At 32.4% G+C, this 270,982-nt stretch overlaps 5 protein-coding genes and 1 long non-coding RNA gene across 8 annotated transcripts; 3 read left to right on the forward strand and 3 right to left on the reverse strand.

Annotated features, from left to right (window-relative positions):
• Positions 1-15,874: 15,874 nt before the first annotated feature.
• Positions 15,875-36,600, reverse strand: bcn92 (LYR motif-containing protein bcn92). 2 transcript variants are annotated; one of them, XM_075366576.1, is made up of 3 exons: positions 36,410-36,600; positions 20,319-20,439; positions 15,875-17,061 (listed from the first exon to the last, which is right to left on the reverse strand). In XM_075366576.1, the coding sequence occupies exons 1-3, from the start codon at positions 36,490-36,492 to the stop codon at positions 17,014-17,016; spliced, it is 252 nt and encodes an 83-aa protein (XP_075222691.1). In that variant the 5' UTR covers positions 36,493-36,600; the 3' UTR covers positions 15,875-17,013. The 2 variants fall into 2 exon arrangements, with proteins under 2 accessions (XP_075222691.1, XP_075222683.1); XM_075366568.1 differs by lacking the exon at positions 36,410-36,600 and adding an exon at positions 24,050-24,169.
• On the forward strand, positions 24,573-34,965 carry LOC142318211 (cytochrome c oxidase subunit 6C-like). Its single transcript, XM_075354776.1, has 3 exons — positions 24,573-24,665; positions 25,580-25,743; positions 34,813-34,965. Exons 2-3 carry the CDS (start codon positions 25,580-25,582, stop codon positions 34,883-34,885), a joined length of 237 nt encoding a protein of 78 aa, XP_075210891.1. The 5' UTR covers positions 24,573-24,665; the 3' UTR covers positions 34,886-34,965.
• Positions 36,601-36,898: 298 nt separating the features above from the next.
• Positions 36,899-49,696, forward strand: LOC142325169 (cytochrome c oxidase subunit 6C-like). Its single transcript, XM_075366589.1, has 3 exons — positions 36,899-37,054; positions 40,675-40,838; positions 49,528-49,696. Exons 2-3 carry the CDS (start codon positions 40,675-40,677, stop codon positions 49,598-49,600), a joined length of 237 nt encoding a protein of 78 aa, XP_075222704.1. The 5' UTR covers positions 36,899-37,054; the 3' UTR covers positions 49,601-49,696.
• Positions 49,697-57,906: 8,210 nt separating this feature from the next.
• LOC142325177 (kinetochore protein NDC80 homolog) lies at positions 57,907-183,095 on the reverse strand. Its single transcript, XM_075366601.1, has 15 exons — positions 172,216-183,095; positions 139,110-139,227; positions 138,022-138,240; positions 125,325-125,442; positions 121,027-121,252; positions 100,528-100,685; positions 97,609-97,717; positions 86,947-87,059; positions 77,776-77,908; positions 72,990-73,195; positions 68,179-68,406; positions 64,580-64,684; positions 61,948-62,057; positions 59,170-59,272; positions 57,907-58,061 (listed from the first exon to the last, which is right to left on the reverse strand). Exons 2-15 carry the CDS (start codon positions 139,190-139,192, stop codon positions 57,996-57,998), a joined length of 1,977 nt encoding a protein of 658 aa, XP_075222716.1. The 5' UTR covers positions 139,193-139,227; positions 172,216-183,095; the 3' UTR covers positions 57,907-57,995.
• Positions 85,016-105,385, forward strand: LOC142325195 (uncharacterized). The gene is made up of 3 exons (XR_012756501.1): positions 85,016-85,095; positions 85,428-85,535; positions 105,258-105,385. It is a non-coding gene; the product is annotated as an uncharacterized LOC142325195 (long non-coding RNA).
• Positions 183,096-183,230: 135 nt separating the features above from the next.
• On the reverse strand, positions 183,231-241,720 carry LOC142325183 (low density lipoprotein receptor adapter protein 1-like). 2 transcript variants are annotated; one of them, XM_075366623.1, is made up of 8 exons: positions 241,615-241,720; positions 206,520-206,689; positions 205,271-205,383; positions 199,767-199,878; positions 189,312-189,414; positions 187,270-187,364; positions 186,578-186,630; positions 183,231-184,107 (listed from the first exon to the last, which is right to left on the reverse strand). In XM_075366623.1, exons 2-8 carry the CDS (start codon positions 206,616-206,618, stop codon positions 183,993-183,995), a joined length of 690 nt encoding a protein of 229 aa, XP_075222738.1. In that variant the 5' UTR covers positions 206,619-206,689; positions 241,615-241,720; the 3' UTR covers positions 183,231-183,992. The 2 variants fall into 2 exon arrangements, with proteins under 2 accessions (XP_075222738.1, XP_075222730.1); XM_075366615.1 differs by lacking the exon at positions 241,615-241,720 and adding an exon at positions 241,384-241,576.
• Positions 241,721-270,982: the final 29,262 nt, after the last annotated feature.

Genomic DNA, 270,982 nt, shown 5'->3' on the forward strand with positions numbered 1-270,982 from the left:
TTACGCAAAAATTAGATAGGCTAAGTCTAAACTCAACTTGTGCTATGTAATCGTACTTTAAATCCAAGAAAGCCCAATACTGCTGGAGGTTACACACTTAACCAACAGCTCGAAAATCACTAAAGATAGTCAGTCTTACAGCACTCTGGAAGCATTCAAGGAGACCAAAGTATACCGAATGATACAGCAGCGATTGGTCCGAATAATTGAGGACTTTGGTTCCTTTTCGACGAGCCAATTTGGCTTCCGAGCTGGAAAGTCTGCATTGGACGCGGTGGCCGAGGTGACGGATGCGGCCCGTTCTATCGTTGCTGAAGGGAAGACGTGCGCGATGGTGGCGTTAGATGTGAGGAACGCGTTTAATTGCGTTTCTCACAGCGCCATCGACTCAGCGTTGGTGAACCTTCAGGTTCCTAGTTATTTAATGAGGATGATATCGTCATATCTGAAGGTTAGGAAGCTTGTATATGCTACTGAGAATAACACTTTAGAGAGGTGTCGATCGAGGTGTTCCGCAGGATCGGTCCTTAGACTGACCCCGTGGAATGCTGCGAATGATGGGGTACTGCGGATCCCCTTTCTTGAGGATGTCTCCATTTTTGGATATGGTGATGATGTCGAGTTAGTGGTTAGTGCAGCTACTAAAGGATATTGCCGACAAACTTCGGACTTCATATCGAGTCATTTTATTAGTGCCTGGGTGGCTTCTGTAGGATTAAAACTAGCGTCAGAAAAGACAAAGATAGTCTTAATTACTACTAGGAAACGACGCCCAACCCTGATCGTTGAATTGGAGGGAAGGAGAATTGTGTCAAAGCCTGCCATCAGATATTTGAGGATATGGGTTGACGTGCGGCTTAGATTTGGGACCCATATCTTGGAGACCAGAGAGAAAGCAGAAAGAGTAATGCGTGTGGTTGCGGCTCTCCTCCCCAACACAAGAGAACCTAGTGAGCAGAGGAGGAGGCTTCTGTCGAGTGTGACGTACTCCTTACTATCATATGGTGCGGAGATTTGGGCTAGCGCGTTAAGATACGGCAGATTTAAGGGAGTGTTAGACTCACTGTATCGGAAATGTTGCCTGCGGAAACGTCCGCCTATCGGACGATATCTCGTGAGGCAGTGGAGGTGCTGGCGGGGGCAATACTGGTTGATTTACTGATAGCCCTCAGAGTGAAACGGGCGAAATCTAGGAGATTGCCATCCCAGGAGAAAAAAGAACGACTTAAAGCCTATGCCATATAACTGATGTGCATATGGCAGGAGTGGTGGGGCACAGATCAGAAGGGTCTGTGGAGTCGCCGTCTGATTGGGGACATTCGAGCTTTGTGCGAGAGGAAACGTGGCCAAATTGATTTCTTCCTTACGCAGTTTTGGCGGGACACAGCGGTTTCAAGGCGTACATTTATAGGTTTGCCCTGGATCACCCGGACCGTTGTCCGATCTGTGATGACGAGGAGGAAACGGCGCACCATGTTTTCTTTTCTTGTGCGCGATTTGAGGCTGCACGACAGCGTATGTTGGATGTACTGGACCATGAGGATATGTTCACACAGGAGGAACTCCAGCGCATCATCCTTATGGGAGAACAGCAGTGGACGACAATAGTAAGTTTCAATAAATGCATAATGGAAGAGCTAAGAGCTGCAGAAGAAGCCCGAAGGAGACGTCGGAGGGTGCCAGGGCGGACAGGCCTACGGCCGAGCGTCTCGGGGGCCTTCTGGTGGTACTCTGTTCCTGGTGCTCGATGGCGTTCTCGCTACTACGGAAGACAGTTGCCACTTGGTAAGTTCTGTGTTGTGAGTCTGTTTGTGTGATTTTTAGTCTTGGTGTTGGATATTATGGTTGCTTGAGATACTGTGAGAGTGTGTGTTACCGTCAGTGTTCACAGTATGGAAAAAAATTTTTCTGTGTTACGTGTGTTGTTTCCTTGTGACGTGTGAGTGATTTGTTACTCCTTGTGTTGGTGTTGCGTGAGTGTGTGTTTGGATGTTTCAGTTGTGATTGCGGTGATCGATTGTGTGTGCGGGGATTTCCCTCCCTTCCTGACGTAATGCTGCAAAGCGATTCTCAGGAAGGGCGGAAACCCAGAGATGGAGGTTTAGTCGGTAGTGTGCAGCAACAAATACGAACTTAATAACAACCTGTTAGCGAGTCCGACATTGCTTCAGCGCCCGTAATTGGGGTTCCTCCATCTCTATAACGGAAAAGAAAGGATGTTTACTTTACTCAAGTCAGATAACCAAAAGAACGATAATTTTCGCAACACAAGCAGAAATTTACGAACAGTTGTAGAAAATTTCAGAATTTTTTTCTTCGTTTTTGAGCTAATATATATACAATTTAAAAGATATTCAATTTTTCAAACCAATTTCTCGCAATATATTTTGAACCAATTCTAAAAATAACTTTCAAGTTTTTAGCATAGTTTATATACTATATATATATATATATATATATATATATATATTATTATTATTATTATTTATGAAAAACAACTTATGATGAATTCACAGTAATTACGCAAGTTTTGCAACTCTTACATTATTATAACCTCAAATCTTACGTTGTACGTACACGGTATCTTTCTTTAAGATACCGTGTTCAATTTCGTATCTTGTTTTACAAAACACACACTTGCACATTTTTTCAATTTACAAGTATTCACAATCACAATCAGTTTTTTTTTAATGCAATAAAAATAGGTCACTTTATTCAAAATACAAAATCAGAATACTTCTACTGCATCGGTTTAAATTTAAAACGTGGTTTCATTCCTACTCTTAAACTTACCTCTGTGCACGCGCCGTTTCATTTTATTTAGTTCTACCACTCATCTAGTGGCGCTAGTTTATGCTTCAAATTTTACCAATTCCAATACATGGGATCTCCTTTCCAGTTTCATAGAGATCAGTGGATGAAATATGTCAAAACCAAGAAACATGGGTAAAAATTTGGTTGCGACTGATCGAGTAGTTTTTTTTGTTTATCCAAAACAAACAAAAACCTTCTTTCTCTTTATGAAATAGTTTAGATATAGATTCTGTAAGATATATATACATATATATATAAAATGTATAATATATCATAATACAGAGAATATATTCTGAAAGGGTAAATTCTGAGGTTTTTTTGGTGTTTAATGCACTTTGATATGTGCACCCTTTGTTGCTCTACACACGTTCAGACGGCAATCCAGCTCTTTCCGCGTACGCCAGGATGTCGGGTGGTGCTACTACCGCAACAATCCTCTCCCGAAGGGGCGTCAAAGCCGGCCCCGGCGAAGAAGGCCAAGCCTTCCTCGACGGGAAAGGCCAAGCCTTCCTCGACGGGAAAGGCCAAGCCTTCCTCGACGGGAAAGGCAAAGCCTGCTCCGGCTGGGAAGGCCAAGCAGGCTGTTAAAAACACCGCGGCCCCTGTGACCCCGCGCCCCACCAAAAGGGCGGCCGCGCCAAAAGGCACCTCCAGCGGCAATCCGAAACCGGCTACCCCGTTGGAGACCACTGGCATGGACTTCCTGTCGCAGATGACAGTGAAGGATATCCTGCCACATATCATGATGGTTTTGCCACGCCTGCTCCAGGCAAAATCTCTCAAGGACTGTATTCAGTCCTTAATAGAGTGCCTCATGGCTGTACTGTCCAGGTATGGTTAGGCCCACCCTCAGACTCTTGCAGTGGAACGCCAACTCAGTAGTAGGCCGGACGGAGGAACTATGCCGTCTGGCCGAGGATCTACTGATAGACGTGATACTGTTGTCTGAGACGTGGTTGAACCCAACCAAGCAACTGACCCTTCGGAACTATTTTACATATAGGACGGATAGGCCAGTTCGACCCGGATCTCGCACCTCTGGTGGAACTGCGGTTTTAGTCCACAGACGCCACATGCATACGCGCGTTGTTCTTCATACAAACGTGATGGAGCAAACGTGTGTGCATGTGGAGCATCTGGGCACGGTGTATCGGCTGGTTTCGGCTTATAGCAAGCCGAACGACGCGGTAACCGGCGCAGATCTGGATGCCGTGCTGGAAAATTGGGATGGGCCCATGATACTCATGGGCGACCTTAATGCCAAACACGTGTCATGGAACAGCATTCTGACAAATCCGAATGGCAGATTGCTGTACGAAAGGGCGAGAGCCCGCCGCTTGGTCGTCGTAGGCCCTGAGGTGCCCACGTTCGTGCATCGCTCAGGCAGATCTAGGCCTGACGTGCTGGATATCGCAGTCATGAAGGGGGGTACCCTCCCATTCATGATTGAAACGATAGAAGACCTCAGCTCGGACCATTCCCCTGTCCTGTTGGAACTAGGTCAGGCAGGGGGTGGCCGAGATCCCCCGCCTATACCCCGAAGGTCAGTCAACTGGAAAAGGTTCTACGAGACCCTCCAGCGGGAGTACAGGCCGGTAAATCCTGAGCTCCTGAACACCCCGGAGGAAATCGACGACACTGTCGGGCGCGTCACGTCGTCAATGACTGAGGCCCTGGCAGGCAGCTCATCGGCCAAAACTCGAGCAGTTGTTCGAAACGACCTCCCTCCTCATATCTCCGAAGCCATAACGGAGAAACGACGACTGAGGAGGAGATATCGAATCACCCTGTCCCCCGCTGATAAGCGGGCCTTTTATAATCAAACGGACAGGGTAAAACAACTGCTGACAAGCCATCGAGAGGATTCGTGGAACGAATACCTCGCCTCGGTCTCCGACGACATCTCCTCGGTGTTCAGGTTGAACAGGAGACTGCGAGAAGGGAAGAAGCCTCGCCATCCGGTTGTGGGGCAGCGAGGTTTTCTTGCATACTCGGAGGCGGAGAGGGCCGAGGTATTCGCCGATACCTTGGAGGAGCAGTTCACTCCAAACCCCCCTCCCTCCCCGAACGACGAGCACACAACCGAGGTGGAATCCTTTCTTGTAGATTATTTCTCACAGGTGGAGGATGCCCCTCTAGAGATTGACCAAGTCACTGAAGCGGAAGTTTCCGCAGCCATTAAGGCCACAAGCCCCGACAAGGCCCCGGGTGTCGACGGGATCAGCGCCCGTGCATTCCGGAACATACCGGCCTCCGTGATTACAGCAATTTCGGTGATATTCACGTCCATTTTGTACGTTGGATATTTCCCGAATTGTTGGAAAACGGCCAAAGTCGTATGTTTACCCAAACCGGGGAAAAGTTTACTTTTCCCACGGAATTATAGGCCAATCTCCCTGTTACCGGTATTGTCTAAGTTGTTCGAGAGGATTTTTCTTGAAAAACTGAGGCGATACATGGAGGGAGAAGTGCGGCCCGAGCAATTTGGGTTCAGGGAGGGTCACTCAACCACCCTCCAACTGGTAAAAATAATAGACGACCTTGTCGGAGGCCTGAACAGGAAACGGGTGACTGCAGCCGTTTTTCTGGATGTGGCCAAGGCCTTTGACAAAGTTTGGCATAGCGGGCTGCTTTATAAGCTAGCGCGATCGGCGATCCCCTACCGCTATGTCAGACTGATGCGGTCATATCTGCTAGACCGACATTTTGTCGTGCGCGTAGGGGAAACGATTTCCTCCACCAGAGAAATAGCCGCTGGGGTTCCCCAAGGAGCAGTACTTTCCCCGTTCTTGTACACTTTGTACGTGAACGATATGCCGCTGTCGGAAGGGGTCAAAACGGCCCTTTACGCAGACGACACGGCATATTTCTACGAATCCGCAAATGTGGATTACGCGGTCCGGAGGCTCCAAAGGCAGCTGGACTTAGTGGAACCGTGGCTCGACATGTGGAGAATCAGGGTCAACGGTGAAAAATCGGTGGCCGTGATGTTCACATGCAAGACACGAAAACCGACCAGAGAGCTGGAAATCTCAGGGGAGAAAATCCCTTTTGAGAAAACAGTTAAGTACCTGGGGGTGGTGTTGGACAGGCGGCTTACCTTCGGCGAACATGTAAATTATGCGACCCGGAGGGCTAAGGCCGCCAGAGCCTCACTATACCCAGTGCTGAACAGTGCCAGCCCATACCCACTGGCAACTAAGCTTCTCATTTTTCGGCTGTACGTACTGCCGATTCTAACATATGCTTACCCGGCATGGGGGGCAATGTTGAGCTCCTCGCTTCAAAAGAAGATCGAGGCCGTCCAAAACATCGCGTTGCGGACGATCTTTGGAGCTCCGTGGTTCGTCAGGAACGCCACTCTCCGATCTGATGCGAGATTTCAATCCGTGTCCGAGGTGGGGGTGGCGCAGGCGCGCAGACTGTTCGGGAGAGCGGCTGTGTCCGAACACAGTCATCTTCGGGACATCTGCAGAGAGGACCCAACTCCGACAGTTGTAAGGAAGCGGCCTCACGCCGTACTGGACGAACCACCGTGATGGTGCGGTGCGGTAGCCGAAAATCGACAAACCAGGCTTAGGGGCCTCCATATCGCATGAGCCATAAACGGAATAGTGCGTCAGACGCGTTTCCGGGGCCGCGAGTGAATAGTTTTTTGTTTTTTTTCGCGAGTTATATAGTTTGAAGACTTCAAATACGGTAAGTCGCGCACAAAACAAAAACGCGGTCTAAAAAGGAAAAAAAGGGGAAAAAAAGGGAAAAAACGCGGTTTTTTTTTTTTTTTTTTTTTTTTTCTTTTTCTCGCGTGTGTTTTGTTCTGTTTCTCTAGTTTCAGAAACGGGAGAAACGTGGATGTGGAACGACGCGTCGTGCCGTCTCATCCTGCCAGTCGAAAGGAAAGTAAAAATTAAATTTTTTTTTTTTTTTTTTTTTTTTTTTTTTTTTTTTCTCGTGTAGGTGTTCTGCTTCTTTTGTTGCAGATGCCAACAGCCACCACAAAAACAAATGGTTTCTTCACTGCAGCCACGCGGTCCCCCCAACCCCTTCTCAGACACACGCGTGTCTGAAGGTTAATAAATTACGTGGAAAGAATAATTACTATTTACTTCTTTCCAGAAAATCGCCGCCCCAAAACCGCGATCGCGAATAGGTATCACCATCTGTAAGTTAAACTTACAGTAAGATAAAATAACCCAGCAATTGCGACTCCTCCGGAAAAGGGGACACATTGCTCCCTCCTTATAGCTAGTGCCCCGTTGTGGCGTATTCCTGCTAGCCTATTAAAGAGTTAGCACCGAAAGGACTTCAGTGGACGGTCTGAAGGGGAATTACGTCGGGAGGACAGGCTTTATAAGCCTAGCCTTCCGCGGTCGGCCCATGAAATGGGTTCGATAACGCTGGTTTAACAACGGATTGGAATGCAATTAAATCCGTCTTAAATTCACTAAAATAATAATAGACAAAACTTGAAAAATTAGATCCGAGATTAAAAAAATAACCCTTTTAAAAACAAGCCCGATTAGAAAGATCCAGCAGCAAGGGACTCTGTCCAGGTTCTGCGATAAAGTAGGGAGTAATAGACTCCTGCCAACTTTGCATTCCATTCCATTCCATCTCCCGAAGGTGGTTAATGTCACGGATTTTCTCCGAATAAACGATGTTTTCCACATACTCCCACAAAAAAAAAAATCTAGTCGGATCCTTGATGACCATGCGGTCGGTCCTCCTCTTCTAATCCATCTCTTTTGAAACAGAATGTTTAATGCAGCACGGACACGGCTGATGAAATGCGGCGGAGCGCCATCTAGCTGATAGTTGGAAAGACGTAAAGTTCGAGAATATCCCATTAATAGTACTTTCTACAAAAATGAACGTACACTAATAGTACTTTGAACAAAAATGAACCTTATTTATTAGCAGCAGTGGCTTCAACTTAGTTATAGTCAAGAACTGCATCACCAATTTACAGAGCCAGCAAATATTATGCGGACAAAACTAATAGATAAAAATTGTACTTTAACTTTAAGTACGTGGTTACCATTTGGTCTGAAAACTGCCATCCTATTAGCTTAATTAATAATTTTTCTAAAACCATAGAAAAAATATTACTTTATTCTTGTGTAAAAAATCAGTACATTGATTTAAACTAATATAACTTCCAAACAAATAGTTATTTGAAGATGCAACTTTAAAATTAAGAAAGATTATAGTTTATGAAACAATAAATATTTTTTTAATTATATACAGATTTTCTTTGACACTGTCGTCAAAAGTTTTTTTTAAGCTGGTATTATGAGACTGCAAACAGGTTGATATCTACCAGAGAAATAAAGTACAAGTTGTTTACTCTAATTTCACACATTTGTCTGACATTACTTAAGTTGTAGCCGAACATACAGACTTTTGTTCTTTTTCCAGTATTATTTTTATTTCTCAATAATCTGGAAGAAATAAATTACGTAATTTTTAAATATCTTATGCTGATGGTATGGCCCTAGTTTTTTACTTGTGTATCATGGCAGTCAGGTTTTAGTAAGCGGGTCTGATTTGGCTCGTTTTGATTAATGCTTTTTTACTTTTTAACATTAATAAATCTACATTTTTGGCTTTATCGTGAAATATGAACAGATATCATCCTGACTCATAAATTGAAATTTCATCCTCGTAATACTTTGCTGGGACTTTCACAACCTATTCTAATTCTGAAAAAATGGAAAAAGTTCATATAAACATATGCTCTAAAGTGCTTCGATTGTGAGTTACGGCTAGTGAAAGATTTCGCTCGGATTTCAGTTCCCCAGGTGAAACTTTTAGGACGTTAAGGGGCAGAATTAGTAAATTTCTTACGGTTTTTGACTTGAAAAATCAAACAAAATAGGTCCCTGAACCATATCTGCAGTATTTTTAGAAAAATCTGGGGTGAAAATCAATAAATTGGGGTAAGAAACCCAGTTTTTTTTTAATTTTAAGGGCAAACGCGCACTTACGCGGCTGCGGCCACGACCAGGGTTCCATACCCTGGCCGCAAGCGGCCAATGTATATGGAACTCGTATGAATAATCGCGCTCGTGACCGGTGCAACCAACTGGCCACCACGACCAACCGAAATCTTGCGGCCAAAATTTGTATTAATTGTAATGGGACAACGCGCACGCCAGATGGTCAGTATGCGATCAAACAACGACCTTATCAGTTTAGTGCAAACGTATACAAAACTGTAATTTTAATGCGTAATTTAGAAAAAAAAGTGCAAACGTATATTTTTAAAATAGTTTTTTCTCTCGACTTTTTTTAAAAATATTGACATGTAGGAAATTGATTTCGATACAAAAAAATTAATTTCTATAGTTAAAAAAAGGTCAAGTTTATGAGATCTCTCTTCCGATGAATATTAAAAAAAAATGAATACATAAATACAACTGCAGCATCTCGGTGATGACTGTACGTCCACCTGTTCGGCTTTATGCAATGCACTCGACCGGCCGCTTTTGTCCTGATGTAGAATAACTTTGTCAAATGTTTAACAAACACATAAAACTTTTAAAACGAAACTTGTAGAGAATTTAATTCTGAACAAAATGGTATGAGAGAAGTTGAATAAAACAACGAAAAGTTAGAAAAATTGTAATTTTATTTAGAAACAATACAGTACTACATTGTAAGAAAAGTATATTTAATGTATACAAAACGCAAGTTTTTTTTTATGTGAAAAATTTGCAAAAAACAAGATTTAGTGTCAAAGGATTTAAAAAAAATGGAAATTACACAATCTAAATTAAAAATAAATAAATAAAAATTACTTAAATAACAATTTTTTATTAATGACAGAAACACAAATTATTTGACAAATCATTATTTCATAGTTGACAATAAAATAACAACAGCTGATCAACAATGCACAAACACCGTATTAGTGTTTATATCATTCTATAAGGTACATTAACTTGAACTTAATTTACCTACTTTGTACTGTGCTGTCGTTTGCGAATTTAAGTTTGAACGTGATCGGTTTGCCATTGAATTAATGCCGTACTTATTTACATCAGAGAAATACACTCATATGGTATTCATTTTGGGTGTGTGTAATGGTAATGCAACAGTAGAATATGAAATACATTTTCCAAATCGTGGGATTCCAGATCCAAAAATAATTAGCGCGGCTTTTCGCAATCTTCGGGAAACAGATTTTCTACCTAGTATTCGTATCAGTTCAGATCTGTCGGAATAACACGACGCTGTTATTGATGATATCGATGCAGTCAAGGCGTCAGTACACGTTGTCTTTCTGTCAAGAGTTTCGCATTTTATAGTTTGAGGACACTAAAAACAAGTTTTATCCATATCATAAACAGCCAGTTCAACATATACACCCAGCAGTGATCTGCTTCACTTGGAGTTCTGCAACTGGTGGAATACAACTCTACAAGCATGTTTTATTTACTGACGATGAAAATTTCACTAGATAGTATCAACAACTTATACAGTGAACATACAAGGGCAGAAGTGGTGGTCCCGAAGAATAAAAAAAATAAATAAATCCTCATAAAACTTTGTGAATACAGATGTTCGTGGTGCATCTACTTCACAGTTTAAGTACAAGATAACGTTTAATTCTACTCGTATATGTATTCATACTAATTAAAATATTTACTTGTCTTAATTAAAATATTTACTTGTCTTAAGTAAAATCACTGTTCTCGTATTATACTGATAGGTAGGAGCATTGAAAATTATTTCAAATTACACTAATTAAAAAACAAATTTAATTAGGGGAAAAATGAAAAAGCGTATAAGTAAACTTTACCTTAAGAAGGATCATTTTCTGGAGTTGAAGACAATTTTACATTAAAAAATTAATAATTATGATATGAATAAAGATTTCCATAGGAAAGTTACATAAATACATTTTTACCAGACCGATTATTAAGATGTGTTGCTCAGTTAATTTTAAGTATGCAAGTTTCTGATACACATTTACATTGTATATATCAGATTATTTGCTATCTAATAAATTCTTTGTACCACCACCATTTATTGTTGTAGTTTATTATTACATTCATTGTGACTGGAATTATAATTACTCTTATGAGGAAGAATTATCACATAACTATTCTATTTGTTTATTATAACTTGTATTAAAATCTAATGTATTCCATGTTAATTATAAACCCATTTGTGTAGGAAGAAATCTGTGTAAAAACAGATTATAAAATAATTCTTTACCCTGTGCTTCTATTAAGTGCTCTTTCTCAGCAAAATGTTTGGTGCCAATTGTTCTCTAATATATTTCACCATTTCAACTCACAAGTCGTAAATTTTATGAATGTTGTACACGTGCAGAATTATTAATTCAGCACATGTACAGGCTATTAGAGATCCTCATTTTTTATAAGGATGATCATGATGAAAACTGGATTCTCACAGAGAATCAGTTAAAACAGGAAGCCAGCACACAGACTACTATACCAATTATAGCTGGCCAATGAGACGAGTGGCCACCTGTGACATCTACTTATTGTACTATTGACAACTGGCTGGCTTCTAGTTATTGTCCATCTGAGAAAATTAAATTTTTTCATGTCAACATTTAACCAAGAAGTCCATAGTACCAGATATGGCGATTTAATACTTGTATCAGTTGTAAATATTTCAATTTTTTTAAATATGGACAACAAGAAAAAATGAAAAACTAGGATTAATAGCAGAGATTACTTGCTACATACAAGTTTTCAGAAATTTGTTTAGGATTTAAAAATCTGATCTCAGATTTAAACATCCTGATTATCGGGTACAAAAGTCTACTACAAATAAATAATGTTATTTTTAAGAATAACTGAAATTTATTAGAATTTATATCTATATAGATATATTGCAGCAATTATGGCACAACTCAAAAAATTGAAAAAATTAAGGTAAAAATTATGTCAGTCGCAGAGGACCACCAATGAGTGTGTGTTAAAATTGGACTTCAATAAGGAGCAGCAATAGCAACATAACTTCAATAATAAATGTAGAATAACGGCAAACCTCAGATAACTCTTTCTGAGCTGTGCCGTTATTTGTACATATGTTATTTGCAATATTTATCTTACTTGACTTTTATTGAGATATCATTATTGCTTCTTTATATCGATAGTATTTAACACATATTTTGACTTTGTGCCGCATAATTGTATTGATCTTCTATGACTAAACTGGACTGTTTGTGAATAAAATGAATGGCAATTGCAGCTGAAGTGAATACATGCTGTCGAAATTGGGAATAAGTTAGTGTAAGCACACTGTAAAAAAAAACTTTTTTCGTTTTACTAATGGTTAAGCCATAAAGACCAGGCAATCAGTGCTGCCCAATGTACAGTGGGCAGCATATAGCTGTGCAAATTCCATGCGGGAAACACTGATAGGACAGGTGGAACAGTTAGATAGCCATTCCTTACAAATCATATTTATATTTATATTTTTAGGATAGTTAATAGCTCGGTAAGCCAGCCACAGCCTATGTGAACAGCAATATGCCGCCTGCTATACTTTGTGTTTAACTACATGTACACCTTATGCTGCTTTTACAGACTATTGTAACAGTACTTTGTTGTATCTATATATTTCTTTAGGAAGCTGCTAGTACAGTATAATTCCAATATTATTCTATTCTGTTTACAGAATTCACGAGTCAGCTCTGAGTCTGTTTAGAATAAATTAATGCCGTTGTTTTTCTTGCATTTCTTTTCGGCTAAATTTTTCACACTTGTCCCAAAAAGGACAAGCATGATAAAGTGTTGCTTACAAGAATGCTAACGAAGAAGAAAAAAATGAATGAAAAGATTGACATCAAAAAGAGGAGAAAATCTTAAGCTGGGAAGAAAAATCATCTGACAACTTAACATATCTATCTATTAACAACAGTATGTGAAGTGACAAAAAAAGGAGCCAGAAATGTCCCAAAATAAATTATTTTTGTCAGCAAAAATAAAAACAACAAACTTGATAAAAACCGTAGTTACATGTGGCATGAGAGTGAAGGAAAACTTGGATCGATCAAAATAGGTTCATGTCTTGAATTTTTTGCAGGAACAAGTGGAAAAGGCTAATTCTGAAGATTAAGAAAAAAATGTGTTTTACACAGATAACTGCTGCAGTCAACAAAACAATAAAAACAGTTCACCAATAAAATTAGCTGAGATGTCCTACAATGACTTCTATGATTTGAAAGATTTATGTGAATCCACATCTGTAAATTGTAATATGAAAACAGGCAGTGAAAAATTTAATTTCACTGATATTTCAGTTTTTAAAGTGGAAAAACACAACCAGACCATTTTCAGTACAAACTGTCATACAAACATTCATTTAAAGAAGTTAATATAAAACAATCCTTTACTGAAAGAGAAGTAGAGAAACGAGAAAAAAATTACAATCATTTGAATAAATAGAATTATGAAATACCATGATCAACCAATTTCAAAGAGAAAGTAAAGTGATTTCCAAAGTTTCTTAAATTCCAACTTAATCCTCAAATTTATTCAAGTTTCTATATAATTTGCTGCACTGTTCCAAAGAATAGAAAACTAGCAGTTTTATGATCGGGGTTATTACCTTTTTTTTAATAAATAACTGTACTTTTATTGAACGTTTTATTTTTATAATTGAATTTTTTTCTTATTTTTACTATTTTTTTAAAAGACTATAGTTTTTTTATTTTATTAAATTTTTTTAAATTTCTTAATCATATAAGTAACTTGTTTTTTTTATTGCAACAGAAAAAATAATAGTTATAATTTTTTTACTTAAAAATAAAAAAAATATTTATTATTTATGACTCTGTTGTTTGTAATATTATTCTTATTTTATAATTTTTGAATGGAGATTTACTATCAATAACAATGTTACTTAGTATGAGAGTTATCTTTTTAAAGATATCTTTAATAAATTAAATCAATTATTATTTAAATATATCACTGGAGTGTCTACAATAGTGGCATTAACTCAAATGGTTTTTCTTTATTTTGAGAAAACTCATGTGAAAGCAAATTTCTAATACTGTCACACTGGTATTCCAAAAATAGATTTTTTACTGATAATGCAAAGATATATTTCTTAATCAGAATGGAATGGTGTAAAAATATATAAAAAATCATAAGAAAAATTTTGTTTTTTCAAAACCACAAATTTTGACTAATGCCACTATTGTTGTAGGTGAGTAATACAGTAGCGTGCAAATTAATCTGTATACAGGAAATTTCGTTGTTTATTTCCATGTGTCTGGTTATTCATTTTTTAGTTATTTAGCATGTTATTTGTTATTTATAACGATTATGAATACAGCAGGTTATAAATATGATTTCATATTTTTTATTATAAAATTATATTTTTTGTTCTGTGTGTCTTGAATATATAATAATGGATCTAACTCCAAGAAAACATGATTTCATATTTTTTATTATAAAATTATATTTTTATATTTTTTGTTCTGTGTGTCTTGAATATATAATAATGGATCTAACTCCAAGAAAACATTTGAAAATTGTTTCTCATTCTGAAGATTCCAATATGATAACGACAAGTAGCTTCTGAATGTGATGTTGGTTTAGTGACAGTGAATGCAATTTCAGAACAATTTAAAGGAACTGGTTCCTAATCACCTCAAAGAAAAGGCAAATGTGGGTGTAAAATAACTACTCCAACATAGGACTGGTTATTAGTGAAAACAAAGTAAACTATATTCAAAATTATCTGCTGTGGAATTAAATAGAAAAACAGAGGCCAGTGGAACAGATTTAAATGTGAAACTGTTAGATTCTGACTACATGCAGCTGGATGGAAAGCTTGTCAGCCAACAAAAAAGCAGCTTTTAACACCAGAATTATAAAAAAAGTAGTTCTTGAAGGCCAAAGAAAACTGAAAAAATGTTATGTTTTTTGACAAGTCAGATTTTTATGTTCCATACATTAGGGGCAAAGGTTTCCATATGTAAGAATCAGATGAAAATACTTCATGGCTCATATACAACAATCGGTTATAACATTCCCAGAAAAAATGTTTTGGGGTTGTTTCATATTTGAAGGCATATATGAAGGTCTATTCTTCTAGTAGATTATATGTTGAAAATTGATGGATAAACAAAGATTTTGAAGGAAAGGATTGTGATACAATTGTGATGCAACATTTGGCACAATGTCATATTGCCAAAAAAGTAGAAAATGGTTTTTGGAAAACAAAACGTTAAAGTGCTCCCATGACCAGGTATAATTCCTAAGGCTTAACCCAATTGAAAATCTTTAGGTAAGTCAAGAAATAATTCTCAAAAATAAACTGTCCAGAAAAATTGACCTTATTAAAACAATATTGGTGTGGTTTCATGATGAAGAAATAAAAAAAGTGTATAGTACACTTGTTCAATCAGTGCCAAATTGTATAATTGAAATGATTAATAATAGACACATTTATTGAATTAATTTGCATGCTACTGTGTATACATATTATATATATATATATATATCCATGCCTTAACATGGAATAATAAACTTATTTATGCCACTTGATCTATAAGCTTAGTTTATTCAATTCATGAAATAATACAGGGTACATTATTTCAAAAGAACACATGAAAAGAAGGCAGAAACTAAATTTATCATTCTTAACTAGTTTGTAACTTCAATTTATACTTTTAATATATTTTAACTTTTATATGCACAGACACAAAACAAAAATTACCATAAATGTATCTGAAAAGCCACAAACATTTAGCAAGTCTGCAAAATTACATAATGAACAATCATTACACAGTATGTAATAATGAAATATTTTCTACTTTATATACATATTAACTCATACAGTTATTACATAAATCAAAAATATCACTTGTTTTGCTTGTGTAAAGTAGTGTACATACAGCTAAAATCTGTTACTAAAAAATAAAATAACATATTAGGTTTTTCTGATTTTATTTTGAATGTTATTTTCTTCAGTACACAAAATAATTCCATATCACATTTTTCTATAAAAAAAAATGAGTATCATTCATGAACTAAAAATAACTTGACTAGAATTAAGAAACAAGTAATCATCCATCACAAATTTAATTTCAAATTTATTTTTTCATACAATGAATATGAAACTATAAAAAATGTAAATAACCAATATACACATGAGCTGGTAAAAAAAAAGAGATGGGAATTTTTAATCTGATCTCTGCTTGCCACCGATCTTCATTGTAAATTACATCCAAAGGCAGATTACATAACATGAGCACCGTATTTTTTAACTTCCAACAGTAGTTTCATGTTGCTACAGTTTTCAAACTAGTAAACAGGTAGTTTGCATATACATGAGGCAGGAATCACAAGCATGTAATGCAGTCAATATTAATCTATGCACCAAAGTTATTTTTACACATACTTTTCCTATTTTAAGAATTATTTTTCATCACCAAAATGTTTCAGCAAATGAAATAAAAACTAAGTTACAAACTAACATTAGAATATTACCCTGCATTATGTCATAAACATTAAGAACAATAATGAACACTAAATTTTATACGAGGCTATAGTTGAGTGCAACATATTATTTAAGGCAAGGTAATCAATAAAAGTACTAACTTAATACTATTAAAAATATATAAATAAAAAGTAGATGTTTAAAGTTATAACAATTATTCAAACATAGCAAAAGAATTTTGAAAAGATAAAGTTGTCTGAAATATAGACTGATAATGTTCTTAAAATCAATCTAAATTCAAACAAACATACTACTATCACCAACACATTCTGATAAAATTTATAATAATGTGCTGCTGTTTACAAGATTACGTTGGGTGGCACTGAAAGGAATACAACTACTAATACCCATAAATGTATACATTTCCACTTCATACAAGCAATTATCATACATAAAAGTATGATGCCTAGATAAAAAACAAACTGAGAAAAAGTAGCTGGATGAGTACAGCAAAATTTAAAACATTTTATTTTACCCTGCAGAGAGTCAGATTTTAATTCGTTTACAAATAAATACTAAGATTGTTTTTAATATCTAGAAAAAAAAAGCTTTCTAATGACATAATGTCAATACAAAATATCTAATTTAGAAGTTATGATCACAGCAACCCGTTCTCCACTTCAGTATTTTACATCAAATTTGCAGCTCCTCCAACAAGAACTGTGCATCACGCAACTTCAATTGCAAATTCCAGCTAGAATGTACTTACTCTATAATCAATTTCTCAGGTTTGTAAAGAGTGCTCACAATTACCTTAAAAAAAAATCCATTATCAAATGCAAAGTTAAAATAATTTGAAATTTCTTATAGTTAAAATCAATGAAAATATAATTTGAAAAAAAAAGTAGACGGAAAATAATACGAGATAACGGGGTTTTATCAATATAAACTTTTTTGTTAAGTTTATGTTCTGAATCAGTCCCTTAAGATTGATCAATACCTGCAAGGACACCTGAAAAGTTATTGTCAAGGGAAAAATGCTGACAACAGTTGTAGGACTTTCTAGTCATGCGACTTTTATCTTATGGATAGCTTACACATACAACTTTATTTAAAATATTTATCAATATTTAACTTTAATTTAAAATATTTTTTGTTTATTTAATTCAATGCATTTCGTATTTCATTCGTATGGGTGTGACGATACTAGTGGCCACTTTCAATATTATTCGTTTATTTAATTCTGCCGCTCACCTGTGACATCACAACATAGCAGACAACTACAACAGCTATACATCAGTGCTACACTAGTGTGCTCCTTGCAGTGAGAGGGGGTACAATTGAGACAGTATATCCACTTAGCTGCTAGTCAATTTAAATCATTTTTTGGGGCAGGGGTTCAATTTTGCAAAATTTTTTAATAGTTAACAAATGTGCCTAAGAAAAATAAGATCTTAATAGGTGAAATCACCAGATACTGAGAGTGACCTTGTTATACAGCCTTACCCCCTTGACCTTTTTAAAATTGAAAATTTTAATAGCATCAATGGCCTAATATAAAAGTAATCTAACCAAGTTTGGTTAAAATCAGTCCAGAAGTTCCGAGGATATAAGGAGTGCAAGACCAAACTTACACACATGTACATAAGAACATTCAGAAAATTTCTATCCTTTTTTGGTTCCTAGGTGACAAAATGTCAAGATCTGGTGAAATTGCAGGAGCCCAAATTGGAGTGATTACAATACCCTTCTAAAGCTATGGCGCTAGACGGGAAAGTAAAAAATATGGGTACTCTGATGCTCCCCTGTTCAATGGGGTCAAGTCAAAACTGGGATATATATATATATATATATATATATAGTAAAACTTTCAACTAATTTGGCATTCAATTTTCAAGTACAAGGCAAAACTGTTTAGAAATAATGTAGAATATCTCCACCCCTAAATCTGATTGACTAAAACTTTGAAATTTTAATTAACTTAAGTATTTTTATCATACTAACGCTCAGTTTCTAAAACCATATACAAAAGCTCAAAATGGTGAAAACTTAAATGTGTATAAACTCGACGTAAAAAAAAAATGGCAGTAAAAATAATGTTTTTAATTCTTATACAAACAATAACTCATTGCTTACATTTTAATCTGTTAATGAACAAACATATATTTATTACATAACATGCACTTCAACAGAAGAATGTAAACAATGAAGATTCTATCTGTACTCAATGTTAATTTTATTTGGTACTTGGTTTGCATCCTACCAAATTTAAGGTGTTTAAGGTTTACGAGGGCGGTCTAGAAAGTATTTACGTTTGTCTAGTGTGTAGATGGAGCTGCCATCTTGGTGTCAAAACGTTTCTATACTCAGTACACATTAAGCTGTCATAGCACGAGGACTGTGATTTTTCTACTTTGTTCGCTGCGAATTGCTGAAATGTGCACTTCAACAAAAAATCTCATGAGTTGTGAGGTGCATTCAGTGATTAGGTTTTTACTGGCAAAAAACCTCCAACGAATTGAAATTCATTGTTAACTTTGTGAGGTGTATGGAGGTGGAATAATGAATGAAGGTAGAGTGAGGCAGAGGTGCATTCAGTTTAAAAATGGCTGCACCAATGTTCATGATGAGCATCGCAGTGGTCAGCCTAGCCTTGTGACTGATGATGAAAATCAATGATAAAATTCATGAAGTTTACTGCTTGAAATTATATTGGGGAAGCTTGGTTATAACCAGTTTTGTGCAAGATGGTTGCCAAAAATCTAAGGCAGCAGATTTCTACAGAGAAGAAATTGAAAAGCTTGTGCATCGTTATGATAGTTGCCTCAATTTAAATGGAGACTATTTAGAAAAATAGTTTAAGATTGTTCGTTTCAAATGTATATAATAAAATTTCTTTTTTTTTTTTTCAAAATGTATGTTACTTTCTGGACAGCCCTGTTATCTGTGACATTATACAACAATATTAAGAAAAATAACTGGAATGGTTTAATAAAGCTCTCAATAAATCAATGTATTTTATTTTTTATCCATTAATTTACTACCATTTTAAATGGTAGTAAATATGTATAAACACTGGTAAATATGTGCACACTTAAGATAATTAAATAATAGATGTTAATTACCTAAGATGATAGTTGTCAATAACAATATCTGTATCATACACCACTAAAAGTTTTAAATTGTAGGAATTTTTATTCTGAATAATAATTGCTCATTAAAAAGAATAAATAGGAATACTGGCAAATCATTAAGCAAAATTAGTATAGATAATCTGCAATGAGTAGATTTAAGATTAAATTGAATTCTGGTTTTGAAATACATTCCTGCAATGTAACAATAGTTATTTTTAATTACTACACATAATATATGTAGTATATCTTCTTATTCAGCTGATAAAATGCCAAAAAAAAAAATCTGAGAACATCCTATCTAACACTGGTGAAAGCTATTAGTGTTTTTTCCAAATGGCTATAAAATCAAGTTAATATAAAAATAAACCAAAAACCAGTACTTTTTCCACCAGTTTTCTGTAGGGATATTTCAGTAATAGCAGGAAAGAAATCTGGGAATAAAATAAGACCATGGTAAATTTTTTACCGTTAATCTATAGTTATAAACATCAAACTTTGTAGATTTAAGTGTACATCATTTATTCAACTACAATAAAAGTTTGTACTTGCACTCAAAGAATTGCAACTTGAAACCTGATGGGGGTTTTCAATATTAATCTATTTAATTGTTGCATTTAAGTAATATGATTCACAAATATTATTCAATTTATTTTGTACTTCTACTGTAAGATCTAGTGATTTATTGAAGATAATTAGTAATTTGTTTTTTTTTTTGAGTTTTTATTTCAAAGAATTTAATAATTCTACTTTTTGTAATTTATATACACATTCCTAGTTTTTAACTAGGATTTTACTATCATTTTCTACATCTTTCTTGGAGATTAATTTGAACACTCTTACAATTTACTTTCATAAAGCATTTTTGATTGAATTTCTATACCATTTTATAATAAAAAAAGTCAATACATTTAAAATATGACAGTAATAAAAAGTTACCTGTCTTTTGATTGTTTGAAGCATCTGTAAACCTTCATGATAGTGTTTAGTGATCATTTCACTTTCACTGAGTGTACTATTAGTTTTAAAAGAATCTCTTATTCTTCTTAGCGCATACATCCTGTAAAATATAAAAAATAACACTTTTTTACAGTAAATTCCAACCTCAAAAATGTGATTTTTACAAGAAAAAATATTTCTAATTAAGGATAAAACCTTCATTAACATCATGCAAAATTCACCATTAACCACACATAAAAATATAAAATGAATAAAAAACATAACTTAGCACCAGGGACAATGCTTTAATTCTTCAAAAACTAAGTTTTTTAATAACTATTTATAAATTTATAGTGTGAAAATGCAACTGCCAACTAGATATGATTGTGAATGACTATGTGAATTATGTACTTGTTTTAGAGATGATGTCTTAATCTAACTCTTATTTAACATTATACTTTTCTATAATTTTCTTTTTTTGTTAAGACTATTTTTATGAATTAAAATAAATATTTAAAATAATTCATAATATAGAATTTAAAACAATATAAAACTAAATTTCAATTATACTATTTTTTTAAGGTTACTAGAGCATTCATTGGAATTATTATTGCATATTTCTGTATTAAGATATGAAATATATCAAAGTATAAACTGCAAATAGAAGTTAAAGTTAAAAAATCAATCTTTCTCTTCAATTGAAAATGATTGATATTTTACAAACAACTGTTATAAAATGTTTAAAATTTAAACAATTTCATTACATGCAAAATTAATTAAGTTTTTATGAATGGAGATAAAAATCTGAAATCCCAAATTCTTAGAATTAATAGTGTTCAGTTTTTAAATACAAGAGAACCAAGATTAAAATTTGGTAATTAAAATTAAATTACAAAAATTGTTTAAAAATCTCAAAAATATTAAAAACTAAAGGAGAACTGATTCAAAACTGACCAATTAGTTTACCTCAGATAAAATAAAGTGAATGAGAAAAAAGAACCAGATAAGTGTGTTATGTTTATGTAATATTATAATAATATTAATATTATAAAATTCTATTAATATCAATAAAATTTTAATTATATTTACCTGAAAAATAAATTACAGTATAAGTAAAATGAGAAAAATGATAATTGTGGAGTATATCCAGCAGGATGCCTGAAAATCTGTAACTAGCGATTACTTTCATATCATTTTTAAAAATAATTTTCTAGTTAGGAAGTTTCATTCTTCTTTTAGTTACAGTGCTGCTAAGAACTAAATTTCTAGAAAAAATAACTACATTATTTATATTATTTACATTATTCAAGTAGAACTGATAACGCTATTTTTAGTTAATCTGTTATGAGATTTTTTTTTGTAATAAACTTTTATGCAAAAATGTGAAACCATTCTCTCTCACATGTAATTTATATTTATTCTTATATTCATGCATCTTTCATAAATAATTGTAATGAAAAAACTGAACAATAAAAGGCATCATGTTTTAAGCGCACATTTAGTTAGTTTACGATTTGCATTTTAAAAAGCAGAGCTTAAAATTAACATACTTTTTCTTAACTTAAAATATAAACGATTTTACTTGGGTCTTTTACATTAAATATCAACTCATTTCATTATATTCTTTCATCTAGTTAATCTTTTTTCTTTTAAACGTTAAATATACTAATTAATGTTTTGCGTATACAACAAATTATAAAACGCAGGTTGGAGTGTAAATGAAGTGTAGTTTTGTATAGTCTCAGGTTGACCATTTCTGAGATGTGTGGTAAATTGAAACCCAACCACCAAAGAACACTGGTATCCACGATCTAATACATAAATGTAAACCATGCTGTCGCATTTTTACAGAAGCACACTAGTGTACAAAACCCTTGTGTGTGTAAAAATAATTTTGGCTGTGGGTGCACATGATCGGTGGATGTGCTCTCAGAGTGGCTGTATGGAATACAAGCAGTTATATTAGGAAACTTTTGATGCTGGCTCTAGATTACCATTCTGCAAAATTGTGTTTTTTCATTTACTGTTGGGTGAAGAGGCTAACAGCCATCAAATTTTACACAGAGAAACTGGAGAATAATCATAACACAAAGTTGATTGTTGCAACTGTATGTAAGGTTAGTGTCTACAATATTATAAACAATCCCTTGGTAACTGTGGGGGGGGGGTCTTGGCTTAACAGTTGAAAGTGATGAGGGCTTTTGTGTGCTCACATTGAAAATGTAATATTGGCTGGATCCTACTTCAGCCAAGTTTTCGGCAGTTTCTGTCGTGAAACCTAAGAAATTTTTCTGGTTGCTGTGTAGGACAGAAGTGCAGAAACATTACTGCCTCTCATACTGCATCTTAGGCCAGGATTGGTAATTATTTTAGACAAGTAGCATGCATTCAATTCAAAGCTACCAGATAATTACAAATACCAAATAGTCAATTCATTTGTAAAATTTGATTGACCCACAAATAAGAGCGTACTCAAATTTTTGAAAATATGTGGAGGTTAGCCTAACAACAGAATAAAATTAACTGTGGAACCAGTAAACCAGTAAGATGTATGAGTAACATCTTGGGAGTTTATATGATTTCAGCACTACCACGATCACGATCTGTTTCAACAAATCCTACAGAGATATTGCTGCTTATTGGCCTATACAATAACAAGTAGGAATAGTTTTATATTTTTATAAAGTCCAAAATAATTACCCAGATTAGTTTATGGTTTATTCCACTCTCCACAAAATTCTTAACCTTCCCAAAGAATGGAATAGCATCGGAACAGGTTGCCATAACAGACAAAACTGATTTCTAACTAACTAGAGTACTGATAATGTGATGTGGACTTTGACCCTGCATGGGTCACTTGCTATCCAAACCTGCTTCTGACATGTAGATATTGTGTTATCCTAAGCATATAAACTACTGTATATTAAAGTATGAACAAAACTGAAGTTGATAAGTAATTGTTCAAAATTACCAAAAACAGTTTTCAATAACTTTTTTTTTATATTACAGAAATTTTATACATATTTTTCCAAAATGGTACAAAATATGATGCCGTATTTAAAATAGCTTTTGGCTATGGTTCAACCAATTCTTTAGATCTTGCTCAGAGTTGTTACCAACAATTGTTTTATCATCCATTTTTATAATCTCATATAAAATTATGATTACAAAAAAACACTGCATTTGTAAAAGTACCTTGGGTTTGTAAATAAAAAAAAAAACTTTCTATTATGAAAATGGGGCCACCATATTGAACAAAAAAAAGGTAAAAGAAAAATTTAAAACTTAAAAATTCTTGCAAAAAGATGTACAGATAACTTTTTTTCCAGAACTGTATAAATGTTTCATACATTTCAAAACAAAATATGCAATATTAAATTATTTAGTAAAATTAAAAATAAAAGTAAAATTAACCAATAAATGCAAGATACACTAACAAAAACTTTCCACCAAATAAATAAATGATCGCCAGTTCCAGTTCTCTTGTTTACGTTTATTTAGATTTATAAAATACGTTTAAACGAGGCGCGAATGTTACAAGGTATACAAGAGAAATTTCGTTTAGAATTAAGATAAGTCACTTTAATTACAAAGTATGTTTTTCGCTTGCCTAACAGAATATCAAAAAATTATAGATCTGATTATAGATTTTTTTTTAACAAGAATGTAGACTGCTTATCTAATTTTAACGAAATAAACTAAGACCGCAATAAAAACGTTTAAAATCCTACCTGTAATTGTAAATAGGAAATTTAGACGCTTCACGTAAAAGATCTTTGTAAAGTTTCAAAACATTAGACCGTGTTAAAGCCATATTTCACACTAAACAATTAGAACATATCCAAAGTTCAACGAATATAAAAAAAATGTACGAACCTCTACCTTAGAGCAGGAAGTGTCTACTAACCGACAAACCAAATTTTAAATGTATGGCCAACATCCACTAAGTTTCACTACTTTACTACTAGTCTCCGACATCGAAGCTAACAAAAAACACAAATTTGAACAACATCTACTATGGGCAAAATATGTTACTTTACGTTCACAAAAAATACTTAAAAAATTTAGGAATTAATTTTAAAGTTTAATTTAATGTTTCTAATGCTCAAAGAGCCATTATTACTGTAAAATATATATTTAAACAAACTATTTAGGTAAATTCACTCGCGAATGTATACATTAATTTTTAACTTTAAAATTTAGGTAGTTTAATTAATCTATAAACTCTTTCTTCAATGAGATGCAATTTAAGAAGCAGAGTAATTGTTGAGAAGACAGAACATCCTTGTACGTAACGACATTCTATTGTTTATTGTTGTAGCAGCAAAAAAGTTGGATTCCTATAAGGTATTGTGATTTTTCTTTATTATGTCTTATGTGATTTATTGTGATTCTAATTTAAAATTTTTAATTGAATGGGTCACACGGTTAAAAATTTTGTTTCTACAATGTCATATTACTTAGTTTCTGCTGAACAAGAGAAACTGTTTGAAACTCTCCACCAAACTCTGGATCGTATGTGATATCAGACACCGGGTTTACTCGTACTCACACGGGCGGTGGTACATGCGCCACAATCACGTAATCATACTGTGATCCCTCAAAAAAAACAAAAAACCTTTAGATACATAAAAAATCTATTTTCGTTACTTTATAATTCTCTATTATACATTTTTATACAACAAATTGGGAAAATAAAAATGGATTCCCTTTCATAAATATTTTTATTTCAATACATGAGTAATGGTGATGCCAGAACTCTGTAATTATTACCATTACACTCCTTCTGGGTGGTGTTGCATGGCACCACTGATCATATTAGAAAATGGCCTAGCAGCCAGTATCTTATATGGATTCTCTATATTAAATCTCAACTTTTTTGTGGGCTTTACATAAATGTTTAGATGAAGGGGTTTAAAATTCCAATGAGTTTCGATTGATAGCAACTGAAGTGGCCAGCTACAAGCAGATGTTTTTACAGCAAACTATGTGTAGAGAGGTATGTTTTTACAGCAAACTATGTGTAGAAAGGTCATGACAAAAAATAACTTAAAAAATATTGATTTTCCCTTATTGCAATTCATCTGGTTGCGACTTGTTAGAAGTTTTCCAAACTTATATTTTCATGGTTTGTTTCTCTAAAGGTTTAGTTAAGATTAATTTTATTCAAAATTAGTTCATATATAGTTAACAGATTTATGGGATAATGTAGTATGTATCAAGTAGGTTTCTTGATGATGTTTAGTATGTATATTTTTCAGATGTCTGGATTAACAAAGCTACCAAAGCCACAGATGCGGCGACTGTTTGAAACCCAACTTAAACTTCAACTTGGGTTTGCATTAACTTCAGGTGTTATTAGTGCAGTTCTTTTTAAAATATTTTATGCAGAAAAAAGAAAACAGCGAGTTATTGACTACTATAAGTAAGTTATATTTTAGGAAAATAATTAGAAGCCTCACTTTATATAAAAGGTGTCTTTACTGCTGGAGTCATTTTTGTATAAAGAGGGTTGAACAGGTTTGCCTCCACAATTGTAGCTACAGGAAAAAGTTTCCCCACAGATAACAAAAACAAATATATATGTTATCCTGTATGTGAATTACAATTATTTAGAAACCACCATATAAATTTATAAACACACATAAAGCAAGATTGATGATCTTGCCTTAGTCTAGCCTTTAATCTAATTTAGATTGAAGGTAAGATTAATCTTGATTTATGTGTGTAGCTGGTGGTTTATATGTACTAATATATTAAAACTTTTATAACATATACAAAAATTAATAATTTTTACAATCTTTATAAATTTGAAGTGATTTTCTTTTGTACTGTCTTTGCAAGAATGTTGAATTAGAACATTTTAAAACTACAGAAAATACTCTTAAATTTGGCATCCAAATTTAAAATTAATCTTGAATTTAAAAAAAACAGGTCTGTTTCTTTTCATAAAATTTGTTATAATTTATATTTCAGTTTATTATACATCTAAATTTGGAAAAGAGATTGGCTATGAATTTTAAAACTTTTTGTCCTTAAATTTTAGGAAATTTTCTGGGAAGTCTGGCTAAATTAACTTGTCATGCAACTTCAAAACCAGGTATACTGCAATCGACAATTTCAGTTGGTGTGTGCAACTGAATATGAAGCATGAACTATGCTGTTACAATCAATTTCACTAATACAATGCATGTGCATTGACATGCTTTAAGTGATGAAATGCTTATGAAGTGATTGCTACCAGTACAAGTTATAAAGTCATGTTACAGGTGAATGCAGAACCACAAAATTGAACTGAAAGTATACTTCAAACAAGATTGCATATTTACATGTTAGGGACTATTTACACAAACAATTTTCAGACATGTGCAACGAAAGTTGTAAACATCAATATACTAAAAAGAATCGAATGTGTAATTTTTTTATAGAATTAACTTCTCATAATCTTTGTAATGCGTGTTGTGAAATTTAATAACGTGCCATGAAAGATGCTCATGTGAACTTGTAAAATGCTGTTGAAAACTGTTTGAAAGGGATTCAACTAGAAATTGTGCACGTAAGCTTTGTTGTTTTATTAATACCTAAAATGCGCTGAATAATTAATTTTTTTTATTCTATAAAAAAACTTTTGTTGATAAAACTAAATTTGTGTTTTATTAAAGAAAAAATTCTGTTCGGACAACTGAATTTTGCTTTAAAGCAATTTAATCGCTAAGTTTATAATCATTATTTAATGTTTGTTATGTAGTATGTTTTCTCCTGGTTCCTTCAAAAACCGGTTGCTGAGAATTTTATGTAGCACTTGAGTGCTGATGAATATGCATGTTGGCTTCAACTGAGCTCTGCTCCCACTCAGACTATAGATGTGTGGCTTATTCGTCCACGTGGGCTTTCGCTCTAAAAATGCTCAATGCAGTCAATCATTCATTTATCAGTCTCTACAGGTGTTTTGAAAATAATAGCTGTAAACTTACCATCAGGATATTGCACAGAAAAAATTAACTTTAGGGAATCCCTTTCAATATTGTAAGATTCAGTGCGACTTCCCCCCACATATATAAGGACACTGTGTAACTTTTTCACCTAGATGAAATGTTGACTTGTTACTGAGCAGGCATTAAAGTCTGCAACAGCTGTAAGTGAGATGCATGCGTTCTAACTGACATTGCTAGCTTGTGGCTGGCCATCCTAACAAATCTTTGACTATGCAGGAAAGGCTCCCTACACATTGCTTAAAAATTCGAATGAATGTTATGGTCACTTGATTAATTACTTGTAAACTTTTATAGAATAAAATATCTTTCTTAGTGGCACTGTCAGTCTGAAAGATAAGGATCAATCTACATACATGTATGCTAGTAAAACTGTCCTTTGCTCCGGGTCAATCCGTTTGAAGTGTCCCAAAAAGCATAGCTGGTTGCCTGACTAATTAAGAAAAAAACCCACTCATTTCCTACATGTTTCAGGATCTTGATATTTTTTAAAGCTTTTATTTAAACAGTTACCTGTAGCAGCCATTTTTGTTATCGAGCGCACACCTGTTTTTGTGATTCTAAGGGTTTACAAAAAAAAATCTAACTAAAAAACTATTTGTTATGGAAGTATGAAACAAAAAGCAAATTTAATCATTTCTCAAGTTAAAGATTGGTCCAGCGGTTTATTTACCTATCTCTTCTTTCTATGAGAAAATTACCAATAAAGTTTGAACATGAAAAAATGAAATTTCACTTTTGGTAATTTTTTCAAGAGGCAGGGACGGCGTACACAGTTTGAATTTTTTTTTTATATGTAGGTATATGTAAGTAGTTTTTATGAATTTCTGAAAACTAATTTAAAAAAAAAATTCAAATTTTGGCTTCAAATAACTCTGATGGGCAGGTGATAAAAATCTCAAATTTGCACAATGTGTTTTTGTAGATGTTAATAGCAAATAAAACATTTCTTGTGTATTGTACTACTAAAAGAGTTATAACCTTTCAAAAATCATGAAAAACCTGTTTTATATCTTTAAAATTATTAATGATAAGTTGTAATTTAATAACTTAACCAATACCAATAACCTAATACAATTTTGATTCAAAAATGCTTGTAAAACTTACCCAAACTGAGATTTGAGTAGCCACATCTTTTTTTAAGAATTCATTTTTATTTTTGTAAACACTATTGAAGAAAAAATAAATTGTAGCACAACTGTAATTATTCTTAAATGAAATAGCCTGTTTTTGTAACAATGAAAGTTTATTATTTAGTGTGGTTAATAAACAGCTGTGATATGTTGTCTGATAATTCTCTTGAAATTGTATGAGAATGGACCAGTCACTAGTTCAAGTGATAACTTTCTCAGATCTTTAGTACCCACACTTGTTGAGGTACCCACACTTGTTGAGACTTCTGAAATGATGTACTTGGTCCAGCTGGGTGGAAAAAATGTACCTGCACATTATTTTCGAGGGTAATATCTACCACTTCTCTTATGCACCAATGATCGTCATACACACAAGCAATAGAATCTTTTTCCTTAAGTGAAGTCTGAAGTAAAGTAACATCTTAGAATGCCTTCTGACATAGGAACATACTTGTAGTAGCTTCTAGTACAAATAATTCTTTCACAGCAGTCTAAACTGTTTTTTGAGTTTCTGATTTAGTCGTCTCATCTGATTTAATAAAAAAATACTTGATGTTTTCAGCTTGTGATTACAAAATGAATAAATTTCATCAATGTTTATATCTGACTGTTAAATGGCTTTTTTGCAGGCTTGCCTTTGCCACCTCTTGTTTTATTGTTCCTCCCACACCATCACAGGTGTTTTTCCCATGGGATGATCCAAAGAAGTGCCATACAGCTTCATGATTGAAGTCTTTTTTGTGACTGCACAAATTAGCAAAGTTCTTTTTATTTTTATCAGTAAAATAGATGAGTTTTTGTTCTGATGTACTTTCTTGATATGATCTGTTAAAAGGTTTTGAAAGCAAACTGTTGCTGTATCGTGCAAGCTACTTAAAATTCAGACACTTTTGTATTGTAATGCATAATTTTCCTTGAAATAGAACACAAAAGGGTGAACTGTAGATTGGCTGTTGACTCAATGCAAGCTTTGTATCTCATCTTGAACAAGAAATGGAAAGTTTTCTGCAAAGTCTGCCAACACCAAACATTCTTCTTCACCCAATTCTGATTTTTTTCTTCTCGAAGCTTGAGATTGTGACATAAGAGTTTTCAGCTTTTCTACTGATTCGAAAAACTTATCTTTCGTCTGAAGAACTGTAAACATCTCTGACCTATAAACTGTTATCCACTGTTTGTACATTATTGTATCTGGCAACACATCATCCTCCTACTCTTCACTAGCTGTGAACACTGGCCTGTTTACCTGACATTTGGTGCACATATCCAATACAGCTGTAGTTATTCTAGTCACAAAAAAGATGTCTACTAAGTTCTTATCAACATTAAGTTGGTAGACATACAATTCACTTAATAAGAACAAGGTGCTTTTGCTTATTGGACTTTAGACAACACCAACACACGTGCAAACACAATCTTTACCAGGACACAGCCTACTGTTATTGTAATCTTCATAAAATAACTTTTTTAATTGTCGTTACTAATTGCTGTGTTATTTAACTCCAGTAGAAAGTCGTGCTCATTAACTAATTCTCTAGTGTAGATCTGGTCCAAGATTGGGGAAGTAAACTGTTAATTTTAACTATCTTCTTTAGAAGCAAGAACACATTTTTCTTCTCAAGAAGATTGAGCTGGATTTTCATTTTCAGAAACTTTCAAAACAGATTTCAGAGTCAAAACAAATTTCAAGATTCTTTTTGAATTTTTTGGATACTTTATTAATTTTAAATTTTAATGCTGATAGCCTTTGATCCGTATTTAATTTTTTTCAATTCTGATGGAGGTGATACATCCAAAATGCTACAAGCAGCATCCAATTGTTCAATATTGTGGTGTGTGGTGCAATGCATTGCTCCTTGGTCTTTGCATTCATATAGTTCTTTGTTCTGCTGAGAAAAAATAATTTTGAAACAGTTGACACAAAGAACTAAGTTTCTTAGTTTCCAGAACTAAATTTAAATTTGGAAAAATGTGTTAGTTTTCTTTCCTTAACTGTTTCAAAGAGGTGACAGAATTTTGACAAAAACTTTTCATGATATTTAAAAACACTAACTAGTGACATCTGAATTAACACATAAAAAATAAGTTGTTTGTTTGCATCACTAAATTCACAACTTTTAATCATTTTTTTGGCACTACCGTACACTGTTTGACACCCTTCATTTACGCAAATTCATAAGGAACATTGTTCTTTTATTGTTTTATGTGAAATTACTTGAAAATAATGTAAAAATTTAAGCGATTTTAAAATTTGCAAATAACTATAAGTAAAACCTATTTATTTAATATACACTTCCAAATAAATGATGGAATTTGAGAAAAGATGTGAACAGGTCGCTGACTGTCTGACTGACCAGTCTGTAATTGCAAAGCTAAATTATGCAACAAGCATAAATGAGCATGTTGCAACATGACTTTTCCTGACGACTGCAAATGACTTCAAGCACCTGTTATAACATGAACACTGCAGCTGAATGTTTCAAGCAAGTCTACTTAAACTATAGTATTATGCATAAAAAAAATTATTGCCAAGAAAACAAGAAACCCCCTTGGAGCACTAAGAGAGTCAAAAATTGCCTTTTGAAAAAACAGGTTTTTCATGATTTTTGAGAGGTTACAACTTTTTTATTAGTATAATAGACAAGAAACGTGCAAATTTGAGATAACACCAACCCTATCAGAGTTATTTGAAGCCAAAATCTGAATTTTTTTAAAAAAGTAGTTTTCAAAAATTCATTAACTACTAACATACACACAAAAAAAAATTACAACTGTTTTTATGCCATCATTGTCTGTTTTTTTTACTTACCTCTTAGGTACTAGTAGTAAGTATTTACACAAAAAATTTGGACTGTTAGCAAGTGAGCTCCATTAAAAAAAAAATGGCTGCCAAATCATAATATTTTGAAAATCTCATTTTTGGGGCCCAAAATCAAATGTGGGACAGGTGGCAAAATTCTGAAATTTTTACAGCATTAAGTACTTCAATACGTAACATATAAAATTTTTGTTACTCAAAGGGGTTGACTAGTAATTAAGCCATAAGCTATCAAAATCGCTAAAAACACAGTTCTCTCTAAATGTGAAATGCCAAATTTTTATGTATCCAAAAAATTCACAGCATGTATTTTTTCAGGTAATAATGTAGGCCTAAGATACAAAATATTTTGATATGTCTATGAGATATACTCTATACACAAAAGTGTATAGACGCGCATGAACATGAATGTTTGTGTAATCTTGAATGTAAACCTTGTAGAAGGCTCAGTTATTGTTTTGACTTAAATGTTATATGATGTATTGTTGCTAGTGTTAATACTGTGGATAGGTAATGTACACTTGTTTATAAAGGTAATTTTATTAGCAGTGAACTTCTCATTTATGCGATTTTTAATTTTATTAGAGAAATTTTTATTTTAGCTGTAAAAAACTGGAATAAGACAGTGATGTGAAATTGGTAGTTCTAACTGTACTGTTAGATCTCTTGCATTTTATAAAAACTGATTGTGAGTGTTAAACTGGTATTCACACTAAGTGTAACAAATTGACTTACAACAGCAAATAACATTGATATCTTCAAGAAAGTGGATGTACTGAAACAAAAATTCAGTTTTTTCAAAAAAACCAAATATTCTAGATAAACATTTTCATATTAATGGGATAGGTTGCTCTGACCTATTTAGCTGTCACACTAAACCGGTTAATAAATCTGTTTGAGAAAGATGTTTCAACATGCTATCAAATTTAAAATTTATTCCAGGATATATGTTTGTGCCTCAATGTGTTATAGTAGTCTTTGAATAAAGCTTGTTCAGCACTAGGTATTTCCCCCATTAAGGTTCAAAAATTATAGAGCAATGCAAAAGAAGCAATTTTAAAAAAATAAATTACAAAAATAGCAGTCAGTTACCAGCAAATTAAATAATTCATGCGATTTAAATATTTCTACAGAAGAAACCATTTCAGTACCACAAAATTATGCTGATTTAGGTAGGGAATATAAATTAATCATTAAAATAAAGGATAACATGAACAGTTACATCAACCCAGGAAAAGATTAATATTTTAAGTTTATTTCCAAGCAGCTGGAGCATTCAAAAAAATCAAAATGAGTCTAAACTCAGTAAAACAATTAAGTGAATCCAAACAATTAGTTATTAACAAGTGGATTTTGCCACAAATCTGCAAAAAGAAACCCATTCACATAATTGATGAAAATGTTAGTGTCACAAGATTTTTACCAGAATGATGCCAGGCAAGGGATCAAAAAAGGCTTTTCTTATGTAACTTAAAAAACATAATTAAAAATTTGTCTTCAAAATTTGGCTAAAAATTCTGGGTGGTGGGTCAGGTTCTCACTGTGTGTGGGTGCGCGTGCACGTACCACCCACCAAAATGTAAAACATTTAGAGCAGTTATCTGCTCTAAAAATGAAATGTGCATGCTCTAACAATGTGAAGAATGTCCAAGCACTAATGAAGTGCTCAGATAACTGCAAGAGCTGGGATGATTTTGATTCTGAAATTATCTTCAAACAGTGGGTTTCTGTTACCCGCTGACAAACAAGACTACTCAAATTTTTCCATTTCAAGAGTACTTAGATAATGAAAATTTAAATCTAAAAAGTTATCATTTTGTTGCAAAGAAACATGTCAATTTCCTCAACATTAAAAAGGAAAACTTGTTTGAGGGTGAATGTATTGTAGTTGGAGACTTATTTCAAAAATTTCCTTTTGTTATGCAGGATGAAGTCCAGTCATACCACTGGTCAAAAACTTATCCCACAGTAAATCCATTTCTGTATTAAAAAAAGAAGGGACATTACAAGTCCAAAGCTACTGTGTGATTAGTGAGTACTTGAAGTACAATACTACACATCATTTTTCTGCTTTCAAAATCAAGTTATAAAAGTGAAAACATGTTATACAATTTTTTTTATTTTTCTGATTGCTCCTCAGCACAGTACAAAAACAAAAAAATCCATAAATTTTGTGCTGCCATCGTGATCTTGAAATCGCAGCTGAATGGCATTTTTTGCCTCATATTATGGAAAAGGATAATATGATTGTATTAGTAGAACTGTAAAAAGGAATGTGAGCAAAGGACAGTCAGCAATCAAATTGTTACACCTTCTGTAAGTTTTATCAAAAAGTGCACGATTTATTCATAACTTTAGCAGAAGTAAAATAAGGTAAAAGTGAATTGAACAACTTGTTATAATGTATTTGAATTGTTTATCATTTTGTAATTATCACAGATTCATTGCAATTTATTCATTCGAGTTTAGGTAATTTTTATAATCTGAAAACAATATATTGTTTATAATTAGAAGGAATGGTGTTTTTAGCAGTTTGTTGGCTTCATTACTCGACAACTTCTTTGAGTAACAACATAAAACTTAATGGTTTTAAAGTATATAAAAGATACTTACTGGTGTAAACATTTACGAGTTTTGCAACCTGTCCCACGAGTGGTTTTTGAAAATATGATTCCAGGACAAAGTTTTTTAGTTAAGGTGTGTTAATTTTTTGTTACAGTATGTGCATCGTAAGAAATGGCTGCCACAGGTAACTGCTTAGATTTAAAAAATAGTAATAAGGTCCTGAGACAATTAGGAAAACATTTTACTACCCTTGGGTCATTTCAGTATACCCTTAATTATCCTAATTCTAATGAACTGTGGGTATGTGTGCATGCATGTAAAAAACTGCTTACAAAATGGTTAAGGTGTATTATCGATATCTCATTAGATCTGTATGTAATGGATACAAGAAATACAACAAAAACAGATGAGGAAATATAAAAGGACAAAAGGTATTTGCTATATGGCTTGTTCAAACCATATTCTACTGAACAATTTTGAGCCACACAGTGGGTTATATTAACAAATAATAGTGGGTTATAAACTTAACAAATGTTGACTTAATAATCTAGCTGTAGATAACTCATTGGATTGTATATGCAAAGGTGTTCATGCTTTTATAGTTACAATGAAAAGTGGCAAACGTTATGCATAATAATGCAAGAGGTTTTTCTAAAATCCTATTTTCCAAGATATCTTGTAAAACAAAGTAGTTTATTTTCAAGCAATTTTTCTAAAGATATGAATTTTTCATGGAAAAAATACTTTTTCTAATTTCTAATTTTTAATCTTTTTTTTTTTAAATTTTTTTAATTCAACATTTATTAGGAACTAGAATTTTGGGGATTTTTACTTGTGGTTGTTGTCATACTTTTTTTGTTTGGTGTCATTTACTTTTGTAATTATAGTGTAGTGATGTCAGCATCAACTGATGTGATGCATGTTCAGTTGAGTGTACAGTAATTATAGGTATGGATAAAAACTAACTTGCTTTTCTTTTTTTCCAGAGATTATGATTGTGAGGTGCATTTTGAAAAAATGAGAAGGAACGGTGTCTTTGATAGTGTGCCTGCGGATTAAACTAATAAATTCTTTGCATAGATCATTAAATGTTACCCTGTCAGTTTCATTAAATTGTGAATAAATTTTGTTTAACTTTGAATAAATCTGTTTTATTATAAATCATTTTCCTGTTGGATTTTATAATTTTCCTTTTCATTACGGCATTCACTTAACTATAGGCACATATTGTCATTACGTGTATGTTGCAATCTGTTTACAAGTAATCTCCCTATGGCCAAGATGATTAGGCATGAGCTGTACATTCACAACTATTCCTGAGACATATGCTAATTCTAACCACCACTAGTATTCAAATCCATATAAAACAATTTTTACTTAGATCTGAACCTTAGAATCTTCTGATTTGCAACCATACCAGTCTGGTGGGCTGGAAATGTGTAATTATGAAATTTCATTATCATGCAAACTTTTTCCTTTTCAATCTAGTGTCATACTTAGCTTTTCGTTTGTAATACATTCATGGTTTCCAAAATGCCATTTTGAAAACCATGGATAGTTAACCAATGAAATAAGTAACAAAATATTAAAGCAATAAGTAAACAGATTTTATTAAGTATTTATTGTTGTTCTTTCCCTGAAATTTATTTTTCAAGTTTGTCATGAAAAAGAAAGATTGAACAAAAATTACTAACATTGCCATTACTTCTGTGAGATCTCTTATACGCTTAAAAATATTTTAGATTCAGACATCTTGAATGACAGACCATATCCTAGTGAATGGAGTTACCAGAGTGGATCATAACGTTGGCTTCTCTACCTTCTAAGTACATATTGTCTATCACCATGAAATTTATTCGTCTAGTGGAACAATTGCAAATGAAAACCAGGCTGTTGCATTCTTACGGAAGTAGTTGTACACAACCCTTGCACATTCACAAAATAATTTTGGGTATGGGAACACACGACTGATGGATGTGTTCTTGGGGTGGTTGTACAGAATAAAAACAAGAGATTAACCACCATAACACCAAGTTGATTGGTGCAAGTAAATGAGTGCAACATGATATTAAACAATTCCTAGGCCTTGCCCAGAGTTAATGCATTTTTATGTTCATATTCAAATAAACCTTGTATAATCCAGTAAAAAAAATATTTTGGGTTCTATTTATGAAAAGAGGCACCATAAAAAAAGGTGCAAGAAAAATTACAAACTTATAATAAAATTGCAAAAAAATATAAGCAAAGGTAATCTTTTCATAATTGTACATCTCGCATATCTCCAAACAAAATATGTAGCATGAAGTTATTTAGTAACAGGTTATTACTTTAAAGGAATGCAAAGCACACGACAATAATAAATGATCGCCAATTTTTTAGGGTTTACATTCGTCCAGTTCAACGAACAAGATACGTAAGAAAAATTTAGACAAGTCACTTCAATTACAAAGAATATTTTTAAGATACCTCTGGGCCAAACGGATTACGAAAAAAATATGTATCCGTTTAACAATAACGCAGACGGCTTATGAGATTTTATTTAAATAAACCAAAACAACGCCATCAAAACGTTTAAAATCTTACCTGTAATTGTAAATAGGAAATTTAGACGCTTCACGTAAAAGATCTTTGTAAAGTTTCAAAACATTAGACCGTGTTATAGCCATATTTCACAGTAAACGATTGCAACATACCCGACGTTCACTTATAATAATACTAACTTCTACCTTGGTGCAGGAAGTGTCTACTAACACACTAACCAAATTCTAAATCTGTTGCCAACATCCACAAACAGTTTCACTCTTTTGCTACCAGTCTATCCTACATGAAAACTACTAAAAGCTGAAAAATATCTAATATGGTCAAAATATACCTTTACAATACAATCAAAAACAGTGCAGAATATTAAAAAAGTTTACAAATTAATTTTAGATTTAAGTATTATTGTAAAGCTGTAACGTTTAATATATTTATTATCAAATGAACCGGTAGTGTAAGATACATATTTAAACAAACTACGTATATCCACTAGTGTGCGTGTTTATATATAATTTGAACTTGGATTTTTAAGTTTTTTAATTAATTTATAGCTATTTATTTAGTGAGATGTAATTTAAGATGCACTGTAATCATTGGGAAGGTAGAGGTAATCGTTGGGGAAGAACGTCCTTGCACGTATCAAACGATCTTTGATTCATCTTTTACAAAGGAAGCTCGATCTCGTTTAAGGTACCGTAATTTGTTTTTGCTTTATTTTATTGTGTAAATTTACCTATCATAAATGCTTATGTGAGTGGAATTTAGGATTTTTAATTGAATAGACGTACTGTTAAAAATGTTATTTTTACAATGTCGTTAGTGTATGCTGATCACGAGAAACTGTAGTAATAGTGTTTACTAATTTCGTCAGTACGGAGTTAACTCTGTACCAGCGGCAGTAATAAGCTAAGGAATTTTATTTATCATACGTGCATTGCTTACTCTTATAATAAATTTAAAAAATCTTACTTCAAATTGTGGGGAAATAATGATCAAGGAATGACCTTACACGAATATTTTGTTTTAATAAATATGTGTGAGGCTAGAACTCGGTAGTGTATTATTATCATTGCACTCCCATCAGGCTGGGGGTTACACAGCATTACTTACTGGTAATGTACCAGAAAATGGATCTTTTTTCTTGATCCATTGTAAGGTATTACTTCAGAGATTTAAGATATATGTATGAATGTAAATTAATCACCAAAGAACACACTAGTATCCACGACCTAGCATTCAAATTTGTATAAAAATGTAAACTGCCTTTACTAGGATCTGAACTGTAGAATTCTTGACTTTGAAATCAAGGGGATTTGCAATGATGAGTTCACCACTAGACCAACCCGTTGGGTTTCTAGAAAATGGTCTAGCAGCATTGTCCTACAAGATTTGACATGTAGGATATGTTATTAGTGGAAGGAAGTGTTTTCTGGTATTTGCATAAATGTTGAACATAAAAAATCAAGGGGATCTAAATCCAGTGACTTTCAATAGATCATACCTGAAATATACAGGTGATTCTGGAGGGAAGGGATCTAAATTTAGAGCTTGAAATAAGGAAAAAAGTAACATATGTTTGAAAATGCATTAAAAAACAGGTAGCAAAACATTTTGCCTGGATTTTAGTTCCCTAGGGGAATTGAGGTCATATTGAAATTTTTAGTTATATTAGAGAGTTTTAATCAGAAAAATAACAAAGAAAAACAAAAAATAATGAATTAAAAAAAAAAAAACAAGCAAGAAATGAAGAAAAAAGATGTAATTTTTTCTGTGTTTTATTCTAAGGATTTTATTGTAGAAATATTATTTTTGTATAATTTTTTTTCGTGGAAAAATGAAGCAAATGTGTCGCTTCAGACCGCCAATGTGAATGCGGTTGGAATATTATGATAAATTTAAGTGCTTTACTTTATTAGGGTTAAACTTAAGAAACATAAGAAACCATAGTGTCTTATGTAGAACTGTACCATAACTGTTTTACTGTTGTAGGAGGATTAAAAATTTATTATATATAGCAAGAATTGCATCAAAAGAAATATTTATATTTGTATTTTTTGTTTATTTTATTTGTTTTAGGTTGCTGAAGTAATTTGATTCAACTACAGCCTATGGGGTTTCTTCAGATCACCCTGTTTGTGGTTGGAATATAGGTGTAGATTTAGGTTTTTTATTTTGTGGCCTGAAAAATTGAATAAAATAGGTAAAAATTGTTGCTGGAAATTCAGCTACAAGATTTGGCAGTTATTCTCAGCCTTAATAGCTCTATGACCCCAAAAAGTAAAAAAAAAAAAATACAAAATGAATATTTCGTGACCCCCAACCCAAACCCAATGAAATCTAGTTAAAGCTATTTAGGTGCGTTGATAGCGTTGGGTATGAATGTACATGTATGAAGTGTGTAAACATGAGCAATCTACAAGTTCCAACTTGATGTGCTCCTCTTAATTTGGTCTTCTTGTATAATATTTGCTGTGAGAGAGCCATATTTGAGTGAGTGTGCACAATATATGTCTGAGCATGTTGTGCTCTCAGCAGTAGTGGCATAAGGGATTGCAGAATGTCTGTTTAGTTTCGAATGTGAAGCCCTTATTTATGTTCTAAAGGTGTAGTTTCATTGAAAATAATATTTGAGGTTTTGATTTTTTAGTGTGCGGTCAAATGGTGTAACTGTGTTTTTTTTTAATTGTGTTCTTATGCAAAGTGGATAATCTGGAAGATTTTTCAAAGAGATGGGTATTGAATCCATGTAGCGAAAATGTTGCAGCTGCTAAGTTACCAGTTGAGATTCACGACCAGCTCATCAAAATGTCTGCCAATAAAGCAGTATTATTACTACAATTCACATTTGAAGATATAAATACAAACATGCTTGTCAAAGTGCAAAGTGAATATGAAAATTTAGTTGCATGGAAATATTATTAATCCCTTTCGTCTTATCTCTGTGAAAAGGGTTTTTGATCTATCGCTGTGCTAAAAACTAAATATAGGAATTGTCTTTTATCCCTTTAAAGAATTTGCTTTTGTTTCTAACATAGACTTACGTATGGAGAAACTTAAATGAAAAACAAACAACCATGTCATTTATTTATTTTATTTACACATATTGGTTTCTTTAGATCACTGATGTGTATTTAGTGTGTTTTTAAATTAAAAGTAGCTTCCTCCAAAAATAGTACCAGTGGAATTAAATGGTAATTTTTTTTATTAACCCATTGACAGAGTAGCAGTCACTGGTGTGTCACCTAGCTGTACCATCTGAAGAATGCTCTTCCTTTTATCACTTGTACTGGTGGACATTCAGATGAAACAAGAGCTTTGGGAGTTTTAATTATTAAATACTTTACAGTTTGGAACTACTCGTCCAGGACGCATACTTCCACCCACCGGGTTGGTCTAGTCTATCTTCCCAAATCAGCTGATTTGGAAGTCGAGAGTTCCAGCGTTCAAGTCCTAATAAAGCCAGCTATTTTTACACGGACTTGAATACTAGATCGTGGATACTGGTGTTCTTTGGTGGTTGGGTTTCAATTAACCACACATCTCCGGTATGGTCGAACTGAGAATGTACAAGACTACACTTCATTCACACTCATACATATCATTCTCATTCATACTCTGAAGTATTATCTAAACGGTAGTTACCGGAGGCTAAACAGGAAAAAGAAAGGATGCATACTTTCAACGCAGATGGAGATTAAAGTGGAAGAAATATTGTTACTGTTTAAGAGTATCTCAAAGACGCTAAATACTTTATTTTCAAAAATAAACTAAAATTTAAATTTATTTCACTTAAAACATATTTTTAAAAATTCATAATACTTTTCTGTTCTGTTTTTAATAATATTTTTTAAATGTTTTATAGATATTATGTCAATTTTGTTATAATTAGATTCTATACACATTTTTATAATACAATTTATGCATTTACTTACTAGTAATATAACAATTTTATTGCCCTAAAAATCTAAAAAAATGTGTTTTATGTTTGTGTTTTACATTGGATATCATGAATTTTTCAGGTCAAAAAATATAAGAAACCATTAAGCCCTTATATAATGTCTTAAAAATTTCACTATGACCTCATTTCACTGGGGGAACTGAAATCCAGACAAAAGTTTTGGCTAGCCATAACTTGATAAAGTTTTTCCCTTATTTCAAGTTCTAGAATTAGTTCCCTTTCCTCCTGAATCATTCTATGGAATAATGCAATGTATCAAGTAAGATATTTATATATAACTGATGTTTTGACATCATGATGTTTTAACTGAACTTAATATAACTGATGTTTCTATTTAAAAATTTTTTTTCAGATGTCTGCAGTAACAAAGCTACCAAAGCCGCAGATGCGGCGACTGTTTGAATCCCAAGTTAAAATGCAACTTGGAATTGCATTTGTTGCATCGTTGGTTAGTGGATTGGCTTTTAAAATATTGGTTAAAGACAAAAGAAGTGAGCGATATGCCAATTTTTATAAGTAAGTTATATTTTACAAAAATTAACAGCTTCAATTTATATAAAAGGTATATTTACTGCTGCCAGTTAGCCATTTTTGTATGAAGCAGGATTATATTGAACAGGATTTTCCACCATAATTGTAGCCTCAGGAAAAAGAGTTGTTCCCCCATAGATGGAGCCAGAACAAAATATATATATATATTTCCTTTTTATGTTGGTAACAGGGGTTACACTAGATTATGGCCAGCCACTTAAAACTGAATAATTTTTTACAAATCTTTTTAGCTGGGTGGTGATTTTCTTCTGCACTCTCTTGGAAAGACAAAAAATGTATTTTGGTTTATTATACATCTAAATTTGGAAATGAGATTGGCTGTTATGAATTTTAAAACTTTCTATCCTTGTAAATCTTAGCAATCATATTTTCTGCACACACATGCATGCATAAAAGAATTGAAAGAATGTGCTTTTAATTATTAAAGAGTCTTGAATGAAATAGCAGTTTATTCAATAATGTATACACTTATTCACTAGATGGTTTGTAACCATGTAACAAATGTTTTACAAATAATTGCATTAATGGAATTATCATCAATTGTAATATTATGAGGTGAACATAAATTATTCAGTGCATCTGAGGGGTTAATAAGAAATGAACAAAGTATTGTAGCACATGTTGTTTCTTTTAAAGATTAGTGTAGATTGTACAGTTACTGATGACCTTGAGTGAACATGCTGGCACCATGATCTGTGTTGAGTAATGGCTACCATGGAGGAGAAAGCAATGTGCATACTATGGTTTCATGAAAGCGGATCAATTATTACTTTTTAATAGTGAAGAAGTTCTGGATAGAGTAAGAGAAAATTTTCAGAGAAGCCTGGGTAAATTGTCTTGTGGGAGTTTAGAACTGGGTATTCTGCAATTGACAATTGTGTAGGTTCTACAAAAGCACCTAAAATTTCATACTTAGAAAATTTAATTGGTGAAGGCAATTCAAGATGACAATGAACCATGCAGTTACAATTTTTCTGTGAACATTCTTGCTGAAGTCAATGAAAATAATGTTTTTTCAGAAAAAGTAATCTTCTCTGAAGAAGCCATCTTCTATGTCAGATTTGGGATAATGAGATCCGTCATGCTGTTTGACAAACACAATATGATAGCTTTACTTGAAAATTAATATTTGGTGTGCATTGACAGTTTAGGAAGTGATTGAACTCTTTTTCCCAAGTTGATGGTTACTAGTGCTAGTTATGTAGACATGTTGCAGGAGTATGTAATAATGCAAATTGAACATCGGCAACAGAATGTTTACTTCCAACAAGGTGGTGGATAACCACTCTAGGGTTTACATGTTAGGGACTACTTACAAAACAATTTCCTCGAAATAAGATTGGCCGTGATGGACCAAATCCTATTTCTATGGACTCTGTTTCTTTATTATTTGTTTCTCAGACGAAGTATGCAACAAAGGTTGTCAACATCAATAAAGTAAAAAGAGTCGAAGGTGTAATTTTTTTATGTAATAACTCCTGATATTCTTTGTAATGTGTGGTGTGAAATTTAATATCATCTAATATTACGTGCCATCAAAGGTGCTTGTTTGAAGTTGTTAGAAACAAATGCCCTATTCAACTAGAAATCATGTATGTAAGTACATTGCTTTGTTATTTTTTTATTAACACCAAAAATGCACTGAATAATTATGATTATGTTTCTGTTGCTTATAAAGTGAAATTTGAGGTTTATTAAATGAAAAAATTATCTTTGGTTGATAAAACTGAATTTTTCTTTGAAGCATACTATAGTGCTTTGAGCCATAATAACTGGCTGGTGGTCAGCCATACTCAGGGTTAGCTTCCCACGGCAATACGGTAAGTCTTTCCCTTAAGTAAACTATGAATGCCAGTTGAACAAAGCAACCGCATCTAGGAACTCTCACACGGTCTGACAATGCAGCTCTCCCTGTCGCATTGATTTGCCGCTTGTAAGTGGCCAATTTTTCCCTTGACCTCTAAGTTCCAAGTTGGCCTGGTCTCTGCCCCCTCCCCCTCCAAGAGCAGGGCAGTCAAACATCAGGTGTTCATTTGACTGGACCTCCCCACAGATGTACAGCTCATCAGCTGCCAGGCAGAACCAAAACAAATATTTGTTCAAGTTAGCGTGGTTGGTGAGCACCTGGGCACCCGTTGCCCTTAAAAACGAGCTCTAGGCATACCATCCCCCAAATCCTATATAAACTTATACAAGGATCTTCCCTTAGTCGTGGTGTCCATTACGCAGGCTCAACTTCTGATTTCGTTGAGGAATTCTTTGGTAATCGTGAAATCGGTCGAGGCTTGTGGCCACCAAGATCTCCAGATTTGACTGCGGCGGATTTTTTTCTATGGGGTTACCTCAAAGAAAAAGCCTACAGCAACAAACCACGAACAATTGAAAGTCAATATTGAACAAGTTGTATTAAATATCCAGCCACAAAGTTTGAAAAAAGTTGCAAGAAACACTGTAAAAAGAATTGAAGCTTGTATTCAAGAAGATGACGGCCACTTCTAACATTTACTCTAAATGTAAGGTAATGGATGGTAATAATAAAAATTATATTTACATTTACACATGCATTTTTATTATTTCAATACCTACCAATATAAGGTTGGGTTGCGTTTTATATGGGACACCCTGTATTTAATACGGGAGTTATGACTACGATAATTTGTCTGCATCCTTGAGAAGCATAAACTTCGACTTGGGCACTGAAACCTTTCAATTTTGAATGCCCATCCAGTCCTCTGTGGTTGACAAGGCTGCCTGCACCTGGTCTTCTAGCTGTGGTCGTGAATTACCACGAATTAAAAGGAGACAGTCATCTGTGAAAGCCTGGGCCATGACCCCTTCTGGGATTGACACTTTGTGTCAATCAGAAATCTGTTGAATACCAGGTTCCACAGCTAGGGGAACCTGGTATTTACCGGGAACCTGGTTATTTTAGGGGACAGAGAATGGAACCCTTGTGGGCTTCCCCTGGTAATGGATTTTTCCTGAACTAGATGAGTATCCTTAAACAGAGCCATATGATAGTACATAGTCATGCAATATGGGAACTCATAGAGGACACAACTCCAACACAAGGAAGGAAATGCTGCCTCTATGACTATAAAAATTGCCAAAACATATTTACAGTTGGTGCTTTCCATTTCGTCAAGAGCATTTAAGATGCAATCCTCAGTGCCGACTCCTTTTGTGAAGCCATGCTGGCCTCGATTTAGAAAACATTTCACCTCGATGCTTTCCCAGAGCCGTTCCACAACCAGCCTTTCAAGCAACTTGGGTCGACAACTACCAACCTCACTAGGTTCCTTTCCTGGCTTTAAGAGCACTCTCACCAAAGCCACTTTCAAACAAGTCAGGAAGCAGCCTCAGCTTAGGCACCTCGAGAACAGTCTACCAAGTTGCTCTCTTATGACAGGCAGCAGATGGAATAATATATCGGATCAAGTTGGTCAAACCCTGATTCCTTTTTCATTGCCATTTGAGAAACCACATGGTCTATATCAACGGGATTCACAGCCCATATGCCAGGGAAGGGCACCCCCGCCCTAACACTGACCTCTGCTTCACCCTCCGGACTGTCTGGAAACAGAGTATCCAGGAACGCCTGCCTGGTAAGTCGCCACAGATGTTAAAGTGTGGTCATGACCGCCAAACTCGCATCGAACACTGGACAGCATGTGCAATGGCTTTGGCTGGTATCCTGATTTTTCGAGCTGCCAGGGGTTGTGCATGGAGTCTTGCCATAACTTGAACCTGGCTTCCTTGATGGCACAAACATACTCATTATGGGCGCACTGGTAGATCTGCAGACCCTCAGTGTGCACGTCATCAATGATAATCCTTGTTAGGGGGTGACGCTGGTATCTTCTCCTAGCGGACCTAACTCTAGTGTGCAGCATGTTAAGGTCAGAGAACCACCTCTTTTTCCAGGCTTTCTGCCTGCGTTTAACAGTCGGCTCCCCGGAAGCAACAGTCATGAGGGTTTCAAGCACTTTAATTGTTCAGCCATCAATTCCATTTCCTCCCTGTGCCATTCCTACCCCTGCAAGGCAGCTGTGCACTCGCGCTGCAACCTGTCTTGATCCAGACCCCTTAGGTTATAGCGACCTGAATCTGAAGCTCTTAGACCGCCTCCATAAATGATCTCATAGGTTATAAGGTTATGATCGCTCACACTGGCCTCGGGCCAGACAGTCCGACTACTTGTACTTCGTAGCAAGTCACCTGTTGGCCAAAGTTGGTGGTTGTTCTGCGTCATTAAACAAGTAGAGGTTCCTGGCTTCAATGAACTGTTAGAGACCAGCACCTGTGGGGTCAGTGAGTGGTGAACCCCAGGCAGGAGACTTTGCGTTAGCGTCCAGAGCAACCAGCACCCTGATGGCCTGGAGACTGTCCAAAATTGTGCCAACTTTGCCAGCAAGTCATTGATACTCCATCCAAGCTGGAAGTATCCCGACACCAGTATGACATCGAGCGTACCCCTCATGATTTGCACAATGGTGAATTGCTTATCAGATCGATGGGCATCTAGAAGACACCCAATGAATCTGAGCCAACTACAGTCATGGAGAGCGGCCATCTCCCACGAGAATGAATAACATTCATCGTGCGGAACCTGACCACCCTATCACCAACCACATATGGTTCCTGGATCAAGGGGGCTTCGAGGTTGTACTCAAGGAGCCTCATAGCCACCCAGGAATGATGCAGGTTTAACTGCCTGAGGGGCAAGTGTTCGACATGATGGAGGCCGTCCTCAAAGGCTTCCCCCAATTCAGGCGTTGCCATAAGCTGTATTTTTTATAGCTCTTGCCCGAACAATCTCATTCACCCTACACCACCTACCCACGACCCTGTGTCCAGCATCGCTGCCTTACACCAAGGTTCTGTTATGTATGTACATTTTGACCTGAAGTATATTATCTTTTGTGGCTCCTTCAAAAACTACTTTTCAAGATGGGCTATCGTTTGGCATATGTAAATATCAATCATACTGACCAATATTTAGTAAATTAAAAAAATTAATTTAACTGTGTGTTTAAATTTATGAAAATGCAATCTTTGCTAAAAAATAATTTTACTTAATTAACTTCTAAAAGAATAACCATATTTATCCAATCAATGGGTTGTTTTTATTTTACTCATGACAATACATTACAAGAATATTAAGCTTACAGTGTAATTTTTAGTAAATCATTTAAAAAGATCTTCCTCCGGTGTATTTAAAGGACAATCATAAGATTTTCTTTTAAAAGGACAATGTTACTCTGTCAATGAATTTTTAAATTGTATACTATGTAAAACTTTTTAAGAAACCTGAATTTTCTGCATCTCCATTTAGCACGAACAGATAATTTTCATGAATGACTTCTAAATTGTGATAATTTTGTAGTTATTTTTTATATCTTGTATCATCATGTATATTTAGTTTGATGTTATTTCATATTTTAAATAATTAATTTCAACTCTATCACTTCTATTTTTTAAATTTGTAATGCTTAATTTTTCCAATGGTGCTCTTATCAAATTCTTATCACAGTTTCCTTTGACCTGTAAAGCAGATGCTATAACAATTCCTTTTCTTTTTTTTCCATCGAGTATCATATTTACCAATTGTTGGTGTGATCTTTATAATGAAATGTGATGTATAAGGTGTACACAATTATTGGGGTTTTAAAGTTATTTAACATTTCTAAACTTTTAACTTTGTGATTTTCAGTAACAAATCACAAATAAAATGAAAGAATAACTCTAGTATTTCCCTACAAGTGATCAATGTAAAACATCTTTCATCACACATCCAACTGATAGGAGAGGTTATCCATTACTTTAACCAGAATGTCTGGAGTAAAGAAACAGCTGCCTCAGATTCGGCTGGATTAGAAGGTAGCAGAGGCACTTACACAAGATCCTTTTAAAATACCAAAGGAAAAAATCACATAGGGTCATATCAGGTGATCTTGAAGGCCACAAACAAGCTCTGTCATTGGGTCCATGCCAACCAATTCAGCTGCTGGAAAAAAACATTCAACCGATCCCATATATCAGTGAGGAGACACACTATCTTACCAAATAAAATTTTCTGGTCCATCTTACAGTTGAGTAAAAGATCTTGTACACAGCATATTCAAATAACCAACTTTTATTATGCATTCTTCAGTGAAAATAAGAGGCTGTAAACTTGCCACTGGGATATTGCACAGAAAAAAATTTAACTTTGGGGAGTTCATTTTAATGTTGTAAGATTTAGTGGGACTTTTTGATTCACCCCCCCCCCCCCCATGAACATTTTGTGCGTTAACTTTTCTACTTAGATGATTTGTTGACTCATCACTAAACACAAGATGATCAAGAAGTTGTCATCTACATGTTGCAACATTTTGATTGTGTGTTAACATGCACAGCATAGTGCTTCACGCACAGCTGACAGGCTTTTTGAAACCTGTAACAACTGTAAGTGATATGGATGTATGTGTTAGTTTCCTTCCACATTGGCATTGGTAGTTCTTGTCTAGCCTCCCTACAGATTTTTTAGGACTATACAGGAAAGACTCCCTAACATGTTTTAACATTTTCTTCAGACTTCCTTGGTTGTTTCATACTCTTCTCTTTATACAGACATCTGGTTGTTTCAGATTGACTATACAATCAGTGAATGTTATCACTTGTTGAATTACAGTTAAACTTTCTGTGGTATACACATTGAAATGCAATTACAGGTCCACATTTAGCAAACTGTATAACACAGAAAGCCTTCTGTTCAGCAGTTGTCGCCATCTTTGCTAGTGGCACTATTAGTCAGAAGGATAGGAAATCAATCTATGTACATGCATGCTACTAAAACTGTCCTTTTGCTCCTTGATTCTTAAATCAACACTGTACATCTCATCCAAGAGATGTACGCATTTACATGCATGTGAAAGACTGCTGTTATAAATGTGTTAAGCTATATCATCAATATTATCTCATTAGATTTATATATAATGCTTACAAGAAATGCAGCAAAGATAGATGAGGAAATATTAAATTAAAAATATTTATAAAATGTATAAGGTTAAAAGATATTTGGTATATGACTGTTAAATTGAGTTCTAGTGAACAATTTTTATATAATCACTGGTTATGTCATACCACTTACTTAAAGATTAAGCTAAACTAAATAAATGTTGATAGTATCAAGTTAATAATATAGATCTAGATAACCCGTTGAAACGTACATGCAGAGGTATTCATGCTCGTACAGTTTACTACATTATTTTTAATCGAGTAAAATAAGATTAAAAAAAATAGTAGAGCAATGAAAATTGATTAAGTAGAGTTCATTTTACTACATAGAATTCCAGAAACAAGGGGTCCATCAATGGTGGTTGATAGTTTATAGTATGAAGAATTTTTTCCATTATCTCCCAAAAATAATGTTAACAATGTGGAAACAAAACTTTAGTGGGGTACAATATGTATAAGAAATACAACATTAAAAGGCAAGTAAGGCACAACATAAAGCACTGTTAAAACATGGCACATTTGTGCTATGTTTAAATAATTAAATGAAATACAACCTTACCAACAAGTCATCTGCAGTCTCCTTTCACGTACTTGCGATCATCCAACCATCCTCAGGAAAAGTTATCCCTCAATTTATATTATTAAAATTAAATTATGTAAAAAGTAAATTTAAAATCGCTACTGGTCATCATAGTATAAAGTTAGTCATGTCTGTTACATAAGAAGGTCGTAGTTGTTATCTTGTATTTCATTTATTTATATATAAATAATATCAATTTTGTTCATGTAACAGATACCTCACCAGTGTTTTGTTTTTATTACTAGTTTAAATATTAATAATTAATGTAGGGTAAAAAAAAAAGTAATTTAATGTTTCAGTGCCTGCTTTGTTCTCATACTGTAGATACAATAGTGCTCTGACCTTAGAAAAATAATTGTGTAAAAACAAATTGTATCTAGTATACATATTTTTTCATGAATTTTCAGATCTGCTTTGTCTCCAGTGGTAAACATCATGCATAATAATGCAAGATGATTTTTTAAAATCCTTATTTTACAAGATATCTTGTAAAGCAAAGTAGTGTTATTTTCTTGACAATTTTTAAAACTAGATTAATCTTTATTATGTAAGAAAGTATTACATTGGAATTTACATCATATAAAAGGTAACTTGTTATTTTCATTATTTAATTATAAAATGTGCTCTTTTTAATGTCAGTTTAAATATTAAAAATGTTAATGTCAATTTCAAACATTTTTTTGTGATAAAACCATGGAACTGTAATTTTAAGGATAATTTTTCCTTATATAATTTTACAAGTTTAATTTTATTTTCACACAATTTTAAAAAGGTATGAATTTTTCTTGGAACAAATATTTTATAAAACAGTACATTTTAATTCATATTTTGTTATAAAGTTCTGTTCATTTTTTATTGGGATGCATTATTTTTTAACATGTATTAGGAACTAGAATTTGAGGATTTTTACTTGTGTAGTTATTATCATACTTCAACAGCAAAGTGTGGTGCAATTTGCTCTTGTAATTATGGCATAGTGATCAATGTCAGCAACTCATTTATTGCATGTTCAGTTGAGAATGTACAGTAATTATAGGTTTGGGGGAGAACTAACTTGCTTTTCTTTTTTTCCAGGGATTATGATTGTCAGGAGCATTTTGAAAGGATGAGAAGGAGAGGTGTCTTCGATAGTGTGCCTGCTGATTAAAGTAGTAAATCCTTTTCATAGTTATTATAGTTTCATTAAATTGTAAATAAATGTGTAATTAACTTAAATAAAATATTTAAAGATATTAAAGCAAAATATGTTTTGTTTTTAATCTTAAAATTTGCTCTAGTTTTACATTTGGTAGTTTTTACTAATTCTGAAAAGTTGATAACAATAAAATGAAAAAATAAAATTGTTTGTATTGTGGCCTATTTACTTTATGCTCTTCATAAAAAAAAAAATTGTATGACATTTTGTGATGCCAGAGACTAGTAGCCAAATTGAGAAAATTGCTATCCCTATATATTATAAAATTGTGCAAATAGTTTTTACCTCAGTCTGTAAATATTAGATTGGATCTCAACGCAAGGTAAATTTCATTTCTTCATTTACGATTTATACATAAAGACTGAGACATTCTATCTTAGGTTTGTTCAGGTCGGCTCTGAAGGTTGAATAAAAGGTTTGTAACAGGATGTTGTACAGTAAACGTTTCATTGCGGTATTACAAAGGCTGGTAGCTATTTTAATTACTTGGTTTTTTCTGTTTGTAAAATTCCAGTAAAGACTGAGGCCAAACAATGATGCTTCAAAACTGTCCAAACAGACTCATCGTACTCTATAGCACATTTTAAATGATTTAAGTGAAAGTCAGAAGAGGAGTATGATTGAAGATAAATTTTACCTGTTCTATCCCCATTGGTAAATTCACTAGTCATATTTTTCAGTTTAAATATACATTACTGTAACATAGAATCAGTTTTCAAACAGTATTGTGTTAACGTAATCGATTGGATACCCAGTAGCCAAATACAGTGCAGTAATACTGTAATCGCATCAGTGAATGCATTTGCATTTTAGTGTTTCTTGCTAAAAAATATAACATGCCATATTTTGATGGAAGATTACTATGATTAAGATGATATACCCTAAGATTGGATTCGAACTCTACAAAAAATCAGACTTTCAAGAATACTTAATAGATGACTACAACAGCCGATGACAACGTACATACTACAGAAATTCTGATTGATTATTACTGACGTAATTAAGTTTTGATGTATTCTGTTAAATGAAGAAAAAATTGATTAGAATGATTTTTAGATTTAATACACTTCGTACATAAAAATATGTGACAGAAATTCTGGTGTGGTGTTCATTTGTTACTTTTCTCGATTTTGGTAAGTTTTACTGCACACTCATTACCATTTTTCTGCTATCCCTGATTGCTAACAGTTTTGGTTAAAAGAAAAACATATTAGCGTCTAAAAATTTTATTTATTAGTCTATAATACAAAACACATTGATATTTTATTTTAAAACAGCTTCTTAGATATACAGTATTATTTTTTATATTATAATAGATAATGATGGCATAAAAATTTACAATTATGAGATGGGAACTCACTAAGCACTCGGCTGTAATGAGCATATTTGATTGGCCCCTTGAATCTTGTTATAACCAAGTTTTACTGTATAAGTATTGATAACGTGGAATGAGATTAACTTATACTATCATATTAGCATTTGTTATTTCAGTTGCATGGCATGAACCGGACGTAGATAAGAATGTCATTCAGTGAAATTCTTTTTTTTGTTGTATTAGTATATATTGATATTTTTTCCATTTGCATTAATAAAGCCCATAGTGGTGTGCTTGTGCTGTAATCTGGCTAATGAAAAAAGGCACCTAAATTTGAGATATAATGTTGTCACCTGCCAATTTTATGCAGTCATTTACCTGTTGGATTTTATCAAACATCTTTTCTTTTTTCCATTAATTGTGAAATTTTTTTAATTGAATCTTTCTTACATTTTTTATTATTTATTATTACTATTGTTTTAAAAGGTAAATGCATTTTAAAAAAATAAATGACTATTAATAGTAATCCAATTTTTAAATGTTTGACAATAAGTTTTTGCAACTTTTAATTAATAAAGTATAACAGAAATATAAAGAATACATATAACAGACTAAGTGATATGAAATATTTTTATTATTATATTTATTACAAATTAAATTTGCAAACAAAAGTTTTGCATTTTAACACATGTGATTTGTGCTGTTTTTTCTTCCATATTCCTAAGTCTATTTTTGTTGGCTTTTCAGTTTCGTGTTTTAATTTTCTTTTGCTGGAACATATTTTCCCTTTTGTCAGGTGTTATTTCATTATGTCTACTGCTAGGTTATGAAGAAACTTTTATATGACGGGGTGTCTGTTGGTCCATAGAATTTTAACATACATAAAATTATTTGTGCATTTATTCCTGTGATCGGGATGGAGTAAAATAAGACTAACTGCCATCTTCCCATTCATGAAAGTGGCATACATTTATCCAAAATGTTCATCATCTATATTTGTTTTGTAGTCTTCAACAATGGCTGGCTTTACAGCTTTTTGTCTATTCCAATTTCATCATGCATACAAGTAGAATATAAGTTATTATTTTTAGTTGCATAGCTATGTTTTGAAAACCATACATCGAAGTTTCTACGACTTGATTTTTTTAGCTTTAAATTGAGGAGAATCTTTTGTTTTTTTAGTGGTTCCAATTAATGTAATTTTTTCTTCATTAGCTCTTCAGCCAAAGTATGCTGGTGCACCAGTTGCTATACTTTGGAATCTCTAGGATCATCATTGCATTTGTTTCTTGACCATCGTGATCATTGAAAGTAATATCCTCATTGCTCAAATTACTGTCAGGTTCATCAAGAATGGTTTCTTTTTGTGATTTAACTTCTCTATGTTCAGTGCCATTTGGTATTGATCAATACCATCCTGATCGTAGTAACATAAGCATGCCTTGGCATTACAATGTCAATTAAATTGTACTCTATGCCATTTTATTTTTGCTGTAATTAACTTTTGTAAACATTTTTTCTTTTTATTTCTACAAAATTTTTTGCACTTTATATGATTTTCCTTTATTTTCATAGGTGTTGTAATCACAAAAAATATTATATGGTAATAGGTTATTATTAGGCGAGTTTATTTGCAAATCAACTTATTGTATTTTACAAGATTGTGTAACCCCTGTGTAGTCTGCTTGTTAAAAATGATATTTCTATTTTATTGCATATTTAAATGTTGCTTTTGTTCATCAATTCATGAAAATTGTTCATTTTGAAAACTGATAATGAATACTGGATGTTAAAAATAAAGGTGAATGATGCACCTTTGGCTTATAGAGAGATTAATTGCATAATCAAAGAAAAAACAAGTATACAGTAATATACTGTACATACAGTATTACTGTATAACTATTGGTAACATGGAATGAAAATAAGTTATACTACTCATATTAGTACTTGTTACGTCAGTTGCGTGGCATGAACCGAACATAGATCTGAATGTCATTCAATGAAACTAAACTCGCAGTTTTATTTTTCTTTTGCATTCTTTTTTGCCTTTGGCTTGTGGAGTGATTAATTACATGTAAAGTGTGCAACATGTTATTACAAATAACTTCACAATCTCATGATGTACTACTATTTTTATGTTTAAATCGTTAAATTTTTGTTTTGTCTATAATTTTATTGCATTGATACACAGTGTTTTCTTCAGTCATTAAATTTTGTTGTGATTTTACTATTTTTATAGACATTATTTTATAAAATCTTCAGTTTCTATGATTATGTGCTCAGGTCAGTTTCATGTGTTAGTGGAGTAGTCACTTGAAGAGAACTGCATGCATTTTAGAAGATGTAGATAATATTTCATCAGCAACTTCCATTTATGCAACTTATATTCCACTTGATTAACTTATTGATAAAAATTTGCTGAGACCCCTTCATCAGGTACGCTTGAGATTCATCTGTATACTGAAAGAGACATTGATGTTCAAAAATCCATTTGCCAGTAGAAACCAAAAAACTGTAAACCTAAAACAAACATTCAAAAATGGAAGAAAACTGAGCCCATTTTTAAAAAAATTGCCAATTTCAGTAGAAAATAGACGAATAGAGGTTATAGGGAATAAACTGGCAGGAAAATCGTTCCTTAAAATATTTTCCCTTTATTTTGATATTTACTGAATATGATTTTAGAGTTTAGCAACAAATATACATTTTACAATAATCATAATGTTTTTTTCTTTAAATAATGCTTTACTAAAAAGATTTATTGCAATTTTAATATTGACTGGTTATCACACCTTACGTTAAAAAAAATGTGTGGAGTGAGGATGAAGATACGGGTGTTGCAAGTAGTGCAAAATTCAATGAGTGATAACACTTAGGCTAATAAAACGAACCTACATCTCAAAAAACATTACCTGATCAGCAAGATAAGTTCGAAAAAATACGGCCATTTTTTGATGAAGTCAACAAGTGGAATTTATAGTTGATGTTTTTTCTCTTAATTTATCTGTTGATGAAGAAATGGTGCCATTTTTTGGTATGCATTCAGCAAAAGTGTTTATCAAGGGAAAATCAATTAATTTGAATTTAAGTTTTGGTGTTTGTGTAGTTTATAGTTGGTATTTGTGGCAATTTATGCCGTGTGGAGGTGCAAACAAAGAAAAATCTGAATATGATCTTGGGACACAAGTAGTACTAGAATTTTTGTTAAATGTTGCATCCAATCCTAGTGAGCATCGAATGTTTTTTTAAATTTCCTTCTTCCCATGGTCTGTTTTAATTTACTAAACAATATTTTGCGACTGGCACCGTCAGAGAAAATATGCTTCCTAATTGCCCATTACAGTTTTAAAGAATTGCAGAAAATGAAAAGGGGTATATTTTATGAAAAAGCAAATTTTGCAGTCACTAGATAGAATGATAATGCAGTGGTGACAGTTGCCAGTAACCACAGTGGCATATAAGAAAAGAAGAAATAAATACTGCTGAAAAGACACCACGATTACTCAGCCAATAATTATAACTTCTGCAACTTATAATCTTCAGTCTTTTTGTCAGCAGCAATGTTAACCAATCCCATCTAGGTTTCCCATATATTTCTTATCTTCAGGCTGGACCTATTATGAAGAGCAACCTGAAAACAGTTTCTTATTTCCTTGGTCGTTTTTACTGAACCCTCAGGCTTATTCAGAAAGATAATGTCTGGCTGCTTTTTGATAGGCTAGCCTTGCGCTTATCCTTCAGAACCTCTGCACAATGCCTCCGTTGAGGCTCCACAGGCCTAGTATAGGAGGAACTATCACCGCAAATACTTTGATTGGCCTAGAAGCAAACACCACAAATTTCTGAGCCAGAACAGAGATTTGCCTTAAATTCCTTTATCTTAGGAATAATCCTACTCCTAACCAAAGTACTTCGCGGATCCTTTATAAAGCCCATAAATTGATCATACTGATCCTCAAAGTACTTATCCAGGGGGACAGAGCCCTCCCGTTAGCCATAAAAATCTCAGATTATCTTGTGAAACTCAGGTGGAAACATCTGCTACTACCTGATCTTTCTCATCTGAGGAATCATTGATTCTTACCTCCGTCACTTCACTGACCCTTGGAGGAATCCCATTTACAGGCTCGCTAACAGTAACAGGTTCCATAAGATCTTATTAAGTGCATATGTTCTATTAAGATGCAGATGTTGCAAAAACTTTAATGGACAAACAATCCAACACTAGTGGTGGTACACACTCAACCACTAGCTCAAATTATAGCCAAAGACAAGTTCAATGCAACAACTTTGGGCTCATCAGGAAGACCAATGTAATGTATACATACTCGGTATGAGTTTCTCTTAACATTCTTGTTTTACAGAAAAGGTTTTCCAAATCACATCTTTGTCTTTAATAAACATTAAAGACAAGCTATAATTAATTTATTCCACAATACTACTGAATAGTATTACTGATGATGGTAATTTAATCTTAAGTACTTTTATGCCTAATTTTTTTGTTTTCTTACCGTATGGCTAATATTTCCTGAACAGTTTTATTACATAAATTAAAAAAAATCATAAATAAACAATGAGCAAAATCTTATTGAATTTTTTCTGTCTTAGTTCAACTAAAAGTGATAATTAGTTAAAACTACAATTAGATTTGTTGGACTAGAAGATTTAAATTTATAAATTAATCTTTATGGAATACTCAATTAAGTTCTTGATTTCATTAATCTATTTATAATAATTTCACTATTTGTGAAATTATTTTTTTAAAGAGATTTTTCACTAAACCATCTAAAGATTATATATATATATTTAATCACTTTACATTATAGTTATTAGTTAGGAAATATTTTGTTCTTTTTCATCACAGAATAATAATGGAGCTTATGTAAAATTAATTTTATTTTTATTTTATTATTGATGTTTGGTTGTAATCTTATGATAAATCGTCAGATCTGCAAGGTAGAAAAATTATGAATTCATTTTGATGTATTAAACAAATCTGTAATTAGAGAAACAATTAAATAAGAATATATAACAGAAAGGAATGTTTACAAAAGGTTTTTAATAAGGTAAGGTCTGATCAAAAGATGCCCAATCTTTTGTTTTAAAAATCTTTCATGTTCCATTCATATTTTCCAATTAAATTTATTTATTTTTTCATTATTCAAAATATTTCTGGAAGAATCTATATATTCTTTTCTGAGTATTTCTATATACTCAATCATTTAGTGCCGGTTATTGTGTATTAAGAAAGATAGAATTCACTGTCGACATGAATCAACATATTCTGTGGAACATAAATATTTTGCTTGGTTGAGCACGGTTAATATACAAACTGCAAATATTTTGTGCGTAACAGAAACATGTTAAAATTATACACTCTTTTCATAGGGCTAGAAAAAATCACATGTGTAGCAAAATTAATTATATACGTTCCATTAAAAATTGGATCTTGACTAGTTGGTTTTGAGAAAAAAATATTGCAGAGACCTTATTATGTGACTAGATGTCTCTAGTTTATCAAATTTTCACTGCTCCTTATATTTTAAGTGATTTTTAAATATAATGTTAACCTTATATGTTAACTTATTTTTCAAAATCACTTAAACAATTCTATAACAGTTTAATTAATTTTATTTGCAGAAAACTCTTACTACATTTTTCTTTGCATGTCTTATAACTATTGTATCTAAACCCTAAATAGTACAGAATGGAGCACAGCAGAACACTGTAACATCCAGGTATTTGCTGATGTTGAATTGTATTCTGATGGCACTTTTAGCAATATTAATCTATCAAACCTTTCATATACTTGTTTGAACTGTCAATTTTCAATAATGTCCTGACACAAGAATTGTTTTTTGACTGCCACTTCTGTTACAGCAGCCATCTGCAAAATTGTAATGCGATAAAAGCATTTTATAAGTTGTCAATAAATAATTAAGAGAAAACAAACTTAGTATAAATGTTTAGAAAAGATTTTTCTTCACTGCCACATTTGACTTTTAGAACTCAACTTGTGCGTGAGTTCTGTAGACAAAGAAAATAAATCTGTAAAGATAAACGGTTTTAGCAAAGTAATCTTTGCTAGGATAATCTTTTTATGGGATAGACATATTTTTTGTTAAAACCCAAGTTGGAAGTTAGTGCAAGGATTTACAATCATTAATATATTAGATAAAAACAACCTAATATGGGAATATCTTTTTAATTTTTTTAAGCTGGTAGGATCCATCATGCGATGTTTTCTTCAACTGATTTCAGTTATCGTAGAGATTAATGTTTTAAAGTGACTGCATTAACTTTTATGTCTTTACAAGTGGATTTATTGAGCTTGTAAACATTTTATTTCTCATATAAATTTGTTTATATTTATGCAGACAATGCAAAGGGCATTTATAAATCTTTATTATATTAAAACAAATGATAAATATCTGAAAAATGATTACTGCTTTGGATAACAATCATTTGAAAATAAAAACAAAACTTAATAAATTATATATTATCCAATAAAAAAAATCTTAAAGGCACTAAATAATCTTATAACATTTTAATGATTAATAAATACATTTTTGCCACCGTCGTGCTCAACCCTTGGAATTTGTGGCAGGTTTTACAGATTCCATTACCATTGCCATTCCTTCCCAATGTGGTTAATTGAAACCTAACCACCAAAGAACACTGATATCTACAGTCAGGTATTCAAATTCACATAAAAGCAACTGCTGTTTTTACAAGGACTCGAACCTTAGGCTTCTTGACTTTGAACATCAACTGATATTGTGATGATGAGTTTAACCACTAGACTAACCCGGCGGGTTAATGATTAATACTTTGTACATTGTATTGTATTTTTAAAAAATAACAAAATTCAAGTAATAAAACTAACTGACAAAAACTAAAACAAAAAGGATTTCAAAAAGTAAATTTAGATTAATAAAACTCATATTAATAAATGATCTTTTAATTTGTACCAGGAAGCTATTAGTTATGTAAATATTTTAAATAATATCAAACATTAAAAAATACTACAAATTATTTTTTATCTTTTCCTTCGTTAAGGTGTTTTCCAATTTCTGCCGCAACACTTCTGATTATGTTCTGAAAAAAAGGAAAATATTCAACTAAGCCAAAAATATTCAAACTACTTCAACTAAGCCAATTACAGCAATGATGATTGTGATTAGCATTGAACTTTTTTTAAGTACATGCAAAATTGTAAGTATAACACCTTTCAAAGTATGAGAGATATAGATAACTAATGATGAAATTCATGCTTTTTAAACCACAAAATCCATCAATGCAAATTCATAAAAATTTCTTATTGTAATTCGAAACCTTTAATAAATAAATAATGCTCGTAATTTATTTTTCACATAAGCAAACTTATAAGAAATATGCACAATTACACAAAATATTGAACAAACAAATAAAATCAGGTAAAAAAAAAACAAAAAATAAAAATTAATTAAATTTAAACCACCACTCATATTTTTATAGGAAATATTCTTTTGATTTCTTTTTAATGCAAGTCAAGTTTTAGCCAAGCTTAATGAATCTGAACATCAGGCTCTGGAATTTTGTTAATAAACAATTAAAGAAAGATAGAAGAAATTTTAATAATGTAAAACTTTTCTGTAATTAAGAAAAAGGAACGGAGTGAATCATTTTTATACTTGATGCAATACTTACTAGCACAGAAAATATTAATATCTTTAACATAACATTATCCCTATTTATTACGGCCATATCAAGATTAGAGAAAACAAAACTCATAAGATATTCTTATTTGTAAGATATGCAGTACTGTACAATGAACATAATTAAAAATACATTGCCGATGAATATGAATACTATCCATTTAAAATTTAAACCACAATTAATTTATGAGGTAGACTGTACATGAATATCAAGATTAGAAGAAATGGATAATGCAAAAATTTCTTAATTATCAGTATTTTATAATAGATGTTATCCTCCATTGTTTACAACATGGTAGTTCTGCAAGACCTGGATCTCAGGTAATAGCTTTTAGGTTACAAGGAGATGATTTATAATTGGTCACTTAGGTAATATAGCTAGATGCATTTTATATTTGGTTATATTGTGCATACTCGTGGTATAATTTCGGCTATCCTTAACAGTCGATTTCCTAAAAAAAAAATTACACATTTAAGATAAAATAAAAGAAACAATGTATAATACTTACTAAACTTTCTTCATGCATCGAATCCCTCACTTGTCTAGTTCGTTTAAAATACAACTCAGCCAGTTCCATAACTTCTTTCAGTTCTGCTACTTGTGCTTCATACCTAAAAGAATTAATTCCGTATTTAAAACAAAAATATATTCTTACAAATTAAAAATTCAAACCTGAAACTTTTCTAACATGTTCTATGTTTTGTATAACGAAAGCTTTGAAGCATTAATACAAGTGGGGTGTTTCAACAGGAAGGACATTATTTCAGGAATGATCCACAAGATAAAAATAAGGAAAATAACATGTAAACATAGGTTTCATAAATCCTTTGTTCTCAAGTTAATAAGTAACAGTCAAAAGAGGAATATTTCACCCTGATTTATGCTTTTCAGATATTACAATGCAGTACTAATATTTTTTGTTCAATAAAAATTAGCGTTTTTGTTATTTGATTTGAAATTATACATACAAATAAAATGTAGTTCTCAGAACCATATTTTTTAATATATTTTTTTAAACGAAGTGTAAAATATATTACTTATCAATAAATAAAACTTTGTACAGAATTTAATTTTGAGAAAATTGAAGTAAATGAAGCAAATAAAATATAAATACTAGTTAGAAAAATTTGACTAATTACAAGCCACGAAGAAATTTTTGACTAAAAAAAAAAAAAAAGTTTAATATTCAATCTGGTTAAAATTTAATTTATTTACTTTGAGGATACAAACTAAACTTCATTATCTTCAAATGAATTTTAAAAACTCCACTTATAAAACTGATAGACTTATTAATTCATGTCTGAAAATCTTGTATTCTTCTTCTCAGAACATCTTCATGAGAGTAGCATTGTTTAAAATTCTAGCATCTTTTAAAGCACATTTTCTAACACATCTTTTAGGTTTTGAGTAAACCTCACTTTTCATCTGATACCAAAAGCTAACCGAGTTTATGACTACAATCTTTTTTCAAATACCAGAAAATAATCATAAGTATAACTAATTTCTTATAGGGCAAGAAATCTGTCTTTTTAAAAAATATATATGCACACACCACAGACAGGTTTTTTCCTAAGAAAGATTTCTTCTACTCAAATTAAAAATATAAAGTTATGTTATTCAGCTTCAATAATTAGATTACTTTATATTTCCCTTAATCATACAGTATTACACTGTTAAATTTTTTTTCATAGTATCATCAGGAAACATTTTATTAAAATGTAATCTAATGGAGAATAAGTGAGATGTAAATTAAAATTTACATTTATATATTGGCTACTAATTTATATTCTTGTAAAGCACTTTTATAATATACATTATTTCAAAGGAACAATATACATTTAATTTTTCTTTTTAACATTAAATTATACAACATAAAAAAGTGATAACAGTTGTTTTAATTATTATGAAATTATTCTTCTAGTGTGTAATCATTTAATTTGTCAATAAATTAATATTAGTTTTCTTAATATCAGATAATTTTTCTGAGTAAAATTGTAATCTATACTTTAAATCATCATTAATTGTATTATTACTAATATTTTTTATGATGTGTAACTCTCCAAACATGCAAGAACAGTTGATTATTATTAATTTATGAAGTTAACATGCTTTCTATTTTCGTAAAGGTGATTTCATCTTTTTTTTATGTGAACCATATACCTTAATTTTTTTAACATACATCTACGTTGGAAGTGAACAGACCAGATAAGACCATCACACACCTGCACCAAGTATTATAAAAAAAACAAATGCATGCTGTACTATTAGAATGGTTTTAGTTAAATCAATCAGACCGCTTCAGATGTAATTACTCTTAATCAGTTTTTTAACTTTTTATTAGAAATTATAATACATAAATTCATATCTTATCTTTTTGAAAATTCCATGTAATAATAATGATGGTAATATAATTAATTAAAAGTTAAAATTTAATAATATCTGGGGCTCAAAGGAATTATACACTGAATTTATATTCAGGTCTCTTTTCCTAAGAAAATTAATAATAAATAATTTTCAGGTAAAACAAATGATTATACCAGTAGCGGTGTAATCTTATAACTAGTCATCAGCTTTTAAGAAGATTAGATTGAAAGATCATATTGCTTTTTTATGCTTTGCAAATTAACTAATTTCATTAATTTTGTTATAGCTTTATTGCTTTTAAGCATCAAAGTGCCATGCAGAATATTCTTTTAAATAATTTAATTGTAATATATATTGCTACACAGTTTGTATTAACTACAAGTCTGCAGTTTTCTTTCTGCAAAAGCATATTTTCTTAAAAACTGGTTTAATTAAGAGAAAATTTAAGTATACCTGAAAAAGTATTGTTCTGAATGAAGTGGTTAACAAGATAGAAAGCTAAATTGTTATGACTTCCAGATATTTATTATTGTACAAACTCATTTGGTTGAAAACTTAAAACCATTTTACTATTTAAAAAAAATTATTTTTGTTAGTCAATTATATTTTACAGGAGAATTAACCTTCGGAGAGAACTCAGGATTAGCTTCTCTGTATCATTTAAATTACTTGATGCTTATAAAATCATTAAATCGATTAAAAATCTTTTGAGGATCTTGAAAATCTCACGTTAATTTGATTTGTCATGTAATTTTTTGGATCCCTACTGGATCATTACTCACACAGATAGCTTTCATTTTATTTTTGGTTTTTATCAAAATTCTTATAGTTAATCTTTTTAGTAATTTTTACATTTACCATTTTTTGTGTATCTATTCTGACAAAAAACCCACATATTTTTAATTAAAACAATCTTATTTACCTAGCTTTCAATTTATCTCTAGTTTCAGTATTCAAAATAATAACTTTTTCCATTGAAATTTTAGTGTTTTCTTCAAATGATCTAATGGCATTCTGAAGTGTTCGAAGATCCTGAAAGAAAGTAAATCATTAATAATTAACATATTCAGAAAAAATGTAACATTAAGTAACTTTAATAAATTTACACACTTATTCAAAAGAGTACTTGTTCCCGTTCCAGCAATTTTCTATCATGGTACAAAAAATATGACTTCCATTTTCTCTTACTGTTCAAGAAACTCTTGTTTCAGTACGATAAAACAGAGGTAAATGTCAGGTCTAAAATTTCTACTTTTAATGAAACTGAAATTTGTAATGTACAACAAATTAAAATGATAAAAAAGCTTAAGAAAGGCCGATAGGAGTGTAAAGACAATAACTACGTTTTAATATAAAATCAAATAAATATTAATTTTGAAAAGGAAAAACAAATATCTTAAAAAGCTTTAAGAAATTTAATAAACCAAAATCATCCCATACTATTTAGAATTGGAATTGGGGAAGAAAGGAACTGGTTACAAAAGATAAAACTTATAAAAACAACTTGACAAAGTTATTAATAACAACGCAAAAAAAAGGAAAGTTGACAAAGTATTAATCACAAAAATCAATGAAAACATGAATATAAGTGTTTGTTTTCAAAAGGATGTATTAAAAGTTTTCTATATGGAATTAATGAGAAATATTTACAGTGCATCAATTTTTACTTCCTTATACAAGGTAAAGGAAGTATTGCGACTGTAGAAAATTTTGATTTCCAAATTTCAACATAATTATCCATTTTTTAGTTTCAGTGTGACGTCTGTATGTATGTATGTATCTCACATAATTCAAAATTGATTAGTTGTAGGATTTTGAAACTTTGGATTTAGGACTATTGTAACATCTAGTTGTGCACCTACTCTTCTTATTGCAATCGATTGAACCAAGTGTCCAAAAAAAGCCCTTAAAAAGATTATATTTTATATATATATATAAATATAATTAAAATATGGGTAGGTCTATTAAATGTGCTGCTCAAATGAGACAGTAATGTTTAAAGGAAAGTTACCAAGAAAGAAATGTTGTAGCAAATAACGTTTACGGAAAAATAGAGAAAGAAATGCCACGAATATTTTCATAGAGACTTCTCAACAATGAGAATGTAGACTCTTACAAATGAAAACGTACAACAGTCCATTCTTATGGAATGAAAATCTAGAGTCATGCTCATCGTGTCTGTTTAATACACAAACGTTTTTCAAACAAAACACAAGAGCAACGCTCTCACCACCTCGGCAAGATATATGAGAAAGGAGAGTTACTGGAAGCAAAACTCATAAAATTTGAAGACTAACTATTCTATTGGTCTCAGAATGAAAGGGATACAGATGGAGATGTCAAGCGCTGAATGCTACCTGTAATATTAAGCTGGGATGTAACTGTTCACAAACGCAGGGTACAACTCTTGACAGGGCAGTGATAGACCTCAGCAAGAATTTTGCCATGGGACAGATTTATGTCGCTTGCAGTTGAGTTAGAGGGCATCATCTTGTCTGATTTGGACCCAAATACATTATTAAATGGACCATATGATGAGAAAGCTGTGACAGAAATGATGAGGTTACATAATCTATTCAATTTTTAGATTTCATTATTACAAGTAGACATTTGGACAAGGTTTGTGGTACCCGGTTAAAAAGTCTTTATAATAACTATATAATATTATTTACTGCTAAATTGTAATATTTGACTCGCTGCATACAGGATGAAGTCAGTTGTGAGCTTGTTATATGACTATTTAATACTGTAAAATTAGAATTCATTATTTATTTATAAATATTTATATTATGCAACTACGGATAATAAACCTTTTTACCATTTTATAAAAATATTAAATGTAGGTTTAATATTTATATGGAATTTAGAGGAAGTAGCCAAGGAAAAAAGAAAGGGAATGATTGCTTAAGAAAGAAATGCCATAAATATTTTCATGGAGACTGAACGATAATACAGACTATTATTAATAGCCTAGTCATACAGGAACAGAGCAAGTTCTGGTTCTGGTGCGAGTGGTCAGCAGCAAACAGTGTCAAGCCGTTTGTATTTTTGTATTTTTTCTAAAATTATCATCAGATTTGGTTAAAATTTACATGGAACATTTCGAAAGAATACTTCCAATTAAAAAAAAATATCAATATTGCTTTACTAACCTCGGAGATATAGCGTAACTGATAACCTCCTCCTTTTTTGAAGTCAGTTAAAAATTAAATTTTGGCTTGCATTTTTTGCCCTTTTTAAAACAAACAAATTGTAATAAAATCAGTTCTGTAAAATATAGAGAGGTCGAATTTGTGGTAAAAAACTACTCATTTTAACAATTATTTGGCTAATGTCTAGCATTGTATGGTTTAGCAAAAGTATATGGACAGGTAGTAGAAATGTATAATTTAGAGGAAGTCCTTGAACTTTTGACAGACATTGTACTTGCATTACTTACCTGATTTGTTTATTCACTAATTCATAATAAAGTTAAAAAAAAATTAGTAATACAATATTAGTAAAATACTAACAAAGAGGCACATAATCTCTATAAAAAAATCTGTCATTATTACCTTATCCTTACAATCCAGAAACTGGGATTTTTTATGAGAAATATCCTGAAGTTGCTTCTTTTTCTTCTGTAAATCATCTGTATACTTCAACACCTGTTCTATCAACTATAAAAAGATACAATTGAATTTTTCATTTAATTAAAGTTGTAATTTTAAAACATTAAAACGAAAGAAAAAGCAAATGAAGAAATATTTTTTTATATATTTTACCCTCAGAAATGCAAATATTAATTTGGCAGTCTTTTAATAATAGTACAATTATAATGCTATGAAATGCTTTATGACATCAGATGCCTGCTATTTTGATTCCTCAGATAAACTTTTTAAGAATGTAAATTCCATCACCTCACATACCAAGGTATTGTGAAGGTTTTGCAACAACTGGAATATCTCAAGGACACCATCTTGGAAATTGAAAATGTGAAGAAAGAATTAAAGCCAATTGCCAAAACCATGTTTAACTGGTTTTCCATTGATCACCAAAGCTGATAGAATGGTGCATGCAGTCATCATTTTTAAAATGGTTAATGATCATAGCGCTCAGTACTGCTATGGAAAAAGTAGTTCCATTGTATTATTAAACTATTAAATTATTTTAAATAAATTCAGTATTAATAAGTTGGTAATAGTAGTGTTATCAGTTATGATTCTGTATATAAATCCTGATCTTGGAAATTACAGTGCATTTCTAACAAAAATATCAGCATATTCATATCACTGGGAGAAAGTATACCTCTGAAAATTTGAGGATTATGACAAAAAAGGCCCAAATTTTTGTAGTAATATTTTTGAAATCATAATTGGAAAACCTATTTACTTTGGACTTTGTATTTGCAAGTGTTTTTCATAGTATTTTGGGCTGACTTTCCCACACTGACTGCCTCTTTCCTACAGTCTACAAACTTGTAAGTAAAGTGCTCACTCAATTCTTATTGTTGATTTTTGTACGTAGTCTGTTCAGAAAATAATCGAACTTTATTTTTTTAATCTTATTATTAATTTTACAGATTATGTGTCCTTATCCCCTACAAAGTACTTCCTGCCCTATTCACACATTTTTCCCAGTAGTCTCATTTGGCAAGCAGTCCTGGTTAGCTTCATTTGAAATGGCATTAAGGTATGACAAATCTGATTTAATGTCATAAATAGTCTCAAAACGGCGTTCTTTCACCACTGATTTTAATTTCGGAAATAAGAAAAAATCGCAAAGAGCGCCAGATCTGGTGAGTAGGGAAGCTGAGGGAGGACGCATTGTCATGGTGAAGGAACTATGTGTTGTCTGGCCACAACTCTGATCTCTTTTTGCGGATTTTTTCATATAACTGTTGTAAAACAATAGTACATATGGTTCACAGTTTCACTTAAAGCAAGAATTCAAATTGCACAATTTCATTAAATTAAAAAAAAAAACAAAGAGTATGACTTCGACGTTGGATCGAGACTGATGTGCATTCTTGGGGCGTGGAGATCCTTTGCCGAACTATTGTGATGACTGAACTTTTGTCTCAATGTCATAGCCATAAACCCAGCTTTTGTCTCTCGTTATGATTCTTTGCATGAATGTTTCATTGTAAGTGGCTTGTTCAAGAAGTTGCCAACAAACATCCACTCGATCTTCTTTCTGCTGTTCGATCATCAAACAAGGAACAAACTTTGCTGTAACTCGATGCATGTTCAATTTTGCAGTCAAAATGTCATGGTATGATCCAACTGACATGCTAACCTCTTCTGCAAGTTTGCAAGTTCTCTGACAGTCAACTGGTGATTTGCACACACCAGATTGTTGATTTTCTGAACATGGGTGTCGTCAGTCAAAGTCAAAGGCCTTCCTGGTCGAAGGTCATCAACTGTCCGATGACTACTTTTATATCGTGAAAACCATTCGTAAAATTGCATACGATCCAGAGCATCATCTCTGTAAGCTTATTTCAAAAGTTGAAATGTTACTGGTGAAAGTTTCACACAAAATTTTACGTTATATCGTTGTTCCTGAAAATTGCAACTAACACTTTTAAACGCATTGCACGTAAATAACAATAAAACAAGAACTTAACAAGATATCAACAATCCAACAGCATGTGGTTACAAAGGAGTTTATTTGGAACACAATGCTGCCAACTACACGTCATTCATTGGTGCGTAATTAAAAATGTTTGGTTATTTTCTGAACAGACCTTGTATTATTTGGCTTGTGCTTCTTCACCATTTCTCACACCCTTCTTGATTCACTGGGATTTTTCAGAAATTAAATTTTTTTCTTCATTTTCTGTACAACTGCATAAAACATGTTGAACTTGATATCTAATTTCTATATAATTGATCTACTTACTTAATTAACTTTAGTATTTTTATGTTAATTTGCTATCTAAAAATTATTTTGTAATTTACCTAACATAAAAAAAATGACTGAAGACAATGTAACACCAGTTTTACAAAGTTCTTTGACTAATTTTGAAAGCATTTTTATTTATTTTTGAAGCAGTTGCTTAAAAACATCTTCTTAAAACATAGCTCCATAGCTCTCTGATTAATATTCTAAAATGACAGCTAATAATAATAATAATAATAATGAAGTTTTAGCAATAATATTCTAGGTCTTAAGATATAATTATTATTAAAAAACTATTTTGTGCTATGTTTTCTAACAAATTAAAGAATCAAGCGGAAACTTTGAATTATTACTGTTCAAACTAGTAAAGTTCTACTGCAATATGCTTGAAGCTAGGAGATTAAACAGATATAAACAGTGCAATGTAAAAAAGTAGTTTTTTACTGTGAGGTGACCCTCCAGAGGGTTAGTTACCAAACAGTTGACTGACTGTGAAATTTTACTATATGATCACATAAAAACTGCAAAAATTCAGTTTCTTAGAAGAACAGTAAAGACATCAAGTAGTGTAGATAAACTATACATCTTACTGGAAATATTGAGTTTTTCAGCTAGATCAGTTTCAGATACTAAAAACTGTAAAGCAACACAAAGTTGATGATGTTGTCAATTGCATATTATGCAATCTAATCACTCAGTCAGTCAACACTGATCACAAATATAGAACGAATAAGAAATTTTTTTTTATAAAACGCCAGCAATTTGAAACATTAATTTTATGTTCTACAAGCTAAAAAAAATATAATTTAAATAAGGCTTGATTGGTAGCTTATGAAGTAATAAAACATCAACTTTATACATTTCACCCACTGAATTCTGTAACTTGAATATTTACAAAAAAATTCAATCCTGTGAAACACAGGATTTTGCAACTGTTACAGTTTAAATGCATTACAGCACATGTAAGACAGAATAGTTTTAAAATAGTGGCCATAATGTACTCAGTATTCATCTCTCTTCTCTAAATATTCTTAAATATAATTAATTCTTAACAGTTTAGTTATATGTTTTTCATTTTTTCACTTAAGGACACTTAACTTACTGCAACGATTCAGTCTATAAGTTAATTTAAACAGAATTTGTTTTTAATCTACTAAATCTAATGCAAGTTACTTAAGTAAAAATAAAATAATCCTATCAAAATAAAAATACATGAAAACACTAAATATCTTTTTTCTAATGTTATTTCCTGACAAGTGTGCAAACTTACAACTATGTTTTGTTGTTCTAACTGCTGCAACACCGTTTTTTGATCATTGTGTATCTTTATCCAATCATTTCTGATAGACTGAAGTAATTTATCAGCTTCAGCAATACTTTCTCTAACATCAGGCCTTAATAGTGAACACATATTTTCAACAACACAAGATTTAAGGCGTGGCTCATTTTTAGTATTAATTGCAAGCAAGTTATGATAATCAATAAGAGGAACCTCCATCTAAAAAAGAAAATAAATTTATACCTAATTGTTAAACACACACACTCATATATATATATATATATATATATTTTCTATTATGCAATAACCTCATTTAGTGTTTTTGAGGGTATCCTAATTAGTAGCTGTATTTACATGCAATTAAATTATTACTTATAGAAAAAAATAATTGTATGATTACACAATTATAATTAAGTACATCAGCACTTCAACATTCATATCAAATTAAGCTACTGGGATCTTACTAATTAGGATGGAAAACTGAGGTCTTACCAACTATACTACTAAAGCGAATATTATTTGCTTTTGTTAACTATTAAAATTGTGTTGTGAAGTAATGCAGCAAGTTTTATTGAAGTTTTCTAACAGTTTATTCCAAGTTTAAATTGATGTTCAATATACCAACGGTCTAAGAAAATAGAAACAGAAAAATTTTATTTTACTAAAGTAATTAATAAACAGGTGATATATATATGTTTTTCTTTTCCAGTTTAGCTTCTGAAACTACCGTAAGGTATTACTTCAGAGGATGAATGAGGATGATCTTTTATAGTCTCAAGTTGATCGTTCCTGAGATGTGTGGTTAACTGAAACCCAACCATCAAAGAAGACTGGTATCCACGATCTCATATTCAAATCCGAATAAAAGTAACTGCTTTTACTAGGATTTGAACTTTAGAACTCTCAACTTCAAAAACAGCTGATTTGCGATGATGAGTTCACCACTAGACCAACCCAGTTGGTTATTCAAGTGATATCTGTATTCAGAAAATAAACTTATGCTGTAATGGAATATTTCTGCTATGTAATTAACTGAATGATTATTTTAATTATTGACAAAATATGATGGAGGAATCTCTACTATTAAAATATTCCAAAATTCTGAGCTACAATCACCTTATCAAAAGCTGAAGTGGTTTTTAAAAAAATAAACTGCAAGGTCAGGATATATCAGGATTATTTTTCTGAGAAACAGTATTTAATATATTAATGTGTTAAAAAAAAAATAAAAAAAAAATGATTTTATGGTCGGCAATGGAATTTTGAAAAATTATAACTAGACCAGTTATTTGTGCATTACAAATTAACAGTGAAAAAATTATAAATTTTGGGCTATACGTGAACAGGTTGTTGACCTTTTTTTATGATGCTGATTAAATAGCCTTGCACTGGCAAGTTTGATAAGAAAAAAAATGGCATCACAAGGCGTTTGGAAACAAGACATTAAAAGACCAGATAATTGGATAAATATTATTGTTAAGTACAAATTTAAAAATAATATACATAATTTATAAAAATACACAACACATTTTTGTTTGCCAATGAAAACCATTTAAGAAAATTATTATGTAACAACACATACGGTTTCAAAATAATACAACCCATATTACAAGCTCCTTTTTCAGCACAATAAAAATATGTTCAAACAAGCTCTACACACATACACAGCCTCTCTTACAAGTTACAAGTATAATAGTACTTGTTAAAATAATGGAAAAAGCTCATACAAACATATGTCCTAAAATGCTTCATTTACAAGTTACGACTAGTGAAAACGTTTGCTCAGATTTCAGCTACCCCAGTGACGAGGTCATACTGAAAGTTTTAGGATGTTAATTATGGGGCAGAATTAGTGATTGTATTATTTTATTTAATCTGAAAACTTACTTCTGTACTGTCCTACACTAGTGGCTACAGGGTGAGTCTCAGTCTTGCATAAAGCTAACAGACTGTTAATATGATGGGTGGCTGTAAAAAAATTAGTCATAAACTGACTACAGTATGGTCTGAGGTGGGGTGGAGTACAGTTTAAGGATGAAACAGTAAACCTAAAAAATACCACTGAGCTTGTCAGTGGATTGCAACAAGGTGAGTATAGGCCACTTGTAAACAAGCCAACACATTACTTTGGAAGAAGCTTGCATGCCTCTGAGAAGTAGTTAAATGTACCATATGTTTATGGAATAAACCAGGTAATGGATAAACAGTTGTTACATTTGGAGAAGCCAGATAAAAAAATTATTCCTAAAATTCTGCTCTAATTATACATTAAAAATTGCAAAAAACCTTTTTAAGAACCATAACAGAAAATTCAAATAGGTGAGACCAGGAGATGCAGGAAGGTGTGTATATTTATTATATGATGAAATTTTTTGGTCTATAAGAGCACAATATTGTTTCTGGTCTCTGCAATTGTTCCTCGTTTTCAGAGCAAATGTTGATTCAGACCACAGTTTAGTTGTAATGACGAGAAGATTGATTTTTAAGGAACTAAAGAGAAAAAAATGAGAACAAAAGAGATGGGATACAGACAAACTAAAAGAGAAAAATAGGAAGTTACAATATGAACAAATAACAGGCATGGGACTAGGAATTAATAAAAAAATATTTAATTAAAATTCAATGGATAAAATAAAAAAAAGCTATAATTAAGGCAAAACAAAAAAAAGTTAGGTAGACAGGAAATGGTAGCTAGAAAACTAAGGATTACTAAAGATAGAACTGATAGGTGAGCAATATAAAAATTTTACGATGATGAAGGGAAGAAATGTTAAAACATCTTATTGAAATAAAATTAATAAAACTGCTAAACAGTAAAAGAAATAGGTTGTTATAGAAATGTAGGATATGATTTCTAGGAAGGCAGATGCAATAAAATTAAAAATAAGAGTAAACTTTATTGAAATTGAGATATTAGAAGTATAGAAAAATGACCATTGTCCTGAGGACAGGAAAGAGCTAACAGGTGGCAGGGATACAAGGTCTATAAATAAAGTAATGAGACTGGTTCAGAAAAACTTTTTATTTACAATCGAAATAGTTCCCTTGGGAAGCCATGCAGCAGTGTTGGAATTCAGAAACCGAAATATCTTTCAGATAGTTGGTTACATTTTTTAAATGTTTTCTACATTTTTTAAATGTTTTCTAAAATGGTGTTCTTTGCGGGTTTTAAAGTCGAGAACAGGAAAACATCACAGGGACTCAAGTCAAGTGAATAAGGTGGTTGAGGAACTACATGAATGTTTTTCTTTGCCAAAAACTCATTAATTGAGAGTGCAGTGAGACAAGGTGCATTGTCATGATGTAGCATCCAGGTGTCTTTAATGGCTGGTCTCACGGGGCAACTATTTTCCGCAGTCTTTCAAGAATTTCTTGGTAAACATATTGATATACAGTCTGTCCTGAAGGCAAAAACTCCTTATGGACAATGCCATTGCTATCGAAGAAATAAATTAGCATGGTTTTGATTTTTGATGTGCTCATTTTTACTTTTTTAGGACATGGTAAGTTGGAAGTGTGCCACTCCTTGCTCTGGTGTTTTGTTTCTGGGTTGTACTCAAATATCCAAGATTCATTACCAGTAATAACATTTTTTTTTTTAGAAAATCAGGATCAGTTTCAATTCGTCCCACAAGATTGTCACACTTCCATCCTGTTGATTTTCTGTTCAACAGTGAGGTTTTTTGGGAACAATTTTTCACAAACTTTTTCTCGTCCAATTCGTTTGTCAAAATTGGACTGTGGTACGGTTCAAATTCAACTGCTCTGCAATCATTCTGACAGTTAATCGCCGGTCATACCGTTTCAAGTCTCTGATTCGCTCAACATTGTTGTCACTTTTTGATGTTAACGGTCTTAAAGCAAGGATTGTCCTTAACTAATTCCCAGCCATCTGAAAATGCTTTGAACCACTCAAAAACTCGGGGCTCATGACAGAGCGTCATTTCCATATGCCCTTTTTTATTTTGAAAAAGTTTCAATAGCATTATCATTCATTTTTGTAACGCACAACAAAACTAGTTTCACAAAAAGTTTGTTTACATCTCATATGGAAACAATAGACTAATTATATTAATACCTAATATAAATCAGCTGTTCATATAACCATATGTTTATTAGAAAGTTTACAGTGTTGTCACTTTGGTTGCAAAAAAAAAAACTGGTCTCATTACTTTATTTACAGACCTTGTATACAGAGGGAAAAATTATCAGATGAGCTTTTGCAGATGAAAGAGTAATATGATTAGGATATTAGAAGATACTTAATTTTGAGATAGTTTGATGAAGGTCTAAAATAGGTAATAGGTACAGATAATATATCTTCAGAATTATTGTCTGCTTTAGGAGTAGCAGCACTGAATAGATTATATACATTAATACAAAGTTTATTTTACTGATTAAGTACCCAAGGATTTAACAAAAACTGTTTATCATAATAAAGCAGATAAATAAGTACACACCATCAGTCTAACATCTGCATAAAAAATCCTCACAATGGTAATTAGACAAATGCGTTTGAAAAGTGTACTAGATACAAGACCAATCTGATTTCATGAAAAGCACGTGTACAAGGGAGGCACTGCTACTGTGACTCTTAGACTAACCTTAGAAGACAGGATTAAAAAGAATATGGCATTTGATAATGTACAACAGATCAAAATGTTTAATGTTTCATTGAAAATAGCGAAGATAGGTAGAAGGCATAACCTCCTATTCAAGAATGAAATAGGAGTGATAGGATTAAAAGATACATAATGACAACCCATGATTCACAAAAGAAGTGAGAGTAAACATTAAACTACCTTTTTCAGATTTTTTGCTGCATTAATGTCAAGCTGGTATATTGATTCAGACAGCTTAGCAATACATTTCTCATTATATGATAAAATTCCTTGAAGTTCCTTACGACGGTTAATGCTTTCATTTTTCTTGGTCTTATTACATTTCATTTCATCAACAGTTTTACGAAATTCATCACGTTCAGCTGTTTTTTCCTTTATTTTACGCACTGTAAACAAAGTAATTCTTTTTAAAAACACAGTACCAGTGAAATCAAATTAACATTATTTCTGTAACAAAGAAAAATATCCATAAAAGTACACTTCAATAATCACCTAAAATTAATGAAATGGATAGAAACATTTTTCTAATACTTTAGGAACTTTCTTACCCAAGTGTATTTCCAGATAAATTTTTCAATGACCAAATCTGTTCATACTTGAACTATTTATTGGTTATTTTAATTTATTTAAAAAATAAAATAAAATAAAATTAAGTACATTTAAAAGTGGCTATGTAAGAAGTATTAAAACTAATATCAACATAAGAATAAAAAATTAGATAACTTTTCCTTGATCAAGTATCCCTACACAGGATCACCTTCATTTGAGTGACCTATCAGCCGACAGATAAAGACCTTACAATCAGCTTTTCAATTTTGTTTGGTCCAGGACAGCCAGGTAGCATGGGTTGATTACGATTTATTCCTATTTAGCTACAAAAGGATGTTCAATTGTGTTGCCTTTACATTTTTAATGGAAACTGTCTAAATTCTAGATTCTTTAAACCTTTAATGACTTGAATGCATTTTAATTAAGGCAAGTTATAAGAAAGGCCATCATGTATGTTAAATTCTTAACATATGTAAGTTATTTTAGTTCAAGTATTTAATCTTATTTTTTCATGAAAGCTTGTTTAATATTTTAGTTAAAAGTATAATGTAGTGGTTAAAATTTAATTCTAATATAAGATAGACACAGTTTGTAAACCTATTTATTTCTTTTAAAATAGACTTAGAAATTCAGTAATTAATTACAGAGGGTCTATTCAAACTTTTTTCTCTGGTCGTAATATAAATATTTTGAGATGTGCAGTTAGCATCAGTACATAGTACTAACCAACAATCTCCCCCCACTCGTGTGTGTGTGTGAGACGATTAGCTTTCGCACAGCATTCATTCGAAGTAGGTAGAAACATCGTTCAAGCACAAAAGTGATGTTGGCAGTCAGTTTTTGACATAAAAGGTGTTCCTCACTATGAGTTTCTTCCTGTAGAGCAGATAGTCAATTGTCACTATCTGGAAGTAATCAGATGTTTCTACAAGTGAGGAAGAAGAGACCTGCTTTGATAATAGAGCTGTCTAATATGTTAATTCACAAATTTTATACAAAAAATTCCACCAGTGTCATCTCTCACCCAACCTAGTCTCTGCTGACTTTTTTTAACTTCTGAAATTAAAACTGCCATTTAAAAGATAAAGATATGAGACAATAGAGCCCATAAGAAAATTTGCAGAATTCACTGATAATTATTTCAAAAAGTAAGTTGCATAGTTTCTTGCAAAAGAGGGATGTTGGGAGATTAATAATGCTGTAAATATCAATTAGATTTTTTTCTTTAGAAAACATTAAACAGAGATTGTACAATTAGTCAATTATTTTACTTTTGAAACCACTTTAATTGATTTCATTAACTTTACTGTCTAATGATAATGTTTTAGTTAAAGATATAACTTCAAATTAATTAATAAACTACATGTCAGTTGCATAAATACCTACTGTTTAGTCATTTCAAGTACAGTTCCATTCAGCAAAATGAAAGCAATCATATAATTTTGCTACTTTACTAAACTAAGTTACCTTTTTTCCAATTTAACATTAATGAATCCATTCAACTAAAATTATGAGTTAATGAATTAAATTCCAGCTAATTTATAGAAATTCGGTGGTTCAGTATAGCCTCTAAGGTTCTGTACATAAAATTGTTACTATCTATGGTAATGTTATGTTTTGTCATGCCCTACCTTGTGGGTAAAAATTGTAAACATGATATGTAAAGAATATTTTCAATTTCATCAACTTATTGAAGTAAGTATTTGGATAACATTAGAGCTAGGAAGAGTACTCTTTGCATTCAAATTGATAAAAGAGAATACTAAATTCTGCAATTGGAGGTACAAAAATCTCTTAAGTAAAAATCAAAAGCATAAACCATACATCACCACATTCAGCATGAATAAACAGGTATGATGTTTATTTACAACATAACTAAATCAGAATTTAAATCTTTATAAACAAAACTGAAGTAGAATTTACCATTTTTCTCTTGACACCAGTCACTGTAGGACCACAGAATAGTCAACTACTGGCTAGTTTTTTAGCTCTCCAATACTCTTTTATTCTTTCACTGTGCTTCTTCCTTATTTCTTCTGACCACTTTAAGTTAGCGCGTTCTTTCTTCTGCTTTTAGATCCTTTTGAATTCTAAGATTTCTTTCCTAACCACCCTTCTGTCTTCTAAATCAGTCACGTTTAAGTTTGTTACCCTTAGGTCAGCTTTAACCACTTAATATTTGTCTTGTCACCATTTACCATTTAATAGACATAAATTAAATTTAGGTAAAAAATTACAACTTAAACAGCCTAACAAAACAATAGCAATTTAAGGATACTGTGAATGACAATATATTCCAATTAACTTCAGCATTGATATGTGGGTAATACACCTAAAATATAATATAAGTGATATCCAAAAAGCAAGTTGTTTTTAAATTCTACTGTTATGATAGTGATGATGCACATGCATAGTTTGTTGGCAAGGCACTGGTACTAATTTCACAGTTGTGTATATGTCTGTGCAAATGAGATACCAATAGCATGTGAAATTTAGTCAGATCTGTTTGATGAATGGAAAGAATTTCTTAAATCAACTTAAATAAATTCTTAAATCTGTAAATGTACAATTTGATGGATGTAATTGAAAGAAGATAAGAGAGATCAAATAATTCTTCTAGACTTCATTTCCCTGCATTTTCACAAAATTGTGTTCAGGCTGATTGTCAATGTTAGAGCAACGGCAGGTCTGTTGGAGTAAAGCATCCACCAGTACAGGGACTAGATGCTTGATCAATGAGGTTAAGCTGTGGATCCTGGGGGGATTTGGTGAACTCAATTATGAGCTCATACAGTTCCTGACGGGCCACAGCTGTTTCTGCCATATCTCTGCAAGTTCAAGAGAGTGGATGATAACATGTGTCCATATTGAGACCTGGATGATGTGGAACACGTGTTCCAGTTTACGTTGGGAACCCTTGTGGCATAATTACAGACATCTGGGTCCTCTCACACAAGAGAATATAATACAGAAGATGCTATACAATGAGGAAACATGGGATTCCATCTCTTGTATGATCATCCGTATTATTAGGAGTATGGAGTTAGATGCGAGGACAGAATAGCCTGAGACTTTCTCAGGCTTAAGTATTCCAGCTGCTAGGTGAAGAATTGAACCAGAGAGCAAAGGGGGACAGAAAGCCTCCTGTGGAGCTGTAGTTAATTCGCACTTGCATGAATGGACTATGGTGATATGAGCGAGGACTCTCGAACCTCCAAGCCTGAAGGCACCCCCAAGGGCTGAGAGTGCTTCATTGTGGCCCGGCCCCAATGGGGAGAACGCTCTTAATATACATACATACGCTCTTAACAACATCTAGCAGAACCTGTGCAAGTCCAACACTACCCCATTTATGGGGCATGCATAAATGGCATTTCTCCGACTTATCAACAAAAAAGAGGGGCTGGTTATCAGAAATAAAACGAAATGACAAGGCAGTGTGTTGGCCTTTTTATTTTTTATCACGATTCAGAGAGTGAGGTGATGTCTCTTTAATGCTGTGTAGTCACTGGAAACCAGACATGGGGACTGCATGAACTCCTGAACTAAACAATCCTAAGATAATAACAAATGCAACACTTCATTGAAAACAAAGGCAAAATTCAAGCAGATATTTTCCTCTTGGAAGATCCTGTGCATTTTTTTTTTGGAGAGAAAAGAAATTTTGCTAACTGAGTTCTGCCTCAAAGCTTCACGATGGAAGTTTACTGTGAAACGTTTAAGAAATTGTGTTATGTAGGACATTGCTTATTCTTGACGTCTGTTCACACTACCGCTGCAATGCAAAATCTCTTCATGGTCTTTAGTTGAGAACAATTTGATTATTTCCTATCAGCCTATACCCTACAAGTGATTTCACAGTTCCAGCACCTGAAATCCTTCCTTCATGGTTGATGGTTCCATAATGAGATAATCAAACTGTTAACAGATGGTTTGCACCTAAAGATGGCATCTTTCTATAAAAAAGGTATGCTACACTGGTGCTGGGCTATGATAAGTGCCTCAAAAAAGCAGAAATACATTTAAAAAGTCTTATTAAGGTCTATACCTTAAACAGCAATAAAAATATTTCTTAAAAATTATTTTTTTAATAGCACATTATAACTTATTTTCTGGATATTCCTCACATTAATAATAGCAATATTGTAAATTAAACATCCAAACTAAATTTCACCTAATTTCTCGTAACTTTACAATTAATGAGTATTATTGTATACGGCTTGGGAATTGCCTTATTTTTAATAACAAACCTGCTCAAGTTAAATCTTAGGTAGGTAAAAGATAAAGTTTGTAGAATAAAAAAATTTCTACTTTTCCCTCAAAAATGAATATCACTTAATAGTTTGCATTATTGTATAACATGTAAAAAGTCATGAGATAAACTTAGTATTAATTAATTTAAATGAAATTTACTTACACAATTCTTTCACATTTCTCTTCTCTTGGTTAATCTCATGCATACGTGCTTCAAGACATGATTTCTGTTTTACAATATACTCTTTTAATTCAGCATGGCCTTTTCTTAAATCTTGTAAATCATTTTCCTGACTCTGTAAAAGTTATGTTTTTCATTTACATGTACATATGAGGGACATTCAATAATGAAAGATACAAATTGATGTAGAAATGAAACAGTTTATAGGAGTTTTGTACTTTCATAACTTCAGATTGGCATCATTGGGATGAGCTCAGAACAGCTGATGGATAAAAACTGTTTTGTTTATAATTTCAATATTAAACATTTCAGTATCTGTTTTTTGCTTTCTGAAGGTGAAAAATCGGCTAAAATCTTTTCCCAAATGATTTTACAGTATGGTCAAAGTTGTACAACTGGTCAATGCAACAACTCAAGGAAAGAAGACAAAGTGTGTACAGATTTGAAAGAACGCTATGAAAGGGAAGGTGACTCTTTGAACAAGATTTTAACGTGCGATGAAACTTGGGTTCACCATTTTGAACCAGAGTCCAAAAGACAAAGCATGGAATGGAAGCACACCAGCTCACCTATCCAAAAGAAATTCAGAATGCAAGCATCAGCACGAAAAGTCATGTTGACTGTCTTTTGGGATGCCCAAGGTATCGTCTTTTGTGATTATTTGGAATATCAGCATATAATAAACAGTGTCTACTACTCAGACATGCTGATGAAAATAGTAAAGCCAGCAATGAGAGAAAATGTCGTAGATCTCAAAGAAAAGGCGTGATATTGCTACACAACAATGCTCGTCTTCACACTGCCCAGCTGACCCAAGAAACCATTGGAAAAATGGGTCGGGAGATACTGCCACATTCTCCCTACAGTCCAGATTTGGCTCCCTCAGATTTTCATTTGTTTGGTCCACTCAAGGAGGCAATATGTGGAAAAAAGTTCAGCAACAAGGAGGTCAAAGAATTTATGGGAAAGTGGTTCTAACAAGACAAAGACTTCTTTGCATCAGGTGTAAAAAAAAATAGTTCATCGTTTGGACAAGTGTATTAATTTTGGTGGGGATTATGTTGAGAAGTAGTAAAGGTTTCATTTTGTAAAAATACAGTTTTTTTTCTAAATCAATTTGTCTTTAATTATTGAATGTCGCTTGTATATTAAAGAAATAACTAAAAAATAACAACATTTGATGAGAAAGATACAATCTATAACATGAATTAATCTAATATATAGTTGTAAGATATAAAGCTTCAGCTTAATATCTTATGAATTAAAATATGAAAATGGGTGAAATATGAAGAATCAGGAGCATGAAACTTACCTTTTCATTTGCATTACAAACTACGGTAATGTTAATACTTAAGAAATTAAAAAAATATAATACAATCTTTAACCCTTTCTTCCAAGGCAGTAGAACTTCTTGTGCTAGATTTCATAGGTGGCACAGCATGTTCGTCACAAAGCTCTCATTCAAATATATCAAAAACTTTTTAGTTTTCTACTCTCACTGAATTATAAAAAGCATTTTTCTGTACTGTAAAAGAATTCTCTTTCAAGATATATTATTAATACAGCGTATAAACATGATGTAAAAGTTAACTTCTAGAAACCTCAGTTTTGGTCATTAACAAGGATCACAGTATCTGCAGACATCTATCCAGGATGGGCAACAAACATGTTCCAGCAATTAAACACAGAGTTTATACTGACCAAGGCAGAAATGCCGTCAAAAGCAACACATGCAGTCCAGTTGGGCTTTATCTAGCAAAAGTTCTTACTACACATTAAGCATATCAGGAAAGATGTCATTTTGTATAGGCATTGGAAAACTGTTTGCACTGGTGGTAAGGAACAGAGTACGATTACTGATTTATGATTTAAACTCAATTGAGACTGTTCTATTGATAAAGGCAAGTGTATGGGGATATCTATTTTGGCCACAAATATCTATTCGATTTGCAGTCAAAAGTGATAAGGAATCGCTTGAAAAGAAAGACAGATTTGGAAATAAGACATGAATTCATAACAAGAAATATATTGCCAAACCATGCTAATCATCTAAAGATTTCTGTGTAATTGTGAGAATGATTACAAGAGATTTAGATGTTATTAGAAGGATAATTTCCCAAATCTTAATAGAAAATTTGGGCAAGTCATTCCAGAGTTTGAGTTCATTCCTTGTCAGATTATGAAAGTTATGAATGTGTCCATTACATGAGAGGCACTTTTCTAACTACTCACAGAAATAAAAAAACTACTCAGTTTGATTATAGCACAGGATGAAACATGACTTTCTGAATATTATCAAACAAATACAAAAAGTACTGAAGGAGATCAGCAAACATTCAAATGCAAGAAATTTAAGTTTTCAAAAAGTCAAAGATAAAGAACACTTGTGAAGGATTCATTCTATGTGGTCTGAGTACGTAACAGTACAACACTTGGATACTTCATCTAATTAATTTCCCCCTGAAATTCTGTCCAAAACCAATTTTTTTTTTGGAGGGCAAAAAACTAAAACTACAGGGTGGCTCATAAAATGATCCAACATTTGTTTTGGCAATGTTTAGCTTAATTATTATTAATGTGCTTTATGTTAGCATAAGTGACAGCAGTTCATGAATATTAGTCTCTTCTCTTTCTGGCTGGGCTGTTTGTGAATCATTCCAAGATGGCTGATTTGAACAGTGCGTAAAGACTATGTTATTTTTTAATAAGATGAAAAGTGTAGTGCTTACACAAAGACGGTTTCATGCACATTTTCAAACTCGGTGGTCACTCTCATTTCAAACAATACATAGACTACAAAAAATTAAACAATGATGGTTCACTATTTGAGAGTAAGCACAAATGGACTGCCGCTGTTTGTTCTCCACAGAATGTCGAAGCTGTTACAGCAGTGTTGCTGAGGAGCCTGGGCAAATCAACAAGAAAAGCAGCAGCAGAACTTGATTTCTAGGCAGTGAATTTTAAAAACTGATCTGCATTTGTAACAGAACAAAATAACAAGTGTTGCCTAAATTAATGGTTGACAACAAACATCAAAGAATGTAATTTGCTGAATGATGGGCTGTGAACCAAGACACATTGTTGAACAATATTTGGTTTTCAGATGAGGCACATTTTCACCTAGATGGGAATTGTTAATAAACAAAACATGTGTTTTTGGGCTTCTGAAAATACATACATGCTTCATAAAAGATGCTCCAAGAATTATGGTATAGGTTGCTATCTTAAGTCATGGTGTAATAGAGCCATTCTTTTTTGTACAGACACTGAACAGTGAATGTTATCTGAACATGCTGCATAATAATTTTGTTCTTCAGCTTCTTACAAAAGGATTTCAATTAGAAAATGAGTGGTTTATGCAAGTATGTGATCTAATTATAACAGACTACACACAGCTAATGTTGTTTTTAGACTTTCTGCATTAAATTTTTAACACATATGTCAAATCCATTTCCTAATTGTTTAGCATGTGGACAGAACTGGCCGCCAAGTAGTTCTTATTTGAATCTGTGTAATTATTTTCTTTAAGGATTTCTAAAGGAAAAGAGTTTCCCTAAACATCTGCGTACAGTGATGGAACTGTAATCGCTGATCATTTCAGGTGTGGGACGAGATAACTGAGGATATGTGTAATCGAGTTATTAACAATACAGGAGTTCGCATTGAAGAAGTTACTAGGATGTCATGGTGGTCATATTGAACATGTGAAAAGCAGAACATGATCTCCAGGTAAATAGTAAACATGTTCTATTTTTCTGAAGTGCAATTCAAATAAATATTTTTTAAGCAAACTAAATATTGGATCATTTTGTGCGCCACTCTGTAGATTAAAACTAAAATATTAAAAAAATAAGATTTAACATTAATAACAGAGATGAAGTATTACTCCATGGCTGGTATATAAGGTTTTATGACAAATCGTACTTATGTTTATACCGCCCATGTTGGCAAGACATAAGCGAGAGACTGACTTTGCTCATCATTAAATATTTCAATTAGTATTGATCTGTTTCTTAATTTCTTGATGTTCTTCGGTGAACTTGTGAAAGGAGCCACCTTCGTGATTATTTCGCAGATTTACAAATCTAATATTTTTGAACTGTAGATAGGATGCATAAAAAATTTACATTACCTTCTACAGAACTATTTTCCTCATCAGACAACAGTGATAAAGCCTTTTCGCAAGATTGTTTTTGGTGGGTTTTTTCAGATGTAACACAAACTGTTATAAGGGTTATTTGAGGACTATTAATTTTGGTCCCATGAGAACCAGGGAAAAACCTCTGCAAAGCCCACAGGTACAGAGGCTAGAACTAAATACAACTGGGTTTGCACAGGTGCCCAGAGGATATCGTTTGAGACTCACTACATAGAGCCTTCCATCCATCAGCATGACAAGTTTCCACCTTCGGTTAATGTTGTATTTCATAAAGTGTTGCAATACCATGTTGCAATACCACTTTGTGTAAGTATAAGAAGAAACAGTGTAAGGGAATACGTTGTAAACTGCGTATTGTATGTGTACCGTGTTAAGAGTTTAGCAACTGAGTGAGTAGCAGAAACAAAAGCTGCAGAATCTAGGGCCATGGGGGTGCTAATCCCCAAAGTCTTAAAAAGTAAGATTCTCCATCCGGGGTTTTGATATTATGGCTGGTGAACATAAAATTCTTTCTATTAAATAAAATAATTAAAATTACTCACCCACTAGAAAAGGGAGGGTGAACTAGTTGATATCTGCCATAATTTTAATTTGGCTTCCTTTGCAGAGAGAGCAATAAAGAGGAACAGAGAAAAATTATAGAATCCACACCACACGAGAAACAATAACAAAAAAAATTGAGTGTTAGTTTTTGATCAACTGGATAAAGCAGTTTTTCAGTAGCAATAAAATTCACACTTTCCAATTAATAGCATGATTTTGAAAAATAAATGAAGTGGAATTTTTTGCTAAAATCTGGGTATGGAATGTTTTAAAGGTTCAAACAGCTGGCTATAAAAATTTAAACAATCTCCAATACCTTACGTTCGGCAAAATATCATGTTAACATAACTAGTGCATAGTTTGAAAATGAGTGAATATATGTTGAGTTAAAGACAAGATAATTAATGCTGATGAAAAAGATTTTTTATTTAAACTGTTATGTTAGATAAGACAAAACTATTTTAAGATAATAAGTGTCAAAAGAAAGAGTAACTGTTCTGCAGGGTGATTTTTTAGTCCTGTTACCCAATTGTTAATGTCTGGTAATTTTTTTCTAAGAAAGGGAAATTTTGTTTTGTGACACGAATTTGGTAGTGCTACTCAACCGGTATAGATACGGCAGTGTGAGTTGATTCTCCTTGAGCTGTGTAAAGTTTTGTGCCGTTTCTGGTCGTGTTACGAACAGAATGTCTTTTACCATAGAACAATGAGTTTTCATTCTTGAACAATATTTTGCTATGAAATCGTTCGTGAGTGTAAAAGAATCATTTGAAATTTGTTGGTGTTCCTCCGCCAGAAAAAATGTCAATTTCTAGGCTAGCAAACCGATTTCGAGACAGGTAGTGTTTGCGACAGAATACGCAGTGGTCGACCAACTCGCTTGACAGATGACGTTTTAGAGAATGTGAAAACAAGACTGCTCAATTCTCCACGGAAAAGTTTACAGAAACTTTCCAAGTTGGTTTGTCATATTAGAGTGTTCAGAAATCTGCTAAAAAATTGAAATTGTATCCATATCGCGTACGATTAGTCCAAGAGCTTCAGCCTCCAGATTTAAACAAGCGATTGCAACATTGCCGTTGGTTTAGGTCTCTCGTAAATGATAACAGAATCAAATTTTTAAACACAGTGTTCTTTAGTGATGAAGCTTGGATCCATCTCGATGGTTATGTGAACAGTCAAAACTGTCGAATTTGAGCGGTTGAAAATCCTAATGCTTTACAAGACAAATCTTTGCATCCTGAAAAAATTGGTGTGTGGTGTGCGATATCTCATCATCATATAGTCGGACCCATATTCTTCGAACAGACAGTAAATGGTGAAATATACAGGAACATTGTGCGCCAATTTGTGTCCCTCCTGGAACCTCAAGAACGGTATTGCTGGTTTCAGCAAGACGGCGCTACATGCCACACGTCTCGAGAAACCATGGATTATCTGCAAGAGTTCTTTGATGATTGAATAATAAGCTAGGGCTTATGGCCTCCAGGGTCCCCAGACTGCTTTTTGTAGTGCTATATTAAGCCCGAGGCCTTCAAAAACAATCCTCACACTATTGATGAACTTAAAGTCAATATTACAGACTTAATCACGAATATTTCCAATGCAACTCTTAAAAAGGTTTCTCATAATATGCTGAAAAGAGTCTGTGCGTGTATAACCGCAAGGTGTGGGCATTTTGAGCATATTCTTTAACAATTATGTAAGTAATAGTGTTTTATTAAATCTCTTTTGTAAGTAACAAATACATTTTTTTATTCCACCTAAATTTCCTTTTCTTAAATTACATTTAAAATTGGGTAACAGGGCTAAAAAATCACTCTGTAGTTTGTGTCAATGATGGAATTGAGAAACAGAAGTTATTAGTAATAATACCCTTGATGTTTTTAAAATCTTAAATTTTAACCAGTTAAGTACTAAAAAAAAAAATAAATCTCCATCTTCCAATATTCAAAGAAATAGGGAACAGGATAAATTAAAAAAAGAAAATTTCTTTTGCTGGTGGTAACTGTGCAGAATATCCAAATTCCCTAGGGCTCACACAAATTAAAATTGTCCTTTACCTGTCAAAAATACAAGTATACTACAACTGATGGACCAGTGTTATCAAATGTCTCATTGACCATTACAGAAAAAAAATAGTATTTAACATTAAACCTAGACATGCAACCTCCATTTTTCAAAACGGTTGGTATCTGGTTACACTTGAAATAATAAAACACTCATTTTGAAATGAAAGTCTTACTACGCAAGTCTTACATCTCTGAAGATGATGATGGAATGTCATCTACTGCACCTATCAAATAAACAATCTGATGTGCTATAGTCAGTACATTTATTTATCTGACATTGATGAATATCCAAAGGCTAATGAGGTAACAGCAGAATTTACTGGTGGCAATATCCTTGATATTGTCCCCCATAATAATGAAGACTGAAAGCAAAGAAAATGAGCCAGAAATTTTGCCACCAACTTTTAGACAAGCTTTGGACACTATTAAGTTTGTTTTGATATTTCAGATGCCAGGTAACTGATTCCAATTTGCAACAAGTACTGAATGTAGAAAATGCAGCTTAAGAGGATTATCACTGATCAACATGTAAGTAATCAAAAATTACAAGTTACTTGGGTTCACTACAAAACAATTAATAAAAAAAATAACAGATGAGAGCAATTCCATAAAAAAAAATATGCAAAAAAAGTTAACCAGTTTTTAAAATACAGTAGTGCCCTTGTTAGACTTAGAACGATGGGTAGTTGGTTAAGCAAAAAAGCAATTTAAACCTAAGAAATTGTTTACGAATAACAAATACTGTAGGTGGTATTTTTTGTACAGTACCAACCATTATTAAACTTCTGCATTAATACTGTATGTAACAATAGCATGGTATTTTTCATATGCTACAAAAATTCCTTTTCTGTATCCTACAGGTAAATTCAAGCTTATGTGGCAAGATCAAGAAAAAAAAGGTAGAAACTTGAAGCCTGAATTCTGTCTTCTGCAAACTCATTGGAAGAAGGATGACAAGATTTTTTCAGGTAAATTTAATTTTCTTAGTTGTTTTACTTTAAAAACAAATTAATGATGAAACCATTCTTTAAATAATGAAGCACTCATCTGTGCATATATTTGTGCTGTATAAAACACCAATTACATCTTTATATGTTTCTTCATCTTTATATGTTCAACGCTCTCAGATTTTTAGACTTTCCTATTCGAAAAAGTGGAAGTTTATGAGTCCTACTCACATTACAACAGGCAACTGTAGTTATCTGGTCTTTTGATTTTTATATCCTGGAGTAGTGTGTTCATCAACAGCTGCTGTTTTATTTGGCAGCGACTTATATATGATCCCCATCTCATTCACATTATACAGTTGTTATAAACTAAGTTTTTCTTCATCGATGATTATATTTTTATGAAGTTGATAAATTTTTCCACTGCGGCGTGGTTTGCAGATAATTTATCACCAGATATACTTAAGGTATGGACCCCATAGTGCTTTTTCCAATGATGCAACTCTACTTTACTTGCTCTAAAGGAGTTGTAGTGCTGCTGTCAGAATCATTTGTTGAAGTGATTTTTCCATTCAGAATAATGGGTTTTTTAACAGAGGTCCGTTGAGATTACAACACAATTGTGACATCATCATACTGAAAATGTTTTTAATAAAAACTGCTTAATGTATCGATGTTGTGAAATTAATGTGAGAGATAACAGCGTAAATTGTCAGTTTATGTTTAGGCTTGCTGAGGAAATGTATGAGTCAGAGACAGTGTCATACAGTAGTGTATAACGTCTACGTGTGTACCAAATTTTACATTTCATAAAAATTTTTCTTTTGCATATGGGTCTAATTACATTAAATCAGATAAATTAAATTATTTTTAAAAATAAGTTGAAAAATTAATTATTTTATAAAAAATAGAGGATCATTTAACCTGAAGAGTCGGTTAAATGGGAAGTGGATAATACAGGGACTACTGTACTGAGTATAAATTGAAGTAATTTTAAATAGTGTCTAGCGTTCAATATGTTTTAAAAGTGACTCATAACAAATACTTTAATCAGTTTATACTAATTTTTTACACATATTTTTAATTTAGTCTAATTTTATACATTATAACTCTCCCTTTAATAAGACAAAAATACAATGTGGAACTAATGTGAAATGTGTGTTTCACAATGTGTGTTATTCATTACAGATTTTACAATAAATAAATTTAGGATGTAAGGTGAAATTTTAAGCTTTCTTTTCAGCAGTGAAAATGTCAACAGATGGCAGGAAATCCCTAATGTGAAATAAATACTACTTAACGACTTAATAATTTTGTTTGAATTAACAATCTTATTTGATTGGAATGTTTCTTATTTTTCACCTACAATCTGTAACATCATATAGTACTCATAAATCTTACTAATTGATTTAAGTTAATTACTTTAATATACCTGCATTTTCATCTCTTCTGCTCTATATTCCGCATTATCAATTGTAGCTTTCATCTTTTCTTCATCTTCTAATAAACCCTGAAAATCCTTTTCAAGTAAATCTTGCTTTTGTACTGAAAAATTAAACAGATAAATTAATTTAACCATTTTTAATTACAATTTCATACATCAGAACAGTATCTGGTATATCATAAATAAAGATTGATAATCATAACATCTTACTGATATACCAATATACATTTAGCTTAATTTACAACTTTATTCATTTTATTCACAAATGAAATTTAAAATTATATTGATAAATATTGCTTGGTTCCTTATTTTGCACATCTCACTACTATTAATACAAATAGTCAAAGAAAATGACTACTTGTTTTGTTTTCAATAAATTCCATCTTTTTGATGTGCAAAACTTACTGAAGAGGTGAAGTTTAAGAATTAAGTTGTGGGGGTTATATAAATTAAAAGAAGTAGAACAAGAAAATAACATCAGTTGAGTGACCAGTATAGGCTATGAAGAAGCTAAAATTCAAATTTTAATAACAGTGCAGGCAGTTGAATAATGGAAAATTGTTGACAGACTGTCCAAGAAATTGCAAATGACAGTAGGATTAGCAATGGTTCTGTACAGACAATTTTAATGGGTAATTTGGGCATGCCCATGAAATTTATACCATAGTACAAATACTTGAACAGAAATTATTTGTTTTGACATTATACAGTACATGCTGAAGTGTATCAATGGTGATCCTAAATACCAAAGCTGCCATCAGTCTAACTCACCATCATAAATAATAATAATTAATAAAAAAATAATTTAATAATAATAATTAAATTATAATATATATATTATTATAAAAAATAATGGTTGTTATTACGGCAAATGTAAAGTAAAAGTGATGCCAAAGTTTTTAATACAGCAGAATTGTACATCATGAATACACATTAAAAGGTAAAACTACTATTTCGAGGTTCTGTATCGCCTATGTAATGCAGTTCAGTAAAAGAGACCAGACCTGTGGGAATAGTACTAGTGGCAGTTGCAGCATAATAATGCACTATTTATCATGCCAAATCCAGCATTTCTTGATCAAGCACAAAATTTCAGACAAAGTGCCAATTTCTTACTCATCAGACATGGCTCCTTGTGATTTCTCACCACAAATCACAACTGAAAGCATTCCACTTTGACAGCCAAGAGGACATGACAAATGCAACAGCACAGCTGGTAGCCACGTAAAAAGTGGTTGCAAAAAATGTTTCCAGCAATGGAAGGACTGTTGGATAAATTGTGTGGTCACAAAGAGAACTGATTTAAAGGAGACTAGGATTGGAAGACACTGTGTAAACTTTTTTACATGGTTTTCTTAAACTTACAATGGTTCAACAGTGTCCTCAAATCTTGCAACATTAATTAAACTCATTTCCTGACATAGTATAATGGTGAAACTTTACACAGCAACATAAGTCGAGTGACAGTACAATATTCAATTAATGTTAAAATTTAATTCAGTTAATTTCATATATTAAACACATACACAAAAGTACTTACACGATTTTCTCGCATCTTCAGTTGATCTCAATCTTTTAGTTGTTTACGGAAAATTACATATAAATATACAACATTAACAAAATAAAATCTTGATAAACACAATAAAACAAAATTTGTTAAAACTTTGGATAAAAACTTTAAAATCAAAATTAAATTAAAATATTTTAATATTTTATATTATATACTGACATTTGCTTTTGAGATTGATATAAATAGGACAATAAATTACTTAGCTGTTAGCATTGAAATTAATAAAAATAATCATTTTATAATGTCAGTATATAAAAAAAGACACTACTAAAAAAACCACAATATATAGGTACTCAAATCATCCATGGTGACACAAAATTAATACATTTACAAACATGGTTAATAGAGCAATTACACACAATATAATGAAAAATAAAAATAAATTAAACAAAGAATTAGATATTTTAAGACAAATTGCTATATGTAAAGGTCTCCTCTATGAATCATGAGACCTTGCCGTTGGTGAGGGGGCTTGAGTGCTCAGGGATACAGAGTAGCTGGACCGAAGGTGCAACCATATCGGAGAGGTATCTGTTGAGAGCCAGACTAAGGAATGATTCCTGAAAGAGGGCAGCAGCTCTTTCAGTAGTTGTTAGGGGCGTGAGTCAGAATGATTTAAACGGCCATATCAACATCACTCAGTCCTCTGAGTACTGCGCAGCTGAAAGCAATGGAAAACTACAGCTGGTTTTTTTCCAAGAAAATGTGGCTCTCTGCATTTTCATATAGCAATGATGGAGGCGCCTTCCTTGGTAAAATATTCCAGAGGTAAACTAGTCCCCCGCTTAGATCTCCGGGTGGGGACTACTAAGGAAGGGGTCACCAGAAAATTAAAAAATAACATTCTACGAGTTGGAGCGTGGAATGTTAAAAGTTTAAAAAAGGTTGGTAGGCTAGAAAATTTAAAAAGGGAAATGGATAGGATAAATGTGGATGTAGTAGGAATTAGTGAGGTTCGGTGGGAAGAGGAAGGCTTTTTGGTCAGGTGATTTTAGAATAATTAACTCAGCTTCAAATAAAGGGCAGGCAGGAGTAGGTTTCGTAATGAACAAGAAGATAGGGAAGAGAGTAGATTATTTCATAAAGGAAGAGAATATACACTTGGACAAAGCCAGGTGATACTGCAAGGTATAAGATAGATTATATAATGGTTAAGCAAAGATTTAGAAATCAACTCGTCGACTGCAAAGCTTACCCTGGAGCAGACATTGATAGCGACCATAATTTAGTGATAATGAAATGTAGATTGGAATTTAAAAACCTGAAGAAAAAGTATCAGATGAATCAGTGGAATTTAGAAAATTTGAGGAAAAGGAGATAAAAATGATTTTTGATGAGGACATCGCAAGAGATCTGAGTAAAAAAGATAAGGAAGAAAATCTAGAAGAAGAATGGGAGAATGTTAAAAAGGAAATTTTTAAATCAGCAAAAGCAAACTTAGACGAAACAAAGATAACCGGTAGAAAACTTTGGATGTAGGAGGATATATTGCAGCTAATAGATGAATGTAGAAAATATAACAATGCTAGTGATGAAGAAAGTAAAAGAAACTATCGACAATTAAGAAATACTATAAACAGGCAGTGCAAACTAGCAAAAGAAGACTGGATTAAAGAAAAGTGTTCAGAAGTGGAAAGAGAAATGAACATTGGTAAAATTGACGGAGCATACAGGAAAGTTAAGGAAAATTTTGGGGTACATAAATTAAAATCTAATAATGTGTTAAACAAAGATTGTACACTGACTTATAATACGAAAGGCAAAGTCGATAGGTGGGTGAAATATATTGAAGAGTTATATGGAGGAAATGAATTAGAAAATGGTGTTATAGAGGAAGAAGAGGAAGTTGAAGAGGATGAAATCGGAGAAACAATACTGAGAACTGAATTTAAGAGAGCATTAAAAGATTTAAATGGCAGAAAGGCTCCTGGAATAGACGGAATAACTGTAGAATTACTGCGCAGTGTAGGTGAGGAAGCGATTGATAGATTATTTAAACTGGTGTGTAATATTTATGAAAAAGGGGAATTTCCATCAGACTTCAAAAAAAGTGTTATTGTCATGATACCAAAGAAAGCAGGGGCAGATAAATGTGAAGAATACAGAACAATTAGTTTAACCAGTCTTGCATCAAAAATCTTAACTAGAATTCTATACAGAAGAATTGAGAGGAGAATGGAAGAAGTGTTAGAAGAAGACCAATTTGGTTTCAGGAAAAGTATAGGGACAAGGGAATCAATTTTAGGCCTCAGATTAATAGTAGAAGGAAGATTAAAGAAAAACAAACCAACATACTTGGCGTTTATAGACCTAGAAAAGGCATTCGATAACGTAGACTGGAATAAAATGTTCAGCATTTAAAAAAAATTAGGGTTCAAATACAGATAGAAGAACAATTGCTAACATGTACAGGAACCAAACAGCAACAGTAACCATTGAAGAACATAAGAAAGAAGCCGTAATAAGAAAGGGAGTCCGACAAGGATGTTCCCTATCTCCATTACTTTTTAATCTTTACATGGAACTAGCAGTTAATGATGTTAAAGAACAATTTAGATTCGGAGTAACAGTACAAGGTGAAAAGATAAAGATGCTACGATTTGCTGATGATATAGTAATTCTAGCCGAGAATAAAAAGGATTTAGAAGAAACAATGAACGGCATAGATGAAGTCCTATGCAAGAACTATCGCATGAAAATAAACAAGAACAAAACAAAAGTAATGAAATGTAGTAGAAATAACAAAGATGGACCACTGAATGTGAAAATAGGAGGAGAAAAGATTATAAAGGTAGAAGAATTTTGTTATTTGGGAAGTAGAATTACTAAAGATGGATGACGCAGGAGCGATATAAAATGCCGAATAGCACAAGCAAAACAAGCCTTCAGTAAAAAATATAATTTGTTTACATCAAAAATTAATTTAAATGTCAGGAAAAGATTTTTGAAAGTATATGTTTGGAGTGTCGCTTTATATGGAAGTGAAACTTGGACAATCGGAGTATCTGAGAAGAAAAGATTAGAAGCTTTTGAAATGTGGTGCTATAGGAGAATGTTAAAAATCAGATGGGTGGATAAAGTGACAAATGAAGAGGTATTGCGGCAAATAGAAGAAGAAAGAAGCATTTGGAAAAATATAGTTAAAAGAAGAGACAGACTTATAGGCCACATACTAAGGCATCCTGGAATAGTCGCTTTAATATTGGAAGGACAGGCAAAAGGAAAAAAATTGTGTAGGCAGGCCACGTTTGGAATATGTAAAACAAATTGTTAGGGATGTAGGATGTAGAGGGTATACTGAAATGAAACGACTAGCACTAGATAGGGAATCTTGGAGAGCTGCATCAAACCAGTCAAATGACTGAAGACAAAAAATAAAATATGTAAAGGTTATAATGCATTTTTAATTGATAACATATACAAAAAAATGAATATTAAAAATTAACAATACATGTCTAATAACAATAAAAATTAAACACAAAAAATTGACAATGTATACTTAAAATATGCCTATATTGACAGCATAGTTGAAAAATATACAAAGGTTTTATGATAAAAATAAGTTTAAAACTGCATACCAGATAAACAATCACATAATAAAAGATTGAAAAAAACATTAGACATACTGATTCGCATAGTGTATATAATTTGGGTGGAATTTACAAAATAAAATTAACGTCTGTGACCTTATTTATATAGGAAAGACCACTAGATCTTTCAAAACCAGTTTTTCTGAACATTCAGATATTATAAAAATGGAAAATTGGGTTTTTTTTAATGTTTCTGACCATCTTATTAATAATAAACATTCAATATCTGATAATCTGTAAATATTAGAAATACATGAATAATAAAAAAAATAAGGATTTAGACATTTTACAGATATTTTACATATATAAATATAAAAATAGATTCAGCTTGATCAAACAACAGAGTATGAGGATGACATGATTATAAAGGCTGCTAAAGATAGCAGCACTTTATCAAATATTGTTAATTTTTAATTTAATCTATCTAAAATCCTACACACTAATATAATATTGGTTAGCCAAACCACACGCAATATTCATTATTTTTTAACATATTTATCATTTTAACTTTTAATTAATATTTTTATTATTTGACGACATTCTTATACATGGAATATTTGACTTTTAACTTTAACTTTTAATTTTGATTGTAAATCTTAAATTTTAAAGGAAAAAAATTTAATTTTAATTCCATTTTGATTTGAATTGATTTTAAAGTTTATATCCAAAGCTTTAACAAATTTTGTTTTATTGTATTTATCAATTTTGTATATATTTAATTTATAATTGTATATATTAATTTTGTATATATTATATTTTGTTAATGTATCTATATATAATTTTATGTGTACAATTAAAAGACTGGATCAACTAAAGATGCGAGAAAATTGTGAAAGTACTATTGTGTATATATAATGATAAGTGTCATCCTACCTAATTTAATTTTATTCTGTACTTGGTGGACCACGTTATTTATTTATATTTGTATAATAGTACAGAGAAATAAGTCTTAAAATTGACTTTAAAAAATTATATATATATATGAAAGTTAACTTAGTAAAATCAATTTTTTCTTTACTGTTGCCCATACCTCTCTCTGTACTAATTATATTAAATAAAAATAAAAGTAAAATTCAGCTATCCACTACAATACAGAATCCCAATCTTTTTTCTCTTTCTTTTTTTTAATCTTAATATAAAAAATGGTTTTTCAATTTTCAAATCTCTTAAATATGTTTGTGGCTAGTCACATACAGTACTGTATATGTCACGTACAGTACACTACAGTAAACATTTTTCTTTTATGTTAAGAATGTTTAATTTTTTATTTTAATTGTTAACTACAAATATTATATTATATACGCTATAATTTTAATTTCTTGATGTATTTTTTAATGTGTAATTTGAAGTTTTTTAATTTTATGATCAACTGATGATGAGGGTAACCCTTGAAAGTGCTTTTGATTACAAATAAGAAGTTATGAGGTAAGGTAAGAAACATGATTGGATTCTGTACTATGGTGGATAGCTGAATTTTACTTTTATTTTTATTTAATATATGAATATGTCTATATATAAACAAGATTAGACATCTTGAGGAAGAGAGCTGAATCTATAAGATGTAGCGATCAATCTGATTAATTTTGACTGCTGAGTCAGTAAGAGTAGATCAGGTGGCTGTTGAAGCAAATTTTAATATGAGTGTATATTTAACTTCTAGAATTTAAGTATGCAAATCATCTGATTTAGTTATAAATAACTATCTTTTATAATAATGAAAACTAATTATTCAAACTAAATGTTTGCTAAAGAATTTAAAAACTAAACATTTAGTGATAATTAAAACTAAAATGTGATAACATTAACACTTTATGAAGAGATTTTATAAATTAAGAGAATTGTATTTGTTCAAATATTCAAACAACTCAGTTCTGTGAAAAATAAAAAATGGAATAATATAATTCCTTAAAAATTATCAAAAAAAATCTCTAACCTCAAATTCACTGTCAAACTGAAAATTTGAGAAATTATGATTTCATAAGTTGGTAACATAGAAATCAGCTGGCCAACAATGCATTTTATGTCATGTCTTCAATGCATTGCACGTTTCGCATTACTGCTGTGAATTGTTGCCAGTACAGTATAGTTTAAATTGTGTGTGTGTATGTTTTATTGACATCAAGACTGAAGCAATTATTATTTACAATTGAAGAACAGTCAACATGGTATGCATAATGGAGGTGTGTGATGGAAATGTAACTGCTGCTGATGCAGAATATCAGACTCAATGAGGCTCATTTTACTCAGGACTACATCAGTAACCTTCATAATGAACACACTTGGGTAGAAATCAAACCACACGTAACAGTAGAATATAATTTCCAACACTGATTTAGTGTCAATGTGTGGGTGGTCTAGATTACAATCAGCTAATTAGACCATTCTCCCAGGATGTTTAAATTTTAACATTTACTTTGAACTCCTTAAGAAACAATTGCTGCTGTTATGGATCCACTAGCATCAAGATACATATGTATTTTCTGCACAATGGTGCACCTTGCTACTTCCCACGTACCATATCAGCATACTTAAATGAGCAATTTCGAGCAATGGACTGGCCACAGTGGACTACCGAGATCATCTGATCTAACAGTTACATTTTTATATGTGGGGTTAGATGAAAAGTATTAAGGTCAAGAAAAAAGTTAATATGTGTGAATAGTTTGTTGTTCATATTACAGATGCTCAAATTAAGCACAAACTTTGTCGTGCAAATTAAGGAGTCATACAGAATTGGAGAGAGCAACGTTAGTAATCTGAAAGTATGTAGCCAAATGAATTAAAATAGGGCAGATTTTTGAAAATTTACTTAAATTTTATTAAATGTATCAATTACATTATTTTAACACTGTATCAATTGTATGTTAACTTCATTTTCTGTAGTTGATAACCTGATTTCATACAATAAGTGTTAGTAATAAAATCAAATTTCATGAACTTGTATTTGTGTTTTATTGGGCTATTTTACATCAATTTTCACAGAATTAAATTAGTCTAAAGGTTTTGATAATATATTTTACACGTTTATTAGTCATTTATCAAAGTTTTGTATCACAAACCATAAGAAAATATGTTTTTAAACAACAAATTTCTCTGTTTTATGTTTGATATTATGAAAATTACAAGAGATATGGTTCTGGAACCTGTTTTTCATTTAGGAGAAAAATTCAGTTTAAAAATAAGTAAGAATAAAACAAAGGTAATCAGATATGATAGAAAGGTGGATAATAAGGAATTAAATATTGAGGTATATAAAACATAACATTATATTACTCATCAAAATTTAGAAAATATCAAAACAAAGATGTAAAGTAGTAGTTTTGCGAGGAATGTTTCTACTGCTAGCATAATGGAGTGAAGAACAGTGGTACTGCAAGAGGACATCATAAGCAGCAAAAACCAAGTTGTTGGTGAAGGAATCTATCTCCATTCTCTAAGACAACTGAGTTTTCTAAACTTTGACAAGTAGTTCCAGATACTGTTTATGAATAACATTTCAAAAGATGGATTATATAATGTAGGGATCAAAAGAAGATTGTTACAAACAAGAACTTTCAAAAACTTACAAAATTTCTCAAATACGTGAAGAATTAAAAGATTTTCTGAAAAAAATTGTTTGTGTAGTGTAATGATATGTGGTAGTGAACTGTGGAGAATAGGAAAAGCAAAAAGAAAAAGAATAAAGGCTTTTGAAGTGTTGTTACAGGAGGGTGCTGAAAATTATGCAGGTTGATAAAGTACAAAATTCAAAGGTTTTAAGATGATAGAAGAGGAGAAATGTTGTATGAGTCAGAATTCTGTATATAGACAACTAGGTTGGTTGGCTATATATGAAAACAAAAAGGATTACTTAATTTAGTAGAGGAATCTACAGACTCAAACTGAAGGAAGACAAAGACTAAAATATGTAAAATAAATTTCGGAGGACATAGTAATTATGTTGTAATTGAGGTAGTATTTAAATTGTTCCTATGTAATATATATTATGTTGAACGCATCACGGTTGTGTACATTTAGTAGTAGTTATGGTATTTTGACTAATCTCCTTTTAACTATGGATAATAATTTCACAAGTGTACTGTAAAACATATTTAACCTGTGTAAATATAGAAACACCTGGGTTATGAGTAAAAGTATTTGGAGTTCAATGTTGTGAAGTAAAATAAAATGGTGGAAATAAATGATGATGCTAATAAAACTAAAGTTTGTGATCAGAAAACCATTAAAATACACTCATTCCTGTAGAATATCAAATTAAATAATAATGAATATAGTTTCATTTGATTGGTAACTGCATATTGTTTTTAATTAATTTGACTTGCACATTTTTTAAAATTACATAACTAATCAGTCAAAGAAAAAATTTACGTATAAAAAAAAATTGTACTTGCGTAATGAATATAATGCAGAGAATGTGATTATGCCACTATGTATTGTCAATCAGTATATAAGGATGCTAGTTAAGACATTGCTTAATACTATTAGTGCTACTATCAAAGCATATGCAACACAGTGTATCTATGTGCTGGTGCCATAACGAGTTTCATAATGCATTATTCCACATTCCATTTCATGGAAATGACTTTGGCTCAGAGTGATCGTCTTTTATAATGTAGGTATTGGATTCTAGTTTTCCTCTCAAAACCAATTTATATACAATTTTTTTTGTAAAGTAAATTATATCTTCTCAGGTTAATTTATTCAATAAAGATAACATTACTATGTATATAAAAAAATATTCACATCACATTTTAGTTTTCTTAAATTTTAGGAGGGGGGTGTTGGAACAGCCATCAGCCAAAGCATCCTTTTTCTGAACCTTTCAAGAACTTCATAAAATCTTGGTTGACAGTTTGTCCTTGGGGCACAAATTTTGTGTGAACAATCTCCCTATTGTCAAAAAAACAAATCAGTATGGACATGATTTTTGAATTGCTCATACGAGCTTTCTTTGGTCAAGAAGTGTCAGTGTGCCAATCTTGAATTTGATGCTTTGTTTCTGGTTTGTAGTAAACACTCTACTCGTCAGTCTCAACATTAGTCAACGGTCTGACCTCACAAGAGCCCTCACTCTTTCCAAATTTTCCTCAACGTTGAAGGCCTCCTTGAGTGAGATTCATCTTTCACTGTTTCCTGGCCCTCTAAAAGTGCTTTGTGCTACCAAAAAACTTGTGCTCTTGATAACGAATGTTTCCCAAAGGCTTGGTGCAACTTTTCATAGGTCAAACTTAGTCAGAGAGTCTTTGATACTGAGTTTAATGCAATTAAAGTAGATCTCTCTGAGAATTAGATGTAAAAGGAGTAAAAGTACTCAAAACTCACTGTACAATTAAATAAAATTCTAAATTCTACCTACACCAATAAACATTTATCCTGACCAGTGAAATTATCTGGTGCAGATTTGAGTAATAGTGTATAAAACCTGTGAGAAGTATTTCATGTGTTTTTAACCTTATAATTTCTAATGAATAAACAGAACAGTGTACTTACACAGGTTAGTGATCAGCATATCATCTCTTTTATCAAATTCAGCTTCCAAATCAGTATTTGGCTGTTGCAGATAAAACTGGTAATTGTCAACTAAATAAGGTTGAATACACTGTAACAAAACAAAATTGTTTCATTAATTTAAAAATCTTTAGTTGAGGGTTAAAATAATCAAAGTTCACAGGAAACGGCTGATGACCAGATTTACAGTATTATTTCCTCATTTACATGATAAAGATCTTAGCCTTAAAAAATGAACAGAAAGTCATCTTGATTAGATTAACAATAAAATTTGTCAGCATAACACCTTGTTACATGAAAATGACTGAATGAGCCCACATATGCTGTTTAATAATAAACTAAACAGTAAAGCTCATGCTGGAGGAATGCATAGAGTGATTCAGGAGGAAAGAGAAATAATTTGGGAACTGATTCTAGAGCTGGAAATAAGGAAAAACGGTTCATATACAAACATATGTCCAAAAACACTTGGTTATCAAGTTACAGCTAGTGAAAAATTTCATCCAGATTTCAGTTCCCCTTTCATTCAGTTTCTGAATAAAACAGGTCCCACAACTGTATCTACTGCAGTTTTCATGATATCCAATGTAAAATAGAAAGATTTGGTGAAGAAAAACCTGTAAATTTTCATCAAATCTTGAAGAGAATTTAATTTTGAGAAAACTGATGTAATTTAATACATTTTGAGACAGTAATTTTGTGAACAAACTATACATATTTATCACAATTTAACATACTTCCTGTAGCGCCTCATGTGTGCGAGGCATTTTCTTTGCTTAGATGAAACACATGTGTGCGAAAACCTATGTAAACAATTTACATCTACATACAGATTAATTTGAAGATGAACTTATTTCAGTTTGAAAAATAATATTTTAAGGTCATGACTCTAATCGTAAGTCTTCACAAGAAAATAAGAAAATTAAACAGGTGTTTTTAAAATGTCAGTAATGTTCATTACTCTGTCAATAGTTCAAAATCATTATCCCCTTTTATAATTAATTCTAAAGTAAACTGGCTTCCTTATAAATTTATCTATCCTAGCTTATTATAGCCAATTTGATAGTCTCATTCTGTTGAAAATCAGTTCGTTGGTTTATTGACTCATACTTATAATTATGAATTAATAAATATACATTAACTGAAAAGGTAAACATTGCCATTAAATGTGGACAAATATACTCCATGACATTTTTGACACTCTTGAATTAATTTGACAAAATTCTGTATCGTTTTTTCACGTAACTGAAAATCGATGACATCAATTATTCTTCAAATTTCTACTTTCAATTCAGGATTCATTCCTATTTTTGCAGCATAAACTTTGGACTTATTAATCCCCAGAAGAAAAATCACAGTGTGAGGTTGCATGATATTGGTGGCTGATCCACTTTGCTGTTACACAAAATAATACCCATTAAATTTCTTCTGCAACAAGTGGATTGTTTCATGCTCCACAATGGCAGGTGACATTATCCTGATGAAACCATTGTCATCCAAATGAGGTAACAAAAAGTCCAATATCATTTATCATTAACAATCACTGTTCCAGCCTCATTTTCAAGAATGACCAATCATAACATCAGTAAGAAATCTGCACGCAGCTGTCACTAGTTGGCGGTACGCATAGGCCATTCTCAAATGACCCAAGGTTTTTCTATGCCCCATATGCAACAATTTTGCATAAGATGAAAATATAACTCGTCATTGCTAAAGTTGATTTTCTTAATTAAATAGCTGATCACTTGTTGAGTCTCTAGTAATCGATTGACAAAGGCCTGCTTTCGAATGGTTATCTACGCTCAGTTCCTGATTTAACTGAATCTTGCAGTGGCACACAGATTTTAAGACAATCCACCACACCATTGTTCAGGGCAACAATAATTTTGGCTGAGCAGCTGGTTCAAGGTCGACTTGTTTTTGTTTTGTCAAACAACTTGTTACTTCAAAATTTTCCACTAGTGTTTTCACAGTTGTTTAATTTGGGGTGTTTCTTCTACTGACAATGCCATAATTTGAGCAGTTTCAGGGAAATATTCTCTGTACTTGTTGGGAATTTTAATGATAATCACTTGTAACACTCCATACTTGCAACATGTTTAGAACATGTAATCTTGCACAATACAGCTGCATTGTGCAAGAATTTCCTGCAGGATTAGCTAATCCTGCAGGAAAAAATGGTGCACAATTTAAATCTTGTAACACCTGTTGTATATGTGTATATGTATATATATATATTATAGAATTTAATTCACCTAAGCAGTATAAATTTAAATAACCTACTTTAATTATTATTTTACTTTGATTTTTGGAAGTACTTCCATCATAAATTCTTACATAAAAGAATAGTTACTTTGTACAAATTTTACTCGTTATTGTAAACTTTTTAACTGAATTTCATGTAAACGTTTGACTGTACAACACGACTATTTAAAAATTTTAACTTTTTAATAAATTTATTTATGAAAGCTTAAAAGTTTTATACGTTTTTAAGTAATAATGAAGGTTCCTCTGAAAATGCATTCTTTGAAAAAAATAAGATTCTATTATTAAGCTAAGAATAACTTATTATTGCTTAGGGGAATTTAATTATTGGTATAATATTCTAATTCAAAAAGCAGCATTAATAAAATGTTAAAACTTGAAATTATTTTGTACTTTTTAATAAAATATAATACTTAATACATGGTAATATTTACAAAAAATATTCGTGGTGAAATAAATATATATGTATACGTGTCCATTCATAAATACATTATTTTCTAAAGAAATTTTTCTTCAACTTTAAGTTGTAGTTAATAATTATGTACTTTAAAATCAGGATGCTACATAAACTTAAATTTATATCTTTTAAAAGAAAATAATCTAAGATCTACTTTATTAGTCATGTTTAAACATTACCCTGAAATTATCTTCAAGAACATCAATTTGCGCTTCATCACATATAAGCTGAGGGTAAAGAAGATCATCTGAATCTCTTCCTTGCTCAAAAATGTAAACAAGGTCAACAAGCCAGACCAAAAACGAAATAGTGTGACACCATGCATGAGGAGCATTAACTGAAAACAGAACATAAAATTGCAGTAAATAAAGTCAAACTAGTATGTGTGCGTGTGTGTATATATATACACATATACATACACAATAGACTTGCAACAATCTTGCCTAATAAAGCGGCCAGCCAAGCCAAATACAGCAGAGTTCAAAGTTTAAACATTTACTATGAGTTTGATGACCTTTATAAATACTGCACTGGAAAATATAGTCTTGTTTCACATAAAGTATGTTTTTAAAAACTAATTACTGTGGTACAGTGCATTTTTAAAATTCTTAGTATTGTAAAGCAAAGAATAAAACTGAAACATTTCTATATTTAATTTATGTTAATGAATAACGTATGTCTACAATCTCAATGTTTAATGTACTGTATTAATGTTTATAGGAATGTACAGTGCATATTGACTTACTTATTTAATTCTTACAAAAATATTTCATTGAAGTTTGCGTCTTTTGCTGCATTCTCTTTGTCGCTAATAAGTCCTGCTCATGATATCAGCTGGTATTGCTTTTTCTTGTTGACTTATGTAGTTGGGTGTGGTCTTGATTGGCTTAGGAGCAGATTGGGTCTTTCTTTAACGTTTTTTTTCATTTGGTTCCATTTAAAACCATCATCCATATCATCAACAGTTATTTCTTCAATTACATCCTACTCTGTCCATTCTGTGATGTTCTTCAAATCACACCCAGGAATTTTGTCCAACAATGAAACAAGTTCATTGTTTTCTTTTGTAATTTCTTTATCAAACTGGTTTTCTAATCTACCCATTTGTCACTGGTCTTATGATCTAATAATATTTTCCAAGACCTCACAAGTGATATGGCAGGTATCTTTTCCCATCCCTCAGACACCCATCGTATAATGTCTAACATATCAATTGTCTTCAACGCAGTTTGAATATCTTGGTTATCCTCAACTGCCATTAGTCTTGTGATTAGATAGTGTCTAAACATTTTCTTTAAAGCTTGTAGGACTCCTTGGTTCATTGGCTGACAGACTGATGTAGCATTTGCAGACACAAGAAAAGCTTTTATATTGCCACTTATTAATTCATTGGTGGCCAGATGGGATGGTGAATTGTCAAAGATAAGGACTGCTTTCCTCGGAAAATTATTATCAGTCCAAAATTTTTCAATGGCTGGTACAAATTCATGGTGAAACCAATTTCTAAAAATTTTGATTCTTCCACACTTTTTTCTGAAGAGTATAATAAAATGGCAATGATTCTATATTTTTGAACACTTTCGGGTTTTTAGATTTTCCAGTTAAGGTTAGCCTTAACCAGTTCTATTACTGCACGCTTACACTATTACGCGTTCTTTGTTTTTTTTTTATCCAGGTGTAACTTTTTCCTTTCTGGATTCTAGGGTTTGACGGTAACATCTTGTAATTAATTCCTGTTTTGTTGCAGTTGTATATCTGTTCTCCAGAAATTCCTAATTTATCTAGAAGGTTGAAAAGATGAGCTTTGAATTCAGAAATTCATTCTTATCTACAGACAACATTTCAGAATTTCTTGTTATCCCTGTCTTATACCAAAACATTTCTTCCAGCGATTCAATCGATTTTTACTGCTGTAAATTCACCTTCACCTTCTTTGATTTTTTTTTAAACTGAGCTGCCTTTTCTTAAGTAAGTGACCAGAAATAGGCTACCCTTTTTCCCTCAAAAACTCATGCTACAAATTCAATGCTTTCTCAACCTGAGAACACTTGCCTTTTTGCAAGGTTTTTCTAACTTTGATGTCACTTCTGCTTGCTCGGTTAGTGCACCATTTCTCTATTTCCCTACGGTTTTTTTTCCAGTCGCCATCAGTGCTTTTTCCTACACCTAACTTGGAAGCAATATTTTTTTACAGATTCACTAGCATCGAGTCCAAGCTTTCTTCTACGGTTACAACTTATTTTGTTTATCTCCCATTCTAAACACACACGTGCACACAGATTAATAAAACTCTTTAAAGATTAAATGAGCACAAACTTAATTTGACTACATCTGTTTTTGAACTGATCAGGACAGGAAAAATGAGATATGTACTGTACTGTACCTTTTGTATGGCTAGGTTACTAGAACTGCAGATAAAATATTCTTTATTGCTTGCTTTATTTTAACGCATAATGTTTTCTCAAAATTTTTTCATGTTTGTCCTCAAATCTGGCATCCTTAATTTAACATACTTCCTGATGACATTGCTGATTGATGAAATTTTATACAGTTAATAAGGTTGGGTGACAATACGACAATACAATATTCCACCATTACTTCTACACCCCCCCCCTTATGGAGGTAAATTAAGGGTGCGACTGTAAAAACTGCAAAACAGCTTTGTGGGGTTTTGGGGTTGCAGATGACAAATCTGCTGTTTGACAAAAAAAGACAAAAACTTGGTATGGGAGTTTTGTGGTTTTGAATTTGACATTTCATCATCACTTATCAAACACAAATTCACTTTCATCACACCAAATTTAAATCCAAACATTTACTATACAAGATAACGAAATGGTGAAGTTTTTATTTCATTTACTTAACTATCACAATTTTTGACAAATATTTTTATGAGTTTATAAAAAATTTCTCATTTGTGATAATTAAGTAAATGAAATAAAAACTTCACTATTTCGTTACTTTGTATAGTAAATGTTTGATTGAAGATTTGTGTGATATTTTATAAATATATTATGAAATTTCAATTTATGTTATCTTTTGAAATCCAAATTAACCTACTAATTAAACTCATGCAATGCAATGTATGATAATAATTTGATTAAAATATGACTAAAAAGTATTAAGGAAGTTTTAAACATTTTTGTAATATTATTTTTAGTAAATGGATGACGTCATGTGTTTTGACTGTGTCATTACAGTACAGCATCTGCCCTAACATCTTTGGAAAATAATTAAAGCCAATGAACACATTATTGAGCATGAGTGCTTGATAAGGAATGAGTCATAATTTTCAGGAAATGTATATAGGCCTATACTATAATGTAATTACGTCATTAGTATTCTTATCACCCATAAATGTACGCTTGCATTGATAATGTACTTGAAAAATAATGTAAATAAAAACATTCATTAACTCAAAAACATGCATAGAAAAAAATATTTGTATGTACAGTACAGAACAAGGAAAAATAATAACAGAAGCCACATTTCTTTTTCTTTTTACTGTAATTGCAAAAAATTTCGGTTTTCAGATTTCAAAGGAAATATCCATTTTGACCATCCCTGAATCCATTTTAACTTGTTTCGCTGTGACATCTGTATGTATGTATCTCACGTAACTCAAAAATGATTAGCCATAAAAGGTTGAATTTTGAATTTAGGGGTTATTGTAACATCTAGTTGTGCACCTCCCTTTTAATTGCAATCGACTGGACCAAAAGTGTCCAAAAAAAAACCCAAATCCAAAACATTTGGATTTTGGACTCATCATAACTGCAGTAATAAGCCCTCATTGAGAGCTTTTCATTTTATATAACAAGTGGTACTTATTTTCATTGGTTCCAGAGTTATAGCCCAATAAAATTTTAATTAATGAAACATTCGGATCTTACAACAGGAAGGCACATCGGTGAGAATCTGACTTTATTTCCGTTTTTTTTTAAATTTATATATATCGATTTATTAATAATTATTGCCTGTGACTGTAAAAAAATGTTTACAGTAAATAATATATCAATAAGAAAAAAAAATATATATATATATAATTTAATAGGTGTACAAGGAATTCATGTGGTGTCTACATCAGATTTTTTTTCTATTATGCTCATTTACTTATAACCGTTGCAACAAGTTTTTTCATTCAAAACTGTGATTTTATTTTTTTATTTACGCATTGTACAATTATGTCAGGCCGCATAAACCGTGTCAACTGTATATATATATAAAAATCATTTAGAATCTAGTAACATGTTCTGCACTAAAAGTTGCAGCTGTAAAAAATAAATTGAAAATATTTTATGATGAAAATACAGTGAGAGCTCATTTATAAAATTCTCAAGAACTGAGGAAAATGTTACAAAACAAATAAAAATGTTGCACAATTGGAAAAATTAAGCTAAAATTGAATAAGAATAATAATAATTAAAAGTAAAAAGTCTAAAACAAACAAAACATTCTGATATACAAGAGAATTATTTAAAAAAAAATAATTTCAGAAAATTAGAATGTAATAAAATGGAAATACTGCAAATTAAAGAAAAATTAAATATCCCATCATCACCACTAACACAGCAACACTGTTTATAATTACTCACCAAAATAAGCAGCCATTTTTAAAAAAGATTCCATCTATCCATTCTACAATAAACAACTGTTAATAATCAATAACTGCTCCTTTTAGCTTCACTATTATCAAGAATATTTGTTGTTAAATCTTAAGTGAATCAATCAACACTTTTTCTGATTCATAGGGTCAGAAAGCCACGACAAGTGCTTGTCTTACAACACTTTACATAAATTTTCAAGCAACATAAATAAGATGTTTCCTCATTAAAGTCACTTAAAAGATGCCTTCAAGAATTAAGATTTTTAATAAAAAAATCATAAATATGTATTTCTTTTTTCACAGATGTCCTGTCTTGTGAATATAGGGAAAACAACTTTTCAGATAACTTCATCTCTTATACAGGCACAAATGATATCAGTGGATGTGCAGTAACTGATATTTTAAGAAAGACTAATCTAAGGAAAAGGGAGAAGTTATATTGGTATACAAAAATTAAAAAATATAATGGTTATATCCAGTCCATAAAAATGAAAGTAATTTATACTGGACAGATTAAGTACTTGATTATTAGAAATCAATACAAACAATAGGGTTTCATCATTATAAGTAAAATCAATAAACAAATAGTATCATATTTAAAAAATGTAAAACCACTGCTTTACAGTTGCCATTGTCCTCTAAACAGCTGCTACAACTCTGTGCATGTGTTTAAAAAAAAACTTCAGCTTGTTTTATGTGTTTAGAATCTGTCAACTATCAAATCAAACAAATGAAAGATATAAAGGAAATTTTAAATATTTTAGCTTTATCCGAGGGTAAATGTTATTGCATAAGAGGTAATGTGTAATATAAGCGGAGTTGGAAATTAAGTTGTTATTATGGGGAAATTTTCATACAGAAAATACCCATGTACAAACTAGTTACTGTCTAAATACATATTAAGCATATGGATTAAGTTTGAGAATAAATATCTTGGAAGTGCACTATTATTTTTTTTTATAAACAATTAAAAACTGACCCCCGTTCAGTCTAGTATTTATTGATTGATTTTAAACATTTTTTAAACACATTACTCGAGACTTTTTCTGAAAAAAGCAAAAACTTAACTTTTACAATTTTAAGTAATGAAATCTATGATGAAATACTTTCAAATTTTGAAGTATTATTTGTTAGACTGTTTTAAATGTATGTCAGACTTAAATCATAATTTTTTGTTTTATACTTTATATTTTTTCCATTACAACTCAGAAATATAGAACACACTATTTTAGCTTCATTATAATAAATATGATTTTTTATTACAATTTTTAAATTTACTCAGTAAACTCAATGATACCAGATTCTTTTAAAGCAATTAACATCCTCCAAAGAACTTACTTTTACATCTGAAAAATTTCAGTCAATTTTTAATTAGTGCAGTCAATTATATTAGTTAATAAGTATTAGTACTATATATAAAAAGCAGTTATTCACTTACGTATAAATTACAACTCGGATATGAATAATAATGAAAGGAAATAAAACTAACTAGGGGAGTTCAGTAAAAGGTAATTTAATTATTGGTGAATGTTATGTTTTATTTGTTACTCAATATTTTAAAATATTGGTTTTTACTTAAATTTAATCTACGTTTATCAGGTAAAGTAATAATGGTTTTCATTTTTATTTATAAAATATATGTTAATTTAATTAAAAACATTTAGATTAAATTACTTTTGCTGAAAATCAGGAATTAATTATCTATTACAATTTTTTTAAATTTTATAATAAATTATTCATTACTTAAAAAATCAGCATTATTTAAAATTATTATTGGATTGATCATTTATTTATATATTGACTGAAATTTTCAATAATACTTATATTAGTTAACTACTGAAAATTAACATTTCTGTTAAATTTGTTTAATAATTGAAAATATAATTACTATTATTACTAAATGGTTTTAAAGTATTAGAAAAATTTAAAAAAATAGAAATTGAAATGGAATTAAGAAAATGATATTGATAACAATAGGGCATAAACATTCTGAAATAAAAAAATGTATAGGTAGTATAGATAGTAGAGTTAAATTGTTGAAGCAAAAACTGATAATTCTAATCATGAGAACAGAAAAATAAAAGTTATTTTTTTGTATACCTGAAGAACCTAAAAGGAACTGGATGGCGGAAAAATAAGCATGTGATATTCTTAGGGAAAAGATCTGCTTATATACTGATGTTGAGGAATTCGTGAGGCAACTTGGTAAAACGTTAGAGAATAATAATCACATGATTTTAAATCATAAGCTTGAAGGAAGTGTATTTATTAACAACAGTTTCCAGAAGAAGTGGTTGAAATTAGAAAGAAATTAATTACAACCATAACATTTTCAAGCCTGGCACAAGCAGGCAAATTTGCTGTACTTGAGTATGAAAACATATAAAACAAAGATGATCAGCCCTTGAACAACAGCAAAAAATGTTTGACATCAATTTCACTGTCAGTCAGGGTAATGTGACAAGGAAGAATGTGAATATTGCATCAAATACAAATAAATGTGTAAATGATGTAAAAGTAAATATAAATTCAAATTAAAAACAATTTAGTTTCCAACCTCACATTGTCTCTGCTGGTGCATCAGTTCAAAAGAAAGGATCATCAAGAGGAGAGATTTAATTTATTAAGCATTTGGCACTGATGGTATCAATACAAATGTATAAATTAAATTTCCACTTACCAACAGTTTAAAAAGTGTAAATCCTAGTACTTTCGGAGCTGTTACTTCATCTTCAGGTATGTTAATTTAAATTCAAATCTATAATCGTTTTTAAAATTAAACTGTTATGTTTATAATAGTCGGTCGTCAAGAATAAAGTCAATTCATACATCAATAAGACAGTAAAATCATCTTTGTAAGATGTTTGCGACTATTACCTAATAATCTATACTATTAGTAATCTAATATATTAATAGTTAATCTATATTAATAGTTCTATTAATAATCTAATCTATATCATCTAATAATAGTCGCAATCATCTTACCAACATGACATTGGTAACAAAAAAAAGTAATCAAGATTTAATTTATGTTTTGTTGGTCTATGCCAATTGTAACTATTGAGGAAAGAATGATTTATGAATTTGCAATAAATCAGGTACATACAAGATAAATTGTGGTAGTGATTATTGTAACAAAATTTTAAAGGCATGCCAGCAGAACATTTAAGAAGAAGATTCAAAGAATATTTACAGGCGTTTAGGTTGGTAAATAAGAATCTACCAGGTTGGTCTAATTGTGAATGCGTCTTCCCAAATCAGCTGATTTGGAAGTCCAGAGATCCAGCATTCAAGACCTAGTAAAGGCAGTTACTTTTATATGGATTTGAATACTAGATCATGAATAATGGTGTTCTTTAGTGGTTGGGTTTCAATTAACCACACACCTCAGGAATGGTCGAACTGAGACTGTACAAGACTGCACTTCATTTACATTCGTACATATTATCCTAATTCATCCTCTGAATTAATATCTTATGGTGAATCATTTAAACTGTTTTATTTAAAATTAAAATTACCTAATAATAATAGCATTATAAAATGGTTATCACTATTTCATTATTTAAGATAACCCTTTATTTATTGACCTAGAAGATGAAACACCTTTTCTATTTTAATTTTTAATATAAAATGTTTTTTATTTGAAATATCCGATGACGTAGTGATCACAATGAAAGTGCTCATATAAAAACAGAAAATATTATAATTTTTATTATTGATAATAATCTTAATGATTTATACAATATTACACTGAGAACATAATTAATTCATTATAAGGGAGATTTTATTTGAGAATAAGCAACTTGGAAAATTTTCTAACAAAATGTTTGTGTATATGTTGAGGGAAAACAAGCTTTAGATGATTTTAATTTAGTATTTTTAAATTGAAGAACTAAAGGAGATGTCTGGGATGAGTTTACTTTTTACTAATGCTAATTTAGTTATAATTATATAGTTGTGTTGTCAAGATCCAGTTAACTTTATTAATATTTTAAAATAGGTTTAAAAAATCTTTTTAATCATATGCCAATAGTAACTACAGAATTAACATTGAAGATATATTACGGAAGAAAATGATGTTGATTGATTGTTGCCTCTGTGCTCTATGTTAAAACTGGGACATAATATAAGACAGAAATTGTTATCAAGAGAAATTCGATTTATTAAACAGCAATATAATTTGAGAAAGTCCTGATATTGGTTTAATTTATAAATTTATTAAAACAACTGCAGACTTCAATCTTAAGCCCCAAAAGAAATTTAAATTATAAAAGAAATGATTATTAGATAGGGAATGTCATGATGCCTGTTCAAAAGCTTTTTTGTGTCTCAGTTAGTTTAAAAAGTTCAACATAGAAGAGGTCAAATCTACATGTTTAATAAATATAAATTTAAAGAATTTTATAGGAAGAAAAAGTAGAATATAATAATTTATATTAAATAAAATTAACAATTTTAAAGACAATAAAGACTTTTAGTAAGTAATAAGTTCAATTAGGAGAGAACATTTTTTATGTTCAACAAGAACAAGAGGGTAAGTGAAAAAGTAAAGGGAAATTTTGATTTCCCTCCAATCACATGTACGGCAGCAATGATTGTTCTGCTATAACTCATAACCTTTATCAGCTGTTCATTGAAAGTATTGTTTCGCTGTTAGCTATTTGTGATAATGTTTAAAAGTCTGTTTAAAATGAGTGCTCCTTTGTCTGATTGTACCAAGGAAGAAATGTGAGGAGTGATATGTTTCCTCAGTTCAAAAGGGGTGAAACCAGCAGGGATTATTCATTGAATGCAGCAGCAATATGGAGAGTGTTTGATGTACGAATGGACTGATAGGTTTAAAAATGTTAGGATTTCTCTCTGTCATGAACAACGGTAAGGTAGTCCTTCCACTTCAAATATTAATGACAATACCGGCGAAAATAAAACTATTTTTCCATTTGCTGCAGATTCACAACCGATCGACTATTTTAACACTGTATATGATATATTTCTTGAAAATATTTGAACAGAACCAATACAGTTCATAAATTGCCCCCAAAGGCCCACAATCAGTACAACAGTTATAGAACTGACAGCAGAACATTTTTTGGTATATTGTTGCAAACTGAAACAGCAAGGATGAGCAGTCTTCAAGACCATTGGAACAAGCATTCTCAATTAAACAAGTGATGCATCTAAATAAGCAAATAAGCATATGAGTTGCAATTAATTCCTTTTAATTATAAGGTCTACATTTCATAAAAAATAGACAATGTCACAGATTGTCTTCATAAAGTGGAGGCCACTGATAGATCACTTTTAACAATAAAATGCTTCAGATTTATTTTTCTGCCAGAAAAGTTGCTATTTTAGAGACAATGGTTTTATGGAAAACACGGTTGGTGATACGCCCACATATAAAAAAAAATACAAAATTAATATATATTTCCTCATTGAGCATCATGGCCTAAGATTCAGTATTTATGATGGAAAAAAATTATCCTTTGTCAGGGAAGGATCATACAAAAAAGTGTGATCTTATATCTTTTACAAAATTGCATCAATCGTGGTCACTATATGAACAATTTCTACAACAGCTTCAGTCTCAGTCCATATTACTGTTAAAAGAAACTTATTACACTGATATATTGTGTGTTGATCAAAAATATAATCCACTAGCCATGACTGGTGGATACCCATCACTGCTATAACTGTCTTTAGGATAGTTTGGCCCTTCTAAGGGCTAAACTATGACAATATGCTAACAGGATTATGATTGGTAAATGGAAGGATACAGGTGGTTAATGATACATCCTACAAACAAGAAAATTGTATGCTCACTTTTGTAATTAAGCACTTTAAAGAAAAACAGAAACCATTTTCAACAGAGAAGCTTAACACCTTTATGAAAGGTTTGGATCAAGATCAGTTGATCTCCTTTCTATCTGTGCCAACATAAAGTGCTTAAGATAGTATAAAAAGATATTCATTCACATTCTTCAGATGGTACTGGTCAATAGCAATTACTTTATATATGATTGTAATTAATGATAAACCAAAAATATCACTATTATTTTCATCTGACACTGCTTGAATCACTTCTACCGAAAGAAACACCAAGTTTCAACCCAACTATGTTGCAGCATAAGAATCTATGTTGCAGCATAAAAATACTGGGAAGAGAAAGTGATTCTGAGAATGTTATAAAAACAACAAAAGGCAATATACCATTTTTACAAGGACAAACTAAAGTTGTGCCATAGAAAATATTTCAACAGTTTACATCAAGATATATGAGTATTGTAAGACATGATTGGGTGGGTTGTAAATAGTATCAAATTTATTAATATAATGTATAAATTACAAACATAATCGACAATAACTGTTTGTGCAATGCAGATGAGACGAATAATAAATACATTGAAATCTTGGATAGAAACATTGTGAAAACTAATTTTGGACATATAGCATAAATATTATGCGTAAAGGTAAATCATAAAAAAAGAATCCATTTTATGCATGTATTCTTATATTGTATTACATCACTGTTGCATGACAACATAATTTTAATTAGCAGTGAATGAGTTAATTACGCAGAATTTCTTTTAGTAATAAAATTGGGGAATTGTATGCTGGCATGTTATTACAAACATTAAAAGTAGGGTCAGATAACATTAAAAATGGATTTCAGAATGCTTTTAGAAAATAATTTTCAACAAAGGACAACATTTTTAATTTGATAAATTGAAATTAAATTAAGAAGTGAAGCAAAGTTTACACCTTTTTATATTCTTTTCCTATGCATTTGGCGAAAGAGACAGGCATGCACTAATTTATAAACTTATTTGGTTTGGGATGTCTACAAAAATGTTGAATTCTGTGAACGGTTTGATGTATGAAATGTGAATTGGAGTTTGATGTAAACAAAGATTAACAAACCACTTCTATACAAATATGGATATTAAACAAGGCCATTTATTGAGTCCTTTGTTTTACTTGTTCAAAAATTGGTAATGGAAAAACATACAGAAGCCAGAATAGGCAACACACAAAAGCACATAGAGGCAACAGAAAGAGTGAAAATATTAGCTTAAGCTGATGATATTGTCTTCTGATCCACTCACCCTAAAGCACATGATTAATTGTTTGAAAAATTATATTAATAGATGGAACCTAAAATTAAATTTTCAAAAATAAAAGCATTATGATTTTATGCAATGGATGGAAAAGATCAAAGAAAAATGATTTTCCAACAGAGAGGAAATAAATTAAAATATTTATATAATCTATTCATACCAAAATGATTTTACAAAAACAACGAAAAACTTGGAAAATCAAAGTGTGAAGAATGGAAGTAGAAAGTAATGTGGTATCATTTGGAGTAAAGTTGACTGTTTAACAGTGCAGGCTGGTCGATTTTGTTATGGAGTCCAGATCTGAAGAGGGTGTGTGGTATGAGGATGTGGGAAAAAATTATTCAGATACTTTATTAAGAGGATGTTTAGATTAGCAACATATAGAAGTACTACATTTATTCATCAAACAGGAGTAAGGCTGACTTTCCTTTATACAATAAACTTCATCATCAGTATATATTTGGGTATTTTTTTTAAAGGTGAAAAACGCTTTCGTGTTATCATCACCCGGATAAATTAAAACTAGATTAAAATTAATGCTAATCACAGATATCACTAAAAACAAACTAAAATTACGAAAAGCTTATAACTAAATCAAAGTGAGAATCTTAACAGTAAAATAAATTTATTTCAAAAGAAATACAAAAATAAGAGGGAAAAATATTTTAAATTTAACATTATCCGTATGATGTAAAGAGTCCCTTCACGGACAACAAAGGTTCTAAGTTTAAAACTACGATTAAAATAAAAAAATACTTTTGCTCAAGAATAAAAAATACAAATACTAAAACTAGGTTGATATATTTCGTGAAATATATTTATACTCTGTAGGAATAACAGTAGTTGAACTAACGCTGTTGTCACTGCCTAGGATACGGCAAATGTTATAGGGTAGTTTAAATTTGCGACATAAGGCCGCATAACGTATGCAATCCACAAGGACGTGATGCCCACAGTTAGTGGCAGTCACATCTTACAAATAGTGGTGCATTTTACGCTGACACTAGGTACCCATGAGTGGCTCTTATATGTCCTATCTGCAATTAGCAGAGGGGACCACTTCCTCTTGGTGAGTTTTTCTGCATGAGGAGCCCCATGGCAACACAAAATCTTTAATGTACTGGAGTCTGTTATCAATGGTAGCCGTCCAGTCACCTTGCCACTTTGCTTGAAGAGACTGTTTTAAACAATTAATAAAAGTCAGAAGTAGTAATATGTGTGGCGAAGGAGGTTAATTACATACATCTTTAGCAGCGGAATCTGCACTGTTCATTACCTGGAATCCCCACACTGGCTAGGATCCAGCAGAAACTCACTTGTGTGTTACGATCGTTTAACTCTACGATTGCGTAGCAGATTTTGATGATAGGATATCTGGAATAAAAATTTTCTAAGGCCTGGGTAGAATTACAAAGTCACTCACTGCAAATAACATTTTTTGGTACTTAGGGTTAATGACATTCAGAGCCTTATTTATAGTGTATAGTTCAGCAGTGAACACTCTCATAATACCAGGTAGATTAAACATATAAGTTCTATCATTGACAACAAATGCACAACCGACGGTATTGTTCTGTTTCGATCTATCTGTGTATAGTACTGTGTCTGGGTTCGTTTTGGAGAGAATATAATGAAACATTTGTTGGAAGACAGGAGGTGATGTTGATTCTTTATTGTATATCGTAAGGTCAAACATAAAATTTATAAGGTTGATTCCCCACAAAGGATATGAACATGAATACGTTGGAAAAATAGAAGGTGTGTCAACATTTATTAGAAGTAGATGTGGCATACAAACATCTGTAGGTGCAGTACAACATGGATGGTCCTCATATCTTCCTATATCAGGATTCCCAAGGACTGCGTCAAAAGCCGGGTGATTTGGCTGTCCTTTAGAATGGGCAAAATAAGATGTTAAATGCTGGTCCCGTCTATCCCAAAGTGATAGCTCACCGCAGTCAACAAGTAAGCTTCTGGCAGGGCTTGATCTAAAGACACCTGTGGCAAGCCAAAGGAAAGCATGACGTACAGTATCCAGCATTTTAAACACGGTATGATGCACTGAAGAGAAGGCGACACAACCATAATCTAAATGAGAACGACCAAAGGAATAATAAAACTGTATCATACATGAGCAATTAGCTCCCTGTTGAGAGACTTCAACGGAAAGGTCTCGCATGTGTAGTCAAGAAATGACTACACATTTTGTTTTCTCAGGTGAAAAGGTGAAGCTGGTAACCCCCAGACCAAGCTTCAAGGTGAAATATAGTGTTCTGTAGTAGTCTCTCTGCTGTGGCTGTTGAACAGGATGTAATGTATATAGCAAAATCATCAACATATAATGAACATGAAACAGGTGGCTGGACACATTTAGTATTACTGTTGATGGCTAAAGAAAATAAGGTGGCACTTAATACACTTCCTCGAGGTACTCCATTCTCCGAGATGACGGTACCCGATACAGAATCTCCAACATGAACATGGAAAGTTCGATCATTTAAGAAACCCATAATAAAAGCAAGAATATTGCCCTTGACTCCCCATTCTTTGAGTATGTTTAAGATGCCACGTCGCCAGGCCATGTTGTATGCCTTTCTGATAACAAAGAAGGTAGCGATGAGGTGTTGGTGAAGTAGGAAAGTGTTTTGAATGACTGTTTCCAAAGACACTACAACAATGTTTCGAACAATGACATTGTTCTTGTCTGCAGTGTGTTCTGCAGATAAAAGGCCATGTATCTCCATGTAAGTCTGTGATTCACAATTCTCTCTATTACTTTGCATAAAATGCTTATTAAGGAGATAGGGTGGTAGGTTGGTGGCTCTTGCTTTGTCTTTACCAGGTTTCAGTACTGGCTGCTGACAGGACCAGATGATTGGGAAGATTTGTGCAGAGAATAAACCATTATAAATGTTGCAGTGCCATATTAGGAATGAAGCATACACCTCTGGTCTCTTTTCACAAAAAGAGGTTGCGTTGCGTAAGTCTTATTCAGTGCTATTTTTAAGCTGGTGGTCGAGTGTTATAATGGGTTTGCGCCCTTACTGTGTAGACGAATCATACCCTTTTCACAGGGATTCAGAGGATTTGGCACACGATTTGTTTGAGCACCCGCTTCATCGCAGCAAAAAGAATGGCAACAACTCCTGGTTGCAAGTTCCTGTTATGAGCAAAGGGGTCTTTACCCTTAGTCTTGCTCGTGCTCTTTTAGAGTGGGGGCCATAATCTGTAACTGTGTGCTGATCTTTGATTTCACACATTTGATCCAATAGTAGCAAAGAGGTATAGAAGGTCTCCAGCTGCCCGTGGCTTGCTGCGGGTAATCATTACGCTTGTGGGCTTGTGCCCAACATCTAGGTAGATGGAATACAGCGAGCATTTTGTTCGTATACTGTTATCCTTCGACCTCCTCGAACACTGGTCCTGACAATGATAGTTCAGAGGTAGATATAGGCGTGACCACCTGGGAGGACATGAACCCACTTATTGAAGAGTTTTTGCAAGCTTGGGGCAGGCCTAGCAGCTCTGCTCCTTTGGCAGAACTGGGTGGCTTGTCTTGCTATTTAGCGAACCCCAAGTGTAGTAGTGCTCCTACCAACAGGAGATTATTGCCTCGACTCGAATTCTTCCGAGCGGCTGTCTGTGATTGATGACTGTTCTAATGATCATTGGTTGATATTATTTGTAATAGTGGAAAAGCTGCACGATGGTCATAAGGGACACTTTCCTGTTTACCGAGGGCGCTTCCTGCATAGAAGGGCGGACTGGTCGAAATTCTCCTCTTTGTTGGTGTCCAGACTGGAGATTTTTTCTCGAGACCTTGATGGCCTGCCATTAGATGTCCTGGCAGAAAACTTCACTTTTGCGTTGGTGGTGGTGGCTGAATCCACCATTCCTAGGAGCACTGAACGGGAACGTATATCTGGTTGGTGGTCTCGGAATCTGACAGCAATGAAGCAGTCTGTGAACCAACTCTAAGGGCTACACAATGAAAAGGCGATCCCGATTGGTGTGCAGTCCTAACTGCAGATTACCACAGAACGAGGGCTAGGTACTTTTATAGCTTTCCAGCATGGAGACTTGGTGTTATTGTTCAAAGGTGGCGACAAATATCCTACTGTTGGTTCTTCTTACCATCCACTAACTCTCTTGCCTGGTAAGGTGTTTGAGAATGTCCTATATTTGTGTATTAATGTTAGATTGGCCACTGATCATTTGCTAATGGACAGTCAATATGGTTTCTGACCAGGCAAGAGCCCTGAGGATGCCATTCTAAAGGTGATGGATGTAGCTTCCTCTAATCCATGTTAATATGTATTAGGGATTTTCCTGGACATATCTGGGGCATTTAACAATTTACGTCTTTGCCTTGTTTCAGATGCAGAAGTATAAATGTACACGAAAATAACTAGAAGTGCTTAAGTTATTTCAGCCATCAGACCGTTTCCCTGCATGACGGCGACTTGGAGGTTCGTAAGACATTAACTAAAGAATGCCCTCAGGGCAGTGTTCTGAGTCCCCTTCTTTGGATCATAGAATTCGATTCGATGTTGCGTTTAAGGTTGCCATGTGGTTGTTGTGTCATCACTTATGCTGATGATGTGCTGCTATTGATTGAAGGAGATTCGCGTAACGAGGTAGAGTTCAGAGCTGCAAGTGCATCTGAGACAATCCGACTGTGGAGTCTCCAACATAAGATTATTTTCAGTCCAGAAAAAACCACAATGATGTTGCCCAAGGGACGACTGGCCGCTACTTGACGAATCTGGGTCGGGACGGCTGTCTCCCCATTCAATATGTTATGACTGAAAAATACCTGGGTGTTATCCTTGATGAGAATTTTCGATTCAAGGAACATCAACAGTATGTAGCAAAAAAGGCAGCTGATGTTTTTTATGGAATCTGTAGTCATTCATCCTGATTGGGAGTTGAGTTTCCGTACCATGTGTATCCTTTAGAAAGGTGTCAATGAAGCTATTATGCTGTATGCTGCGTCTGTCTGGGGTCACCGCATGGCTCTTAGGTACTGAGCGGACATTTTGCTGCGGACCCAGCGACTCCTCTTGATGGCTGTTATAAGCAGTTACAGAACAGTCTTGCAGGAGGCAGTCTGCGTTATAGCCGGAGTCCAACGAATAGATATCTTGGCTACTAAGCATAGGGAATGCTACATCATTTCCAAGGTAAACAATCTGTTGATGTTAGAACGAAAGCAGGAGATTGAAAACCGGGGCCTTGCGTCTTGGCAGGTCAGGTGGGACGAATCCCCACAGGTTGCTATACGCATGGTATATTTCCTATAATGTATGATTTAGGTGGGATTGGATGGGTCTCCTACAATCAGTATATCACAGTTTCTCTCCGAGCATGGTGCCTTTCGGGCAAGTTTGGCTAGGTTTCGTTTGGTGGATTTGAGTGAATACCCGATTTGTGGGATGGATGATACAGTGGACCATGTCCTCTATGTTTGTTCCCAAAATGAGATTGAACATTCATGAGCTATTAGGGAATTTGAGAGAATACATTCCTTTCTCAATCACCATATTAACTCAATGATCCGCAAGGAGAGATATATAGTGGCTGATTTCCTTTGTGCCCTTGCGATGTGTGCGGCTGCAGAGAGAGTTTAATCGAGGTACTCGATCGTGGTAGGATCCTGGATGGCTAAGGTTCTGGCTTAGACATTGGATTGGTTGGAGGTAGGTGAGTTGGCATTGTGCCACGGTTATATTGGTATTGTTTGTGATTCGCTTTGGAACTTCCACTGTTGGGGGTGACTGCGCCGCTGTGTATGCTAACTCATGCGACCGGGGGTGTGGCTTCCTTCCGCCAGTGGCGGCTGTGATCATGACTTGATAATGCCACGTAAGACACCATGATGGGACTAGGTGGTGGTGCAGGGTTTGTCACTGTCTCCTGCACGGACCGGAATGAGGTTGCATTCCCCTTGTTAGGTGGCCTAAATTGGTCGACTTAATTGGGTGTAGGTCTGAATCTCTATGTTGAATAAAACACTGATTGGTATGAGTGTAGCACTGATTTGACTTTAAACTCGTTCATGTCAAATCTGGACTAGGCATGGGGTTTGCACTTTTGGTCAGTTAGATTGAGGGAATCATGTTAGGTTGAACGTGAAGATGTTCGTTTGAGGTCTATGTGAAGGCGAAATTTGATTTGTATTTTCTTGATGCAAATGTCTGCCGAGGCATTTACATTGGCATCCCGACCGAGGCCTGGCTGATGACTTTGAGATGTAATTAGTTAGATGGTCTAATGACAACCTCCGGTAAAGCTCCTCAGAGCATTGAATGGACGGGGTGGTGTGGCAACTGGTAACGTCACAAGGTTGGTGTTTTCCCCCTATGGGGTGGAATGTGACAGCATACAGAGGTAAATGTTGTCAGGTCCAGGGGAGGTGTCAAGTGAGTTTTTAAATGTGTGTGACAACTTGTTAAATGTGAATGGAGCATTTAATTCATTAACCAAGTCACCAATGTTTAATGGTAAAACTTCCATCTGCATCTTGTACCTCTGAAATTCACTACTATATGATGAAGTGAGACACTAAGCGGAAAGAATTTGCTAAGGTAGTTACCACTGCAGAAGATGATGAAAGGAGTTCTCCTTCATGAATAAGACCGAGAACAGATTGTTTTGGTGATCACCAAGTACGTTTAGGGTTTCCAGATGTTTATGGATATATCTATTAGGATTCTCAAGTATCATGGACGTAAAAGAGGAAAGTTGATCAAGGATGTCTGTGCCATCATCATATTGCGATGGGAAGGGTTTATGGTAACAGTTCCAATCCAGCTTTTCAACAATCCATCTCCGTGGCTTTTATTTCACCTCGCGTTGGACACCAAAAGCAATAATAATTGGCCTATGATCACTGTCGTGAAAGTCATCACAAACAGACAAATTAAGACGAGGGAGAAAACTCTGTGAGCATATGGACAGGTCGATGTTGGACAATGTACAACATGATAAGGATGCTGAATGTGTGTGACTCATCATTCAGTAGATAAAGCTTCAAGTCCTCTTTCTCTGTTTATCATGTTTCCTACAGAGGAGCAAAAAGATGAGTCCCAGAAAATATGGTGGGTATTGAAGTTTCCTATTAATAACAACGACGGGATTTGCATGAGATTTGACATTTCTAGAGAATTGAACTCGGAGATCAGTGAGAGATACAAATTGCAAATATGCAATTTGAAGGGGATAGAGATCTTCACAGCAACAACAGGAATAAGGATAGCTAGTGGAATCCTTGAAGGAGACACCTCATTCCACATGAAAATAGCAACTCCACCACTCTCTCTACTGTCTACTAGACAGTCATATCTCTCACAGAAATAGCATCCAAATGTTACTGCATCTTATAGTAGAAGATGCATTTCTTGGAAGCACATGTTAGTAGTTCATGTGTGTGCGCCATCACTCTAATATCTTCAATGCAGGACCAAAGCCCACTAACGTTCCAACTGAATAATGTTCATATGTAAAGTTAGTTATAGATACTGAATTTCAGAAAAATATATAAAAAATTAGTTTATGTGATCCAGTTTTTCTTTTTCATATTTTTGATTTTAAAGAACTCTGATGCCCTGGAATCGGGCAGTTTCTCTACCATATTTTCCAGTATACGTGGTGTTGCAGGGGGAGATTTTGATAAATGGGAAGTAGCAGATAACATCCCAGAGGAGGTGAATATGTGGGCTCCCTTAACAGGGAGCTTATTTGGTGGCTTTACTCCTGTCCGCAAAGGTAAAATTCTATGGAAAAGAACTTTCGGAGGGATCGAACTGTTGGTTTCACTGGCTGCAACTATCGACTTTTTATTCATCTTAGAAAACTCTGAAATAGTGGCTATAAATGAAGAAACTTGATCAGATAACAGCTGCATAAGTTTTTTTTAAATCACTGCAGGCTCTGCATTGTTGATTACCTGCATTTAAAGAAGCTTTGCTAGATGTCGTAGCAACAAAAGAGATATCGGGTTTAATTAAGTTACAAGAGTTGACTGACTTTTTATATTTTCTTTGTGTGGCTGGAAAAGGTAGTTTCTGCTCTGTACACATTCTGGGAATTGCCTTCTCTTTTTTAAAAGTTCAGCAATCTTGGGAGCGAGCTGTATGTGATTCACTGCAGTTCGCACATTTCTTGTTTTCTTAGCAGTTGATGTCACTGTGGCCTTTCTTATTGAAAGACCACTTTCTTATTAGAAAGTGGCCTTTCTACATTGAGCACAGATCTCTGTTTTTGAGCAAGACGTAATGTGACCATAGCCATGGCATTTGAAATATCGCCATGGGTTAGGTATGAATGATTGTACTCAAACCGTTAGAAAACCTAATTTATTGTCTGTGGTGGTACCAGAAGATTAAATTTCAAAATAAGGGAAAGTGTAGGTTCTTCCACTCTGCTTTGTCTTTTCATTATTCGCTTCACCTCCACAACTTCCTGAGTACGAAGTTCATATCTCCAGAAGATCCCAGTAAAAGACCTAGGGTATTAAACATGATAAATTCTAAACTCTAAGAATTGCTTGCTAGTGAAATTATAAAGAGGATATTCTGGTTTTAAAAAATTAATATCTAAATCATAAATTTAAATTTAGGAGATGCTTTAAATGTTCATAGAGTTAAGTAATGGTACAAGCAACTACAGACAATTAGGGAATTCATTGGTTAACTGTTTACAAGATAAAGTATATACTGAGACAAAAAACTCTAGCAGCCATAAGTGTTCATAGCCAATTAAAATTATTAGTTGTAAACATTATTTTTAGTGTCTACTCAACAAAGACATTCAACTACTTAAGTCATTCAACAGATGTCCTACTTCTAAACTCACATTCCCAGTAAACCATAAGTAGCTTTGAAACATTCTAGCATATAATTATAATGAAATGTGAAATTTAATTCCATTAAAAAAAAATTAAATCTACATACCCACAACAAGCCAAGATTTATCCATTTTTCCACCATACATAAGCTGTTTCGCTGCTTTTATTATCATATCAATATAATTATCTTTTGTGAGAATAATTTTTTCATCAATAAAACTGAACAAATAGCCTGTGATGTTTATAAATTTTTTTAAAGTCATTGGACGGACATTCATGCTATTATCTAATATTTGAAAACAGTTTGGTTGTTTCTGAAAGAAATCTTGTACCTATTGACAAAAAAAGAAAAAAAAACTCTAAATAACAGTATAAAATCAAATGCACAATACTGTTTAACCACTGAAACTTAACAGACATTATTTTAATATTAAGCATTACATTAAGAATTTTGTAAAAAACAGTTTTAATTGAATTCAGTAAGTAATTCTATTAAGACCTACAACCAAATGACTGAAAGGTAACCAACATCCCATGACTCACAGGAGAAAGTGAGCTGTATTTCTCATTGCCTTCTTCACTGAGCAGAACATGCTATTGCAGATCATATGTCATGCAACATAAGATTACATCCGGCCCTACTATTTGATACAAAACTCACCATAAAATCACCATTATGGTGATTTTACACAAAAATCACCATTATGGTGATTTTACACAAAAATCACCATAAGGGGTTGAGTTATATTAAATATCAATACTCTTAAAGAAAACAATATTTACATTAAATTTATTAGTAGGGAAATAGTATAAGCATATAGTAGCATACATGAACTAAGTGTAAGTAGAGTTTACAATTTATATGAAGTAGCAAATGAATTAAATGAGGACTATCACACAAACAGGTAACAATTTTTAAAATATCTGATTTAAGAAGCAGTTGACAATTCAGAAATTTATAAAAAAAATAAATTTTTTATGTAAGTAAATTAATTTATAATTTGAACCTTGAAAAAATATCTTTTAAAAGGTGAACTATATTAAATTTTTCTTACTAAAACTTAATAATTACATTTTTTAATGGATTTCTATTTACAACGGGTGGAGGCAGGTAAATAGTATTTCCAATGTAATTTACAATATGTAATTTCTATGGTTTTAAAATCATTTAACATTTTTATAATAAAATATATTTTATATAATTTGTAAAATGATAATGACCTCCAAATTCTAAAATGTTTTGAATATCCACTCTATAATTATTAAAAATAAATGAGAACAGTCGCGCAACTAGGTTACAATTATACAAGGATAGATCATTACAGTAGTATGAATCTCAGATATTCTGCTAAGGTTAAGATATTGAAAACTCTACACTGTTATAAGTTGAAAATTACAAATAATGCATTATTTAAATCACATACAAAATAAGTTAAATAATTGTGAAATAAATTTTTCTGGATAAAAAGTAATAAATAGAACATAATGGTGATTAGAATATTGTTTTGTGTAATATGTTTATATTCAAAACACTGGTCTAGATGTCTCAATCTTCAATGAGAACTGACAATTGGAAAAATAACCTTATTACATTATTACATTCATCTGAGGACATCACAACAATGATGGCTATCAATCCATAAAGGACAGCACAGTATAGACATATATTTTACTTTAACATTAAAAATAATGAGAGTATTTATTTTGTGTATTTTAAAATATAAATGTATTTCAAAAACAAAATATAATTTTGTTTTTAACAGCTACCACACACCCTTTCAAACAGATAGATCAAGAATATATTGAATTCATTATATCTACATACAGAGTATTTCAGTAAGTTTATAAGCATATTTATCATCAAAATAATGGAAAAGGTTCTTATAAACATAGGTGAGGATATGTCTATTTTCAAATTAACAACTAGCAAAAGATTTCTGATGTAAAGGTAAAATAAAGTTATAACAACAACTGCCGACTGTGAAAAACCATTGATTACTTAGGAAAAGAGAAGAATTTGAGAAAAATAATAAAAGAATTGGGTTTTAGGTGTAGAAAATTAACAGAGATTCTCACTGAGTGACATGACATAAGGCTTAAGCGAATTCAGTATCTGATTGCCATAAAAAAACTTAGAACTGAAAATAGGCCAATTGTATATACTATCATCTAACACTACAAATAAATCACGATGTACTGATTTAGGTGACGGGTTAAAATTTCCTATTTTAAAAGGCAACTGACTTACACACCAGAAGAGAAATGGATTTTATACCTAACGCCTTACTAACCTGGCAAAGAAGTTTATGAAAACAGAAAATTAGTTAAAATGGACAGAAGAGATGTTAATTCCAAACTTCCCAATAATTCTGTAGTAATTTCTGACAACGCACCCCATCACAATGCTGTTTTAGAAAAATAACCAATTTCCAAAAACCAAAAAACCAATAACCAGAAATAAAAGATACGATAAAATGGTTGCAGAAGCATTCTGTTCGTTATTCTTCCTTGATACTGAAACCACAGTTGTATGAATTGGTAAAAATAAACAGGAAAAGTTTACTGTAGGTGTTTGATGAAATTTTACAAAAAAAAAAGGGCATGACATTCTCAGACTACCTCTCCATACCACCCAGATTTAAACCCACCCAGTTCTGGTTTGGTCAGAAGTAAAAGGATATGACGCAAATCATAACATAGCTTTTGTTATCAAAAATGTTCAAAGACTATGTGAAAATAAAGTGGCCAACATGAGGAAAAAGATTGGAAGGTGTATTGTGATAAAGTTAAGGTAACAGAAGCTCAATATATGTGACAAGTACACATTATTAACAATTACTATGGAATCATTTATTATTTCTTTACAAGAAGATAGTGAAAGTGACAATGATGGTTGCTATGATTCTGATGACAGTAACCTCGGAAATTCTAGTATTTCTTGTGAAGTGGATGGCAATTACCCTCTTTAATTAAATAAAAGTTTTATTTTGTTCTAATATTTAAAAATAATTAGTTTCTGCTGTAATTTTCCATTCCATTATTTAGTGTATTTAACTGTTATCTTGCATTAACTTTTCAATAATTGTTTGAAAATAAAATGGAAAACCAGCACTCAATGAAGGTAATACCATTTTGATTTGCATGTTACACCATTTTATGTGCAGGTCTATTATTGCACAATTCCCGGTTTCACATAAGCGCTTCTTGTAATTCTTGTCAGTTTGAACATTTTTTCACAGAAAATCGTTGGATATTAATTAAAATTTTTCAGTGAGCCAATTAAATTTTAGATATCTTATATATACATATTTTAAAAATGTAATAATGTTCAAAATATTAGCTGTACGTTGAAGTATTATGTAAATACAATAAATTACTGCAAAATACACTACTGTGATGGTCATATAACAAAAGGAAGCAGTAACTGCTATATGCTGGGTTTGCTTCCATTTGAAAGAATAACTACATGCTGTTGGCTTTTTTGACCAGACGTGCAGCCAGTGTCTTAAAAAAAAGCTATTACATAATCTATTGAGTTTTATAAGCTATTAACATTTCATAATGTCCACAGCATAACTCACTGCCTTTGCCTCTAATATTTACATACTATTAACATATAACATGAAAACAGATTTTCCACACTCGCTAAAACTAGAGCTATTACAATAAATGATTTAATGAATAACATACATGCTGAAATATGCAGATGCAAAAAGATATAAAAGATGCATTAATTCTAAAAATAAAACAATAAATTTTGTGTATCTGTAATTAAAAGGCAGTATGATGAAGTTTAATGGTAATTAGTTAAAATTTAATACATAAAAACTAACTTTATTCATTTTAAGGAAGTTAAAAAAAGGGATTATATACCATTTAATAGGATAATCTTAATTATAAAAATAAAATAAAACAAAAAAATATATAAAATGGTAAGCATAATAATTATGTGAACTAAGGAATGATAAAAACCACATTCAATGGAAATGATTAACACAGGTTGCATGAGGCATGCAAAGGGAGTAGATTAATGACATTCCAATTATTGTATTTGTTTGAATCTCTGCTATACATACTCGTATGTAAATTTACAAATCAAGACCCTGATCAGATTGAATTTTCATATTCCCATCAGTAAGAGAACCACCACTATGTTCTACCTAAGAGTTATAAGAACTGTTAAATTTGTCTAATGTTTCTTTTAGACAATTAATCAACTTGTTACACATTTCTGTCATAGTTTCGAAGAGACTCCAATTTATAACAGTTTCACACTTATTCGCAAATGCAATGAATTAGTAAATAAGTTATTTTCATCGTACCTAGGACAATACAGATTTTCTTTTACTTTTAAAATTAAAACACGAACATAAATAAACATATGTTAATGTAATGTAAAATTACCTTCATTAATGCTTCAATTTGAAATTGTTTATCATTAACAGGCCGAGTTTCTTTCTTCGTAGACTTTAAACCACCAATGCTACTGAATCTATTTGAGTCCATGCTTGATATTTCAGATCTAAAGAAAACAATTTTTGTGATAAAATTTGAATACAGATTAATTAGAGAACAATTTCATTATAGGTAAAACTTTATTAACAAGAGATAAATATTAAAAAACTAAAAAACACAAGTGCCAAAAAAAAAAAGATAAACCTATCATAATATTGTTGCTCTTTAATATAGGATAATTACAAATACAAGATAATTAAGGAGTATACAGGTGACAATTTTCCATGTAGTATAATTTTTTTCTATTTTTAAAAATTTATTTAAATATATAGTGGTGTTCCAAAATTCACACAAGATTTGAATTTTGTGTCATTTTTGGGATAAAGTGTTACCAATGAAAAAAAGAAGACACCATGGCAGCTGACAGTTCAGAGTTATTAAAAATGGAGCACTACACCAAAGAACAATGTGTTTTTACTGTTGAGCAATATTTTTAAAATAATGAAAGTTTGGCAGCAACAGTTTGCAATTTTCGTACAAAATATGGTCAGAATAGTGATTTAACTTCATCAACTGAGAAGAGATTAATTAAAAAAATTCAAGGAGACTGGATTAATTAGTGATCTTATACACTCTGGTCGTCCTTCAACACAAAACATCTAAGCAGTTTGTGAGTGTTGCGGAGTCCAGGAACATCAATCTGACACTGTGGTCAAGAATTGGGCATTTTGAGCTCTCTACAGCGTATTCACAAAAGATTTGCGTCTTTATGCTTACAAAGTTCAACTGACTCAAGTACTGAAGCCGACTGACCACACACAGCAAAGAGTGTTCGTTGAATGGATTATGGAACAAGTGGATGCTAATTTTCTGAACAAAATCATCTTCAGCGATGAAGCTCATTTTTCTTCTTGATGGCTTCACTGACAAAAGTTGCGTTTGGGGTTCAGAAAATCCAGGAGTGATTGTTGAGAGGCAAATGCATCCACAATGTGTCACTGTTTGGTGTGGATTTTGGGCTGGAGGCATCATTGGACCATTCTTCTTTGAAAATGTGGTTAGTCAGGCAGTAACAGTTAATGGTGCTTGCTATCGCTACATGATAATCCAGTTTTTTGTGCCTAAATTGCAAGATATGGATGACATGGATCACACACATATATATATATATATATAGGGGTGCGCAAATTTAATTTATTTAAATTAAATTTTTTGTTGTCCATATTGGTCTCAAAAACTTAATATTTTTAAAAACATGATATAAATATAAATATTGTTAATTGAAGATGTAGAGTTTTTTTAATTGATTGGCCTGTGATTGTGGATAGAATTGATGATTCTAAAAGTTTCATATTTTTAGTTATTTTTATTTTTCTTTCAATTTTTTATCTAGGATTAATTTCATTTTCAATTTTATAACTGTGTTCTTGTATGGTATTTATGTATTGTATTCTTTCTGATTTATTTAATCTGTACGTATGTATGTATGTATATATAATCTTGTCACTAACTGAAATTTTAGTACTGCAAGACTTGTATCGTGTAATTATTTTTTAAATCCACATGGAAATCTACACTTGACCACTATTCAATAAATAGTTAGTTTATTATTTTGCTCATTGTAAAATAATGGTTAGTAACCTCCAATACAGTTTACTTTTATTGTTTTACTTCTATTTTATATTGTTTGGTTGTATGTCTACTAAGCTTATGTATTAAGCATTTATAACTGTAAGTAATTTTATTTTCATTTATAATCTGTTTATTTTGTGGATTATTATTATAAATATAGCTATAAAGAATGGAAGCGATACCTCACTGATCAATAATATATATAAAAAATATAATTCCAAATTCTTCAATAACATAAACATTACTGCATTTAAACCCATACATGAAAATGAAAATAGCAAAAATATTTATATAAAGTAAATTAATGCTTATAAAAAAAAAAACATAACCCTGCTTATAAACCTGATAAATCATATAATAAAACATTTAAGATATGATAATAAAATAGTAAAAAATAAATATGATTCATCTGGTATTAATTAAAATAAAATGCAATAATTGTGAAAAAATAAATAGGACTTTTAAAGGTAGACTTAATGAGCATTTAAGGTCATTTAAAAATAATAGGTTTCTCGAATGTAGCAGACCACTTAATAACTAACAAACATAATTTAACTAGTAAAATAATTTAGAAATAATTGAAAAAGTAAACATTGCACATGAAAGTAATAAAAAATTAGAAATTTTAGAAAAATGTTATATATATAAATGTAAATTCAGCCTAATGAATCTGCAGACAGAATTTGATGGGGGACATTCTTATAAATATTATTTAAGTTGGTAATAAATTGATAAGGAATTTGAAATAGATTAGATAATCAGTATTGATACTGTACTGATACTGAATAGTAACATATTGATAGCATGTTAAAGGAAATTTTAATATTGTAACATTTTAAATTTAAAAAAAAATTTTTCTTATTGACAACAAATATTTATTTGTTCTATAAATTTTAACAGATCATGTCATCTATTGTGTAAATGTAAAAAAGTAAAATTTAGAAAAAAATTACTGAAGATGGGCTTATGCTCGAAGTCTTTATGAAAAAAAAAAAGTAAGGTAAGAATGTTCTTTAATTCTGTACTTTGTTGAGTGGCTGAATAAGTTATACACACATATATACACACATATATTTATATAACCTATGACACTCCTGGTGGCTATGACACAAGGATTCCAACATAGGGTCATACATCTAAATCAGTTCAGCCAATGAGCTGCTAAGGTGGAACAAACATACATCCTAAATACATTACAATCCTTTTTGGGTAGTCATGTAAAAACAAATAAATGTGAGAGTTGTAAGGAAAAAATCTGGGTATCAGACTTTTTGTTTGACATTTGTAGTTTTTTACTCACTTTGAGATTACAATAGCAACAACTTTTTTCTAGTCTTAGGAAGTTTTTTAAAAAAATTAACTAAAAAAAAATGTTTTTTTAACAAAAAGAAGTTATCACATCTTTTTTAAAGCTTATAGTCTAATGCAAATTTTTTTACTCATTATCATAAAAAGTAAAAGTCACGGTTTAGATCTTTCATAGTTAGGAAGTAATAAGAAAAACTTATAAAATGAAGTTTTGGCGGATTTATTTTCCTATAATTTGCACTTTCTTCTTCACTGTATCTTTTTGTTCCTTCTGTACTGTTGAAAGGTGACAAAATGTGCAACAAATTTATAGTTTTTATAACCCCCCCAAAAACTCTGTATTGGTCAAAATAATTATATAATAATCTTTCAGCTTTTAAGTAAATAATAAGGTGGTATGTATTTGTTTATATTTCTTAATGAAAAAAGTATCTTTTTTAGAAAATAAAACAATTTTTCCAGTTAAAATATTTATATAACTGCACAATTTAAAATTACTGAACGATAACAAAGACAAAAAATTATTGTAAACATTTTAATGAATTAAAGGTTTAAAATAATTTTTACCAAAATTCATGGGTGAAGCCTAGCAATTTATAAATTATTACAAATTCAATCAAGAATTTTTAATAGATAGTTAACGTACAAATATAGTGATTATCTTTCTATTCTATACCAAGATTCATTTTAATAAAATATTTATTACTCATGTTACACAAGTACAGTAAAGTGGTAGTAAAAATTGTTGTTAAGATAATAATTATTATATTTTCTGTTAAGTTCACTAATTGTTTCTATGTTTAGTACTGCTTACCTTTCTTAGCTTCATCTTGTTATCTCTTTTTGATGCATTTTGGAACTATTCCAATGTCAAAATTATTGTAATGATGCTTTAAATGTCTGTTAATCTTTATATAGCATTTTGTCAACACCCCTCCCTACATATCATGTCATGCCTTATCTGGCATTCTTTTTGCTTACTCGTTATTAATAGTTATACTTATCTTTTAATTTCATTTATCTATTTCCTGCTTTAAATAAATCGAGGTTCTTGAAAAGGACATCAGCTTGATCTGTTCATTTATGAACGTTTTATAGTTACTTTGAAATTTAAAGATTTCTAGATTTTCTAAAATGTCCATTCTTCTTCCTTTAATACATTTGAGAATTAATTTTATTGATTCTTTAACTTTCATTGAGTATGTCCATTTATTAAATGTGTTGCATAATTACGAGGGTAAGTCAATTATTATCTGCAATTTAGTTATATTTTTATGTTAGTAGTACTGTCATGTTGCGTAGATGATGCATACGTGGTTTAATTGTTGTTATATCTGTGCAGATTTGATGCTGCTAGGGTTAGTTCCACTATCACTGCCCTGCGGTTAACCATGGCTGCTCCACTTTCTGTTTGCACCAAAGAAGAGCAATGTTCAGTGATCAGTTTTTGTGGTCGGAAAGTGTATCAGGGGCCGAAATTCATCGAAGACTTTCGATACAGTACGGGAACAGTGTGTTGCTGCAACAGAGTGTCTACGAATGGATTGAAAAATTCAAAAATGGTCGCACAAGTGTTACGAATGACGAAGGAGCCAGACGACCGTTTACCACTACAAATGAGGAAAACATTGAGCGTGCACGTGACACGGTATTATTAAACAGATGAGTAACTATTGATGAAGTGGCACATCGTCTGCAAATTAGTCACGGTTCTGCCTATGAAATCACCCACAACAGACTTGGGTTTCATACCGTCTGTGCAAGATGGGTCCCAAAACAACTCATACAGTTGCATAAACAAACGTGCTTGGACATCTGCCAAAAACACTTGGATTGCTATGGTAATGAACGGTGATCTTCTTAGACAGAATCATCACTGGTGATGAAACATAGATCCATCATTACGAGCCAGAGAGTAAATGGCAGAGTATGGAATGGAAACGTCCAAATTCACCCAGCAAAAAAAGTTCAAGACCCTACTATCTGTAGGAAAACTGGTGCTTATGGTTTTTTGGGACTCACAAGGCCCAGTACTGGAACATTATGAGGAAAGGGGCATGACAGTAAACAGTGTGCGTTACAGTAAGATGCTGAAGCCTGCAATTTGAAGCAAACGCCGAGGACTGCTGTCAAAAGGTGTTGTGTTGTTGCACACAATGCCCATCCACATACTGCTGCAACTGAACTTTGAAGTACTGGCTCATTCTCCATATAGTCCTGATCTTGCCCCTTCTGACTACCACTTGTTTGGTCCACTCAAAGAGGCATTAAGGGGCTGCTGATTTACCTTGGACAAAACAGTGAAAGAAGCGGTGCATTCCTGGCTCATAGCTCAACTGAAAACCTTCTTTTATGAGGGCATCAGGAAGCTTGTGCAACGATGGGCCAAGTGTATTGAAATGCAAGGGGACTATGTTGAAAAATGATGTACATGTTAGTTTCCTATTTGTATTGCAATAAAATTTATAACTACATTGCGGATAATAATTGACTTACCCTCGTACAATTATTTTTTTGATTTTTGAAGGATCTCATGTATTTATTATATCTTAATTTTAATTTTCTTCCCGTTTGTCCAATAGATATTATATTGCATTTACATTTTATTTTGTATATACCATTATTGTTGTGTATATCTTTTTCTTCTATGCTGCAATTAAAAATCTTTTTTAGTGTATTGTTTGTACTTATAGCCATTTTTATATTATATTTATTAAAGAATTGTTAATTGTTTATTTGAATAAATTTCTTTCCCAGTAAATGTTAATTTATTCCTTGTAAAGGTTTCTTTATTGTTTGTTGTTTTAATTTAATTCATTTCTTTAATTTTTTCATTTTTCTGATCATTTCCTTTTTATACTTGTTATTTTCTGCTATTTGAAAAATAATGTTTAATTCTTTTTTGTATGCTGGTTTCTTTAATGGTAATTTATGTAGTCTATCTATCATGAATCTAAATGTCGTTAATTTATGCTCCACTGGGGGCTCGAATCGTAAGCTCAATGTTATCTATAAAGGTTTCTTTTCTATATATTTCAAAATCTAGAATATTTCTTCTCATTGTTTGGTCTAGAAAATTAATAGTTTTGTCTCTCTCTTTTCCCATTGTATATTTAATGTTATGGTAGAATTTTTTCATTTATTCCAGAATATTTTCATTATTTTTTTAAATACTAAAAGCGTCATCCATGTACCTAATATATTCTAAACTTTTGTATTTTTTTCATATTTGGTATATTATCTTCTACAATCTGTAGGAATACTCAGTATTGCTGATAGCAAGTTACTCATGCCTAAAGAAGGCCTGATATCAAATATAGGGAGAGGTGTTGACTAAATGCTATATAAAGATTAACAGAAATTTAAAGCATTAGTACAATAAGTTCTGACAATGGTGGTTCTGAAATGTGTCAACAAGAGATAAATGAATGAAGCAAAAAAAGGTAAGCAGTACTAAACATAGAAACAAAAGTGGTAGTAACATTAGATAAAGAAAGCATTGAACACAATGATTCCAAATTCAATTTTATTAGCCAGCAGGACCATGAACTCTGTTAATGATAAAAGATGACATTATCACCTCTTTGTTAAGCACAACAGTTTCTTAATATGAAATATATTACTATGTTTTTGTTGTGGGCTATATTTTTATGTGGAAATACTGAAATATAAACAATCAGAGAAATGAAAGTTATTTATTTCATAATAAAAGTATTATATACTGCCAATCAAAATGTTCATTTTTTAACATATTGTCCTAGCCATGTCTACGACAAAAAAATCTTTTCATGTAATTTTATCTTCTCATCTGCTACAAGAATTCTTTATTTCTTTTTATTAATTTTTTTACTGGTGGAGCAACCTTTGTGTCCAAGAACTTATACGGGTCATGTTCCACTCTTTCTGCCATTCTTGATGAAAACACTCTGACAGCATTTTCCTTGTTCACGCCTTTGTAGACTCGCTTTATTCTCCGGGCCTGAAGGTAAATGGGTGGTACCCCTGTAGTGACTGTAGAAACAGTTTTATAAGATGATTAAATTTTCAAATTCATTTTTCATTGTAGGGAGTTTAGTCTAATTTTGTTCTTAATGTTAAAAGCCGAAAACAAAAGCAGAGTGGCATGAGAGTGATGGACGTCCCTGCTGTGAGGATCAGTCTTCTTTGACCCCCATGTGTTTCTCATTAAGCATCCTACAGAGTTTATGGTTTTCTCTGCCTTACATGTGACCATCTCAAGGTGTTTGTTAAATTTTCCTGATTGTTGGAACCAAATCCCCAAATATTTGATGTATGGCATCATTGTGACCTGATAACCATCCACTCTGACATGTACGGGTTTGATTTTACGCTTCCCTATCATCGTGAGAAGCTTGTCTTGGGTTCAAGACTTAGTTCTTTGGATTGGAGTCATCTGCTCACCTGTTTAATCACTCTATTCGCTCTGTATTTGACATCTTCTTCACGTCCTGACACTAGCAGTGCTAGGTTGTCCGTGTAAGCAATCAAAGAGACCCCCTCCAGGGCAAAATCCCATCAAATGTATGGTTCCAAAGGAGGGGGCTCAGTACGGACCCTTGAGGCACCCCACCTCGCATTCGGAATCTAATTTCATCATGATCCATTGTGGTGAGTAATTCATGTGCATGTAGGAAGTCACATATCACTGCTCTCAAATAATCACTAATCTTTCTGTCCGCCCACGGAAGACTATTAAAGGCATTGCAGACATCCAGGAGGACCATCAAGGGAATCTCTCTGGTCCTCCAGGTGCCTGTCCTGCATGTGTTCACCCATGTCACCACTCTTCTTGAAGCTTCAAACATCGATTTTCTCTTTATGAAACCGTACTGGGCCAGCAATCAAACACCTTCTAATTATTATTTAGAGAACTGTTTTGATTTTGGAATGTAATGATTAATCCATATTTGATTGAAGGTTGAAGAAATTAATTTCAATTAAGTTTAAAGAACTCTAAATAATGCTTAGAAGTAGCCAATAGAATTGTATTTTTGATCAATTGAAATGCAAAACTCATCTTGCTAATAACTTTTTTGGATGCAAATTTTCATTAAGGTCGGTACACAATCAGCTGAATTTTTCTCAATGTCAGTAATGTCATACCTTTTTTTGCAAGACTTCCAGAACAATATCATTAATTTTTTCAATCATTTCGAACATTATTATGAACCATTTGCGCTTTCTAAAGCAATACTTAATCACTCGATTTTTTCAATTAAAAAAAAGAAAATCACAAGCTGTTTACTTCAAATGGATGCAACAAATAAATTAATTGATGGAAAGTCATAAAATTTGAAAGGAATTGTGAAAAAAATTGAACTTATCATTTCAGTTATTCATTAATGTTGTCATCTCTTGCAATTATAATCAAAACTCCCAAAACAATTAAATTGTTAAGGTTTCGGCGAGTTTGCCATCAATTAAAAATATCGAAAATCAAAATTCAACAATTTGTTTATTTATAGTTCTTCAAAAAGACATTGTCTGAATCAAAAAAGTACAGATACGTATGAAAGGAGAGATAATAATTGTTATGTATTTTCCTACTTCATTTTCTCAAACACAAAAATATACACGTTAAATATTTTCTTCCTGCTCCACTAATATTGTAACTAAATGATAGAACTTCTTTAATATAAAACAAATACAAAATCATTGAGAAATAATTGGAGATAAACAATTTTTTTATATACTTAACACAAATCATAATAAAAAATTTGTTAAATTTTCTCAAATATATTGAATGAAAATGCTAAAACTATTGCCGGCCCGATTTCATACTTTAAACGTCATAAATCCTAATAATTCATTATCCATAAGTGAATGTTCGTTCTTCTACTTCTTAACTTGCTTTTGAAAGATAATTCACAATGCAAATCATATGAGTGGTCATTCTCTAGTTCTAAATTCATGATACTAACAAATGATTCAATCATTGAAAATAATTAATTAATTAGCTGAAAAAATATTAACAGTTATAATTTTCTATTTCAAAAATTAATTCAATTCTAGAAAAAATGTTGTATAATTTCAAAATAGCAAAACAAAACGTAAACAAAATTGAAATAAAATATTTTTAGTTAATTTTAAGTTAATTTTTTCCAAGCTAATTAATTATTCAATAAGTTAATTTTTTCCAAGCTAATTAATACACAATTAGAGGCAGTACTTGTTATGATATTTTAGAGTGAAGGTGACATTAGAAATGATTTCATCACTTTGAATTATCAAAATATCAAGGAAACATTTTATTAAAGGCAAAATTACATCAGTAGAAACCTACCAATGATAATTCGTTCACATAAGGTGTGTAACATTCACTTTAAATTGTCACGACGTGTACTGCCCCTAATGTTGATTTTTTCATTAAATTATCTTTTTATTGAAATCAGAAATTGATTACTGATTTTTTTATAGAATTTTTCACGTAATGGACAAAGCTGAACTTATTGTTGAGATCGTAATGCATTTACGTAAAACAGTAAATAATGTTAAGTGTAAAATATTGAAGTTTCATTCAAATTTGTTCTTAAACAAGTATGAAATCGGGTAAGAGTTTTTTGCATTTTCAATCGATATAAATGAGAAAATTTGACAATTTTAAAAAAATATTATTTGTGTTATTAAGTATATACAAGCATATAAAAAAACTGTTTATCTCCAATTATTTCTCGATGATTTCATATGTGTTTTATATTAAAAAAGTTACAGTATTAGTAGAGCAGAAAGAAAATATTTAACGGTGTATATTTTTGTGTTTGAGAAATTGAAGCAGGAAAATTTATAACAATTATCTTGTCTTTCATACATATCTGTACTTTTTTGATTTGGACATCTTTTTGAAGAACTATAAATAACAAATTGTTGAATTTTGATTTTCGATCTTTTCAATTGACGGCAAACTCTCGCCGAAACCTTAACAATTTGATTGTTTTGGGAGTTTTGATATCATCTGTTTTTTTGTTTTCTGTTCATTTGTAAAATTCTGTGAAGTTTTAGAGGATATATCAAGTCTGGTCAATAACTAGTCATCTATTAATAAGATTCTTCTTATTTTTATGAAAAAATTCTCATCAAATAAAGCAATCAACCTTCAGAAATGAAAATCTTTTTTTTCCACTACAGTAAAAATGAAATTAATACTGATCTAGTTCATATCGATCAGTTTTTCTAGTCGATATCTAGTCATCTATTATTTGAGTTTTTATTTTCACTGATTTGAGCAGTTGCAATAATAATCTTCGTATAAATCGGCTCAATTTATATCATGATTATCATCTTGCCTTAATTTTAAATATAAATTCATGCAAAACTTTTTAAGTTGGTTGGCTTCCATTGTTCGTAATAGTGGAATATTGTAAAGAAAACCGAAAATATTAATATGTTTTCAATTATTGCAGATAGTACTGCTATCTAGCAGCACAATTCAGAAATGGGTTAGGAGAAAAAAAAACAGGCTTAAAAGAACAAAAATTTCACATTATAAAATGAAAAAAAAAACAAAACATGAGGTTAGGGAGATTATCACAAATTTATCAAAAAGAAAAGAAAAAACAAAAAACTTATATTCTTGAACATCTATTTCTGCGATGATTTTTATTTCATCAAAATTATTTTGATGAAATAAATGTCGATCAGACAAACTCTCGCCGGTGTCATTCTGCCAAATGACTTGATAAAAAATGGTTAAAGGATGACTCCCAGACTTTGTAACAGGGTCTAATACCTATCAACACATCAGGAGATTCTGATTAACAGTATGTATTGCAAGGTTGTTTATAATAAAAAAAGGAAGAATTACACATCATTAAAACCTAAATTTTCATGAGCAAAGTTTTTAAAAATCTAGTTTAATAATACACAAACTGAACTATTTTGTTTCATATTAAAGGGACGTAAAAAAAAATTAATTTTGTATATATTGCAGTAATAAAACACAAATTGGCATCCATACATATATCAAAAGATGTGTAATATTTATGCGGTCAAATGAAGATAAATAATGTGGGAAAGCAAGTAATGAATGAAATAACAGTTTTTAATAGCTTTAAAAGTTACTAATGTAGTGAAATTTTAACTTACACTTAACTAAACCAGAAAAATTTTAATGTAAGATTTAATAATCTTACACTCACGATTTTTCATTCAAAGAGGAAAAACCATCAATATGTTTATTATTTTTTTTCTTGTACATGATCCCTTTAAATTAATGATAAAAGTAGGAAAGTGGGGAACAAAGAATTTTGCCACTTTTTTTATGCGGCTGTTCCAAAAGCATTAGTTACAGGCCTAAATGCCTCTAAAAAGAAAAATTCTCTGCTACACAAGAACTCAGAATCTTTTGGTTTTTCAAGATGATGCTTTTTCAAAACAGAAAAAAAATCGAAATTAATATTTTTACAGAGTAGATATGTATTAGAGTATTAGAAATGCAGTATGTGGCAATGCAGTTACTTGAGGTTGGTATGTGTCAAAATACATGGTTAGAACAATCACATTTACCACTCAATAAAATATTTCTGTTTACATACTGTTGGTCTATTGAACTAACATTTGTTACATTTTGCGAGCATGAATGCAGGATAAATCACAACAGCGTCATCACTTGGAGTAATCTTAGAAATTTGTACATTCAACCTTTTGAACATTGATGGTGTAATTGGTGCTCCAGAAATGATGGTGGAAGTTGATGAACCATTATTCACTCATATTATTCAATGTGGAATATGTGCCACATGAGCAACGGGTGTTTGATAGGATAAGTCCCAAGTCAAACGACTACTACTTGTTGCAGTCAATAATACAAGGGCTGCAACTTTATGCTGATAATTACTGAAAGAATTTCACCTGGTACTAAAAGATAACCATTTCTCTGATCCTATTAAGGGCAATATCAATTAACAGAGGGCATGTGATCTGTTGTAAAACGGTTTTTCAGAAAACACCATTTGACCTATCAAATAAGAGAGTTATCTATGTAAATTCATGTGGCAGAAAACACAATCTTTATACATCAACTAGTTTGCTGCAATTTGTTAACTGATATTATATCATTTTCCATCACAATAATTGTAACAGGTGGGTAAACTGCAGAAATATTTCATAATCATGTGCAATAGTACACATTATTCACTGTAAGTTATATGTGATATTTTTAAAATGAAGAACGTATAACCAGAATGTAGTCATATTTCAATATGTTTAGAAATTGAGTTTTTTTTAATGTTTAGTCCATATTATGCCATACAGCAAAGTTTACTAGAGTTCATTTAAATTTTTTTTTATTTTGTTGATGGACTTTGTCATGGATAACATACAATGAGTTTTGCATGACATTAGGAGGCCAATTTCTTACGATTGGCAGTTGACAATTTGCAACTGCTATATGTTCAAACACATGGTGAAATAAATGAAAATAAACAAATTATTCAAACTCATGAAAAATATATTTTCACTATTAACAAATTTCTTGCAGACCGTAAAATTGTAATTTTCAATTTTTCAACCCTAAGAAAGATTTATCTAATATTTGAATAAGTCATTTTGAAATCTTGTAATGCTGTTGCACACCAAAGATTTCTATACTAGAATTTTCATGAAGTGATCATCTTCCTGATAACTACACTGTAAAAGCTAATAGTTCATGTAGTCATCTATTCTATTTATAACTAAATTTGCTACAAACCTGCTAGGACGTATACTGCCAGAAGGTAAAACACTCCTCTGTCTAAAAATCATTGGAGTGCAAGGAGTCATAGCTAGGAGACTCATTTCAGAACGAGATCTGCTCATGGACTGAGGAAACTGAGGAGGATTTCTCAATGAAGACAGTCTATCTTCAGATGAAGTCCGTTTTTTACATTGAGAAAATCCAGGTTGCAATAGAAGCGATTTCTTTTCTGGCCTGCAAATAAAAATATAAAAATCATCTAAAACAGACAGAGAGATATTAGCACACACTTAATTCACTGGCACTCATACTCTGAGTATTATAAAATTTTTAAATTCATTTGCTTTATTCATGATGCAACTTACTTTTTTATGTATTGATATAGATAATTACTTTTGATTGTTAAATAAGGTACATGTATTTAACATGTCTGCAGTTAAAGACTGAACTTGCAAATGTTAATCCAAGTAACGCATTAAAATGGCCATTCTTAGTTGAAAATATAAAGAATGTTAATAAAATTGAGGTCCCCACTCAATTGCAGTCCAATTATAGATGAATTTTATAAGTAAAATAGAGTGAATATAATACACTGAATTTCAAAATGTGGTGGTTTAACTACAATTAAAAGTCAGTTGTAATAGCAAGTTGAGGCATACCAAAAAATTAAAAGAAGCATTCCAGTATTTCTCAATCTATTCACATAAGTTTCATGTTGGACTACCCATAAGGCAGGAATTACACAGTTGGTATAATATAAAATGTCATTTCACAAGTATATTCAAATAAAATAATTCCACCACTTCTTGAATATTGAGACACATTGACAATAATCAATAAATAATCATATTTTTCTGGCTGTGCCTTGAAACTGAAGTAATCAACTAGTTTAATCACATGACTAAACATGAAAAACTTTTGGTACAATTGTTAGTAGTCAACAAATTCAATTAAACCCTAATATTTGTTCTGAGTAAATATGTTTTTGTTGGTATTTACTTAAATCAGATGAGAATTATATAAACTGCACATTATGGTAAGTAAATAATTCACACTTCGCATTTTAAAATAAAAATGGGAGGATTAAAATATAAAATACCCACTTTTTTGTACTATCTTGGTTAGCAGATTCAACAGCGCCAGAGGAGACGACCGAAGATCGACGACCCAGTGAAGACTTCCTCATTTTGAATGAATCTACTTTCAGATAAGAGATAAAATCTGGAAAACGTTTACCAATTTGATTTTGTCTTTATACTTAGTTGCATGCAAATGCAATCTATAACCACCAAATTTACAAAGCCAGATTAGGTAGAGCAGCTATTATTACATGATCAATTATTACCTAAGATATATTAACAACACAAAAATGAAGCAAAAGTACTTATTCGTAATACAGTTTTTCTTAAGAATGTAAACAACAAAATTCAATGATAAAAAACATCGTAGACAGACATGACCGTTATTACAATTACTACATCCCGCCAATTACAAGCTTGAGATTAAACATTTATGCAGTAATGCCAACTAAATTCAACAATTTTTTTTTTTTTTATTTAAACATTAGTTCATGAATACAAAATACTTAAAATATATAACAAAGGATGAAAAAAAAATGAAATTTAACATTTTAAGATTCAGTAAACATCTTTGGAATACTTAAAACGGTTATCAGAACAAAAAATATAAACAACTTTCAAAGAAAGCACTCAAATGAATTATTCAAGTTTACATCAATCAATAAACTAAGATAAATTCATTGTAGGAGATAATAAATATTTAATTATCCAGAGCACATTATATTTAATTATCCACGTTATAATCTGCGTTTGAGATTAAGAACCACAGCCATTGAAAAGACTGGTTATTCTTGATTGTTCGCACGTTATGAATTGGTTGTTGTTTTTTAAAAGATTAATTTTATATGTAGTCGGGTAATGGAGATTTACATCGTATTGTAGTTACAGTCCACCTCAGGAAACGGTGCAGAAGATAAAAATATTAATTCAGCATATATATGTAATATCTCAATAGCTTACGCCGAATCACTTCGTCACTCCCTCGTGCAAGTGCAATAATTGCTTTATGTCGGTGTTTCTAAACCTGTGGGGCGTGCCCCCCTAGGGGAGACGTGATAACACTTAATGGGGCGCGATCATATCAAAAACATAATATTATTTTTTTTTAAATTATTAATTTACAAAAAGGAAGCCAAAATAAAATATGTGCTAAAACAATAAAATACAAATTTACACTGATATAATACACTTATAAATAGAATGTGTCAGTACTACACAATGTATTTAATAGTTAACTTATCAATACAAAATTAAAAAAATGTTTAATAATTATTAGCGACTTCCTTGGGTTTGTCTTGCAGAGCAAAGTTTTTCAAATGAAGTTTTAATATAAGAAATAGATACTCCCAGTTTTTTTTCTACATATAGATGAGATCTATATTTTGTCTTCAAAGCAGCCACCACAGGCAAAGGCAGGATGTTGAAAATGATAACAGTGTATGAAATGCTTTTGTTTTCAGTGCAGAACAGTCATCATCCACCCCTGCCCAAAATTCAAAGGGTGATTTTTTTACTAAATTGTCTTTTGATTTTGCCATTTGCTGTCAAGTCTGTTAAGATTTCTTCTTCGGCAGTTGAGAGCACTTCTTTGGGAGTATTTTGAAATGGATCCCTAGCACACTTGTAACTTGCAATCAAGTTATATTAATCAATTATATTTCTGACTGAAGGTTCATTTCGCCTGTGCTATTTGGCATTTTATGTCGCTCTTGCTTTATACATCTTTAGTAATTCTACTTCCCAAATAACAAAATTCTTCTACCTCTATAGTCTTTTTGCTTCTAATTTATTCAGTGGTTCATCTACATTATTTCTACTACATTTCATTACTTTTGTTTTGTTCTTGTTTATTTTCATGGGTAGTTCTTGCGTAGGACTTCATCCATGCTGTTCATTATTTCTTCTAAATCTTTTTTACTCCCAGCTAGAATTACTATATTATCAGCAAATTGTAGCATCTTTACCTTTTACCTTGAACTGTTACCCTGGATCTAAATTCTTCTTTAACATCATTAACTGCTAGTTTTGTGTAAAAATTAAGAAGTAACAGGGATAGGAAACATCTTTCTCAGACTCCCTTTTTTATTACGGCTTCTTTCTTATGTTATTCAATTATTATTGTTGCTGTTTGGTTCCTGTACATCTTAGCAATTGTTCTTCTATCTCTGTACTTGAACCCTAATTTTTTTTAAATGCTAAACATTCATTTCTAGTCTACATTATCAAATGCCACTTCTAGGTCTATAAATGCCAAGTATGTTGGTTTGCTTTTCTTTAATCTTCCTTTTACTATTAATCTGAGCCCTAAAATTGCTTTCCTTGTCTCTATACTTTTCCTGAAACCAAACTGGTCTTCCCCTAACACTTCTTCCACTCTCCTCTCAATTCTTCTGTACAGAATTCTAGTTAAGATTTTTGATGCATGGCTAGTTAAACTAATTGTTCTGTATTCTTCACATTTATCTGCCCCTGCTTTCTTTGGTATCATGACTATAACACTTTTTTTTAAGTCTGACAGAACTTTCCCTTTTTCATAAATATTATACACCAGTTTGTATAATCTATCAATCGCTTCCTCACCTACACTGCGCAGTAATTCTACAGGTATTCCGTCTATTCCAGGAGCCTTTCTGCCATTCAAATCTTTTAATGCTCTCTTAAATTCAGTTCTCAGTATTGTTTCTCTGATTTCATCCTCTTCAACTTCCTCTTCTTCCTCTATAACACCATTTTCTAATTCATTTCCTCCATATAACTCTTCAATATATTTCACCCACCTATCGACTTTGCCTTTCGTATTATATGTCAGTGTACAATCTTTGTTTAACACATTATTAGATTTTAATTTATGTACCCCAAAATTTTCCTTAACTTTCCTGTATGCTCCGTCAATTTTACCAATGTTCACTCTCTTTCCACTTCTGAACACTTTTCTTTAATCCAGTCTTCTTTTGCTAGTTTGCACTGCCTGTTTATAGTATTTCTTAATTGTCGATAGTTTCTTTTACTTTCTTCATCACTAGCATTGTTATATTTTCTACATTCATCTATTAGCTGCAATATATCCTCTGACATCCAATGTTTTCTACCGGCTATCTTTGTTTCGTCTAAGTTTGCTTTTGCTGATTTAAAAATTTCCTTTTTAATATTCTCCCATTCTTCTTCTAGATTTTCTTCCTTATCTTTTTTACTCAGATCTCTTGCGATGTCCTCATCAAAAATCTTTTTTATCTGCTTTTCCTCAAATTTTCTAAATTCCACTGATTCATCTGATACTTTTTCTTTAGGTTTTTAAATTCCAATCTACATTTCATTATCACAAAATTATGGTCGCTATCAATGTCTGCTCCAGGGTAAGCTTTGCAGTTGACGAGTTGATTTCTAAATCTTTGCTTAACCATTATATATTCTATCTTATACCTTGCAGTATCACCTGGCTTTGTCCAAGTGTATATTCTCTTCCTTTATGATTTTTAAACTGGATGTTGACAATTTTTTTGTATACACACTCTCTCATCATCATCATCGTGGGCAACAATTGTCGGCTTATGTTTTGATTTTATCCTTATTACAATGATTCTGTTGCTATGCATTTTGAAGTACTCTACTCTCTTCCCTTTCTTCTTGTTCGTTATGCAAACCTACTCCTGCCTGCTCTTTATTTGAAGCTGTGTTAATTATTCTAAAATCACCTGATCAAAAGTCGTATTCCTCTTCCCACTGAAACTTGCTAATTCCTACCACATTTACATTTAACTCCATTTCCCTCTTTAATTTTTCTAACCTACCAACCTTTTTTAGACTTCTTACATTTCACGCTCCGACTCATAGAATGTTATTTTTTAATTTTCTGGTGACCTCTTCCTTAGTAATTCCCACCCAGAGATCTGAACGAGGATTATTTTACCTTCGGAATATTTTATCAATGAAAATGCAAAGAGTTACAATTTCTTGGAAAAAAAGCAGATGTAGTTTTTCATTGCTTTCAGCTGCATAGTATTCAGAAGATTGAGTGATGTTGATATGGCTGTTTAAGTCCTTCTGACCTAGCCCTTGACAACTACTGAAAGAGCTGCTGCCCTCTTTCAGGGAATGATTCCTTAGTCTGGCTCTCAACAGATATCTCTTCGATACGGCTGCACCTTTGGTACAGCTACTCATTATCAATGAGCACTCAAACCCCTCACCAACGGCCAGGTCTCATGATTCATAGAGGAAGAAAATTATCATAATTCACCAAAATTTGGGTATTTTACAGAGTCAAATATCCTATAAAGTACCCTTTATAAAATGTGCAAGGTGGAGAATGAATGTTATCAGTTATTGAAAATATTTAAAATTTTATAGTACTGATTATTTTAGAAAATTGTTACTTTATTATGATCAACTGAAATGATTATCAGAAGAAAACCTTTGAGAAAATTTATTCTTTGATTTTTGTGGGTAATTTATTAATGTTCTATTGCATTTAACAGTTTATTTCTGAATGTCCACCAAGTTGGTCTAGAGGTGAACTCATTGCAGATCAGCTTATTTCAAAGCCAAGAGTTCTAAGGTTCAAATCCTAGTAAAGGAAGTTACTTTTAAGTGGATTTGAATACTAGATCATGGATATTTTGTTTCTTTGGTGGTTGGGTTTCAATTAATCACATGTCTCAGAAGTGATCAACATGAGACTGTACAAGATTACACTTCATTTATATTCATATATATAATCCTCATTTATCTTCTAAAGTAATACCTTACAGAAGTTCCGGAGGTTAAAAAGAAAAAGAAGTTTGTTTCTGTGGTTTATGATTTACACCAAAAGAAAAAAGTATAATAATAATAATAACAGTAACAATTTCCCTTAGGTAGATATTCCCCATGTTCAAAACATACCATCCATGTTCCACATCCAGGGAGGGAACAACTATATATACAGCTAGCTAATGAGGCTCCACGTGTTTTTCTCAGAAATTCCAGTTTTTTCTTTGCCCTTATTCTATCTACAGATCTTTACAAGGACTGGATTTTTCAACCACCTGCAGATATGAAAATTTTAAAACGACTTGGAAATGGATTCACACCATCATTAGAGCTGGCGATGTGGCGGCCAGGGTAGAAGTGATTGCAGGTGTAACAGAGCTGTAACAGAGGTGACTTCTGCTGTCCACATGCCCCGGCGATGGCAAGAATGTAGCTAAGGTGCCCATGTATGTTGGTGCATGGGAACTCTGAAAGCTTAGGTGTGTAGGGGTCTGGAGTCAGTGCAGAGATTACGCATCTGGTCTCTGCCAGGACATGTTGTATCCACAGGAGCACCAGAATGGATCTCCAGGGTTGGTAGCCCTGGAGTAGGGGTGTACTCAGGCAGGGCTAGCCTTGCTGCAGAAGGGATGAAAAATCATGCAAGTTGAACAATAACCAAACATGGCAAAGAGCCAATACAACAATAACCAAACACCCTCGTCTTGAACCTGCTGTGTTGCCTGAGGCAAAATGGAGAAAGAATCATGAGACAGGAAGAATAAGAAATGAGATAAAGAGTTTGTAAAGAGCTGTTTTCAAGAGTAATTCACCAAAACTCAAGTATCTGGTAGTTACAAGAGAAGATAGTAATTTTTTGAGGGTAAGTCCTTTTTTTATCGCTTGGGAAATAAATAATTGTGCTGGAGATACTGTAAAGGAAATTTAAAAAACCTGCAACTAACTTTGCATAGAGACAGTTAACGACAACCAATTATAGAAGATCCTTAGACTGAAGAGCATAGGGAAGTTTACTGTATGAGTTGATCCACACAGTACCCTCAATACTTCAAAGGGTGTTGTAGTCTGTCGAGATCTTCTTAATTGTACAGAACAAGGAATTGTCACCGCAGGTTGTGATAGAGAGCTGAAGGTTGAATATGAGAAGGAATGGCAAAATCCTACCTTCTCCCTCTCATGTCCTCCCCACCTTTAACAGACCAACACTGCTGGAGAAGGTGCATGCAGGAATACACCGATTGTATGTGTGGCTTTTGTGCCGCAACCAATGAGCTGCTATAAATGTTTTATCCACACCGCTGCCCGATGAGAAAGACCACAAATATGCATTTATGGTGAAGAGATTCACGAAGGGGAACCTTGCAAAAATCCTCCTGCCTATATAAATTGCAAAGGACAGCATTCATGCCGATAAAAAACTACCCTGTTTAGAAAATTAAAACTCTGTAAAAGATTAGCTACTTCTCAGGTGAAGAAGATCGTAAATAACTGCAACAATTTATGCTCAGGTAGCGGCTACTGTTTCTGCTCCAGTTATGGATTCAGACCAACTTCTTGGTAAGCTTGCCCCTATTTTGGTGTCTGTGATAGAGAGAATAATAATAGACAATAGAATAAAATCTCTCTCTCATAAGGAAGTTATAAAACCATCTATTAAGATATAGCAACCAGATAATCTGACATCCAAGAATAGAACAACATCTGACCAGAGAAAGACAGATATCTATTATTTTGGTTATTTTTTTAGATTGCATATTTTTTTATTTATTCGCAAACATTTTCTTTTATTTACTGCCAGAGATGGATTGATGTCCTGTATAGATTTAGCAGTTATAAGCGCATTATTTATTTTTTTAAATCTCCGGGACCACGGTTAGGTATTGCTTCAGAGGATGAGATGAATAATTTGTAGCGTGTGTGAAAAAGCCGTGCCTGACCGGAATTTGAACCCGGGATGTAAGGCATTTATAATTGCATTGATAGCACTGAAGTACACTTTTCAAAGTTTTAGAAGATCTGCTAGGAAATTACCATTTGCCGTGCAAATTACAACTGCTGCTACAACAAAATTTTATCCCACCTCCAAAAGATGGCTGTTCGATAAGACAGATTGAACGAACTTCACTACTAATGCAATACACCTGAAACAACTGGAGTTATCGAAGCTAAGTTCGATGCTATAACGAATGCTGTATTTGACTCTGCATCAAGATATATTCCCAGAACATCCGGGAAAATCAAGAAGCGACCCATTCCGTAGTGGAACGATGAAATAAGTGAAGCCATAAAAGAAAGAAAAAAACATACAACGCTTTCAAGAAATGTCCAACAATAGAAAATTCAATTGCTTTTTAAAATCATAGGACTTATGCAAAAAGACTTATGAAAGATCCTGGCAACAATAAGTGTCATCCATTAACAGAAAAGCGATTGCATCAAACGTTTGGAAGAAAGTGAAGGCTATTTGTCGGCGTACAAATTTTAGTCCCATAATGTTTCTCAAACATGAAGACGAAGTTGTAGACAATCCAAACGAAATTAGCAGAGTTACTGACCAATGATTTCAAAGAAGCCAGCAAAACGGCTAATATGATGAATCTTTTACATGACAAAAACAAAACTCGAGGGTCTACTAAATTTCGGAATTAAAATGACATTTTTCACATAATGTACCATTAAAAATAGAGAAAATCATTCAAAAGCGTTGGAGAAAATCCGCAATAAAGCTTCTGGTCCGAATGAAATTCATTACGTCATGATGAGACAGCTAAGTAGCACTGCTAAAGTTAGATTGTTAGAAATGTATAATCATATATGGGGGGATGGAATGTATCCGCGGCAGTGGAAGAAAGCACATATTGTTCCAGTTCCAAAATAAAAATAAAAATCTGACAGATCCCAATAGTTACCATCTTGTTTCCTTGCCGTGTGCTATGCAAAAAAGTTTTGAAAAAATGATGAATAACCGACTCGTTTGGATTTTAGAAAGAGAAAATCTTTCATCATCACATCAAGTAGGTTTACGACAGCATCACTCAACTACTGACCAAACGACCAATTTAGAAAATTTTATAATTATGTAACAGCTACACATCAGGAAAAATTGTGCCGGAGTCTTCTTTGACCTGCAGAAGACTTTAAATATAACCTGTCGTCATGGAATAATGCTTCAACTACACGAACGGGGGATTCGCGGCAAACTACTAGCATTACTTGACAACTGCTCGCGGCGGCCTGTCGTCTTACACCATTCGGCTACATTAGCTTCGAAAAATATTTCTTGGCAACTGTCGCCTTAATCCGTTCGGCTACATCAGCTACATTATTACTTGGCAACTACATCCCAACCCTATAGGGGAAGACACCCGCCTTGTGATGCTTCCGGTCGCCACACCCCTCCACCGTTACCAACCATGATGGGCTTTAACGGGAGTCGTCTTTCGCCGTCTAACCTTTTACATCTCATAGTAATAAGCCAGGCCTCGTTGGGATGCCACCAATGTAAATGCCTCGGTAGACATTTGCAACAGTGATTTATAACTCAGCTTTAGCCTTTGCTGCACGCCTCGTCCGGACATCTTCTCCTACATCGCTGCTCTCTGAACTAGCTAACTGAGTTCACGGAAGCACGAACCCCGCGCCAAGTTCTACACTTTATACAGCCGATTTTGTGTAAATGTCTCATCATTTGAGGCAAATGAATAAATAACATACCACCAAAAAAATTACTCGCAACAATGGAATTTAATCTTACTTCCCTTAGTAAACTTAACTTCAGTTCATACTCCTGACTTGGTTAATTGGACTCCGGTCTGATCTATAAGGGAGAGGCGGAGAGACTTCCTACTTCCACTCAGCTCCATTGAGTCCCGCGTGACATTAACTTTATTTACTACCATCGTCGAGATGCCACTACACCTCACGGCTGCAATGCTCTCAACAATGCATTCGCCATCCCGCCGACGGTGACATTAGGTCATTAAAAACTGTCCTCTTCAAAACGACGCTACACCTCACGGCTGCATGGTGACCCATACCCTCGTCAGTGCAGTCGTTGTTCCACCGACAGCTAACATTATTAATAATCACCACAATTTCTAACTGACCGTGGCACGATGCCAACACGCCTACCTCCGGCCAATCAACTGTTCAGGCGGTCCCTAGCCACCCGGGCTGTATTACTTGGCAACTATATGAACGTCTGTACTTTTGAAATACGCGTATACAATGAGTACTCATCAGAAAAAAAAATTGGAAAATGACACACCACAAGGCTCGCTGTTGAGAGGTAGCTAGTTCACGATCGCCATCAATAAACTAATATTAGCCATTCCAGCAGAAATCAGCAAAAGTATTTACGTTGATGATCTGCCAGTTGTATATGCCTGCAACATTTGTGGTAAATATACATTGGAACGAGCGATAAACGCCTAAGTTGCAAGGAATAATGGTTTCAAATTTTCACGATAGAAAACGTGCTGTGTACACTGCGATATGTATTTGTGTGGACTCCAGGGTGCACTGGTATCCCAGAAAACGAAAGCGTAGACGAAGCTGCCAGAATGGCAACAGTATGTGATAATATGGATATAATTCTTATTCAAGTGGTAGATATTAAAAATTGCCTCAACCACACACTATAAGAAATACATAGAGTAATGAATGGAGAAGGTGAAATACGAAATTTAATGCGATTAAAATTTCTCCATATAAATGGAAGAGCGACGTGAAACTGACTCGCCGAGAACAAGTGGCAGTGACCAGACTCAGAATCGGTCACACGCGAATAACGAATTCATGTTTGTTAACCATTAAAGGAATACCAATGTACGGTGTATGTAATAAACAGCTTACAGTTCAACCATCTACTGGAATAGTGTACATTTATCAGGACCTCAGAAAGAGATACGATCTAACAAATAATATTGCTGCTGATTTTAACAAAATGTAAAGAAGAAAAGATAGTTTCTTATTTACATGCCAGCGGACGATTAAGTCTATAAGTCAGTATAACTTCTGTTTAAGATTTCTCTATATGAAGTAATTTTTTATACGAAAATGGATTTTGTTTAATCATCTGGTGTTGTCGAGACTTACGATTTTTTATTTATTTACTTACTTTAAATGTGCTTATTTTTGTGTATTATTTTAGTTTCAGGACCCATTACACCCTGAAAATGTTACTAGTGTTCTGTTCGTGCGTAAGTGTGTAAATGTTTTATTACGTTAGTATTTTTAAATAAAATGTTAGGACCCTTTATACCCTTACATCTGACAAATCTTTTATTTATTTATTTTCTCTTTTCTGTTTACATAGAGCGTTATTCACTAAGGTGACCTGACCATCTTTTTTCGGTATACTCAGCCCCTTAGTGTTTAGCCCATTTCGTAGGTCGGACTGGTTCTTATATTTCAGCCACTTCCTCTGCAGACTTAAACCGCATTATGGCAACGACCATATCACTTATCAGATACCAGTTCCTCTTACTATGCAACATGGCTTCTATTCTATTATTCCATGCAACATGACATCATCATGGTAGCGTGTCTGGGGTCACGCTCCCGGTAGCCCGGTTGACCTCTTCATGGACATCTTCCCATCTCCGGAAACTGAAGATCGTGTGTTCAGGCGTATCAACCTCTCCACAATATATACACGATTCGGTTCTTCGCCTCTTCATCCTGCATAAATAGTTATTAAAACTACCATGCCCGATTAAGAATTGAATGATCTCGTAATTTAGCTCACCGTGCCTTCTGTTAATCCACGGTTTAAGATGGGGGATCAGCCATCTTGTCCATAGAACGGACTGTGCGGCATTCCACCTCCAGTTGTGACAGGTTGTTCCGCCTTGTTGGGAGAAGCTGTATTCTTTTCCATTATCAATTAATTGCGCATAGAATTCCTCGAAAATTGTGAGGTAAACTTGTATATTGACAGTCCCGTCAAAAATATTGGTCCTATTATACGATTACCGGAAACGGCTCACCAAACACCAATTTTCTCATCATGAAGTGGACGCTCGAGTATATCGTGAGGATTCCTCCCCATCCAATACCTGGTGTCCTGCGAATTAACGTGGCCGGATAGATGAAACCATACCTCGCCTGACATGAAATACTACATCGGGCCTATCTCTTCACCAATAGTGTTTTCGAGAAGCCAGTTGCAATAATCAAGTCGTTTCGGTTTATCTGTTTTCAGTTGTTGTACAGTTGTAATGCGGTATTGATTCAATTTTAATGCATGAAGAATTTTACGACAGGATGTGTGTTTAACACCAGATTGTTGGGATAACTTGCATAGTGATTTTTTTGGACTGGCAGTAATTCTCCTTTCAATATCGGCAATGGCCTGTGGAGTCCTAACGAAAGGGTGCTTATTTCGTTTTGGATTTGAAATCGAACCTGTTGTACGCCATTTTCTAACTAAATCGTGTATGCAACTCTTCGCTGGGATACAGGCACACGGAAATTTTTCTACGAATACTTAACATGATTCTTCAAACGATCCAGAACGAATGTAGGCCTCAACTATATCCTCTTCTATAGGCTATTCTCTCCTGAATTGAATAAAGCATTTTACACAAACACGACTGTACTCACAATACTGCACTGCAACAAACCGTATATTGTACTGACACATAAACACCTGACAAACGGCAGCAACAATCAATAGTAACAAATACATCCACTACCTGCGCTAGTTGTGTGAGAGTCTATCATAAACAGTATTGGGTAGCGGTTCATTGTGGGTTCGGTTTTATGTTGCTCACCTTGTACAAAAGCCGTCGACTCTGTGCCGCGTTCCTGGCTAGTGGAGGTGCTTGCTTTGTACAAGGTTGATCCGGCAGTCGTGGAGTTCCTCGAACACGCAGTGGATAAATGGTGCACCTGTTTTATGCTGACCGTTTCTAATCCAAGACCATCAGCAAGGTGGTGATTCGCCAGGAGATATTTCAGATGATGTTCTGAGTGCGCTCTGGTTCTGTATGGCACTGATCCGTCTGTTCAACATCCTAAAATCGGTCAATAAGAAGTTCGCTAATGACCAATACTCTTATAACCACCTAATGTACATGGCTGATATAAAACTTCTATCTGACACTAAAAAGGGTATCCGACAACTTGTTAAGCTGGTCGAGAAATTTGGTGTCGACGTATGTATAAGGTTTGGTTTAGACAGATATAGGGTTAATGCCATGAGGAAAGGAGTTTGATCTCAAATAGATGGCTGTAGTGTACCGTTCATGGATCCTCCTACAGTCATGACAGCTATGCAGCGTGGGGAGCCTACTGATCCCTAGGCTTCCTTCAAGATGTTGATATTAGCCATAGCAAAGTAAATGAGGCCGTTACATCTGGCCTCAAAGCTCATGTGTATGCTATCATGAAGTCGCAGTTAAGTGGGGACAATAAAGTGAAGAGCATCAACACCTACGCCGGACCGCTAGTTTCCTACAGTTTCGGGATTCTGAGATAGACGAGAACGAAGCTTGAGAGGAGCTTAATCGACTTCTTAGGAGTGAATTCACTAAGCGCCGAGCGCATCACCCGTGCAGTTCTACAGCTCCTTCAATTGTCTCGAGGCAAGGGAGGAAGAGATATCGCGGATTTTCTTGAGGTTCATGCGAAACAATTGCAGAACTTCAGGGTCTATTTTCAAGAGTTAAGTGAATCCAGTGTTCTTTACCGGGAGTTGATGAGGAGAGATGAAGGTCACTCCGCCTTCGTGACACTAACTACGACCCCTGAATGAGGCCCTCGGTGTGAGACATAAAATGGATGCATGGCGGATCAGTGAGCTTCATGGGAGATTTGCCGCCTCCGTGCTGGGTGAAGGGATTGACCTTACTGCCTCCTTTGCATGACTGAAGGACGCCAAATTGTTTGCTGAAACTGAGGGATTTGCATTTGCAATTCAGTATTCGGTAACTAGCAGGCTCAATAACCGGAAGCACATAGTCAATGACCCTACCGTGCTCGTGGATAACTTCCGATTGTGTGAAGGAGGAATGAGTCCGTGGAACACGTGATTAACGGTTACCAGATCCTGTTACAGATCTGTTACGATCATACGGTTCTCACGGATAAGGCAGTGACTCACAATCGTACAGATATTGTGACTAAAAAACAGGAAAACATCACCTGGACGCGACAATACCAATACGTGACAGTATTTTAACATTCAGAAGATACATGTCGAGAAACTAAAAGTACATGGATTTTTAGCGGGTAGGGTAAAGGAGTCTGGTCCCAAGAAAAAGTTGTGATAGTACCCATCGTCATCGGCACACTGGGAGAGATTCCGCACTCGCTTCACAGGTCGATCAAGAATATTGGCGTCAACCTTGCCTCTACCTGCCAATGCAGAAAACCGTGATTTTAGATACTTATGCATTGATGAAGTACGTAACCTCCGAACTTGGTAGATGATGAACCTAAAGCTCTGATGCATGCCTTGTTACCGTTGCCACATATGAATTGGAATGATAAGTAAATTTTGTCACTTATGCAATAGTTTTAATCTTATACCTTGCCTCTTTGAGGACGGCTGTGATTAAGTGTTTATTATCCTGTATGACCGTGCAATAATAATAAACAAACTTCAACCATATGTCAGTGTAATAACACCTACGCACACGTCCGAGGCGGGCAACCACATGGCACTTCCCTAGCTTCTTTTATGTCGGTCAACGGGGCAATGGTCTTGCTCAGGTGCTCCTCTGTGAAGTACGGGATTGGCGGTCACAAGATGGTTGCGGTTGTGCTTCTCGGTTTCGCTAATTGCAGCAGTAGTGGGAGGCATAACCATGATCTGGTTTTACTGTTGCTGAGTGGAGTGCGGACAGGAAGGGCTCATTCCTCTTCCCGATTGTGGAGCCGATTGGAGGGTAGTCTGCTGTGAACTTGCTCTTGTGTGCCGAAGTCTTGTGCCGTCCAGCGTGAGCCAGTCCCTTCGGCTCTTGGCATGGATTGTCTCATGGGTATGGGTATCAGAGCCCTTACTGCTACGTGCGAGCCCGGGATGTCGTTATCGTGGGTTAGGTAGTACCTGATCCTCCTCGGCCTGGTTAAATCTATGAGAGGTGGCTGACTGGGGGAACCCAGGCAAGATCAATGATCCGGGGTACGCCCAACCGTCTCTCGACCCCCACCTTGAGACTTATTGGCTAACAAAACATAGCTTATGGATACATCAAATTCCACAACTTCCGTGGAAAAGGCTCTACGTAAAAATCCTCGTCTTGGAGAGCGTTTGGCTTTGGAAGCCAAACGAATGAAGAGTATCGAAGTTAGTTAGAACGGATAGAACCAAGTTTCGTCGGAAGAATAGTGAAGTGATCCCAATATATTTGGTGATTGAACGAAAAGAAGGGATTTCTCGAAAGTCAATCCTTTCGTGATGGTGAACCTGTAAAAGAAACAAGGAAGACTCCTACTGGGTTGTTCGTTGAAACTGTCAACGATATACACGTCACGGCTATTCATTGCCAAGAAGATCGGAGTTGAAGATTGAGATTACATCTCATAGTACCCTTATCATCTAAGGGTGTAGTCGTGTTCAGACATTTTTTAAATTGTACAGAAGAGAAAATAACAGGGGAAGTTCATGAGCAAGTTGTGTGTCGCCGACTAAATACACAACACAACGGAGAAGTTTTACCCTCTTCGTCACATGTGTTAACCTTCAATAAACCAAAGTGTCCAGAGAAGATAACAGCTGGATTCCACAGTTAGACGTTGGTCCGTTTATCCCTACTCCTTTGCGCTGGTTTGGATTTCAGCGATTCGGACTTATAGAAACACATTGTATGAGGAAGAAAATCTGTATATTGGTGACCCATTACACCCTGATGACCCTTGCAGAGATCCACCTGTATGTGTCAATTGTTATGAACCTCTGCAGCTTCCATTAAACCAGAGGACGTAGTTTCTGAACTGGCACCAGTTTTAGCATGCATGGTCGAACGTATTATCAATATAAAATTGAAAAGTCGACCATCAAGAGTAAGCAGCTTCAAATCATCACAAAAGAAAGCAGATCCTTCCAAAACTAAGATTTCTGTACAACCCAGGAATGAGGCATCAACCAGTTCTTAATAGTTTTCGCTATTAAGAATAGCGAAAATGATGTTAAAATAGAGAAGAATCCTGAAGCTAAATCAGACCAGGTTAAAGTCACAATAGAGAAAGTGTCTTTTCAGGCAACGAGGAAGCCGAAAATTAAAATGTTAGAAAAAGAGAACGATGAACATTCAAAGATGGAGGCTCCAAAGGCATGGAAGCCTTTAAATGAGAAGGCGGGTGCTTCAGTCGCCCTTTTGCGGGAAGTGTATCAAATCTTGACTAATACACTGCTAACCACACAATCGGAGTTGGCGTCATCTGATGCCAACTGCATCAGCAGCAAGAGATCCTCCATGATTTACTGCTGAGGATCAGAAGAATCCATTTCCGAGCCCTCAGACAACCTGGAGTTCAACATTAAGGCCTACAGGAGAATGGAGAAAAAAAGAAGAAAAGACGGTTCTGAGGATCACGTGGACCATGAGTATGCTTAATGTTAATCAAGTATAAGATTTGGTTTGCGGATATGTTTTATGTGCTAGTGCTGTGTGTTGAGTATTTTGACCCATACATTTAAAAAAAAATGGTTTGTTAGTTAAATAATTAGTGCTTTAATTTTATTCATAAAAACCACGTGGCGAACTCAAACGAGATGACTTTAGACTTTACGCTCTTAATTTAGTGTTCAAGTACCAATTGTGGTTAAATACTGTCGTTATGATTAGAAAACTGTAATTTTTAAAGTTAGAATAGTCGATTGTTAATAAGTAAGACTTCAGGGATTACATTGCTAACTTATAAAAGCCACGTGCTCGGGTAACTAGGTTAGCATCCGGTCGGTTGGTTTAATTTCTAGTACATTCAGAGTTGCCAACTTAGCAACTGTTATACCAGCCAACAAGATCTACGTTTTCAAGACATCTCTTTGTTCTGGCGGTGAATTCATATCGAGCCAAGTGAACTTATTTTTTCCCCGGCGACCTACTCCCCATGAAAAAAATAATTTTTTCATTCTCTACACCTTTCCACCCCCTAAATTTTTACGCTTCAGAATACGGTGTGTGGGGCATCCCAGGACGCGGAGTGAGGCCTAGACTTACATTCCGACTCTAGTTCTCCTCAAAGAAACCGTCTAATCTGACAAAATGAAAGTGATGGTTTCTGAGCGTCGGGATGACGTAGAAGGCGCAACTGCAAGGGCCAGCACTAGTCCGACGATGACTTTTGAACAGCTTGGACTGTCCTCTAGAGCTGACACGGACAATAAAAAACGGGTGAAAAGACCTAAAGGGAAGTAAACCCTCGCGGAGGGAGATTGCATTATGGAACTCGAGAACATAGCAGTGAGCTTAGAAAGGTTGACTTCTGATTTCCGTTAGAGTATTGACAAAAATGTCAAATGGAGCATCAAGAAGATTGTCGAGGGGCTGAGCAAAACTGTCAAGGAACTCACAAAAATGATGAGCTATAGTACCCTCATACGAGGGAAAAAACAGACAGTGGAGGTGGCAACATAAACACTGGTTGCTACGGCCTGCCCTATTCTAGACGGTCTAGATGAAGGAATTACTGATGAACGAATGGCGGAGTTCATTAAAAAGATATGACCTAAAAACCGGATAAAAGAGAAGGCGCAGTGTACATCATTGTGATCATTGATGTAAATAATTTATCAGAGAATAAGCACCTTGAGAATCTGGTAGCAAGACAGCCGCAAATTGTGTGGCTACACAATTTAAGGCTAATTGTGTGGCTACAGGAATTAAGGCTGGGAACGTTCAGACGGCTTCCCTTGAGATTAAACTCATTGGAGAGGAGATGGGGGAAGGGGTCCCCGTTAAGAACTTATGCCACCTGGCGTATGTGGATTCTGGAGGAAGCAACGACCTTATAGATCGCAGGTTCTTATAGACGTCGTTGGCAGGGTTAGGAGGATTAACGACGGAAAGTTGGGCGCAGTACAGGCGGAGATTTATGTTCTGCGACCGCCACCCTCACCAGGAAGATATTGGAATGCGAAGGGGAGAAAGACGGGGGAAAGATTACATATAACTACCCCTGGAGGAAAACTACCCTTCGCGGGTAATGAAGCACAATCTGTTCACAAACAATCTCTACATACGCAGAGCTGCTGAAGACAGTTCGTACCGCGGTTACGTGCCTCCAGCTGCAGAAATTCTCTCTATTCGGTGGACGGGAGAACAAATGGAGATAAAAATACTAGAAGGCAGAAGAATGCGGGAAACTTTAAGCAGGCAGTCCTGCTACTATGAAGGAGGGAACTGTGACGACAAAAACTAGACCTGCCCTGCGCATTAGAGATCTAGAAAACGATATACAGGAAGAGGATATAACACCAGGATCACGCGAGGTTGCTGACTCTTAACTGCCTGATAACATACAGTACACATTGATGACTGGATACGGAGAGACTAGGATTGCCATCTGCCGATTAACTGCCGGCCCCTATGGCTGGCCTCATTACAGAGAAGGGCCGTGTGAGGATTGGTCTCGTCTCCTGTAGAATCGATATTAGAGAGCAGCCCCTGCGATGTTACCGCTGTTTTTAAGTGGGTCATGCTGCCAGGAACTGTTGTGGAGAAGACCGATTCGGAGCCTGCTTTATTTGTGGAGGTGCGGGCCATAGGGCGATTAATTGTGCCGTAACTTCAAGATGTATGACCTGTGATATGGAGGGCCACCGTACCGGCTCCCTCACCTGTCCTAGCGGGGCTGGGAAGAAGACTGACAGTGCCAACCGGGGGAGGACTGGCCGGACTATGTTACCACAATGAACCTAAAGATTGCACAAGTTAATTATCTATACCATGCGGGGTTGGCCGATGATATGGTGGCGAATACGCTTTGGAGATGAGTGCAAATATTGTGCTCATCTCTGAGCCGTATCTCTCTCGTCCTAGACTGGAATGGATCCTGTCGGAGAATTAGACTGCTATCATATGAATGCGCAAACAAACGGTAGCTAGAAAGGTACATCAAGGGTCAGGATTTGTCAGGGGTCGGATACTAAGCGTGTACTTCTATGCGTGTTATATTTCACCTAATACATCCATCGAACGGTATATTGAGACCCTGACGTCTATTTCGAGAGACCTTGCACACCGGCCGGCTAATGTAGCCGGCAATTTTAACGCTTGGTCTACTACATGGGGGTCAATCAGGACGAATGTGAGAGTTAGAATAATGGTGGAGACTATTGCGGCTTTAGATATGGTGTCCTTTAACAACGGTACTGCGTACACATTCAGGAGGGGTCGACTGGCTATGTAGTCGACCTTACCTTCGCTTTACCGGGATTGGCTGCACGGATCCGTGGCTGGCAGATATGGGAGGACTTCTCTGCCAGCCACCACCAATCCATAGTTATGATTCTCGTTGATGGTGACAATTGCGAGCTCGGTGTGAATACGGCAGCAGGTAGGAATGTTAGGACTCCCGATGCAGGAGTTTTGGCTGAGTCTATTGACTTGCGGTGTGTCACTGGAGTAGCCTCAGCGGAGGAGAAAGCCTCTCACCTGACTTGACACTCTCAAAGAAGCTTATGACTCAATGCTTCCGATAAGATATTGTGGTAAGGGACATCCACCTGTTTACTGGTAGACTCATGACATAAATGAGAAACGGAAGGATTGTCACAGACTCATGAGACTGGCCATGCGGGCTCGCCTTGATTCGCTCAGGGCGCTATACATCATCCAATTTAAGGAGAGCAGGAGACAACTCGGTGTGCTCATACGCCAGTCCATGAAATTCTGCTGGCAACGTCTGCTAGCTGAAGTAAACAGATCCATGGAGCCTACCGGATCTTGATTAAAAGGGCCTTGCAACCCAGGGTACCCGCTTTTTTTTTTTTTTTTTTTTTTTTTTTGTGGAGGGCGGAAAACGTCTGTACGTTATCATCGCCCGGGTTTTTTTTTTATGAAAAAAAAATAAAAGTAATTAAAACTAGTACGTAAAACTAAAACTTAAAATAATAATAAAAAAAATAAAAGCAAAACAATTAAACAAATTAACAAATTTATAAAACAATTAAAGTCCGAGATGGTGTAAAAGGCCCATTCTCGGATAACAAGAGCACAAAAATGATACAAAAAAGTTAAAAAAAAAAAATAAGACACAAACATAAAACTTAGAACTAGGTTAAAACTAAAATAAAGAAATTAAATAAAACTTAAAACTAAGTTAAAAAAATAAAACTTAAAACTAATATCACAGACCGAGTCATTAAACATAAAAGCTAAAATAATAAATAAAAAAAACTATATAAAAAATAAAATTTAACAGATTTGGATAGGGAGTGTAAAAGGCTCCCTCCTCGGTTAACAAAATCAAATCTATTAAAAACTTTTCTAGAATAAGAAATATACCCGACAATATTAAATTTTTTGGGTTAACCCTACACTACGCAGAAAAAGAAACATCCGGTTTAAAACTTCATTGTCATTGCACAAGACACCACGGGTGTTTCTGGGTAATTTAAACTTACGACGCAACGCCACATAACATATGCAGTCCACGAGTATGTGGTGCACAGTCATGCGGCAGTTGCATCTTGTGCATAGGGGTGCTTGTTCTCTTGACATCAGGTGCTCGTGTGTGACCCTGGTGTATCCTATCCGCAACCGACAGAGGAATACTTCCTCACGCCGAGATTTTCTACATGAGGAGTCCCATGGCAACACAGAATTTTTAATCTGCCGTAGTTTATTATCTACAGTAGCCGTCCAGTCACCTTGCCACTTTGCTCTTAGTGATTGTTTTACATAATTAATAAAATCAGAAGTAGCAACTCGGGTGGTGAAAGGAGGCTGGTTACATGCTTCTTTGGCAGCGGAATCTGCATGTTCATTACCTGGAATCCCTACGTGGCTTGGGACCCAGCAAAAACTTACTTCTGTGTTGCGATTATTCAACTCGGCGATTGCGTTGAAAATTTCAATGACGATAGGATGTTTGGAATAAAAGTTTTTTAAGGCTTGGAGAGCACTACGAGTCACTGCAAATAAGAATTTTTCTATATTTAGGGTTAATGATGTTTAGAGCCTTATTTATAGCGTATAGTTCAGCGGTAAACACACTCGTAATACCGGGTAGACCAAACATATAAGTTCTTTCACTGACAACAAATGCACAGCCAACGGTATCGTTTTGTTTCGATTCATCAGTGTATACAACCGCGTCTGGTTTCATCTTGGAGAGAACACACTGAAACATTTGCTGGAAGACAATAGGTAGTGTTGATTGTTTATTGTATGTCTTAAGGTCAAAAGTAAAATTTATAAGGTTTATTCTCCATGGAGGATATGAGCAAGGATATGTAGGAAAGAATGACGGTGTGTCAACATTTATATGCTGCAGCAGACGCCGGGTACGGACACCTACAGGTGCAGTACGACGTGGATGGTCCTCATACTTTCTTAGATTAGGATTTCTAAAGACTGACTCAAGAACCGGGTGATTTGGCTGTCCTCTGAGACGTTCATCACATCGACTGTGTTCACCACAGTCTACAAGTAAGCTTGCGACAGGACTTGATCTAAACGCGCCTGTGGCAAGCCGAAGGAAAGCATGATGTACACTATCCAGCATTTTAAGCACGGTTTGACGAGCTGAAGAGTAGGCGACACAACCATAATCTAAACGGGAGCGAACAAAGGAATAGTAAAAACGTATCATACATGACCTATCGGCTCCCCAGTTGGTGTTAGTAAGGACTCGCATCATATCTAGAAGTTTGGAACATTTTGTTTTTAATTCTTTTATATGTTTGACCCAAGTAAGTTGGCTATCAAAAAATAAACCTAAAAACTTGACGTAGGTAGAAATAGTAATAGTCTCTCCGTTCAGAAAAACTTGCGGAATAGAAGGGTTTCGTAGCCGAGAAAAACTACACATTTTGTTTTTTCGGATGAAAATGTGAAACCAGAATTCCTGGACCAAGCTTCAAGGTGAGATATAGTGTTCTGCAGTAGTCTCTCTGCTGTAGGTGTTGAACGGCTTGCAATGTAAATAGCAAAATCGTCAACAAATAGAGAACATGAGACAGGAGCCTGCACACATTTGGTAATACCATTTATGGCTACAGAAAATAAGGTGGGACTTAATACACTACCTTGGGGCACTCCATTCTCCAAGATGACACTACCTGAGAGCGAATCATCCACACGAACACGAGCCGTTCGGTGATTTAAGAATCCCCGGATAAAAGCAAGCTTATTGCCCTAGATTCCCCATTGTTTGAGAGTGTTAAGAATACCACGTCGCCAGGTTGTGTAATACGCCTTTTTTATATCGAAAAAGATAGCGACGAGGTGCTGGCGATTGAGGAAAGCGTTTTGTATGGCTGTTTCCATTGAGATGGTCAATGGAAGATCGTCCTTGACGGAAACCACACTGTTCTGGCGATAGAAAGCCATGTTTCTCCAAGTACCTTGTAAGCCTGCGGTTTACCATTCTCTCCATTATTTTACTCAAAACGCTTGTTAATGAAATAGGGCGGTAGCTTGAGGGGTTGGTTTGGTCTTTACCAGGTTTTAGTATTGGTATAATAAATGCTTCTGACTAGCCGGGTGGGAAGACTTGTTCGGAGAATAAACCGTTGAAAATATTCAAAAGTTGTTGTAGTGCCGAATTAGGAAGGTGTGAAAGCATGGAAAGGCGAATGTTGTCCGGTCCAGGGGAAGTGTCCCGTGAGTTTTTAAGTGCATGTAACAATTCCTTAAATACGAATGGAGTGTTTAATTCACCAACCGAATCACCAATGTTTAACGATAATACTTCTATTTGTATCTTGTACCTTTGAAAATCGTTATTATATGATGAGGTGAGAGAGACCGAGCGGAAAGATTTTGCTAGACCCACTTCAGAGGGTGATGAAAGGAGTTCTCCTTCATCAATAAGACCGAGAATAGATTGTTTCGGTGATCCGAAAATTGCACGAATTTTCTTCCATACAGTAGACGTGGGAGTAGTGCGTGAGATAGTGCTCACGTATTTCGTCCATGTATTCCTCTTAGCGTCCAAGAATATCCGATGGCACACCGCTCTAGCCCTGCGGCATAAATTTAGATGTTCTGCTGTAGGCCTACGATAAAAATTTGCGTAGTGCCTGCCGTCGATTCCTAATAGCATATTTGCAATCATCGTTCCACCATGGAATGAAAGGACGTCTAGGATTACCCGATGTTTGTTCGTAAAAGAAGAATATTGGTTGAGGATGTTCGCTCCATCGTCATACTGTGATTGGTATGCTTTATGGTATCCATTCCAATCTGCCTTTTCAACAATCCATCTCCGTGGCCTTCTTTTAATCTCGCACTCTACACCGAAACCAATAATAATTGGTCTATGATCACTGCCGTGAAAGTCATCACAAACAGACCAATTAAAATGAGGGAGCACATCCGGTGAGCATATGGAGAGATCAAGGTTAGATACAGTACCAGATGATAAGGACATGAATGTGTGTGATCAAGCAAGGTCCTTGCTTGATTTCTTCCCATGGACTTGATAGTGGAACAACAAAGGAAAAACTGTGAGATAAGGGCTCTTCCAACTGAAGATAGAAAGGCAATATACTCTTATATTGGAGGAGGTGATCAATGTCTGGCAACAGAGGTGGCACCGGAGCAAAAAAGGACGCTGAACACACCGTATGATAGGTGACGTCAGGCACTGGATTAACAGGTGCCATGGCTCGTTAGATTACTGTCTCATGCAGTTCCTGACACGCCATGGTGGTTTCAGGTATTATCTATTTCGGTTTGGCCTTGATCACTCTAATGCATGTCCGGTGTGTCACGAGGAAGAAACAGCACCATGTGTTCTTCAGGTGCACCAGGTACGACATGGAAAGGAGGCATCTACTGGATGTACTACATAGGGTGGACATGTTTGCACCTGAAGATATTCTCCTCCACTTGGAGAGACATTGGAAGGCCGTTACTGACTATACTAAGTCAATCATGCAAAACCTGATCTGGGAAGAGTCACGTGCTAGGATGAGGCATTGTAGGCCACGTGGATGGATAGGTTCACGGCTGAGTGACTAGGGGACACACAGAGGACTAGGGGGTCCTCTGTGTGTGAGGGGGTTGCCTGGACACGATGAAACTGCGGACACTCTGCCTTCTTGTCTGATGATTGCCTCCCGGTAAGTATGATGCATTGTATCATGTAAGTATGATGTACTATGAATGTACTGTATCATTGATTTTTTCCTGCTTTATGATTCATGTGTATTATGTTATTACTGTTTATTTCACTGTACTTGTAGTATTGTATTGATTTGTATTAAGTTTTGGTATTGTATCTGATTGTATCATTATGTTCACTTGGTAGATATTGATTGTGCACAAGGGTGCCTGATCATACTGTATGATTATATGTGTATTGATGCTGCAGATCTTCGCTGCTTCTTGTTGTAAATATGTATTTGTGGTATGAAGTATGGTGTTTATTATATGATGTTCTGTATCATAATGATTGTTGTTATTTTCCTATTGATATGATTGATTATAGTATGTATTGGTGCTGTAGGTCATTGCTGCTTCTTGTTGTAAGTATGTATCTAGTTGTATGAACTTAGGTGTATATTATGTTGTATTGTATCTTATTCTATCATAGCAATTGTGGAGTATGATGGTGTGTATATGTATGGGTGGGAGGGTGGGTGATTTCCTCCTTCCTGTAATGCTTCTTTAAGCTGTGCCAAGGAGAGTGGATAGCCAGGGTGGAGGTTTAGTCGGTGGTGTGCAGGAACACACATGCATTTATTAACATCTTGCAGAACCTGTTAGCGAGCCCAACAATGCTTAGGTACCTGTAAATGGGGTTCCTCCACTTCATAAAAAAAAGGATAAATATAGGTGGTAGAAATTAAAAAATCAGTTATTATGTGATTGGACCTGATTGTGTGATTAATATTTTAATTTATTTTCAAAGATTTTGGCAACATTTAATTATAAATGATTGAGTATTTTAAAGTGTTTTGACATGTTTATTATTGAGCTAGTTTTAGTGTTTTTTAGGTGGTAAGGACCCTTTACAACCTTGCCATATGTGTTTCTTTTGAGGTTTTAATATCTCATGACAAGTCTTTATTAGGTGATCTGTATTGAGAAGACTAGTCTTCTGACTACATTGCTAGCTTTTGTATCAGGATGGGGAATAAATATTTTTCTTCTTTTTTTTTGACATGGTGATGTGGAAAGGGGCTAATGACCAAAGTAGTCAATGCCTCTAAAACCTTAAAAAAAATTTAAAAAAATAATTCAAAATTGTCATATAAATGTGATAATAATATGTAAAATTTTACATATTGTGATTTTCTTACTGCAACACTGTTCTGATCAAGTAGCATGAACATTTTATTGAACTTCTGACTAGGAGCAACTGATTTACATACAGTTACTAATTTCTTTCTGAGCAAAATGTGGTGGGACATTATTTAAATTATATATAACATTTATTCATATTTCTTATATTTCTTCTTACATTTTTGCAAAATGGACATTTTAATAACTCTTACAGAAGAGTTTACACATGTGTTACTATGTAACCTGATATTAAATAAATAATATTTAATTTTCTGTGAAAACACGTTTTACTGAAAAATATTAAACTTTTCATTTTTTTAATACAGAAGGCATATTTTGCATCAGTGAAGTGAAAAGGAGAAGGAAGTTCTAGTGGGCCAACAGATGACTCCTTTCTTTATTCAAGTTTAACCCGTAAACTTAAAAGAAGATAAGAAACTTGACTAGAAGAAATTTCCTTTGTCCAGATTTGTATTTTAAAGTTATAGCTGATTTAAAAGCTCTTCCTGAGTGGTTTTAACAGTTAATGATTTTACTTTCTGAAATAAGCTGATGTAATTTCAAAAAGATAGACAAAACATAACACTTTGTATTAAGTTTTACTGTGTTAGGTCTCTTACTAAAGTTTATGAAAACCTGTGATTAAAGTAATTTTCACCAAAATCAAGTGCTTTCCGAGTTTTATAGACTTTTTTTGTTATAGAAATAACAACCTGGAAAATGATTGAAAAAAAAAAAACGATCTTGGTCATTTATTTACTAGTAAATAATAGCATTCCCCAATAATAATTAATTATTCTGATTCTACCAATCTTAATTATGGTTCTTATATACAAATTAGGCTACGTTTTTTTAAAACTAAGATAGTTTTCAGTAATTTCAATGCTAAATTTATTTATTTTTCTTTCAGGAGATCTAGTTGAGATTCCCAGCCCTTTAATGACATGGTGTTTGATCGTCACTTGGGTCACCAACCTGTTCTGCACGTTATGATGTTTATTTGCAGATTATTGAGGGTTTTTAGCCTATTTGTATCTGAAAGTATGTTTTTATCTAGTTATTAGAATTATTCAATAAAAATGTACATTTCAGAACATTATCATTTTTTAAATCTCTCAGAGTAAACAAGTTAGTGAATTTTAAATTTACATGCATTTGAGAAAAATAATAAAAATGATGTAACTCCTAGTTATACTTGTTTTAAATTTAAATTTATGCTTGTAGTATGAAGTTAATTTCAGCATTATTATACTTTTAATAACCTTTAGTCTGATCAGGAATGATGTACAGATGATCCATGAAGTCATGATGCAGTTTTATATTTTTTCAACTTTGAAAGTATAAATGATGGAGACTTGAAAATAGTGCCTAATAAAAGAGAATATTTTTAAGATTTTGCTTTACAGTCAGTGAAGTTCAGTATGAGTTGTCTTGTACACATCAATGTAATAATCCAATTCTTTCTGTACTGAGAAAATTTGGAGCATTAGCTGCTATAACATACATGTTCTACTGTTTCAAGTGGTAGATGTGATTGACTGGTATAGTGTACACATTTTGCTTCACAAAGTACCATAAAAGTAAAAGTCCAGAAGATTAAGTTTTCAAGATCTGAGAACTGTAGAGATGATTAATTTCAACATCTTCATCTATCCATCATTGGCAAATGTCTCATTCAGAAAATCACAACAGACTTCATTTTGTTGGTATGGAAAACATTGTCCTACTGAAAGATAACATAATTGTCTCCTTTTTGGAGAAAATACACACAGTTCAAACATGTCTAGATAACTTTGAGATATTACATAGGTTTCACAAAGCCTCCTTGGTCTCCTCCAGTCTGTTAGTCTTCTCAGTCTCACCCAAGAGCCAACCCAGGTGTTTACATTCATTAACTGTTTGTGTTCAATGAATTCATGCAGATTTTCAGAGGTTCAAATGCAGATTATTGTATATTTGAACTTTACAAGAAAGTGACTTTGTCACTAATAATCACTCTAAAAACATTCATGGTTGTCAGTCTCATTGTAAATATTGGTAGCAAATTCAAATTTGTTAGGTTGTCACCAACCCCATCATGTTGGTCTGGTGGTTAACTCATCGTCATAAATCAGTTAACTCATCGTCATGTCCAAGTGATAACCTCTCTTTTTACCTATTTAGCCTCTGAAACCACTGTAATGCATTACTTCAGAGGATGAATGAGGATAATATGTATGAATGTAAATGAAGTGTAGTCTTGTACAGTCTCAGGTTGACCTGTGTAGTTGATTGAAACCCAACCAAAAGAACACCGGTATCCACGATCTAGCATTCAAATCCATGTAAAAATAACTGACTTTACTAGGACTTGAACGCTGGAACTCTCAGCTTCCAAATCAGCTGATTTGGGAAGACGCGTTCACCACTAGACTAACCCGGTGGGTTATGTCTTAAATGCTAATTAAACAAAACATCACCCCTACAGTTTGCCTTCAAATTCATCAATTTGTATTTACTTCTAAATAATAAAGTTAACAAGCCTACTTAATTAACATCTTAATTGTAGACTAATTATCAAATTTGAATAAAGGAATATTACAATTTTTTTTTAAAGGGAACCAAAGGGATTGAAGGTGCTTGGTAGGGAGAGAATAGGAGTATAAATTCTTGAATTTTGAATAAGCTCCAAGAATACTTATTTGTATAATGGTAAAATGGTTTGAATGGCAGAGTATTTCAAATTTTGTGAATTGCAGGAGTTAGGAAGACCAAGTGATCTTAAACTTCTTTAAAACCACTGAATTTTTTACTTGTCCCTGAGGTTGATAGATACAAAATAATTTTAGAAGTTATTTTGTTTTATTAGAAAAAAGGAACAGCTTTTCACTAAAACAGCTACAAAAGAAAAATTATAACAATGTTATAAGAAAACATTAATAACTAATTAAAATTGTTTTTCTTAATAAGTTACAAAATACATAACAGTTGGTAGTAAAGTTTTACAGAAATTTTTCATTTTTGTAATAGTCTTGCTGCTCAAGTAGAGTTATAAACTTAAATTTTAAGGAAATCCTTAACTAAAATTATATTTTACGTAAAAAAAAAATCACAAAACTAAATTTAAATATGAGAATAATTTTTTAAATAAATAAGATAGTTCACATAAAATGCAGTACAAAAAAAATAGCTTATGTTATCATACTGAAAAAAATCATACAGATCTTTATTTTCAATTCTATCTTCTGTTTTTAAGACTTATTCTGCTCTGTTTTTCTGGCTTATAGCAATTTTTTACAATTTTGTGTGCCTAGGCCTCCTGTACATTATTAGTATGTAAATTAGATAAATTACTAGTATATAGTCTACATTTACATCCTATTTAATTTAGCCTAGTACTGAACATTAATGGTCACCCTTTGTTGAATTTATTAGTAGCATCATTTGATAAGTCTAATATGTTTGTTTATGACATAACAATTTGAATGGCACTATATTTCAACCTCTGTTAATTAAGGTAGGTAGAAAGGCCAAGGGATTTAAAACTTCTTTAAAACCACAGAGTTTTTTTTTGTTCCTGAGGATGAACACAGAAGGCTAGTTGCTGGTACCTTTAGGAAAGTGGCTTATTTAATTAGATGCAAAATAATGTTAGAAGAAATTATACTACTTATATTGTCCTAACTTGTTGAGTTTGGTTTGGTTGTCTGAAAATGCTATTACCGTTTCAATCGTTTGTTCTCAAAGTGGGTGATAATACACCCTTGTGGGCGCTGGAGACCTTAACAGCGGAGATGGTAAAAGGCCCACAGAAAATTGGCAGCGTTCAGGCGGTCTAGAAAGGCGTTGGCTGATAAAAAAAAGGGCAAAATGATGTTTTCCTAATATTTCAAATTAAAATTAAATACCTGTTACACTAGTACACAAAAATAAAGGGACACCTAGATTTTATGATAAAAAATTATTGTACTCAAACAACTTTAACTTTACAACCAAGAGGGATAGAGAGATGAATAAAAAAAATTAAAGTTTGAATACTCTAATTTTTGACCGTATACTTCATATTTCAAAAATCATCAAATTAAAAAAAACAATTTGAAAGTTTTTCTTCGTGTTTGATCCAGCACATGGAGGAAACAATTTTTTTTCAGTAAACTGCATTAAAATTGTTTAAAAGCTTAAGACTTTATCTTTAATTTCTTTTTTTTAATGTCTCTCTATGATTTTCTGACCTGAAATACTCCACTTTAAAGAGAAAAGGCCACTTTTGTCTTTAATACTGCATATCTTCTGGTCTAAGCAATGTATCAATACAAATAAATATGAAAATTAAAGGGCTTTGATCTAGCTGATCTAGTTTTAATGATAAATTGTTAGGTCTTTAATTTAGCGTTGCAGTTTTTGGCTTTTGTTTATTTTGTTTATTTTGAGGTATTAAAATCTTTAATGATTGAGGCTGCAACATCTATTACCTGTTCTCAGCTTAACCCAAGATCATTATATAGTTAGTTATATAATAACTATATAGATACAATTGTAATGTTTTTGAAAGCAACTTTAATAAAAATTCTTCCAAATATGATTAAATATGCATTTTAATTGCTCTCATTTAAAATGTAAATTTCAACTCAGAAATAGGATATGCTACGTTTAAAAACAATAATTGCAATTACTGTTTTTAAGAGTGCATTTTAAAAACAGCAATTGTAATTATTATTTTTAACAGATGGTAAGTTTAAAAATTTTGGTGGTAGCTAAAAAACCTTTGATCCTCAATGTGAGCAGTGGGCAAAAACATTTGAAGAATCAATGGTCTAGATATATAAATAGTCCATTTTGACAGAGAACGTGTTATGTATGAAAAAATGTTATTGCTATTAATGCTAGCCATTCGCAGTGCTGATGTTTCATAGTTTTGACAAAGTCAATGTGAAAGAAGAATGCATGAGATTCAATGTAGATATTACAAATGATTATAAAAACATTTCATTTTTTTTAAAACATGTAGTTAATAAATTGGTATATATATTAGTAATACCATTATATATATTGGTTAGGAAATTCCACAGAAAAATATTATTAAAAAAAAAATTATTGAAGTGCTCACGCATACAATATGATTAAGTTTATGATGAAAGAAACCTTCAGACGAAATATTACTTGTTGGATGCGCTGGAGTTCAAAGAATTGATGTTGCAAATGTGTACACATAACATCATGAGAATTGTTTCTCATAACAATTCCCAATAATTCAATGTTGCTTATAACATAAGAGAATTATTGTTTCATAAGTTGACATTATTGTTTCATAAGGGAAACAATAAGTATGTTGTACAAATTACACGTACGAATTGTTCTCATAACAATTCAACATTGGGTTGATGTTCCTCAAGCAGTTGATACTGGCATCAAGTTAGTAGGAAGATACAGAAAACTTAATTGGTAAGACTGAATTACTGAATACAGTGATTATTTGATATGAATGGCAATCTAGCAATGCAGAATTTGAATGCAGAATGTGTGTAGAATTACTGTTTTTTATACATTATTTGTATGAGAGTTATGTGTAAACATTTTTTAAAAAATATTTCTATTAAACCTTTTTATTTATTTTAAAACTAATTTATCCTGCAGTAGGCCTATGTCAGTTTACTTACTGAGAAAAGGGTTAATGGCAATGAATAACTGAATGAATTTAGCACTAAATGAATTGAATTACTATGCTAGTAACTGTCTTACAGTAAGAAAAATTGACTCCCATAGTTATTTACATCCAAACCAATAATTGACAAGTAAATGGAAAATTAATAAAATGTACAATTTATATAACCAAAACATATACAAACTTTTATTTAAAACAATAAAACACCACATTTACTAAAATATGACAGTGTACAGTATTTAACACCTCATGCTACAGACTGAAGTTTCTTGCAATTCTATGACAGCTATTGGTGCACAAAAATTATAACTTATTTGTAGATTAGGAAGAGTAAACAAATAGAAAAATAATTAATAAACTTCTAAAATAAGGACTATACATATAATGTTTCGTGACATACACTTACTTTCACTGAAAGAGTAGTAATTTACAAATTGCTTATCTAACTAAAAGGTTGTGTGTAAAGATATCAGTTCAAAGCAGCCTGATTAAACTTTGTTTGATAGGCTGCTGCTTCACTTCGTGGTAAAACTGTTTACAGTTGTGCAGTCAATCTTGAAAATCCCTTTAATTTTATGCAGGACAAAACTTAATACTACATGATAGATAAAGTATGCACCAATATGTCTAAGGATGATAGTAAGTATATTTACCCCAACATGTTTTAAAAAGAATGGTTTAATTTGTTTACTACTTTTTTCAACAGTATTTAAATTTTTATCAATTTAACGAATCTAGGACAAGATTCCAAGAAGAATTCTGAGGATGCAAGAATGGCTGAATTAAATAATGTCATTAAATTTTTAACAGACTTTCACTACATAGCAATTTTTTTTTTTAAATTATGTTTCACATATACTTTTTTTTAACTGAAGAGAACAATAATATGAACCAGACGACTTGAGAGATGAGAAACTTTTATTGTTATAGTTTTTTTTTCTCTTAAAAGTAGAGCACTTTCAGAAATATGGTTAAATTGTGGGAGTATTTCAGGTTTTGTGAATTTAAGGGAGCTATAGGGTACAAGTACTACGATATTATTGTGTTTTTACTTTACCCCCCAGTAAAAAACTACCAGTGTTGTTTGCATTTCTGAAAGTAGAACACTAAAAAAAAAACATGGTGTAAATATAGCAGCTTCAGTTTGTCCACACACATGTATGGGCAAGGTACTTACTTGTCTATACAAAGCTAATATGAAATAAAGTTACTCAAGTTATCTTATGACATCTTGTTCAGAACTAAATGCTCCACAAGTATGTGTTTATTAGCCATTTAAAAATGTTATTGTATGTCAAATGTAAAAAAACAGGTTTTTTACTCCAGATTTCTCAAAAACTATTCTATATATAGTTTCAGGACCTATTTCATTTGGTTTTTCAGATCCAGAACCAAAAGAAATCACTAATTCTACACCTTAATTAACATTCTAAAAATTTCAGTATGACCTCATTTCACCAGGGTAGCTGAAATCCAAGCGAAATCTTTGACTAGATGTAACTTGCTAACAAAGCATTTTAGAACATATGTTTAAATGTACTTTCACTTTCCGGTCTAGCACTACAGCAGAACTACTGCTTTAGAAGGAAAAGTATTATAATCAGTTCAATTTGGACCTATGTGGTTTTCATTGGATCTTGATGTTTTGACACCTAAGGAACCCAAAAATCCGGTTGGAAATTTCCTGGATGTTTGTATGTACGTGTGTGTGTTTGGTGTCACACCCTAAAATCATCTTATGTCTTCAGTACTCCTCGACTAATTTTGACCAAACTTGGTCAGATTACTTCTATATATGGGGCATTGATGCCAGTAAATTTTCAACATCAATTTTCAAAGGTCAAGGGGGTAAGGCTGTAGATCAAGGTCACCATCAGTATCTCAAGATTTCACCTAATTAACATCTTATTTTTCTTAAACACATTTGTTAACAATTAAAAAATAATAATATTTCCAAAAACGTTTTTGCAAAATCACACACCACCCCAAAAAATTCTCTAAATGCAGTAGTGGGTAAGTGGTATACTGTATCATTAGTACCTCTCTCACCACAAGGAGTGCTAATGTAGCACTGATGTACAGCTGCTGTAGTCATTTGCTATGTTGTGACATTACAGGTGAGCAGTAGAATTAAATAAATGAGTAATATTTAACGGGTAAAACAGAATTTAAAGTAGCCGCTAGTACCACCACACCCGCATGCATGAATTACTGTATGCACACGTGCTTTAGTTAGAAACATTGAATTACATAAAAAAAAAAAAATATTGTATTTAAATAAAATGATAAATATTTTAAATTAAGTTGTTTGTATAGGCCATGAATCAGAAAAAAGCCGTGTGATAGGAAAGTCCTAAAACTGTTTTGTCAGTTTTTTCCATTATTTTCATATGAAGAATAGATTATTAAAGTCCCAGGAGAACTTCCTGATATACTCTGTATATTGCCAAATGAAAATATTTGGCAATTGATAAATACTTAATAATTGATAAGTATATTAATCTGGAAGTTTGTTTAGATAACATTCAAATTATGGTGGTGGTAGTTAACCGGTCACACCAAGTGTCAGTACATGTTTTATTGGTGCTTCAAGAGATACTCAAAAATGATTGAAATTTTATTTCTTGGAGATTTTAATATAAATCTGTTTAACAAAGGTGATGTTTACATCAAATGCTTATTATCTACTTTTAGTTATTATTGTGTACATAAAATAGTTAAAGATCAACTTGTATAAGTGTAAGCAGTTGATTGATAATTGATCTTGTTTTCATGCGTATAAAATAACTGACAGGTGATGATGAGAATAAGATTATTGGTCATGATGAATTAATACTACTAAGAAATACACATTTACAAAAAATATAATTCAGTGAAATCTCATCCAAAGAATTTATGAGAGATTATCTAATATGTAGTAACAAATCCATAAAACTAATTATAAAGAAAGAGACATGGACGAGAATCTAACACTGGAAGTGAAGATGGACCATCAGGTCTTAGAAGAAATGGGAGTTATTAAATATTTGGGGGTTAAGATTTATATACCTTATGTTTAGAGAACATTTTAAATGCCTTTACAGCAAAATAAAAAAGGTTCTAAAAAATGCTATTTTTTTAGAATTGCAATGAATACCAAAGATCTACACAGCTTATGTAGTCCTGACCAATTCTTGGTTGGTCAGGACTTGCCAAGTCAATCATGGTCATATATATATATTTTTTTCTGAAAAATTCTTTTAAGAATCATATTTCTCTGTACTAATATACAAATTATATTTATTTAATCTACCTAAGTACAAAATAATAAATAAAGTAGTATGACACTTACCTTATTCCATTATGCATGCAAAAGCGCTTTCACGAATTTCTCGTATCACCAGTTGCATTAAATTACTTTTACAAATTATTCAGATCAAATTAGATATTAAAATTAAAGATTATTTTTATATTATATTTAAAATTTTTTTAAATTTAAAAAATCATACATAATCATTACTGAAACAAAATAAAAATTCTTCAGTAACAATTTTCAAGAATGACTGAAACTTTAAGACTGGCTCACCATTTAAATTATTATAGATTAATGTCAAAAAGATATGCAAGATAAAGACATTTATCTTGCCATTTATTTCACCATTTCAATCTAATTGCAATGATAGATTACCAAAAAGCGAGCCATTGCTGCATTACTTTCTTGAAGTGGAAATTCTTGGCATAATTCCTTATCTACTACTTCAATTGGATCTATGGAAAGCATAGCAACCAACTGCTGTGCTTTCTCCTCTTTCTTATGATCTTTCACACTATAGCAAAATATACTTTTTCTAAAGATTTAGACAACAGAGTATTTCTGAAAGGATAAATAATCGATAATCAGTACAAGATAAAGGGAAATCTTGAAATATTATCACCATTTTTTCTGTTTTGTAGGAAGCTAGAAAAATGAAATGGCTCAAGACATCTCAGAATATAGATTTCATCCATTCCAGTATTAAAACTTGGACCCTTCTTTGTGTTTCTTAGAACTGCTTTTAAGGCCTCTGAATCAACTTTAGGGATTAAACTTGACAGTATTGTTTCCCAACTGATCAAATTACTGTCAAAACAGTAACAGATAAAACTTTCATAAAAATACTGATGTCCACTAAAATTGGTTAACCAATTTTTTTTCAGTTGTTAACTTCAGAACATATTCCTACAGTCTTGACCTGGCAATTTGTACAAAATCTTAGCAATTTGTAATATAGGAAAGGATTTTAAACTTATTGCTAGATGCTGTTTGAAAAAGGGACACCTTTGAAGAAGTGATTCCCATGAGAATAAAGAGAGACTGAGAAATTTTCATGCATTGAAGCAATTTAAAATGTCCATTCTCCAATTTGATTCTCCATAAGAAGGGCATCCATAAATTCTCTTAGTGAGTAAGGAAAACAGATCTATAAAAATTATGTTATTAACTAGAGACTGTAGTCAAAAGATGTTACAACCTTTTTTGATATGGATTTGTACACAGATCATTTTTTGATGGTCAGTAAATTAGTTTTTTTAAGAGGTCGAAACAGCCCTCTGCTATCTGATTCTGGCCTCACTTTTTAGAAATTATTTATAGAAAATTTCTATCAAAATTGTATAATAATAAAACTAATGACTTTACCAAATACAGTGATATTGAGATTAAGTAGGATAACCTATGTAGAACAGTTAAGGAAGATGCCGCTACAGCTGTGGGTACAAAAAATGAATTAGAAAAAAAGGGTTAGTGATATGGAATGAAGGCAAGAAGAACTGTAAAAGATAAGTAACAATTATACCAAGTCTGCTGTCAATCTGTAGACAGCAGACTAATATATAACTAGTTAAAAATTATGCCAAAGCAACTGTCAGATAAGTTCACCAAGGATCTTGAATTAAATTTATTAATACTGTGGAAAGGAAAAAACTGGCTAATAAGTTTAAGAAAATTATGGGTCTGGAAAAAAAGAGCATATATCATCTAACTGTATTATTAACGGTAAATCATGTTTGATTTGAGCAAATAAAAAGTTCTGCTCAATATACCTATGTCATGTTATTGAAATAACCATGGAATAGCTTTTGCAAGCGATAAAGGATTCTAAAAATTGTTAATTGCCAGATCCAAAGAGGAAAAGTAGTGAACAGAAAATATGGAAGCTTAGTATTTTATCTAAGAGTACTACATTTATATTCCTTCTGGAATAATAATACAATTTCTAAATTTTCAAGGTATGAGGAGACTTATTTTTTTGTTCAAGAAAGCTTTTGTGTTGACCCTAGTTACTACTGAAAAACACATCTCTTGGGAATTCCTTTTACAATATTGTTGCATAATGATAATAAAACAACTTGTGAAAATAATAGAAATTCTTAATTGCAGAAATCTAAACGGGTTTTAGGATGGATGGTTGTGCATTACTGTTTGTTTATCCTAAAAACCCTGTTTGGAATAAATCTCAAAAATTGCTGAAGAGCAATATCAAGAATTTATTCTATGAATCTGGTTTTCATGGATTAACTTTTTGACAATGTTTGATGTTTGGATTGGGACACCATATGTCAATAATATGTCAAATGTCTTGCTGAGTTATGTCAACTATTGCTGGGTTATACTTATCAATACTAATTAATGTTGGGTTGCAAATTAATATTAATTTATCATACTAATTTCAGGTGTCAATAAAGATATGTGAAAAGGTTGTATGATGTCACCTCTGTTATTTAATATATATGTATATCTTGACTAGCTAAGTCTGTCTGGCAGCAAGTAGTTAACTCAGATGTAATCTTGGTTAAGGGATTTTTTAAATCTGATATTTTCTGATACATGACATAATAATTCAGTAATCACTCATGAATGAGGATAAACTGCAAGTGAGATTTCATCGGTCCCATTCTATTAAAGAAATTTTAAAATGAAGATATCAACTGAGAAATCAACAATGATGTTTTTTAGTAAATGGCTTTTAGGATCCAGATTAGTCATCAATGTTGACTTTGAGTTACAAAAGTAATTTTTTAAGTTTCTAAATTATTTAAAAAATTATAAAAAGAACAAAAAAATTATGAAATTAAAAACAATAATTGCTGCCATTAAACACTGTAACAAAATGGTTGTATAAGGTTCATAAATGCTAAGTACATCTGAAAAGATTGTGAGGAATTAATTGAATACTAAACAAAAGAATATTGTGTCCAAATTTGATGATGGATGACAAGCTGGTTTCTGACCCAATTAAGATATTGTTTAATGAATGTTTTTAAAGTGCAGAAAATGAAGTTTTTTGACAATACATCATTAGATGAAGCCATTAACTTAACATCTAAATATGTTAACATAAGAAACATTTTTTTATTTAAAAAGGTTACAGTAATGGATATTTTGAAGGCTATAAAGTAGCTGAAAAATAAATCTTCATATAGATGGAGTGGAATACCTGTAGCATTATTAGTTCTGTGATTAAAAGGAAGAAGAGTTAAGAAATATTATCAAATTACTATCCAGTTGCACTGCTCTATGTTCTTTTTGATTTCTGAGGAAGTAGTAACAGGTAGTGTTATTAAAAAAAAATCACAAGAAAGCAAATATTAAGCAAGAATCAATAAGGATTTTTAAAAAAATCATAAGAAATAAAGTATTTGACTTAATTTGTTATATGCTAGAGGCCCTAAATAGGTTAGAGATTCCTTAGGATGTTTTGAAATAAGGGCCTTTGATTGTGTGAGACATGACATACTCTTTTGGAAGTGATTGATGTACAGTATAAGTGATGCACCAATGTTATGGTTTAATGTTATACATCTAATAGATTTCAAAAGCAAGTAGAAATAAATGATTCTCTGAATGGAACCTCACTTTGCTAGCTGCCACAATCCAAGAATGGTCTAGTTCTGTTTTTGATCTATGTTATAGCAACTAAACTATTAACATAAACATTGTTGCTGTATTTTATTATAAGCAGATAATAAAATTGTAGTTGTGATAGTTCGGATTTTGGTAAACTTCATTTAGATAACATTTCCTACACTCAATCAGGTTGCTTATTGATTTGGGGTATATGGTTTGCTCTTTAATTGCTCAAAAAGTAATTTAATGCATTAACTAAGTAGATGTTAAGGAGTTGTACATAAATTTTGAATTAACTCTTAAATAGGGTTAGGAACTTATTTCTCTGCCATCCAGTAAATTTTATTGGTATCAAAATTCAAAACAATGATAAATAGGGACTACATTGACGATTCATTACAGATTGAGCAAAGCAATTTCAATGAGCCTATTGTTTCTAGTGTGTCTAATTTCAAAACATTGTGGCAGTTTCTTTTCTGCGGCAAGATTGGATATGATTTTCTGAGGCCAGTTCCATAGAGAATACACCTCAAAAAATATGGTAAGAATTTCTAGCTGGATTCTTTAAGTTTTGGTAGAAATATATTTGCAAAATTAAAAAATTGCTTATTCTAACAAACTTATATATTTATGAGTTGACCATTTTATTAAAAAAATTGAGGAAGGTCTATTCAGGAATGTCAAACAATTATAGTACATGAAATTATCAGATGTTTTTAAGTATGGTTTTAATTAAGTAATGTTTTTAAATAGTCATATACTTTAGGAAATATGAGCATTTCTATAATATGATATATATTTTTTTTAAATAAGAGCATTTGCAAATAATTTATTTTGGTTAGTTAATTATAGTTTCACGAGTAGATTAAACCATAGTCTTATTTTTTTTTTTGATCATACAATTCAATTAAACTTGTAAGACTTTTATTAACAAAAATTTAACAATAATAACAAATAATCCTGTGTTGTTTGTAATTGTAGTTGAAATAATTTGTTTATCATTTGGACAATTGCTCATCCAATCAGGATAAATCATTATTACAACCTTCTGACATCACTAAATACCCATGACAGACTTATATATTATACCCACTACATTATATTATACCCATTACATTAAGATGCATTAGAATTTTTAAGAAAAATGACCATAAATACAAGTTAGGATATATAGCATCATTTCTTTTTTTTCATTATAGATACACAATAATTAAATAATACATTATATAATTTTATCATATTAAAGCTAATTGGTAATATTTTTACTATTAAACTAAAAACATTTTTTGTTATAGTTTTAAAACTAGTTTGTACCAAGCTATTTTTATGAAAGTAAACATGACTTTCAGTATAAGATATTTTTTTCATTTTAAATGTTTTTTTTTAAAACCAAACATTGATTATTATTATTTGATTATTATTAGTCTTAAAAAAAAGGTGATCACATTTAAAAAAAATTGTTTTTTCAGTATGATAGATCTATTTTTTCAATTATATGCTTTATATGGGTTAATAAAAAAGAATCCATTATTGAACTGACAAATACATGTAGCTTGCGCTTCATTAAAAAATGATGTGAGGGAACATTGCCAGTATGATAGGTTTATTAACCATCCATCTATTCCAACTAATTAATTCTTTTCAAACAGATTACAGTAATGAAGTAATTTAATGGTAGTACCTGACTGTTGTTGATGTAAGAAATTTCATCAACTTGAACAATCATAAAGTGTATTTTGCAATACCCGAATGGTACTACATTTTAACTGATTCAATTTTTTTGTTTCCAACTATTTCTGAAAGAACAAGTATTGGTTTATATCCATTCAAGTGAGGTCTTTTGTACAAAGTTACAGACACTTCCAATGTTAGAAAGTTGAACAATCCAAGGGTTTTGGAAAGAAAGGCAATGAGCATGTTGCAGCGAGCCTGGAGAGTATGTACTTTTTTAATACCATTTTAGAATGACAGTACAACTAATATTAGGTGAATTAGAAATTTTATTTAAATCTATTCCAACTTAAACCTATAACTACTTAATTATGTATAATTAATTAAGTATTTTTAATTTATGTATAAATAATTAATGTATGTATTTTTTGAGAGGAAAAAGAATTCTTCAATGGAAAAAAATATATATATTTCTTAACTTTAAAAACTGCACTAAGCATAAGACAGCTTACATTCAAATAAACTGTAGTTTATGAACTTTCACAAACTTATTTGTTTCTTTCTTGTAAAATAATTATGTAACTATAATGAATATTTTTTTTAATTTATTTTTTCTACTTGAATATTTCATCATAAAAATAAATAATTAATTCTAGAACTTACAAGTAATTTTAAATTTCCTTAAACCAATCACTATCTGTCAGTTTTTTGAACTGAATTTACTAAAAACTAAATTTTGTTTAGAAAATGATCTTCATATGGTAGACTGTTGTTATCAATTTATTATCAATAAAGTGTAAAGTTTGTACAACTAATTTGTATCAGTCTCAAATGAAATTATCCAAGATAATCCTGTAATATGAACTACCTTTTCTACATTATGTATTCTAAAATTCTTATCTATTTAGCAGTCATGTTACTAAATGTTACTATAGTCATGCTGCAGTATTTAATAGGTAGCAATAGTCTTGAGTCAGGGTGGAGGAATTTTGGGTAGCATGAAAGGACACATGCAATATATCAGAGGAGCTGATGAGAGAATGATTGAGAATATATGATTGAGGTGACCTGGAGCTGCATTCTGAAAAAAGCTTTTGTGTTGGTATCTGTTTTTTATGTTAAAAGCAATCTCATTCATGAAGGCAGTAGCGATAAAATGTCTTTGTATGGCACCCTTATGATTAGTATTACAGTCTAAATGGAAGTTTCTTGAGTTCTAAACTTAAGAAAATGTCTTCCTTTTAGGTGATGTGTAGAATTTTTTCGGACAGAGGTATTTTGAGGCTGGGTGGCTAGAAAAAAGTTACAGTTACCAGAAAATAATTTTTTTCTTTCAACCTGTTAGGAGCAAAGAAAAAACAGGAAATGCAGAAAGACTGAAAATAGACTTTGATAATTTGATGATCCTAAGGAAAAACTAAAGGGATAATAGATTACATGATAAAGAAGGGCTTGGCAGAAATAAACTAGAATCTTTATTGTAATTTGGAAAAAGAAGGAACAAGACTAAAGAAGCTTCTGAAGCTCCAGATATTTATGGTAATACTAATAAAACTGGTAATTGATATGTGAAGGAAATGACTTAAGAACTTATGGAAGATTTCTAGGTATGGCTGGGAGAAAGGGGAGTCAAATAAACTAACTGATTACTTTCTGGTTAAAAAAAAATGGAAAGAGTAGATGGATGTAGTAGACATGACTGACAATGTATTTGAGGTGGGTCATAGAGCAGTTATACCAAATATTAAGATAAGATATATAAGAGTAAATGGAAATAGAAAAGGAAAAAAGTGTACTACCCAAAAGATAAGAAAGTACAGGCAATTTTTCTAGAGGAATGTAAAAATCATGTTCCAAAAAACAAAATAGGGAAGGCAAAACAGTAATGGAATGATTTTTTAAAAAATCACTGATAAGTTGTAGTGAACTGTAATGAAAAGAAAGTAGGAAGGAAAAGGTAAGGAAACACGATGATGGAATTAGAAGGTGAGGAGGTATTCGAGATGAAGAAGAAAATATGGAATGAGAGAAAAAAAGATGACAATAATACCAAGAAACATAAGTAAAGGAATACAGAATAGAAGTTAAAGAAGAAGAAAAAAGTTGGGTAAATTTTATTTCAGATCTTAACTGCTAAAAAATCAACAACTGCTAAAAAATCCAAAAAATAATGATAGTGATAAGATTAAAGAAAATTAGAAGTGAAGCAATGTAATTTTAACAGAAATTTTCAGAAATTGTTAAATGTGATGTGAAAGGGTGACACTGACAGGGTGATGAACAGCATATTTAGTACAAAATAGAGAGCGAAGTACTTCTATCGAAGTAGGGAAGAGGCAGTAAAGAAAATGAGTATAGAGTAAACTTCAGGAAAGGATGAATTAAATGTCTGGATGTTAAAAGCAGCTGGTCAAGCAGGATAGTGTTGATTGAGCCAGATAATAGAAGTTATCTGGAAAAAGAACCAAGTTCCAGAGAGTGATAATGGTATTATTTTATCTATACAAATAAATAAAAAAAGAAAGAAACTATCATAACTATTGAGGAGTTGACTGATACCTGTTATAATGAAAATTTTTGAATAGTTATTATAAAAAAAGAATAAGAAAGAAAGTGGAACACAGATTGGAGGAAGACAATATGAGTTCTGGAATAGAAGGTTCATAGCTAATTTCATCTTTGCTATATGACAGGTGAAAGAGAATCACCTGTGATAATAAACAATGTTGAGAGTACAGCAAAGAGGAGATTATAATGTGTAGAATGAAGCCATATGATAATGATCTATGTATAGCACTAAGAAACAATATCCTGTAAATTATAGAATAAATAGAATTTATTAAATATTGTAAAAGTACAATATGAACCACAATGTGAGGAAGTAACAATGAAAGTTTGTAATGGAAAGTGGACTGAGATAAATTAGTGGACTGTCATCTTTGTTATTTATCATTTTGTGGATGAGATCCACGAGGATAAAAAGAGGAAAATACTCGTAAATAAGAGTGTAATAATTTGCTGGAAGACTTACAGATAGAAGCATGAGATGAACAGAATTATCCAAGAAGATGCCAGACTTTACTAGGAATTGAACCGAATACCAGCTTATCCAGATACCTGTTTGCTATCCACTATACCAACTAGCTGGCAAGTTACTTTTGTTATTGTTATTTTGGCAGAAAAAATATATGCATTCCAAAAATTACCTTAAAGTTTGACACTAAGAAAGAGGAAAATGAATGATATGAGGATGAGTAAAAGGTACAATAAAGAGTAGCAACAAGGAATGATCACAGTAGAAAGAGCAGTTTGCAAATAACAGAAGTACTAGAAATTATTAAAAGTTCTAGATATTTAGCCCATAAAAATATCCGAAGATGGAAAGTTCAAGGTGGGAAATTTTAGAAGTTAATATAGGATAAGGATGATCCAATGGAGCATCTAATGTGTAGTTCAATCACGGCTACCTACTGAAAGGGAAGACAGTAAAATACAGGTGATTGAAATTAAATTTTTAAGAAGCATGGTAAGAAAGATCCAAAGAGATTAAGAAATTCTGCTATGATAAGAGAACTTGGATGTAGGTCAGATTATGAGAGAATTGAATGGGGCAGACTAAGATGGCTTAGGAACTTACAGCAAAAAAAAATGTATAATTTAATTTAGGCAGAAGACCTAGCAACAGCCTGAAAAGATGGTTATTTTGTGTAAAGGAAGCAATGAAAATAAAAAATAAAAGTAAAAATAGTTTTCAAGGTGGAATCGTGGAGAGACAGTGTTTAGAGGAGCTCCATTATCAAAATCTTGACTCAACAAACAATTAGATGAGTGGAAAAAATGAGGGTGATCATGAAAAAAAAGTACTGAAAGTGAATACATAGCAACTGAATATATAACGATAATTAAGAATGTTCTGTTATAATTTTTGAAGCATGTAGCTTCACCAAAAATAAATAAATAAATAAATTGAATCATCAATATTAAACACCTGCAGTAAAGCTATGTCTGTTTTTAAATTTGTACAAATTCCAATCTCAATAGATGAGTTGTGTTGTGTGAACATAATTATAGACATATTTTTTCTGTACCACATCAATACTCAACTTAGTTTACATATTTTACTTTTAACAAAAATATTATTGAATACTAATAGAAAAAACATAATATATAAATTTATACATTAAATATACATTTTGATTTATTTTTTAATGTTAATTTTAAATACAGGTGAAAAGATTGAATCAATATTTTATTTTTAACTCATAGGAATGTTGAGTGGATATGTTTAATATTAGAAATAAAAATTACTAATACTAGAAAATTTATACAATGCATCAATTTACAACGAAAAAATTTAGACTTTTTAATGAGAAATTTTTTTTGTTGTAAGATTCAAATGCTAAGTATGAGCTAACAAACACTAGTGGAATTTAAATAAAAAATAAATAAATGATCCTCCATTTGTATGTTGGAACTTTTATCTGATTACAGTATCTAATATAATCATAATTAAAAATAAAAGAGATGGAAGTATAAGTAAATGTAGTGAATGTATTTTTAAATTATGCTATTGAATGGATTATTAAATCCTTAATAGCCAGTGAACTTCCACACCACACATATTATGGTAAGGAAGAAGCTAGAAATTTTGGAAAGGATAACACAATTAAACAATTACATAATACCAACATGCAACAAGAGTATTTTAAACTCTTGTTGCATGTTGCAACAAAAGTGTTGCAAAATGATTATAACATACATTATGCATCATGATTATATTAATAAAATAACATATAAAATCATGAATACATCAACAGCATCTAAAAATAATCTTATATTGAACTAATGTTTTATTCTAAAAAGTATTGTCTGTTTTCATAGTATGCATACACTATTGTTTAAAAATGTTATTTTATCTGGTTTTAAAATTTATTATGACAGAGTTAGAGTTATCATATGCTTGGGAAATGCTATTTTACTGTCTAAATATTCTTAATTATTGTAGTATATTATTTTGTTTATTAAGCACTACTAATCACTTGATTAATTACGGCTAATTTCTATTAGGTGTAGGTATTTTTAATTTATCAGTGAAATAATGTGGCTTAAATACTGGCAAGAATGTTTTACAGGTGAGAAAATTCCAGTATAAAGGCTCATAATTTGTAATGTTCAAAAAATAAGCAGGAAGATGGAAATAAAACAATCATATTTATATTTAAAGGTATCTGTGCCCTGTTTCCACCCCATTCAAATCTTTGAAAAAGAATTACTAAGCACAAAGTTAAAGATACGTGATTAATTATTATTTATTACAATTATTAAATTATATATTATTATATTATACAATATATACTATATATATTATTAAATATTATTATATTTAAGACTTTTCCTTTAAATCTGAGAATATGATTAAATTGCATTAAGAGAAATTTTCTCAAATGAGATCTTTGTGTGGGTTAGAAAATGTGTAATTGAAATTGAAAAGGATTATTGATAGAGAGACCTAGTGGACAGTAATATAGTTAATTAAGTTTATTTGATAAAACTGAAAATTAGTATGAACAGCATTGTTCATCTACCACCTCTGCAAATAAAACTGTGTCAAGAAACTTGAATGATGAAATTAATTTTACGCTGGTAATATAATAAAAATTATAATTATGTTTGACCTATAAATAAATTTTAGTATAGTATACTATTAGTATAATAATTAGAGTGTTCAATTGGTAATTACATTTTTTAAAAAGTCTTTAAAAACATTTGACTGCTTGTGTTAGTGTTTCTATATATAAAAAAAAAAAAAAAATGATAAAGATTTTTATTTTTAAAATATTAATTCTATAATTAATTTATAAGTTACAATAAATAATCTAATTTACTGTGATTTAATTATAAGTTATTACTTAATGAAATAAAACAGTAGTATAATAAAATGTTGAAGAAAAGTAAAGCAAGCTGATTATCAAAGTCAAATAATATAATTAGGCTAACAGCTGTGTACATCCAGTAAGTTTTTAACCTACACTAATACAGAAGTAGTTTAGTGGATTTATATACTTTCTATAAAACATTTATTAGTAATTAATTTACTAACCTAAATTAAAAATTTCTACATAAAGTCTTACATACAATATGTCTACTTATATAGACAATAAGTCTACATAAGTCTTCATATTTATAATTGTTCTTTAATATTCTATGCACAGAATTATTTAATGTTCTTATTAAATACTTTCATGTCACAGTTTGTAGAGTCTTATTATTCTGATTAACACTAAATAATGTGAAAATTTTATAAAAACATATTTAATTAGATTTTTACATTATTTTAAATACCAGGCTTAAACTGTTTTCATTGTGAATGTAACCTTTATGTATTATTTGTTTGTATACATTTGGTATATTATTTTTAATGATATACTCACTTACTTTAAAAATTTTCAAATATGTTTGAAGAAATTATTCACAATCATCATTATACTTATTATTGTCATTATGATTATTACTTTAGAAATACAATATAGTATAAAATATTAAATTAATACAAACAGGGAAAAACTGATTTACTATTGTAAATTATTGGTCCATATAAAATTATCAGCAAAATTTCCAAACTCACTGGTTATTTTTGTTGAATTACCAGTTTTACTTTTTTCTGGTGGTTGAAGCAGTTGAATATGTCTAAAAGAAAAAATAAAAGATTAATACTATTGCTGTGAAAAAATTCATTAAAAAAAATTGATACAAAATTCATGCAATGCAAAACACAGGTTAGAAAAGCAGGGAAATTGATAAAGAGATTACGTTGTCCTCTTAATGGCCTGCAGTAACATACAAAATAAAGAAAATATTATGATCTTGAGACAGAAAGAGGAGAGGGATGATGAAGGTGATGAGTTGACACAATTATTTATTTCATGAAACAAATTTTTCATTATTACTTTTTATATGGATCTACAACTAAATTATAAATAAGAACTTGTTATTTAGGTTGTGTGTGTATGTGTGTGTGTGTGTGTGTGTGTGTGTGTGTGTGTGTGTGTGTGCGTGTATGTTTTTTTCTTTATTACTTGTTATTTAGATTTACAACTAAACTGTAAATAACAACTTGTTATTTACTCGTAGGTTGTATGTGTGTTTTATTTTGTCACTGACTACAAAATGACAGATTTCTTTAGGTCCTCTGAAGTAATAGCTGACGGTGGTCCTGGAGGTTAAACAAAAAAAAAAGAAGGGGCAGCATAATGGTTAGGGTTTTGTTTGCATCTACAATGGTTTGTTTAATTTTGAAGGTCACGTTATACACCCATATTAAAAAAAAAATTATGAGTAATTTTTTCTAAGTCTTTCTTTATGTACATTAATGTGATGCATTTTTTATGTTCTTTAACTTTGATTTTAATTATAACAAGTCAAAGCTGCTTTGTAGTTATTTAGGTATTTCTTTGTTGAACAGTATAACAAAACATGTTTTTTTTTTTAAATTATACGGTATTAAGTGTCTCATTATCAGAGTAGTGCAATTTTTCTTCCAAAAGACAATTTTGAGTTAGCAGCACTTTCTTCAGTGCTTACAAAGTACAAACATTTTTTTGTTTGTTTTCTATCAACATCCTGGCTTCGGTAGGAGAAGACCCTGAGCCTTGTGACGATCCTGGTTGCCACACCAACCCCTCCGTTCATAGCCTTGATGGGCTTTACTGAAGATTGTCTTTTAGATTCTCTAAACTTGATAAAAAACACAGTCATCAGTTTGGCCTCTGTCAGGATGGCACCGATGCAAATGCCTTGGCAGACATTTCTATTACTGTATTTACACAACTTACTATTGTCTTTATATGGCTTCTTCCAACCATGATCACCTACCTTAACTTACAACCATCAACTATCAAATTAATTGATTTGTGGAAGCATGATCCCCTGCGCCTTCCTGTAACATTGAAGGTTTCACACAAAATCTCTTCCTATATCTAACTTCAATTAGATTATGCACTCAGATCATTACTTGATTGAGTCTTTAAACACCTAAAATACTATCCTCATACCAACAAAACAAGTGTTGATAGCAACAATGGCAATTTGGTCCTAATTCAATTTAATCAAAGCCCTCTTGATTTACTTAAAAATCAAGAAGAAATTCACAAATTTAATAAGCTTCTAATGAAGATATACCCTATTTCTCTCTGCTATAGTACACTTACAGGAGTGAGGTCAATGCCTACATCCTCCCATCCCACAGCTCCATCACAGAGTTCTCCATGCATTCATTCTCATCTTAACTGCGAATATTCCAGCTACCTGGGGCTCGATGCCAAAATGCCTATCTTGGTGAAGTAAGCATCCAGGGGGCCCCCTTCTGTTTAATAATAGAATAGTATTATTTAATATTCTTTTGTTGTCTAAAGATTCACATTTACAGTACATTTATATGCTATGCAAAGAAATACAAGAATAGCATAATCATGGATAAATACTGGATAGAGAAATGAAGTAGTAGTTAAATTATTAGTGCTAAATAAATAAATTTGTATACCTATATTTTCAATTAAAAATTAATAGGATGCTATGTTACTCAAGTAATGCTACATGAAGATGTCCATTCTTAGAGAACTTCAATTGTATACAGTTTTTCTAAAATCATTTTGATTCATTATTTCAAGTGAATGTAATTTCTGACACATTATAAAATGTAGTTCTTTGTTTCTTTGGCCAATGACATTTAAAAGTCTGGAATTTCTTGACCATCATTTTAGTCATCTCAACTTCATCATTAAAAATGTGACATTTTCATCTTCCAAGAATAATACTTACAAAGAAATTATGGAAACAGGGAAAGTAACTGTTTTAATTTGGAATTCTTGTAACAGACAGGTTTAAGTCCCATGTAGCCTTTTAAAAAAAAAATGTTTAATGTTTTGCTATATAATTAAAAAACGTCTGGCTTTAAATTAATATAATATACAAGTAAACACATGTTTAAGAGTAGTAAAGTGTTTATGAAATGACAGTTTTATTATGATGCACAGATAAAGTGCTATTTGAGAAATAATTAAATTATTAATTTAAAATAAATTGAAAGAAAAAAATTTACTTATGTTTATCAATTCTGTTCTTTGGTAATTGAAAGGTATTTATATTATACTGTACTTACCGATTGTATGTTAGTTCTTCAGAATTTTCTTCTTTGTCAGTTTCAAATCTTACCTAAAAAACATAAATATGAAAACTCAGAGTACTTTTTTTCAATATTTTTTTATTCCTATGTTATCATAATGGCCAGTCATTGTGGTGGAGTGGCTACTACCTAATTTCAAGAGAGGGCTTAAAGACTTAAACTAAAAAATGAAGACGCAAACACATAGATGGTTTTATAATTCCACACCAACACTAAACCTAGAGATGAAGCTCTATCCAGGAGAATCAGATCGTAGAGTTTGGAGGGCCTATGATATACTGTTTTTGAACAAAAAGAGATTCATTATTTATTTATATATTATTTCTAATATTATCTTGAGAAGATTCAAAGAGGATGAGATCAGGAAGAGGCAGTCTTTTAAATAATCAAAAAATTATTAAAATCGGTTCAATATTTCCTGATATTCTCAGTAAAAAAAGGAAACAGCCTTTTCTAGATATTGGAATATACAAATTAAAAGTAATCTACATTTTATTCCTGGATTGCAAAATCAGTAAAAAAGCTATAACTGACATTGTTTTTATAACTGAAGGTCAGAGAATATAAAATAATTTTTTTTTAAATTAATATTTTTAAAAATATTTTTCTCTTTTCTAGGTAAAAGTATTAGGTGTTGTATTAAAGTGACATATTTTTATATAACTTACCCAATTGTTAGAAACATCTGACGAAACTTCATTTCTTTCAGATAAGTCTATCAGTTGTATGTCTATATTTTTTTCATTTTGTATTTTTTCTGTTTCTGAAATAAAGAATAGTTAAGGACAAATAAATAATGTTACTTAGACTAACAATAATATAAATATTTATTTACACTGTACAAGAACCATAATATTCATTATCTTATGTAGTTTACATCATATAACTTTCAAATAATTGAACATATGATTTCAACTACAGCTCCAGGATGGAATGAGATTTTACCTTTCATTAAAAAAAATACCAGAACCTAATAACATGAACATTATACTGGGTAATAATTAAGTATAGAAACAGCTTTGTACTGCAAAAAAAATTCTGCATTATGAAATAAAAGGCCCCACAGTAATGAACCGTAAAATGACCAACGTTCCTACCCAAGCGTTCACTTTCTGAGGGTGCTGTGTATGAGCTTTCAACATCCATCTTTGGTTATTATCACTCCAATATTGACAGTTTTGCTTATTCACATTGTCATTTAACATAAAAGTCACTTCTTCATCAGTAAATATTATTGAATTAGAAAAATTTGCGTCTATGTCTAATTTTTGCATTGTTTGTCTTCAACAAAGGTCTACAATACACTAATGACTTTGCATCAGTTGTGACAATTCTCGGTCAACCGGTGCAAGGCAGATTCTTTACAATACCCTTTTCTTCAAAATTGCTGTACTGTTTTGATCACAGTTGATTTACTTATTGGTTCTCTGTTTGGAAATAAATCACATACCTCTTGTAAAGGTCAAACTCTGTCATCATACCTGTACATCATCAACAGAGTTATTAAATGCATTATGAATGTAAAATTCAGTAAAATTGTTCATGCAGCGCGTTTTACCTAGTTTTATTGTTAACACGATTTTTCTGTCATTGCAACTTTTAATGCTTATTATTGGATAATGAAGGCATTAACAGAAAAACCGGTTTTACCATTGTTTTGTAAAATTTTAAATCGAAATCATCTGTCATATGTCCACCTTCCTACTTAAAAAAAATTAAGTTTGATTGAATACGGCGGATCCAAGATGGCGGACAAAAATTAATAACCCACCATAATGCTGACTTTTTTTTAGGTATATAGAACCCCATTTCTTTTTGCCTCCAAATACATCTCACATATAAAGCTATTTACATACTTAAATATCACTCTGTATATTTAATAAATGTGTTTTTTTTTTTTTTAAATTATAGTACTTTTCCTAGACTACTAAATTTTTTAATGCTTTCTTTTGTATGTTCTTGTCAATGACAGTTAGTGATGAAGTTAATTAAACATTTATTAATATTTGTAAAAACTAACTTAACCAAATTGTGTGATAAAACCATTTTTTTTTAAAATTATTTTGAGAAATTTTGTCATTGTAAAAATGAGAGTTACAAGGAATGTAAATTTGATCCTTGATTTGTAGTTCTCCAGAGAACTACCTTTACAGGTTATGACTCAACAAAGTGCATTTAGCTAATAAAAAATGTGAATATCCAGCCATAAAATCCATCAAACCACATAAAAAGCAAAATAAATAATATAGCAATCCCTTGACAAAAAATAAAGAATTACGCATGCTTTGTAATGCACAAAAAGTTTTTGATATGCTTCATGATATTGATTGGTTATGACCAATATTATATTCAAGTGCACAATTTCAGTTGTCCTTCTTATAGACAATGTCATCATCAAGATCTAATGACTTCTAACCCTACTGATCTGTGTCCAGCATTCCTGGATGTTACATTTTAAAATCATGATAATAACTGGACTAGGAATTTCATAATAATTAATTTCATATCAATTTCAGAAAACCGTGTAAAGGCCAGAAATCATTTTGTGGTAAAAAAATTATATATAACATAAATGCCCAAGAGGCAAAGGTATCAATTTCTTATGATGATTTTTACAGTAAGAATATGAATCTAAAAATTAATTTACACCTCCAAATATTTAGACAACACTAATAATAACATAATGTATTCGCAACACTATAACAATTACCTGCTTTTTGTTCCATAATTTTAGTGCACATCTGGTGACCCCTTTGCCATACTTCATATGCTGTTTTAAAAGAATGTGCCACAGTCAAAGTAACTGTCTGTGCCTAAAAAAAATTAAACATCATTATATTTTAATTTAAACATATATATATTCAGCCTTCAAATCCATAGAACTACTTAAAAAATAAAAATAAAAGATGACAAGAATATAATAGAATTTTTAACAAAAAAAAGAAGAAAATAACATGTGCTTTGCAATGCACAAAAATCTGTAGAGATGGTTCAGGATAATTATTGAATATAAATATCGTATCATATTTAAAATTAAGTTGTCCTTGTTCAAAAACTTCTCCACTGTGTATGTGATGTGAGTAATATACTTGGGTCACTCAGAAAGGTCTTGGGCTGACACAGAGGTGGTGCAATTATGACCAAAGGACTATGATATTTATCAAGTATGATCCTTCAAATCATTTACTGCAAAGTTTCAGATGAGTGTGTTTAATTGCTGTTTATGGCGATTGAGTAAAACAAACAAGCTTTGAAATTTTCTGAAAAAATGGATAAAATTGAAGTTCGAGCTGTTATATAACAGCTATGCAGAACTTTGTTTTAAAAGCTTTACAGTTCCTCCTCATTTTCAACAATAAATAAGTGGGCTGCTGAATTTAAATCCATTCAATATGATTAACACTTGTATGCCTGAAAACTGCTATGATCGCTGAGATGGTAACAAAAATTCACATGCTGTGTTAAATGATCGCTGACTGAAGGTACACAAACTTGCATCTTTTCTTTATGATTTTATAACAGTAGATGAAACATCACATTATACACCATTGACAAACAGCAGTCCAAACATGTATGGGAGCAGGTGAAAGTGCACTAAAGAAAGTGAAAATGATTCCATTTGTAGGAAAAGCATATCTAATGTTTTTTTGGGATTTTTGGTGTGGTGCTCATAGTCTATCTGGAAAAAGGCATCACTGGGGAGTATTATGCTTCACTACTGGACTGATTCAAGGATGCTATTAAGGTTAAACTTCCACATTTGGCCACAAAGAAAGTGGTCTTTCACTATAATAATGCGCCTGCACACACGTTTACAGTTGTTGCTTCTTAACTCCATGATCTATGCTTTGAAGTGTTTTCACATATGCCTTATTCACCGGATTTGGCTCCCAACTACCATATCTTCTTCCCAAACCTGAAGAAATGGTTCGTTAGAAGTAAATTCATTTCAAGTGATGAGGTCAAAGCTGAAACAACTGCATATTTTGCAGTTAGCAAATTGCATTATATTAAGAATAATAAAAATTTGGATAATTGTTGGTCTAAATTAGATAGAAAGGTGAGGTAAAAATAAAAAAAATTCTGAAAAGTCATGTTTTACTTTGTCAGGCTGAGAACTTTTTGAACGACCCTAGTAGGAGTAAAAGTATAAAAATTTAAAATTATTAAAAATTAGTTCAAGGATTAACTGATTATAATGTCAATTAGGGACAAGAAATCTGAATTTAACTTTTATTTGGGGGATAAAACATTCATTAAATATAGCAATAAAAGAAATTACAAGTACATAAATCATAATTTTTTTGGTCAAGGGGATCTTTGTTGCTACTGAATGGTAGACTATATAAGGAAATAAACATTATTTTCATCCTATCAAAGAAGCAAAGAATCTATCGCCTTTGTCCTCAGGCCTCAGATATTATAAAGGTGTTATCAGACATAGATATTATAAAGGTGTAAGGAAGTTATCAGGTCTCGGAGGGCTCATATTTAATACTAAGTTTTGTTCATTTGATGTCAGTAACCAACCTCTTGTAAAGTAGCAACGTTTACCAACCTCTTGACTTCTTTAGCATTCACAACAGAATCAAATGTTGTTGCAAACAACATTCACTTTCTGTGTTTGAATGCAAATTGCTCACCTTGCTTCCTACAATTGCTTTTTTACATATTTCTCGTAGACTGCATGCTGGCTTCTGGCAGTTGTTTGGTTTCAGCTATGTCACCTGCAAGAATGGTGATGATGACAATGATGATGATGATAATAATGATAATACCATGGACAAAACCCAATCCCATGTGCATGCAATAACATCTATGCTGATTTCCGGGCCGGGCAATGCCATGCTACTGCAGTACCTTCACTTATGTCAGCCAATGAGACAATGGTGTTGCTCAGGTGCACCCCTGTGGAATACGGGATTGGTGGTCCCGAGCTGATTGCAGTTGTGCTTCTCAGTTTTGCTGTTTGCAATGGGGGTGGGAGGCATGACCATGACCTGGTTTTGCCGTAGCTGGGTGGAGTATGGACAGGGAATGCTCATCCTTCTTCCCAGTTGTGGAGTTGGGTTTTGAGGGTGGGCTACTGTGAGCTTGCTATGCTGAAGTCTTGCACTGTCCAGTGTCAGTCAGTCACTTCGGCCCTTGGCAGGGATTGTCCCATGGGTAAGGGTATCAGAGCCTTTACTACTATGTGTGAGCACTGGGATGTCGGTATCACGGGTCAGGCAGTACTTGACTTCCCAGCCAGGGTTAAGTCTGTGGGAGGTGGCTAACTGGGGAACCCAGGCTGGATCAACGATCGATCAGTGGCATGCTCAACCATCTCTCCACCACCCCTTGCGACATATTGACTGGTGAATTGTAGGTTTATTGAATCTTCTACTTCCACAACTACTGTGGCAGAGGGTCCATGTAAAAACCCTTGTCCAGAAGGTCCTTTGTATTCAGAAGCAAAGAGGAGGAAGAGTGTAGAATTCAGTGACATGGAAAAGAAGGATCAAACCAAGTTTCGACCAAAAGTTAGTGAAATGATACCAAGCTATTTGGTGATAAAGACAAAAGAAGGGAATTTTACCAAGATAAGTCCTATTGTGATTGCTGTTGGATCAAAGAAGCAGCAGGAGAACCTGTTAAGGAAACAAGAAAGACAGCAATAGGATTATTTGTTGAGACCATCAACGACCTGCAGTTGCCACAGCTACTCAAAGCAAAGAAGGTGGGACTCATTGATATTGAAGTTGTTCCACATGGTAATTTAAATATTTGCAAGGTTGTTGTTGTGTGCAGGGTACTGATAAACTACACAGAAGAAAGAATCGTTGAAGAGCTTCATCAACAAGGAGTCGTTGCATGTCGAAGGTTGAACACACGATGCAATGAAGGAATTGTACCTTCCCCATACATGTCCTGATGTTTAACCAACCCAAGTGTACAGACAAGATAAAAGCTGGTTTTCGTCAATTAGATGTTTGCCCAGTCATCCCAACTCCATTGCAGTGTTTTGGGTGCCAAAAATTTGAACTCACAGCAGCACAATGTACAAGGAAATAAATCTGTATGTTGATGAGCTGTTGCACTTTGATGATCAGTGCAGGGATCCAGTTGTGTGCGTCAATTACCATGAACAACACTCAGCAAGATCACGTAATTGTTCAGTTTAAAAACTGGAAGTAGCAATCTAGGAAGTATACACCATACAGAAGGTTAGCTACTATGATTTGAAGAAAATTGCTATTAGTAGAGCGCTGAAGACTGCGTCTTATGCTCAGGTTGCTGCAGCTTCTGCTGCCTCCCTTTAAAATAGAAGACAGTTCAGTTATAACTGAACTGGCATTAGCATTAGTGAAAATGGTCCAATGCATCATGAATGAGGAATTGGAAACAAGACCAGTTAAAGAAACAATCGATAAGTTGCTACAGAAAGTAGCAGATGTTACTTAAACAACAACTTCTTCTCTGCTAAGGATTGGGCCTTTGATGAGTTCTAAAGTGAAGCCAAAAAAGAGAAAACTCAGTGAAAGACTGAGCAAACTAAAGCACAGGTTAAAGTTCACATTAAGAAAATCCCATTCAGGGATCTGAGAAGACCAAAGTAAAGATGCTAGAAAAAGATTTTGAAAGACCAATATTGGAGACTTTGAAGCACAGAGGCAGCACTTCTGCTGCCTCACAGTGCCGGGAGTGCATTGAATCTCGACTCTGATGCACTGCTGATTGGACCATCAGAGCCAGTATCATGACAAGAGTGTAAAGGGGAAGGGCATTTTACACTCTTTTCATGTTGTGTTTCTTTTGGAGTTTTTTAATATCTCTTGACAAGTCTGTTTATAGATGATTTGTTATGACAAGACTAGTCTACTGACTGTATCACTAGTGTTTTCAATAGGGAGGGGAAAAATATTTATTTTTTTATTCTTAATTATTTTTGATGTGAAAAGGGGTAATGATCACTGTAGTCAATGCCTTTATAAACATCAAAATAAAGATTAATAATAATAAAACAGTGCTTTAAGGTAGATAATCCCCATGTCTGGAACATACCACCTACATTCCACATCCAGGGTGGCAACATCTTTACATAAGTACAATACATACAGCTGGCTAACGGGGCTCCAAGTATGAGGAGTTGACAAGCTTTCTTTAGCAACAATGTGCCCAGACCAAATCATCTAGTGATTAAGAGAGAGAATGGAAACCTCCAGAAAGTCAGGTCATTTTTAATTGCTCGGGAGATAACAAATTGTGCTGGTGATCTGTCAAGGAAATTCACAAGACTGTACAAGTCTTGTTTGTACATCGAAACCGTAAAAACAGTTAAAGCCAAAAAGCTCAAGCTTTAAAGAAGATTGGTGAGTTCTCTGTGTCTGTTCAACCACATAGTATGCTTAATTCATCAAAAGCAGTTGTTGTCTGCCATGATCTTCTTAATTGTACTGAACAAGAAAGAGTGGAGGAAATGTCAAATCAATAATTGATTCAATGTTGCAGGTTAACAGAAGAAATGGTGAGATTCTTCCTTCTGCATCGCATATGTTAACGTTGAACAGACCAAATTTGCCTGAAAAAGTACATGCTGACATACATTGTTTAGGTATGCGCACATTCATACTGCAACCTATGCAATCTTTTAATCACGTTTTGGACACACTACAGCCAGATGTGAAAGGCAAGAAATCTGCGTGTGTGAAATGGAAACCCATGAAGGTGAGACGTGTAAAGATCCTCCAGTTCGTATTAACTCCAAAAAGCACCACAACTGCCATTCAAGAAAATGTCTGGTGTACAAATTGGAAACATGATTCTGGAAGTAAAAACGTTGCAAAGAATAAGTTATCCTGACGTAAGGAAAGTTGTTAGCAGTCGAACACCTTGACCTACAACGACTTATGCAGAAGTGGCTGCTCCCCTTCTTCATCCAAAATTAACGTGGATCAGTTGTTTTCTACTCTTGCGTCAAGTCTTACTTCTATGATAGAGAAAATCATTAATACTAAGATGGAATCTACTCAACAAAAGGAACTATTAAAACCTGCGAAGATGCAACCACAGATGGATGTTGTACATAAGGATAAGGAGACGTTTGAAAAAGACAAAAAATCACTACTTCTACAAGTCAAAAGGCAAAGGAAGAGGTAGCAAGGATGCAGAAAAAGCCTGAATTTGGTGTGATGCAAGTTACAATAGAGAAAGCATTGGATACAGAGATTGTAGCTATGGAACCTCCAAAAGCCCAGAGGGTATTTACAGAGAGGGCAAGTACTTCAGCTGCCCCAAATATATCATGGCAGAGTGCATCAAGTTTGGAATCATTAACAACTATGCTAACCACTCCATCTTTGTCAGCATCCACCTGATGCTAGACGCAGAACATCAATGGTATCTGAAAAGGAAAAGATACCTTGTCTGAGGCCTCAGAGACCCTGTCATCAAAGCTGTAGAATGTAAAGAGAATGGAGATAAGATGTAAGAAAGGGTGGCTTTCAGCCATCCTAAGAAAGCCTAAGCAATAAACAATGTGATATGTTTACGAATCAAGATTTTCAGAGTATGTAATATATTCTTTTTATTATCAAGAATGATTTAATAGTCTTCAGTTTTTAATATCAAAATTTGAAAGTATTTAAGACTTTTTTATTTTTTTGTTTGGGAAAAGGGCTAATGACCAAAGTAGTCTGTGCCCATAAACCTGAAAAAAATAGTGAATTTATTTCAATATAAAATAATTATAAAAAGCTAATATAAATGTTTACAAAAAATAAATTAAATAAAAATAAAAATTTTAATATCCTTTATGTTAAAATATAATCCACACATACTACTTTTCTCATAAGGACATCTGCCAGGTTGGCAGTTTCAATCTTGATATATTTATATAAGAATATATAATTATATTAAAAAAATCTTAAACATCTCAATATCAAAATAATTTTTCAATTTATTTGTATTATCTACTTTAAAATTTATATCTAAGTTAATTTTTTTTTTAGCACAGCCAAAATCTGTTAAATCCAAGGAAGAACAATTTCAACTAAAATTCTCTGCTTTGAACTTGCGGCTTTTTTAATAATTAAATGAATTTAGCTAAATTCATTTCAGCTAAATTTGTTTAAAAAGATTCATTTCAATAATGAAATGAATTTCAGCAGTGAATTTAGTTTAATCATAGATTGGGCCATCTATTATCTGGTATGTAAAGAATTTTCAGATTATATTTAATGTGAACATTTAAGGCTTGTTTGTACCTTTATAAGTCTCACATACGATTCTAAATGCAGTACATAATTAGGTGTGTTACTTGGAATCCAAACATTTTGTTTAAAAAACCTTTAGCAATTTTCTAATTCATGATTTAATTTGTAGCCCCAAACCTCATCATATAAGGCAACACTTTTATATGCTTTATCTACTTAACTTGACAAAATACTTTGATTTAAGAAAATAATTTTTCTACACACTATTTAAAGAGCTTTACAAATACTTAAATTGCATTACTGTATGTTTAAGTTCAGATTACCTGTTTCATAGTTCAAACTTTCATTAACAAACCCTGTTTAAATTTGAATTATTATTAGAAGTTTTGAAAATATAACTTCTTGTTTGTGGGATAAAATTTCAATTAACAAAATAATGCAAATTGCCTTTAATTCTGCCTTTAGTTGCTGAGCCACTGATACACCTTGTTAGCTTTTTAGTATGAGTATGAATATTTCCAGATAAAGTAATGTAATTTGTTCTGATAAATTGCAGCTGTTTAAGAGAAATGAATCTAAACAATTAATTATTGTTAATGAATAGCTTTATTTATTTGATTTTTTTTAGAGCGTAATGGTTTGCTGAGTAATAATCAGTTTTATTTTCACTGTGGAAGATTTAAAAAGTGGCATTATTTAATTTAATCACAAAGGGTAGGGGTGCTTTGAGGGATTGTGGGCTATCTGTTGAAGGCATTCTGTACAGATGAATGTTATGAATTGTTTGTTTCTAAAGGGCTTGATTGTTTGGTTTTGATGAAATAGAAAAATAATCTATTCAATCATACTTAAAAGGTTTCAATAAATCCAGGTGGGCAAATATACTTATTCTCAGTGGAAAAGTATTTGGTTTAGTCATTCACACATTTTAGGGCTTTTATTTTTTTAATTTTCATAAATGCCTCTCTTTAAAACTTTTGTAAATTTTAATCTTATAACTCAAGTACAATATTACAAATTACAGACAACACTACAGTTCTGATGAAGGGCAATGACTATGTTAAAGAGAGAAGGATTAAATATAAGTTGCTGAAATTAACTACTGGTTTTATGTTAATAGACTGTACTTGAATTGTACTTAAACTGACATAGTAATACATCATGAAGCAAGAATGCAAGAATGTCAATACTGTGAAATCACTCTTCCATTTAGTTAAATATGTTCATCTCCAGTGCTAAATTTCTGAGGCTGTTTTGAGGATGAGCCTTAATATGAAATTTGCAAAGTGATTGTCTTGGAAAACTAAGCAGAATTATATTTTTGGTAAAAACAGTGAATATAGTTGCAGAGTTGGACTCTGTTTTGAAACAGTAACATTTTTTTATCTTAATAAGATGAAATATTAAATCCATTGAATAATGGGGAAACAATTCTAGTCATTCAAAGACAATATTTCTAAGCAATTAAAAAAAAAAATCAGACTTCTGCTTAAGCTGAAATACTGTATGAGTCTTGGCATTCTTTATTTTTAAAATGACAATTTTTCAGTGTACTAACCCTGTACTTCTTGGAACTATTTATTATTTGTTAAAAAGTAGTATGAGGATATTAAATGAACGTTGAGTCTACCATAAATATAATAAAAGAAATAAAGATATATTTTTATATCTTTTTTATAGAAGCCTATTAGAAAACGGTTCTCATTACACAGCTATTAATGCCTAAAATACTCTTCTACAAAATTAAAATATGACATTAACTTAAATACGTTTAACAAAGAAAAATGGCATTCAAGATTATATTCAAACTGATAATCTAAATGCGTATTTAAGAGCATGGTCCTATGTACATATATATTGTTTTTGTTCGTTGGTTGCTATCAGCTGTTTGTGTTTTATTTTTATTTTTTTCATTTGAAAAAAAAGATTAAATATTTGGGACATGTAATTTTATAATTCTTGTATTGATAGAGACAAATTATAAATTACTGTAGATGAACTCCTTTATACAATTATTTTTCTTAGTTTAACAGTATTCAGATACTTGTGCAATATTTATTTATTTATTATTTTTTTAATTTATTTTATTTGTTTGATTGGTTATGCAATTTTATAATTTTGTTACAATTATAATGATTGAGACGAGTTATATATCATGGAAAATGTCCCCTTTTATAAAACTATTTTGTAATAAAAAATAAATTACTATTGTAATTACAAAGCATGGAATCACAATTTATATGAATAACATTTTTAAATGTGCTTTTATTAAATATAAAATGTGACATGATGTTGAGTACTACCAAAATAATTATAATATAAGAAAGAACAATCAGGAAATAAATAATCCTAGTATTTGTTTTTATAAAAAATTCTTTACAACTGAAATTATAAAAACAAAGTAACAAATATATTATTCTAATTGTTTACTCTCTATTATATATATATTAAATTATTTAATGATAAGTTTTTATAGAAAGATTACTCTTTCTTCATTTTAAAAAATGGAATGAATGCATAGGCTATTGTTGAGTAGTATTACAATATGTAATTCTGAAGTAGAACCAAGATTTGCTCATTACATTTATTATAAATATAAATAAATAAATATTACATCATATATATTTTTATTTTAAAATTATTTTACTTCTTTGATTTAACAATTTATATTTATTTCCTTAACTATTTTTGTTAATTGTCATTAGAACAGGTTCTTCATTCCATGATGCCAAATTACTATTGTTACAAAAATTATGACTGAAAGAGTATATGCTAAATGTAATATATCAGTCTATATTTATTTATTTAAAATCTTAGCCAAAAATGTGTACAGTAATGTGATAAAATGATCCATTCCATAATGCTTCTTGTATGTTTAGCTGATAAAATTTTCTGTGTATGGTATTATACACACAGGAAATCCTGTAGGGAATTACATTCACCTTTAAATTAGTGTTGAGCAATAACTAGTATAAAACAATAAAATTATTGTCATTATTATTTTTGTTTCCTTCTCAATATGAAGTTTAACCTTATAACCTGCAGGTATTCTCCTCCATCTCTTTTTTTGGGCTTGATAATATTACCGTTTAAGCGCATGGGATAAGGAAATGAAATTTTTGTAGCATATGAAAAATGCCATGCCTGACTGGGATTTGAATTCGGAACCTGAAAGGTAGAGATGCTACCACTCTGCCGTGGAGATCAGTGGATTTCAATAAAAGAGCACCATCTCTTGAGAACTGCTTATTCTTATACTATATTTTTCAAATTCTACAATGGATTTTAACTTTTTTCTGTTTTTATTATGGTTTTACCTTCTTCTCTAGTTGTAACTTTTAAAAAAAAAAACTATCAATTCTAATGTGTTCTTTAATCAGATTATTCTTTACACTAATCTCTTTTTTTGTATTCTTAAAATATTTTTAAACTTCATCTCACCAGACAATTTTTTAAAGAAAATTGTACATTTCAAAGAAAAGTATGAAAAGTACGAACTTAATACTAATATACAGTATTACCAAAATAATAATATGGTTACATATACTTCTACTTACTACAACCTGTACTAAAATAAAATGTAGTGACTTAACGTAAAACTATAATAGTTAGTATAGTTGTAAGAAATAGGTAATTAATCAGCTGAATAAAATACCTTATCAGTTAAAAATATGTAATGTTTTACTTTATTTTCTATAATTTTTTACTTTATTTAAAATATTTATTTTCTTTTAGGACTTAAATATGGTTTTGTTTTTAATTACTATTTATAAAATAATTTATAATTAACTTATACTCTATAGTTATTTATAAAGTCTCAACTTTAAACTCAACCTTTCTTCCCCTTTCTTATTAATGTTGTTTCTTATTAACTTTCTAGCAGCAGCTAGAAAGCTAAATTAGTTGTACATTAAGAAAAAATTTGCATATGTTTATAATATAAAAAAAGTGTATTAATTTCAAAATCTTACCATCTTTCTTTTTGGGCACTGAAATGCATGGCATTCTGTTATGTCATATTTATTGGTCGCAAAGAAAGTAAAAATGTTACGTCTTACAGGGTCAGTTGAAACATTTGATATCCTGCAATAAAAAACTTTATAAAGAAAGAGAAAAGTATACTTCAGTACAGTTGGTTAGTGTGAAACACAAAATGTTAGAAAAAGCTTCAAATTACAATAGTGGATTTGTTTAGATGATAGAAACTGATGCAGATGTCTACACATTACAGAGATTTCATTTTTTAGCATTCTATCTTCACACCATCTTGAATCCAAGTTAACATTTTTTTTTATACCTAGTTGATGACGTGATGGATGATTTTTCAAGTAAAATTTGACAAGAAAAGCTATGTTGAAGCTTGTTTTTTTAATAACTAATACAGTTTTTGTGAATAAACTACAAAATTTTGTTTTGCACTAACTAAACTGAACAAATTTTTACAAGAAATGAAAGTATTTCTTGTAGGAAGTTTTTTATTCATTTTCAGATGTAATTCAAAAACAGATATGAAACATTTACTTTTAAAATAACTCAAATGTTAAAACAATTCTGCTTTCTATTCAATAATTTAGCAGTAGAACTAATTGCTTATGTTTTTCAACATTATTATAAAAATAGCATTGAATGACATAATGCTGCAGATTAGTTATATATCTGCAAAAATCATATATTTGAAGAAGTACAAGAAAGTACCAATTTAAAAATTTAAAATATTTATCGATTTGTTTTCATCTCTAACTTATGTAATAAAGTATAATTTTTAGCTCATCTTTTTTCAATAAATTTTCAAAGTATTTGCCTTTTTCCTTGAGGCAGTGCAATGATCTCAAATGATGTTTATTTAGAACTTGTATCAGATTGGATTGTGTATGAGCTATTTCATCAATTAATTACTCTATGCAACATGATTTTCTATGTTTCTGTAATTTGACATGCTCTTAAATATTTTTTGCGCTTATTTCAAATCTGTAATTAGTTTTTTCTATCACGTATAGTTTTTTGCAAATCAAGTAAACTCAATTTTTATTTAAACGTAAATTCTTCAAAGGGAACTTTTATTGGGAGTGAGGGAAATTTCATTTTGGTAAGAGGTACTGCACTTCTTACAGCCTGCTGACTGTTAGGTGGGAAACGTAGTTTATTGTTGACATGCTAAAATGCTGTGAGGTTATATTTGTGGTGTCATGTGTAGTTTATGCAATTTCTTTAGACATGAGTTCCCCCAAGTGTTTGAATAACCCAAAGGTGTTCTGTTATATTGTTATATTGCTAAGCAAAGACAGGACATAATAGTTTTGTGAGAAATGTCTATTATGCATACTTCAGCATAAGGCTTAGTGAGACAAAAACGACAAAAGCTCGGCACCACACAGGCATGCCGTACATGTTTTGAGGGACTGAGAATGTGGAAAAATGGTGCAAAAAATCAATGCCGTTTGCAATCCAAATGGTTTGAAGGGAGCCACAAAATTATCTTAATGATTGTTATTTTTGTATGGTTAATGTTCAAGGTCATAACACAAAAAGTAAGAAGGATATACAATATCTGAACATTCCCTCAGCCTTGTGACCAGTTATGCATAGTGAATCTCTCCCTATCCCAGTACTACTTCCCATTCTTGAAGATCTGCCACAGAAGAGCAGCTAAGAAAATGAATGCGATAATACTGATGATTACAAACCAGAAGAAGATTTTACACCAAAATTATTCAGTCAAATCATATTTAGACAATCATTATGAAACACTGTAAAACAAGCATTTTAAACTATGATTTAAGAACAAGAATAAATAAAAGTAAAGAAAAAACAAATATTAGGTATTGTTGTTCTAGGCAATCCTAATACAGATTATAAAATTAATTTAAAATATCTAAACCATTTAAAAAAACCAATCCAAACTGCCTGCCCTAACTTACTTGTTTGTGTTATTTTACTGCATTTAAATTTGTTTTCCTATTTCCTTTCTGAATGCTGTCAATGATCTTTTAGTAAAATTGTTGAATTCAACTGAACTAAATAAAATTAATTTCTTTGTCACAGGATGAAAAGAACTCCATTACTTATCTCACTACGTCAAGAAAACAGCAGCCAGCTAACCACAAGCATTGGACATTTTCTGAGGAGTCTAATAATCAGGGCTACCCACATAATAAATAACTGAGATGATTTTTTTTCACACCAGACCTAGTCAATATGAAACAGCTATTTACATTGCATGGAAATGTGAACAGAATTGATCACAATACTTCCAAACATAGCTAAGTTACGTGTCCAAATACTGTACACATAATAACCAGCGTGTTAAGATTCATGATGTTTTTATCTTTCTTGAGATCAGTTTTATTTACCAATTTATAAAAGAGGCATGACTATGGTCAGTCTAGATTGGAGTTTTAAATGGTTTAGATATTTTTAAGTTAAATTTACACTCTACACTGGGGTTGTCTAGAACAACAGTTATACTGTTTTTTATTCTCATTCTTAAACCCTGCTTTTTTTAAGTATTATTTGTTTGCCAATTAATAGTTGTTAAATTATTTTTTGTTTTTATTTTAAGTTTTTCATTTTATTTATTCTTTCACATATATATATATATATATATATATATATGAGACATGCATTTTTTGTATGAAATGTCCCAAGAGTATTAGCCAAACTTAGAGGACTGATTCAGGATATCAAAATAAACAAAACGCTCATGTGGTGCTCCTTGGATACATGTACATTAATTTCATTAAAATATCTCAGTCGGTTTTTAAGATATAAATTTTTGTTGAAAAAACCGAAAATGGCAGAGGGAAAATGAAGCAAGGTAGGTACATATGAATTTTTTGGTTTATTTTGGTGTGCTAATCAGTCCATTAAATTTGGCCAACACCTCCTTAGATACTTTCTACATATTATTTATGTAGTGTCTAATTATAATGATCGTTAATAATGGAAATGGTCTACTAGGTTTCGATTTTTTATAAGCTTTTGGTGATCTTTTGCCAGTTTATTTCAATAATGTTATTTGAAAGAGAAATAACCTAATAAACAATTCTTTATTATATATATATATATATATTATATTAATCCAATCAACCCAAGTACATAATTAATAAAATAAAATAAAATAGGATGACACCTACCTCATTCCATAATCCAAGTAAGAGCGCTTTCGCTAGTACTTCGCATCGTCAGTTGCTCTATAACTTTTCAAATCTTTTGTTGCGAATTACACATTAAAATTAAAATTAAGATTTAAAATTGTTAAAAGATCCTTTTCCAATTAAATCAAAACCAAAATAAAATAAAATTTTTTTTATATTCAAAATTTTAAATTGTAAATTAAAATTAAAAATTATGTATATACAAAATATGAAGTCATTAATAAAAATGAAATAGAAATCCATGTAGACTAGCTAGCCAAAGTTATGTGACTGTACAGAGTTGAAATATTATGAATTACCAATGTCTAAAGAAGTACTGCTATCTACAGCAGCTTTTGTGATGTGTCATCATCATATTCTGTATGTAGGTTGATCAAATTAAATTTACTTTTATATTGATAAATGTAAAATCTTTCTAAAATGTCAAAAACCCTACTATTACTTCTAAATTTGTATGAATATTGGATATTGAATGTGTATTATTAGTAAGATGATCAAAAACATTGGAGAAACCCAAATTCTACTTTTATAATATCTAAAGTGTTCATCAAATCTAGTTTTAAAGGATCTAGTGGAATAAATATGGTCACAGTCATTGCACTTTATTTTATAAATACCAAAAAAATTGTGTAAATCATATGAAGCAGTACAAGTATTATTTTTTAAATATTTTATTAAATGATTTACATTAGACATTGATAATACATAATATTTCAACTCTGTACAGTTACATAACTTTGGCTAGCTAGTCTACATGGATTTCTGTTTTACTTTTATTATTAATTTTAATTTTGACTTTTAATTAAATTTTTTATTAATAACTTCATATTTTGTATATATGTAATTTTTAATTTTAATTTACAATTTAAAATTTTGCATATAAAAAAAAAATTAGTTTTATTTCTGTTTTGATTTAATTGGAAAAGGATCTTTTAACAATTTTAAATCTCAATTTTAATGTGTAATTTGCAACGAAAGATTTGAAAAATTATAGAGCAACTGATGATGCGAGGTACTCGCGAAAGTGCTCTTGCTTGGGGATTATGTAATAAGGTAGGTGTCATCCTATTTTATTTTATTAATTCTGTTCTTGGGATGATTGGATTAAAATAATTTGTATAGTGCAGAGGAATACGATTCCCTAAAGGATCGATTTTAGAAAAAAAAAAAAATATATATATATATATATATATACGTACATACACAAGTCTAGTAATGAAGGGTGTCCCAAAATGTGTTGACATTTTAATTTTTTATTCAACAAATTTTTTATTTGATAATATTGATAATATTTTTGCTTTATTAGAAAGTAGTAACATGGAGGTTATGTGCAATACAAAACATCTGACAAATGAGTGCCCAAGCCTTGGCTGCACACGTTTACACTTTTAGCAAAATTTTCCAAAACATGTTGACAAAATTCCTGGGAAATTTCAGCAATGTTGTGTAGAATTTGTTCTTTGAGATCTTCAATTGTTTGTGGTTTATTGATATACTCTTTGTCCTTAAGATAACCCCAAAGAAAAAAGCTCAATGGTGTTGTCACATGATATTGCCGGCCAATTCACATCACCTGGCTGGGAGATAACATGACATTAAATTTTTCTTGCAATAACTGTATGATTTCATTGGAAGTGTGGCATATTGCACTGTCTTATCAAAACCACACAACTTCCATATCCACATTTTTAATTTTAAGCCATAAAATGTTTGAAATCACTCACGATATTGAACAACATTTATGGTAATGCCATCTCCATTTTCATTTTTGAAGAAGTAAGGTCCAATCAATCCCCAGCCCAAAACCTGCACCAAACTGTGATCAGTCGAGGGTGCATAGAACGTTTTTCAATCTCTTTTGGATTTGCTGATCCCCAAATTCAACAATTTTGTTTATTGACAAAGCCAATAAGAAAAAATGTGCCTCACCACTTTAGATGATTTTTTTTTGAAAACTTGTTATCAACTCGTGTATTGTCTTTTTACAATTTCTATGCGTAGTTCAAGTGTGTACTTTTCAATAATTTAACTCAATGTTTGTTTACTGATAACAGTATATAAAAATCTCTACTTTGGTTTTGTCATGAAAAAAAGGGTGGCAAATTTAAAAAATCAGTTCATTTTGGGACACCCTTATATACATACGTTTACACACATATATATTTGTATAAGTACAACATATGCATATATATATTGTTGCATTATTATATAAAAATACATATATTTATATATATATGATAAATAAAAATAATAATAAAAAACTTTTTTATTTTTACTACATTTATCTTGTTAAGAATTGTATTCAAATTACCATACCTTACCTATATATTGAAGCATCAAAAATTAAACTTCCTGTTTTAGGATCAGAAACCATAACTCCATTCAGTGTAACCATAACTGTCACTTGGTACTTTTTCCGTTTTGCAACTTTTGCCTAAAAAATATTACCACAGGAATAATTTTCTAAGAATTAACAACATAACAATTGAATTAAAAGCACATTTGAATTTAATTTAATTAATTTGAATTCATAGTATTAATTTCCCTCACAGAAAAAAAAATTAAAATAAAATGTACGGGAATATCTCTTAAGAGTCAATCAACATGGAAGCTAACACAATTGTATTGGACACATTCTAAATGCATTATCAAGATCTCTTATTACTATATTGATTTACAGTTCTACGCCAAAATTTTACTTCCTTACCAATAGTAAAAATTTTCAGATACCACATTTTTCTCAAAGATGTTGACAGTTGACTTTGTACTTCAAAAATTTATTAAACTCAAAGTCCTCTGAATTATGTGTTTAACTGGGTTTTCTGGAAAAATTATTTTATAAATTTAGTAATGAATGAAAGTATAAATAAATAAATGAAAGTAGTAATAAATGGTATTTGATGCATGAACAAGGGCAGAGATATAAGGAAAAAATGAAGTGTTAATTTTAAAAACATTTTACTAATTACAATTCAATTTGTTTTCTTTTGTAGACAACTTATAACTTGTTTTAATTTAACTTTAATTATATGATTTCAAACGAAACCAAATTCTCTAATAGAATGATTTTAATAACTTCAAAATACTTTGTGATTTCTATGACCATCATCAGTAATCAGTGTAACTGTTATCATCCAGTGTCAGCTTACGTTAATATTGGTAGTTTTTAAATGTTTTGTTGTAAGCTATTTAAAATAAAATTTAGGTTGGTTTGTTTATTACAAATGATTATATTTTTAATTATTAACATGGGTGATCATCATTACCAAAAGCATAGCACATTTAACTTTCACACAATGGAAGCAGATCTGTACTGATATAATAGAAGTTGTATATTGCTTAATTTATTTCTACAAACAAGGGAATAAAAATCAAGTGAAAATGTAACTCATATTTGAAAAACAAAGAAATTTTCACCAGTCTTTCCACACCCTTAGAAAACTCAAGGTAGAATTGATTATCTTTATCACAAGCAGAACTGAACAATTATGGTTCCTCAAATACTAATAATGAAATTGATATTAATGAATAATTATTCATTTTTAAGTAATGTCAGTAAAATAGTCATACCATAGTAAGAATTGTATCCACAGCAGCAGTTGCAGTTGTGTTGTTGCTAACTATAGTGCTACCTAAATATTTTACAGTAAAACTGAGAGCATCTGGCATTATTGATGATGGTTCTCCTTCTAGACCCTGGTCTTCTTTTGCAAGACATTTTTCTTCACCTGGTTCTAATTCTGTGAAGAAAAATTGATAAATGAATTTTGATTATCCACTACAACTCCGCCTGTAGAGAATTAACACACTATTTTTCTATTTGAAAATTATAGAATGTAGAAAAATTAAGGTAAAAGAAAACTTTATTATTAATGTTTTAAATACTTTGTTAATATGTTTCATACACAAAAAATCCAGCCTTATTTCTGACAATCATGTACTAAAATATCTTTCTATTTTTTTAGATTTATTTTTTATTTTTTTAAAATTTAAATTTATATTTTGCTTAAATAATTGGAAATCCACTATGCTAATCCACTCTGCTGAGGCAGAAGAGAAATCTTAGTGATATGAAAACATGAACTATGAAAAAATGACATTAGAATTCATTATTATTGACATTTGTAAAACAGTGAGATTTTGGAATATGAAAATGAATACAAAATGAGATATTTTGTGAGTAGCAAGGTTGGTAGAAAGTAATACTAGCAGATTGATAAGGAAACACAGGATTTGAATGTTTTCTACTATTATTTGTACCAAACCCAATGACCAATGCAGACCTGTTTAATTTCAGCTCAATTATGAAGGTATCAAACATCAACCGACATTGCCAAGTTCTTTAAATGTTAGGTGACACATTAACAACTTCCCGATAAGTACTATTTACATTTTTTAAAGCGCTACATAGAATAATTGATCCTTTAATCCATGTTCCTGTCACAGTTTTAACAGGAAAATTTTAATTTAATTTTTGTGGTTTTTTTTTAATGCAGTCAACATCATTTATAGACCAAGTGTGAAAGATTTATAACAGTTAATTGAGTTCAAAGTAACAACAGTCAATTCAAAAAAAATAGTTAAATTTGTAAATAAACAAATTATTATTAATATACTTTAAATAATTTATAAATTATTATAAATAAACAATTTAAATGGCAAAAACTAAATATTTTGTGAATTAAGAGATACTTTTTACTTACTTCACATTTCAAATAAAGTTGTATGAAGGTTTTCTCATTTTTTGTTTATTGCTACTCGAAACTGTATTTTAAAACAAATACAATAAAATTATAAAACAGATATAAATTTTTTACCGAACTTATACAAGTTCGGTAAATAAATGAGAACTTAGTGATGTATACACATCACTTCAATAAAACAACATATTTCAACTACATGAAATATGTAGTTGACATTTGTCAACTACAACAATATGTAGTTGACATTTGCAAACTAGCTCAAGTTTGTTTTTATTTTGCTTTATTTAACTGCCTACGATGACGTATTACATAACTATTAACTTACGTAAAATAATTCTCTTCTATTGTTGAGAAGGGTAATCTCAAAAATTAATAGGTTTATTTTTTTAATAATTCATATCACTTCAAAACCACATTAACTCGATTCGTATGGATGATTTAGATGCTGCCTTGTAATTAATTTTCTCTCATCAGTGGATGATTTCACTAAATAACAAAAATCTTCCTTTTTACGATTTTTCATTACTTACTGACATAATAATGCAAAATAGGGAATGAGAAAGCTTCAGATTTATTAATTTTAATCCTTAAATAAACTAAAAATAATACATTTTCTGGTTTTTGTTCATTCAATTTATAACATTTGACAAGATACAAATGATAATATCTGTTTTTCTGCTGAAAAATAATAGTTCTGTATTCTCTGTTTTTGTAATGTAATTGACCCTTCTACACGCGAGCCAAATTCACAGTAAAAGTGGTTAAATATGATTTAAACGGTTAAAGTGTAAAAATATTTACAAATTAGTTCTACGTCGTTCGTTTTGATAAATCTTTAATAATTATTAAAAAAAAACAGCTAATAGCAAAGGAATTATGAAACTGAAAAATGTATGCTGTGAATTTGATATGGAATTAATGATACCGAAGTTCGTACGCTTACTGACTGAACGGCGCGGTGGATTGCTGTTGAGAACGTTTGAACAGCGCGCTCACTCTGTATTTTTCTGTATTCTAGACGCATTTAAATTTGTTTTTTTTTTTTTTTACAGTTGTAATCGTGTTTTCCATGTAGCAATGATGCAAAGTAGATGATGGGTTAGGAGCATGTTATGGTATAAAACACGGTAACAGATGAGGTGAAAAATTTAACAGGAAATGATACAATTATACTTTTCACTGCAGTAAAAAAAAGATATACATGAAAACTTAAGATTGAGAATTTATTTTAAAAGACAGACGACTGAACCGTAGACCTAATATCAGAAAGGTAAAAAAACACAAATTTTCAAAAATATATATTTATTAGACTATCTCAGAATTAATTAAAAGAAGATTTTTGATCCGGTTAAAATTAAAAGCAACGAAATTCTTTTTCATGAAAAAAATTAAAATCGACTTATTGTCTTAAAGTAAACTGGATACCAAAAGTAATTCCCACATATTCAGAAATAAAAAAAATACTTAATACTTTATTAGTGTATTTATTATATTTGTATTGTATTTTTTGTATTACATTACTTTATTTTAAGTAGAATGAGAAATATGTATTAATAATATTATTTTCAACAAAAAATTATTATACTTACTTAATAATTACTACTACCAAAAAAATGAACCATACTTAATCATTTTTACTCTTCATTTGTCTCGTGTGTTGCAGAAGTTTGCTGGAGAAGAGTCAAATATATATAACAAAAAGAGAAAATACGAAACTATTACACAAAAACTTGCGATGGTTGTGTTTTTTAATTTTTAATAATTGATTCTTATGTATTCTTTAGCTCTGAATCCGAAAATAACCTTCATTTTTTCCATCACGTCAGGATTTTTCGCAAACAGCAAATTACAGAATTTGTAAAAAGTTGAAAAATTGCGAAAATGTGATATAATAGATTAGATATAAAACATTTTTTATAATAGATTGAGATAATACATTCCATTTTTTCGCTTATACTATGCAATCTTATAGCTAAACAGTTGAGTGGTCTGAAGAAGAGGGCGGGGAATTACCACAAAATAAGCCAATTTTTACTATAGTGCATTTTAAAATTAATTTATTTTTATTCATTTAATTAATTTTTATGAGGTACATCACGCCTTTGGAAACCACTCCCCCTCTTCACATACCCTTAATGACGAAGTATGTAAAATACTTACAATTTTATTCCATGTGTCAAAGTTTCTTTGGACGGCTTATACTCTGCTTTGCACTTTTCCTTCTATGTAATTGCAGGGTTCATCTCGTTGTAACATCCAGTAGTAGTCTGTCATCATTGTAGTAGTCCATTTTCTTTGATACCTCCATTACATTTCTTTCATGTCCTGATGAAATCTCTTCGCTAAAGGCGCATAGATTTTTAGGAAAATAGTCACATGTGAATTTAAGAAGTGAACCTCCAAGCTCATGGAACAGCCTAAGTTTTTGTACTTCTGCAGCATGTTCTTAATGACTGATTTGAAGTCAGATCCTTCTTATTGCCTAGAAATTTGGTTATTACAACTTTAAAGGCTCCCCAGGTTCTTTTTCTCAAAATTACCATCTTTGAGAAGTTTTCTAATGTCAGGACCAGTAAAGATAACCTCTCTTAGTTTGGCAGTTGATAAGATTGGAAATTTGTCACAGAAGTATTTAAAACATTTACCTTCTTTTGGTAAGGCTTTGACAGATTGCTTCATCAAACCCACTGGCTTGGTCTAGTGGTGAACATGCCTTCCCAAATCAGCTGATTTGGAAGTCGAGAGTTCCAGCGTTCAAGTCCTAGTAAAGGCAGTTACTTTTATATGGATTTGAATACCAGATCATGGATACGGGTGTTCCTTTGGTTTTTTTTAACTTCAGGATCCACTGTTAGATACTGCTTCAGAGGATGAGATGAATGAATTGTAGCATGTGTGAAAATGCCATGCTTGACCGGGACTCGAACCTGGGACCTCCGGATGAAAGGCCAAGACGCTACCACTCGCACCACGGAGGCCGGCAGTTCTTTGGTGGTTGGGTTCAATTAACCACACATCTCAAGAATGGTTGAACTGAGACTGTACAAGACTACACTTGATTTACACTTATACATATCATCCTCATTCATCTTCTGAAGTAGTACCTGAACAGTAATTCCCGGAGGCTAAACAGGAAAAAGAAAGATTGCTTCATCAAGTCTAACTTGGCAGAGGTGGAAGGAGAACTTTATTTGGATCTATGAGAGCTTTTCGGAGCACATTTTTGGTTCCAGGTTCTAATGAAGCTCTTTTTGGTCAATCTTTCCTTATCCAATGATTTTTCTGTCCCTGCTATCCCATTCACACAAAAACAAGGAAATTTTGTGTATCTTCCTTGCTGTCCTAGGAACATTGATATTGTTTTGAGTTTGCTGCATGTAATCTACTTATGATTGTCGTATTTAATTTTATTGAAAACGAATTCCAAATTATTGTAATCATCTTTTAATTGGACAGAATCTCTGACGGGTATTGACAGATACGATTCCCATTGTAAAGAACGACAACTTTGAGGCTTCTTTTGGACAAATCTATGAACAGTTTCCAATCAGTGCTTTCACAGGGAATGTTAAATCGAGTCAAAATCCACGTACTTCAGTGCAGAAGACTAATTCTCCTTCTGAAAAAATATGGAAGAAAATCATTTTCTGTGTACCTGAACCAGAAAAATGTGGTGCCAACTGCTAGCAGGTTCTTCTATTTAAGCCTCAAACAAAGTTTGTTTTTATTTTGCTTTATTTACTACCTATGATGACATATTACATAGCAATTAACTTATGTAAAATAATTCCGCTTCTATAGAAAAGGTTTATTTGTTATAATTAAAAAAATATTACTAAGCTTTTCTTGAATCATATCACCTTTCAGAAGGTTATGGATCATATATTGGGTAGATTTCGTAAGAATGCTACCTATTGTAATGGGTACCATGATTCGACTTTCGGAAAATTTCGACATATCTTCGCACTTTGCATCCCCCAGACCCCAAAACTACCGTCAGTTCAAAAGTTTATATATATATATGTTTCTCTTTCTTGTGGACACTACAACTGCCGTAATTTTGCGCCAATCACTTTCAAATTGATACATAAAATATAACGACCCAAAATCTCGATCGAGTTCGTTAATGGGCAAAATTGGATCATGGGGATGGAAATACTTTTTCGAAAAAACAAAATATCGTTATAACTTTCTAATTAAGTAACATACCGAATCGCTTTAAGTCCCTACTATTCTTTGGATAAAGACTTAAAACTTATCTAAGTAAAGTTTTTTGATATCACCAACCATTGGCCCAGGGTGTGGAAAAAATGGAGTTTCTAAGACAAAAACTCATACCTTCCTTAGGCACAGTGTTGCATCAGTTTGAAGTGGTCTTTAGTCCTCTAAACATTACCTAAAACTTTTGTCTAAAACAATTTTTGATACGATCATCCCTTTGGCAAGGGATGACCAAAATACTGCTGGAATTATTAGAAGATGGGGCTTGTCATTTGCTAAACATGTGAAACTCTTTTTCACTTGCAACCATTGTCTTATTGAGAAAATTTGAAGTTGTTCTTAACTTTAAGGTGGAAATCTCTTTATCTTAGCACTGGTGAAATCTACCTCCATCTTCCAGCATGCCGAAAGGGATTTTTTTTTGTTATTTTCAACAAAAATTCTTTAATAATTTGCATATTTTTGAATCTCCATTTATCTAAATTTATTCTTCTTAAATTTTCTTATTTTAATTTATTCAACTTTTTTAATGTTTTCATTTTAACATTAAAAAGAAGTAGCAACTCTAAAAGTTTTTGCAATCTTCAATTTTTTTTTATTTTGAATGGAATTTTTTAGCAAAATTATTTTATGATAATAATTTTCACAAAAACAGTACACTCGAGACTGGATGATTTTAAATTGTATTTTATTTTCTTTGATTTTTTCATTAGGGAAACAACAATCAATCTAATATTAAAGGTTTTAATGGTCCCCTTTAATATTCTGCTAATATTTACATAAAAATAATAATAATTAGTAATTTACTAAAAAAGTTTCATTATTACTTCCTTTAGATTTATTCCCCCATTAATATTGTAAAAATATTTCCAAAAAATAGTAAATAGTAGTAATAAATAGTAAAAAAAACATACATATACAATATTTTATTTAATAATTATTTTTTTAAGAAAAAGAAACAAAAACAATTTAATTTAAGTTTCTAGCCATTATTATTATTATTTGATTATAATGGTAATTATAATTAGCTAAATATAGGTGAAGCCTCATGGTGCATCCTTACCCAGATACAGTATTTGCTAACTATTTTGTTGTTATCTTTTTATTTTTCTGTAGCTGGATCATTACACGTAATACGTATAAACCATTTTTAAATTACAAAGTTCATTGCAGAACTGAAAGTGGGAAAATAAACGAAGTGAAGGAGGCCTATGGAAGTAAGTCTTAAATTTTAGGGGACCAGTTCAAAAAGAATAGTTTCAAGAAAAGAATTCAAAAAAGTTTTCTTATTTTATATTTACTACTTCATTCTGAATAGATTTTGACTAAAAACTAAGACTCTATTAGATTTAAATTTACAACAGTGAGAGAATATTAAGAAAGTTTTGTCAAATGTACAGAGAAGGTACAGGAAGACAAGTGTAAAAAGTACAAAAATAAGAGTAAAAGAAATTCTACGGTTCCTTAGAGATTGGCAGAAGCTTTGCAAAATTTTAGGAGAAAGAGGCAAAGGATAACTGCTGAAAATGTAAGAAAGCAGCATCAGTTTGAAAAAAAAGAATATCATCAAGTTGGTAGAAGAGAAGGAAAAATATTGAGAATAATAAAAATTGAAGATGGGAAAGAAGAAACTGTACCCCAGTAAGGAATAGAGGAAAGTAAATCAAGGTGAGGTCAGTACACTTCCCTAAGTTTAGTGAGAAAAAGAGGAAATTTAAGTAAAGATGGAAATCTTTTTAAGTACTAACATAATAATATTTTTCTTAGTTGCACCTTTTTTTTGGAAACTATAAAATTATTACTAACCATTTTAGAGTAAATTAGGAACATGGGAAAGGAATCTTCTAGGGAATCCATAACATATTTCAAAATTCAATGTAATTTTGAGTAATTTCTTTTTTCCTAATTTGGTTTCTATTATTTATAAATAAATAACAATTATTTTATTTGTTGTACATTTTTACATTTTATATAAACTTCTAATTGCTCAGAAATACTAAATTGAATCAGATTTTAGAGAATAAAAAAATAATAGTAATAAAAAATGGTAGAAAATAATTATTCTAATTGGTATATTTTGTATTATTTGTCAAAATTAAAATGAATTTTTACTCAAATTAAACAAAACCTTTTACATTTTTATCAAAACAGGAAAATTATATTGAATAAAAAAAGTGCCATGATACAAAAAAGTTCCATGAAAGTGCAATGAGAATTGCTTAAAAAAAAACTGTAACAACTAAATGAATCAAATTTATAACATAGCATTTTAAAAAACTTGCTTCAAATTGTTTTCAGTTACCTTTATGATAATCCTCAGTGACTAGTCATACTGTTCTCAACCTAATATTAGCTGGTAGGTTTTTTTAGTGTATTGTATATTAATATGTTTTATGATTTTCAAATATGTTAAAATATAGGATTTTTTGTGTGGTTTAGTATATCAAGGTTGTTGTCAATGTTGAAGGATTTGTTTGCATTAGATTATTAGGTAGTTGGCAAATGTTGACTCTATGTTACTATAGAGGGCTTCTTAGTGTTCACTGAACTCTTATTTGAAGCTGCATCTCATTTGATGTACACAAGAAATCCCTCCATCCCAATGTAGAGTCAATGTTTGCCATCCATCTCGTAGATAAAAATCAAAAACCAATCGATATTGACAATAAATTTATGTCATACACATACACAAAATAGGACCACATCTTTAATATTATGAAATGTATAAACACAGCAATATATTAAAAGGACAGACACAATTCAAACTCAACACTTTGGCCACATTTTAAACATGTTTCTGCCTAATTAAAAAAAATAACCTACCAATAATATCAGCTGATGCCAATGTGAGAAGAGCACCAGTTACTCAAGATGGATCGAAAGATGACTGAAAATATTTTGAAGTTATTAAAAACCTTTATTGCAAATCCAGTTCAGTTTATAATGATTATTATGTTTTTAAATAATATAAAAAATATATAGAAGATTAAAAAAAAAAATTATTCAATGATGTAGTCATTAAAGATGTACGCAATTCAAACATTATTCACTTTGAAGCAAAAAAATTACTTCTTTGAAACCTGAAAGATCACCTTGAAGTTAAAAATGTTACAAAGTTAAATGTGTTGCAATTTCCTCATCATTTGAGACTGCTGGGTAACTAAACAAGGCAATTTCTTTCATCCGGTTAGACCATCTATACTGACTAGGTTAATAAAGTTCTAAACAAAGCTACATAAGGAAGAGAGTGATCAAGAGCATGACAAGAAACGAGAAAGAAGAGAATTTCAATAACATAGCACAGGTAAAGAAATCACTTAAGAAAATGTGATAAGAACAAACAACAGATTGTAATGAAAATGAAAGTGTGTGTGGAAATGAAAAAAGTAGTTGTAGAGATGCACGTCAGTTAAGTGGAGTTAAGAAAGCAGTATGGAGACAGAAAAGAGTAAAAATTAATTCAACTTTAAGAAGAGAGAATTCAAATGAATATAACAAATTATTATTTTTTTTAAATAATATAAAAAATATATAGAAGATTTTTTTCAAATTCATTAATACAATTTATTCAAAGATGTATTCACTAACGATAAACTTTATTCAAACTATATTATATAACTATTATTCAAACATCGATATAACTATTATTCAAACATAATTCATTTTGTGAAACTAACTACACAGTCAAAATTAAACTTAAATTTATTCATAAATTAAGGTGAAGTAACATTAAGTCCTAACATGGAAAACATTTTTTAAAGAACATTAAAGAAATATTAAAATTTTGAAAGAATTTAATACTTTAGAGAATATAAAGTATTCTTTTAAAAAATATAAAATTTTTGAGAGAACATTAGACTTTTGAAAGAATATTTTCTTCTTTAATATTAAAATAGAAAAAATTGAAAGTATTTTAATATAAAATTGACCATAGATTTGATGTATTTCACATTTTGCTTTCAAGAAGTAAAAAGAGTTCAGAGAGTGCAGAGTTTTATTTCTCTTATTAGATAGAATTAGCGAATTGTTCCTTATTAATTGTTTCAAATGATATTCCAGAGGTCTCCAAATATCTAAAAGATCTTCCAGAGCTTTCTTAATTCAGGAATGGTCTATATATTTTTTTATTATTAAAAATAAATAAATATATTCTAATCTATTTTATTAATATATTAATTGGATTAATCTATAGATTTTCTGCATTCATCAGAATACAAATATTTTAAATCTTCAATTTCATTATCGAACAGCCAATTGCACATAAAGTTAAAACAGTAGTTTTTTAACTGTTAAAATAGAACTTCTATATTACAAACAACACTACACCTGCGCTTTGAATAATACTTTTTTCATTGATTTTTTATGGTTTGTGACCTCTAGGCAAATAAATAAATTTTAGTAATCTGAGCATCTGTATTTAAAATAAAAATGACATATATTTGCATTATTTATTTAATAATCTGAAAACAAAGTTGTAATACTTTTCTGGCATTGGTTATTTATTCTTATATAGTGGAAAAATAATTATACATGAAAAAAATTATCTATGATTTCTTTTTTAGGGTGAGGGATAATTTATGATTTCATTGTAAAATTATCATTATATGTTTAGATAATAATAAAAAAAAATGTTTAAATTCAATTTTTTTTTCTGCCTTCCCTCCACCGCCAATATCATCTTCCAAGAAAGGTTTTTCATTTTTCTACATTTACTACATTAGATGGAAGAAACTAAAAAAAATTCTACTAAAATATGCACAACCAATAACAAGTTACCCAAGATCTCTTTTTTGGAAGTGGAGATGAATTATGATGAAATTTTTTTGTAACTTTATTACTAAAAGTTTATTATAAACAGTTTAAATAAACCAAAAAGTTTTTTTAAAAATTCCAAAAATTGATATTTTTGCACTTTGATCGGCTTACTCATGCCAATATTGTCCACAAAGAATTTTTTTGGGTTACTTGCACTATTACTTTACCCAGGAAGACATAAAAAAATTTTGATTTACAGTAAATAAAGAGATAGTTTTTTCAATTTTTGGGAAAGGGGAAATTTTAGGCAACACTATTTTAAGAAAGGCAAGATAAGCATCACACATGTACTAAGCTTAATATAAAATGGGGTTATGTTTCCAAAATTTAAAAAGAAATTGACCCCTAAACCCCCCTCGGGGATATTGAACTCAAAATTTTACCAAACAATTGCCCTATATACAAGAATCTCTGTACAAAATTTCATCAAAATCGGTTTATCCAGTCAAACGTTAGTAAGCTTCAAACTAGTCAACACACGTACCATGTGTGTGTACATAGTAAAAATATTATCCCCCAATTTTTTTATTTTTTAGGGTTCCTAGGTCATGAAACATCAAGAAATGCAAAAAAACCCATGCCCCAGTTTTTGATTGATTACCAAACTTATTTTTTGCACTATAGCTCTAGAGCTCTTATGTTAGGAAAGTAAAAAGAAGAGATATGAAGAATGATAATTCTAGAAAAATGAAGTGCAGCTAATTAGGACCTTATGGTAAAGAATTTTTATCATTCAGTAAACAAATAAGGATGTGTAATTTTAAATACTTTTCTGTAATAAAATATTTCATAGAGAATCTCTTTTATTCCGCATCAGAATTTAAAGAAGTTTTTACTTCGCATATTGTATTAAAAACTTAATTTTTCTGTTAGAAAAGAAATGATATTTTTTTATTTATATTTGTAATTGTGAGATTGGTAATGTCTCAGCATTTCATAAGGAAGGTTCTGGGTTTAAATTCTGATTAGGCATGTCATTTTACAAATGCTAATTTCCCTTCCATATTCCCAAACACATACTTACATGTCATAAAAAAAATTATCAAAAAATAGATTTATATTGAATACCAAAACAGATACCATACTGGCTTTTAAATAAGAGCAAATTGTTATACTTAAATATTTCATAAACAATAATAGTAAAAAATCTGATGTGGACACTATATGACTTCCTTTATGCCTATTAAATTACATATAAACATTTTTAAAAGTACATAAAATCCTATTTCACTAATAACTTCTGATTTTTTCATATTTTTTTTCTATTGTTATTATTGAATATTATTTATTGTAACATTTCTTTTACAATCAGAAGTTAATAATTATTAATAAATCAATATATTTAAATTTAAAAAAAAGTTAAAAAAAAAAAAGAAGTCGGATTCGAACCGATGTTTCTTCCCCTTGTATGATCCAAATATTTCATTATGAGGGCTTTAAATATTTCAAAATGAGGGCTTACTACTGCAGTTAAGAAAAAGTCCAAAACCTACATTTTTTGGATTTTGGGCTTTTTTGGATATTTTTGGTCAAGTTGATTGCAATCAAAAGGGAAGGTGCACAATTAGATGTTACAACAGTCCTAAATTCAAAATTTCAACATTCTACGACTAATTGTTTTTGAGTTATGCGAGATAAATATGTACGTACAGACATCATGCCGAAACTAGTCAACATGGATTCAGGGATAGTGAGAATGGATCCATTGAAATCTGAAAACTGAAATGTTTTGCGGTTACAATACTTCCTTTACTTCATACAAGGAAATAAAAATGGGGTCCTGGCTAATTCAGGAAACTTCAAGCAACGATCAACCTTCACAGCCATGTTTTATAAAACAATTTATGAAGATCACTAAGTTAAATAATGTTGAATCCGATTTCAGTAATTGAACTTAGTAACTGCATACAGTCAGAATTTTTAAAATAAAGATTTTAATGATTGGTGTGAAGTAAAAAAAAAATTACTGTAATATATCATCTTTTTTTTCATTTAAACTTATTTTTTTAATAATTGAGGAGAATGGGAAAGGGAACTGTAATTGCAGTACCTTGTTAACAGGTAATGTAAAAAAAAGTGAATGAAAGTTTATGTGCTTAAATGCCTACTTTTTGTGGGTTTTTCTGGTTTAAACATGAAAATATTTGGCATATTTTATATCCACTAGTACATTCTAGTACACTAGTACATTTGATAGTACATTACTACTTCATGCAATAGTGCTTAGTGTGAATGAGCATTATTCACATGTTAGTAGAGTAGCAATATTATGCTCTCTCTGTGGCAAAGTGACAGGGTTCCTAAACTTATCTGGAAAGTTATGGGTTTGAATTTCAGTTTGGTGTGGTAATGTAAACATGAAAAAAAATTCATCTATGATTATTGGTAACTATAACTGATTAAGTATCTGAAGTGATCTTATATAAAGTTGTAAAAAAAAATTAAAATAATAAAATAATATTTTACTTAATTATTCAGTCACGTGATATCAAATACGTTGCATTTGAAAATAACGTGAAATAAATTTAGTGCGTTGTTTTATTTGATTTCCCAAACAATAATATTACACAACTTGACCTATTATTATGTCTATATTTTTTCATAACTTTTAATTGTAGAAAAATTAAATAGCTCCACTGACAAATTTCTTTTTAGATTACTACATTCGACCGTGACTTCTTTATCAGAAATAAAATAAAACCTATTGCGCCGTATCTTAACAGTTTATCATAAACAAAGATGCTGATAAATTTATTACGAAGTATACACATATATTCAACTAAATGATTATTGTCATAATATTATTACACATCTTAGTTTTACTGAATAAAATGAAATATTGTTTCAAATAAAACAAAATTACTAAAAATATTATTTACAATTAACTTACTTACAAGAACTATTCTAATTTATTTAGTAACAAATAAAAATTAGAATTTATAAAAAAAAAAAAATAGTTATTACGTAAATAGTTACGTTAGCCATGCAGGAAATTGTTTGTTTGAAAGCAAGACTTAATATTGAATTTCAGGAAATATAAATTTATTAAAGTAAAATTTATAATGTATTTATGGTACTTGAGTTATAAAAATCATCTATGATATCTATATTAGGTACCATAACCAGAATGATTATGGCACTTAATATCAGCCTCCGTCTTTCTTATATTTGTGAAGAATATTATTATGTACATATCTTATAGAATATATTTTTCCCATTGAGAAAAGTTTGTGCACATAATAATTGTTTCTTGCAGAAAGAGTTCATTATTGCTACCTTGTTGTACCTATTGCAGTCTTTCTTATGATTTCAACAAAAATAAATCATCTAAAACTCAAGTGTTATTGATGAGAGGGTAATACTATTTCTTATACTGCCAATCCCTGTGCTAAGAGTGAAGTTGTTGCTTTTAGAATAAAGAGATATATCTCAACAGATTTAAGTGAGCTATTTTTGGATCCATGAGTATATTATAATGATTTGATTCACCGCAGTTAAAATTTGATTTGGTGTAAAATGCAACCTTTTGATGACTTTTTGAAGTTAGGAAAAAGGTAATAACTTACTGGACGCCAAATTACAGTTATATCTTGGAAGTAGAAGATAGAGTTTTGGTTTTTCAAGAACATGTGTTGCTTGCACAGTATGCGGACTTTGTTATCATGCTATCATGCTGTCAGAATTGACGCTGTTAACTAGTGAACTCTATAAACATATTTCTGTGGTTGTTTTGAGGTCTTGATGTCAGTACACCAATTCTTCTCAATAGGAGAGTTAACAGTATACACCACCTCCTTGTAATTAATCAGGTAAATGAGATATTTTAAATATGCAAAAAAAATTCATAATCATATTTTAAGAAGGGTAAATCTTAATTAAAGTTAGAGTATCTTACATTAGGCTAAATCTTATGCCCACCGGGTTGGTCTAGTGGTGAACGCGTCTTCCCAAATCAGCTGATTTGGAAGTCGAGAGTTCCAGCGTTCAAGTCCTAGTAAAGCCAGCTATTTTTACACGGACTTGAATACTAGATCGTGGATACCGGTGTTCTTTGGTGGTTGGGTTTCAATTAACCACACATCACAGGTATGGTCGAACTGAGAATGTACAAGACTTACACACTTCATTCACACTCATACATATCATCCTTTCATCCTGAAGTATTATCTAAACGGTAGTTACCGGAGGCTAGACAGGAAAAAGAAAGAAAGAAGGCTAAATCTTATTTATGTAATTTTTGTGTGTCGAACAGTCGACATTCCCGTTTACTACAACATATTTGTGTTTTCCTTCCATCTGTCCACAATTATTGTTAAAATATTATAGCTAACATTAGCTGTAATAAATTTTTGTCATGTATGTAGAAGAAAATTATGGATTATTTGGAAGTTTAAAAGTTCAGTTTTTAAACCTAGTTTTTCTGTATAATGAAAAAGTACAGGGATTTTTTTTATTGAAATCATTTAATCAATGTTTCTGGCCCTCAAAATAATGTGGTTTCTTAATACACCACAAAATATTATCTTTAAAAAAAACATAATTTATTATTTTTGAGGTAGTTAGCTACTTTAAGAACTATTGTGTTAAGGAAGTAAAATAATTTTACAAGCGTTTTGAATGTACATCTCCATTTAATTTTCAAATTCTAATATCTTCCTTAATTTGAATATTTGTAACTAAGTATTAGTTTTAATTTAATGTTATATCAAAAGAAGGGTTGTGTGTTTGGTTTAAATATTTTTTTTGTCGAAGTAACAACAAAATGGATGCACCCCAGGATCAGTTTTCAGGAAAAAATAACCTGATCTACGATAGAAATACAAAAGAAAATGTGAACAGATAACGTAAAAAGATTTGTATCTAGCACGAGCCAAGAGCTCTATAATAGGAATGAATATTATCTTTTTAAATATAGCTTCTTAAAAAAAAATTATTTTGAGGTTTTTCGCAAAAATACTTTAAATATTAGAATGATATTTAATCATATATTTATCGTTACGCTAACAAGCTTATACAAAACGACTTCAAAAAACGAGGCGGTTCTCAGTTCTATCGATGCATATTTTTACTTACGTTCAATCTTACTGTTTATCAAACGCACAGTTTTTGATCATTTTTAAAATTATGTGTAAGAAGTTCCTCAGGTCCAGGAGTAAGCTTTTCAAATAACTAAAGTTAAAGATTATCGAAACAAAATTTACATGACCTTAAACTCTTTAAAAAAAAAATTTATATGGTTCTCATCATTATTGCTTGGTATTGGATAATTGTAAATATAATTCTGGTAAAGTACAAGTATTTTCACCCGAAAATACAAAAATTAAGTTTGAAAGCGGTAAGCTAACAAAATAAATAATACGTACAATTGTTCATACTAGAAAATCTTAGCAAACAGTCTGTATAAGTAAATGCAAACTTATCAAATTTTATGTTTGAAATACCTTTCACTCATCCAGAGGAAACTTACTTTATAAAAAAGAAAAAAAGAAACGTCAAATTTGTTAAAAAGTAAGATTTTATATACTACAGTACGTACACAGTAATTCACACTTGAATCATTAAAGACAAAAAAAAATTCAATAAGTTACATAACAGTGAATCATTCGGAAATTTACCTAAAAATATAGATAGCTGTAATAAAAAATTATGACATTAAAATAAATGACTTTAAAATATAGAAAGAAATATTCTATGGATAAGATATGACAAATTATTATTATTAATAGTAATTTTAAAAATTAAAATAATTGTATCAATAGAAAAATGATAACGAACAAGAGTTATTTTTGACCTTTTAATAAAAATATAAAAAAATGATATTAAAGAAAGGAGAGAAAATATATTTTGATAATAAATCCGTTAACATATCGTGTTTGTAAGTATAACAGTATAATGATAAAAACACAGTAGATGTTAGTTTTTTACATTTTTTAGAAAATATTTAAAATATACAATACTAAGGTTAAATTAAATTTATTAATGCAGTCGATGTCATTTTAAACTGAGTAACTTAAAAGTAAATTGAAATTATTATTTATTTTTTATTGTTACTCGTACTTTATTTTATTAGAAATTTATTTGAAATCCAAGTTCCTTTTGAAGTTAAATAAAGGCATTTTATACATAATGTATTAACAAGATTGATATACGTTAAAATAGATGGCGATTATTAAACAATCATATTTTGTTATATAATAATAATCATGAAAATTGGGCTTTAATTAAGGATAATTCGGTTAATTTTTTTTATTGTATGAAACAATACATATCCGTATTATTGGCGGTTTCAATAGAGACATTTCTTCCTTCAAAACCTTTTTCCTATCATGTTAACTAGAATTATGAAACTATTTACGTCCCATAATAATATTTTTAAAACAGATGGTTCAATATTATATATACTTTTCCTGTCTTTATTGAGAGCCGAAGTAGCAGTGCATTAAACAGCCGAAAACAAAAAATTTAAAAAGCATTTTAACAACCAGATATATACTATTGTTATATGTTCTTAAATACTATTAAAAAAGTAATTTACATAATCTCTCAGTAAAATTATGGATCGTCGACGATTGTAACTACTACCGTGAAAACAACCTAAAAACGCATACTTGTTAAGTGTAATTTTCCACAATTTCTAAAGATTTTCTCCAAATAAAACTTGTAACTTACTAAAAAAAGGTAGAAAAGATCAAATTTTGATAGTCTAAAACTCAATTTTCCCATCGAGTAGTACATAAGTAATGTAACTCTTCAAACACAAGTTTTTCTTTTGTAACTCATATTTCAGTACAGACGGACTTGAACAAAGTTTGTTGTACATACAAGATGTAATGCTTTCGATACTATTCAATCACTTGCAATTTAATTACCATTTCACGTTTACATGTTTACTTTAATTTTCAGAAACACCAAGTAGGCCAAATTACATTATTTATATAACTTTCTTTACTGCAAAAATTTATTTCTGCATTTATTTTAAAATCCTTTTAATATGTTTAACATGTTTCTATATGCGTATAAAATTTATATATACATATATATATATATATATATATAAAATATTGTTGTGTGTGTGTGTGTATGTGTGCGCGCGCTTATAGTAACGATCAAGACGAACCTAATAGTATATAAGAATAGAAGCGATTGTATCATTCTCTATAAACTATCCCTCTTTAATATAAGTAAACCAGATCGATGCTGCTACATTTTCTGGATAAAAGGCTAATTTTGTCATGTATACATATAATCTTATTAAAAGAAATATTAAATATTTCAATTATTTCTTTGTACACAGATTGATAAGTATGATCTTAATTCTACCAGAACGAACATTTATAAAAAAATACACGAACGTTTGTTTCCAAAGCTTCCGATTCGGAAAAGGTGATGTGTTTTGAATTGACCTACTAGATAAAAACTTTTCCTAATAAAAATAAGTCATGAACAATTCAGTACATTAAAGACTGCTTCATATATATATATATATATATATATATATATATATACACACACACATAAACACGCACCAAAAATACAATAAATACTATAACAAAAATAAATTCTTCTAGAATACAAAAACATAAACTGGATTAAAGAAATAAAAATTTAAAAATATAATAGAAAATTATATTATAAATAGAAACATAAAACTAACATTTTGATGTAGAGGGTTTACAAGGAAAAAACCTAGGAACATTTTGCCAGGTAAATTAAGAGCTTCCTAAAAGAACATTGGTAATACATTTAAGCTTCCTCAAAGAACATATTCCATTCATATCAAGAGTACAGAATGTTTACATTTTCTAATCCTGAATTACATTTTTCTAATATTTTCCAATATTCAGCTACAGGCCATGGAAAAATAGATTGACAGCTTTGAAGATGAACTTATGACAGTTTGAATAATGGTTGATATCTTTCTGATTATCTTTGATGAATTGTTGATATCTTCCAGATTATTTAGTTAAATACAATTAGTATTGATAAATATGTATACTTGATTAGTTTTGCTTGAATGGATAAATGTGCAAAGATATGTATTCAGTAGCCATTAAAATGCCACTTATAGGAAAAGAGATCGAAATATTTTATCATAATTAATACCAGTGAAAACTGATACTAGTTATACTTGTATATAATCTGTCTGTAAAGACAATCCTTTAATTATGACAGTATAAAATGGTGGAATGTGATTAACATGTAAGATTTTGATTTGATTTTGAAAATGACCAGCCAGAAAGGATTAATCAGTTACTTGCATCACGTTTAACAATGGTACAAAACAAATACACAATACAAAAATTTTTATGAATTATGTGTTTCTTTTTTTTCAATTAAAAAAAAATGGTATACCCTAGTAATTGACTGAATAGTTTAAGAAAAAGAGTCAATATTGAAACTATTGTTTATATTTTTGCAGTTTAGAAGCCACTTAAATAATTGGCTGTTTAAACCTGATGAATTTATGATTTTTTGAAAAATTGTTGGAATTATACTGTTTACAATTTATTTAATCAAAACAATTGGCTCACATCACATTGAGTCCCATTATAAATTGCATAAATTTGGGTTCTTGAGGTTAAAATTTATAATCTGGCATCATAAAATATTATGTCACTATAGATGATTTAATGCTAGATCCAGGATCTATGCTACACAGTGATCAAGATGAATATTGCTGATTTACAGAACAATGTATTTTCCAGTGCAGTAATGCAATATTACATCAATAAAATATTTTAGAAAAGTTTCACATTATTTTGTAGTTTTGAGCAGTGTCGAAAAATCTATTTTCCAGTCATTATTGTATCTATTCTAAACTATGGATATATTGTTTTTGATGTAATAAAAAATTTGAAAATATTTTTAATTTGGTCTAAATTTGAATAAATGTACAGTAATTATAAAAAACTAGTTAAAATACAAATATTTGTTTTTAAATTTTAAAAATAATGCAAAAGTTAAAAAATTAATACATTCGAAGTTTTAAGAATAAATTTTACAAATAAATATTGAAATTTGAAAAATCATCCTGAGATGTTTATGTTAACCAAAAGTGCTTTTGGAGTATTTAAAATGAATTTTTTTTTGTTTATTCATTAAATTCAAATTCTGATCACTTTAATTTTTTAATCTTTTGGAATGTAAAAATACATTTATTTATTTTAACATATTTCTTTGCAGTTGATTTGTTAAAATAAACCCAGCTTTGTTGGTTTGAAAAGAAGATGGTTAATAAACTTTATAATTTATTTTTACTGTTATTTATATTTTATTATATTTTATATATATATGTAGATATACACATCTCCCTTGTGACTTCACCCATGGTATATTGTTACTTCCGTTTCCGATTGTGGTCAATCTTTTTTAATTTCATATTTTTTAGTCAATTTTTATTTGGTACCATGAAATTAAATAAATAGTACATTCATTTTTACTCCATTTTAACTCTTTAAAGTCGGAATTTCAAAAAAAATCTTTTCTTAGTGTGCACCCACACCATAAGAACATGTATACAAATTTTCATCAATTTACCTTCAGCAGTTTTTGTTGGGTATCAATCATGAATCAGTCGCAACATGTTTTATATATTCACACATATAATTTTTTTTTCTGGAAAGAAGAATCCAATTAAATAAAATTATTTTTTAGCCCAGTAGTTACCGAGATTACTTCATACAAATAAATTTTATATCTTTCTATATTTCTATAATAAAAGATTTATAGGAAAAAAAACAGTTCCACAGAAATTGCAATAAAATTTAAAATGCTATATTCAAAAGTGATTCAGATAATTTTTTTTTATTTTAATGACAAATCTGTGGGCAATGATGATTGATTCAGAAGTTTGTGCAGGTGATAGTAGAATTTTCACTACATTTGAAATTTTTAATGTAGTGCAGAAGACAGATCTTAAGATAAAGCTAATGTATGGCAATAATTGAAGTGATGAATATCTCTGTATCAGAACATGACACAGTACCAGTCAATAACAAAGTTTTTAAAAAATTGTAAATATGCTGGTAAAGAAAAGTATTAATTCATGATAAAAAAATAGGTAGAAGAAAATAAAAATCAGAAGATGAATGCATCTTATATTACAGAAATAAAATACATTATTCCACTACCAGACAAATATACAGTTTAGTTAGCCACAAAAACAAGTAGTTGGAAGTTTTTATCAAAATATTCTTCTTTAAGCCATAACACAATTACAGGATATGTTGAAGTAATTAGTTTGTATAAAATTCAATTTATCAATAGACGTTAAAGTTAACATTGTACATAATGACAAACAGAATATAAAGTTATCAGTAACACTATATCAGTAAAGCATACAGTATAACAATTAATTCTCTCTAATCAAAATTCAATATTTCACAATACTTTAATTTATTACAACTACTTGTAATTTTATTATAAACAAATTACTTGTCACAAAAATAGTTTGTTCATTAAAGTGAGATAACATTTAGAATGCTTTACTATTATCCCAACTGCAAAAGGTGTTGTTATTTGTAGTAAGTGGCATACAGTTCAATGTAAAATCAGAGAGAAATATTTTATAAACTCATATAATTTCATTTCAAACTATAGAAAAATTTAAACCATAATTGTAATTTAAACCAAAATATAGACAGATTTCAAACCATTGAAAAAAGAGGCATTTGCTGTTTGTGGATGCTGTCCTTAAATATTGAGAACATTTTTATATTGACAAAAATATAAACAATATTAATTCTATAACATATTTTGTTCTGTAAGAACAAAATTGGCTCTGAGATGTGCAGAACATATGAGTGAGGTAGAAAATCTTTAAATAGAAAGAGAGAATGAGTTACACGTCTGGCGTGTACAGACATACTTAACCTCTACATGCAACTTGTATCACGTTTACTGTTTGTTCATTTGGTTTCTTCTTGCTTCTGTTTTTGTATTATTTTGTTGTGTATTTTATTGTTTCGTTGAGTTTTTTAGTTTAAATCACCTTTTTTAATTTGAGTTCTGAGTTATAAGGGAGTTATAGTGATAAGGGCTGAGAAGCCCTTATCACTATAACTATAAGGGCTATAAGCCCTTATCACTGCTTCTGTAGTGATAAGGGCTTCTCAGCCCTTATCACTACAGAAGCAGTAATCTACGAAGAGGTCCTACGCGAGTGGCGTGCATCCTCGGATTTTAAGAGAGGGTTTGATCGGAGACTCACAAGAAGTCAGTGATGTTAACGGACCCGACGAGCGACTGATTTGGACTTTGGATCGGTTGTCCAGCTTATGGTTTCTTAGATTTTGACGTTACAGTCACTGGTGGCGAGCAATATAAACACCAAACGAGAGATTAAGCAGAGTGCCGATATCTTGACTAAGTTAGCAGGACATGTGGGGGGAGTCGTGCCACTCTGCACCACTTGTACAACCAAGTCGTCGGAACAGGCAGAGGTGTCCACACAGACTTGGAGAAGAGGTCGCAACCTAAAAGCGATATTGATCCACACACGTTAACAGAGAAACGGCGGCAGTGAACTGGCGGACCGAATTTATGAACAAAGTACGCCGCATAACGGATTTGTCAATTGTTTCGGCTGACGTATGCCGTTTTACTGACTTGTCGGGTATACGTCGCTGTTACAGAGATCCCTCCCGGTATTGCGAGGATACCTCGAAGATTCTATGGCGAGAGGATAAGTCACCAGCTAGGTGGGCATTTTGCCTATACTTCAATTCGGCTGCTGAGGAGCAGACCTCGCTGAGGGTTATTCTGTGTTCCCTGCAAAATATTCGGAGGGTGTCGTCGGCTCCCGTGTTTTTACTGCCGGGAGGCAACTCGTTAAAGCCCATCAGGGCTAGGAACGGGGGTGATGGTGTGGCGACCGGAAGCGTCACAAGGCGGGTATCTTCCTCTACGGAGTTGAGATGCCGGGAGGCAACTCGCGTGCTGAGGTAGAACTTAGAGCGACACAGGCATACAAGGCACTAAGGTTGTGGAGTTTTCAGCATAAGATTGTTTTCAGTGCGGAGAAAATCAGTATGATGTTTCTTAAAGATTGTCTAGCCGCGACCGAGGGGTCGCGGTTAGACGACCGGGTCATGATGAACGGGCTTCCGATTAGGTATGTCACCGTTCAGAAATATCTGGGTGTCATCCTTGATGAGAGGCTTCAATTCAGGGAGCACCTCCAGTTTGTCGCAAGGAAGGCTATAGATGCCTTCTTTGGTGTTCGTAGAGTCATCTATCCTGATTGGAGGTTGAATTTTCGTACTATGCGTATTCTTTACAAAGGTGTCTGCGAGGCCATAATGTTGTACGCTGCGCGCGTCTGGACTCATCGTTTACAACTCCAATGTTATAGGGACATTTTATTGCGAACGCAGCGTCTTCCATTCATTGTTAGCTGTTGTCAGAGGCTACAGAACTGTCTCGAGAGAGGCAGTCTCTGTAATCGCCCGCATAAAACCCACTGACATTCTAACTACGGAAGGTAGTAAGCGGTATGTTTCTAAGAAGGAAGGCCTTCTTACTTCTGGGCATATGCGAGAGATTGAAGACCAAGGTTTTGACTCTTGGCAAGTCAGGAACTACTCTTCTACTGGTCGATACACGTATGGTATATTTCCAAATGTTAGGAACTGCCCTAAAAATCCTTCGATACCTCTGCGTCGAGCTGTGAAGAGAAAACGGTAGTTGGAATCGTGAAGGAAAAGTGAGGCTGTGGAGGGCGAAACCAGTCCGAAGGGCGTCTCCTCACGAAGTCAAGAGTGGTGAAGGACGGTGATGTGGTGGTCGGCCCTAAACCAGAGGTCTCGGGGGCGAAGGCTTCTACAGGGAGGTCTGGTTCTGGGACTGATGGTTTGCGTAGGGTTGAGGAGATGGGGTCCGCATGGACTTGCGTATCCTTTACAAAGGTATCAGCGAAGCTATTATGCTGTATGCTGCGCCAGTCTGGGCTCACCACATGGCTTTTAGGTATTGCGCGGACATTTTCCTGCAGGCCCAGCGACTCTTCTTGCTGGCTGTTATAGGCGGTTAAAGAACAGTCTAACGTGATGCAGTCTGTGTTATAGCCGAAGTCAAACCAATAGATATGTTGGATAATGAGCGTAAGGAACGCTACATTTCCAAGGTAAATAACCTATTGACGTCAGAACGAAAACAGGAGATTGAAGACCAAGGCCTTGTGTCTTGGCAGGTCAGGTGGGACGAATCCCCCACAGGTCGCTACATGCATGGTGTTTCCTATAGTGTTTAATTTAGGTGCGATTAGATGGGTCTGCCCCAATCGGTTTATCACACAGTTTCTTTCCGGGCATGGTGGCTTTCGGGCGAGTTTGGGTAGGTTTCTTTGGTGGATTCGAGTCAATGCCCGGATTGTGGGACTGATGATACAGTGGACCACGTCTACGTCTTTCCCCGATACGCAGTCGAACGTTCACGAGCTGTTAGGCAACTTGAGAGTATACATTCCTTTCTGAATCTCCGTATTAACTGGAAGATCCGCGAGGAATAGCGCCTGGTTTTCTTCTCACCCTTGCGATGTGTAGCTCTGCAGAGGGAGTTTATTCGAGGTACTCGATCGTGGTAGGATACCGGTTGGGTAGAGTTCCGACTTAGGCATTGGATTGGTTGTAGGTAGACGCATTGGCATTGGCAGTGCCACGGTTATATTGGTATTGTTTGTGATACGATTTAGGGCTCCCGCTGGTGGGGAGCCCTAAATCGTATCGGGTGGGGGTGGCTGCGCTGCTGGGGTATGGTACTCGTGCGACTGGGGTGTGGCTTCCCTCCGCCGGTGGCAGTCATGATCGTGACTTGGTGTAGCCACACGAGACAACATGATGGGACCGGGTGGAGGTGCGAGGTTTGTCCCCGGCTCTTGCGCGGACCGGAATGAGGTTGCGTTCCCCTTGTTAGATGACTTAACATGGTTGATTTATTTGGGATTATGTCTAAATTTCTATGTTGCATAAAACACAATTTTGATTGGTATGAGTGTAGCACTAATTTAACTTCAAACTCGTTCGTGTTTTGAGGCATTCACAATCACGAACGGGGTTGTCAAATCTGTACTAGGGGCGAGGTTCGCGCTTCCGCGGTTTCGGTCAGTTAGTTTGAGGGAATCATGTTAGGTTGGATGTGAAGATGTCCGTTGGAGGCCTACGTGAAGGCGAAATTTGATTTTTATTTTACTGATGCAAATGTCTGCCGAGGCGTTTACATCGGTAGCATCCCGACCGGGGCCTGACTGATTACTTTGAGATGTAATCAGGTAGAGGGTCTAAAGACAATCTGCGGTAAAGCCCTTCAGGGATTAGAACAGAGGGGGTGGTGTGGTGACCGGTAACGTTACAAGGTGGGTGTCTTTCCCCTACGGGGTTGGGATGGTCCGCATGGACTAAATTCTCCTCAAAGAAGGAGTTTCGGATTTCGGTGGAAGCTCAACAGTTAGTCGATTCTTACTTGTCCGATTGTAGTTTGATGGTTGCTAAACTGGCTTTAAAGTGTGAAAGCCTCCAGGATGCCAACCGGGCCCTTGATACAGTCATGTTAAGGCTCTTGGGCAAGGTTGACCAGATGGTGAGGGAGTCAGGGGTTTCAATCCCCTGAGTGGAGGAGAAGGTTAAGAAGCCTATCTCCTTTGCCGCGGTAACTGCCGCCCCTGGGCCTAAGCGGCTTAGTCCACCGCTGCCAGTCCAGGCTCCGGCTGCAAAAATTAAGAGGACTACTGTCAAGGTGGTCCCGATCACACCTGGTACGAGGGCTTCATCAGCAATGACGGAGCTAACCCTGAAAAAGGTTCTGGACGCGAGGAAAGAAAAGTTCCAAATTTCCTGGGTCACGAAAACAAGGGACAATGGCGTTGTGCTGGAGGTTGTAAATGAGCTGCAAACGAAGCGGCTGCTGGTGGTCGCGGTTCTTAAGAAAAACGGGCTGATGGCTCAGCTGCTGGCCGAGCGGAGGCCGTAAGTACTGGTCTACGATTTTTCGAGGGAACGAGGGTAGAGGAGTCCGAAATCCTCAGGGTCAAACACAACCAAAATCCTGTGTTGGATATGGCTGTCGAGATCTTTCTCAAGGGGACCAGGGTGGTCCGGCAGTTGGAGCGAAAAGAGGCCTGAAAAGCCATTGGATAATTGAGACTTTGCTACAAATCCGGCAGGGTCTTGGTGGCCGGTGGTCGGCTGTTTCTTAGGTGGACCTCTTGCAGGGTTGTCGACCATATAGAAGTACTCAGGTGCTTCAGAGCTTTGGTCTCACCTCTCTCCGCTGTAGAGCATAGTCGTATTTCTGGTCTCCTTAAGTGCGTTCAGAGGTCCTGTGTTTGGTTTATTCTCAGCTATTTACTGGCTGCTGGTTGAGTGAGTACCTTCCAGTGGTAACAAGGCTTTGCTGATTATAAGACTGTCGACACAGTTAGCGCTAAGTCATTTTAGGTTTATTATTTCTTACTTTCACGGAGGTAAGAGGGATACATTTATTGCGACGCGTACCCGCCTCAACGCGGTTGAAACGCGGCAACGACTCTTGGTCGTAAGTCCGTGTGACAAGCAAGGAAATTTTCCCTAGTCCCTAGACCTCGCTCTTATCAGAGCGAGGGCCGTAATCTGTAGTTTCGTGCTGTACGTTTAGTATTGCACCCAATCGATCCAGTAGCGGCCAAGAGGTACAAAGAGTGACAGGGGAATAAAGAAGGTCCCCAGCTGTCCGTGGCTCGCTGCGGACAGTAGTCACATTCGTGGGTTCGCCCAGAGTTGTTTGTAGGAAGGAAGACAGCGAGTATGGCTCGACCCCAAGATAGTAAAGCTAGGGTAACTCTGGCTATGTTAGAAGACCAGCTCGTAGTTAGGCCTGGGCGGAAGAGGAGAGCGGAAATATCACCGTTCTCCTTATGTTCAGAGAGTGAGCTCTCGGAGGTCGAGGAAAGGATTCCCACCCAAGTCAGGGATATGAACTAAAGTTAAATTCACTAAGGGAACTAGTAATAAATTTTGTTGTTGCGAACAATATTTTTGGTGGTATGCTATTTATTCAATTATCTCGAATATTATGAGACATTTGCACGCAAATTGGCTCTATAAAGTGTAGAACTAGGCGCGGGGTTCGTGCTAACGCGAACTCGGTTAGTTAGTTCAGAAGACAATAAAGTAGGGAATCAAGATTGTCCGAAAGAAGCCTACAGCAAAGGCGAAGGCTGAGTCATTAATTCACTGATGTAAATGTCTACCGAGGCATTTACATCGGTGGCATCCCAACTAGACCTGGATTATTACTGTGAGATGTAAAAAGTTAGAGGGCAAAAGACGACTCCCGTAAAAGCCCATCAGTGCTAGGAACGGGGGTGGGTGGTGTGTCAACCGGAATCGTGACAAGGCAGGTGTCTTCCCCAACGGGGGTTGGGATGCTGGGAGGCAAAGTTGGACACTGCATTGAACAGTTAGCCTTGTACATCTTCAGGAGAGTAGAGGGTCCCGGTCAGCGTTCTTCTCCCTTGCCAACAGAGTGCTGCAGTTTCAGAGGTTAAGGTACCGGGGATCAAGAGGTGTCTCCGGTGGTGACTGATAGCCGCACGATCGCAGGTGGCCGGTAAGACGTTCGCTGAATTGCTGAGAAAAATGAAGGACACCGTATCAAAGGAGGAGCTCAGTGAGGTCTTCTCCATCCGGAAGGAGACTATGTAAGAGCTCTGCATCCGAATTAAAGGGGTGCAGAAGGCTGAGGAGTTGGTAGAGACTCTGTGTAGTAAGGCGACTGATTTTCAGGTTACTTACAAATCGAGGGGAGGTAGAAGGTCGGTCGTCCATATTCAGGACATAGAACACGACTCCTCTGAACAGGAGATACGTTATACGGTGAAGCAAATAATTGAAAACTCAGAGGAGTTCAAGATAACTTTAGTGAGGCCGGCATACGGGCACACAAAAACCGGCACGGTCATTACTAGCCAGCGTGCGGCTAAGAAACTGACGGATGAACGCATCAAGATCGGCTGGGTTCATTGTCGTGCGTACATCAGGGAGTTTGGTAGGTAGTTGGAGGTGTTTTCAGTGCTTGGGAGAGGGCATGTCGTGTCACGTTGCTCGGGCCCGGATAGAACTGATTCATGCTTCACCTGTGGGAAACCGGGCACTGGTGGGAGCAATGCTTGGAAGCTAATGTTGTGCGCTGTGTGGTATGGAGGGCCACCGAGCCAGAGACTGTCCAACAACGAAATTAGGTTCTCCAATTCAATGCAGACAGGTGTAGACAGGCCGTAGACCTGTGCTGGGAGATGGCTCAGCGAGAGGCGGTAGAGGTGATCCTGGTATCCGAGCCGAACAAGGCGATGGTTGGAGGGATCTCGCTGGATGGTAGCTCGAACATCCGGGGAGGCCATTGGGCCCATCGGCTGGTGTGCCAATGGTCGGCTGGGGATCGGAGAGAGGCTTTGTGTGATCTGACTTCGCTGGCTTGGTAGTGTACAGCTGCTATCACTCGCCCAACATCGATATAGAGGATCTCCTTACCTTCTTGGACGATACTGTATGATTACGATGGTCCAATCACGGGGGGACTGCCAGGTATCTTGGGGTGTGGTTGGATCATAAACGGTCATTCACTCGTCACGCCCGGGCGGTGAGTGAAAAAGCTGGGCAGACTGTCAAGAACTTGGTTAAGTTACTGTCGAACGTTGAGGGCCCCGTACGTCGAAGAGGAGGCTGTACGTGCAAGTGACGACCTCGATCCTCCTCTATGACGCCCCAGTGTGAGCCATGGCGATAGGGCGTAACAGAAGACTTTTGGAGGGAGTACAGCGCCGTATGGGTTTTAAGGTGGCATCGGCATACGCCTCGGTCTCGACTAGGCGGTGCTGGTGGTGACTGGGATGCCACTACTTCAACAGCTGGTGGCGGCTCGTACGCAAATTCATCAGGGTGTGTCTTAGGACGATGCCAATGCAACTGTGTGCAGGGATTGTGAAGCTAGATGGGATCCGTCTACGACGCGATGGTGGACGCATCGTTTGATCACGCACATTGAGTCGTGGGCTGGGAGGAATTTTGGGGAACTGGGATTCTGATTGATACAACTCCTGACCGACCATGGGGTCTTTCGTTCATACCTGTGTGGATGAAGAAGAACTGAAGACTCCTTCTGCCCTACTGTCGGGACTTAGTCACTCCGGAGCACGTGATATTACAGTGCCCGTGGTGAGTTGAGGAACGCCGCGACTGTGCTGCCGTAACTGGGCATCTCGAGGTAGGAACCATCGTTGTAGTGATGTTACGCAGTCCGGTGGACTTCGACACTGTGACAGGTTTTGTGTCGGTTATACTTCAAATGAAATATCGGGAAGCGTGGGGGTGAAAACCCCCAATTTGGAGTTGCCATTCGCCCGTGCTTGCACGAGTAGGCGGTGGTGATGAAGTGTGGGCACTCTCGAGTCCCTGAGCTAAAAGACTGAGTCCCGGCGAGGCCATCCCTTCGGAGATGTCCCCGTTAGAGGTGAAGCACAAAGGATCGAGTCCCGGTTGCTGGGTGATGGAGGCCGGGAACGGCATAGCCGGACCTGGCGTTTCCTTCATCTGGCGGCTAGAGGCGAAGGCACCTCCCTGAACTGTGTTCATGGTTAATTTGGGGTGTGGTTCCGGGAGGCAGGTAAAATAAAATAGAAACAGATATGTGGTTTGCATACTGTGTAGATGGTTGATAAATTTATGTAAAGGAAGATATACTTAGCATGTATCACTATGATCACTTTTTCAGTACTGTCTATAGTGATTCACACTCCCAAGTGTAATTATGTAGTTCTAACCAGTGTTTATTCTTCTTTATCAAAGCCAAGTTATAGAAAAATTATTAGTAGCATAATAGTTAACCATTATACAATATTAAAAAGTTCCCACTTTTAAATTACCACATTAAAACAAACAAAAAAAACGAACTAAAGATATGTTTATAGTTCCAGTTGGAAACCCAACTAAATTAAATTAAAGTAAATTAAATTTTAAAATTGTATACATGTTCTTATGGTGTGGGTGCGTACTAAGAAAGGAGTTTTGAAATTCTGACTTTAAAGGGTTAAAATGGAGTATTAAAATGGTATTTAAATGGACTATTAATTTCATTTCTTGGAAACAAATAAAAATATCAACTTGATTTTTGGTGTATGTATTCTTCATATAAATATCTAAAAACCAACATTATTCATGTGTGATATTTAAATTACCAATAAAAATATCTAAAAACTTTTAAAACTTGTCTTATTACTGGTAAAAGTATAAACTTCCAAATTTCTGAAACTGTTCTAGTTAATAGAATAGCAGTTTGATAAGGGAGTGCAGAAACTCTACTAAGGAAAGTAACTTAAATATTTGGAAGAAAGTTTCATTGATTTACATGAGCCATTTATGATATTTAATATTTTAAAAGTTTATTATATTTCAACAAGGTATTATTCAGCTGAAAAAAAACTTTAAATTTTAAAAAGTTTTGTCCCATTTATTACAAAATTTAAATATTTTTCATTTTAAAAATATTTTGAGATATTTTTCTTTATATTTCTGTCAAGCTTTTTGCACTGCTGAAGGCAGGATCTCTTTCCTGTAAATACCTTCCAGAGAATAAAGGTTCTTAAATATAAAGAATCAACATCAAGTAACCTCTTTAGATTTGTTCAACAAGTCTCCTTTTACATTACTTAGAGTCATATAGAAAATCTGTACATATTCCAGAATCTTTTCTTATTAATGATGAATAATGCAGAGGAGTAGCATCATCAGTCCAAAAACATGACAATACTGGTGATAGATATTATCCCTCGTAATGGTTCTAGTGCAATATATCAGTGAACAGTACAGGGGAAATGATGTTGTTAGGCTCTTTTAGCATAGAACATTGGTTGCATGTGACTTCTCTATGGAAAGTTATCAGACATTAAATTGATAATAAAAATGAATCTAGACTGAAAACTACAGGTCAGAGGTAGTAGTATTAGGAGCAGGCTCCTAATGTAATACGGAAGAGCATGAAAATGTTTTTCATTTTATTTTGCAGTATCCTGTGGTAAAGAAATGATGCCGGTAGTGGTTAGGTTCAGGTGAACCAATGACCTTTTGGTAGAGTTAATGTAATGATAAGGACCATTTTTATACATTTGTTTACTGCATTGTTTATACAATACTTGCTACATTGTATACCTGTGTTATTGAAAAATATAGTAGTCATAGACTGATTTGTAAAATTTATGTATATGAACAATATTCTTAATCTAAGTTTCAACTAGTCCTTTAGAGAGATAAAAATGAAATTTATAATTTACTCATTTATAGATTAATTTAAATGTAGGCCTAATTTTAAATAAAAGAGGAGAAATTGAAAGTAGAATAAATTTTAAGAATCTTTGTGAGTGGTTGCTAACTGATATATATAATTTATTAAATTGATCTAGATAAAAAAGGTAATGTGTATTTAATACAAATTAATCAGAAAAAGAAACATTTTATTGTTTTCTACAGTATTATTCTGTAAACAATAAACGATTGTTCTCTTATAATAATATTGTTTGGTTTAATTTTATTAAATATTACTATTATAAAAAATGTTTTAATATTTTGAATATTAAGAATATGAAAGTTGATGATGGACTGTAAAATATTTTATTATCTGTTACATAATATTATATACAATGTAGTAATACATATTTTGTAAAATTAAGTAGTATTAACAATCTATAAATTTTATATAATCTTTGGAGACAATTTTTCTTAGTTTTTTCCTTCTTTTATCTTTCATTTTGCCAGTTGATGAATTGTGAATTTGTGCACATTCTCCTTATTGTAACTGGAAGAAGTAAAGCATTTTTATCTACCTGTATAATGGAATGGTGCAATTGGTTAGGCCTTCTTGTATGGAAGTTGATAATTTGAAAGGCATCTTAACCACTTACATAATAATAATGCTAATAGCTCCTCGACACTATCTCCCGCCCCATTCCATGTTGAATTTTAATTAACAACTATCCTAACTGACCCATGTTTGCAACAAGCCGCAAGTAAAACTTACTGTATGAATTAGGAACACAGGTGTCAACAGGCTCTGAATCAAGAAAGCTACACTGAATATCTGGAGGCTTTCAAACAATTAATCCATTTAAATACTAAGATTGATTTTCAACTGAATTAAAAGAAGTAAATTTTGCATGTGAATAATACATATTTTGTTTCAATAAATATTTATTCATAATTCAAGAATCAGTGAAATGATTTTGAGTACTATTTTAATTTTATTTGAATATTGTTATTCCAATAGTAATATTTGGTGTAGAGGAATAAATAATTTTTATTGTTATTTTATATACTGGTATCTCTACTTTTACTTTTTTATAAACACTCAATGAAAAAAATGATTAAATTTATTAATTTAAAATGTTTTTATAATCATAAGCTTGTAACTTCTACACAATATTTAATGAAATAATAGTGTGAAGAATGTATGTGTAAATATAATTTAATTGGTGCAAATTTACTAAATTTATTACATCAGTAGCTTCCAATTTGCAAGCAATAATTAATGATAATATCTATAACAATACATACACCAAAGAACAAAGGTTAACAGTACGTCAAAGCATATTTTTATAATATTTAATCAGACATTATTCATTTATTAATAATGTTATTTAAATAAAAGTAGTAAGATGAGGTACAAAATTCACAGGCAGAAATATAAATAACACCAATAAAATGTGTAGTAAAAAAATAAGTATAAAATATGCAGTAAAACAATAAGTGAAATTTCATTATTTTTTTCTATAATAATTTGTTTCCATTAAAAAATATATCAAATAAATTAATGGAATCACTAAAAACATTACACATGATTAATTGTTATTACATAAACAAAATATTTAACATAAATGAAATTTATATGTGTACATAAAGACGAAGTTGTTGTGACAAGGTCAGATGGTGTTGAGATTTTAATGGATCACTAACAACCTGATAGTAATTTCCTTAATTTTTGTGCTTAAACGCAAGCAGCTGTATTTAATATGTATAAATAAAATCATTAGTATTTAAAATTTCATTAGCCTTTCTATTTCACTGTACGTATCATATTTAACATAGTATCAGAAAGTTAGTTTATATAATGATTAAAAGCCTAAGAAAATTTATTTAATTGCATGTAATGTTAGAGATTTTCTTTTAATCTCAGATATTTCTTCGAGTCCTCAGTAGTTGGCAGTTTTATAAAAGTAATAATATTAAAATTTCCTTTGCTATTTGTTTACTCTATTTTTGAAATTATCAATTTTTTTTATAGACTGATAATTAACTTTTAATTTTCCTCTGTAAAAATTGAAAATATTAAAAATATAAAAACAGAATGTTTAAGAGTTCCACTATTTTTAAGAGGTGAAAAATAAATAGATTTTTATGGGACAATTTAAGAAGCAAAAATAAAATAAATAAATACAATCAAGATCCAAACATTGCAACAAGTCTAAAAAAAAAATGTACGCTTTACTATACTAATTACAAACTAAAAAGAATTTAAGAAAATATAAATCTTAAAAAATGGGCTGATTTACAGGGTGGAATGGTAGCATCTCAGCCTTTCATCTGGGGGTTCTAGGTTCAAATCTCGGTTAGGCATGGCATTTTTCAAATGTACAAAAATTCATTTCCACATTCCCTGTTACAAAATTCAAAACTTCTGTAGTGAATTAATTCATCAAGTAGAAAAAAAATAAACTTACAAACTTTGTAATTTACTATAAATCATTAAATATTGTTTTTAAAACGTTATACCTAATTGAATATTAACCCGACAACCTATTGAGGTAGCTGATATAAAATATTATCCAGACTGAGTATCTTCAGTCTTAAGACAGTACCATAATTAATTTCAGCAGCTAAAGTACCATTCAGTTATGTAGGAAATTTAAATAAAGTATCTGTAATTTTCATTTTTAAGGTTTCATTTTATCATGTTACAGAATAGCTGATTAACCAGGATTGATGAAAATATTACCTCAGTCTAGCCAGTGCATTAATATTTTGTTTATCCACAAAAGAAAATATTATGGTCTTTTAAACAATAATCAACTCTATAGAAATATTACAATTTTCAAAAATAAAATAGAGTATTTCCTAAAAAAACAAAAAAATCAACATGGTTTGTTATAAGAAATGCATGTTTATTGGCCATAATAATATTTTCATGGTGCCATATTAGTATTACCATGGTGTAGTACCATAATTTTTTGTATTTATATTATTTGATGTTTTTCAGCTCGTAGATATTATGCAGTTTTTTTATCTGTCTGAAAACAAACATAAGCGGATATTTTCTATTTCTTAATTAAATAAATATTAAAACAGATAACTGTTTATATTAAACAGATATTTGAAAATTACTACCCACAGTCACAGGTTAATGATCTGGCATCTGTATTATAGAAACACTAAAGTTACTACACCATACAGGGTTAAACCAGGAAACAAATCTACTCTATTTAATTGAATCCAGTCTATGTAGAAGAGCTTGAAAAACATTTTTTTCATATTAAAATTATAACTTTAATAGACAAAACTAATTTGCACTACTGGCAGTCTACATTTATTTCTATTCTAATTATGAAGTCTGTTATACTGTATTTAAATGATTGGTACCTAATGATAAATAATTAATATTGTATTAATGCAGGAGTGCCAATAATTTAATTTTTTAATTATTAAGTTTCTATATTTATATATGTTTGACTTAAATATACACAAGTATAAAAGGGGTGAATATGTTTAGGAATAGAATATATATGAAGCAAGTGTATATACACACACACACACACACACCCACTCATATTCCCGTAATAAACAACAAAGAAACAACGTAGTGGAGAGTTGCCATATTTACGTATGCACATGTTCTATTGCAAAGTAATTTTGGCTCTTTAACAAGAATAGCATGAATTTAAACAAAATAATAACAAAGCTGACAATGTTTTGATATAATTGTTTTATTGACATGAATTTAATGTAACTTATTGCACAATGACCTCCTCTTTATAAGATCATATTATTGCCATATTAATAAAAAATCGTTTATGAAATAAAGGAAAATTTCATTATAAAAATTAAGTAAAAATATTTGCAATAAAGAAAAAATAATTCAAATTTGTTTTACCAATAGTTTTATCTCATATTATGCAGTTATTTTAACATATATATATATATATATATATATTTAATTTTAGCTATTTTATTTACTAAAAATTCTTTGCCAGAGAATTTCCTTGTCTTACAGGTATTATAACTGTTGTCATGGCTGTAAAATAGTATAAAATAATAATATAGAATTAATCTATGATTAACTACAAATTAATTATTATTTTTTTATTAATTAATTAATTATTAATATATTTAATTAATTATTATTATTTTTAAGATAACATTGAAAAAATAAAAGCATCTACAGGAAGAAAAATTATTGCGCTACAAACATTTTAAAATATAATAAAAGATATTCCAATAATGTAAAAAAGGTAAGTTTTTTTACATATTATTCAAAATCAGTTCAGTACTATAGACTTGTCAATATAAAACAATTGTTTCAAACTTAGTATAATCAAAAATAGTAAATCAATAAATAAAACAATTTTTGTTTGAGAATTAATAAATTATTGTAAAAATTATAAATGAAATCAAAACTAAACTTACTGTGATGTTTACTCGAACTCTTCCACATAGATTTAAAAAAAGACATATTGTTTATATATAAATATAAGACACCAATAGAAACAAGTATAGGGAGTAAGTATATTACTGTGATGCTATGATTAAATGGGTAGTATGGGTACTGAAGCAAATCAAGGACTGATTCTCTGGCTGGTCGCCTAATGATCATCACTTCCACAACACACATATACATATACTTTAAAATATACTCACACATCTACATGTAATCCTCTACTAAACTTCTCCCCTCCTATCTCTTATCAAATGCATTGTCGACTTGTTGCAGCATATATTGGCAATATCTATCTTAGCAGTGATACTGTAATATAAATAAAAATTAAACAAAAAAATTTAATGAAATTAATATTTAGTAATAACTTAACAAAAAATAATTATTTCAATTAAGAAGAAAAGATGAGTGTTAAATCCATGAAAGTAACTAAAGTAATAATGTAAATAAACTATATAAAGGAATATATTAAAATAATCACAATTAAGTATTTTTTATGGAGTGATTTTTGTCAAGAAAATCTGTCTCTTAAAAAAAAAAATATTTATTAATACTTAATACTGTTGAACTTTTTAATTCCTAATGGAGGTTCAATGGAGAACATGTTTTCCTTTCCACGGATTTAATAGGTGTAATTACATGTTTAAATGTTAATAATATCACCAAATATTATATTCAAATGTATTTTCAATGTTTCTGTTACATAAAAGTACTGCATGAGGAGTGTAATGCTTTCTACACAACTATGGAAGGAGAACCATAGACCTGACAATCTTTTACATATTTATGTTTATGCGTTGAAAATTCCAAGTAGTTTCAGTGATTTATAACAAGTAAGTTTCAGATTGATTTTATTAGCAGCTGACAGTGAGTAATAGCTCTACTTTAAAAACTGAAATTGTAAATAGTAGACAGACATCTACAAAATAGTTTGGAAAAAAAAAATAAATCAAATCACAGAGATTCTTTAAATGAGTAGGTAATAAAATTAATTTAAAGAAACTGTCATTTTATAGATATTTTATTTAATTTTAACTGAGGCTGACATATAGACATTAATCTCTATTAAATACCAACAAAATCTGATGACACTACATTCAGCAGCATTTAACTTTACTGAAATGGAACCAGTTTATTAAACATGGCTTTTCATGTCATCAGTCTTTAAATGCTGAGCTGATGGCATTTTATTTTTTTTTTGTCTTTTGTAAAACTATCAGATAGTAATGGTTGCAGTTTACTTTCTTACTCAGAATTTACTTTCAAAATAAAATAAATTGTGTTCACATTTATTGAAAAATAAATAAAAAAATTATCATAAAAAGAATAAGTTTTATGATGTAGATGCTGGTTTTCTGTAGTCTGTACAGGCTTATCTTTTAATAAAGTTTTTAAAACTTTTTCAAGTTTGTTTTTGAACTGGCAAAACCTGAGTCACTCACATTATTATGGGGAAGAATATTCTCTCTAACTGCATATACTCATTTAGTTTTCAAATTTACAACATTCCAATCTTTTCTTTCTTCTAAATTTTTTGTGAAGTTTTTTTAAGAGTTCCGGTAACTCATTTCAAGTTTAAATAACATCTTCAAGTTTACTTATTCATTTTCTGATATTAAAGTTGAATAATTCTGTGGAAAAAATTTATAAATATATACAAATTGGAACTCATTATTTAAAAGATTCTTAACAGCTTTTAAAATTCCATGTTAATAATGGACTGTATAGAGGACAGCAATTTAAAAAATTAATTTTTCTTTAACTTAATAGGGAAGAAATGTGATAAATTGTTTTTTTTTTATAGTCTCTATTGTAATTACTTCTTTAGTTTTATTCAATTTTACTCCATTTCACTTTCTGAATGAAATGACTTTTCACTTTTGAATTAAAAAAAGTGAATAGAGTTTCATTTTTTAGATTAAGTTTCTAATGAATTTATTTTTAGTACAACAATTTTTTTACTATCATTAGAAGTATCTCTGCAAGTTCTTGTAAGAAGTAGATTTTTAAAAGTAAGAAAATCACCTATTGCAGTCATTATTTACTAAAATATATTTTATCACATACCAATCAAAAAATTACATGATTCATTTATTATGGAAAAAAAGGAGAAAACTATATTAATTTTAAAGGTGGGACTCTTTAGACACTAAATACTGTCCACAGGGGCTTCCGAGTGTTTAATAATATTGTAAAGTTTCTTCAGATTTTTCAAACTGTCATGAATACTATATGCCAACAGTAGAAAATAACAGAGAATTTAATAGCTATTCATGAAAATGTTGACAATAGAAACTTTAGCAAAATCAATATTCAAACCAAATTTCTAACACTTTACATGCATATCCTTTTTTCTTTTGATTTTTCAGTAAAATTTCAAACTATTCTTGCTAAGAATTTACAATAAGTAGCTTAAGTCTTATTTTAAATTTCTCTTCACATTTAGTTGCATGTCTTAATTATTTATATATTGATCTTCAGATATATTCCTTTAAATTTTTTCTTGATTATTTCAACTAAATGGTAAAATCATATTTTTAGTTCTATAATTAAATTTCATTTGTAGTATTGTTTGGAAACACTTAAGTAATACAAATCTGATAGTCTCTTCTCAACTATTTTAATTTGATACATTACTTGATGAGGTCAATGAATTTTCTTGTCCTAAAAAAAAGAAATGAAATATTGTCTGACTATTTTTTAAATTGTTATGTTCTGAGTGTAATTTTCGTAATTGAAATTAATCGTTACATATTTATTTCATGAAAAATCAGAGCATCTATTCAAGGACCTAACAGATATACCATCCACACACATTACTTTCCTATTGGTGTAGATGGGTGAAACTAATTGTCTAATTTACTTACTAGTAGGATTATTTATGAGTATTACATGCATGTATTATGAAGGAGAGTATTTCCTTTATGCAGTTTTGTATTTAAAACAAAATTCTGAAGGTTGTACAGCAGACATATGACCTAGGGTTGTGTTGAGGTCAAGAAACAAAATTAAACAGATTGTATAATTATAAAAAGTAGAATAAACAAACATCAATTACACAAAAAATAATCTTTTATAAAAAAATATATGAAAAAACCAAATTAAAAAAGTTTATTAGGTTGTTTATTGGATTTAATATAAATGAAGCATCAAAACGGATGAAACCAATATTAAAAAATGTCACTGAAATAATTAAAATTGTGTGGAAATGGTTTTCTGTTTGAAAGTAATGACCAACTGGCCTTTTTTTTGTTATTGTTATTAACTAAATTTTTAATATTTGAAATCGCTTCCAGTTTTTCTACAAAATCAGTTATTCCAGTCGCTGCGTTATAAGGTTGTATTGAGTGTAAGTTAAAAAAGAAGCTCAGATAAAGTACTCAATTTTAACTGAGCAAATATAAAATCAGATATTTTATATTTTGTCTTAATATTGATAATAGTTTACATTGCTGACAAAGAAAGCTATTTTTTATGTTAATCGGAAATGTAACTCTTATGTTTTGTTTTTGAATCTTAGTTGAATAATTTTTTAGAAAAAAAGAGGCAAATTTATTTTGTAATTTAGTAAGAAAATTACATAAAATGTTTTAAATAAATGTTTTGTATCTTTTTTTATTTCACCATTTTAAACCAATATTTTATTAGTATAATTCAAAGATTTACAAAGACATAAATGTAAAAAAAAACAGGCTCTCTGTCACTTTGTATGCCACAAATAAAATGCTGAATTGTTTATCTGGGCAGGTTAAATACAGAAAACTGTGTATAAACTAAAGAAGAAGAGTATGGAAATACCTATCACAATAAAATTATATTTTATATAAAAATAAAATTACATTTAATTCCCAGGTACTTGTTTATTGATTGATGGTTTTATTCAGAGAAAATTCCATATAGGCTGTCTACACAGACTTCCATCACAAAGAGAAGAGTTATAAGGATTAAAAGTCTAATGTTTCTTAAACTGAAACAAAATCATGAAAGTTATTAACCTGAAGACTGGGTTGATCCTTATCACTGCTAGAGTAATTTGTTACACAAACAATAGGCAGGAGTGTATTGAGAAAATATTTGATTGTCTTCTTACCCAGAGGAGTAAAATATAATAATTGAAAACAGAAGCAAAAACGTGGAAGGCAAATTTAATATATCTCCATAATGTGATGACAAAATCTGCCATGGTAATTGCAAATAATTAGGTTGACATAGGCATGGTTTGAGGTATGTAAGAGAAATAAATGAAAAACTTAGGGTCAACAGTGTTAACATGGCCAGATGTTTTGAGACAGTGAATAACCAAATTAGGTTATTACAATAATTTTTAAATAAAAATGTTACTAATAAAATTGACATAATAACATTAATTTATGCAATCTTCAGCTGTAATATAGAGGTGTTATAACTAAAAATCTATGTTGTTAACAAAATACACTTCTGTTAACATTAAATGTTACTAAGTAGTATACCCACCATCTTTTATAAGATGCATTTCATGTATTAGTACTAAACATTACCAAAATACAAATTAAAAATTTAACATTTCTGGCTTAGTATGATGGAAAATACTATAAGTTTAATTTAAAACTTAAGTTATAATTATAACTTTTAATTTACCAATTAGTGGAATAATACAGAGCATTCGGAAAGTCACTGTGCCGTATACTTCAGAATTAGGTGATGCATTCTGTTCTTTCGGCGTTAGGTTAGTTACCCTGTGGGTTTGCTGAGCCTTGCTCAGTAATAAACAAGTACATCAGCTGTTGAGTTGTGTGATTGAACGTGCTTCATTTCGTGTTCTTCGTTTATCGGAATCAATAGCTGCGAGTAAAGTAATGGTTCTTTCGGTAGAGGAACGCATTTTTATCGTTGAACAAGTTTTTTGTGAAGATGATTAGTATACTGATTTGGAGAGGAACAAGTTTTCTGAGAAGTTTCCCAATACTCCCTGTATTGCAGTGCAGTTCAAACTGTTATCGTAATTTTCGGGCAACAGGCTCTGTTGAAGACACTAATCGAAGTGAAAGATCATTTAAACTAAACGAACAGTACATTTGCATAATTCCAATGCAAAGCAACTTTCCGAAAGCTCTGCACCTAAATATGTTCTACATTCTAAATTGAAATACAGAAATACTAAATTAAAATGCTGTATCTATATTTAAGATTTTCTTACGAAGATAAAAAAACTGAACGTTTATAAAGTATTACGAAAGAGAAGTTTATGGTTAATTTCAGTTAAAATAAAAATTCAACTTTTCCCGTTCAAAAATTTCTTAGAAATAAATTATCATTATAATAATTTTTATCACTGTATAATAACCTTGTCCAAGTTTATCAAAGTGACATAAATGTTAACCCTCCAAACTTTCCTTAATAGTTTTTCTCTTTTGCTTTTTGGTGTATATTTCTTAAAATTTTGCAAAATAATTTAAACTAGCTGCATAAATGGTGTTGGCAAGCATATTAACTTCTTCTCATTTAACTTCTCCTGGGGTTTTAATCATAAAAAAATAAACTTTTCTGTAATTGAAACATGATATATGTAGTATTGTATATAATAGACAGATTTATACAAGCTGGCTAATATTTATACAATTTAAACAAACTGGCTAATTAGTCCGTTATCTATATATCTCTTAAATATATAGAATCAATCAGTTTCTGATTCAGGGTCTGCTTTCCTTACTTTTTATTTTATTTTAATTTTATCATATTCATTAACCTGTATGTATAAAACATATCCAAAGTTCTAGCACTAAAACAATATTTAAATGTGTATATGCAGGATTCCAGGATTAATAATGGAAAAGTGGGGTTTCTGACATCATGTTTTTCTTTTTGAAGAAAGATAGCGAAAAATAATTTTCAAGGGCCTTTATATTGTGAAAGGACTCATGAGAGGGAGCTGAGCATGTATGGTAGCCATATCTTTCTAAAAAACGCATGGTGCGTTGGTTTGTTGCAAGTGCTCATATTTTTATTTTGATGAAGCGCTTCTACGCTAGATCAAAATAACGCTAGATCGCAGCGCTACAGTTTTATTGAAAGTACGTTTTACCAAAACGTTTTCTAAAATATGTTTTAATGCTTTTTTTATTTTAAATATTAAACTACTTATTTCGCATTTTTTGTCTGTATTATTGTTATAATTTTAAAAATAATGTTTATTATACAATACATTTCAAAATAATTAGTTTAATATTTGATGTACTTAAATAGAGCTGTAGTTTTCATGAAAGCATTACTTTAACTGCATTAGATTAAACAGTGCGTAACAGAAAGAAAAAAAGTTGAAAATATATCCAAAAATCCCATTTTTGATCCTAACGTTCGTATCAAGAAGCATGGTGCGTTGGTTTTTTTGCTGTATGTGCTCACATTTTTATTTTGAATAAAGCGCTTCTTGGCAAAATGCAACAAAGTGGTAAATGCAGTTTTCTACTTTGTTGCTAAACTGTATTGTGTACTATAAACAGTACGTTGTTTATATTAACATTTATTATACTTATTATTTCTTTACATTTTGTTACAAAAATGTATTGTAGACGTTTTTTTTGAAATTTTATAAAAATAAATAAGTATAGAATAAGTGTTAATATGAACAACGTTCTGTTTGTAGTACACAATACAATTACCGGGGTTACCGGGATTTTAAAACAAAAGGAATAGAGTACGGAGGATAGCTCCATTCGTGAGGGCCGGCATGCTTAGGTGTGCTGGTTTCAATGAGCGGCTGGGGACTCCAGGAGTCCGTTAGGTTGGATGTGTAATGCGTCAAAATAGAAGATTGAAGATTGTGAACCGAGACAGGCATTATTAGAGATAATAGAGAAAGGTAGACCAAAGATAATAAAGTAGACCAGGTTGAGTGCAAATAACCCACCTGGTTGGTCTAGTGGTTAACTCGTCTTCCCAAATCAGCTGATTTGGAAGTCGAGAGTTACAGCGTTCAAGTCCTAGTAAAGCCAGTTATTTTTACACGGATTTGAATACTAGATCGTGGATACCGATGTTCTTTGGTGGTTGGGTTTCAATTAACCACACATCTTAGGAATGGTCGAACTGAGAATGTACAACATTTACACTCATACATATCATCCTCATTCATCCTCTGAAGAATTATCTAAACGGTAGTTACCGGAGGCTAAACAGGAAAAAGAAAGAATCCATTGGGTTGCTTAATAAAATTAAAGAAAAGAAAAAAAGGTTGAGTGCAAATAAAAGAAGATAACGGTGATAAAGTAAAAGACTAAGACCCTAGACAGGTACTACTAGAAGACACAATTTGATGTAAGAAAAGAGACCTGAGATCATTATTATAATTGTAATCGTAATTATGAATTCATTAAATAAAAATTCATAATTAATTAAAATGAAACTTTCAGTGGCAAGAGTGCGTTCAATTTGGCGTAGATTACAAGCAGAATTCGAATATCAACTTCAACTATGTGAGAACGCGTACAAACAAAGCGGGTGGGTGCATTTCCCCAGATTGTTAGTTGTAGCTAGTCAGTCTCAACTGGAGAGGTTCCAGAAGACCTTTCCGCCTCCACGCGTCGTTATTGAAAATGAAAATGAAGATTAATTGTTGTAAAAATAAATGTTGTGTTGTTTTAAATAAATGATAAAAACTGCGCCACGCTTTTATTTAACTAAATATTTTCATTACTTTTAATTTAATAATTATTACATTTATTTATTTTTTATTTAATAGTTATTTATTAGATATTTATATAATTTATTTTTTACTTTTCAGTGCATTTTTATATTTGTTAACATATATATATTTTTTTTTTAAATTCTCAATTTGATTTAATTCTTATTTTTTACTTTTTAGAGGGTTTTTCTAATTTGTTTCCTTTTTTTATTAATGTTAATATTAATATTAGTTAAATAAAAGCTTTTTCCAAAAATAATTTTTTATATGTAATCAAATATATTTTTGTAATTTTTTTTGTATTTTTTTAAGACTAAAAAAATATAAAAATATTTATTTTTACACATCGAAGTTACATACGTGTACCAAATTTCAATCATTTTCATACGATAGTTCATGAGAAATAAACATTTTCAGCAAAATGCATGAATTTAGCCTAGGGGTTGTGCGGCATATCCAAATTCTAACACCGTAGTATTGTATTGTCATCGAAGTTACATACGTGTACCAAATTTCATTGATTTTAATACGATAGATCAAAAGATATAGCAGTTGCAAGATTTGATTATTCTTAAAGCGAGTTAAATAAAAGCTTTTAAAAAGAGACCTAAGACAATTGGTGAAGAATTGACCGGAGAGCGAAGGGGGGAAAACAGCCCTCTGTGGAGCCATCGCTCGTCTGCGCTTGAGCGGATGGGCGATGGTAATGAAGCACGGGGACTCTTGACCCCTGAGTTCAAAGGCACCCCCGGGATTGAGTTATGCTTAACTGCTTATCCGACCCCGGGTGGGGAGGAATAGTGAAATAGGAGTTTTAGTCGGTAGGGTGCGGGCACACATAGGCTCCTATAAAAACATCTAGCCTATTCCCCCACTTGTAGGGGGTACCTAAATGGTATTTATCCGCAACACCGATAACAAAAAAAAATTAAATTTATTATACAATTGTTAATTCAATTTTTTTCCATTAATTTATTTTTTGTTTATTTTTTTGTTATTGTTGTTTTTTGTTATTTAATAAGAACATTATTTACGAACGATATAAAATGAAAGGAAGTGTTCCAGCATTTGCCAGGATGCATCAGCAGATAATACCTGATTAGTCAGAAGATAAATCAGGACGATAAAACCTTGATAAGAACAGCATCATAAAATACTTAATCCTCCTTATATATTATAAAATAGTAAGAAAGATGTTGAAATCACGAAAACTGCAATAATTCGAGACCTAATTGATCTATAGAGACGGGCAATGGCTTAAAACACTCGGATAATCAATTCACATATAATGAGGTCTCACCCAAACTTTTTTCACAATTCTGAGTCGTGGTATGAGCAAACATTGGTTCTCCCTATATTATGACATGTTAAGAAAACCGCTGAAATGCTTGCCGCAAAGCGGGAAGAGGGCGCAACTCCCTAGTATAACATAAGAAGGAAATAGGAAGAGAAAAGGTCAGGAAAAATGCTTAGGTAACTAGCCAAAGTGACCTCAAGACTAAGGATGCAATTCCTACAGATAAAGTCTATCGTACAAAAGCTGAATCAGGTATGCTTTGCAGTATAAAGCGGCATGTGGATATTAGCCTTATGTAGGAAATGGAGTGGAGCTGTTCGTATAGTTCCTACCCTGACAGTAAAGTAATTATTTACAACTAATGTGTTGTTCCTAGAGAATACATCTCGAATATAAATTCTGCAGTAGGATAATCAACATTATTCTAATTCAGGATATGTGGGCATAGTAACAATGATTTATTTTTTTATTAGATCAGAGGCTAATAACTACTTCAGTCTACAACCTTGGAGCAATGTATGAAATATGATTAACAATCGTAGAAGGAAAAGGGAAAGCCTTAATTATAGTTTTTGATCAGACGTGCAACCCACTGTCATAAGCCTTGAAATTTAAGGTGTTGGGCAATTTATGTACGGTGTAACCACTAAAGGAGTAGAGGCCATTTTGTAATCATAAATATGTTAAACATTCTTGATTTAACCTTGACCTTTATTGTTACTAATAAAATTTGATGGTATTTCTGCATTAATTTAAAGGCTCAGATAAGAGGCCAGTTTACTAATAGGGTGGCAGTTTGGAAATTAAAATTAAGGGTAACTCTTACTCAGAGGCGGATTAAGACCTGTTGAGAACTCGGGCGCAGAAGAAAATATTGGGCTGAAAAAAATGCATATTGACCATATTTTTGAATAAATAAAACATATTATGTATTATTTATATTTATTCCAACAAAATTTTAATATAATATGAATTTATAGAATATTACTTGAAATTAAAATATGAAAATATTTAAATAATTTTTTTTCTAGCTTTAATTGGCAAACTTACCAATTATTTCTTCACAATCACAATATCTTTAAGTAAATCGCTCTCTATATAAAAAATGTATATCTTAATATATATCTTATATATATATATATATATATATATATATATATATATATGTTAATATCTTTCCTCTGACATTGAATTTTTAACATATTTTTTTATTCTTTTCATACAAGAAAATGAACTTTCCCCGATATATTTGAAATTGACATGGTTAATAAACATTTCAAAATAATTTACAAATTTGGAAAAGTGGCTTTCATATCTAATGCTTTTTTGAACATATTATTGATTGCTTGTCTTCGTCATCTAAAACGTTTAAAATCTCTTCAAACTCATCTTTAAAACTATTTGAGTCAATGTCATCTTTATACATTTCTATTAAATTATTGATGCATTTTTTCTTTTCTTCTGTACAGAGTGTAAGTACAAAAAAAAATCGAAAATTACTTGTAACATTTTCATAGATTTTTCCGCGTCTGTTCAGTAATGATCGCATAATACATTGTGTAAAAAACATCCCTTTCGGCATGCCTAAAGGCTGTGGTAGATTTCACCGGTGCTAAGTAGGGGATAAAAAAGATTTCCACCTTAAAGTTAAGAAAAATTTGAAATTTACTCATACGACTCAATACGGTTGCAACTGAAAAAGAGTTTCACATGTTTAGCATTCGACAAGCTTCATCTTCTTACAATTCCAGCAATATTTTGGTCATCCCTTGCCGTAAGGGTTGGTCATATCAAAACTTGTTTCAGACAAAAGTTTTAGGTAATGTTTAGAGAACTAATGACCACTTTAAACAGATACTGTGCCTATTAAGGGATATATGATTTTTTATCTTCAAAACTCCATTTTTCCACCCCCTGGGCCAGTGGTTGGTGATATCAAAAACCTTTACTTATATAAGTTTTAGGGCCTTATTCAAAGAATAGTAAGAACTTTAAACGAATTCGATATTTTACTTAATAGGAAAGTTATAGCGATATTTTGTTTATTTCGCAAAAGCTCTCCATTTTCATCCCCGTGGTCCGATTTTGCCTATTAACGAACTCGACCGAGATTTTGGGACGAGTTATTTTTAAGGAACAATTTGAAAGTGATTGGCGCAAAATTACTGCAATTATCGTATCCAGAAGAAAGTGAAATATATATATATATATATATAAATGTATACATAAACTTTTGAACTGAAAGTGATTTTGGAGTCTGGAGAATGTGAAACGCGAAAATATGTCAAAATTTTCCGAAAGTCGAATTATCGTACCCATTACAGCTTTTTTAAGAAATCTACCTAAACTTTCTTTGGATTTCCAAACATGTTCGCATGCTATCATCCTCAAATGATTTATGTGTTAGTTTTTTAACTTCTGATTTGATTTCGTTGAAATTATGCCTGATGTTTTCATTTATAAAAATTTCTAGTCTTTCTAATAATGACGCACGTTTAACAACTATGCAGCCAATAAAATGTAAAGACTTACTTGTGCAAATGATTCTTTGCAAAATTTTATTTCATAAGACTATCATTACAGCAATTTCATAATCATTTATTATTTTTCTTAATGATTTTTGTTCGATAACAGAAATCCTTTTTTCATTTGTGAAATTGCGTATCTCATTTAATGCCTCTTTTATATTTTTGTAGCCACAATTTAACGATAAAACTGCAGCATCAGCCGTGGCAGATCACCTTGTATCTGACAATTTCTTTAATGTATAAGAAGAACTTTCATCCATTTTATCGCATAACATGTTCCGTCGAAGTGTTGATGCAGAAAAAAACAAAAAAATTTTGAACGAATAAAAAATATCTGGAAGCATTAATAGAACTCTCTGTAGCAAAATTACTGACTAAATTAAGTGAATGACTAGAACACGGAATAAACGTTGCTTATAAAGCATGTGGTCTTATTCTTCTTTGAAGACCATTGTACTTGCCCAACATATTTGCTGCATAGTCGAATGATTGTCCACGGCAATATTTTGTATCTACTGGCAAATTTTGTAAAGTAGATAAAACTGTCTAATATATCATTAATAAATACAATTCTTTGTTTCTTTCAATTCTTCATCTATTTTCTTTGCAAGATTTGAATTCTGATTCACGATACTTTTCAATAAATTTTAAAAGTTGTCTGTTAAATGTCAATTTGTGCCCCGATGTCTATATAGGAATTTTTAAATATCTTGCTCATGATAGACTCCTCAAAACAAACTTCAAGCTTATGAAAGATGGAAATTTTGAGTGCAATAATAATGATACTCCGCATCATGTCTTTCTATAGAGAAAAAATTTAAAAATCTTTAACATTCCCGTTTGCCGACTAGTAGCACACTATAAAAGTAAGTTCATCCACATGCACAACATCGGGTGAAGAATCTAAAATAATTGTGAAATATTTTGCGCATTTTATTTCCTCTACAATGTGTGCCGCCGTAAGGAATCAGCAATTATTTGCAAAAGTTCATCACACGTCAGTAGTACGGAATAGGTCTCCGCGTCGTGAGCCAATCAGAGAGCAGGATTTTTGTTATGAAAGACAGGCCTCGCCCCTTCGCCATCTTGTAACGTCACAGTCGCCTCTTGTGACGTCATAAGCAAAATGTCTTACGATATATGTAAAAAATAAACTCCAGACATACCTCGAGGTTGATCCTTGTTGTCGTGGTCATCGCAACGGGAGGCGTCACTGCGTCGAAATTCTCTCTCTCGTCGAGCGTCACACATCAGGAGGCGATGCACGCGCCGACGAGCACGTGTGTGCGTACATCACCGTTGTAGTGAGATGTTTGCGTTTACCTGCGCGTGCGTGCATCAGCGGAGCGGCGAAGGTTTACGGTGCGAGGTTTGGCGCGCGACTGAAGAACAGCTGATGAAGACAGCCTAAGATTGAGGGTCGTTTTTGAACCGCCATTACAGTCACGCTCTGGCGGTCAATCGCCGCGCTCGAATTAGAAGCGGCACATGCGCACTAACCAGCGCGTCTACACGCGTCTACGCCCGCGACCTCGAACATCAGTTAACTCTAATCGACTTTCACACATCCCACGCTTTATTTATCGCAATATATGTTAATAAAATAATTATTATCTGAAGTCTGTGTTTATATGTGTGTAAATCATTACAAAACCTACGCACGCGCAGCGGCAAGTCGATTACAACAGGACGTCCTCTTTCATATTGATCACTTTCACTATAATTTATTTCAGAACTTCCGTATCATATGCAACAAGCAGTGGTTCCTGTTGTTGACGTGTATTACTATCGAAAAGGTAATCTGTTTCATCAGAACCTGTCCAGCCATCGGTTGCAACACAAGAGGCGGTGAATTTCCTTACCTTTGCGGTATATACGTTAACAGCGAGAACATTATTTTTAGACAAGGCGTAGTTAGTCTGTTCACAATAATCGTATCCAACTGCATATTCAATGAATCGTTTATTTAATACCTTGTTTATCCGTTTATCGTTCACACCTTGGAAACCAGAAAATACTATTTCTTTATTGCCGATAAGACAAACTGAATTGTTCCCGCATTGAAAGTCACAATGAAATTTTTCATTATTCATCGGATCGAAGATCATCTTTATAAATACATTATCACTGTCTTTATCGAATACATGGCCGCTAAGATCAACAATGTAAACATAACTATACTTTAATTTGAAACACATTGGTGATAAATGTCGTTTACCAACCGAAACATCTACTTGCTTACTTAGCTCCATAATATACACACGACGACGATGTAGTTACACTTCAAAGTCCTCACCGTATGAGCTAATTTACAACGTCTTTAATGCTTTTTAAATTTAAAAAACACCCACACGTATCCCATTGTACAGTCTTAACCAACTGTTATCAGTTATGGATGACTTTGAACATGTCTAAACAAGTTTATCAAGTAATTCTAAGAAACGCCCGCACAGATATTTTCTAATAGTCTAAAGTAACTCTTGTCAACCGGAAACGACATATCCTGATGCAAATTGCACGAAATAGAACGGTTTCTACAAACTTAATTTTAAATTTTCAGTGGTACCATCGTCTTTCATACCGACCGTAATGAGTTAGCTTCATCGGATGATATCTCACAACATTCATTTTGTATTCGGTAAATCTGTTTGTATATCTTTTTGGTAAATATAAGTGAAAGATGTAACTCCTATAAATGCATTACAAAAATAATCTATAGTAGAGGTTTTGCGGGCCTCCAGAAGTCGGGTCCCCGATGCGCGCCCGGTGCGCCGGCCGTTAAATCCGCCTCTGTTCTTACGTGTTATACCATGATCATTTGGGAATATTTTTCAAAAAAAATAGGAAAGAAAATTTTGACTGCCTGTGAAAATTGTTTCTCACTTCAACACAGAAGGGTATGATGAAAGAGATGTTTAAAACTAAAGTGAGAAAACCCTTAAACAGGGTAAACTTGCATGATTATTGTACGAGAAAAAGGGCCCTCTAACACAACCCACAAAGAGTTAAGTGCTCAAAAAGAAAGGTGTAAAGAAAGCCTCTTCATGGATATCATGATATGCTTTTATTTGCTCATCCATAACGTACTTTGTTAAAAGATCACACTATCCCTTGGGAATGTAGCAAATATTGATGACAGCCATACTAATGACAAATATAGTTTCAGAAGGGAAGAGTAAACCTTTGAAAAATCCCCGTGATGAGGTACCATATAAAATATTATAATGTGGCAAATGAGATGGGCTATTAGCACGTCAAACATCTTTAAATTTTCAGGGAGAGGGTCTTAATTTTAAAACCCTTCATCAGTAAAATACAAATCAAATTTCGCCTTCACGTAGGCCTCAAATGGACATCCTCACATCCAACCTAACATGATTCCCTCAAACTAACTAACCGAAACCGCGGAAGCGCGAACCTCGCACCTTGTAAAGATTTGATAACACCGTTCGTGACTGTGAATGCCTGAGAACACGAGGAGAATGCCTCAAAGCAGGAGATCTTCAATCTCCTGCTTTCGTTCTGACGTCAATAGGTTATTTACCTTCAAAATGTAGCTTTTTTTACGTTCATTAGCCAAGATATCTATTGGTTTGACTCCAGCTATAACACAGGCTGCTTCCCCTGAGACTGTTCTATAACCGCCTATAATGGCAAGCAAGAGAAGTCGTTGGGCCCGCAGCAAAATGTCCGCGCAAAACCTAAAAGCCATGCGGTAAGCTCAGACACGCTCAGCATACAGCACAATAGCTTTTTTGACACTTATGTAAAGGATGCGCATGGTACGGTAATTTAACTCCCAATCGGGATAAATGACTCTACGGATTCTATAAAAGGTATCAGCGCCTTTTTTGCTATGTACTGTAGATGCGATCCGAAAATTCTCATCAAGGATAACATGCAGGTATTTTTGATTCGTAACGTACCGAATGGGGAGACCAGCGATCCGAACCCGGATTTGTCGGGGAGCAGCCAATCGGTCCTTAAGCAACATCATTATGGTTTTCTCTGGGCTGAAAATCATCTTATTAAAGATGTTTAATTAATATTAAATCATCTTGTCGTGTCGTCGCTTAGCGTAAGCGACGACACGACAACCTTAAACACAACATAGAATCGAATTCTATGATCCAAAGAAGGGGACTCAGAACACTGCCCTGAAGCATCTTTTAGTTAAGGTCTTACTAATATCTGAGCCACCGTCACGCAGGGAAACGGTCCGATGGCTGAAATAACTTCTAGGGGATGTACTTGTAGTTCATTTCGTGTACACTTACGCTTCTGAATCTGAAACAGGGCAGAGGACCACCATAAGTTGTTAAATATGCTCCGGACATGTTCAGAAAAATTCCTAATACATATTTACATGGATTAGAGGAAGCTATATCCACCACCTTTAGTATGGCACCCTCAGTGCTCTTGCCCGGAAGGAAACCATAGTGTTTGTCCATTAGCAAATGATCAGTGGCCAATCTAACATTAATACGCATATATAGGATCTTCTCAAAAACCTTGCCAATCAGGAACAAGAGCGTTAGTGTACGGTAAGTAGAACTAACAGTAGGTTCTTTGTCGTTACCTTTGAACAACACCAAGTCTCTACGCTTCCAACAAGCCGGAAAGTGGCCAGCGAAGAGCAACCTATTATATATTTTAGTTAGAGGACCAAGGACTACTGGTATCATTCGGATGAGGAGCTCCACTGTGATACAATCATATCCAGCGGCCTTGTGCTGTGCCATACTACAGATCACCTAGCGCACCTCCGCCTCAGTGACCTCAGAAAATTATAAGTCGGTCTCAAAAACCGTGACTTCTCGCCTGACACGCCGGTGGTGTGAAACCTCACCCACCATAGTGTCATCCGGGAGCAAATCATTCAGCAGAATGTTAAGGACACGGTCCTTATCGATTACCACACCCTTTCAGGTTGACAAGGCTGACAAGAGGACATCTTTCCTTAGCTTATGCACAAGAGCTCTGTACACAACGCCTCAAGGGTCTCTATTCCCTTGCTCCTGAACGCAGGAGCGCCAGTAATTACGCTTGGAGGACTAATACTATGAAAGTACTTAGCCCTCGCTCTGCGGTAATCTGCAGTTAGAGTCGCGGGATCACCCTCTCGTTGTGCAGCCCTTCTGTGTCGGCTCACGTACTGCTTCATTGCTGTCAGATTCCGAGACCACCAACCAGATATACGTTCCCGGCCAGTGCCTCTAGGAATGACGGCTTCAGCCGCCGCCATCACCGCAGAAGTTAAATTTTTTGCCAGGATATCTAAAGACAGGCCGTCAAGGTCTCGAGAAAAAATCTTCAGTCTGGACTCCAACAAAGATGAGAATTTCGGCCAGTCCGCCCTCCTATGTCGGAGTAAATAGGTAAATAGGAAAGTGTCCCTTATGCCATCATCTGCTATTTCAAAAAGTATCAACCGATGATCGCTAGAACAGTCCTCAACCACAGATCAGTCAAGGACCCTGCCAGGGATGTCCCTACCAATGGTGATGTCAATATTTGTACCTGAAAAGGCCCTTCGTCCGTTAACCGTACCAACGTAAGTGGCCAACCGGGGCTACAGCAATGCAGACCTCAAAATTGTGCTGCGCGATGAAACTGTCAATTAGACCATCGCCATGGTCAGTGATCCTAGTGTGCCAGAAAAGCAACTTTGCATTAACATCTGTACTAATAAGGATTGGACCATTACCTACAATACAAGGATCCTATCCCATCTCGCTATGTGTTCCTCAGTGGGATCCCTGTATTGGAAATATGAACTAACAACTGTAAGGTTCTGTCCGTTGCAAGTCTATAATTGCAAGTCTGACCCCATCATGATGCGCGTCAGAAACCTGCCGTATAAAGACACTATCAAGCGATTTCCTGCATAGAATAGCAGACATACAGGAATGCCCTACACAAAATGTTTTCCAGCTCTGGAAGCCTGGCAGATCACCCCTAATTACATATGAGTGCTGCAGAAGGACAATATCAAGGCTCCGTCTCTCTACAATCTCACCTAACTCAACTTGGACTACATAAGCACTCTGGGCATTTAGTTGACGGAACCTAACCATCTAAGGAATTAAAGTACAGCGCAACTGGCCTTACGTAACAGTCACAATAATTGCCTGAATGGTCTCCGTATCATCCGCTATCACAACTAATCTCTTGCCGGTCTCTTTAATGTTCCTGATTTTAAGACCTTTCCCGTCATCCCGAAGGGCAATTTGGGGGTCTTTTGTCAGCTGACTGCTGGACACAGTCGAGCCCTCAACTCTACTAACAAACGCAACCTCAGGTTTCTTAGAGACCTGGCTGGTTCCATGTTTGCCCCTGACCACCTCAGCATACCTACGCGGTTGCTTCGGGGCGGGGGCCGGTTTCTGAGCTACAGTTATTTATTTAGGTCGTGAGGTAAGATTTTCGAAACCCTCGATAAGAGCTGTGAAAGCCGCTCGAAAGAATTCAAGTCGAGGCAATAATCTCCTCTTGGTAGAAGCACTAGTACACTTGCGGTTTGCTAAAAAGTTAGAGAAGCCACCCAGTTCTACCAAAACTTTACGGGCCAAAGAAGCAGAGCTGCCAGGCCTTCTCCTGGCTTGCAAAAACTCTGCAATAAATGGGTTCATACCCTTCCGAGTGGTCACTTCTATATCTACTGAACTATCGTTGTCAGGCCCAGTGTTCGAGGAGGTCGAAGGATAAAGCTCAGGCCCCCTCCACCGGCTAGGCTTCTTACCTACCTCACTAACATTTTTGCAAGAAAATGCACTAAGATGCCCTAACCTAACAGTATACGAACAAAATGCTCGCTGTATTCCTTCTATTTGGTCTATTTGGAGGTATTGGGCACAAGCCCACAAGCATGACGACTACTCGCAGCGAGCCACGGGCAGTTGGAGACTTTCTGTAATTTCCAGTCACTCTTTGCACCTCTTTGTCGCTACTGGATCAAATGTGTGAAATTAAAGATCAACACACAGTTACAGATTACGCCCTCCGCTCTAAAAGAGCCTGAGCAGGACTAAGGATAAAGACCCTTTTGCTTGTAACAGGGACATGCGACCAGGAGTCATTGCCACTCTTTTCGCCACGATGAGGCGGGTGCTCTAACAAATCGTGTGCCAAATACTCTGAATCCCCGTGAAAAGGGTATGAATCGTCTTAACAGTAAGGGCGCAAAACCGTTGTAACAGTTCTCAGATAACAAGATTGTGAAACTGGGAAAGGTACATACTTGACAACCAGCTCAAAAATCAACTGGACAACTGGAAAAATCTTTATACAACGCAAACCTCTGTTCGTGAAAAGAGAGCAAGGGTTTAAATAACATCTACCCTGACCCCGTAGGGGAAAATACCCTCCGCTACCCCTTCCGTTCCGAGCCCTTATAGGATTTACCAGAGATCATCTTCGAAACCTAGGATTTTGACATATTCCAGTCCGCCTCGACCAGGATGTCACCGATGCGAATGCCACAAGTGACATTCCCATCGGTGTACTACTAATTAATGAACTTAAAACAATCTTACACAGCTCACCGAGTCTTAAGCAAGACTGAATATACCTAACCAACAAGGAATTGAACTACCTACCCATAGAAGGTAAAAGTGATTTCAACACACAACATGAAACATAAAAATATCACATGGAACTGTAACAACACAGTAACAATGAAACAAAAGAAAACAAGGACAAGAACAACAAAAACATAATTTTTAAATCAAAACATCAACAAAAATAGAATAAAAGAGAAATTCAAGCAGAGCTTTAGATTCCCTCAGCAATCCTTTCCTTTGCTAAGTTCACTACAAAACTCTCTACTATTGCACATCCCATCCCATTAAATAACACCAATAACCCGTCCGATAATAGAAAGATACAGCAGCAAGGGACATTGTCCAGGCTCTGCGATTTGTAGGGAGAAATAATGAAACTCCTGCCATTCTTGCGTTCTGTTCCGTTAAAGTTTGAACCTCAGAACCATCAACATCAAAAATTAGCTGTTATGCAGGTGATTGCGATGACAATTTTACCACTAGATCAATCCGTTGGGTTAAATAGATATTAAAACATATTATTTCACATTATTTAAAAGTTCCTAGGTTTCAATACAGCAAATAAATTCATAAGAGGTTTAAAAATGCTTTTCGTTTCATTGGGTAGAAGTTAAATACTACAATGTTATTTTTCCTGAAATTTTATGTAATTTTGGGTACGTGAGGTATTTCAGATGATAAATGTTCATTTATGCAGTCAATGGAATTATCGGCTTCGTTTGCCAGAAATGTAAGTACTGTAATCCAGAAGACTTGATAAAAAAAAAATGATTGGATTGTTACCAAGAAAAACACATATCACTTTAAACGAAAAAAAATTGAAATTCATTGTGGCAATGTCAGGTGGGGTTTGCTCTACTTGACTGCAGTGTTTCAAAAATGAACAATTCCAATTTGTATGAAGTACAATTACTTAATAAGAATCTATCCTAATAACCAGCATGTGACAAATCGGGAGTTTGTATAAATCTTCTAATTAACCACATGTTGTCCGTTTATTACAATCTGACAGTAATATGTCTTGTACATTCATTTTGTACATGGGTACAATTGTTGCTCCTCTTTGTTCCCATACGCTCGGCTATGTAATATTTAAACAACGTGACAGACTTCTGTACTTGTAGTTGATATTAGTATATCATCAAGTATCTCTTCTTCAGTACTTGCATTTCTTACAAACCGTTGCTGACCAGGATCTGTTTGTTTTGGTTTCAATATATATACATGTTTATCATATCGTGTTTATATTTCAGCACGTATGTAAGACAACTCTCCACAGCTTTAAAGTTTACAACTTTAAATATGATATTCTTTGATCTGGATACTATTTGTCATGATAATTTCAAATCACATAAATAACATTATTATTTAGATTAATATAAATTTACAATATGTGTATCAATTCTCCAAAAGTCAGTATTATCTTCTGTTAATATTTTAACAGATTAAACTATTTAAAAACATTTTTATTTTAATAGCAACGCAAAACCATTCATAAAATTATCAACATACAACACAAAAATTAATTGTTGATCAGCTGTTATTGTAAACATATAAAATAAAATATTTCTTGGATAATTTAATTTGTTTGAGAAGTTATCATTTTAGAACGGTGTTCTAAATACTATCTAAAGAAGGAATAAACCACCTAACTAAAAAAAAAGAAAAAAACACCAGCTGAGCAAATTAGAGGTTGAACAGCAACGCCAGTCACTAAAAATGGTTGTAAGAGCGGCTGAAAATGTTTTTATCTTCATTGAACTACTATTTATTTTCTATCCAAAATTGTGGAATAACTCCACTGAGTGCAAATATCTATCTAAGGATCTACAAGCAGAAAAGTTAAACTGAAATACAATGCACGTACCCTGCCAATAAAACAAAATTGAATTTATTCCACCCTGTAGTATTGGTTAAAGTTTTTTGACAGCAAAATAGAATTAGTTTGTCTCTATTTCAAAGAAATTAATAAAAATATAAACATTAACAAATAATTAGTAAAAATGTTACATTTGTTAATTATTTCCCAACATTTTAGTAGGTTAAAACTTAAAATAACACCTACATTTGTAAGAAGTTTTGGTAAACTCTTATTTGTTCTTGATCTGCACAAATGAATGCTTGCCTTTAAGAAACATGGATGTATGCCTAAACACAAAATCTATGGAGTATGTGAGTTAATTTTTTGTTATCAAATTAACAACAAAGTGTTCTTATTGCATGAGTTTTTAGATCAAAGTACACTATCGCATTAAAAAAAATCTGTACTACCAAAACATTTAGAAATATAAAATTTACTTGTTTACTATGATTTTTTTCTTTTTTTTTAAAGTGGATATTTAAATTACAATAAATAAACTTTTTTATTTAATTTACTTGGTTTTTATAAATGGACAATTTAGGATGAACTTTGAAGTAATAATTAGAAACTGTTTGTAATCATAGGAAATTATGATGTAATATTCTAGAGTAAATTACATTATACAAAATAATAATTTTTTTTACACTCATATTTAAACTAAGAGAGAATGTGAATGATACTCCAAGAGCCTTAATAAGTAAGGATTCAAAACATTTGTACATAGTAAAAGATTAATAAAATAAAGTGAAATATGAACCTGTACATCAAGAATAGATAATACTTGCTTGAATTGAAGGAGTCCAAACGAAACCAAAAGAACAACTATGATATAGGATTAGAATCAGTTGTTTTAGAAGACAGTAATTAATGCAATTTTGAAGTGTTAAATTCAGATGCTATTTGCCAAGCAGTACCTAAAGCCTCAGTGGGAATTTGGTCAGAGGAACTTAAGAAAATGGGAATAAAATTGACTTATGAAAGTGAAGGTCCTATAGACATTTTTATAGGGACTGACATTACTGGGAAAATTATAACAGGAGAGAAAAGAATTCTCAAAAATGGTGGTCACTTTGGAAACCATGTTAGGATGGATGGTGATGGGAAAAGTCAGCAATGTTATATCTGGAGGTTTGGTCAATATCACAGTGACAAGAATCTCATGTTTATTACTTCTGAAAATTAAACATCATAGAACAGAAGACTGTGAAGGAAAACGGGCAATGCTTATTAAAAAAATGTTTAGAAAAGGGCATAAATTTGATTGAACTCATACTCAATATAACTTTAAGGTTTAGATTAGAGAAGAGAGGCAAATCAACTGATGTAAGAAGGGCATTTTTGTAAATATAACTGCATAGTGAGAAGTGTAACATTCTATGATTCTTGTGGAATGAAAATGGAGATGAATTAAGAATTTTTAGACATGGATAGTAGTGTTTGGAGTTACCCGCAGCTCATTTGAACTTATGGCAGTGGTCAATTATCATCTGGACAGAACCACAAAATGTCTTGGGGCAATATAAATTTATCTAGCTTACAGGAGGCCTACCAGTTTCAAAAAAAAGCCATGGGAGAAAATGAAGTGTGATCTAAAATGATCTAAATGAAGTGTATCTCCATCCATTATGGTCTCATTATTAGGAATATTCTGTGATAAACAAAAGAACATTCTAAAAATCAATCTAGTCTTAAACTGTAAGTTCCAGTCTTTGAAAGTAGTACCGAGACAAAGTTCCAGTCTTTGAGAGTAGTACTGAGACAAAATTACTTTCCTTAGCTCAGTGAGTATATGTATGACCTTTAGGATTCCCACACCCGACACTCTAATACCAAAATTGTTATTACAATGTTCTTGGAATCTGAAAGGTGATTGGGGTTCTGAACTGCCAGGAGAAATCCAAAATCCATTTTGAACGTAGTAAAAAAGAATCTCTATTTTAAGTGAAATTGAAATTCCATGTAATCATAATCCAATAAGTCGTGTATATATTTCATGTTGCCAGTCAGCACTCTTACTCTATCGCTATTTTATGCGAAGCGAGTGTTCCCAGGAAATGTAAATTCAACTTCAAGCAAGATTTTGTGTAGCATTCATAAAGAAGACAACAATTTCCAGATTGGAACTGTTAGCTGCCACCATTGCATCTAGATTGCCTTCAAATATTTTCAAAGAATTAGGAACGGTTGAAAAATATTTGTAGACCGATTCAGTATGGTATTCGCCTGGATAAAAAATGAAGGATCTTTGGAAATATTTGCCAAAAATAGAGTACAAGAAATTAGATTGTTAACTGGTAGGTCAAATTAGAATCATTTACTTGGCCAATCCTCTGAGTTGAGGTTGTTCTCTGCAACAATCTCTACTTTCCAGATGAGAATCTTCTCCATCTAGAAAGTAGAGATTGTTCATCATCTGTTTGTAGAGTGGATGAAAGATCCTATTAGTTCATGGGCTGTCTCCAGTTTCCTATATTGAAGAAGAAATCAATACAGAGAAAAGGAAAATACCAATAACTGGCATTACTAATGAGGTTAATGATACCGATTGGTATAATAAATACTTTTCTTTTTATAAAAAAATAGTGAGAATGATAGCATGGATTTGTAGATTTCTGAATAATATTCATCACCATTCGAGTGAATTAACAACTGAGGAAGTCGAAGAAGCAGAATCTGTAATGCTGGTACTAACACAAAAGGAGTTGTTTTACTTTGTAGAAAAGAATAAATTGAAACTGTAATTAATTTAAGATCATAGTTTGGCAAGACTTAGAACACAGATAGTGAATAGAGAAATACGAATGATTTTATGTTATCTATTTTGCTGCCACCCAATCATCCTATAGTTTTGAGATTAATTAAAGAGTTTCAGAGGGAAAATAGTCACACGGACAGACTCTTGTTTGTTTGTTATGAGAATTTTATTAGTTACTGAAGTAAAGAAAAACAGTAAAATCAGTCTGTAGTATATATTAAGAAAGACAGTCTGCAATTTAAATGGACAATAGGCTTAATTTTAGAGGGGCAAGTAATACTTCTGATAAACTGAATTGGGCCAACATAGAAAAATATAGTACATCATAAAGAAACAAATGGATTTTTAATCCACCAAAAGCTGCTTCGTGGGAGGGAATGGTTGGATTCCTTATATGTTCACTCTGCAAAGTTTTGGGAAAGGCATCATTGGGATATGAAGAACTTGTCACCATATCATATGATTTGGAAGTGTTGGTGAGTAGTTGACCATTGACATATGTGTCACATCAACCAGAATACTTTTTTATTTATTTTTTTTTCTGTTTAGCCTTTGGAACCAGTGTCAGAATTACTTCAGAGGATGAATGAGCATGATATGTATGAGTGTAAATGAAGTGTAGTTTTGTACAGTCTCAGGTCGACGATTTCTGAGATGTGTGATTAATTGAAACCCAACCACCAAAGAACACCGGTATCTACAATCTAGTATTCAAATCCGTATAAAAATAACGGCTTTTACTAGGATTTGAGCCTCAGAACTCTTGACTTCAAAATCAGCTGATTTGCGATGACGAGTTCACCACTAGACCAGGTGGGGTGAGCAGAAGACTTGCAGTAATTAATGTTTCATTCAAGATATACTCCATAATGGAGTTCCCAATTGTGACAAAATAAATTCTAAAAGATTAAATAGAAGACTGACTTATCACCAAAGAATAAGAGATTTGAGAAAACAATTTAGAGTGAAGTACTTTGGTTTGCTCAAAGGTGATAGTTGGAGAAGAGACTAACAATTGTTTGGAGAAGGAGATATTGTACTTATAGAGGGAGAAGACAAGAGGTTGGACTGGCCATTAGCAAAAATGATAGAACTAATTCCTGATAAAGAAGGCAAAATATGTTTGGTATGATTGAAAGATAACTACTGCACCCAGTTCACAGAATTACCCACTTGAAGAAACTTCTTGTTGAAGATGTTACAGAAGACACTAATGAACAGAATCCTGATAAATCAAAGGAAGTTCAAAATAAATTTAGTTTTTAAAAGAGTTAACTACTGAAGCATAGACAACAAACCAGAGTTCTGAGAAGATTGTTTGATTGATTCTTGTTTTGTTAATTTGAAGTTTTAAATAATTTTACTTATTTTAGTTCAGTAAAAATTTCTTTGTTTCGACAAGTGTAAAATAAATTTTAGATGAAGATGAAGTCTTTGTTAAATTTGATTGCTTTACCATCCAATGAAGGAGTGTGTTAGACCTCTATTAATTATAGATATAATATTAATGTAATGTAACTGGGAAATAGGTCCTTTTAATGATATTGTTATAACTCTCTCAATGTGCTGAATGTACATTTGTGTAGCAATATTTATTTTTATTAAATTTATAGTTAAAACAAATGTTAAATCTTGTTAATCATACATCCTCAGTCTCCTCCATAGTTGACACTGCAACACACAATTATGTCAATTTCTAGTTCTGCAAGTATTATTCTGGAACTTCATGTTGAAAGACCTATTTGAGAATATTACAAAAAATTTCTAACAAGATGAAAACATTTGAAAATTCTTATTCTCAACTAAAGGCCATAATTCAAGATCAAGGAAAAATTTTCAGAAGAAGCAAAAAGTTTCATTCTTTCCGGATAACTCTTTTGATGATAGTAAAAGAGACTGATCTACACAACTTCTTTTCTGGGAAAAACCAGATTGTTCAGCAATGAGATACATGACATTAAAATTCTTTTGAATGACTTTATACAGAAAGAACAGTACAAAATTTTTCTTAAAAGTAAGTGTACTGATTTTTCTTGTATAACTTGGCAAAGTTGCACCATGTTGATATATATAAGTATGTTGGTAGTGAGACTGGCTGGATTCCATATTTGTTTCAAGTGAATAGATTGAGTCAGTCATGAGCCATTACTGCATGTTTGGTCATGTTTTAAAACTCTTAAGTTTGTGATATAGTAAATTACTGAATAATAATGGTATGCTATCAAATTTTGTATGAAGCACAATAAATTTGCCACCAGACGTTTAGTTTTAACTGAAACTTATGGAGATGCTGCTCTATTGAGAAGTTGTCAATAGACACAAAACTTTCAAAGACCACCCAGAAAATGTAGAATTTATGTCATTCTGAAAGGCTTATCTCATCAAAAAATTATCAAAATTATTAAAGTGGTGAAGAAAGACTGCCAATTGAATAACAGGATGAATGCAGTTAAGAAACAGGATTGGATAAAAATGCAATTCACAAAATTCTCATAGATCATTTCTACATTCAAAAAATTTACAGAACTTATGCAAATTGGTTACTACAAGTAGCATTTGCACAAAGAATATCTGTAACTCCAGAATAATCATTCAGGCAGTTAATCATTCCTTTTACAAAGTTGTCTTGGAATGATTGAAAAACTGGCCCACAGAGTCTTAAGGGACATTTAAGTAACTAGGTGTTGAACCCCAGTAATATACCAGGGTTACACTACACTTTCAGTTTGAGAATTTTTGGAGAAGAAAAACATTCCCACTTACATACAGTTCACGGGTAGCTCTATGCCATTTTGAACTCTTTACCGATTTGAAATCTTTGGAGGGTCTTCATTTTGGAACTATGAAAAACATCTCAAAAACTGTAACCAATGAGCTAAGAACCCTTATAGCAAATGATTTCTGGAATTGCTACAATGAATCTTATAGAAAAACATTAGGAAACAAACAACGAAATCACAGCATAACTACTCAAGGGGAGTTCTTTAAAGAGATAACTTGTAATTTCAGATGAATCAATATACATAACTAAATAAAAAATCAGTTCAGTTTTTTTTTTTGGGACAAGCCACATAGATTCAATAGAAAATATTTCTCCAGTTTCTGGCTCAAACGGCTTAGAAGATTCATCACATTGTCTTAGTAAAGACTTTAGCTAGCTCTTAACTTACTTACCTCTCGCATGCTTACTATCAGTTGGCCGATTATTGTCCTTCATCATCTCAGCAATATTATTAGCTTTAATCACTGGTCTTAAGTAGTACTCTAGAAACAGCTTAAAGTTTCTAAATAACTGATTGGGCTTCTCTGCTAGTGCATGTAGCAGTTCAAGGTAGAGGTGATTTCCCTCCAATGCTCCTATCATCCTTCATCACTGTTGGATAAACTTCACAGCTGATATCTGTCATCGCAATCTATCTCCAGAATATTTTCTTACTGTTTGTCTAGCACAATAGATAATGTATGACGGTAAATCCTATTGGAATGAATTTATTGTCTGATGCCTTTATTATAATAAAATATATGTACAACTTTCCAGTTCATGTGATGTGGGATTAATGATTTCATCTACATATCTCTAAACTCATCACCATTTGCCTTTCACAAAATTCAACAAGCTGTTGGGTAGCTTCCATTAACAATAACAGTCACAATGAAGAGGGTCAGTTGGTATCTCGAATGAAGGAAATCATATAAAACCCGTTGAACTTAAGATAACGGTTGACCTTTAGGTCAACTGATATTACTAAGCAAAGGTCAGAGTTTTTTAGTTTTCTAATTACCAAATCTAAATGACTTTCATTAGTTTAGGCCAAACAACAAATCCATTTTTAACTTGTCCAAAATGACATGCACTTTTGCACCATTTACTGCTTTACAGCTCTATAGCAATATGATGAAAATGCTACCTAAAAGAAAGCAAGCAGTTTTGGGTAGAACATACAACAGCTAGGTGCAAAATAGTGGTTTATAAAAACTGTAAACAATAATGTACAACGTTATATCATTCTCAGTTAAGAGCGAGGTCGGAGAATTTGTAATGTTTAATCTTGCAGTATTGCCTTGGGTGGAATTTGACATCAATAAGTAAAAAGCCACAAATGATCAACCTGTCATTAATCCTTATCCACATTTATTTCCCCTTTCAGTATTATGTCATAATGTTAATCAGACTTTAAAATAACCTCTATAAGCAGCTGGAGAATACTTAATATGCTACCAGTAAGTAGGTGGGAATCATGGCCCCAAAAAAGTTTACATTTTTTCTTTATTTTGTGTCTTTTCCTTTAGTAGGGTGTCACTGCATTGGTTGACTTTTGCCCATCCAATGATCATTGTTTGGTATATTTGAAGTTCATTTTATGTTACCCAGAGAATACGTTTATTAATAAGGATGTCAAACAACATGACTCCCAGCTGACGCTAGTTTTATCGCCTAGTTGGCTGCAAGTCACCACGGCGACAGGACAATATAATAAAGTATAAAATAATTAATTTGTTGTTTAGGATCTATCTTTATTGGTGATGAACTGAAGAAACTAATTTCTAGCAAAAAACGTTTTTTAGTCAAATAATTTAATTACTCTCTTCCAACATCCTCGGTAAAAAATACAGAAAAAATCAAAGTGTGGAAACCCCTCAACAATTTTAAAACCAGATAGAATACTGTAACTTTCAGGATAAGTATCAATCAACTACTTTTCCTTTGATGAGGAATAGAATTTCAACACCGGTTCTTAGGGGGTAGCCCAGGGGTTGTAATTCAAATATTTCAAATGGTAACACCCTTTCTGTGATAAACATTTTAAAGGTCTCTTTAAGACAAGAAAAATGGTATAAATAGAAGGTTGGTACAATGTGTGTACCCAAAATGGTGGACGGATAAAATTTGGATTTTGAAAATTACCAAATTTAATAAGTTCAATAAAAAATTAATTAAACTGAATTAAATAAAAATTTATTTAAAAAGTTAAATTTAAATAAAAATTTTATTCTTTAACATGAAAAATTGTTTTTGTTCCGATTTAATGAGTAAATAAAAAAAAATATTGTCATCTAATCATGCTGATCATTCATTGTCCCTTACCGTTGTTGCAAAAATTAAGCTTACTTCATTGTGTAATTTCTATTTAGAATGTTTCAATATTACACTGTTAGTTTCATATGAGAATGCTGTGATTGGTTGGCTAATTGATTTTATCTCCCATTACCACATTTGAACCATCTTTGTTCTTCTTTTTTAACTTTTTAGTAATTGTTTTTTTACTGAATTAATCTTTTCTGTGCTACCTGCTAACATTGCTATCAACATGTCACTTAGTGAACAGGAGAGGGTCACACTTTTAATGATGAGGGGCTCCAATGATGTTACGTCATATAATGAGGATTGTGAATTGTTCAATGCAACATTTAATAATCATAAATCTATTTCAAAAGGTACAGTGTCAAAAACAATAAAACGATTTGAAGAAACAGGGATCATTAATAATAGAGAAAACCAGGGTGAACTAAATCTACAACAAATAATAGCAAATTGTTAGAGATTATGCAAAAATTGAGAATTCAATTAATTCTATTGAATTATTCCTAGACTTAAACAGCAACAAAGAATATAACATTAGCCAAAGTTCAGTGATTTGAACATTAAAAAGTGAAAATTTCAAACTCTTCAAAATTCACCCACAGCAATAACTTAATGATGATTGTGATTGAAGGTTTGAGTTCTGAAAAATTACGATAAACAATATTTGTGTTGCTCCTACAGTGATGAGGCAACATTTTTTTCCAATGTAAATCATCATAACTGTCAATGCTGGACTGATATTAATCCATACTAATACCATGAAGCACATACACAGTATCCAGTCAAAGTAAATGCATGAGCAGGTATTGTTGGTGGACAATTGAT

Source organism: Lycorma delicatula, chromosome 1, assembly GCF_047948215.1.
Source record: "Lycorma delicatula isolate Av1 chromosome 1, ASM4794821v1, whole genome shotgun sequence".
In the NCBI taxonomy this organism is placed as follows: domain Eukaryota; kingdom Metazoa; phylum Arthropoda; class Insecta; order Hemiptera; family Fulgoridae; genus Lycorma; species Lycorma delicatula.

Excerpts from the sequence above, each read along its gene's own strand:
- LOC142318211 (XM_075354776.1), top strand. The coding sequence starts at position 25,580 with ATGTCTGGATTAACAAAGCTACCAAAGCCACAGATGCGGCGACTGTTT. Across the intron at positions 25,744-34,812 it reads CGAGTTATTGACTACTATAA|AGATTATGATTGTGAGGTGC; the intron begins GTAAGTTATATT and ends CTTTTTTTCCAG.
- bcn92 (XM_075366576.1), bottom strand. The coding sequence starts at position 36,492 with ATGGCTATAACACGGTCTAATGTTTTGAAACTTTACAAAGATCTTTTA. Across the intron at positions 20,440-36,409 it reads TTTCCTATTTACAATTACAG|GATGTATGCGCTAAGAAGAA; the intron begins GTAAGATTTTAA and ends TATATTTTACAG. Across the intron at positions 17,062-20,318 it reads TTCAAACAATCAAAAGACAG|GTAATTGTGAGCACTCTTTA; the intron begins GTAACTTTTTAT and ends TTTTTTTTTAAG.
- LOC142325169 (XM_075366589.1), top strand. The coding sequence starts at position 40,675 with ATGTCTGCAGTAACAAAGCTACCAAAGCCGCAGATGCGGCGACTGTTT. Across the intron at positions 40,839-49,527 it reads CGATATGCCAATTTTTATAA|GGATTATGATTGTCAGGAGC; the intron begins GTAAGTTATATT and ends CTTTTTTTCCAG.
- LOC142325177 (XM_075366601.1), bottom strand. The coding sequence starts at position 139,192 with ATGAGGAAGTCTTCACTGGGTCGTCGATCTTCGGTCGTCTCCTCTGGC. Across the intron at positions 125,443-138,021 it reads GGCAGTATACGTCCTAGCAG|ATCTGAAATATCAAGCATGG; the intron begins GTTTGTAGCAAA and ends TGTTTTCTTTAG. Across the intron at positions 64,685-68,178 it reads TAGAACAACAAAACATAGTT|TTGATAGAACAGGTGTTGAA; the intron begins GTAAGTTTGCAC and ends ATCTTTTTATAG.
- LOC142325183 (XM_075366615.1), bottom strand. The coding sequence starts at position 241,570 with ATGATCATTAGGCGACCAGCCAGAGAATCAGTCCTTGATTTGCTTCAG. Across the intron at positions 189,415-199,766 it reads AGTGCCCAAAAAGAAAGATG|GCACAGACAGTTACTTTGAC; the intron begins GTAAGATTTTGA and ends AATTTTTTTTAG. Across the intron at positions 184,108-186,577 it reads GAAGAACTAACATACAATCG|ACATATTCAACTGCTTCAAC; the intron begins GTAAGTACAGTA and ends TTTTTCTTTTAG.